The sequence below is a fragment of the Nesoenas mayeri genome, assembly GCF_963082525.1.
Source record: "Nesoenas mayeri genome assembly, chromosome: Z".
Taxonomy (NCBI): domain Eukaryota; kingdom Metazoa; phylum Chordata; class Aves; order Columbiformes; family Columbidae; genus Nesoenas; species Nesoenas mayeri.
In genome coordinates this window covers 34398280-34686637 of record NC_137542.1, presented here as the reverse complement: position 1 = coordinate 34686637, position 288358 = coordinate 34398280, and the positions used below count along the sequence as shown (strand labels likewise).

Below are 288358 nucleotides of genomic sequence, written 5' to 3'. Positions count from 1 at the left end.
TTAAGAAGCAAACCAGAATGGGCAGATGACTTTAAAAGCTACAGGTGTCTGCTCATAAAGTAGATACCTGGGACTGAGATTTTATCACCTCTGTCACTCTGTCAATCTGATAAATGCAATCAATAGGGAGGTTATCCTCCCCCTCTACTCTGCCCTGGGGAGGCCACATCTGGAGTACTGTGTTCAGTTCTGGGCTCCCCAGCTTAAGAAGGACAAGAAATTACTGGAAGGAATCCAGCTTTGAGCTACAAAGATGATCAGGGATCTGGACTGTGTTTCACAGAGAGAGCTGGGTCTGTCCAGCCTGGAGAAGAGAAGGCTGAGGGTGAATCTTACCAATGCTTAGAAATATCTCAAGGGTGGATGTCAATAGGATGGGACCAGACTCTTTTCAGTGGCGCCCAGCAATAAGATGAGGGGCAACAGGTACAGGCTGAAGCACAGGAGGTTCCATCTGAATATGAGGGAAAACTTCTTTACTTTGACAGTCACAGAGCACTGAAACAGGCTGTCCAGAGAGGTTGTGGAGTCTCCTTCTCTGGAGACATTCAAAACCCGCCTGAACACATTCCTGTGTGAGCTGCTCTGGGTGAACCTGCTTTAGCAGGTGAGTTGGACTAGATGATCTCCAGAGGTCCTTCTAACCCCAAACATTCTGTGATTGCATGATTCTGTGATTGAATTCCTGCTGGTGCAGGATGAATTGCAGACATGCATCACAGCTCCAAAAGTACACAGAGCTATGGGCACAAGCATCAGATACAACCAGCCTGAAACAAGCAGAAGTAGGTGTTTTTTTGTGCAGGAAGTAGTAGTAGAACTGTGAAACCCCCTTCCACAGGATGTTGTGGAAGCTAAAAGCCTATATGATAACATGGAGAGACCAAAGACATTCACGTAAGAGATGGTTTATAAATACACATTACACAGGAAATCCCTGAGCTGATAAAGGTTGGAGTCCAGAAAAGTATTCTAGGAGAAATATATCAGCTTTCACCTTTTATAACCCAAATAAGCCAAAGACCAAGAATATGTCCATTTCTTCTGAAATGAGTCACAATCAACACTCAAATTCATAAAAACACCAGTCAGTATTGGAAACCTCCTCTGCAGAGCCATAATTGCAGGATGAAAATTCTACGGCTGGTACTACAGGAACACTGGTGATAGTTTCTTTTCTTCAAAAATACAAAACAATCATATTCAAGTCTGCTCCTTTCCTCGCCCAACTTCAAATCCAGCATCAGGAAAAGAACAGAAATGTTCCATGCAAGCCTCTTTCTTCTAGGAATGCCAGTGGTGACTGCCACAAAACAACACCAAGGACCACTGTCCAGTCTCCAGTCAGCCAGAAAAATCACCACCATCTACCCTCTATATAAAACCAGCTCACCTGAGACAGTTTTGTTGTGGTGGCTGGCAGAAGTGGGCGACTGAACTTTTTCTGAGAGCCAATTGCCGCTGGAAATGGTGGTGCAGAGAAGACAGCAGCCACACAGTTAATCTTGTTGATCCAGGTCTGCATTTCTTCTTGGCTCCTGGGGAAGAAACACCTATTAAGCATCTGTTGACTCAGCCTCCCCTACTTATTTCCCACCCCTTCAATGGCATTTTAAAAGCGAGAATAACCAAAACTGGACAAGTCTCAGAATCTGCTCAGTCTTCTGGTCTTCACAAGTGGTTAGTGTCAGGTGTCTCATTACAGGCTGGCTCATGCCATAACCCTAGCATGCATCTTTCGCTAATCCAATCCAAATGACATAGGTGACAGCGCCAACCAATGTCCTGATTCAGACGCATGTCCTAAGGTCTTGGCTGTGATGGACACCACAGATCTCTAGAAGATTTCACATGGATCTCTGCAGAAATGGGCTCATGCACAAGACTGATGTGTTTTTAATGTCAGAAGCAAAATCCAGGTCATCTGTTTGTTCTGTCTGGATATCAGAGCCTGAAGAATTTAATCAAATTGTTCTTGTATTAAGTAGTAACTTTGTTTCTGACCCAAGTGTATCTTCTAAAAAGACATCTGCCTAGGACTTGACATCAGGAGACAGACAATCCAAAACTGCCTTTGGTCATTTGTTTGAATGATTAATCACCCTGACTGTTAAAAGTTTGTGCCTTGTTTCCAAATTGAATTTCCTTTAACTTCCAGCTGCTGCATCTTGTTGTGCCTTTCTCAGTTAGATTAAAAAGCCTCTTCAAACTTCATGTTTCTTTCTCATGAACTACTTGTGCACCCTAATCAAATCATTATTTAATCTTATTTCTGATCAAATAAACAGAATGAACCTCTTAAGCCTCTGCTCTAACCTGCCCATGCATTAATTTACCCCTCCTTCAGCACTGCTTTCTTTTCTCAACAACTGGCACAAAACAGAAGAGAGTACTTACTGGGCTTGGAAAAGCAGGACCCTCCAATCTGCTGTTTTAAGCTTGAGGACATTGGGTTTCTTCTCATAGTCTGTTGCTTTGGATGCCAGTGCATGATGCACACTGACTGCATTCTTCAGATCTTCCTCCGACAAAGCCTTTTCTGGCTTATATTCATCCTGCAGGAGTTAAGAGGAAACATGGCATCTTATTTCTCCATGTGTTACTCCTTTTTCCTTAACCTTTCTTTTTCTTTCTCTCTCTTATTTTGATCTCTTTGCACAGCAGTGTAGTTCCACTACTTGCTTGACAGGAAAAGGGACAGACAGGGATTATTAGACTGTCACAACAGCTGTGGACTATTTGTCTTCATTTCAAGAGTCCTTCACGGCCAGTTCCCCACCTACATTGCTCAGCTGCTGGTTCCTATTGGGGTTCTCAGCCTCCACAGGTCAATTTTTATTTTTCTCAAACAACTACATTTGTAAGTCCTCCTAGGCAGGCACTCACACACTGGAGAAGCCTCCTTATCAGTCTCCACAAAGCAAATATGGCAATGTTCTTCAAGTCTGTCTGCTCATGGCCTACAAATGGCAAGCACAGCACCATCTAGGTTTCTGACAGAATAGTATCACTCTTAAAAGCAAATGACAAAAGCAGGGAGTCAAACTCCTCTGGGTTGAAAGCATCAGCCTGGGAGCAGTCCTTGGCCTCCTGACTGACAGAAGCTGGATAAGGGCACAATCAGGGTGTAGACACAAGTTCAATTTAAAGCCCACCTGACTATAAGTGGCTTGGGAGAGCCAACAGCTTTTTTAAGGAAAAGTCACTTGCCAGCAATGCTACATATGCAAAGTTTCTGAAGGAGAGGCCAAAGCTGTCTGCAATTAACTCCATTTGTCCCTCTTAGTATAATACATCACAAAAATAAATTTCTTCTGAAAAACTCACCAAGGGAGGGCGTTTGATGAGGCAAAACAGAGAAATAATTCCCTGCAGGTGTGATAATTACTGATCCCTCCACTTGAACACAAGAGTTAGGAGATGGGGTTTAGCAGGAGAGCGCAGGCTGCAGACCATGTGCAGGGACAGTAATAGCCATCCAGAGAGGCACCCACCCTGGAGAAGAGCTTGTTAACATGCAAGAATTGGTTTACATGACTTACCTGGCAGCATACAGACCAGGGTTGCAGCCAGAGGTAAATACACTGCTGCTCAGATACTTCACCAGAGGAAATGCAGCTAACCAGCTACACTGTTGCAGCACTATCTCCAATGGAGTCAGACAAGGGCACAACCCGCCACAGATCTGGCAGGCCTGCAGAGCACTGATGCACCAATGACCAACAGGTAGCCTTCAACCTAAACATCTGTGACATTAGGGGTTTTCAAGGTCTAGTAGTGAGTGAAGCCGAATGTCCTTCCTCTCTCCATAGACTCATAGAGTGTCCTGAGTTGGAAGGGACCCACAAGGATCATTGAGTCCAACTCCTGTCCCTGCATAGCACAACCCAAAAATTCACACCATATGTCTGAGGGTTTTGTCCAATCACTTCTTGAACCCTGGTCAGGCTTGGGGCCGTGACATCTCCCTGGGGAGCCTGTTCCAGTGCTCCACCACCCTTTGGGGGAAGAACCTTTTCCTAATGTCCAACCTAAACCTCTCCTGGCACATCTTCCTGACATTCCCTCAGGTTCTGTCATTGGTCACTAGAGAGAAGAGATCAGCGTCTGCCCCTCCTCCTCCTCTTGTGAGGAAGCTGTACCCACCATGAGGTCTCCCTTCAGTCTCCTCTTCTCCAGGCTGAACAAACCAAGTGACTTTAGACACTCCTGATATGGTTTCCTCTCCAAACCCCTCACCAACCTTGTGGCCCTCTTCTGGACACTCTTAATATCCTTTTCATCCTGTGTTGCCCAGACCTGCACACAGTGCTCCAGGTGAGGCCGCACCAGTGCAGAGCAGAGCGGGACAATCATCTCCCTCACCTGCCTGACAATGCTGTGCTTGGTGCACCCCAGGACATGGTTGCCTGGAGTCTCAACAAGCTTTGTAGGGATCTCCATATCATGATGGACTTTGCCTGCTCCCACTCAGGACACTCTCTAAATCTTCTTCAAGGAGTATTTGGGAGAGTCCCTAGCTGAAGGACAAGAACTGGAGGAGGCTGTCCAATGTCTGGCCTAGCCTCATCTTGCAGAAGGAGGAAGCAAGCCCCCAGAGCAGAGCCCTTCCTTCATAGGTTCAAAATCTGACTTATCTGGTGGTAATCTGGGGGGAAATGAGTGGCTTTACTGTCTAGGGAGACTGAGAAAACGTCAAGCCCAGGAAATGAACTTAGGCCTCAGAAACATTACATTCTGGCCTTCCTCAAGTTACTGCCTAGAGACAGTGTTTGGGAATAAAACTTCTCTAACAACAGTGTCAGCTATCATCTCACCTGTTGCCTCCCAGCTTCCTCTGTGAGATGCATCCAACATCCATAAACTGCTCTGGTGTATGAACCTGCTCCAAGAAGAACTCCACATTTGGGCAATCGCAGAAGCAGTACTGGCTGAGAACACCTCCTTTCCAACACTGAGCATTCATGACAATCCTTACTAATCCCACTGGATCAGATGGCTGCAATCTACCTTGACAGCTGAGGCTCTGCCAGCTTCTCTAAAGGCACCAATCGGCGTACCAGAAATGTCTCCACATAGTTGGCCAGCCTCAGAGAAAGCTAGAAGAATGTGACTCTGCTGTCAAAATTCCTCCTCTAACGCCTGCAACTCTTTTAACTGGCAGGGAATGCTAGCAGAGCAGGAACATCCGTATCTCCTATGCCATCAAGGACAGTACATGCTCTGATGGACTAGGTGTCAGCATGGAGGTTGAGCTGAAATGGAAAGCAACTCACTGAAGTTAGACTGAGACAGTGGCAAGAAATATATGAGGAGTCAGAAAGGAACTGCTACCTCTCTATCAACTGAAGGCTGATGTGAGTGCTGTACGCAACGCAATGACATGCTGAATTCATCTTTATCAAGATTCCTGGAGAACGACTTTCCCACATTCTGCTAACCCAAAGTCAGCATGTTTCTAAATCCATTTTTGATAGACCAGAAAATGGCATTTGGTTTTTTATCAGCCAATGTATTGTGAGTGGATATCTCTGCTAAGTTGCATGTGATGGCTGCAAAATTCTCTTTCAGAGAGTCTCATCACTGAATACATCATTCTGGCCTTTCTGTCTTTCTTAATATAAATTTTAATAGAGGAAACACATTTGAGAAAAGTTATATAAAAATACTTGAAAGTTTGCAAGATTATGAAGTGCTACATCAAAGGGTGAAGATGTTGCAAACTTCGCAGAAGAGTCCAAACAAAACACAAAGGTCCACGTCTTGCACAGCTTGCCCAGAAGCAATTCCTAGCAAGAAAGCGAGGTCAGCCTTGTGTCTTCTTCTTACAAACCTCTTTTCTGTATGCACATCACATTCTATGTCAGTCTAGTGAACAGACATTCTGTCAAGCTCCTACTTTGCAATTTCCTCTTGCTATGAACAGAGGGCAGGAAATTAACCTTGGCCTGAGGATGCCCAGACACAGGGCCAACATGCCAAACATGTCAAACCTCTCATTTTATATAATACTGTGCAGGCATGTTCAATTGGCTAATTGTGAACACTTCCACTGAGGCGAGCCCCGCTCGTGGCCTCTGTGTTCACTAACTCAGAAATCATCTCTCTTAAATAATTAATTTTAAAATAAAACAATATGCGGAACAGCAATTAGCACTGGAAAACCTCCAAGGGGTAAAAAAAAGTAAAAAAGTGTGGGCACGGAGACAAGACTGCCCAGGTAAACTCCCCAGTAGTCACCACCATTTACAAACCACTCTCATACATGGATTTTCACAACAAAACAACAAGAACTGGACAGGTAGGCAAACAGAATGACAGCAGAACTGGAAGCATACTGCCTATTGTGGGAATCACAGCTGCTGTGAACAATTAATATTTATATTACAGCAGTGTCTTGAAGGAACAAATCTGAGTTACAGATAAACACAGAAAGCAACAGTGCAGAGCTTTGTACACGTGTTTGTGTGTATACAGCAGCCAGAACAGTGAGATTTCTCTCTTCCCTGCTTGAGCAGCACTTAGTGCAATGAAACCATCCTCACAGATGTTGTCTCCACAGATATAAAGACAACATACAGATAATGAGAGAAAGAGCAAATATGTGTGTGCACATCTGTGAATGCACCCTGCCCTATAGCACCCCACAATCAGGAGAGAAAGCAAACAGCAGCAAGGAAATCCTTTGCCGACTACTGCTAGAGCAATCCATTTCTACAAAGAAATCAAGCAGTTCAAAAATGTGCCTGAACTTTCTAAAATTAGGATAATTTCAATCTCCCGTTATGTCGCAAAAGGAAACAACAGCTCAGCAACTTTAACTGTAACAGTTTGGTGTACCTGTGTATTTTAAATCCATGGTGCCCTCAACTTCTGCAATACCCTGTCCCTAACAGAGTGAGGTTTATTTCAGGGGTGAAGCAAAGCCCTGCTAGACCTCCTGGAGCTGAAGAGAAAGCAGAGGATGCTTCATAGCTGCAGCATGAGGCACTGCGGCTGAGCAGGGGCTGGAGGCACCCTGGGGAGGGTGCCCCATCCCTCTGGGAATTAATCATGTCCCATCAGGCCCCTCTGTCAACCTTTTATGGTACTAAAGTGAAAGCCTCGCTTGTCACTGTGCTACAGCAAGGTGGCTTCAGCACAAGAGTCATCAGGTCCAAGTGGAAGAGCGCAGCTTTGCGGAGTAACCACCCTGTAATCACTGAATTAAAGCGCTGTGACAAGTGCAAGATACACAAGTAATAAACAAATAAGAACTCCAGCAATGAATTTCTTTCTGCAAAGATGCAGTCAGATGTGAAATTACTCTCCTGCTCTCCAAACGATGGAGGGTGAGAGTGGGGAGAGCACCATTCTATAGAAAATTTGCATGCTGCATCAGCATCTCTACATTTTTTCAAACAGAAAGTGTTTTAAACTAATATGCCTGTGATGCTCATAAAAGTATTTAATTAAGACTAAAATAGACAATATCTCCTTTTTTTTCTCCTTGAAAGCTTATTAATCCCCCCTCAAAGATCAAATAAGAAATTAATTAATGTGTTATGGAGAAGGAGCATTCTTACTTCTTAGGGAACCAGGCAGTCTTTTCAGGTGAACAATAAAGATTACTTGTTTCAGAAATCAAAGCAGGTGATTCCATTTCACCCAGGAAAAGGCAGGTACAAAGCTGCCATGAAGGCCACTGTACTAAAGTCTGAACTGCTGCCAGTAAGAGGACAAGAGGGAAGGCTCATCTGCAATTCAGTGTTTCAGTTTCAGTTGTTTTGCCTGTTTCAGGATTTCAAGTCCTCTCAAAAAGCTACTGCACTCAGAGCATCCACCTCGTAAACTACATGCTGTAAGAATTTGATCAAAGCCACACTCTTCTCAGAGACTACCCAGGTTGGCTCCAGTGAAAGCAACAACTTCAGAAACCCAACAGCAGGGAAGAAGCAGGGAAGGAGGAAACAACAGTGTGTATTTGAATCTGTGCTCCTGATAGCTGGAAAACACAGTGAGAATATAAAAGACTTTCAAACAAGCATACAAGGTAGTCTGGACAAATACCACCTTTCATGAATGATTCACCAATCTACTTAGCTGCTACCATTTATTTGATTTTGACGGTTCTGACTTATATGTTGCATTTCCAAGAGTATAGTAAAAACTATACCACAATATACTTAAGCTTGTACCAGAAGACTTGAAGGGTTTCAGCTGACATTTTTTTTTAGACTTCTTGCTGTCAGGAAGCAAGGTTTGTTAGAAACCAATGTATCATCTTGCTTGAGGGAAAGAAAAAATCTTTTTATCCTTCCATTTTACTGTGGAGAAGAAGCTGCATATGCTACCAAGACCAAGCTGCCATTCAATTGTATTGCATCTTGTCTTGTGGGCACTGCAGAAAAGTCTACTATGAAAAGATGGGAAAGGAGGACAGCCTTACAGGAAAGGAAGTCATACATATGAAATGCAATGTTAAAAGGAGCCTAGAAAAACTCATGAAAGACACAGAGAGATGATGCTGCCTTCGCTGGTGAAGCTGGCTATTTTTTCAGATGTGAGTGACAGCAATGGTAGAGGCTGGAATTGATAAGGTGCATATGTTGATGGGGACAATGGATCTGAACTTGAAAGTGTGAAGAGAGGGAGGGTGCCAATGGAAGGATTCATGTCTGAATATGTGTGTAAACTGGGTGGCAGGGCAGGGAGAGCAGCTACACCGTGTGTCAGAGGGAAAGGAGCCTGGAGGTGGGTTGTGAAAGCAGAGAGGATGCCTGCTGCTTTATCCCTCTTTAATTAGTTTCCAAAAGACAGTGATTTCCCCTACCTTCTGCAAGTACAGGACTGTTCCCTTCAGCACAGCATAAAAGGTTTTCCAGCCTCGCTTTCCCCGGGGAGCTGCAAAGAAAACAAATGAAAACCCATTTAACTCAGATCCATTTTTACACTTTGTCTAGGCAACAGGAGATCTACATTAGTCCTGTGTTAAACCTCCTTTGTTACTCTCGTTTTCAAAGGACAATGCAACTCGGCGCACCACCTGCACATACCTGCTGTGTGAGAGAGTAATAAAACAGCCCTGACGACAGCCCTGGACTGGATCAGAAGTAAACAGCAGCAGTGCAGAAAGGAGGCCGGAGAGATCCAGCCTTTGTGTTCTTGCAGGTAGGCAGATAGTGCTCCTACACAGCTAGGTCTGAGCTCTGCACTGTGGCAGTTTCAGAAGGAAACATGCCACAGCAAGCTGGCAGGCACTGCTCAGCACCAATGGGACACTGCTCAGAAAGCAGTGCCTCTCAAGAGCATTCTTCCTTCATGCTGCTGCTGCACATCCAAGCTGGCACTGAGCAGTCAGATGGCTTCTTGGTTCTTTCCCTTCTTCCTGTAGCCACAGGGGAAGCAAAAGAAGAGGAAGGAAATGGTAGCCAAGCAAAATTGTAAGAAAAAAATATGCCCCTCAAGAAACCTGAAGTCAGTTAGAGGCTGGAGAACATAATAGAGACAACATATCCAGCCTACTCATTCCTAGAAAAAATCAGTGGGGAAAAAAAAAAAAATAAAAGTGGATTTAGCATGAAGGCTGCTGTGTGAAATTCAGTTGCAATAGAGGGAGAGAAAGCACAGGCTGTACGGTCACAGTGCCAGACGCTAGAAGCCTGCATCTAAGCTAACTCTCTACCAAGCCTGCACTACTGACTAGCAATCACTTGCCTCTATACTGAAATTAATGACCCAAGCACGACTAAAGCATCACCCTCAGAAAGGCATTTCTATTCTGATCTGAAGACAGTAAGCAATGGTGAAGAGGTTGTTAGTCCTTTGCTCTGTAGGTTAACCATTCTCATCTCACATGACAGGCCTTATTTCTGATTGGCATTTGCTTGGTTCAGCTTCCAGGCATTGGCCCCTGTTACATCCTTCTCCTCTAGACAGCCTAAATGCTTTAGCCCTCAGTACTCCTTTCCTGAGAAAATACATACAGCATGCTAGCACGTCACTTCATTAGCCATCCCACACAAGCTGATCTCTGACCTACAACAACTGCATTAGAAAATGAAATATCAAAAGGTCTATCTAACTTTAAAAAAAATGAGTTTCACTTTATTTGCAACTGGAAAGTCAGAATGTAACTTTTTCAAGAGCTGCATGACAATGAGAGACAGACCTCTAAGATGTACAGGAACTTCTGAAAACATAGCCCTAATTACATTACTCATAAAAGGATTATCCACAAAATGCCAGCATCTAGTGTGCTGAATAATGAGCAATTCTGATTACTTATAATTAAAGAAATAATTTAATAAAAGCAGCTAGACACAATTACTTATTAAGGTTAAATAAACGGAAGTTTAATAAAGAAGAACCTATTCAGAGCATCCAGTCATCACAAAGAACAAGGTCAGCTTGATTTCAACATCTCTTTGCATTTAGTTGCCCAGCTGTCAGCCTTCAGCTTGAAAACACCAACCTCCAGTTGTACCTTCTAAAATATACTAGCAAAACATGCAAATACTAAAGAGCTTAGCCCAGCCAGGAGAGAGTTGCAGTTACTGGAAACCCATCACAAAGTCAGACTTTGCCTTCAGGATTCAACCCAACAGTGTAGCTGAGTAGCTGATCAACAATGATCAGGGAAAATACAGACGCTCTGACTAGCCTCTGCTGTTTCCAAGATCAATAGAAAACAAGCAATTGAAGATATCCAAACAACAAAACACACACAGGTGAATCAGAGGCCATCAATAATTAGTTTACCACAAATGGAAGCAGGACAAGAAGGAAAGGGGATAATTACAGTGAGCAACAGACACAGCAGGATTATTACAAAAAAGGGATAGGGAAGAGCTGCATGGCATCAATCTGGCTGTAACCAAAAGCTGTTGAACTTCACTGAGTATGTGACCCAAGGCTAGGAAAGCAGGGAAGGGAATGGTGACAGCATCTTCCAAGCAGAGATGAAGAACAGCCTTTCTTTAAAGACAGATCCAGAAGGAAGGGGATATTTTAAACAAGCTGGTGTCACATAATGAAAACGAGAATTACGAAACTACTACAGAACGGCTACAGTAATTCACTTCAAATTGTTTTCTCTTCTGTAAACCATGAGATTCATTTTATTTTAGCAGAAAAAACTCACAATGCTTTGCTGTACTGTATCACTCATTATGTTAAAGCATTAGAGCTGCTGCAAATGGCACTGAACATTGTAAATCTTGGCCTAATAGTGAGAATGTGGTAATCCAATTGCTGTGTTGTTTGTTATTGCAGTAATTTCCCCTAAAGAAGCAGCACTATTTGCCTTAAGATGCACAGCAGCTTATTTTAAGTGGCATTATACAGAGATAAGAAGAAAATGAGATGTTAAGGGTGAAAGATACTCACTTTTCTTTCCATCCATATCCGCATGGATTTTCCGAGCCAGAAATCCAGTTTTATACACAGCAGCATTGGGGTCATGTGGAATGTCCAGGAATGGGTTATTTGAGTTGCCAATTCGACTGACAGCCTTCGTCTGACTCCCATTATCCTTTTCATCCATACCATCTGAGTGAGACTTTTTTTTCTCTTCTTCATCCCTTAAGAAGCAGGGAAAACCAAGTATGAACAAGGGACTGACCAGAAAAGTTTCATTTCAGTAATTCTTGCACACTCCTCATCGAAACATACGTCTCTCTTTAAAGGAAGCCCTATTTAGAGAGAAACCTAGACATATACCAAACCACAGTCAGATTATAGCAAAGCTTTGGTTCACCTCTTTCACCAGCACAGGACATAGGAGATGGATTTTCAAAAAAGCCTGAGTTTTCCTTTTATGGTCTCAAAAGGCATGATTTCAAGACTGTTCTGTGTCCTCCAACTTCACCCATTTTTAATTCCACTTATTTGAGTGCTAAAATAGGAAATATTTGCCTCCTGGGCTCTTTTGAAAAATCTCAAATTTCTTCATAAGTTCACATGTAGATGAAAAGAATTAGATCACCGCAGATCACTGTAGCTTACTCCTTAACTTAGCATATGAAACAAACTCTACCTCCTTTTCTTTATTTTCCTCCACAGATTAGCACAAAAGTAGTAATTCAAAAACACAAAACTACACAAGGTGTATTACGTTAACTGTATTTTAGAAACAAAATGCTGCCCTAAATGTTTCTTATTAGGGCAATGTATTCAACAGCTCTTGAGGACAACAATGCAACCCATTTCAGCAAGTCACAAGCATTGCCTGACTAATAAATGCCTTTTTGCTCATCACAGACGAAGGCAAAAAGGACAAGGAAACCTAGGAAACAAAATGCGTCCACCACAAGAGTACAATAAGCCACTGAATCTGGGTGGATGATGTATCTGGAGGAACCACAGTTATTGTCAGATTACAGAATAGCCTGTGTCCTTTGAAGTTCCCACATATACCCCCTCTAGGAAAAGTGTGTCATGGAGGATGAAGGCTGTCATTGGAAAGTCATGGTAGTAATGCTTCTAAAACCAGCATCTGATTTAAAAAAACAAAACAAAACAAACATTATTACTTCAGTAACAATGGCTAATACCAGGGGTGGAGTTCAAGCTGCTGCATCTCACTAGACCTAGATGATCAGCAGAGAGAGCAAGCTCAGGCAGACCTTCCAATCACAAGCATACATTCAAAGGCATTTCAGACAAGGATTAGTAAGATATGTATCAGTCCAAAAGCTCCTTTTGGGGCACACTACAAGCATGTCTGTTTATGGGAATGACCTTCCAAAGAAATGTCCTCCAGAACTGCAGGCAAGCGTGACAATCTGTGTTACCCTGATCTCTGCTGAAATGGTCTTCTGAGGAGCAACTTAGTCTGAGGAGATACAAGGATAATAGACTGGTTTGACAACCAGGAAACCAAATCCAGAGACACCGAGGCTGTATTAGTGAACTCAGCAGTGCCAGGGAATGCTCCCAGGAATTGACTTTGATCACCTCATATTACTTTGTGCTTGGCATGGTCTCAGCCCAGCACACTCCCAATTTCCAGACACTGTTTAGGAATCAGCACAGTCAAGGACCTCCCTGACTGACAGCAGGCATCTTCTTTTGGAGGACAATACTTTTCATCAGTATGGATACGGACGTAACACATCAACATTTGGACTGAGAGTCACGCAAAGGTGCCAGTGATTTGATTTAGTTGTAGAGATACAGTAAAGGTGGTGCACCATACCTTCCTGGTGTTGTCTTGCAGTCTCCTCACTAGGAGGAAGCAAACTTTTACCTGAAGACCTAATTCCTGCAAGGGAGAGCAGTCTTTGCATCTTTCAGCTACTCCAGAACAGAGAGATCCACAAAAAACTTTTTGTTGGTCAAAGCAATAAGGATTTCTTCACATATGCTCCCAATTGAAAACATGTGCGAATTTCTGCCAATTTTGATTGTTCCCATCCTTCCTGTGTCTACCACATTTACTAGCTGCTGGCAAGCCCGAACCATTTTGTGATGCTTGTTTCTTAGATGCATGCCCATTCCAGGAGCAAATTCATAGAATCAGAATAGTCTGGGTTGGAAGGGACCTTCAAGGGTCATCTAGTCCAATGCCCCTGCTCTCAACAGAAGTCTGTGGTACCTAATCCAGACTAACATCACAGTATCACAGTATCACAGTATGTTTGGGATTGGAAGGGACCTCAAAAGATCATCTAGTCCAATCCTCCTGCTGGAGCAGGAACGCCTAGGTGAGGTTGCATAGGAACATGTCCAGGTGGGTCTTGAATGTCTCCAGAGAAGGAGACTCCACAACCTCCCTGGGCAGCCTGTTCCAGTGCTCTGTCACCCTTACTGAGAAGAAGTTTTTTCTCAAATTTAAGTGGAACCTCTTGTGTTACAGCTTGATCCCATTACCCCTTGTCCTATCATTGTTTGCCACCGAGAAGAGCCTAGCTCCATCCTCGTGGCACTCACCCTTTATATATTTATAAACATTAATACGGTCACCATGCTCATGGCACCATCTCTCATGGTGCACAAGCACTGGGGCTAATTTGTCACATTGGAGTGCCTTGTGAATTCTGGGATTTCAGCCAAGGAAGGACACAGTGGATTTCTCCTTGTCACCAAAGACTTACTGCAGTAAATGGCTTAGCACTTATTTTTTGGAAGAAGCTATCTCCTCTGGAGCTACGGGAACGAATCTTATACTGATCAACTGTTCTGTGGGAATGCACCAGTGCCCTTATCCAGCCAGCCACAAGGGTTGTGGTGAGCAGTCCTGGGGTTCCTGGACACCACTAGTGCTGCCGGCAATGCCCTCAAACTCTGGATCTCTGGGGCAGCTATTAAACAGGAATTCTTCAAAAGACAAATGCAGGCAGGGGAGACATGGACAAAATGGCACCTGCTGTCAAGGCTGCTGGTAACACTGAACAAACCTTTAACTGATACTTTAATCTGTCATTGCAAATGTACATCCTTGAGACTCAGAAGCTTCAGGCACTTGTGACAATGGAGTGCTCGGACAACATACATTAGGTCAAGATGCATGACCCGGTCTGTAAGATGCAATTAAGGGAACCAGAGAGGCAAGGGGGACTCATTACAGGGAATGAGAAATGGATGAACAGCTGAGAAAATGTAACTAAAAGGAGCCTCTATCGCTATCTGATCTTGAATATGAAACACCAGTGGAAATAAAACCAAGGGATCTGGGACTCACTTCTTTAAATGGGTGGGTGTACTCTTCAATGGACAAAGAACTGGATGGAGGGCCAGGCCCAAAGAGTTGTGGTGAATGGAGTCAGATCCAGTTTGGCAGCCAGTCATGAGTGGTGTTCCCCAGGACTCAGTACTGGGACCAGTTCTGTTTAATCTCTTTATCAATGATCTTGATGGGGGGATTGAGTGCACCCTTATTAAGTTTGCAGATGACGCCAAATTGGGTGGGAGTGTTGACCTGCTGGAGGGTAGGAAGGCCATACAGAGGAATCTGGACTGGCTGGATCATTAGGCTGAGGCCAGTTGTATGAGGTTCAACGAGGTCAAGTGCCGGGTCCTGCACTTGGGTCACAACAACCCCAGGCAGCGCTACAGGCTCGGGGAAGAGTGGCTGAAAAGCTGCCTGGCTGAAAAGGCATGGGGGTGTTGGTTAACAGCCAGCTGAATATGAGTCAGCAGTGTGCCCAACAGCATCCTAATTTGTGTCAGGAATGTGATGGCCTGTGTGGCCAGCAGGACTAGAGAAGTGATTGTGCCACTGTACTTGGCACTGGTGAGGCTCCACCTTGAATCCTGTACTCAGTTTTGGGCCCCTCATCATAAGAATGACATTGAAATACTAGAGAGAGTGCAGAGGAAGGCGACGAAACTGGTGAGGGGTCTGGAGCACAAATCTGATGAGGAGCAGTTGAGGGAACTGGGGCTGTTTAACCTGAAGAAAAGGAGGCTGAGGAGAGACTTCATTGCTATCTATATCCATCTGCCTGAAAGGAGGTTGTAGCACAGATGGAGTTGGTCTCTTTCCAAAGTAGCAAGTGACAGGACAAGAGGAAATGGCTTCAAGTTGCGCCAGGGGAGCTTTAGATTGGATATGAGGAAAAAAATTCTTAACTGAAGGGTTGTCAAGCATTGGACCAGGCTGCCCAGGAAAGTGGTGGAGTCACCATCCATGGAGAAGTTTAAAAGGTGTTTAGACAAGGTTCTTAGTGACATGGTTTAGTGCTAGAATTAGGTTATGGTTGGACTTGATGATCCTTGAGGGCCTCTTCCAATTGAAATGATTCTATGATTCTGTTAAATACTCTATGTTGCTTCAGTGATGAAGCATAAGGAGAAAGCAGGACAATTGAGAGGAATTTCAAAATAGCAAAACAGTTCAGGTACTAGCCTCTGCTGACATAACCCTCCAAACTTGGCTGAAAAGATAGGCCCTGGATAAATTTTATCAAAGATATAACAATATGAGCTTACTCCTCACCAGCCTTTAGAGTACATTGCAAGAAAGAAGAGCTGCAGAAAATTCAGCTGGCCTCTGGATATATAGACCTGAAAAGTGACCTTTGCTTGAAAACCTAGCCTGTGACAGGAGCAACTATGCCCCATCCTCAGATGGTTCTCACAGATGATTCAAGTCCTGTAACATTCCCAGCATCAAGGCCTCCAGTCATGAGAGAGTAAGAGTCAGAGGTGGAACATACCTGCACAGGTATGTTCAGTCATGCATCTAGTGTCACACAGGCAGAGGTCAGGTCCTTGCCACAGTCAGGCTCAGAGCCTCTCCCTTCCCTTTGGTATGCAAAATAGCACAATCCTTGTGCCTTTAGGGAAAAAAAAACCCACGCTGATTCCAACACACCTTTCAGCAGCAAAACATCATAATGGTTTGCAGAAGTCTTAAGAGATCTTTTGAAGTCTTTGATTAGCAGGGGAAGATCATTCCTGGCCCTGGGTCTGAAGTGATTCCTCTGCTGACACCTCTCTGATGACTGTAAGGGCCTCACAGCTGTGAAACCTCTTGTAGGTCTCACTTGGCATCCATGGAAACTAGCACCTACTAATGTCTGCGCTGCAAGGAACTGGTGACTGGAAAAGGCTACCATCTGTAGAGCTTCTCCAAGACTCTGCTTATGGCACATCATATCTGCAAGGTTTCCAAAAGCAAGGAGCTTCAGTTCTACCTCCCTTAGCTTATCTTTTTGGAAAAGGACTTCCAGGCAGAGCAGTAACCAGGGCACCAGCTGCCCATGAGAACTAGCACAGCAAACCAGGATCTGCTTGTTCTATCACTTGAAGACTCAGCATTGAAACAGCAATGTTTTCCTTCTCAAATAAATGACCGCTGACAACTAGAAAGAGTTTGTCTCTTATTCTTAAACATGCAGATTTGAAAAACATGCAAAAATGTAGGTATTGCCATTTTGGTGAAGAAATAGATTCTTGTCTCTCCCCAAAAAGATCCTATAAAGCAAATTCCATTTTTGTCTTCTGGAAAACAAACAAACAAACAAAAACCAACCAACCAATAACAACAACCAAAAACAGAAAAAAAAAAAACCCCATCACCATTCGGTTCCCCCAGTAACAAAAACATTTCTGTATGTTCTGTGGTCTGATTTGAGGCTCTGCCTTAAAAAAATTTGGAAGTCACTAAGCTGGAAAGATAGGGTCAGGGCCTTCATTTTAAAAAGTCTGCTTCATCTCTTCATTTTTTCAACTAGAAAATTTACATGACAGGGCAAAAGACTGGGTTTATCAATTGGAACTGGAATTAAAAAAAATATTCAGATTCGTAACATACAATTATATGAATCTGTGGAACTGATAGCATCTGTATTAGAAAATTGACTTGAGAAACCAGTGGAGAAAAGTTTTGGCATCTTTCCCAAATGGAGGAGAAAAGAAAGGAAAGCCAGGTGATTACTGCCTGATCCCTCTCTAAAACCAATAATGAAGTTTCAAACAGGAAATATCCTGCAACTTGGGAGACGAAGAGTTAATTACAACAGGGAGAGATTTCTCCGTTTGACCTAGAAAAAGGTGAGCTTCAGCGCAGATGTCGTGGTCTCCGCATCACAGTATGCCTCAGGAAACACAGAAAGGATTTGGCAGCGGCCCTTTCTCACCATCACTGTCTCAATGACCTATTTTGGTTTGGCTGCAAGGAGATGATTTTTCAGTGCAGTGCAGAAAAACAACAAAGAACACACCATGTCTATGCCTAAACTTCTCTGGAATGAAAACTATCATCAGCTAGTCAAAAACCCAAGTGATTCTCCTGAAAACCACACTGTCCTGCTGAGTCAAAGCTTCAAGGATACAATCGGCTCTAAAGCAGCCATTTGTGTTTTTGTAATTTTTTAAGCAGCATTTCGGGATTTCACACGTTAAATTTTAGATCACCATTCAGCCTATTTTAAGATGATGATTTTATTATTAATGTCACCTTTAACAGACAATAGACAAAATATTACAAACAATGGAGAACAATAATGTTCACCACTTTTCCATGTAGACATCATGCAAACAAAATATATCTAGCTCTGGTGCGTTTGAAATCATATTAATTTTTCTTCTTCAGCTTAAAGCTGATGATAAACAGTGCAAAAGCCCAAGTATCAGAAACAGCTACAAAACCTGGGCCATAATATTATAGATAACGTGACTGAAGGGATATTAAGGGTTCAGCTAATCCATCTCTTTACCTGTAAGGCTGGACCCACTCTCCTTAACTCATTCTGGACAGAATAACCAGGTCACAAAAATTTCCAGTGAAAGCACTTCCATAGCTCATGCAGGCAACCATATGACCTGGTTGAAAAGATTTATTGCTAGAAAGTTTTTTTAAATGTTGAACCCAAACTTCCCTTGTTTCAAACACAATCCACAAGGGGTGTGAAGAATAACTCACACCTGTGTCCTCTGTGACAGCCTTTACACACTCTAAAAAATACACTCAGGTCCCTGTCCTCAGTGCTACCTTTTCCCACTAAATAAACCCAACTCTTTTAATCTCACCACTCATTTTCACAGGATCTTGAATTCCTTTCATCTTACAGGTGATGTCAGGGTTTAAAAACAAGAGTTTATCATTTGAGTATGAAAAATCTAATGGAAATATCAAGTCTTTCAGGGAAATTTAAGCAGCACAAAAAATTATGACACAATTATTAGGACTATGTGCACTCTTGGGGTGGTTCCTGTGACCTCAGCACACTGAAAACAGGATGCACTGGACTAACAGTACATGGCTCCAGTGCAGTCAGTAGGAACTTCTGGCAGAGACTTCAGTGAGGTTTGGTCACTGCTTAGTGTTTCACTTGCTGCTCAAAGAAATGAACCACAGTCCAACAAACAGGAGAGATCTAGAACTGTAAGCAGTGGAGAGGAAATATGGAATGGGACAAAAGATACAATAATTTTATTTCTGGTGGTTAGTTTTCCCATACTGCTTTTCTCCTTTCTTCCAGGACATTGAACAAGAGGGCAAGCAAGAGGAAATGGCAATCCGAGGAAATGGCAATCCAAGTAAATGGCATAAAGTTTTCTGGCAGTTCTGTTGTGAAAAGTAATGAAAAAAAAATGGTGTGTACAGTGTGGAGCAGGAGTACGCATTCAGGATCCCACATTCACCAGTTCAGTGTAAATTCCAGGCCAGATCTGTTTATTTTACAGATCATAGTATGTGATTCACTTTTAACCTTTTGGAGAACTTGAATCTGGAACTACTCCAGAAAAACAACTTTAATGCAAATCTCTCTTCCAGAGCTGTACTCATGGTTCTCTGTTCGACAAATGATAAATGAATATTCCTACTGAAAGTCTCCGGAGCACATCTGCTGACCAAGGTACCACTTCTCTTTACTACAAAATTTGAGTCAATGGTAGTCTTTTCTTTCTGTGGGCTTTGGATCAGCCTGTCGTTCCACTGGAAATGGAGAGCAAACCTTTTAGGATGATGACACACCTAGCTCACAACTAGTAAGATAAAGATCATGTAGCAGTCTTCTCCATCCTATGCTTTGCTGTTATCCTCCCCTGCCTATGGACTTATTGCCAGCCATTAATAGCTAAATAATGTACTGCCAGAGCAGCTCTTGAACTGTTGCTTAGCCCATAAGAGAGATTCTCAGATCCTCAAAGGGATTCTGGCTAGAGGAAAGGCATTCCTTCAACACGACAGCGTCGCGAGGGAGCTTATGTTGGGTTTTGCAGCTCATTTTCCACCTTTGCCTTACATCCCACTTCTTCCCCTGCCAACTCCATCAGGGAAGCAAAGCGATGCTCCTTGGAAAGGAGAGGGGATCTTCCTCAGTCCCATCACCACAAAATGAACCATGTCTCCTTCCTATTCACCTTTCTCTGCAGATCACAACAGCAGAGCAAGAAAGTGACGTGCCTCCTCGCTCTAGCTCAGGCAGTCCCAGGGCTCCTCAGGGCAATTAGTTTACGGGAACCACACACCTCTGTAAAAGTAAGGAGAGACACCTCCACACTCCCTCCTTATGACAGGGCTCTCAGCCCTATAGGTAAAGGCACAACTTGTTTGACTATGCCTAGAATGAGCTTTGTTTCTTAGCATGGGAAGTAATTGTAACATCATTCTCAGCTATCTGTCTGAGCTTCAGATAGGAATGGACAATTGGCCACTTCGAGAATTCTGCTGGGAGAAAGTGGCTTTACACCCACATACCAAAACCTTATTTAAGGAGGATTCTGATTTCTCCCTCTCCCAGCCTGCTTGCAATTTTCCCCCAAACAATTCATTAACAAGGGACATGGACTGGACTGAGGAAATGCCAAAACAGCTACTACCTATACAGGAACAAGCTAACTCATAAATCATCTTGACTAAAGCTCATGGCAGTAGAGCTGGGCAGGAGCCAGTTCCCACCTGGAGGCTGCCCAAGTGTATTAGATATGGTGTGGTCTCTTGGCAAGAGCTAGAAGAAAATTCTGACATTGAGAAAGTTACAGAATTGATTCTGCTGTCGCTAAAGTACCTGTGAGAGACTGTCTTGCAAACAGCTCTGGTGTTGTGATACTTAGGTGACAACCTTGAAGCACTTCTCCCATCCCAATTAAAACAAAGAATGAAGTTATGCCTTAAACACCTAGTCTTTGATACTTTGGGAGGAAAAGATAGATGGCTGTGGAGGCAGACACCCTGTCTTTTCTTTCCCAAGATTTTGTGGCATTAAAAGTGTTGCTGTGAAGACCTCAAGGCCTAACCGGCATGATAGAGATGAATCATCTGTCAGACAACCAACAACCGGAAGAAACACGGACCAACAGCTACCCCTTATGGGCAAAACAACTCACTTCTGGTCAGTACTGTGAACCTTCCCCTAGTCTGAAGACCCCAAACCCATTTCCAGAAGAGTCTTTCTAATTAGCATGAAGACCAAACAGAGGGAAGAGACAAACCCCCCTCTCCTATCTCACATGCAAATGCACTGGATTATAAAACAATGTCACGCATGACATGAGGCAGTGGTGTGTACCGAAATCTTCAACAAGTCCACCCCCCTGCAGAAGATGTCACAGGACCGATTGACCTGTGAAGCGGTGATACCTTACTCTCTCTCTGATATCTCAGTTTTCCTTGTCTCTCTCTCTTTTCCTTCTTCTTGGCCATATAAAGGTAATAGCATCCTAAGTTCTGCTGCTAAAGTCTTGTTAAGTTTTGTGATATAATAACATACTTTTGACAAGTCACTAAACACTGTAATTTGTATTCCACCAAGTGCTTTTAGTAAATTCATAATTGAATTGGACCTTTGGAGTGATTGTCTGTCATTCACTTTGCATTACCGTACAGAAATACTCAGAGTTAACTCACACCTGATCTCACCTGGTGAGACATGGCGCATGTCGTGTTCAGAGTTAACTCACCTCTAATCCCACCTGGTGGGACAGGACAATGTACGACTCACACAGCATAGTCCAGGTCCAAGACACAGTCTGGGGAAATGTCTCCCACCGTGCTTTTTCTGAGGGTCATCAGAGATGGCACTTCTCGATCATGACCTTTAGCAGCACACCTTCCTCACCACCCTGACATTATCTAACACACTTCTGGACAGGGGCTGCAATCTCAGTTGGGACCAGCAGCCCTTGTGAGGTTGCACTCCCTGACAAGAAATTAATTTGCAGATTATGAACTTAAAACAATGGAGATCAGAAGTCAATGGGCCTGCAAGACCTATGGCAGTTGTTAGGACTTCTAGAACAAAAGGTGCAGGTGCATGCATCCCAGACATGCACTGTTCTCAAGAAGGTGAAGTTTCAGAAATGTAAATCCAGGCAGGTAAACATCTTGTACAGCCAAAACAGACAAAAGACATCACTCTTTTATTTTACATCAAAATCCACTGTTTTACAATTGTCAAAATATAAAGCAGACCCTTCTACTCTTTGCTGGCATATCTAGGCAACATGAAACGTAACCACAAAGAAATGTCAATTTAATATGATCAGAAACTGAAGCTCCTTCTTGTCTGCAGTATTTCTGCAGTTAACAAGTGTTAGCCTGTTGAAAGCAGCTAAGGATGGGGGAATATCAGACTTTGTCCAATTTATCATCTTTCATATTAGGTTGTTGTCAAGCTATCCACAGTTTGTCAGGGGACAAGCCAAGACAATAAACCAACAGCAGGAAACTCAATCCAAGACTTGTGTTTCTATTCAGTGCTGCTGACATAATGTACTGAAAGATACAGGGAGAAGTCAACTTTTGTTTTATTTATGCAGCCATAGAACAACAGAGGATTTAATTTCTCTCTTTTCAGACTGAAGTTTCCTACTAAATGAAATGTCCTCTTTCCTTACAAATGCAGTTGGCTCCTATCATTAACAACTCCCCTTGCTGGAGAAACAGATGAGGCAGTATTGCCAAGTCATTCATTAACAGAAAAGCAAACTCATTATGTACACTGGCTGCCTTCTACAGGCTTTGGAGCCTGCTCAGACAGTGACATAGGACCAATAAACAGACTACTACACAGGTACAATTTCTAAACTCCTAATTCCTACACAGTATACTTACACTGCCCATTCCAGCTTCTCATTCTTGATTGAATTGTAGAGGGCCTGCAAAGGGAGAGAAATGAGATGGGTTTATTGTTTGACCCCTGCTACACATAAATATATATGCTGAGGAAAACCACCTAACCAATACTAGCAAGTGAGCTGTCTCTGATCAAGGAAGTACTGTATCTGCTCATGGTAACACGAAAGCCTTGAGCAGAAATCTCATCGAAGAAAAAAACATTGGAATGTAGTGTTTGAGATTACAGTCATTTTCTCAAGCAGGTTTTTGGGTTTTGTGGTTTGTTTTTATTTTATTTCTTTTAAATAACACTGTTAATTCTGCAAAAGACACAAGATTACAGCCTTGAAATTCAAGGTCCAATTTAATTCCTGACAGTCAGTGAGATTTTTTTTGTCACTGAGTTTAACAGGGCCATATGAGCTTACCTGTAAAACTACACCAGAACAGCTATCCAAAGCCCCTGAGCCTCATAGACACCTGAATGCTTTCCCACTCACAGACCCAAACATAAACACGTTCCATTCCAAGTGCAAAACAGAAAACAAATGATAAGCAGCTTTCTGCTTGAAGAGCAATGTATTCAACTGCTGCTTCCTAACATCATTACTTCTTTCAGTTCACAGGAAAGACGCCAGTAGGTTTGACACCAAAGGTCACAATTCTGTTGTTGATACCAGCCTGCAAAGAAAAGGGTCTAGAGGTTGACTTAAGCCTGGGTGTGTATCAGACAGTTAGGACGGATTTCTTACGAAAGGGAGTAGGTACACTACTTGGATAAGCGTGTCTGATTTCAACCCTCCAGTAGCTGATGCATACAATGTATAAATGCCTGCTATTACTACAAGCTAATGGTGTTCTTCAAATAGGCCACTTGACTCAAGTGAAGCATTTTGGTATGGAATGTCCCTGATTCTGGCACTTATAATCCATATTTGTAATTTACCTTATATACATAGCTAGATTTACTCCCTCTGGCACATAACTCCTACACAGCCTCAAAATATGCTAACGTGTAGAACTGTTGATGCACACGATTACCAAAAAGTAGCACATCAAGTATGAACAAGCCTGAAAATCACATACTATAATAGCTATGACATGCTTAACAGAAACATTAGCATTTAAATAGCCCTAGCTCTGACCCAAAACCAAAAATAATTCTGAAAACTGAAGAGTTAAGACTAATCTTGTGCATATGCCACAGCCAAACTTGCAATGAGAATCCCATGAGCACATCCCACTGCTCATCCTGTGATCCACTGGCTCCTTTCCGAATCTTGCGTGTTCTATTTGAAGATGCTTAATATTCAGCTCTGTGAAATTCTGGCTCAACTGAACAATGCACAAGCAGGTCAAACATACTAGTACAATTTGCCTCACGCTGACACTACACATGCAGCAACTTTTAGTCACGGTGTACCATAACAGTCGGTTTCTCAGAGCAATAGAAAACATAGGACCATCAGGAGGAACCATCTTACACCCTACTTATACTAAGCTAGGAGACAGAGGTCCCCACCAGTAACAGAGCTTTGCTGTGCTACTCACAGCAATATGATGAAATATTTCCAACTCCGGAGTTTTCACTGTCTATTTCACTATACCTCATCTTCTCCAAACTTGTACATGGAGTTCTGATCCACATGCAAGGCAGCAAAGGTGAAGGAAACTGTATTACTGTCAGTTTGCAGGCATTTCACTTAACTTTCAGGTGGGAGCTATCAAGAGATTTTAAGACCACCCTGCAGGAAGAAAGCAAAGAACGGACTAACATTTCTTCTACCATGCAGCCAGCAGTCCAGCAGAATCATATGCACCTCCAATTTCTGCACAAGCTGATGCTGACACTGATTCCCTGGGAACAACCAATATTTTCCATTAGAAGACACTATGTTTCTAACGATTTGACCTAAGTTCCCCTCTTTTTATTTGACTTGTCCTTTCCTTCCTACTGTTAAGATATTATCTTCAATGTTGAGCCAGACAACTACTTCCAAATATATGACGAAGAGGCTGCATTTTTTTCACCAGCTGCCTCCCCATTTTTTCAGAAGCATTTTTTTTTTTTTTTCCCCAGCTGGTTGGATGAGCTTTTGAAATGCAGCAAAAACCTGGCCTGGGGCATCAGAAATGCTTTTGCTGTTCTCTCACCCAAATGCCTACAAAATTGGGTCACAACCTCTGAAAAATGAATACCTGGCATGTACAGTACTGTTTTTTATAGGACTGTGCTGCTAAGGAAGATTCATGAGATCACTACAGCCAAAGAGCAGGACATAGAAAAACAGCACTCCAGATTGGTGTGGGAACAACAAATGCCCCAGGCTTTTGCCTTGTGGAAAGTGATGATTTTTGTCCTGATCTTTACTAATAAGCCAGACTCCATCTTTCTTCTTTAGGGAGTTAACAGTCATATGGCACACATCAGAGGAAGGACACAGTGTCCCCCATAGAGCATCTAATACAGCCTCTCAGAACATCTCTGCTATTTACAAAAATGAAAGAAAACCATAGAGAGGATCCACAGCCCGGACAGCTGTACATAAGGCATGTTCAGTGTGTCTGACTAGCATGTTCAGTGAAACCTCAGCGACCAGACCTCTCAAGGGATTGAAATCCATGAGTTCTCCTGCCTGCCCCCTAAACCCACCTCTCTGGCAGAGATAGCTGCACACTCACTGCCAGACTCACCAGCCTGTTAGAGTTGCTTTATGTTCCGCCTCCAAAACAATTTACGCTTTAACATTTTCCTGATGGCTGCTGGGCTCTTGCATGATTTGGAGAAAAAAAATTTCGTACTCCCATGTTTTGCAACCAGTAGCAGACATGTACAGCCCAGCACCTGCTCTATCATTTATTTCATGGCTTTTTCCCAAGACCCTGATTCAGATAGCAGCTCTTTTCAGCAGACATTTCTCCAGAGTATGATTAAATCAAACAAACTTGTAGACAAGCACTTAAATGCTTCACTAAATTGCAACAAGGCTGATCAGAGATTATGGTGGTGACATGACTTTCACTGTACTTAACTAGCTGCAAGTACAGGTTTTACTAACTCATGCTTCCTCTCTGGAAAAAAAAAAAAAAAAAAAAAACAGAACAACAACAACAACTCAAAAAGCTCTCTTACAGTCTGATGACAGTCACGGCTTCTTACCTGCTAGCTTGGGAAGTGCTTGGCAGATTTGCTTTCTAAGCCAGAAAACTGGAGGCTGGACAACAGCAGGGAATGCCAGAATTAATATTGTATGGGTCTCATCTTTCAAACTGGACCAATACCACTTGGAAAGGGGAGAGACTTTCTATCTCTTTTGGCATCCAAGGCTATCGTAGGCAGGATCCAAAGTCCCAGCAATGGACTACTCAGCAGAGTCCAACTTCACTGCTTCAACTCCTAAGCTCTATTACCCAGACTACAAAAACCTACTCCCTACGGCTTTCCCCTTTCTGAGAATTGCTGATCTCTGGGTCCACCACGCCTGAGGCCCAGCACTGCTCTAAGCTCCCTGGGGAAACAGATGCAGTTTTGAAGGGAGAATAAAAGAAATAAACTGCTGCATAAAACAGAAAGCTACATCCTAAATACCTTCTTTATTTTAACTCCAATGTTGCTTCCTACAGCTCCAACTTGACCCTTAGCAAACTGCAGCGTAAAAAAAACCAATGCAATTTGTTATGTGTTAGTGGGATTTGTTTGTATTTTTTCACAAACTAGGCAAGAAACTTACTCTTCCATTTTTAAGTGGAAGCCTGTAACTCTGTAAGAAGCTGCTGAATTCCATCCCCATTTTCCCTTTAGTAAGCAGATAGGTCAACTAGAAAACCAGATTTTATAAGCTTTCACCAGCTGGTACTTTTATTCCAATTGAGAAGAGAATTGAGATTATGCAGGGAGAGCTTCCAAAAACTCCTGTTTATTTTACAAAGCTGCCAAGAAATAAAGGTCACTAACTATCCTCACCTCCCTCAAAACTTTGTCACATGCATGAACCATTGGACCGATTTAAATGGGCTGCTCTAGGCACCTGCCGACGATGCTCTGAGTCAGCCGCTGCATGCAGAAGCAGTGAACAAAAGGCAAAACCAGGTGTGCACATCGGAACAAAGACATAATGAACTACCTTGATACTCATCTCTGTAAATCCTCTAGGTAACAAGTGGGCACAGGGTCCCAAAGCCTGGCCAGCAGGATGCAAGATGCTGAAGAGGTCCCAAGGCACTGTGCAAGACCCTCCCTCGAAAGGCAACATAAAAGCCTGCCAGGAGGGAAAGAAATCTATCACAGGTATTTCTTACACCTGCCCTATGCACAAAGGAGAAGGAACCAGAAATGCCTGTCAGGAACAGATAAACAGGGAAAATCAAAACTGAGCTCAGAGAGCTAGCAGGGATGACCTAGACTGTCTTCTCCAGTTCTTGTTTCCCAGGCTCTCTGCTCACACCCAGTTCCAGCCTCATTTCTGAAGTCATCATTAGGGAAAGGACCATCTGACCATCACAGGAGACACCCCGGGTGGCTTCTGCAGGCCCCAGGACAGGGATGCACTTGTGCTCTCTGACCCACATTCCTGCAGCCACTGTCAAAGTAAGCCCTGCCTGAGGACATCTCTCCCTCACCTCCAGTTGGTAGCAGCACAGTCCATCCCAGGCAGCAAAGGAAGCCCCAGTCACATCTCTGGGCAAAGACATGCTCAGCCATAGCAGTCAGAAGTATTTGGTCAGAAGTTCAGCATCTCTCCCAGTCACTCAGCACTGGCCCACCAGCTCTGCCTTTGGGCCCACAGCAGTCAGACAGGAATCAGCCTCAGCTCCCACCATATGTGGTTTATTAGTAGGAAAAACAACAAAACCAGCACAATCTTACAAAAATAAAACAGGTTACAGAGGCAACAGATACCAGACATCGCAGGCGTTGGCACGCAGTTCCAACAGGTGTTAATGCGTCCATTCTTTGGAGCATGGTATGTCTCTGTGTCTTTGCCTTCTGCCAGGTTTAGATGGGGTGTGACACACCACTGCTGGTTTGCTTTTTAGGTGATTACCTGAAGGTTGACCCTCCCCAAGAACTCTTGCTTTCATGCAGATACACACTATTTCACCATCTCCTATTTGTCACCCTCCCCCAAAATCCAGATCTTGACATTTTCTCCGGTCCTTATGCACAGGATCTGTAACACCTGCTGAGGCCATGATAAGGGCTCTGATCACTGGGTGCCTGTAGCTCTTTGACAGTCTCAAAACAGGCAAGCCCCTGATGTCACACACATTTTGCCCCTTCTGACAAGGATGCAGCAAGGATGCCAGGGTAGTACCCCAAGAAGCTCACGGGTTAGTGGCATGGCATATCTGCTAATATCACTCTCAATTTCAAATTCCACTGGTTTGTACAACAAATGTTATTCTAACAAGCCGGCATACATTATTCATAAAACAGCACAGAGCTGTTCAGCAGCATATGGATCCGATGAATGTTGTTTTGGTGTGGGTGGAGATAGGGTTGATAGGAACGTTTTAGGGGGAAGGAAAGGAGATCATTTCACCCAGGGAATTTCAAGTGCGTCACCAACTGGAGGAGAACATTTCTAAGAGAAACTCCTCTATTAAAAATCTGGTTTGTATGGAGAAGGGGGGAGGGGAAGAAAGAAAAAAGATTATGCCAGATATATCATCATGAAACAGAAAAGAATGGTTAGCTGGGGCTCCTGAGAGCCAACAAATTAATGCCACAGAAGAAATGCATCCTCCGTAAAATTGATACATGCGGTTTGCTTGATAAGATTTGTTCTGTACTTGCTGGGGTGTTTCATCAGTGCTATTGGTGATAGCGGCATTCAGTGCAGCATACTGAATTATTACAGGTGAACAGAGGAAAGGCTAGTGAAGTATTTCTTGACAGTGGAGCACCCACACAGCCTATTTCAGGAATTGTTTTATTGGCCCTGTGCATCTGCAGGCAGGACAGGTATGGGCACTGTGGAGCTCAGTCCACAGCTGCAGGAAAACAGTTGTCAAAAGGAGACACTGCTGACCACGCCGGGTCACACAGACAACCCTAAGGTCCTCTGACTCACCTTGCATGCAGCCTAAGTTTGAGCCTACTCTCCAGAGAACAACGGTACAACAATTCACAGTATCCTTTTCACAGGTTCTCCTGCTGGCCTGAGGCTGTGATACCTGCCTGTAATACATACCTGGGATGCATCACCTGGTGGAGCCTGTGTACATACAGGTGCATGTGTGTATATGTCTGCACAGAAGCACTGATGTTTTTCAAGAAGACAGGTCCTTGGGCAGCTTCTTTGATGCTGGCAGCAGGCAGATCTCATATGCATGTTGGTATGTTGTTCATACTCTCTAGAGCATGAGGGTATATAATACCCTCTAGCTCAGCAAAGTAGGCCAAGTCACATTAAGTGCAAAGTACATTTCTGAGCCACGAATGGGTTAAATCTGTCTCCTGCCCTAAGTCAGCTGAAGCAGTCACAGAAACAGGTCTTGAGCATTGCAATTACTTTGTATGGGGAGCAGACAATATACAAGGCAGTCCAAACACAAAGGTGGAAACACACCCACAGAAATATGGAAGAGGACAAGTCCAGAACGCCCAGACTAGAATTGAAGACATTTTGTGAGAGGTGATGTATAAGCACACACACAGACTTACAGTGATAAAAAGACCTCTTTTGCTACACTACATATTGGCAACTACTTCCAGGTCCCTTCTACCAACACAGCAGTACAGAAGACCTAAAGCTCAAATATAAATCCATTCTCTAAATCAGTGACATCTTAGCAAAATAGGATGGGCAGACAAAAAGCAGAAGGGGGAACAGACATATGGATAGAATAGGGCCAACTCACTGAGCTAGCCAGGAGAAGAAGTGGGTATCTATCTCTCACGTAACAACCTACAGCAGTCAGGAGGCTGACATGTGAATCCCACAGAGGGATGAACACAGTGCATTCATTACTGCAGTAGCTAACTAACTGTGTCAGACACCATCCCTGGGAGAAAGTCCCTGCACTGAGGACATTACACCATGGACACAAAGCCTAGAGAGGGGACAGAGGTAGAGAGATTAAGCAATGCACCCCATATCAAAAGACCTGACTTTCCAACGTATTCAGAGTCTTTCCATACATAAATCCTCCACGTCTAGGGTGAAAGTGATCACAAGAGCAGGATTCCAGAGCACCTGCAAGACACCTTTTACTTCGGCATTTGCTGGAGTAGCAGATACTGCATCAGCAACAGCTCAAGAACAGTGGTCATGCTATTGCCTTGCAATAACCTTAGCTGTACAGTATTTCTTAGTTATGGTCAATAAGGCAAGAATAAAATAATACATTTATTTCTATTTGCATTACTCTGTGATTAAAGCTCTGCAGCTGAGGCCCTGAAATAACATACAATCTGTAATCTGGGAGACAGGAACTACTAGGAACTACTCTGCAGCATTACGATCTTTCACCACAGCAGATCTCCCAGGATAAATGAGATTTAGGGAGGGAACAGTACAGGAACATCCATGCATGTGTCTGCTTGTTTGCATTCACACAGCCACAAGACAAAGTTAAATGCCTGTGGCTGATGCTTTGAAATATTTTAGCCTCATTCAACACACCTTTGCAAATGGTTACATCTCCTAATCCCACAGCAGAATCACTGTGCAGCAGGAATGAAATTCCAGGCATATTTGGTCACTGTGTAAAGTTCACCCAGTCCTTGGAGACACAGAGTACCTTTGGGAGGGAGACAGCTATTAAAGGTCTTGCCATGGGTTCCCAGGAGCCTCTCAGTTATTGAGCAGGAGCGAGGAATGAGGAAAGAGATACTGCATGGAGGGGGGGTTGTTTACCTAGGAACCGATCAGCTGGGCTGGAAGAAAAGATGCTGCACACAGCCACTGTAGCAGCTGGCCATAGCCTATGTTACCAACTGCTACAATACACTAAAATATTCCTATAAACACACAATTCATGCCTTCCCAATAAATACTTGACAGCAATATTTAATTATGCATGCAAGACAATGTTTACCTAGCATCCACATCTACTAAACCACAGAACTGTAGAAAAGAAGCAAAAAAATATTTTTCTATAGAAAATCATTCCCATTAAACAGACAATCCCAAGGACATCACTTGCCAACTCCAGCACCTTTCCCGAGAGCAGAGCTCCAATTAGCATTCTCACTAGCAAGTTTTCACTGTTTCCTATTGCACCAAGCTTAGTGACAAGACTCAATCACTATTACACACCAGACCTTTTTCACCTTCAAGTCTGTCCTCAAACACAGAGATCTTTTTCTGACCTGACAGCAATTGTGGGATCACTGCAGACCATCCAGAGCCCTTAATTCCTGCAGAGCATAACCTTTTCAATACCACCACCTTCACTCCTATCCAAGAGAAACACAATGAATACTTGGTTATTTACCTTGCTTTCTTTAGTAGAAAACTCAGAGGAGTTGGAGATTTTCATAGATTTTGACCGATGGGACTGCCGCCAGAGAGATTCTTCTCGGGAGTACTTCACTGAACCTGTGGCTCTCACCCGGACTTTGCTGGTGCTCTGAACACTGTTAACTCCAATCATTTCCAAAAGTGAGTGTACGGGATGGGGAAGAAGAAAGCTAAGGGCACTTCCCAATCCCCTGCAGAGGACTTGGAAAAGGTTATGTCTGGAGAGCCCAGGCTCAAGCAATCAGTGTTTGCTTAAAGCGCACTAGGCTGTTTTCTCCAGCATCTTCAGGCACACTGTTTCAAGCCAGCCTGATTGTTCCAGGCATTGCTCACGTCACCGGACAGGGTGAAAAAAAAGAAAAAGAAAAAAAAAGAACAGGCTGATAGAAACTCCTCCCCTGCTCCACTCCCCTCTCCAGCATCAACTCCCCCTTCATACACACATCAACAGAGAGAGAGAGAGAGAGAGGTGGAGAGAAAGATGGTGGAACAAATGCCAGCAGATCAAGCAAGAGATTCATTTTCAGTTCACACAGACACACTTCCCTGCCTGCAACAGCCTGCCATGCTCATTACTGCCTGCAATAACAAAGGACACTGTAAAAAGAGTCTTCAATCACCTGCCAGCTACACACTTCTGGATGTGAGCAATACCGATGGATTCCTAAAGCACTGGAGAAACGACTGAAAGCCCACAGCACCAGCACAAAGACCTAGCAAGCCCCAGAGAGATGCCCCAGCAAACTTGCACAACTCATTTGCACTCATTAGCCAGAGTCCTTGGGGTGCCTTTCCAGGGAAAAAGGATACCAAGACTTTCACACTTTCACACTCAAAGAGGGGCTTAGGGGAAGAGAGATTACTTTCCCAAGATGACCAGTGAGCACGCAGCTGGGGACCCATCTGTGGCTTTGGCACCCAGGAGGGCTGTAGTCAGGCTCTCCACGAGCAAGCCACATGGCCTGGCAGCTGGCCCCGCCAGCAGCACCTTGTTCCTCCTCTGAAGTGAAACTCACACCGCCCAGCCACAGGAGGGCCACTGCCATGCCCACACAGGCAGGAGGCACCACTCCAGCTCAGGGAGCTCTTCCTCATGGGTCAGGCATGCTCCCCGTGCCTGGAGCTGCCCTCCTCCATGCATGGGGTGAAGGGTGGCCGGTGCCAAGGGCAGCCAGGCTCTTACAAGGGGTGGATATGTTATATGAGGGAAAAGGGAGGTGTTTACCTCAATGTTGCAAAAGCACCGTCATTTCTGGCTCCTGGAGACCCAGAGCGCAGCAGACTGTGCATTGCCATGGCAACCTGCTCCGATGAGAGAGAGATATCTCAGCTCTGCTCAGTATGGGGTCATGGCAGCTATGGGCACACACCGGGGCAGGTGGAGCAGCTTGTGCAAATGCCAAGGCAGAAGTCGATGAAGGGGACATCATTCCCAACTCAGAGGAGGCAAACAGCTTGTGCTAAGGGAGCACAAGGAGATGAAACACTGTGTGGCACGGGGACCTCACCATGGGCTAACACCATGCTCGGCAACCTGCCCTATGCTGTGAGCCCACCAGGCAGGGCAAGGCCAGCAGCAGCAGGGTTGCAGCCTGGGAGGACACAAGACCCTCTTGTCCCACTTCCGCAATGACACGCTGGGAGCTGCAAGTCTGTGGACAAGGCAGGGACAAGGGGTCGCTACTGTGGCACACCGAAGTGAACATCCAGTGCAGCAGAAACACATCAGGCAGCTGAAACCTGGGTGAAGGGGCTCCAGCCCTCACTCACACCTGAGTCCTGTTCAGTGTCAGCCAAGACATGTTGAGACAGAGCAAGAGCTTGCTCACCCTACGTCACAGGTGTGACTGCACCCAGGAGTAGATAAGAAGCAGATGAATTTAGTGGGCTCTTTCCCTGGTTACACTTTTCCAGCCTCTTGCAATCAAGGCTATACATCCTTAGTAGACAAATGGCTAGACAGCTACATGAGAGTCCTAGGTGCATGTCTGTTCATAAAAGATACTGCTGCATCCCTATTCTGCACCAGCCCTTTGGTCAGCAGTCACCCTTTGCTTGTGTCATCTCCAAGGATGCTAAAGGTGCAAATCCTTCCCACAGCTTGCAACAGGTGCAGACCATGCTAAAGGACAATGGTCAGTGAAGCAGGGAAAAGGGAACCTAAATATAAATGTGAACACTCTCCCTGGGGTGAGAAACTTCTGATTCCCCACATATCCTGCCTCTTCTCTGTACTTGAGGTACAGACTTCTTTCCACCTGGCAAACAAGCAAAATGCACATTCATTTCCACAGCAGTCAGGTCTAGCAAGCCCACCCCTGCCTCAAGCATTAAGATCAAATCCCAGATGTGCTCCAGCTTTTTTACACAAACCTGTTAATTCTAGGGGGTACCTGAAGGTACAGAAGACCCCTTTTTCCTAGCAACAAGCAATTGCATGCTCTAAGTTACTTGTGCCACTTCCCAGGAAAGGTTTTATGTTACTTAACCCATCTGAAATTATTCAATGCTAGTGGAAAAGCTTTTCAAAGAAAATCTCTTCTTAGAGGAAGTTTTTGCTGCAATCAAACAGCTCCAGATGAGCTAAGCAGCAGGTCGACAGGAGCTACATAAATGGCCACAAATCACCTCCTATCCTAGCAGCCCCCTGCCTAGCAGATTGCTCTCGGATTTACAAGGCCACCTCCCCTAACACCCTCAAAACATCTGAAATAATTATATTCCCTAAATATCACATGCGAACCTAGGCCAATGTGAATTACACAGAGCAGCTAGACTGAATCACTGAAGCATTTCTCTTCTGTTGCCCACAGCACAGCACCATCACTGCTGCGTAAGTGCAGCAGTTCTCCACCTAGCACCCTCTGAAGTGAGGTTAGCAGATTCTCAGACAGGACAGGAACCTTTATTCACAAGGGAACAGGTCTGGTTCAGCTCTAACCAAGCAGCAGTCCAAAATGCCAAGGGTGACAAGCTGCATCTTGTTAATATTTTTTTTTTTTCCAGCGAAGTATGGAAAGTACTTCTTAGCTCACACTCTCCAAAAGAGAGAGCCTCATGAGATTATGTTTTTGAAGCCTTAAATGTCTTCAGCTCAAATTTCATCAGTGCCCCTGATTTTCATCTGCAAGTGATAACATAAATACAATCTTGTAGTCCTGACTGAGCCAGTAGCCTTTTGTACACAGTGACTGTTTTCTTCTGGGGAAACACTACTCTTCAACATTAGAGAAGTCCCACCATTTCAGAAATTAGCATGCACACAGGATTGATTTCTGTCTGTAACTGAGCAACAGGGATTTCTAGGGGAGAAGTGAGTTGTGAACATAAATAGGGGGACAGAAGAGATTTTTTTAAGCAGTGGCTGAAATGGCTGTGCAAAACCAGAAAAACAAAGTTTTCCACACCAAGGGAACCCTCTAGGTGTGTTGAGAAGCCATGACCTTTCCCTTGATGAGAGAGGTCAGCAAAGAGGTGGTGGGAAGGGGCAGAATGCAGATATTCAGTAAGTATTTGGTCTGAACAGCCCAGTGACACCACTGGAGGACCAAAAGGATGGTCACCATATTAATGGACCTTCCCCATCAGCACTTCTAAGGAGCAAACCATGAACCAGAAAGACAGTTTGAAACTTTGGGTCCAAACAGGTACAGGAGGAGAAAACCAAAGTCCCTACTATCCCTCCATCTCATCCTTTTAAAGCCACCCAAAAGCCTTCCACCTGTCACAGGCACTACATGGAGGAATCAGGCTGCCATTCCAACTTACCGTGCAATGACCTCCTTCCCGTCTCTTCCTCCCACCAGTCAAATTTCCCTGGGAGGCCAAATGTACTCAGTCCTTGCCTGGTTCTCCTAACATCACTTCAGCAAATCAACAACACAACAAGAAAAACTATGGAATTCAAAATGAAATTCATTACTGGCTTTTAGGCATCAAACCCAAAGGCCACATTATTGTATCTGAGGAATCTGATGTCCTCACACAAAGCCGCAAGAATCCATTAGCATCATTTAAGCCTGATCCCAGTGACAAAAATACCAACAACAAAAGCCAATAGAATACATAAACACACACACGAATTACCTAAAATACACTCTCAAGATCCAGTAATACATTGAGTAGCAAAGAAAAGTGTCACTATTTAATGCTGCTCTTAAATACTGTTTGTTAAATAAACAACATTAAATATTTCATATAATTGCCCTCCCTCTTCCTTCATCCTTGTTTTTTTTCTTCTGCCTAAAATGGACATGGAGCAGAAAGTTAATTCTGCTGGATAAGCTACTCATACACAATGGCTACAGAACTAGAGCTCAACAACTGATCAACAATAACATTACTGAACTGACATTTCCGTGATATTAAGATAATGATTTCTGAGGTCTCCAGGCAATCGAGATTAAATCTAAATATCTCCAACTGCCATCACTGTGAACAGCAGAAAAATTAGAGCAACCACTTCAAGTCTGCATGCATAAACAACCAGGTCAACAGGAACCTTAAGAGGGTAACAGCAAACATGGAGGGAGAACGTCAGATATTGACAGAAAATTTCAAAATTATTAACCAAAATTATCAACCAAAATTACCCACCTAGTTTTCCCCATGCGAGACTCCTGTTCTCCATCAACTACAGTACATTGTTACCAGACATTTACAGAGATGATGGGGTTTATCCCAATCTGAATTTGCCAACAAAAAACATCTGTTGATGTCTTTGAAGAAGAATCTCTCCTTTTCTTACGGTTTATATTGTAGTACATACACTTGTGCTACAGGCTCTGAAGGAATCCCTGGGGATGACTGATTTGTCTTACAACATGGAAAGTAATCCTTACCATGGAAAGCTATCCCATGTCAACTAGCTACTGTAGCTGCATAAACATGTGCTTCTTGATGATCTTGACCATGAATCAAAGCACATCAACTCATAGTACCAGGAAAACACAAGCATTGCTCCTATGACCCCATGTTAGGGGACATAAACTTCCTTAACACCCCATGAGGGCAACTGAAGTCAGTATTTTTCACTTCACATGAGAAGCAGGGTAAAAGCACGTCCACAACCAGCTGGCTTGTGGTCACTGACACAAGTCTTTACTTCTGACTTTTTTACATCAGTAAACCGCTAAAAATGAGCAGTGTGACAAAACTGGTGATCAGTCTGACAAGGCTGGTGGAAAACCAAATCAATTATTGTATCACTGTATCTCTCTGGGATCCATGCTGTATCGTGAGCCAAAAGAAACCACTCCTAAGCTAAGTGTCCTGCTGAGAATGGTGGGAGACCATAGTTAATGAAAACAAGCTCTTTGATAATAACAGGAATGCTGAGAAAACATGCCCCGTTCTCCTGTAGCACTGCAAGTGAAGAGCTGCCACTACCCATCTTCATCTTCCCTGCAGCATCTCTGAAAACAGCTCTGTATCACACACTAGCTGTTGCCTTTCCTGGCAAAGCACCACAGTTTCCAGGGAAAAAAGTTTTTCCTCTATCATTCCTCCTTTTAGGAACTATCGCCTACTGTCAACAGAGCTGACAGAATTAAGTCAGCCATATATTAGACACTAACTAACACAGACCTTAACACAGTTCCTTAAGTTAAAGCTGCCCAATGTAGCTACAGAAAACAGCAGCATCTTGAACAAGCCTATAAAAGTACCAAAACCCTAAAATTGGGCATGACTGTGACAGAAACCCACATGGAGTTGAACCAAACACTTGTGCAAAGCCTACAAACTCTACCAAGTCAGCTGCAAACAACCCCTGCCTCTGTCCCTACAGTGAGTATGCTTAGAGACAACACTGAAATAAACCCCTCATCACCCAGCACTCCCTCAGAGATGTGCATAAAAAAAGAAAAACAACCACCCTTCAATGTTTCCCTCTGATTCAGACAGCAAACATAATAACAACAAAAGTGAAAAGGGGGGAAAAGTAAAAGGAGGGGGAAGGAAAAGGGAGGAAAAGAAAAAGGGAAGAAGGGAAAAGGGGGGGGAAGACGGAAGGGAAAAGTGAGGGGAATAGGAGGAAGAGGGGGCCAAAAGGGCGTGTAAAATTGAGGTGGAAAGTGGGGAAGGGGAAAGGGAATCAAGGGTATTCTGAGAGCCACATACGTTTTCCACGGGTGTTGCTTGAGTGTTGCACCACGGGGAGAAAGTGGGCATAATCTTTGACATCCCCTTCCTCCACAAATGCATGTACCTATGGAGTGATGACCAGCTGTCTCGCTGCAAAAGACAGCTAGCCCTCATGACTTCTGCTAGAACCCATCTGTCAGCAGAGCAGAAAATAGCTGGCTTGGATTTGCCCCATGTTTGTACCAGCATCTTATGAATACTTCATCCCCCATGGAAGCATGACCTCGGAAGGAAACCAGATGTTCCATTTAAGATGACAGGAAAGGAGGGGAAAACAAAACAAAAAACAAAACAAAACAAAACAGAACAAAACAAAAACCAACCAAACCAAACAAAAACTTCAGGAGCAAGATAGCACTCTTGAAAGAAAACAGTGTAACTGGATGAGGAATAATAGTCCAATATCAATTGAAAAGTGTGGTGACAAACAGAACGAAGGAATACGAAGACGTATACAGCAATAATTCTAGAACTAGTGGAAGTAATATTTTCTCCTCTATTTTTTTTTTTTAGTATGATATAAATTATATTCCTACTCCTCCTTCCTTCAAGTTGCAGCACAGAACTTAAATTTCAAGCAGATCAGTGGGTGGAAGATCAAAGAATGTTTTTCAGAATTTGTTTTCTACCTACATGGAGGTGGGAGTAATATGTCATAGGGACCAAAATGCATGTGTGACATTGTATTAGAGATTTCCCAGCTTGAAGAGAGCCCAAAATTCCTCCTTTAAAGTGGCAAAGCTGTAAATTTTGGGAGACTGTCAGTCTGCATGCTCCACAGTGGCAGCACAAGAAATGGGAAGCTCTGAACGGCGACATTCATCCTCAGGAGCTGCTAAGCATTTCAGTTAAACTGGGAGACAACTGACAGCCTTGGCTATCTGACAGGCTGCAGAAACTAAACATCAAATGATTCACTTGACTGATCAACCCGGGCAAGATACTATGGAGACTTTGCCCCCACAGATGAAAATTAACTCCCCAAACATTCATTAGGAGCCTGGTATTGAACCATGTAATTGCAGCTAATAGTAATGGAAATTCTTAGCTGACTCTGCTTGGGTTTCACTCCTTACTGACACAAAAGCCTGGTGGGCTAGGTAAGATCTTTTGAATAACAGTCAGAAAGCAAAGAGATAAAAGGTTGAGGAGCACAAATAACTCAGAGAAATGCAGATCATGAGGGCAGCAACAGCCCCATCCTGAAATGCCTGCTTCCTAGTGAGATAAGCAACAGCTAGTACCACCCCTAGACTGTCCAGAGGAATCCTTATTCCTGGATCACCATTACAAAATTTGGTATTTTAAGCCTTTTCTAAAGTTCTGCTTTCCCTCCTTAGGAACAGAGCTGGTGGAGAGCATCAGGCTTTTGCTATTATCTTACATTGCTTTCCTCAATGTAATACCTGGGCTTATTTGAGTTGAGAGAAGCATAGATTTCAGATTTTTCTCTTTATGTGCATTGAAGCAAGTTCCTGGAATGCAGAAGGAAAATACATTTGCATTTCAATGGGACAGGGTGTTGCCAGGATCTCCGTTATTCATGAGGCCCAAAGCAATGGATGCACCACCATAATCTGGTTTAAGTCACAGTTTTACACAGGCATGCTTTAACTGACTATTGCTCTCAGACAGGACAAATGACAACACCCAAAAAATTGCAAGCCAAAGGAGACACAGGTCATTGCAGCAGGAAGGTCCTCGCTGAGTATGGAGGGGAGCGAAGACAAGCTGGGTGTTCTCTTCAGTCACTATGTCTCTGAGGCACTTGGCAGGGTAAAAGGAAAGCATGCTTCTGCGAACAACTGTTTCAGACAAGGATTAATGGTTTTATCTTGTGTTCCCTAAATTCTAACTGCCAGATTACACTCTGTTGTCTCCTAGCAGCTGAAAGGGACTCCGGTAACAGATCTTTCATTTCAAATAGATAAGAAATGGCTACCCCGGAAAACATTATCCCAACAGAAATATTTTTAACAGGAAGAACTTCATTCTGGGGGAGAAAAAAGGAGGCAACCTCAGTAACTGAGCAGAGCTCTGGCTTCTTTAGTGGACCAGAGACACTTGGTCCCCTCCACCGCCTGCTCTGCCGGCAGCTGCAGGTGCTGCTGCAGCCAACGCTGTCCTACTGTCTCGCCGGGGCCCTTCTGGTGTGATGCCACATGCTTCCCTCACCACTCAGCAGCAGCAGGAAGGTGGGAATTCCTTGCCAAGGAGCCTAAGCCATGAAATGGAAGAAGTGAAGAGACCGCAGATGATAGCAATTAGGGTGTACACATCAGTCTGATTAGTGTGATTCCCTCTGCGCAAATGGGGAGGGAATTAGCCGCCTGATGCTCACTCCCTTCTCTCTGCTAAATATCTGAAATGATTGGAATGGATGGAGCAAGATACCAGTAATTCTCTTTAAATTGAGTGTTTGCTTTGGAGGGCTTTTAAAGGAAAAAAAAAAAAGAAAAACGAGGCAGCAACAAGACAGCGTAAAAAAAAAAAAACACAACCTCCTTAATTAAAGGGCAGGGAACTGACAGCAAAATGAGATAAATCCTACCTTGCAGCTTCTACAGGAAATTGCATATTCCAGCAATCCTGAACAAGAATTCAGATCATTTAGGAAACTGAGGAGGACTAGTTCTTCAGAAGAGTTCAGCACCAGCAACTCTCACTTAATTTGGTCACTTCATTACAGTGCTTCTCCAGAAGATAAGGTCTAGCCAAAAAACAGCCTTCAAGAAAAAGGAGATCTTTTATGCAGGACTGGCATCTTACCTCCACCCGCAGCCCCTGCCAGAATGGCATTAGCCAAGTCCCCATAGAGCATCCCAGGTCCTTTAACATAATGGAGAGGCTCATTGACAGCACGATGGGTCAGCAAAGAGCTGCTACCTCCTGTCAGAAGACATGCGGCCAGGTACAACCCCTTTCATCCCATGTTTGTGTCATGGGGCAGCACAGCCACCAAAGCCACTCCATTTCAAAGGTTGGGTGATGTCCTTGAGTCCATGAATGTGGTATCTTAGATGCTGCAGATGCAGAGGACATTTTACTTGTGCAACACAATATGGGCAGGTGGTACTTAGCACACAGCCTAATGACAGAGTAAAATTCCCAGGCTGCTGCCTAACAAAAGCAGGGATCCATTTACTCAGGCTCTCCGTGGGCCAGGGCAGATATTTTCTCTCCCTGCATAAGAAAGGCCTCACCACTGCCACCTTGCTGGAGCAGAGTCTCACACACCTTGCCACAAGGTGACAAGAGGAAGACACAGTGGCCAGCACTGTACCAGCACTTCATTCATGGGGACTGCACTGCCTGCAGGAAATGAAGCAAGCATGCATGGCCAAAGTTAGGCTCTTTCCAAGCCAATCTCCTCCTCTTCTCATTCCAGAACAATCTTGTGAAGCTCAGCTTTGAAGGCAGCTATGGTCACATAAAGTAACGCAGGGTATCATCAGTGAAAATGGTATCACTGTACCGGATTAAAGCTGGTGTGAGCCCAGGAGGAAGGAACTAGCCTGCAGATAAATTGCTCCTACACTGTAGTCATGAGGTTCTTGACAGTGCCCTAGACTGATTTTGTTTCCCATCCAAGTAGGCAAACCCTAGGCCTGGCCTCCTTTTCTACAGGAATAAATGAACAATGGTCTGGTCATTATTCTCTTAGGCTAACAACTCACAGGTTAGACTTAATTGTTTTAACTGTTTCTGATACGTTCAGCTCTCTCCCACTCATGGTGGTGCTGCATCCCTCCTCCAGCTTCCCTCACTCTCCACAGCAGCATCTGCAGCAGATAATCCAGGGTGTTATGTACGTCTGCTCAGAGAAAATGGGCGCTGCAGCTGGGTCCCTTTGTCTCTCTCAGTCCCAGCAAACCTGTCACTCATCACCACCTGTAAATGCTGGTAACTATGTGATTCATCATCAGCCTCAGGAGTGAGCACTGAGCCCATCCACAGCAGAGTACTGCTGCACTAACTAGAACAGAGGCAGTCACACCTCCTGGTATTTAGCACTCCTTCCAGGGCTTCAGCTCACCAGGACAAAGGGACCCTTGCCACAGGAAAGTGTAAGATCAAGGCTGAAAGTCAGGATCACCATTCCTGATCACAGCTTGATACCATATAAAATTTGTGTGCTTGGAGTGTGACAGCTCAGAGCCAAAAGACAGACATTACAAAACGTTTTCTTGCTTTAGAAAAATTTCACTTCCAATAACATTAATCTGCCTGGATTTAACAGACCTGACTCACCTTCTACACCAGCCAGACCTGCAGAGATAGATGCTCCTTATTTACACCAGAGAAGAGAATCATAGCTTGGAATGCTGGCCCCACCTTACAAGGAATTCGCCCCAGTTTGAAGGACTACAGCAACCCTGCAGTAAGTATAAACCACCATGCTCAGGTCAGCATGCACTGACAGCAGGAAATCAGGCTACTGTCTCCACCTCTAGTCTTTACTAGCAGTCAATCGCAGATTAATGGGATGCGTGACAGATGGTCAAAGTGGAGCTACCACGGAATAAAAAGGAAGGTATATATACCTGCCTGCTTGGCAAAGTACTGAATATATGAATACTGCAAGACTATCCCAGGGGGAGCACCACGCTTCTAATCACAGTTTTGTATATTTGCTTTTATGGGTCCCAACTTTAAAAGCAACCTCAGATCTGACAAAAGGAATGAGGAAGAAGAAAAAGAGATTAATCTTTGTGCATATGGGTGCACAAAAGCAAAACTCTTTTCAGTGTTAATGAAAAGACAGAAAGACACAAGGTGAGCAAGATCATATTAGCATTTCTCACTTCTATCTCTAGTCAGAGTAAAATCTCTGTTCTCAAAGCTTTATCAGTGACACACCAAGAATCACGTCATGAAGGCCTTATGGTGTGCACTAAAGCGTACTTATTGTTGGGAAAAAAATTAATAAAACAGAGAGATGGCTCCCTGATGGGAGTGGAGAGAAAGGGGCAATCAGATCTCACGTCAGAAGTTTTCTGAGGCTGATCACACGGAAGAGAGAGGTGTCCCTCCTGACACACTGATGTCTACTCCTTGAGAGGCTGTTTTCCTACCCAGCCAAACAAATGCTCAGGGCCACACTGTGCTCAGTAGCACTATGGGTGATGGGACTAACTGAAGGCAACATTTTATTTCTGTCTTTCAGCTGACTGTCATGGATAGCCCCAGCAGTATTTGCACCCCTGACTCTGTGAACTGCATCCATGGAAAGTGCTGCAGAGAGCTTCCCAAGCCCTTGGTGAACGCTACGTGCAAAGACATAAGCACTTGGTCAGATGTCTCCCCTCTTCTTTCCCCGTCAGCACCACACAGGTCAGCCCCAGGGCTCAGCAGAGTTGCAGAGCTTCATACAATGTGCAGCAAAGCCAGGAGGGGAACACGGGGAACCCAGAGAGGCAGAAAAGCATGCTCCCTTCCCCATGGCTCTGCATTACCCACCAGTGGGTGCTCAGGACTTCGCTCCCACGGGGGGACACTGCCACCCTGTGGAAAGAGTCTTTCTTCTCCAGGGGCTGGGGAAGGACATGAGGAGATGGCTCCCAGCCTCATCAATGCTCGGTAGATACACTGGTAATGCACCAGCAAGCCATATGCACTTTGGCACTGTGCTGAAGCAGAGCTCTGTGAATTTAATTTATTGAGACTAATGCAAATTTAATTTCTGCTAAGTCTTTGTAATCACATATCTAGTGGCAGGGTGGCTGCTGCAGACAAAGTGAGGTAGCTACTGAAATGAACAATTATTACTACTCACTCCACTCCTCTCCACTGACAAATTAAAACAACAAGGGGCAGAACATCAGCAAATCTTCAGATAAACCAGATAAAAGACTGAGGCTGGGTGCCACACCTCTGTCTGCAGACATCAGGGCAGCATGCAGAAAACAGGCAAAAAGCCTCAAATGAGGCAGGACTCCGACACTGAGTTTCTTCCATCCTGCTACATCCAAAAAATCCCGAACCCCAGTCCTTGCTTTGAGTGTGGTGGTGAACAGCCCAGCAGCCTTAGCATTAGCAGGTCAGTGCTAAACAGCAAGATAGAGCCCCAACCGCGTAATTTTGTCAGCGGGAAAATAAAGAGCAGGTGAGTACCAGTGCAATTCTCTCATCAGTGCACTCAGAAGGTTATTTAAACACAGTCTGGAGACCTGTTTCTTCAATAAGAGCTGTAATTAGGCTGCAAATTAAGCTCAACACATCTCTCTATGGTAGACTAAGAGTCTTTGGGAAAAAAAAAAAAGTTAAGCATTGCTGCTGACAGATGAATAATCTGTATCCAGATTTTAAAAATAAAGACACTAAATCTAAAAACGAGGGTGTTAAGTTTAAATTCCTAACTCTGAACTGAGGCAGGAGGACACAACAAAAAGCTCCCCAAGGAGGCTGGAGAAGCTGAAGAAATTACCAATACTGGAAAACAAAGTCTGCCACTTGTAACTACGCAGGTACATCCACATTTCACAATGGGCCTGACACGAAACCCACAGAAGAGACTGCAGTTATTTTGATTTACTCCAGCTCTCAGATGAAGCAACCTCTCATTTTTATTTCCACTACCAAAAAAAAAATTATTAACTCTAGTATATGCGCTCCCTTCTTCATTCAGATAGATTGTGGCTTCATGCCAGCAATCAGGCAAAAAAGAAACGAAACATTCTTATTATTACCGACAATGAAACAAGATTCATCCTGCTCAGCCTCTTTGCCTGTTCTTCAGATTTAACTCCTGGCACAAACTTAATGAACAAAACCTGAAGCAAGTCAGCCTGTGCCAGACAACACATTCTAATCTCAAATTACATCTCCTGCTCTAATGTGAAAACCACAAAGTACCTTTGATGAAAAAACACACACACTTTCCAGACAAGCAGAGCTGAGGATTAGCCCTTACATATTCAATAGTTAGAACCAACTGGCTGCTTCTGGCTGCTTTAATGAGGAGACAGTACTCTGGGATGGCGTGACTGCCTGAGCTTACAAGACACGCAGCTCTGGAGCTGGCCTTAATGGCCTCCAGTCTCTACCACAATCAAGTGAAGGCAAGTGGGAAAACAGCAGAATAAACACTGTTTATATTATATATATTCTGGGAGAGGAAACATGCCCATCGTTTGTCCTGTTTGACAATTAAGATTCAGAAAATGCAAGCAGGGTGTTCTGTTTTGAACCACTTCTCACTAAAAATGAAACCCATGTTCTGCAGATCATTCCTTACCTTCAACAGCCCTTTTGGGAAGTCTTTGCCATCATTCATCCCCTGGAGGTTAGCAATGAACTCTTGGCAGGTCATCTTTTTCCCAATGTTCTGGAAGGGATGGCAGAGAAACACAGCATCATATTCATGCTGCTTTCCAAAATGATGTAAATAAGCAACATCAGATGAACTGCAACTCCCTGCTCCCATTTAATCCCATCACAGGCAGCACTTAGAAGACATTCCCAAGATTACTCAGAGACAAGCATCCTCGTGTGAATATAGTTAGAAAAGGGAAGGTGCATTTGGACCCCAAGTCCCACACAGCCATCTGAAAGCAGCTAAATACAGGAGGGTAATGAAAAGGGTGATGATAAAATTGCCAGGTATCTTAATGGTGCCTTACATCTCCATGTCTCCAGAGTCTCTACCAGCCTCAAATGGAAAAGCTCTACTAGATCCTGGTGTGGGGCATAAGGAAATAGCCAACTGAGGCCCTTTCCAGACCTCGCTCTTACAATTCCTAATGCTCCCCTCCAGTAGCAACTGCTCTGAATTGGAGTAAGATGCCCAGGAGCAGCCACCACCTTTTCTGATTCACAGGCTGAGACTGCCTGGACTTTTTGCTCTCTTTTCTCTCTTTCTGTCTAATTCTGAGACTAAAAATTGCCTAACTGAGCCACAAGCAGGAAAGGAATGGCCATGTTCATGTAGGACACAAACTGCTCCATTTGGAGTCTTGAAGGTGTCCTAAACTGCTCTTGGATTCCAGTCTTCGTCACCCCTCAGAGACTGCGTCTGTACTCAGTCACCTGTTGCCTCAGGTGCTAAAGTCCCACACTTGACATGCAGGGAGCCTTGTGATGGGGGCAGCAATGACAACACTGAGCTGGTGAAAAAGGAGCCCAGAGAGATATGAGGGAAGGGAAGCAACCTGGGATGAGCTGTGAAACATGGTAAAAACAGAGGGAAGACAAGGCCCTGTGGTGACCATGGTATCTTTGGGGATGCCACTGCTGCCAGTCGGGAGAAGGGGGTGAAGATGACTTCTCCATGGTAAGGGTATGCCTTGGCTGCAGAAATAAAGAAGAGCTTGCTGCACCAACAGTGACTTGGGGCAGAAGCAAGATCCCAGATTAACATAGGAGTGAAGCCCAAAGAAGCGCATCAGTTAGTAATATAGGTCATTCAATTTTATAGTTATATTACAGCTTGGACTGCACCATCCTCTATTTCCTTTCCATAATGTATGATCAGGGAGAGCAAGAAAACCAGCAAACTTTGACTGTTAGCCTCATCTAGCCACAAAGGAAGATACTGTAGCCTATAGCCAGCATAGAATAGAAGAAAGAGGTAGGCAGGGATGCTAGAAAGATGCACTGCTTCCCGCATGAGCAAGGCTCCTAACAACATAGTCTGGGTGGAACCTTGGCTCTCTGGTTGCTAAGCTTGCAGAACACAACTCGTAACTGCAGTCTTGGGTGCAGGCCGGAGCTGTTCTAGTAGACCTGAAAATGCTTTCCTTCCTCCCTGTGACAGACTTAAGCCTGTTTCTTTGTTTCCTCCACACCACAGTCTGCAGCTTCCCCACCTTGACCAAAACCAACAGCAGTGTGGCTCATGTCACCCATGGAGATAACTGGCATTGCAGAGGAATGGCTGGTTTGCCCCAGGACCAAAGCTAACATCTCCACACAGTGCCACACAGGTTCTGGAATATGTGCCTGGCAGTCCAGAGATACCTTAGAAGTCCCTAGCATCACGGTTTGGGTGATGACCTCCCTGCAGAGACGCAAGCATTTATCTCCAAGACACAGCTAGCATACATGATTTAGTTACAAAGAGAATTAAATGTGGCAAGACAGGGATGAATAAATAGATAAGTAAGAGTTTGTCCACAAGAGTTAAGGAAAGTGTGAACTGAAGGTAAGGCAGCTGCAATACAGCTGTACCAGCAGTTGAGCTTATTGTGAAATTAAACTGTCCACACTTACGATCAGTATGTCAGCAACAAATGGAGCTCAGTGTAGACAAGCCCCAAAGCCACCTGGCTGAAGCCACTGCTCCTGCATGGTATCATGCCATGTTCCCTGTGTTTTCCCCTCTATCCTGATGCCAAGATGCAGGAAGCCTCCCATCAGCATAGGAACACCATGCATGGCAGGCACGTTGCATTACAGGTGCTGAAATACACATCCGAGGGCTGCTGCCATCCTGTACCAGTGTGACTAAGACGACTCAAACTGGAATAATATTTCCCCTAGGCATGTAGTGGTGTGCAGTGGGGGAACACAAGGCTCCCACTCAGAATGCTCACGATCCCCTCCACTCCCTTGGCTCTGGGCACACCTGTCATTACCCTGGCTGAGCAGAACACTGCTTCCACCAGATCTCCACCTTGCAATTGGACGCCTGCAAACATCACCTTCCCCTTGTGACCTTCTCAGCAATTCTTCACCTCCCTTCTTTCTTCAGCCTTCCCAAATGTTTTTACATAATGGAAAGGGGAACCCAAAACCAATCACAGCTTCCTGGCCAGGGCCAGCTGCTGTAACCAGGGAAGGATGGAGAGTACACCAGAAAGACAGGGGCCTGAGGACAAGGAGCATCCTGAGACATTATGGCAAAGCGAGGCAAAATGCCGGCCTACACATGACTGATCTGGATCTGCTGGAAAGCCCTGCCCAAGACATCAGGCTGGCAGTGCAGTCTTCTCACTGTTTGCCATCTGCAGGGGTGCTTTAGTAGCAGGCTACCAGCAAGGGGACTCTGCTGTCACAAGACCAGCCACTCCAAGCACAATGTTGACAGGAACAGTCTACACAAAGCTGCACATACTCACGTGGCCATGCAGGTCTGTGTTCAGCAGCATCATGGCACACGTGAGACAGTGAACTCCATCTGCAGAAAGAGACATAAGCAGTCACATGCAAAACCATGTCTGGACTTCTAAGAACAGCTGAAACTGAGCTTCATAGCCTGAGTTTGTTCCCTTAATGAGAATCTGCTTTATCAAGAAATACACATAATTAAACACATGAACAGTGAAGTCATCCCACAGCTGCCAAGCCAGAACAGACTTTCTTTCATCTTTTAATGACTGTCAAAACTATCTTGCAGCATCCATGGATGAAGCAAACCAGACAGGAAGCCACACTGTCACCCTTTGCTTGCTAATACCAATACCACAGCCTGAATCAACTCCCTCTTTTTCATTTAATTCATGGCAGAAAGGGAAGAGTAAAATACACCCATTCTTGTGTGCAGTGGGTACCACACGGTATCCTGTCTTCTTCCTCCTCTGGCTCCCTCATTGAGGGCTCAATTAGACTGAATTTTGGAGAACTTCAGTCAGTGGTTTACACTGCCTTGGCTCCATATTGGGTAGAGAGTGCTCCAGTGATTTCTAAGGTGGTCCTCTAGCAAAGGCCCTCATCAATGAGCCAGTAGAGGCAGATTGTATCGCTAGCTCCATCCTCAGAGTAACTGTGGCAGACTTACAGTGTAAACTGTAATTTGCAAAAGTGGACACCAATTTCACAATCCTAATTTTCTCTTAAAATCTGAAGTGTACTGGCTGTGAACAAACCCAGATAAAGGTGATAGTGGCCATGGTGCCATTTATCACCTCTGAAAATTCAAATGCCTCTAGCCAGTTTCCAAACATGAGGAACACATTAGGAAAAATATGTTCTCCATTCTCTTGTTCATAAACACACGGTGCCACCTTCCCTTCTTTCACCAGGGTGTCATAAAGACACAGAATAATTTTTGAGACATTCACACACTGAAGGGAGATGTGCATAAAAATCTTCACAGACGAGTCTGGATAACGACTATGCACAGGTCCCTCTGTGCAGTGAAGGAAGAGGAATGGAGGATAAGGATAGATATATCTCACAACCAGTGTGACTACAGCAGGCTTAAATTAGTGCAAGATGAAGCCATTACAAAAAGATGTTCCCCAACATATGCATCATGTGTTCTTATGACGTTTGTACAGGCCACAGCACCCAAGCAATGTGGCTGAACCGTAGCAGACCATGAAATGAGAGATCTATTTTTACTAGCAGTAGTAAGTTTGAAGTAGCTTGATTCTGGGGCTGTGGTACTCCAAGTCTATGCATTTCTCTAGAGTAGCACATCCTCTCATTTCCAAACCACAAATGCATCCAGAGGATGGAAAAGGGAAAAGAGAAAGCCAAATGCAACCCTGGATTTCCATCAAAAGAAACCACTACCATGTTTCTGCAGTGTAGCATTCGACTACTGACAGCAGAAATACAGCATCAAAATTATGTGAAATCCAGCACAAAATTTGGAGGGCTATCGTTATTCTAAATGCTTACTAAGGCTCAGAAGTGGCAATGCCCCTTCTGTACGCTGACTAGACTAAGGCTGCCACATCAACATGCCTGTCATTATTTCGGTCTGAACATGACACACCTGTTCTACACGACTGAGTCCTGAAACAAGAAATGCATTAGGAAGAGGACAGGAACAGCATGGCGGCAGATCCTGTCTTACCACTACCTATTCCTCTCTCCTGCATGCCAGCCAGTAAAGTGCAAAGTGAACAAACATCACCTTAGTGCAACAGAGGCAGGTCACGAAGCAAGGGGTAATGAAGTGTGACAGTACCTCCAAATGTGGCAGCTCCTTCTCACTTACACTTGAGACTAAAGGCACAGCTGAGACTGTGCTTACTTTCTTTCTTGCCCTTCTCCCTTTCTCAGTGTGTGATCAGCCAGCGCTGCCATCATGGAGCTGCATGTCTCTGCTAGCGTGGCTGGCTGAACAAATTGGCTATGTCAGCGGACAGCTCGTCCTCTTCTCCAATGCCAGCCTTCTCAGGTTTGGTCCATGTGTTTGTTTGCTTCTGCCATAAATTTCCAAAATTACTGGAAACATTGGCAAGAAGGCAGCACTCTGAGTGATGTTAGCTAGGCGAGATGAAACCATGCCAGGGTCTGGATACAGCACCCAAAATTCACCCCCACAACTGGCAAGAACTGGCATGACTGCTGCCTGTGCACGCAGAGATGCAAGCGCTGAATGGAGCACGGAAAGCAAACAGTTTCTTTTCCACCTGAGATGGGACCTATTCGCATCTACATGTATGTAGCTAGAGTACAGATACCCACATGCTGGAAGTCAGTGAGACCAGAAACCACAACTAAGGACATTCAAATCTGGAGATGCTATAACTGAGGCTTTACACTGAGGATGCTTAAACACCTTTCCTGACTGGGGATAAATACAGATTTTTCACTGCCTTACCACAGTTATGTTTGGAGAACATGAAGGGTTTCAATGCTCACCACTGGCAGCCTCTAAAGTGTAGTACTTCTATTAAACACCTTCTATTCTTAGGCTTGCACCATACATGCTATTGAAGACAAGGATGAAGGAAGAGGGACAGAAACAAAGTTACCTTGAGAAGAAATAGTGTTGGGGTTGCACTGGTAGTATCTGCTGGAGAAGTGGATTAAAACTCTCTCTCGTTCCTGAGTTTCTCCAATAAGTGAAAAGGCTTTAAAGAAACTCCTATTAGAAGAACAGAAAAAAAGGCGAAACTAACGTGATAAATCTCTTTTTGCCTTACACAGTGCACAGAGCAAAGCACACTTCACAGTAGGAAGTATATAAGTACATGCCAGACATTTGCTTCCAAGAAGCCTTTCTAGGAAAATGGGCTATTATGCCATGTGCAGTTAATCCCACCATTATAGTAAATGAAGTAGGAGTTAAATTACCACTGGTCTCAGTCACAGAACATACAAACTAATAAGCAATCATACCACTTCAAGGAGCTGTTCTTATTTTTAATATTTTTCTTTTCTTTGGGGAAGGAACTTGAGCTGGTGTTGTTTATGCATGACAGACATTCAGGGTGTTCTCTGTCCTTGTCTAATTGTCTGTCACCCTGCAACTTTTAACTTTACACTCATTAGTATTCCCATCCAAATCTGAGAAGCTACTCCAGACATTGAAGCAAGGCCTGTGCATTGCAGACTCAGAGCCCATACCAAATGTGTGGTCCTCCTTCTGGTGGGTCACCTATCAGAATGGCCACGACCACACCAATGACCTTGTAGAGGGCAGTGTGACTACCTGACCTGGTGAAAACATCTGGGGAAGAGTGCAAAGGAGTTTTAACATCTCATACTGCACTTCAACAGAAGGAGGAGCGACCAGGCCCTCCTGGGTTCCTGACAGTCCAGGGCGCAGGCTGATGCAGCCAGTGAGCCTGTGCGAAGAGGCAGGACACATACACATCTTCCACTCTTCATCCAACACTTAATCACCCCTCCCTTTAATCACGCCACTATTCTTCCTGCTAGAAAAACTCGCCTCGCAGCCAAGGAACTTCTGCAAAATCCCCACATCCTGGAGCCAAGAGATGACAGTATAAGCCTATGCTCATTGTCAGGATGCTTCCAAGAAAAGCCTGAAAACACAAACTTTCTGGGTCCAAAGCAAGACAGCATACAAAATGAGTGCATAATAGACAATTTTTAAACACCCCATGAGACTCAAACTAACACTAGATCTGAAAGGTGTGGAATATGTTGCTGGAACATTTATGTCTATCTAGCCTGGACAAATAAACATTAATTTTTTTCTTTGATGTAAGGTCAGAGATGGACTGTACTTGCAATGATCTCACACCCATACAGAGCGTGATTTGCCTGGTAATAACTTAATTTCCCATGTAATGTATTGCAAATAACTCAATTCACAAGTAGGTATAACTGACTCTTCACAGGATCTTCCCTCTCTCCTCTCCTCTCCTCTCCTCTCCTCTCCTCTCCTCTCCTCTCCTCTCCTCTCCTCTCCTCTCCTCTCCTCTCCTCTCCTCTCCTCTCCTCTCCCTACCTCATGCCCCCATGGGACATTTTGACAACTAGCCATTTTTACTCTTCCTACAGCTCTGGCTTTTTCCAGCAACAGCCCCTGCCCACACCATGCACCAGTGACCTACACCCTCTACTCCTCTTCAGCACCTTTACACACCTCTGGAAGCTGCCTTGGAAAGGCAACTGATGAAACAGCATTTGCTACAGAAACAAGGCAGGTTCCTTGCTCTCAGAGCACAATGCTGTGGCCAAGGGCCACCAGGGCAAGTTTTCAACCACTGGGAGGACCAGGATGGACTTTGAGAGGGGCTGAAGCAGTGGTTCCACCTCTCCACCTCCTGCAGTCTGCAGAGGACATGAAAGATGCATTCAGGAGATGCATGGGTGACACAGGCCCATGATGTGGAAGCAGAGCAGGTTGACAAAGGAACAACCCTCCCCATGCCCCAGACTTGCTACCCACAGTGATACACACTGCACAACAGCCTCCCACAGCGTGGGGGTAGCATGGGTCTGGGCTGCCACCACAGGCTCCAATATGCTTAACAAACCACAGCCCGTCAGCAAGCCAGCAGCAACAGGACGGTTACCTCTCGCTCCCTACAAGCAGGAAGCAGCACGCCTCAGCTGCCCCAGGCTTCGGGATGATGCTCTGTCCCTGGTCTCTGCTGCCTGCTCAGGGTGTACAGCCGGCAGTGACTGCAGCCAGCCCTGAAATCTCAGCAAACCCCTGGCGTGTCCTAGTCCCACACGAGGCAGGGCATATTTCAGAGAAGGTCACGACTATTAATAATAACTGGAAATCTACTGGGAGCCGAGACCTCCTAAATATGTGTCACAAAGCAATTAGGTGTTGGATTTCACCATTTAAAAGATGTCTATATTTAGCATCGCACTTCAGGGCTGCTAAAACCTGAAAGGAGCCACAGACCTCCCACCACTCCAGCTGCTCCTGCCCTGTGCTGAGTGAGGGCTCCAGCTCCATTCCCCAACATGGGAGCAGCCAGTTCACTCTTCTGCAGGCACATTTCCACATTTCCACCTTTGGCAGGCAGGACTCCGGGCTTTTCTTGGGGTCTGCCATGGCCTCCTGGAGTCAGCAACCTGGAAATGCATTTGCAAGGGGACTAGCAAGTGCCTGCAGACCCGCTGGTTTTGTTTCATTAGAAACAAACAAACAAACAACAACAAAAATACCACAAAAACCAACCAAACAAAAAAACCCCAAAACAATAACGACAAAAAACAAAACAAAACAACAACAACAACAAAAAACCAACAACAACCCACTTCAGTAACCTCAGTCAGATGATTTAAACTCACTTTAAATCCCATTTAATTGTGTAGCCACTGCTACACAAACTTGGTGTTTCGCCTCCTAAGAAAAAAAACCAAACCCAACCAAACCAACACATTCTTGAGGCCTAATTCAAGTGTAAAAAGGAAGGAAAATTGAAGGGCTGGGTTTTCAAACACCCACACTGGCAGCTACCAAACTCTCAACAGCATTTTCCACGTGGAAGCTTTTGCTGTTCTGCACATTTTTGCGTGCCTCAGAGGGACATGGAGAGAGGGGCTGCCGAGCTACATGGGCCTGTCTTTGTGCACTGCAGTCAGGCAAAGCAAGCTCCAAAGGGCATCAGCCAAAAAGTCTGTGCAGCTCAGCTGTGAGCAAGAACTTCATTCCTGAGCAGCACCTGGCAGACTACAGGTCCCCTGTTTACCAAGTGACTTGTTATTTTTCTCCACCTCCTCTGCATCAAGGACCATCACTAAGCAAGTCCATCCAAAGACCTCCCTCTTCAGGAAACACCATGGCTCCAACAGCACTCCAGTGTATGGCAGCACGCCAAGCCAAACAGAAGAGAAAAGCTCCATCCCCAAAACACATCACAACCCTCTCTTCACCCTCTTTAGCACGCAAAGGACAACCACTTCAATCAAGTCAATACAGCAAATAGCACCATTACTGAAACAAGAACATAAGGTCTGCAAATGGGCATGTACCTGAGTGAGTAGTCCAGCGTCATGCCTGTGAAGTCAAAAAACTTAAGGTATTCTTCAGCCACAAGCTTGCTGAATTCGTTGCTTTAAACAAACAAATAAAGAAGTAAAGGTTATCATTCAAGATAAAACCTCTCCAGAAGCAGCAAGAACAACATGGCCAAAGGCCTTATATCAGCACATACTTTTTACCCAAATGCTTTGCCACATCAGAGCGTTTAAATCTGTCCAGATGGTAGAGGCGCTTAGCCAGGCGCCTGGCTGCTTCCAAATTGCTGCTGCTGCCATTGCTGAGATCATGGCCAAGGGTTCTGGTGGCATCTTTCTCCTGGAGTTCATTGCTCCCCATGGCAGCACTGGAATTTAACACCACATTCTGCAGTTCAGCATTGCTATGAGACAGAGAGAATATGGAAAGAAGAAAAATTAGATGACATTACAGTTTCAAGAAGGATTTGATTCCTCTTAGAATACAAAGCAATTAATGGTACAGAGGCAAGATTAAACAATACAGCAAATTCCACTTAATTGAAGGAGCTGGGTAGAACAGGGAGATTTATTTAGCAGTCATCAGAGGTTAAGAGAGTTTAACACGGAGACCCAAATATGGGCTTTCCAGCCCAGAAACACATTCTGCTCTGCACTCACCTTTCAAGTGTCCTGAGTGTTCACAACTCGTGCTTACTTCAGAGAGCTGTTGGCTATTATCAGCCTACAACTGCACCTGACAACACTGGCTCCTCATTTGCTTCTTGCACTAGTATTTTTTAACCCAGTTGCTTACTTGGCTTGAAGGGGTCCCTGTAAAAGTAGGCCATTAGCCAGTGTAAAGGCAAAAATGCCACGAGCAAGCCAGGGTGTTCAGTAGTCCAAGCTGACTCAGCACAAGTCCCTTCCTCATTCTTCCCCAGTTGCCCTGGAAACATTACAACTCTCCAAATCTAAAAAAACATCTGCAGAAGTCTCAGCAGCTTCCATGCCGCCCATGAGCAGCGGGCATCCCATGGGGAAGAACCGCTAGAAAAAGCAAGACTTGGAGCAAGGAATCCAGTTTGGGGAATGGGACTGAGACACAAGCCACCCAGGCCTGCCTACAGAACTGCTTGTTTTCCTCCTGCTCCCTTGTGGTGGCAATGATCTCCCTCACTGGCTGCTCAAAGTCAGTCTCAGGGCACTTTACATAAATCATGCATTTGTGGATTGCTCCCACCTCTATTACAGTAGGAAACTTCTGGCTGAGCTGTGTGTCTATTTTGCTTTCTCCCCGTAAAGAAGCAAGAGCCCTACACAACAGAAAGTGCATCCCCACATACACACCCCTGCACACTGGCAGGCTTTTAACTTTTGAAAAGCTTTTCTCATACACTGGCATGAAAATTCTTGCAAAATCTCAGCTTGTGTGTGTGTGTGTCTGTGTGTGTGTGCTCTTAACAGCATTTCTATTCTAAAAAACACACTATACAAAATTCTTTCCACTACATCTTCATTTACATATGGCTAATGAACTATCAGCAGGGGTCATGTGCAGGGCAGATATGAGTGGAATGAGTTAAAGACTACTTTAAACACAACACTTCAACATACCACAGTTTCATACACCACTGTAATCTTCAGGCTTGACAAACCACAGTTAGAACAACCGATCACTGTGCTCCAGTAACTCTTATCTAACCATTTACTGAAATGTCTGCTAGCCAATTATTCACCTTTTTCATACATTGTGAGCTTAAAATACGAATCTTCTGCTATTCTGCATGCCTCCTTCCACACAAATCATTACCTGTGTCCTACCTATCTTCCCATGCATGGTTCAAGAGAAGGAGGTGTGTAGTGCTCCTACAGGAAAGAGACTTACCCATTTCACCTTTTTTTTACAACCTCCTAGTACTGTTAGAACACTAAAAGTATCACACATCTGTGCTGTGGGTACAACTTTTTAACAAGTATCTAGGGAAAATAGACGTCTAACCTGTTCCTGCAAGTACTGGGGATTTATTTCAGTGTAAACAGTAAGGTGCTAAAACAAAAGGGGCTCAGCCTCAGTACTCCAGTGGTAAATTAATACTGTAAATACAATTCCAACAGCATTCCTGACCACCAGCTACTCTAGAAAACAAAAAAATGCCCCTCCTGAGACTGTTGCTGTGGGAAGTGCTTCCTCAGTCCTTTCTAAAAGCACTAGCCAGTGTCTGAAATTCTCTAAATTTGGTCTACTCCAAACTTGTGTTGAAAGTAAATTCCACAGTCCTCTGACAAACACACCAAGCAACTCCTTGTCCATTCCAATCAGGCACAACTGGTTTCAAACTCCCAGTTCTAACAATTGAAAAGAGCAAAGAATTACCAGGCGAGCTAACACATCTAGAGAGCCTTCCACATACAATGCTACTTCAACAGCCATGCCAACTTGCACAGCCTCACTCATAAATCACAGTCCTGTTTCACCACAGCTCTTTATTAAAGGCAATATTTATAGGCTTGAAAGATAGCCAAAGCTGACAAAAAACATCTGCACTCTGCTAGGAACTGGTGCACTACGGGAGTCAATGTTACTGCAAACCACCAAAAGTTTAGAAAGAAAGTGCCAGCATCTGCCACTTAGTGAAACAAACAGTATGGAAGTCCCAGCTTCTGTTTTGCCTCTCGGAGCAGTGGCTGGGATGTGAGGGAAGAACACCCAGCTATGCTGGTTTGACTGCAAATGAGTTCATTTCCTTCATGCAGTTAGAAGCCTTTCTTTTTCATAGCTAGCATGGTCATTATTTGGACTTAGCTTGACAACAAGAGATAACACCCCAGTACAGAGTTAATGTTTTTAATTGCTCTGGTCTGAGAGCCAAGGATGTTCTGAGTGCTCTGCCCACAGGTGTGAGGCATCAAGGAAGGGGGGCATGGATGGGGCAGAGCTTGACTGACATCCAGACTGATCAATAAGAGTATTCCATCCCATTAGCATCATGCTTTGTATTTAAGGAGAGCTGGGATCTTCCAGTCTCTCTCTCGCTTCTTTGTCTTCTTCGGTGTTTTTGTCGGAGCCAGGGGAGTTCCGTTTGGGACGTTGAATTAGGCCTTTTGTTGTTTTGCAGAGGTTTCTGGGCCCTTCTGCCTTTTATTCTCTTCTCTCTTCAGAATGAGCTGTTTGGAACCAGGTGCTGTTTCCTGAGACTGGCTGCTCAGTGTGGATGGAGTTCGTGAGGAATTGCATTCAGTATCTTTTATTTTATATTATATTCTATTTCTATTGTATATATATATATTTACTAGTAGTGTATTAGTATTTTGTTATTTTATTAAACTGTGCTTACCTCAATCCAAGTTTCTCCCTTCCCTTTCAATTTGCTCCCCTACTGGGGGGATGCAGAGGTTGTGAGTGAGTGGCTATTGTGGTTGTATTGCTAGCTCAGGTTAAACCATGACACCAGCAAAAAGGAGAGTGTGCTCTTCCCCTAGCTTGCCAAAATGAGCTGACAGGGTTGCGTAAGAAACCTTATCTTCCAGCCTTCCTGATTGTAAACTTCATCCTGACCTTAGGACTCTGTACGCGTATCAGGTCAAAGAATACGGGATGATTCCTTCAGTAATTCTGACAATTAATTAGCCTATTCCTTAATAAGTTAAAGAAGGCAATCAAATCAACAATATATGTTGCCTGTAACCTAAGCCTCTAGTTCAGGGAAAATGCCAGACTGTTCACATTTAAGTGAGACTTCTGTACCCATGTCACTGAAGGTTGAAGAAATATAGACACGCTGTGCATGACTACTGCAAGCTGCCTTCTGGACAGGTCATTTTAGCAGGGTCCAGAGGGTGTTACACAGGGGAAAGGCTGACATCCCACCTTCAGGTCTCTCCAGGCACACCATCTTCCATCCAAGCCTCAGTTTCCCCAGCTGCTGAACACAGATAGTGATACTTACCTCCTCTGTAAAATGCTTATAAAGGACTTTAATCAAGGGCTAGGAGCGACCAAGGCTGCAAATAGGTTTGTCTTCTGCAGTCTCCAGTTTCTACACATAAAGAGTTCACAGCAGCATTACAAGCTAAAAGGAGCCAAGAAAGTGCTTTATGATGCAGAGCAAGACTGGACACAGATTTCTCATGCACCTTTACTCTTTATCACATAAAAATGAGAAACCTCCACTGACAAAGGCAGGCTGAAAATGTAATAAGACTACATTCACCTTTATCCTGGATTCAGGGCCAAAAAGGACTGTAACAATACTACTGGTAACTGCCTGTACAGGAACGGCTCCTGATTTTCATCCAGAGACTCTTACTTCAACCTCTGCTATCAGAAAACACAGAAAACAGAATCTACAAGAAAACCAGATCTCTTTGATCTCACAGTGCATGAGTTGCAGCCAGAAACCAGGTACTTAAACCTTCTTATTTCTGACCCCAGCAATTTGCTCCTGACACATCCTCTGTCGTCTGCTAAAGCATCCTCAGGTTCACAGTGAATGCACAGAGGTTGTGACCACCTTATCCAGCAGAAATTACAGCAATTCAATAGACAGCTGCTACGATAAATTCAATGCCTTCTATCAGCAGCAGCTCCTCCTCCACAATCACAGACAAAACACGGGTAGAATGTAACATCTATAAAGTTGGTTTCCCGTAACACACCAAAACAGCTAGGCATGTTATAGTTTTCTTCAGTTATTACATTATCAAGCAGGTAGACAGTGATTTAGCTCCCCATGCTAAGGTATCTCAATCACGTCACACTCATCACTTAGCATATTTGATCTGTTCAACAATATTCCAGATTCACTTGTTGTCCCTGACCCCCATCCTGGGTTTCACCAATACTGAAACCCTTCACAACAATGTATGGTTGGGGAATGGCTGCAACTTCCAGGCAAAAACAGAGCAAGGCCAGTAACATAATAGTAAGGATACAGGCACCTCATATCTCAGTGATCCACTCTCCCAGTCTTACTAGGCTGCAACTGGAAACCTCAGCATGGGTACGTGCAGTTTCAGGTGCCTTAAACCTTGGGATGCTCTTCATTTTTTAGTAAATCCATGGGTAAAAAAAAATCATCTGTTTTGTTCCAAGGAAGAAAAGCATGTTAGCATTTTGCATTATGAGACAAAAACTCAGATCCAGCACAGACTAACTACCCCAGCCGCTAGCAAGGAGAAGATGTTCAGAGTTGATAGAGAGTGGCAGGGTGTGATAACTCAGCCCAACTGCTGTCCTCATCCCAGCCACGTCAGCAATCCCAGCTGGACACGGCCTGCAGCTCTTGCCAGACCAAAGCACAGCATATGCTCTGTGGCATATGGTCTCCGCTAGATGCACAGGGAGCAAATTCCTGAAGGAACACTAAACCACAAAGCATGTGCGTCCGGAGTGACTGCACTGGATGCACCCATTGCAGGGGGAGCTTGGAGGAGACAGAGCTGGGGCCTTCCCAGGTCTTTTTGGGAAGAAGAGAGGAGGAAATAGGAGGAAAACCAACTTTTTCTCTCAAATGAATCTGTACGCCTTTAAGATTGGCTTTTCTTCAAGGCAGGCTAAGTCAAGTATTTGCCAGCAAAGTTCATCAGAGCAAACACAGCAATGATTAAAAATAAGGAAGGGTGGAGAGAGGCGTTCTGGTGCACTGAAGCCAGGGCTAGAACAAATGTTGTTTTCAGCAGGGGTACAGCATCCATCAAAGAGTCATGTTGGGGCTGATAACTACTCTCTTCAGCACTGTGCAGGCCCTGTTGTTTCGCATGCGTTCACTCCAGGCCTTCCTCTCCTCCTGGTTCCAAAACAGAGGCATCTGGCCCCACAATGACATACCTGCTCTGTTCCTGAGGGGACAAACCTTAAATTGTGCATTCAGAAGAAAATACAAGTTTTGTGTCGTGGTAAACAGCCAGCACCCAAACTGCAGAATCAGGGGTCGAAAAGAACACGGTTGGACTAGATGACTTTCGAAGGTGCCCTCGAACCCAAACTATTCTATGCTTCTATGTTGCCATATCCTCTGGCTGTGAAAGCACCTTCTATTTCCAACTCAACAGCCCCGCAGCAGTGGGTCTCACCTCAAAGCGTGGGCAGGGACATCAAAAAGGCAGAAGCACTGAGGTGCCCCTAACACCAGCCCGGACTGCAGGAGGGGCAGACTGCCTGCTGCGAAAAGTCCTTCCCTGAGGGAACAAACCCCTGCCCTACAATCCTTTAGAGAGACGTGGATGCTCAGCCAGCAATATCCTTCCACATTTCACAGATGACCAAAAATTATCAGATGCAGGGACAGAATTTTGTTTCAAGGGAGCTAAAAAGCCATGCTTGAACAACCTGGCTCTGAAAGGAGTAGCCCCACCAGAGAATGGGAAAAAATCCCAGCAGCAGTGGGATGTGATGAGTCAGTTCCTGCTACAAATGGTTGACCACAAAGACACACTGGGAACAGCTCTGCTGCAGCTTTGCTACAGCTCTGAACCAGCTTCTGCAGGGCCAGGAGGAAGTACAAAATCACATCAAGCAATGATATACCTTGCCAGTTACCTCCAGCTCCAGGGCTCTTCCAAGATACAACTGTAGGAAGGGGAGAAAAATAATAAAAATAAACATTATACCCTTTCCAAGCAGATGAGTCACTGTGCTATTTTACTCCAAATGGTTTCATTAGCTTTGAAGTCCTACGTATGGATTCTCTTCAAAGACACACTTTGAAGTAGATCCCTCTTTGAGGACTGACAGAGCTGCACTTTGCTGCAACTCAATTCAGTGGGTGTCTTATGAGCACAGCATCAGCCAGGACACATGGTTTCTACAACCTTGAATGCTCACCAAGGATCCATTAAAAAGTACCTCAGCCTTGTCACCTCACACAGAGAGGAGCAAAGTAAAAAAATAACAAACAAGCCCAGTAATGTCCTATTGGTTACCACTAAAATACATATACAAAGTCAATTCCAGGGGCTGAAATGCACGTTGCTGCTAAAAAATAACCTCTTGCTCCCTGTAATCATCTTCCTTTTTCTTTGATTAAAAGAATTCACACCGTTTAAAAGTAGGGAGCTAACAGCTAAAGTGCTCAGAAAATGCCATTTCTAGTAGGCTTGCAGGACAGCAAGCACAAATGCTATATCGTTACGGGATCATACCACTAGGACATGAAGCCCTACGGCACACACGGACAGGATTACAGCCCTTCCAAGAGACAGTGTGTCCTTTATCACACAGGCACACTGGCCCGTTGCTACCTAAAGTACAAATGTTTTGCTAAAAATACCTGAGGTTTGATTCCCTTTTTACATCAAGCTCTCTACATTGCTGTGGTGGGGGTTAGCGGTTGAAAAGGATCTCTCACCACATTAATGCCTCCATGCCTAGAAAATGAAAATGTGACCCTTGCCACAAAGGGTATCCAAGGGCTCCTCCTGCAATAGGTGTTTCTAACAGATGCACTGATATGTAGACTAGTCTCTTGGATACAACAGGATAGTCCTAAGCTCAGGATCTGGCCCACCTGCCCCCAGACATGAGCAAAAATGAGACACAAAGAATGCACTGCACATCCATGACCTTGCTCAGAAAATAAGAGTTTTGGGAGCCTTTGCACTCTCTTCCCTGAGCCCACCCATCCCTTGCACCCTGCAGGTGCCAAAAGCCATCCCTGCACTCAGCACAAGCATGACATTTCCCCACCAGGCTCCTGCAAGTCCTCCAGCAGAGAAGCAAAACTGGGAAGCCAGCGGAGTACTTCCCCCCGGCTTGGGGCCAGTTTAACTGTTTGAAGACTGGCACAGGGAGTACGTATTAGCAGGGCAGCTGATCCTCCGAGGCAGGGAGCAAAACAGATGCATAAAAGTATGAGTTTCTATGCCTTTTGGTTGAGGCTTCTTTGCCTCAACCTTTGTACAGATGGAGCATGCCAGTGCTGGCAGTAGTACTGCACAAGAGCTTTATATTGCAGCCATGCAGCAAAATGAACCTCCTATCCTCAAAAGGAATAGTTAATAATAATAAAAGATAGATTTCTGCAATAAAGGAAAAACAACCACCAACCAACACACAGCTCACTCAGCTGCGCTAGTAAGAAGTCTGCACGCTACATTCCCTCTTCTCCACTGGTGCTCCAGCATCACATCCGAAGCTATACATGCCTCCACACCACCCCACCAGCTGCCAGGCTCTGCCTCTCTCTATCCCAACAGACAGACAAATGGAGAAAGAAGAGAGTTAACCAGCAATAATGTGGAGGAGGGCTTGACTGGCAGCAAGTCGTGGTTAATGGATGAGACAGCAGGATGCACTTCAGGACTGACTTGGAGCTGGCAAAGATACCTCGGTGAATGAAGGCTTCCTGACCTAAAAGGCTTTGACTTTCATGGAGATATGCCAACAGATGCCAGCTTAGAAGCTGAGCTGCTGACAGCTTTATACTGAGGCTCTTTGTGCAGCAAACTGATCAGCTGCTTCACTTCTTTTTGTTGCTCTTGCTTTCTGTCTCTGTCAGCTCCTGGATTTTTGTTTTGTTTGTTTTCTTTTCAGAGGAGGCTGGGAAGGGAAGAGGCGAAAAGTAAAGCAACTCTTTCTTCCTCAAAATAACAGTTTATTTAGGAATTGGAAGCAGTTTTACGAATTCTCCCTAAACTGGTGTTGCAAGCACCTCGCTAGGCAGAGCAAAGACAAACTCATATGCTTTATTTCTAGAGCCTTAGTGAAATGATGCCACCTTCCTACAGGGAATACCAAGGTGATCAACGTGGCTTAACATTTGTGAAGTTACTAAACTGTGCAAATCCTCACCTGCCAACATGCCACCAGTTTCAGAAATTTACCCCTGCTTCTAAGACAAAAACCACTTGCCCTGAATAACTTTCCTTACCCTGGGCATATGGATGGCAGCAAATACAAAGTACCACTTTCTGACAGCCCTTGCAATCCCAGGTCCCAGAGTTTACCACGAGCTGAGGCATGTCTGAAGGCCCCAAATTATCTGCTTAGAAACAAAGGGAGCTCGGTAGATTTCATGCTAAATGAAAAAATTCAATCAGGTCATCAGATGAGTCTTCAAAAGGGAAAAAAGTTCTACTAGACTGATGTTGGACAGGCAAATAAAGTAAACGAATAAAGGTTACATGTTAGATATTTAAGTACTGAGAGCCATATCTATATTGAAAATCAAATACAAGCTACCTTGCTCAAAAATACCACAGTAAAAACTAAAAAACAGAAGTATAATTGGCATGCAGGATACTGATAAACTGAGAAAATACCTAGAGAATCAACGTGGAGAAAGGGATCAAAACTGGGTTTATTTGTCAACAAAGTTTCCTCAAAGAAGGAATAAGCAGAATGCCACCTAAGAAACTGCTGGAAATTAACCATATGCAGAAGACAACTACTATGAGAGGATCAAACTATTAAGAGTAACCTGGCAGCCACTGGGAAGTGCAGCCTACATTCTTGTGTGTTTATTCTGAGAACCACCAGATTGCTTTCGGGAGTTTGTTTTCTTCATCTCTAGGAAAAAAAAATATAAAAAACAGGACTTGCAGAATTTGCTGAGCACAAGCAATCCTTTGAAGATGATAGCAAGTGGCAAATATTTAGCATTTCTGAGGATTAGGAGCTCAACACAGATTTTTTTTCCTCTCTCTCTGGATTTAGAAAAATCCTGGGAGATGTCCCACCAACAGCAACCACACCTTCAAAGACAATTCAGGAAAAGAAATACCAGAAGATATTTGGTTTTGTTTCATTTCTTGTTCTGACTGTAGCACATGAGGGAAAAAGGAATGGCAACTCTGCTATAAAGAATGCAGGAAAAAAGAAAAATCTGTCTTTAAAACCTGAAAGTAGGAAAGAAAGGTGGAGATCATCACCAAGAGAACTTACTACTTCACTTTTAGACACACTGATGCTCTGTCATTCACTGTATACATAGCAAAGATAACTCAGTTTTCCCTCAAGTACATCTTACTGTTTTGGAAATACGTCCCCTTCCTCCCACTCTGATTTGGTACAAACGATTGCATCCTGTTCAGGCGATGCAACTTGGGCTTGACGCCTGGGTGCCTGGGTAGCACCTTGCAGTCTTCCTGGTTGCCTCTGTGGGTAAGACTGAACTCCCCTATACCATCTCAACACAAGCCACTGACACAAGAAGTGACTGCAGTACCCGGAGTGCCGTGGTGGGGACTGCACTCCTCTGCAGGGATCACACGGAGGCAGGGGGACCAAACATAGCCCAAATGCTATACCTTCATTACCACTGCAAAACGTCATTATGCCCACAACCTGTGGGTCAGCACACTCCATGGATACCCCGTGGTGCCCTGCTACACAGGGAGGCTGTCTCAGCTCTGAAATCTCACTCACTTCCCCTCCTCCCTCAGTTCTCCCACCCCCACGTGGGGAAACTTAAGGCTACTTCAGCTGCAGAAATTTGCTTTTCCCCCAGAGGGATGATCATTACATACCCAGGAAAGAGAATAAGCCCTGCAAAAGACACTAAGAGCTGGAACCATTCCAAAAGGAAGGCAAGCTCCATGTCTTTCTCCCCAGGCTTCCCTCCTCCACTGGTCAGACACAAAGGGCACCTAAGCTGTGTTAGGAAAGGATTACTTGCAAAAGCAAGCCAACCTGTCCTGCAGGAAAACCCAGGGACCAGCTGACTGTCCCCCTGTCTCCTAAGGAAGCGCGGTGGGTGGCTGTCAGAGCAGGCATGTCGCATAGCTCTTGCCAGGACTTACGGTGTTTAATCATAGCCAGCAGCTGACAGGGAGGACAGCAGGGACGAAACATCCAGACAACCAGGAACCCATAGGAACTTGCAGCCCAGAAGCCTCTAATCATTTTGGTTTTGTTTTTTTTTTTTCCTCCTCTTTTTTTCAATTCTGAAGGCATGTGACTTGCCTTCACATACCAGAGCTGACCCCTCCCAGAACCAGCGATTTCCTAAGAGTGGAGAAGGATGTTACCCTCCTGCTTATTCATTACACGATTAGGCTTCCTTGCCATTATGCATTAAAGCCTCACGCCATCTAGGGTCTGCATGTCAGTTATGATCAGGATCCCTCCAGAGGGATGCAAATGGTGCGGTGCTGCTCAGCTACATCCTAGCAGGAGAGCACAGCCATGGGGAGCACCTTCTCCTCCTTTCCTAACTGGCACCCAGCTTACAATTTACAGGTGTAAACCATTAACTCCTTGCTCTCACATCCATCTCCACTTTTGTACTGGACCATGAAGAACTGCCAGTATTTCACTCTTTTCCTCCATAAATTAGAGCTGGTACTTGGAAGTATACTCTCTCCGCACACACTTTCCCACACATTTTTCATGTCACCAAAATACCATAGCACTAAGTCTTAGTTTCAGTTTTTGTTTGCTTGGGCAGGCAGCACAGTTTCTGGAAAATGGGTGTCATGTTTCTTCTCATGCTGCACCGCAACGTTGCACTGCTCTGCTCCCAAATCCCCCTGCTTCTCTTTGCACTTGCTACTATTCCCATGCAAGACCTCACACCTGCCTCCGTCCCTAAAGGACTGGTGTCCTCTAGCTGCTCTCCTGCCTGCACCCACCCTTCCGGGACTTCACAGGCTGCGGGAGCTGAGGCAGCCCGCGGCTCCAGGGGGTCCAGCAGCCCTGGGGCAGGCACAGAGCCCCACGGTGGTCTCTACGGGGAACAGCAGGAGAGCTGCTGCCCCGTGGGCCTGGGCAGCCCTGCCTGCATCTGGCAGGTCAGTGGTCTTGCCTTCCCCACCTCACTCTCCAGGAGAGCTTGACAACTTCGGTAGGTGCCCCTTGACGCTCTGCAGAGCCAGGCAGGAGCTACATGTGGGAAACTACAGCCTCAATGCAACCACAGAGCTGTGGCACCATAGAAAACAGAGACTAGGAGCAGAAGGCGCAACGATGCCACAGTGGCTACCACATGTGTATTGTACATGTGAAATTTCAGTTGAAAAAACAGGTCTGTGATTGCTTCCGGCAACACAACCATGCATGCAAACTCTTAGAAATAGTACCCACAGCCCAGGCTGTTATTTCTGGTTCACCTGAGCATCACAGTGGCACACCATCTTGATCCCTCTGCAAATTAGTCCCATGCAGCCCCCAGCATGCACACAGAGCTCCTCACCCACACACTGTAACACTGTGATTCAACATTGGCTCCAAAAATATAGCACACATGATCTGTTGGTCACCTGTACACTGTTGTAATACAACATGATATTGGAATATCATGGTGGGGAGTGGTTAATAAGCTTATTGTCTATAGGACTACCCTGTTGGGCACATTTGTGGCTGGCTGTGCTGCTGCAGTGACACTCTTTATCAGTGCCTACCTTCATAGAGTGAGCTCTTGAGGCCCATTACTAACAGGGCCCTGCAGCCTACAACAACAGAGCTTCTTAACAAATCCAATGTTGGGGGACACTTCTTTTTTTTTTTAATTAAAGAATTTTAAAATCCTCTGTTGGTTTATCACTATAGCTGCAAATTAAAACTAACTTAATTCTTAATGAAATTCATACTAAGCAGGCACCTAATGTGTCTTTGAGTATTATCTAAGCACACCTTGTCTTCCTGATAACTTCTTTCCTGATGAGCTGATGTGGGCCTTACTTGACAGTAGTTTCTAGCTACTAGAAGCTGCAACTACAGGGTAATCACATCTGGGTCTCGTATGTGCTGCTTGTCCTCCTGTGCCCAGTCCTAAGGCAATCTCTGGTTTCAATACAAGTACGGAGCTGCAAGTGTCAGGACTGACTTTAGTTTCTGGTTGTAGCAGATCAGCAGTCACTTACTGACTACAGGCACAAAGCAGCTCTGGGTCATACAAAATTTAAACACCTTTTTTCCAGCAGGATTGACAGAAAAAATATTCTAAATTGCTAAGTCTTTCTCCCTGTTCATCTAAGGGAACACCTTCCTTAATTCATGAAGTTAGGAAAAGTTCTTCTGCTCAAAAGACTTATTTCATGCTAGTGAAAAAGCAATAAAATAGATAAAAGACGTCCCACCACTGCCTCCCAGGAAAGCTCAGACTAGACTAGTCCCATCTAAGGGCATAGTCTAAGGAGTCTTAGATAATGTCCTATCCCTGGAGGATGGATACCCGATGCACATTTTTCACTCACTAGGTCCCTCACCCCTCCACAGATTACTGCTTTTGTCTTGACCCCCCAACTTAGCCTGTTGTTGCCTTTCTCCTGACCCTCTCTAACAACACACAATGAGGCTCATGGTTTCCACAATTACACAGTATTTTCTGACCACTTAGACTAGTTTTTGCTTCTCACATGACTTTTTGCTTAATAGGTTTTCTTATCTCTACCCAAATGGAAATTATTAACATTTTTGCAACACTCTGTCCTCTCTCAATCAGCAACTAGTGCAAAAACAAAAGAAGGAGCTAGCAGTCTCTAATCCTGTGAATGCAGTGGAAGTAAAACCTTGTCCTGGCTGAAGTAACCAGTAAAACTCCAACTGACCTGGAAAGAGGAAAAGCTATGCCCAGAGACATACCTGTGACATCCAAATAACGAACTGCATTTGGACAACTCAGCCATGTACACAGGGTGTTCTTGTTCTTCAAACTGCTGCCACCAAATTCAAGTATAACTGAAGATGAACAAGGTTCACCTGTAACAAGTAACTAACTCCTTCAGGTCCCAGAAATGCAACAATACCAGTCAGCCCTTTATCAACACAAGTTATCACCTACAAAACCTTCATAAAGTAAATTTGCACTTTTCTAATGAATGGCAGGTTTGGATAGCTCAGTTCTCTCCTGCAGCTCGCTCTGTTACAGTGGGAATTATTCTATGTAGAAAATATGCAGTGTTGAAACAGGCAAAACTACATTCTCCGACAGTCTGCTGAAGTAAACATACACTGGGAAATATCAGCAGGCACACAGAAAGCTCACCCACTGCTTTTACCTTTCCAAACGAGGGACTTCTGTGACGTTTCCTCTGAAGAGCGTTTCGCTGACATCCCTTAAGCCATTGGCGATGCCTTCACCACAGCCCTTCACCTCCCCATCAGGGGGAAGCTGCAGGACATGTGGCTGCCCCAAGGCTGATGTCTGATCTAAGAACTGGCCACCCTCCTTCATGCGCTGCTGGATCATGGGAGTGAGAGGCATCTCAAAACTGAAGAAGCTATCGGGCTCTGAGTACAATGTCTCCAGCGACTCCGCGCTGTAGTATAAAGATGCATTGTCCAGGATGTTTTCGAACTGTGAGCTGTACAGATCAGTGGAGACATCAGAGTGCCTCTGTCCAAGGACATCTTCATATCCTCCCATGGCTGCTTCCCCCTCCTCCATCATCCTGGAAATTAATCAGAAAGAGCTTGTTTAAGCTGGGGGGCAAGGTGTAGACCTGCAGGTGAACCTCCTCACCTTCCACATTTGCAAACAGAAAAGTTAATGTGGCTTTGTGAAGGAGAGGACACTGCGGGTAAAATGCTAGTTTCTCCTTGCACCACTGGAGTTCATGACTGGCACCATCTCCCTCTCTGGAGACATAAAAATAAACCATCTTCTGGGTAAAAGAAGGGGGGCGGGGGAAAGCCTAATATTGCCTGAGAGATTATAACATCAGCTGCTTATGTGCAACAGAGAAGAGCACACACAAGTGCATAAGGTCTTTGCTAGCACCATGACAGAGGCTGCACAGGTCGGAGGTGTGCACCCAGATGGGGCCTCTGCTCCCAGAGGACAGACTGCTGGCCCTGCAGTCCTAGGGCTGGGTTCTCCAGTGAAAGGCTGGAGGAAATATTTCCAGAACACAACAGGAAATAAGTGCAATTGAAAACCTGGAGCCGGGAGAACCAGATTTGAAGAGGGAAGACTAGGCCTGCTTGCGAATGCACAGAGGAAGCCGTAGCATCTGCCTGCAACAAGTTTTCTTCTCTGCTGTCCCAAATACTACGGGGTTTCTCACGACATGTGCCAGGCATCAGGACTGCCCACGTGAGCGATCTCATACGTTAGCCAAAGGAAAACTCTGCGAATCCTGAGGTGCAGAGGCTCCCTTGCTGAGATCCTATTGTTTCAGCAGCAAACACCCTGCCAGGTCAGAGCTGGCATGGTTTGCTCAGAGCACAGTGATGGGACCCTTTGCTTTGTTACAGATGTGCATCAGGAAAGGAAACTCAGCAAACTGGGATGCTCTTGTGAAAAGCTGTGCACAATTTTTGAAATATATATAGGTGAAATGACATAAACACAGATATATAGATAATATAGAAAGCACACCACAGCATTTACTCTCCTATAACGTACAAAGCCTTGGGTAAAACATCTTTATTATTTGACCTCTGAGAGGTGCTTGCACCATTCTTGCACAAACTCTGCCTGAAACCAGGAAATCTGGCCAGGTGCATATGGCCAGGCCTGCATGCTGACTATATTTAATTACATGCCATGTTGGGATTCCAACTACACCTACTACAGATGCTTCATCACACAGCCATTACTCTGTAAGCAGCAAGAGACATCTTTACATTTCCAAAGCTCAGATGGACTTCGAACTTCAGCAAGGTTGTGCGGACGGAGTTCACTCCCAACTTCACGCAATCGTCACCACCAGGCATGAACTGCTACCATTGCCATGACACCACAGGCAGCAGAAAAACATTCATCGTTTGTCATTAGGTCCTAAAGGGTAGGCACATGCCACATGCTTGGGATGAGAGAAACCCCATCTGTCCCCAGTGCCCCCACACCCCCCAGCACCACCTCACCTGCCCTGGCCTCTGGGCATCTCCTCCTCACCGTGGTTCTTCTTGTCCTTCACAAAAGGTACACCCTCCCCACTTTCACCAAGCAGCTCCAGAGGAGTAGCTCCAGAGGCAGTGGGTCCCAGCCTTGGGTCCTCACAGACCTCGCTCCAAGCGCTATCTGGCAAGGAGACCAAGCCTGGGGAGACCATTGGTGGCGCAGGGTGCCTGGAGGTTTTGGGGAATACCTTCCTCTCCACAGACACAGACTCCAGCAGTGAGTGCTTCTTTCTTTTCTGCTCCTCGGCTTTTTGCAGCCATAAAATCTCCACCCCTTGAAATTCTACATGTTTGCTCACAGCTGCCTCTTTAGAGAGCCTCCTCTCAGGACCCATTTGCATTTTGCCTTGACTATATGCTGAAAACTCCTCAAAATGCGCCCACCCTTCCACTCTGCTGGCTGCTTCCAGGTTTGTCACAGATGGTCTATGACAGCTTGTCTCCTGTACTGCGTGGTCCTCCTCAGCTTCATTATTGACGGCTTGCAAGGACTCAGACTGCTTTTCTTTAGTCCATATTGCAGCCAGATCTTTCTCCACGATCAAATGCATTTTTTCCTCAGCTGTTCGTTCAGGTGGAAGAGGCATGTCTGAGGGTTTTTCTTGGCCTGCTGAAACTGGTTCTCTGGCTGCCTGCACATTTTGGCTGCCAGTGACAATCTTTTTTTCCATTTGCACCTCTGAATCAAGAGAAGTATTTTCTTCCTTTTGCGCCTTTATTGCTTTCAGCTGTTGGGAGATTTTCATAATCTCTGGTAGGTTACCTACAGGCTGCAAACCTTCTCCAGGGATGTGCAGCTCTGCTGCCTCAGTGTCCAGTCTCGAATTGTCTGCAGGAGCCACATGCTGAGGAAGGGGCCTGCTGGGTACGCAGGAGTGACCGTCCCATCTTTCAGGGCTGCATGTCACAGGCCCTGCCTGGTGTGGCAATGAAGCCCTCGGCACGTCTCCACTTGGCTCTACGGTGCCATACTCTGGAAATTCATTGATGATGGTATGAGGGAGAAAAGTGCTGCTTCCATGGCCACTACCTGCAAAGAAAAAAAGAGAGCGTGGGTTTATCTATCATGTGCATAAGCAAAAAGCTTGGTTTCCCTTCCTAGCCCTCTCCTAACATAAAACTATCCTCTTCCCTGCAGGGAAGATACCATTCGGTTTAACTCACTTCTGCATGCTCTCACACTGCAGTTATCCAGAGCTGGTCCTTTTACACAGGAGTTTTTAGGCAGCCCTACTTTGGGAGTGTGCACTGCCAGAAATGTCTGTTACACTTTTGAAAGGGTCCCAGTGGCCCATGAGGCCACAAGCAAGGCACAAAGGCTGAATAAAGCAGATATTCAGAGGTCTGACATCCATTCACAGCATGCACCATGCATCTTGGTTTTATTTTTAAAAAATGGTTTTAGGTCATTTTCACTTGTAAAGCTGAAACACTGGGAAGATAACCAGCCACACCCCGTATATTCCACAGCCTTGACAAAATCAAATAGTTAAATTACAAAGCAATTAATGAGCAATTCATCTTCCTGCCAGCACTACCCTCTTCCTTTAACAATTCAGGTAACTGAAAGTTGAGTTGCAGTGGTGTACACATACTGAGCAGTTCACATTTTCTGTTGCAGCAAATTCACCACTGCACAAAAAGCTTGCTACCCCTCCCCTTGTGCTGCTTTTCCAACTGATGTAAACAAAGCAGGGGTGAAAACAGATGGCCTCATTTTCTAAGCACCGAGCACCCAGTGGCTCTCATTGTTGTGGGGTAACAGAGAACCAGCTGTCCTCAGTGGCTCCCATTGTTGAGGGGTAACAGAGAACCAGCTGTCCTCAGAGGGACCTCATGGATGACACAATTACAGATAGTTGGCCACCTTATATCACACTCCAAGGAGGAACTGAGCTTTTGGGAAAACAAACAAACAAACAAACACAAACAAACAAACAAAAAACCACAAACCAAAACCAAACCAAAACAGCTGTACCCTTGCTGTACCCTTCTGAAAAAAAAAAAAACAAACAACAAAAAGGCCTGGAGTATAAAAGTGCTTTAAAACAAACAACAAGGGGCACAGATCCAAATACCTACTCTGAAAGACATCAGGGGCAAAGGCTCTGAAACCAGACACCAACTTGCATGTGGATGCTTTGCCCCATTCAAGGTATGTCTTGAGGTTCTGTGTTGCAAACCAACACTCATCTTTGCACCAAGCAGGCTGGCCACAAGCCACTTCTGAGGAGGCAGCCATGTAGCTGTGGCTAATAACAGGCTGAGTTCAAGGTGACAGGGAGGATAATTTGACGCAAGCTCAGCACTGCACTAATGTGGCCATCTATCTGCCAGTGGTTTGTAAAGATGAGCAGCAGCTCACATCTGCCAGCTCACCTTCCGGTATATTTAGCCACAGGGCAAATACCACATGCTGTGTGTGGTGCAGGATCAAAGTAACAGACTCAGGTCATGCCAAACCACAGTCTCTTCCCCAGCAGGTTATCCAGACATCTCCATGCTGTTGACTTAATCACTCCATGATAAAACTTCAGTAGGTCAGGTTTGATGTAGACTATCTGGCTGCTGTTGAGAACAGGGACTTGACAGAGCAGGGACCTTTTCTCTGCTGCAAGGTCCCAGGGAGCAGGCAGAAGCATAGATGCCCTGCCCTGTTCTGCATCACCAGCCTGCCTTCATAGTAGAGTTTCCAAGACACAGGTGTGGATGCACAAAGAGAGTCTGAAAAAGAGTGAGGTCCGTCTCCCCACATTTCCAGCCACGGTGCTTTTTCGAAGTGTCCAAAGCCTCAGAAAACAGCCACTTGTGCACACAATTCAGCCATGCAGTGCTTGGGTGTATCCCACCCACTTCATGGCACTGGTGCCAGGCTGCTATGAGGAGACACTTCAGCCACGACAGACTCATGTACGATAATCATGCTATGTGCCTGCAACGTCCCTACACCTATTCCAGGACCAGTCCAAGCCAACAAAAGGCCCCAGCTTGCCACGCTGCAGCCCTGGTCTGCTCTCAATGCAGTAGCATTAGTGCTCACTGCTCTCTCAGCATGATTTCAGAGATGGGACTTTTTAAGAGAGAACTGACAACAGGGAGCCTGTCACTATAGATGCCAATATAAACCCTTCTTGGTGCACACAGTTCCACCCATAGCAACTCTCACTTGCAGATCTATAAGTGGGAGGTGCCCCAGCTGGGATCGCGCAGTTACCCTAGCACCAGGGGGCAGCACTTGTCCATGCCACTGCCTGGGCCACATACTCTGGCTGCATCCCGAAGGAAGGCTGGGACCTCTTGTGCCTCCCTCCAACCCACACACACCCTTCCTTGTTGGAAGGAAGCTCAGAGCATCACCAGCCCGGCCCCTCAAGGGGCTGGGATGCAGCCAACATGCACTGGAGGCCAAGCGCTGACAAGGCACTGCACACAGACTCTGCCAAGAGGCCAGGCTCGTCTCTGCTAATTGCTGTCTTAGCTTCTGAACCCACATGAGCGAAACAGAGCTGGTCTTATTTCTGGTGGTGAATGCTAAATACACTACATTGCTGTGCATCCCCATCTGCCTCCAATGGCTTCTGCTGACACTGGTAAGCACACTTCTGATTTACTTCTCTTCCTGAACTTCATCCCAAGCAAACTTACCCACCGGCAAGCCCAGCAGACTCCAGAAAAGGTACACCTACAGAGCACATACACACATATACGGGCACAGAGAGACGTGCGGGAGGAGGGAGCGCGCACACAGGTACTCCTCTCTGACACACTTGCAAGTCGTGTTTCAACCTGGGCAAAAGACAAGCACCTTCACAGTATAAATTTAAGGCCCTTTCTCCAGTGCTCTTGTCTGGAAGGACTGCTGCTGCTCCACATGCGAGCACAAGTCAGCAGGATTCTTGCTTTCACAGTATCCTGCAGGAACATTGCCTAATTCCCTGCCTGATTAAAAAAGATTCACACATGGCACCAAAGCAGCTACCACCATGCACATGACTGCCGAGGTCTCCACTCCTTGGGGTAAACCACCAACAACTGCCTCCTGCTCCTAGAAGGTGCAAAGCCTTTCCCTTTGCTCAGAGAGCTATTTCAGGTACCATAGCTTAGAGGAGCTTTAGCTCTTTAAGGGAAACTCCTCCCTTAATCCCATCCACCACCACAGCATCATGTCTTGCTGCAGTTACTGGCATATCCTGTCCAACCCCATCCCCCAACATGACTGCATTACAAACAAGGCTAGAAAGGCAACAACAAAATTTAAGGACTGCACTGAAGATGAGCAGGGAAAAAAATACTCATCACCAAACAAACAAAGGACACACACTCTCAGGTAACACCGATTTCTACTTTGCGTTGAAGGTGGCTTCTTTCGACAAATAAAAATAAATTAAACGGAAAATGGAGACAGAAAAAGCTAAAATAGAAAGGGGGTGAGTGGCTAGAAAACTGAGACCGGGCAAATATAACCTAACAGCAGTTGGCAGCCTTTCTGATGACTAGATGTTGAAAGAATTCATTACTTAAATCAGGCACAGATATATTTCATAGATAAATAACCATTTCATGTCAACCAAGCTTGTCTACAGCATAATAAAAGGAAATTCTAGGAAGAAAAACACAAGTTACAAGCATAGACAGACATTTTGTTTACAGGTACATTTTACAAAAGAATGGTGTGAGTGTCTCTCTCTATACAGTATATATATATATATATATATTAGCTAGCTCAAGAAATTAGATATATTTGCTTGAACAGTCTCCTTACTCACAGAGGTTACTGTAGCTCCAGCAGTTACCCATTGGTCAAAGAAATAAAATGCACAGATCATCAGTTTATCTATAGCGATACCAGCTAATTCAATTGCTGCTGTTCTAGTCAACTGGAATCAAAATAGTTTCAAATTTCCTGGCAGCTGCTGCCCTGCACTGCACACAATGATGTAAATGGATGCTTTCTGAGTATTATGAAACTGATGGGGGAACTGCAGTCTCGTTCAGTCTATCGCAGGAGCTAAGGAGTCCACCTTGGCAGCTTGCAGGGGGGAAGAAAAATTTCCTCCAGCAAGGCTGCCTGACAGTATGCCAGGGAGACGTCTGTGCTTAGCTGCCGTTTATTATAACTGCATCCTTGAGGGAAGAAACAGTCAGAATGGCAATGCCGAGAGTCGTGTGCTGGTTTCAGAGCATGAGGCACCTGATGGCGTTTCAGCATTACTGAATGGGAAGGTTTCACAAAGCAGCCCAGTCTTGCATTTTATTTCTCTGCAGCACATGGGTGAGCCTGCATGCAGTGTCACACCAGTTATGCTTTCTTGGTACCAGAATTTCTTGCCTTTAGTTGTAAAAGGCAAATTAGGCTAAGTGGGGGAAAAAAAAAAAAGCATGTGTTAAGAGGAAGCGAATCTCTAGGTGACAGAGCTTAACGAACAAATTACAGGACTTACGGCATTATATCATTATTGCAGCCTGTCAAAGAGGGGGGGGTCATACATGTCTCCTTGTCCTGCACTCTCTCAAGTTACAACTTCTGTGGTACCTAAAACTACTCCAATTTATAAAGCAGTGCCTGCACACACCAAGGCAGAGTGGCCTCCCCCAATAGGAGGGGAAGGATGCTGCACAGTTACTGGCAGCCTTGTGCAGCAGCCCTTTTTCCAAATGATGTAATTGTCCGTGCCACAATAGGTCCTGTCTGGGTGGCAGACATCCTTCGTTAGCCAAAGCCAGGGGATTAGCATAATGCAAGCACCACGCTTTTGTAACTGGATTGCAAACTGGGACTTCGGACTGGGCGCATGGTTTTCTGCAGCTTGCAGCTGCTGCAGGCTTCTGTGCAGTTCGTTTGCCTGGGGTAGTGGAGCCAGGCCTTCACCCCTGCAAAGTTATACTGGCATTATGCAAAAATAACAAGTTGGTAGAAACGGGGCAGCTGAGTGAAGGCCAGGGTAGCAGAGGGAAGAGATAGGGGAGACTTGCCTAGAAAATAAGCCCTGGTTAAATGCCTCTGCTGCCTTAGCAAACACGCAGGGAAAGTGAAGGGGATCAGAGACCAGAAAAAGTGACTCTGTTGGCTGAGAGCCCTCACACGAAAAAGAGACAACTGGAGGGGGTCCCTGGTGCTCAGCAGGAGGTTTAACACAGACCTAGCAGCATGCACAGGCAGTATGCGCCTCACACTGTCCTTGAACACTTGAACAGCCAGGTGTGGCGTGGCAGCCAGCAACTCAGAATTACCCTGAAATTAAACCAACTGGTTCAGGGAAGAAAATAATCCCCCTGCAAGCACCCAGGGGCAGAGTGTTGCTCAGCAAATACTGCACCCATGGCTTTTTGCACACTGGAAGAGTTTATGAGAGAAGTACTCCTCGCCACTATTCTTGCATAGTTCCATAAATTCTCGGTTTTTTGGACAACCAGAGGCTGTGTTAGGTGAACTTTTAGTCTGCCACCAGACAACCATGCCCATACTGAGTAAATTCGTCATGAATCTCTCTGCTAGCCAGGTCCCAGTACCTGGAATCACGTGGTAATGTGATGCCTGAGTTTTCATGGCTTTTAAAACAGAGAGTGATAAAAGCTGCTAGGTTAAGAATGTAAATCCTGAGCATTAAGACAGCAGTGACCAAAACAACATGTAAGATACCTGAGTCACTGTGTGTCTGTTGGGGGAGGGGGATTTTTACAAAATTGCAAAGCTTCTAACCCTGTTCCTGATGGAAAGCCTTTAGTAAGCCATGCTGTGACTTGGTTGCCTAAGATTTTAACTATTTTCCAGTGGTAACCAGAACTTGGGAGCACTTGTGTAACACCAACCACACTGAACTAAGAGTCCTCCAGAGAGACCCACACCTTTCCCTTGGCTTCAGGAAGGATGGCACCTTGCTGCAGGAGCTCACAGGCCTCCAGTGAGCTCAGAACAGGACACAGTCCAAAACTAACATGCAGCATTTGCTGGAAGGGTTTAGTGTGAGGGATTATCCACTACAAATGGCTGTATGGGCCACAGATGGTCTGTGAGATAGCTCGGTCCCAAGAGTCATTCCCTGAAAAGCGAAAGGGTAGAGCAAAACAGCTGCTAGCATGAGTGGGAACAGGAGGGAATACAAAAGGGAGTATCTGGGCTCCTCATCCAGATGTAAAAGTGTGGGTGAGTCTTACCATAGCTAATGCAATTTTCTTCTTTAAAGCCTCACCCCAAGTGACGTGGCTGTGAGAATCTCAAGTTTTGGTTTAAGACTTATGTTTGGAAAAGACTTCAACACAAAATTCCAAAGACAGATCCAAAAAGAACCTGAAATTTTCTGTTTTTCCATTGCTGTGATTTAGAAAGGAAGCAGCTAACAGGTGTTTTTCTAAGTGTAGATACACACAGTGATAGCAAGAATTACTCTAAAAGTTCCATAGAATCCTTCAGCTGAAAGAGCAAACTTCTGGAGCAGTGACAGCCCACAGCTGCTTTGACATTCGCAGTGTCTACAAAGACTGCCCAGCCTCTCAGAATCCTCTTGTACTTAATGTTACATATTTTAAATATTGTATTTTTAAAGAATCTTTTTAAAAAATCTCTAAAGTCCTTCAAATAGAACTATCTCTTCAGAAAAAAAAATATATCACCAGACTTTGAGCAAGCAACAATGGCTTAAAAAAATGCCACACTACTATTCACAGATCTCAGAAACTCTGGATCTTAGCAGTAGCCTCTGAGGAAACTAGGCACACCCACAAAAAAGAATGTCCTTTACTGTTATTTCAGGGTTCAGGACCAATTTGCCAGGCTAAAAGAAAGCTTGCTAGGCAGTCCTCAAAGGACCTCAAGAGCTGGATATTGTTACACACCCAGCTAGAACAAAAATAGGGCACAGAGGGACATGTGTGTCTCCTAGGGTCCAAGTATTTGCTGCTAAAGGCACAGCAGGACATTGCACGGTAGCTTTTCAGCAAGCTTGCACAGTGAATGAGATCCCCTTCCTCAGGAAGCTGGACAGAGTTAAATAAACAATGCGGAAGTCTAGAGCAGAAGGCACTTGTTAAAAGTGGTGAACTGTGAACAGGAAAAATACTTGCTGTACCCTGTGTTACACTTTTTACAGTGCCATACCAGGCCAGAACTACATCTACCCACATAACTTTAATTAAACACATTCTCCATGTTCATTATCAAACCATCGCCAGCAGCAGGATAACATGCATCTTCTCCCTCAGAAAGCTTCAGAGATGAATCAAAGCTACACCACGATGGAGGGCTTGTGCTGCCCGTCTCAGCAGGTGATGGGGCTGATGCCAAGAAGAGCAGAGGAGCAAAGCCCACAGTGACAACAAGCAAAAATGCAGCTGTGCCCCACCATAACCACCTACAGCCAGCCCACTCAGCTGGCTGAGCCTCTCCTGTTGTGCCCACTGACCTGGATGCATCATTTTTTATCTGCCCGACGGAAGGGAAGGGCCTGACCGCCTCTGGGGAAGTGTTTCCGAGCACTGCCAGCTTCAGGTGAGTTCAGCCTGTGCCACGTATGCTCAGAGCATCAGAGATGGCCAGAGACCACTGATGGGCTCCCAGCATCACCAGGCCCCCAAATATTTGTGTGCTCACGTCAGCACAGCTCTTGGCTTCGACCAACAGCCCACAGACAGGGAGGTATTTACTGCCGTAACTCTGGCATTTCCTAACTTCTGAGAGCTTAATTCTGCACTCTTTAAAAACAATAAACAAACAGTCCATGTTTTAACGATTATTTGTACTAAACCCTTGGCCTTCCAACAACTCTGTTGTTTACCAAGTCGAGGATGTGGTAATCTCCTCCCTGCAGTGGCAGGTTATGAAAACTTGAACTATCCAGCTTTCAAATGCAGGTCACAAGACATCCAATTTCCTCCTGTGAAGCAAGAGACTTAGCATAATGCCTCGTTGCTCCTTTAGTTTTCTTTTCCATGGGACTAGAAACCCAGACATCAGTCACACCACACCTGACAGCTCCAGAGCATGCCCCAGCTTTGCCCAGCCCTGAGTCCCTCTGAGACTCAGAAATTCAAAGGGAGAGACAGCAAAACAGCTCCACCTCACACAGCCAAGATCCAGACCACAACGCAACCTGTCCTAATGCACTAGCATTAATTTTTCCACAGGCAAAGTTAGATGAACTCTTCTGACACCGCTGTAAGATCTTGCTGCTCCCCAGAGCATCCAAGCAGTAGCTCAGTATCATCTGGTTTACTCTGTGTTGAAGAGGAGCATTCAGCAGTGTCAATCAACGTGCTGCTGCATGAGAGGTAATCACTTCTTAGAGTGCTCAAACTTAACAAGAAAAGTACCTTTTAATACAGTACCTCTGGAGACTTAAATGTTAAAAGTTAACCTTCTCTTTGCATCATTGCTAACCAGCAACACCAAATATCATGGAAAATGTCTTGATTACACACTAATATTTAAAAACTCCTGTGGATTTTCGATATGTCAGAAAATGCAGTGGGACACTAGAAACAACAACATAAAGCTGACAGAGTCATGTACAGGATGATGGAATTTAATTAAGCGTGTGGGGGCACCACAGGTCTGAGCTTTCCAGATCGTGGCCCTGCATATGTCCCTGGTAAATTTTGTAGGATATACTCTTAAATGCACATCTGATGTACCTATCCTCTCAATCTCTGTCCACCATAATTAAGCATCATGAGTGTGAAAACCAGGCAGTCATTTAACCCTCAGCAAATGCAGTTTTGCACCTTTTCAGGAAAGCAGAGCTGCAGAGCAAGATACCAGACCAGGGAGCCCAGACTTTCAGGATTGCCTGAAGATGGAAAGAGTAAGACATGAAAATATGACAAAGAGTGGTGCATCAAAATAGAACGCAATGTGGTTCAAGCACTGGACAAGACTACAGTCAGCAATCTGGTCTAGCATGAGACCGATGCAACATGTGAGGGACTGTTGTCTGAGGCTACTTTTCAGAGGGAGAATCAGGAAGATGCCACATCCATGCAGTGTAAGGTAGAAGCAGCAGAGTTGGACACACGTGTCTTAAAGTGACACAGAGAAAGCAATTGAGGCAGAAGAGCAAAGGCCAACCTAGTAAGCTAGTGATGCTCATTTTACAGACAGTTACTCGGGTAATTTTCTTACGGATGTTTAAACCAGCATCGTAGGACCACGAAAAGGCTTTGTTTGTACAAAAAAAAAGCAGCCATTTTGTTCTTCCTTTGCTCCTGAAACAAGTTAAAGTAATTCTGCAGCAAAAGCAAGCCTTTCCATGATTCAGGTTCAGAAATGGTCATGTTGCATGGGTTAAAGTATGCATTTCTTTTTCTTTCATATGTCAGCTCTGGCACTGTTTGACCCCTTGCATAGGTGATTCATCACAAGTTGCCACAAGAAAATAAATCTTCTTATTAGAATAGTTTCTTTGGCATTGTTTTGAGGGGTTTTTTTGTTACTCAGTTTTTGATGGCTTGAGCTTGCTAAGAAAACAGATAAGCACAAGAACTAGCCTGAGACAATCCGCAGCAGTGTGTGGCTGGGACCATCTCTTTTGGCAGCACCAAGCTGTTAAATGAGCTCAGTTGCCTCATGACACCTCACTGTACACAAAACAGCAAGTGACAGGCTTTCCAAAAAGCTATTTATTTCACCAGGAATTCAAAAACAAGCTTCTTCCAGCAGCTGTTGGGAAAGACCAGATTTGCATATAAACCCAGGAACTATTTGTACAGGGCTTTTTTGTGAAGGATGAGATTAAACCCTCTGTTACACAGGAGGGGTGAAAGCTTTCTCCTACTAAAAGCAAGACTGTTTATGAGTCTTAAGAAGCTCTCTTTCTTCCTTACAACTATCTTGGATTTATTTTCATATATAGCAGGAATTATAGGGTACTTGTCTTTCATGTGTACTTAAGCAATTATTTTGTAGCCTCCCCTTCTTTTTTCCCTAAGGAAGTACTTTTCAGGACTAAGTCACATAGTCAGGACTTTTTTTTTGTTGTTCTTAACTGTATTAACCACAAAGTCAAAAAAATCAGCACTGTGTAGCATGCCCAAGCCTAAAGATAAGGCTGCTGAATAGAGATCACTGTTTCCACAGCAAGTTCCAGAAGAGGGTACATTTCCATATACAACAAGTGCCCTTTATGTCAACAAGGCTGAGAAGATGTCTCATCCAACCCAGCCAAATTTAGTTTTTAAAAAACATTTTCTTCTGCTGGAAGGCAGAAGGCTGTGGTTTTGCCATGGAAGTCGGCCAGGTGGCACAGGGGCCCATGATGGCACGTGGTGCATCCTCTCCACTCCCCCAGCGGCACGAGCAGGGGTCTGTGGGGAGATGTGTGGCCCCCAGCCCTTGCATGATGCTATGAGAGTCCTGGTGACCTGTGCTTCTGCTCCAACTGATGTATCCAAGGCAGAAGGATGGGCAACAGAGGAGGGAGGAGAGGAGCCAGACAAGACGCATCACACAGTGAAGAAGAGAGCACATGTGTACATCACAAATATTGCAAATAAAACCACGCTGAGGGCAGCAAAGGAAAAAAATGAGGAAGAATTGTTTCTAATGTGGGAGCTTTATTAGTATTTGAATATAATTGATCTAACACTTCTTCTACAGCCATCTAACTTTTTTTTCCTCTCCCCACACTTGTGAAAATGACCACAAGCTTCAACCTGGAAGGTAAAAATCAGCACGGCAGCCACCTCCCATCTAGGCAGACAGAAGCATTTGATACAGTTTATTCTTCTTTGTGAACTGGCTTACCCGATGTAAGTATTTTACTACTCAATTAAAAAATTCGTACCCTCAACACCATCCAGCAGAGCTTCAGTAATATGGCTGTGGCCAAAAGGAAAAGGATAGACTGGTAGGCAGAAGTAATTAAGCCATTCAGCAGCTTACATGTTACATTCTCAGTTCTGAGGCCAGCCAAGTAGTGGGTGAGCTGCCATTTATTGAGACCTGAATGGATTGGAGGACTGGGCAGAGAAGAACATAATGAAGTTCAACAAGGGCAAGTGTAGGGGGTCCTGCATGTGGGGAGGAATAACCCCAGGCACCAGTACAGGTTAGGGGTTGACCTGCTGGAAAACAGCACTGCAGAGAAGGACTTGAGAGTTCTGGTTGACAGCAGGTTGACCATGAATCAACAAGGTGACCCTATGGCCAAGAAGGCCAGCGGTATCCTGGAGTGCATTAGGAAAAGTGTGACCAGGAGGCCAAGGGAGGTTATGCTCCGCCTCTACTCTGCCCTGGTGAGGCTGCATCTGGAGTTCAGTTCTGGGCTCCACAGCTTAAGAAAGACAAGGAATTACTAGAGGGAGTCCAGCAGAGGGCTATGGAGATTATTAGGGGCCTAGAGTATCTTTCTTATGAGGAATGACTGAGAGAGCTGGGTCTGTTCAGCCTTAAGAAGTCTGGGAGGGGATTTTATCAATGCTTATAAGTATCTCAAGGGTGGCTGTCAAGATGATGGGACCAGGCTCTTCCCAGTGATGCCCAACAATAGGATGAGGGGCAACAGGCACTGACTGAAGCACAGGAGGTTCCTTCTAAACATGAGGAGAAACTTCTGTACTTTGAGGGTGCCAGAGCACTGGAACAGGCTGTCCAGAGAGGTTGTGAAGTCTCCTTCTCTGAAGACATTCAAAACCTGCACGGACACATTCCTGTGCAATCTACTCTGGGTGAACCTGCTTTAGCAGGTGGCTTGGATTAGATGATCTCAGAGGTCCCCAATGACCCAAACCACTCTGTGATTCTGTAACTGCTCTGGGATAGATAAATTAAAGTTCAGCTTTACTGCCTGTAGTGACAAGCTGTTCTCTTGATCAAAGTTAAACAGCAGCACTTCTCCTGGCCCCGGCCCCATCACTCATTTGCTTGAAGTCATCCACACTTTGACCTACAAAAAACACGTCTACCTCCTTTTAAAGGCAACTTTAGAAAGTAGCAGGTTTGTTTAGATTTTTTGGTGGTGTTTTTTCCTCCCCATCTAACACAGAGAAGGATAGAGAGATTTGCAGGAACCGCCACTTCCCAAAACGGATGTCATGGCATATTTGAAATATGTCAAATCAAAGGATGCCAGGATTTGGTGCACAGAGCCCTGGGTTTGTATTACTGTGCCCTCAGTCACCCTGTCCTCATTCATCTCTAGTTAATAAGCAGTCAAAACCTGCTCATTTGAAGAAGAAAAATATCTAGGGCAATACCACTCTCATTTATCTATATCGCTCAAATATCTTCCTGGAGGAGGTGGAGGATCCATGTGTCTGTGAGGGCATGAAGCCAGTCTGGGTAGTCAGCATGTCACACAGTTTTCAGGTGCAATTCACAAATGTTATATGTTAACCACCATTAAATATTTGCAAACTCTCCCTTGAAGTCACTCTCATCTTACTACTTGTTAGCCCCTAATGGTAGTTTCCGGTTAATAAAGTACCAGAGATTCAAAAACAAAGCAAGAAGTAGCACAGGAAAAATACAGAAAAGTACACACATAAGCCAATAAATCTGGCTTATTCTTTGCTGCCCTTTATTTTAGGGCTCAGTACTCAGTCAGCTCAGAATACCCGTCATATTTGATAATTGTTTTGGTTAGTAATAACAATAGATTCACTTGGATTTATTAGACACAGAATACTTTATTTAACACCAATCTCCAGAAATGTACTAATGCTTGCTGACAGCGCTCTCATACTATGTCTTTCTAAACAAGCAATGAGGTCATCCTGATTCATGTAATAACACGATACACATTTTGTGACAATTTGTGAAAGTTTTAAAAATTCCTAAATGAGGACATTTTGGTTGTTTTGGTTTTAGTCTGCTTCACTTTGCAATTAGGATTTCCCAAGTGGAAGACCAAACTTCAGAAAATCCAGGGAGAAACATACTTTCCAGACTTCAGTTCACTCAGTTCTGCCTTTTTTTTTTCCTTACTGAACTGGAGAAGCCTACACAGCTTGTTTGCTTGTTTCTGTACAAAGTGCAGCTCTTCACTGGCAAGAAGGGAGTCTTCTTTAATTAAAAGTGACATTCCAGAAAGTTTGCAATTAGAAAGGATCAGGGTGTAAAGAAAACGGCCTGAGTAAAATACTTTTGCAAAGACAAGAAGGATTGTTGGTAACTACAACGAGGCAAGCGAAACAGGTATAGTAACTACATTTCTTCTAAGCTTGGGCTGTGAAAAGGTAAAAAACACCTTACATTTACAAGAAAATAACAGAAACAAGAATGATCCATAGGCATAGCATCAGATACTGCACCTGGATTTCTTGAGTTACTAACTAGAAGATGGTGCAGTTCAGGTACCATCTCAAGTATCCAAATTAAAACCTTATCTAATTCTAGCTCTAGCAAAAGCAGAAGGCAGACCATGAACGGTGCTCCTGGAAGGACATCTAGGCAGAAGTAGCCATGTTTTGCCACATGCAATTGCAGAACACATGGCTGAACCCACTCTGCCGCAAAGAAATCCTGAGACTTCCCCACCAACATGTCTCCAGCATACAACTTGCCACTATCACATCAAGGTGGCCCAGGAGAGCCCAAGAGAAAGGTGGGGCCATAAGACAGGGAACTGCTGTCATTTTGTGGAACCAAACCAGCAGGTTCCTTTGGTCTGGTACCTGCACTGTGGTCCAGAGAAGGACAGCATAGCACAGTGCATGAGCCCTTGTGGGGTCATTGGGGAGCAGCTTCTGCAAAACTTTCCTCAGTGGCTTAAGAGATTATTATTTTTTTTTTGTAAACAATAGTAATAAATAGCACTTACCCATTTCTGAAGGCTTCTCTTCTGCCAAACCAAATAAAAATTCATATTTGGCCTTGGCAACAGTCTGGGCATGAGCCGATACATCGTTATCCCGCGCAAGTGCTCCTGCCTGTAAAGTCAAAATTAACAAAGCTTATCTACCTTTTAGTGAATAAACAGCTGTAGGAACATGAAATCCTTAAAGGTGGGCTGTCAGTTGGGATTTTCAAAGTGTTCATTTAACTCTGTCACCACCAAGATCAACCAGAGCAAACATGGGACAATTCAGTGTGCTTGTGAAGAGCTCACCTCTCTGTCTTCAAACCAAAGCATTTCAGTATTAGGCAGTGATGTCAGAGCAACCAACCTCTCACATCTTATCTAGCCTATCCACTGCAAGGCCAGTAGCACTGGGCAGCCATCTCAGTCATACCAGTTAGGGTTAAAAATGCCTAGGAAATAGTAACAGAAATAGCAAACTTGAGTTTTGATGTCACAAAACCAAGACCCATGCAAAAACCATAAATGAGGCAGACTCTTTCTTTGGGAGGAGACTGGAGCAGAGAAAGGCAGGAGCAAGAAAGCATGGAAAAAGGATAATAAGGTATGCAAACCTGTGAAAAGTGCTGTCTGAGGGTCCCTCTTGGGCAGCACATGCCCAATCACCAGCATCTAAATCAGGACAATAGCCCAACCTGTTTTTGTGACCATACTACACAAGTCAAACCTGCTTCCATGGCCAGGAGGCAGGGAGAGGGCACAGACTGGTCTCTCCAGCTAGCGAGGAGCACCTGGGGGAACGGATGGACAGATCAAGCGTCCCAGTGCCACCAGGCCTGGTGCTACCATCACCTTCTTACTGCTTCCTACTCATCAGAAGCAATTTGAGACAGTAAAGGTCCAGTTTCTCAGAGAAGAGAAAGGCTGCAGTACTAAGATTAAAATTAATTTTCTGAACAGGTGAGGACAAATCAAATCTCCAAGGTAAAGCACACAGCAGCAATAAGCTGTAGTGCAAAAACTGTCTGCAGTCGGCATTAAGTTTCGTCCCAGCTGGGCAAGATGGAGCCCGTAATTCTTCTGTCTGAAGTGACAGATGAAATAAACCATTAGCTCTATAAATTCTTCAGTGACCTTTACATTCGTACCTTATGTTTGAGGCAGCCAGTTGTTATGGCATAGCAAGTCATTGCATGGTTCACACTGGCGAAGGCCTTAGCTTACAAAAATACTCTTTAAAAAAAAAGAAGCCAGATGGAACATTCTGCCCTCCAGGACAATAATAACTTTTATGCACTTCCACCAAATACTTGAGGGTAAGCATCAGCTACAAACGGAAATTCAAAGTACAGGACACACAATTCACAGGTACTCTTGGTCAAGGCTCTTTAATCAGACATGGATGGACACACAATTCACAGGTACTCTTGGTCAAGGCTCTTTAATCAGACATGGATGGAATTACAAATGCATACATTCCTCCAAGGCCAGCTCTCCAACAATTACATTTTTTTTCCAAGAGCATATTGACAAATAACTATTTGCCCCATGCCCTAGAACTGTTTTGCTCCAGTTTCATGGCCTTTTACCCCCATTTCTTCTCCCACCTTTCTGGACTGCAACAGTTCTGCAGGATTTAGCCCAACACACCTCCGTGACAGGTGGGCAGTAGATCTTACACAGGCGTCTTGGATATATTTATTTACTGTTCCCAGGTCCAATTATTCATCATTAGTGCTCCAAGGCTACTTTGACAGACGTGCTACTACCATATACTTCAGGAAAAATGTGATGAAACAGATTAAAGGCTTTCTAGCACAAAGATGACTATCACGAGCACAATGAAACGAGTCCAGAAAAAACCACCGTATCTCCCCAGCTTTCACAGGGCTGCATTCATTCACAAGAAGCGGGTCAGGAAGATCTGGAAAAGGAACAGCTGGACCCAGAGCACACAAGAGAAGGCTCTGTCTGCAACAGCCTGTACAGGAGTAGCTTATGCAGCCAGAAAAAAATTCAGCCTACTCAGATGGATGCAAAAGGACGGGATGGCTAAACAACTAGCTGGTGCCAAATCCCGCTCACAGACTAATGAAATGGAAAACAAAATGGATGGAGTAGTCCAGTTCCTGAAAAGTGAGGAATTTCTGATCTTCACGCCTGTGGGACACAGCATCTCCATCCCTCAGCCCTGCTCTTTGATGCTTCACAGACATCTGCTGCACTGAGCTTCCTGGCCAGCAAACACATTACCCAATTGTCTCTATTTGCCTGTACATTACCATAAAGCAATGAAGAAGAGTGCAGTTCTCACCCTCTCCATCATCCAGTAACAGGCAGAAATTGATGGTTAAATTAACGTTTTTTCAGTGTACAGGGCAGCATTTATCAGAGTTAGGTGCCTAAGCACAGACTACAAGACCGTTGTCTTGGCATCTTGAAAGGAATAACTTGATTTTCAGAAGGGCTCAGCACTGCTGATGAGAATTACAGATACTGGCTTCTGCATGGGAACAGCCAAACCTAACATTTATTTAGGTTGTCAGAGCGCTATAAGGATGTGTAAAGGTAAAGCGGTTCAGAGAATCGAGATCCAGGCTTAAGGATAAGTATGATATTTCATCCAAACAAGAGAGATTAAAAAGAGAAAGTAAAAGGTGGAGAGAATGAAGATGCTATGAGGTCAGAGCTGGCTCTTAAGACTATTGCTTTCCTGTTGTCCTTCCTTAGAGACAGAAAAAAAAAAAACCAAGCAACACAACAACAAAACATAAAACCAAAAGAGATTATGTGCATTCCTTTTATTCTTTCAATCTGCCTCTCACACAAACCTTGTAGATGTCATCATGCCCAAACCCCAAAACCGGGAGCCCAGAGAAGGACTGAACAAACATTCATGGTACTTTCCAAGCTGCATTAGCAAGGATTAAATACAAGAAAGATTGGAAGGGATAGAAAACTCCTGCTTAAGCCTTCTCCCTTATCTCAAGGGCAAAGAAATGTGCATCCGGGTCAGCTCATTTCATAATTGCTTCCCTCAGAGGGCTTTAACTACTACCTTTGCTGCATCTGGTGTTTGTCACTGCCAGAGAGGGTGACGCTCGCTCAGAGCATCAATCCCCTTAAATCAGCCCAGCTGTACATACATTTCTCATGAGCCACAGAAACACTGTTTTTGAGTCCGATTATGCTCTGGGCAGAGAAGCAACAAGTTCCTGCCCATTTATTTACCATTCTTGCAGTGCTTTCTGCCTGTTTGGACATGTTTGATCAAGACTACTTCTCTGGGTCACAGTTCTCGGTTGGGAGCTGTGGAAGCTGCTTTTATCTCTTGGGTGCATTTTATATAAGTTTTGTGAGGCTGCGTTAGTTTGGCCATGGCAGTCTTCACCCCTCAGACCTCCTGCCAACACACTGGACCAGTTTCTCTTGACCTTGCCCAAGGCACTGGCGTGGGTCAACAGAGGCCCCACCTCACTGGGCTTTTGTCCCTTGCTGAGGAATCAAGAGATTGTTTAGGATGTGCCTATGGCATGCATGGAGGTCTCAAGTTAGCACAGGAAGTGAAGCTGCTGAATCTATGTCTCAGCACTGAAATGAACAGCAGTAGGATGCTAAGACCTCATGGATACTGCTCCTCCTGCAGGAGCTGCCAAGGGCAGGTAAGTCAGCATAGCATGAAGCACACACGCTGCCTCTGCTCCACTCTGCTGTCTAAACATGCAAACTGGAGCAGAGGGCCAGCAGCTGCAAGGAGAAACCATTGCCAACAGTTCACCACTGAGAGGTGGCTTTAGGCAGGACCCTGGTAAGAGTTGGCTGCTGCCTCTCCTGAAGCACAATGTGTCTCTGGATGAATTTGATTTAGACTCCAGCCATGAGCTCTCCTCAAACTGTTCCCTAAAAACCCCAGTGGTTTTTAGACAGGCATGTCTAAAAAAGTCATCCAAGCCTGAAGAAAATGCCTCTCCTTTTGCCATGGAAGGAAAGCAACAAAGCATCCTCTGTTGAATTTAACTGAGGTTCTCCTTAGGGCCTTTTTTTGGACAGACTGTTTTCTTCTTGAGGGGTTTTTTTTTTTTTAATACCTACATCCAGTGAACATTAGTTGAGGGATATCAGTGTCTTGGTGTCTTGCTATCTCACCACCATTTGCAGCAGAGTCGACAGGAGAGATGGCCTCCATCACTGGAGGTCTCGGTGGAAGGAGATGATACTGTCTACAGCTGCCAGGACAAGGAATGGGACAAAGAGCCAGCATGAACCCATGTCTCCTGAAGCTTTCACACTCAAGGTCAAATGTTGTCTTTGAAAACATCTAATAAGGAGGAAGTGTTCAAAGGAGCAAATAGTTAACTGGAAAATGTCAGTCTGGAGTTTCTCAGGGCCCCTGAGAGGACAGATGCTGTTAGACAGACTGACTCCGCGCAAGAGACCTGGGAACATGGTGGTTGGGGAAAAAGCAGAATGGGATGGCTGCCCAAGCTTGAGCCTTCAGGGAGCAAGAGTCAGGCGAAATGCTAGACAGCAGGAGTTTTCCCAGAGACTGACAGAAATACAGTAACTGGTAAACAAATAAAGGAAAGGCAGGAATGATGGATAGAAGGTTTCCACAGATGTACAACCTTCTCCAGTAAGTTCCCAGCAGAGCAAAAGGACCACATGAGTCAGGCTGCAAAGCCATGCTTGAGTCTTCATGGAGTCTGCTTCTGCAGTCACAGATAGACAATCCACCCAACACCCTGGCACAGGTAATGGCTAACCCTTGTTTTTAAGCACTGTTATCATTCCTGTCTGGGCGTGAGCTTAGCAAGCCTTGCTGCTTTTGACAGGTTGTACTAATTGTTCTGAAAAGACTATTTCTGTTAGCTTTTCTCAAGTCACTTTCCTAAATAACAGGATGAAACTCCAGAAAGCTGGAGTTAAAATGAACTTGTTAGATGGTAAAAGCTACTGCACCAACAGCACAGAGAGAGCAGAGACAGTGCTGGTGCTCACAAAAAAACAACTAGCAACGTATAGTTTTTACTTCTATGTGACCTCATACACCATGTGTGTGTTTTCCTTACACACAGACCCCTCCACATGCTAATATATATGTTTGCAATTCTTAAAGCATAAGTAAAATAGATAAAGACTCAAAAAAATTGGAGATTTGCATGGCTAAATCTCAGCTGAAGCTGCTAGAAGTTAATACTAGGAAAGGCTTTGGAAGAGAAGCAATCTCAGCTTGGGTTTTAAAGTAATTTCTAACTATCAGGAGTTGCAGGGAGATGTGTAGAGAGCCAGAAGGTGGGGAGGAAGGAAATGGCTTGTGTGAGAGTGTTGCTTATAGCCATTGTCCAGCAGAGAAGAAGTCTGGATTTCAGAAAGGGACAACCAAGTCAGCTATGACTTCTCAGATGAAGGAAAGAGGTAGTTGAGAGACACATGGCAGAGATACATGTAGTTGTAAGGGGTCTGAAAAAGGCAAAGAGCAATCAGTGATTCACCACCTCTTTTACTATAATAGCCAGATGACATCAAAAGAAGGTACTGGGAATCATCATCACACCAAACAAGAGATGGTGCCTTGCACAGCCTGTAGTCAAAACCACAGACCCCTCTGCAAAACAATGTCATGGAAACCAAAATCCTACAGCAGCTGAAAAGGAGGGTGCACAAGCTCAAGGGATACAAATCCACAACATATGCAGAAATCACATCCTTCTCATGAAGCTCCAAGCTGAACTCTTCCCAGGCATTTGCTAACATCCACAACCACATACATGCTTCTGGGCTAACCTGACCTTGGGTCCAAACCGGCACAGCTAGATACTCTTATCTGCTCACTGGGCTATGGCGCGGCCCTGGACGCGTGGACCTTGAGCTCAGTACTGTCCAGTCATCCACACACCTCAGTCCTCACCACAGAGCACGCCACACCTTCACCCCAGGGATTCACCAAAAAGCACTGGACCACCACAGATGTCCCATGTCACTCCCAGTGCCATGAGATGTGTTTGCCAGAAGCAGCCTCCCAGGAGGGCATCAGGCGAGTGAGCAAAACTGAAAGGGCATAGATACAATCGGAGGCGCTCTCTGCACTCAACAGCAGACTTCATAGAAGTTCAGTGTCTGATGAGAGGCTCAATTCAGAAACAAAGCAAGAGTCGCTGTTTAGAAAAAGGCATGGGAACAGTGACCAAAAAAAGGGATGCCTTAGCAGTAGTATCAAGGAGTTGCAGGTAAAACTTGTTTTCAGTCTGGTCATCTTGTTTCACACCTGCACTTGACTTTTTCTCTCCTTAAAGAAATGTTTGCTTCATTGTTTGGTTAAAGTTGTTGTGAAGCAGCCAGCTGTTATACTGAATTAAATTCTTTTTATTATGCAAAGACTGACACTGTCTGACCTGTAACTGTGTGAATGTGAACAGAATATTAATTCAAAGTCTGTATGATTACACTTTGCCATTAAAGGTCACTCGGCATTTTCTGTTTGCTAAGTCAGTGATTTTCTGTGTATGCTCTATGAGGCTTTGGATGTCTATGCACTATTTCTAAGGTATGTGCAAGAATCAAAGGAAGGCCATTGAGAAGTAGGCTTCAGCTCATTGCATGAACCACAACATTCCTCTGTGTCAAACATAAAGATAGTAAAACACGTCTAAAATTTCTCATAAAGCCACAGTGCTAGTATTTTTTTCTGAGTTATGTCAAACAGCATTGGTATGGGGGCCTGATCTAAGAAAAATTGCACAAAGATAGCACCTTTTATTCAGATAATTCAGTGGCACATGTGCTAGACATCTTGCATTTACTTATTTTGTTCAGTCTTTTCCAAGTATATTTAGCAAACTCACAGGCTGCTTCTTTCCATCCTCTTTAGTTATCTTAGATGGCAAAACAGTATTTAGACAGGCTACAGGTCTGCCCCACATGGATTTCCGTTCCATGGAAGCTAAAATTTGGATATTCCTAAGCACTTCTTGAGCCCACCAGAAGTTACCTCTGTCTCTTTAAGCAACTAAATTATTTCCAACACTCAAGCCAACATCTGTCGAGTACTAAGAACTTGCAGGGCACATCCTTTCCCATGTGCTGTACATTCTCTACATCCGGCTAAATACACGCTGTCTTTATGGATGGAAGAAGGATGGGATATCAGGAGAGCTTATCTTCTTTTTTCAAGTCAATATTACGAACATTGTTTAAGAGAGTATCCCAAAGTGATTAAAATGTTCTTTCCAGTAAAAAAACAACCAAACAAAACCCCCACGCCCAAAATGCAAACCACTGCACACTACAGCAACTCGAAAAATTTACATTTGCAAAGGTATAAAAAACTGCATTCCCTCTGCAGCAAGGGCAAACTGTAGAGATACAACACAGCAACAGCAATTTAGACATAGCTCATTGACCCTGCGTGATTATTTCATACCACATATTTAAACCACTTTTTTCAGATCAGAAACTTGACTGAAGTTTGATCTGAACCATCTCCTCCCTAGCATAACTGAAGCAACAACTAGAAGTCACACCAACAAATTTCACGTGAGCCTCCTGCTGTGCAAGCACTGGAGGACTGAAAAGATGTTGCTGCACGGCCAGACTGTTTGCTTGCTAAGAAAGTGCGAGTTGAGGAGCGACAGCATCAGCGTCCTCGGGTAGCTGTAGCCCTGTGAACCGTCAGGAGCCACCAGCCAGTTTTAGCCGTGGCAGGACAGCAAAAGTGGTACATCCCTCACAGGAAGCACAACATAGGCCAGCTGGTGCTAGTGTCCCACTAAAGTTAATACTTCTCCTTTTTCCCTCATTAGGCCACAGCAAGTCCACAGACGAGAAAGCTGATGAAAACCAGAACTCATTGGTACTAGAATGTGGTTTCTTTTGAGAAAATTACTTTCCTGGGAAAGGTTCTTATCTTAACACTGAAATGCAGCCATATCCCAGGCTTAAGTGCATCTTGCCATCACACTTGGCATTTGTTCAGCCTGGAAGATGCAACTACCCCAATGACACTTCCTATTTGCAAACTTAAAAAAAAAAAAAAAAAGAAAAAGAGTACATTTTGGAGATAAACCACCTCTTCCACTGTGCGATTTCAAGCTAAGAAGAGAAAGCAAGCCCCATTCATCACTTCTGCAAAAAGGGAGGCTTACACTGTGTAATCTGTGCCACTGAGGTTGTTTTCTTACTGTTCCCAAACTACTGTATCACAGACTCAAGATGATGTCCTCTTGTTCAGTTCTTTCACCGGGTGCCAAAAAAATTGCTGTGGCTGAAGCATGAAGCCGTCAGCAAGCATGACAGTAATCAGTGGGCTTTTGCCTTGGCAGCCCATCTCTAAAAGCCTGGTCTACCTAGGTTTAGCCCAGTGGTCACAGCACTGAAAATATTTGTATACAGTTAGCAAAGCAAGCCACTGCAAACACCACGCATTGCTGGTGGCTGAGGCGCTCAGTGGAGGTGGAAATGCAGAGCTCCCACTCTGACAGACAGTCTGATCCCTGATGGACAGATCAGGTGCCCTGGCAGGTTTGTTTGCTCACAGCATTCAGGAAGTACAGTCAATTCAGGTGCCATTCAGGCTTCAAGGGCTGGATAGTACCTGAGCTCCTCTGACTCTTAATTCAACCCTGTAGCAACCTAGCCCACACCCAGAGGGCTAGCCCTCACCCCACCCTGTTTTTAAGCCCCCTCCACAACCTGCCTTGCTTCTCTCAGTAAGGCAGAAAATAAATGCTCAGATGCATTAGCATCCCAAGAGCCTGTGGTTTGTGACAGGACCTGGCAAAACAGCAAGAGGCATCTCAGAGCAAGGCGAGGCTGTGCTCAGAAAAAGCACCTGGAAGCATATTGCAAAAGCATACTTCAAACAATGCCAGTCCTGAGAGGAACAGGACACTTACGGACAGATTGAAAGTGCCAGGCAGGCACTTAGAGCTGGTCTCAAACACCTTTTCATCCACAGAAACATAGAATTTCTGTGCCGCCCCCAACCTCATCTCAGTGCAAACAGGAAAAAAGCACTGGAAACAGCCTCTGTTACCACGGGTGCCAGAGGACAGGAATCCCTTCAGAATGAGATTCAGCTGTTTAAAACAGAAATTGCTAAAGTCCTAAAATTGTTCACCTGTGGTCCCTCTTCTCTGCATGGTGATGATCCAGAGGAGTTTTCTATCACACATAACCCTTGTAAGCCAAACTTCCAAAGGGAAGGACCATCACAGAGTTTTACAACCCACCAGGACATGACAAACCCCCCCCCAAGCCAGAGAATGAGACTGCATGGGAAAGCCAGTCTGTGAAGCCCCTGCTCCACCAGAAGCTGTTTCCATCAGGAACCAGCTGCAAGTAAACGTCCTTTCAAGAAGAGGTGGCAGGTGTCACTGAGCCCAGGGACACTGCTCTCACCACTTCTGGCTGACCCTGCAAACCTCGCACCAACCAACTCTACCAGCTGCCACACCCCAGGGATCTCCAGCACTTGGGTCATAGAGCTGACGTGGAGTGGGATACTGGGGGCTGGTGGCTGACTGCCCCAACCTTTGAGTTTTGGCAGCAGTTCAGAGGTCTGTCCAGCCTGGCAGATGGTTCTCTGGTACCATGGGGACCTGACTAATCTTACTTTCCAGATGCTAACCCCTCCCTCCCTTCCCTAAGCCACTACCTTTAAGTTACCTTTAAACCAGCACCTAGCAGTACCCCAGGCTCTTGCACCCTATCAGGACCCTTGGAACTAAAACAGGGGAACTCCAAAAAGAAACAGAAAAAATCACCACAGTTCCCAGGTCTGACAGCCCCTCTCTCCATGGACCTGGGATCACTTCAAGCAATCAGCTCTGCTGCATACTCAAGGACAGTTTATCAGCCACAGGCAAAGCATCCTTCTTCTGCATTGATGGCCACGTACAGGGCGTCACTTTTGCCACCTCAACCACCAGCCCCAACAATGAAGCTCCCAGCACTAGGCTCCCAGGATGTCCATGGAGACAAACGCCTGCCTGCAAAGATGCTTCATGGCACTGGTCCATGGTAGTCCTGCAAAAAGACTGCCTTTTCATCCCACAGGAATCAAACCCTAACCATCTCTTAAATCCAAGCTGCAAAACCAAATGCCAAACTTTCCTGGTAAGACAGGAAAGAACAGAAAGGACCATTTTGTGGGGTAGGCAGGGAGGGGAAATACTCTGAACAACATACACATCTTCTCAGCTATGCAGCTTGACAACACAAACTAAATTCTTGCTGAAAAAAAAAAAAAAAAACCACCAGTATGTTCATTAGGATCCTCACTGCTCTTTTTCTTCTTAATTTGATGGTATGAAAATGGCAATAGTAAACCAGATAATTTGTACTAGCACAAATAGCACAAGAGGACCCTCATCACCCAGGTAAGCTAAGCAAGAATTCTCTTCGTGTATCAAAAAGTCCTAGTTTTTCGTTGTATCTAGTTTTGGAAAGAGCAGCATGTAAGTTTCTTGGACTTTTTTTAATATCACTACTACCGCAAAGGCTCTTCTTATACTCTTTTCTGCAATGAACCAAGGCTGTAATTGAAAGGGAGCATTTGTACAGGGACTCCTACACGGTTTAACCTCATGAAATGAAAAAGCATTTGGAGTAGAAAAAGGTTGCTTTCTACTAGCTAAACCAGACAGACTTGGATGATTCTCAGCAGCCTATTACAACTGCCTCAAACACTGGGTGTGCAACCACCACTTTCATTAGAAATATTGCATTTGACTTTCTCTCTTTCAATGGCCCTACACACAGACAGAACTGAAGTTCAGAGGCTGCAAAAGTAGTAGTAATTGCAGTTGCCTACTACACACCCAAATCACTTCAATAACACATAGATGTGCTCTGCCTGACAATGTATTAACTGGCACCCTGTGAGAGCCAGGTAATTGTTGTTTATGGCATGGAAATAGTGTGTCTGCATGGGAGGTCAGCATCTTCAGTGAGTTTGTGTGAAGTTCAAGCTCATTACAACTCTATGTTTATGTTCCCATTTAGAAGTGTAACTCCAGTCCCAGGTAGCAAGGATGAAGATAACACCACAATTGCACAGGATCATCCCTGTGTATGCTTACCATTCTAAAACTTTACACCTTTGGTGAATTCATGTCAAACCCACTCCTCCCCAGAAAGCACGCTACTACTCAGCCAAAGACACTGTCTTTTTCACTTCCCATTTAATTTGAGAATTTGGTAGTATTAAAACAGCTTGTCCGTACAGCAACAGTGCTGATTTGTTACACAGACAAGTTACAAAGAAGCAAAACCAATAACATAGGACGCAGGTTAGGGGTCCCGGCCCTGGGATGGGGGTCTCAGTGCAGCCTCCCAGGTGCAGTTGGTGTCTTTGGGGATCTATCAGTAATGAGTGCCGAAGTGGGCTCTGAGCTTTTTTCCCTTAGGGAAGTGTGAAAACAAGGACGAAAAAAAAAAGGGGGGGGGGGGGGGGGGGGGGAAGAAAAGAAAAAGAAAAAAGGAAGAAATAAAAGCCCAAGGGGGGAAAAGGGAAGAGAAATTAAGGAAAATGGAAGAGAAAAAGGAAAATGAAACGGTAATAAGGAGGGGAAAAAAAAAAAAAAAAAAGAATAAAAAAGAAAGGTCAAGAAGAAAAAGAGGGAAGGGGAAAAAGAAGGTAAAAGTCAACAGAGGGAGAAAAGTGCCGCCGGCTCAGCGCACCCCTGCACCGCCACGGACACACGCCGCCCCTTACCGCACCGCCGGCTCCTTCCATCTCCCATCGCCGGCCGCGGCGGATCGCAGCCGCCCTCCCGCGAGGCCGCGCCGTGCCGAGCCGGGCCGCGCTGTGCCGCGCCGCGCCGTGCCGTGCGGTGCCGCGCCGTGCGGGGCCGGGCCGGCCCGTGGCGCCTGCCGGCCCGTGGCGCCCGCCGGCCCGTGGCGCCCTGCCGGCCCGCACCCCGGCGGCGCAGCCGGGCAGCGCGGCCCGCGGCGGGCGCCCTAGCACGGTGGGCGGCGGCGGGCGCGGGCTCGAGCGCGCGAGCTGCGCGCTCCGGGCCCGGCGGGGCGGGACGGGGCTCGGGCCGGGGGGGCGGGAAGCGGGGCGCGGGTGCGGGGCGCGAGGAAGGGGAGCGGGGAGCGCCACGTGCTCCTCACAAAGATTGAAAAAAACAAGAATTTCAGGATTAGCAAAGGAACAGAGCAAGAAACACAACGCAGACCGCGTGCCCACAGCAACGGCGCTGAGGGCGGACACGTCCACAGCCCGCGGGGTCCCGGGCGTGCCGTGCTCTGCTCCGCTCCGCTCCTAAGTCACTTCAGTGCCATTCGCAGCTGCTGAAAAAAAAAAACCAAACAAAAAAGCCGGACCAAAGCCTTTTCAAGCCCTGGGGTTTTCCTTTGCAGCCCGACTTCAAAAAGCGAAAGAGCACAGATGTCTTTGGAGTAACCCCATCTGAACATTCAAAACTGATTTTTCATTTTTATTTTTTGCACAGTTCACTGGGAGTTCTCTTGCATCACCAGGTTTCTGAGCACATAGTCACACTGTTAGGATTTCGCTAACGCGGATCTCTGCAACTTGTCCTTTTTAACTAAAGCAGGGTTTCCCCATTTGAAGCTAGGCTTTAGAAAATACCTCCAAATCTCATGGGTCCAGTTATAGGAGTAAGCTACACAAGTAGCTGCCAGACTGGATAAAGATGTTTGTTTCTGTATTTTCAGCATGTTTGTGGGTTTTTTTCCAGTTTGAAACTTTGGGGTTTTTTTTTCTTTTTTTCTTTTTTTTTTTTAATACACCAAAATTGAGAATAGGCTTTCAGTAGCAATCTGGAGCAAGGACCAAGACTCTCTCAACACTTTTTGTTTGTTCCTTCCCCTGCACTGGAAAAACACAGCTGCATGTTAAGTGGAAGGTTGTTCCAGACGCTTTGCTTCTATGAAAGGCTTTGGACAGTCCTGGTGGTAGAAGTGCATCACCATGAAGTCACTGACGTAAATGTACCACATCTGGAGACAGCAGCATCTCTGCAGCCAAGGAGAAAGCATAGCCCTGCCTTGTTTCCCATCAGCCTCCTGGCTCACCACTGGAGCTGTGCTCCCTTGCCAGCACAGGGAAACCTCAGCCTTTCAGTTCTCCAGCACTGAACAAAACAAAACAATTTCGGGCAGGATAAAGAAAGTCCAGGCATAAAGTAAGATGCATCCTGGCCCAGAGCTTTCCCTCTTTGGCAGTGGGGTGGGGTGGCAGCATCATCCCTGGGTTCTTCCAGCTTGTCTGGATGCTCCATCCCGCAGCATCTCCCCATGCTCCTCCCAATAGAGCTTACACTGCTGCTTCTAACTTGAACCCTCTCTTTCTCACCACCTCCAGCTCTGTACTTACCTGAGCAGTGCTGCTCCTGCTTTCCACCCATGCCACCCTGCAGGAGACTGCATTGCCTCCACTGTCTGGGTGCCTCAGGACTGGTGTACTCTGTATCTCAGAAGGCATCCTGCTCTTGCCCTGCAACTCCTCTACTCACCCCAAGCCTCCCTCCAGCTCCCCAGCACCACAAGCTGTGTTTACCCACACATCCCAGGAACAGCAAGGATCTGCCTCCTGCCCTGCTCAGCAGCCCTCCAATCCAGTAATTTCTGTCATCTGGGAATAACTAGAAGAAAACCTGGCTTTCCATCCCCGAAATGGCTGGCACAGGTCTCAAAGAGGCCCCGTGCACAAGCCCACAGGCACCACCACCTCATCCACCCCTGGCACATGTGCCAGCACTGAGCCCGCACCCGTGGGAGCAGCATGTCCCTGTGATGCAGCCCTGTGCTCATCTGCCTGTGGCTGACACATGCGTCGGTGGGGCAGGGTGATGTGTTGGAGGGTCTTAGCCCTCTCTCCCAGACAGGGCTGCAATGCCAAGCACGTTTTGGCCCCGATAGGGTTTTGTCCCATCTGTTTCAGGCACCTCTTGAGGCCCCAGGAGCCTGTGTGGGGGCACAGGCTGTGGTTTCCCCATCTGTGCCACATCTAAGCTGACTAAAGCAGCAGAAAAATAAATCACCCAGTGCCCAAGTCTCTGAGGAGGTGGCGTTCTCTTCCTCCCTCCTCCCCAGCAGGGCTGAGGTAATGTCATGCAGGCTGGGAGGCAGCTGGGAGCAAAAGCCAGGTTTGTGGGGAGGGCTGGTGCTGACCCTTGCAAGGCAGCTACCTGCCTGTCACCCGGCTCTGGGCACCTAGGTGGCTGCTGCAGCCACTGCACTCCAATTAGTTGGGTTTTTGTGAGTATTTTTTTCCCCCTATTTATGTTGAGAAGTATTTGACCTTTTCTCTCTGATCCAGGCATCTGGCCTGAGTCACTCAGACATTTAGGCTGCTGGGAATATGCCCTCTGCTGTAGGACTGGAACAGGAGAGCATTTGCTAAGCCTGGGGGGGATGATCCTACAAGGCCCTGCCACACTGGCATCTAGCTGTTAGTTTGCATCTCTGCGAAAGAGGATGATGGGGTTTGGCACAAGCCATCCTGAGATTTACAAAAGGGAAGGCAGTATGACTTACACCATCAATCATTTTTTCTGTATGAGGGCCATATTAATTCCCAAAACATTACGTTCAGCCGACAAACAGCAAAGAAATGGGCTGGGTTTAGTGCATTTATAAAGGAAATCTGTATTTTTGTCCAAAGGCTTGATTTAACTTTCCAGTTAGAGATATCAAAAAAATGCTGACACAAATGCTGACACAAAACTGGTGGCTTGATAAGTAGTTATAAGGGCTTGTCACAGCTACAGAGCATTCTGAATTGCTTAAGAACTTAAGTTCGAGCATGCTTTTGACGCAGCCCAACATAGAAGAAAAAAATAGGACAGGGGCAGGCGGCAGTCAGCCTCTGTGAAGATGGCAAACATTCAGCTCTGCAGGAATGTCCATCCTGGTTCCTTGGCTAAACTGCTGCAAAGCCCCCAGCACAGGGCAGTGATGGGGAGCAGGGAGCCAGCACCAGGCTGACAGCCTGGCTGTGTCCGGGTTGCTGGGCTGAAGTCTGGCTGGGTAAACAGGGCAGGGCAAACCAGAGGTGATGTCAGAAGCTGCCGGCCACAGCAGAGAGCAGTGTGAAAGCACCACAAGGGACAGCTGGATCTCACACCTTGGTTAAAGGTGAGTTGCGTGAGAAGTGGCCAAACTGCACTGGCAGTTGCTGGGGATATTTTGGGGAGCAGAGCATTGCAAGGCCAGTGGCACTCTGGTAATCCTGTCAGCTGAGATTGTCTAGGTTAACAGTATTGAAAATATCAGGTTTGGGTATACTTTGTAGCAAAACTGGGACCTAAGGCAAAAAAGTAATTATGGTGGATTTTCAAGGAGTCTGGGATGGAAAACAGGAGGTCAAGAAACAGGAAAATTGGTAAGTTATGCAGTGTCAAGGGGCTGCTGAGTTGTGCCCATCAAACAGTCCTATACTTCATCACCAGAGTGGGAGCAGGGCAGCCAACCAAACCTATTTTTCTGACCATACAACATGGATCAAACCTGCCTTTTATCGTAACATAGAACCACAGGGTGCTTCCCCTCACGAGCAGGGCAGCACCTGGCTGGATGCATGGATTGAGCATCAAGACATTGATCTGTCAGTGCCAGGCAGCTGGCAACACCCTCGTCCTACCACTTTCTAAGAAAAACGTTAATCTTCTGATTAAAAAAATCACAGTTGAAAATACTTTCTTTCAGCACCCCACCTACTCAGACAAAAAAAAAAGGGGGGGGGGGAGGAGCATATTGCAATCAGCAGTCTGTAAAGAATAACCCATGCATAAACTCTCTAATCTCTTGCCTATGAAGGTGCTCTCTTGCTCATTATTCTTCTCTCCCAGGGAGATGAGAGGAATACAGGAAACTCACTTCCAAGTTATTTCTCCTCATTCAAAGGGCAGAAAGCCACTGTCCAGGTGCTCACCAGAAAATAGCTCAGGACCTTGCATTTCAAGGCAAATAGAGATTTGCTCTTTCCATGAGGGCAAAGAAGGCTAGCAATTAAATAAATAAATAGCCTGAATGGCCAGAAACACCATTATCTGCAGATGGAAAGACTGAGTTAATAATTTATTGGATTTTCCTCTGTGTGTCTGGATTTTTCAGGACACAGCTGGGAAAACATTTTTTCTTGTTTTACTCAGAAAAACAGCGTCACCATCACAACCCTTTCTTTCTGAATTAAGGTTCAAAAAGTAGCTGCAACAGCACAAGGGTCACAGCAGATTTGGAGGTAAGGTGCAGGCTAGGAAACAAGTAGGCAAGTGTAAAGAGGGTAACCTTTTTATTATTTCTTAAGAAGTCAGATAGCACTAATAAATCATTATACCAATGCCCAGGATGACAAGCACAGCAGGGAATGGGTTAGTGCACACAAAGGCTAGCTAGCTGTCATTGCGGTGAGAAGGGGTATGCTGCAAGCCATGCCAGTATCATCCTTCTCCATATGGCACTTTCCTTGCAAGTTGTCAGGCCTCACACACAAAGTTCCTGGAAACTTCCCTTTTAGGGGTTAACTGATGCTTGTCTTGCTCTTTCCCCCACTGACAATTCTCTAGAGTCTTGCTGTGCCCAGGGCTCCAGGAAACATAACTTTTCCAGACCCTCTGTCTCTTGTCTCCAGAGATTTCACTTCACTGCATCCTCCATCTGGCATACCAACATGATCAACATTCTCTGCTGGAGGAGCCCTGTAACTGGTCAAAATTAGAGCATTTGATGGGAAATTGCAGAAGTTTGTTATTCCAGCCTTCAGACTTTGGGGATCTCTGATTTGACATCTGACTCCAAAAAACAGGGACTTCACAGCACTGGTACCTTTCCTGCCGGGTTAGTCTTTAGAAATCTCCTAATTAGCCCAAACCAAACTAAAGGACACAGAAAACCCTGCTGAATGACCTTGCTTTGAGAGGTTCATGGTTCCCAGGTCTCTGCTGTCACCTCCTCTCCAATCTTAACCTTTACCCTTTCCCATCTCCAGCACCTCTCTCTTTTTGGCCTTCTCTTTAGCAAAGAGCTGCAGGGTCCTGCAATCTGCGTGTCCACAGTGGGTCCGTACCTTCTGAGCAGGCCACCAGTGACAGCAAAGAGCACCATTCTCCTTCTAGCAAATAGCCACAGCTGTAATTGAGCAGAATGGCCACAGCACATTGTATTTGAGCAGAACAGAAATGATCCAGGTGGTCTTTTCCCATCCTGAATAACATGTGTGATTCCACAGAATGGTAGCCTTTCTAGGGAATCCTTAGCGAGTCTCAAACAGATCATTCTAGTCTTGACCTCCAAAAGGAGATGCCAAATACTGCAACTGTATGGTACGGTAAGATCAAGGAAAGCATACATTTCAAGCCAACATATTGTGGCTTTGTGTTTTTGGCTTCATTAGACACCGTAAAGTCCCCATGTGTGGTTTCCCCCTTTATATGTGTGCCATCTTTCTGCTAAAGATGGTTCAGACTGGACTGAGACTGCACACCAGATATCAATCCTGTGAGAGGTGAGGGAAAGGGAACATTTATTCAATGCCTTTTGGTTTGGTTTTTTTTTTTTGGTAGGGTAAATAGCAGGGTTTTACAGGAGTAACAGTGTCTGGAAAACTCAAGTAAGAGGAAGACTGCTGTAGCTACAACTCTGGCTGTGTTGACATTCAACAAGCAGCCTTCAGAGTCAGACAAATGTAAGACACATTACTCCAACTGTCCTCCCCAAAATGAGATCATTATGGCCCACAACCCTGGCACATTCATACAGCAGCCACTGCCTGAAATGCTGCAGCCAAAAAAGAGAATCAACACCACTGAGAAGTATTAACTCTGCTTAAACAGAACTGCAACGGGTGTTGACAACGAACAGCTGGAGGTGGCTGGGTGCTTCTGTATATTAAGCACATTTCACCGGGGCAGAGCAAGCCCAGCCAAAATGAACAGATCATACCAGCTTTGGTTGAAAGTGGAAAGTCTCTGCAGGTAAGTGTCTTGGGAGGTTTTCTAAATAAAAGAAGACACCACTACTACTCTTCCACAGTAGAGAACTGGAGCCAAAGCTGAAAAAGACTCAAGTTGGAGGTATTGTGTGTCCGGTCAGACCGTGACACCAGAGACAGCCACTCTCCCTCTGCAGCACCATGGTAACAGCCATGGTTTGCAGCACGGAGGCCTGTATCCCCAGGCATGGCGGGATATGGCATTTTCTCTTTCTGTAGCTGGTTTCCTGGGGCAGCCAGCCACACAAGGTGGCTGCACAGACTTCTGCGCTAACATGAGCTCTGAAGGGTCACCTCAAGAGATGGAAAGCCCTAGGGAAAAAGAGCCCTGAGGTGCCTGGGAGGACAGAGTGAGAAGGGAGACAAAGCTTTGCACCAGGTGACAGGGAGTGTATGCTTGGCATTACCCGCTGGAGCTGCAGGTAGAAAACAGGCTATGAGGGGAAGACTCCTGTCCCCTTGTGTAAATCTCCTACAGCTTCCTGTTCCTCTCAAAAGCAGCAGCCCAGACCTCCTTTCAAATGCTTCGCCTCTCTCTCTTCCCTCCCCAAATGTCAGTCTCAGAATGCATTCTCTAAATTTCCACATGGTCACATACCACTTCATTTCCTCACAACCAGCCACCCTACTCTTGCTCCTACAACACCCAAACCCAGACTTCAGCACAGGAGATCTTAATCCCGCTAACATCTGCTATATACTGCTGCTGCCCTCCTCATCAGGGAAGGGCCCCAGCCCCACCACCATACATCCCCAGTCTTGTGCTTCCTACCTCCCCATCAATCATTTATCTTCTTATTATTGCTCTTTGCTCAGCTAATTGTTCATTCCAACCCTGCCCCTGGCCAGGGACCAACCCTCCGTCAGTGAGATGAGCACACTGACTCGACATTCAGCACTACCCGAAACAGCAGGAAAGGTGTAGGAAGTTGCAACTCACCCCACTCTTGTTCCTGCCCACCATCCAGAAGTTGAGCCAAATACCTCATCTAGCCAGGCCTGCCCTGTGCAGACAGAATGCTTTACCCAAGAGGCATAATTTTCCATTTGAGCATTTTACTACACTTTTTAACCCAAATGAATTCCTGCTATCACTTTTGCTCCCTCCACCCTTCACCTCAGATTTACGTTTTCAGCAGCAACTGGAGAAAATGGCTTCTGCCTGCTCCTGTGCTATAGCCCTCAGCACTAGTTTTCACCATTTCCACACATCTTCCTCTGCACTCTAGATAGCTGTACTGAAAGCCAGGCTGGCAGGCTATCCAGCATCTTCCCCTTACTTCCAGGAAATCCTCACCAGGAATGCGGAAGGCGTGAGATGGACAATACAATATTCTAGCATGGAGATCCAGTCTCCTGCAAAATGGGCTCTATCTGCACAACCAAGGGTGTTGGTGGTCATTGCCTGTCATTTCCCACTCCCTATCACTCACCGTCTCCATGTGGATCCAGCATCTACAGGTAAAACGGATGTGCTGCTCCTGATTCTCTCAAATCCCAAAATCCTTCTTTATTATCTTTCTGAAAGCTTGATTTTTTTTTTTTCCTCCAGCATCATACTGACTTTTTTACAACTCCATAGCTATCTCGAGATCAAATCCAAGTTCAAATTCAGCCCAAGGCAAAAAGCCGTTCACTCTCACAAGTACGTGTTCTGAACCTTCACCATTCTTTTCCAGTTATATTTTTAAATTAGGATGCTAGATCTTTGATAGCTGATGCAGAAGCAACATGCTATCTTCTTCCCTCTCCCCAATGTAAGAAAGACTAGTCTCCTGACTTGAAGAGCTTGTTGGATTCCTCTTTTCTGAGAGAAGCAGAAGATGAAAAGGTATGTATAGTGATGAAGTGATAACTGAGAGTTGTGGGAGATACAAGCTTGCTACAAAGCTGGCTGGAGTTGGTGGAAAGCTGTTACTGACTACTTTGACCTTTGGAATCTCCCTTGTTTCTAAAATCTTTAGGTTCTTACCAAACTTTGGATTTCCAATGGCTGTCTTGAAAGTAAATTTTTAGTCTGATTCTGGTCCTGCTGAGCACATTCAGCATTTACTGCTTTGAGCAGCAGTGATGAACAGTCAGCTTTGCTCAGGATAAGGCTGTTGTACAGTGTTTTCAAGTGCAGGACAAATAACTCTTAATTATAGTTTTTCATACTGACAGACTTCTCTGAAGTCCAGGGCACACACTCATGAATTAATCCTCCTACACTGCCTGTCGAGAAGGCAAGCCCTAGCAATCTGACTTCTCAGATTAAACAGCCGAGGTTGGGAAGTTAAATGACGTGATCAAGTGAGTGTTATGGTCAATATGAAAAGGGCTGCTCTTTGCATGGCACTAAACCAGATGTCTTTCATCTTATGCCTCTCATTCCCTACATGGTTCATTCCCACTGAAGATAGTCACATACATCAAGTTAGGCAGGCACATAACTGCTTTATAAAACTGGGATCCAAATATCTCAGATTTATATTCACATGTTTAGACACTCGTCAAGCACAGTGCTAAAGCAAGAATTCCAGTCTTTACCACATCCGAAGTAGCCACAAAATAGCCAGCCAGCTCAGCTGCCTCAGGAGTGAGCTTTGTTGAACTCAGTTCTAAAGGAAGGCCTGAATTTCCCCAGGTTTCCTCAGTGTTAGCTGTTGTAACTGGGTAGAAAAAGAAGAGAATGATATTCTGAGGCACTCAGGTTTGTCCCTGCTTCCTCCTGCTTGAATGGCGAACACCTTTCAGTCACTGACTTCAGATTAATGAACCTGACTCACATCTTGTATTTGAGTTTGAAGGGATTATCTGAGTTGGATGGGAGATATCTACCACTTTTTTTTTTTCAAGTCAGTACTTGTCAAAGTGTTAGCAGCTCCCTTGACACCAACAGAAGATGACTGTTTTCTGTAGGTAAAATACAGAGGTTCAGCTTCTCCAAAGAACTCCTCATGCAGTTCTTTAGACACACCTATGGGGGACAGACAGCTTTGGACTGAAGGTTAGCAACGACCCAGAGAACAATGGAAAACCCTTCTACTTTCTGTAAGAGGAATATAATTATTGCTACAATAACTTGCTTAAAAAGTGGACTTGCTTAAATAATGGCTTTGATCTCCAAAGAAAACAACTACTTCAGGCTTAGGATGGCGTAAAACTATCATATCATCTGGTGGCATGAGAAGAATCTTATTTGCATTTCCTGCATCCTCCCTGCATTTCCTGCAGGGAATGCATTTTTGCAATGACGTGAACATTGCAAAGGCAATCTTCGTATTAAGGCTGTAGGTCTCAAGCCATACAACTGCACTGGATGCAGCCTGAGGACTTGCAGGTACCTCACTAAGGATCTCTTCTGGATATAAAACATCCGAACACATGGAAAGAAGCATTGTGCTATTTGCACTGAGGTAACTCGGCAAAAAAAAAAGAGATTGTAAAAAATCCTTAATTTTTTCTCCTTAGAAAGCCATGTTTGAATTTAATAAAGATCTCTGGGATCAAGGGGATACTTCATAAGAATTGCCAGGGGTTGGGCATAGACTCCAGTAATTTACTTTGGCCATTGTGTGTGGCTGGAGATCTAGCAGGGGAAGGTAGTAGAAATGAAGACATTGACATCAACTGTACTAATGGCCACCACAACAGTGTGTTTTCCTGTAGATCAGTGCCCACAGAAGGTCTTGGAGATGGTGGTATTCACACCATGCAGCATGTTGTCTGTGACTAAGGTATCTCAAACCACCAAGATCTTTTCTGAAGATGCCAAGACAAGTCACCAGTCAAAAACTCCCTGCATGGACTGCAATCATCCTTAAGGGATGGCACTATGTGACTCAAATGATATTGCAGTGACAGACCAGACAACTATGGGGAAAACTTACATCCTTGGAGTGAACTGGAGAATGAAAGCCATCCTGGAGATTAACACAGTGAAATTATTTTAAAGACCAGACCATATTGTAGTAAATAAGGTACAGTACAGACCACTCAAAAATATTAATATAATTACTGTTTACCCTGTGGGAGAGATCAATATATGCAGACTGCTTTCTAAGCATTGCTTCTTACCCCCAAAGTTCCCAGTTAAATCTAAGTGGTTCTTTTTTAAAAGCTGATGTTTTGCTATGAATCACTCAACAAGGAGGCTAACAAAGGTGTCCTGGAAGGCGATACTTTGCACTGAGATTCTGTGCTTTCCCCCTTGCTGTATCTTTCAACCCATTGCCTTAGCTTCTCCCTCCAGTCCCTAAAGCAGGCACCAACACAGATGCGGACCAACCCCGGTCCTTCTGAACTCAGTCTCATCCTTCAGCGACAAAGACATCTTCATCTCCTGGGCCTGCAGTCTGCAGAGGCAGCTCTGAACACTTGGTCAAAGAGGATTCACTTGGATCATCCTGTGTCTTCTAGGTTAGATTCCCTGTTTTTTGAGGTGCAGGCTCTCTCTTGAATACCTGACTTCACCACCTCACAGGCAGCAACAATTTTACCAAAGAATGCTTGTTTTAGCCTGGTTTTCTAAGAAAACAAAGGCTTACAAGGTTATGCTACTGTTATCTGTTTGTTCATATGTCTGCTTCCCGTAATATCTTTTGAACTGGTTACCTAATTTCAAACAAAAGTAGGATAGAGGTCTCAGGGAAAATTAGGTTAATGAAAATCAGCACTTTACTAATGCTTGTTCCAAGGGAAAGACAAGAAAAGCACATGTCTTTGGGCAGTGGTAAGCATTGGTAAGTGGTCCACTCATCTAGACACTTTTTTTGCCTGTCAGGGAGAGGTATCCATCGTGACACAAATGGGAGATGGGAAATACTGCTAGGAATGCAGGAGGTAGGGCCAAATGACCAAATCTGTAGGAATAGAGACTTCACAAAACATTGTACTTTTTGTTATCATTGGTACAAGTTCCTTGTGATTCATGTGCCCTGCTAGCAGGCAAACATAGCCATAGTTTTCTTGGTGATTAAACACTAACAGCACAGCTGGTGCTTTTGAAATTCTGCCAGCTCTAACTATAGGACTCCTTCGTTTTCTTTCCTGGCAGAAGGAAGAGCTCCTGGTTACTAAAGGGCAACTCTTTGGTAAACACCCAGGTTGCTGCCTCACCATCACAAAGAGAGAAGGAATTATAAAGAAAACAGCTGAACCAAGTTATGGCATGGCATTCACTGTTGTCAACCCTTTCCTGAGTCTGTGTCAATACCAGCAAGAATGAATTTGTGGTATATGGGAAGCCGAACTGCATTGCAATGTTTAATCCTGAGGCATCACTGGTTGTTTCAGTATTCACTCAAAAAATAGAAGGCTCTTATGGGTTTTCAGTGACAAAAGGACTGGCTTTTGGCAGGAGCTTCTTGTTATGAACACACTGTAAAAATCTCCAGCTATAAATACAAGTTACTTTATCCCAGAAATTGATGTTATCTTAGACAAGATGTCTGGGGGGAACCCACGAAATCAGGTGGTCAAAAATGTCTCAACCTTCCTTAATCGACAGATAAAGGCTACGAGCCATCCTACCATTTAAGAACTGCATGGTGATTAGGAGGGATTGCAATGCATGAGTACATTACTCAGCATTTCATCAAAGTGTTACCATTTTATAAAATGATATTTTTACTGGGTTTGCCCCCAATATGTCAAATAACCCCTCAGAAGAGAGGGCAGAGATATGCCGCATCCTTGCTGGCTGCAGGCCAAGGGGTTTCTTTAGACTATTTTCCCACTGTCCTTTCATGCTCTGTGGGCTCTGCATGTCTCATGGGCTGTTACTCTGTGGTCCATATTCCATAGGTTAAAAATGCTAATCTAGCCCATACCAGTTGTGTGAATGCATGAGCACCATTTTCACCATCCATATTATTTACAGGCCTGGATATCCTACTTTCTCCCAGGCAATCTTTTTGAATGCTTCACTATCTTAACAAGCGGAAAAGATCTAATCTAAATTTCCCTTTCTGTAATTTCAGCCTGCTGCTTTTATCTTATCCACCATGGACAGAAAGAACAGATTATGCCTTTCTCTCCTGAAGCACTCTTGTAATTACATGCAAAAGGATCATATGAACTCTGAGCTGCCTGTTCTCCAAATTAAAACAATCCCGGCTTCTGTTCAGCCTTTCTTGTAAGTCCTGCTGCCTGTGTAACTTGTTTGTATTGACAGGCATAGCTGCCGGATAAAGCAAAAATGCAACAGTCTACCTTCTCATCAGCCCTAAACAGTGATTACTGCAGCTATCTGTCACCAAGCATGAAGACAGTGTTCTGGGCTTATAGACCACGCATTTTTAGGATCTCAAGCTAAAAATACCTAGATTCAAACCCGTGTCCTGCTGCTGCCGGTCTGTCTGGTCCTAGGAAAACTGAGTCCCAGTTCACAGCTCCTTCACTTGACAGACAGGTCTAGAAATAAAAATTTTATTAACTTAGCATAGCATGACCAAGGTAATGTAAAGCAGGAGATTGTGCAGATGTTGCGAAGTCTGGTGTAAGAGCTGTTCTGACAGACTTCCATGTGGATAGATGTTTTCTCTTAGAAGCTGTTTTTAAAATATTGTTCTCAAATACTACAGGTGTCTTTAAAAATCAAACCACTGGGATATCGGTAGCTTCCAGGTAGTGGGGAAGTGCAGGACATCAGAATACCAGGAATCTCATGGGTAAGTATTGATATTTGAAGCTTTCCAAGTGAATGATTAAACAGATTTGCCTAACATTGCTGCGACTCATGGGTTTCCTAGTACCAAGCTGTCTGAGCCTGCTGGAAGGATTCTCTCTATCGTAGGTGTATTTGTTCTCCCTAGAAGATTATTATGAGTATCAGAATGCTTTCTAGTTCAGGCTGGTCTTTTTATTTTCATATCACTGCATGAGAGATCCGCGTGGAATCATTCAAATGCTTACTGATAAGGCCTTTCCTCCAGACTGGAGCTTCCTCCACAATCACCTTCCTTTAGTTGTACTGACCAAGAGAGTCTGTATCAGGGCTTTGTACAGAGTTTTATAGGCTTCCCAACTTAAAAATGAAGGATTTGGTTTGTTCTGGTTTTAATACATTATAAGAGATATCTCTCTGCAATCACAATCACAGACAGCACCATTTCAAAGCATTTTCTGAGATAGTGTGGGCATATTAAAAGACACCAACATCAGCTGTTTTTACTCTTTATTGAAAGAGTGAGTCCCACATGGGTAGATGTAAGCAAGCAAAAAGAAACCTATCTTTTTCTTTCAAAAGGAAGTGGGCACAGATATAAGTTACAATCTCCAGGTGAGCCAAGCCAACTTACAAACATTCTTCACATTGCATGTCAATATCTGTCTATCTACAGTTTATTCAGGCACTACAGTCACTCCTGCATGTTAGCACGAGTGTTGAGGCGTATAGCTCATAGCTCATGCTGCCTTGTACTACTCTATGGATTGTTTTGAGGAGCACAGTGGCAGAACTTTTCTGTTCTGCTCCCAGCCTCCATCTTCTTCACTCATAAGTTATTTAATTGAGCTATACCCTGCTCAGCACATTCAACCTGTGTTAGCCATAGCTCACTCACAGGTAGAAGTATCCCAGCCTTCATCTGTGCTCATTGCACTGAAATTCAGATTGGAAGCACAGGGACGGTGATAACACCATGCAGGACAGACGCAGAGGTATCTGACAAGTACTGCTGCAAATTTCCCGTGTGTGATTAGCACAGACCTGCAACCCATTACCCTAAGGAGCAGCAATGCCTCCTGAATTTTAGCAAGAGACATGTAATAGGTGAACTTCTCATCTTGCCGTACCAAGAAAAGCAAGTTTTCTAGGGCTTGAGGGAAGAGCAGCTAAGGCAGAAACAGACGCCTATTATCAGTACTAATTTCAGTGCAACCCCAGGCAAAGGAAGCCTTGAAAGAGGTCATTTATGGAGTCTGAAAGAAGGAACGAGTTTTCCAGGCAAGAGGAACAAGGCTGTTTTTCTACAGGAAAGGGGTGTTTATCTAAGAAATGCATCAATAATTAGGAGAGGTGAGTTACTGGAGTTGATAACTCAGTCTTGCTTAAAAATCTCACTTATTACTTTGAACTTTTCATTGATGAAAAATCTTCTAGGACTTAATCCCAAACTTGGGAGTCGAATTAGGGCAGAGGAGCTTGATCACAACAAAAGAGCAACAAGACTTGCTGCCTCTAGCCCCAAGTAGGCCAAGCAGAGCATCACAGAGTTCCTTTCATTGACACAGCCATCGGGACATTGGCTGTAGGCTGTGTGGCACAACATCATAAGTAGTATTACTGGTATTTCAGTGGGTCACAGATAAAGAGATAAAGATAAAATACCTAGAAATTACGTGCTTACTATGTGCCACCATTGACAGTTCTCCACCCAGGTTAACAAAGGCCACAGTAAATCAGTGATGTTCTCCTTCCAGGGAGAAGGGGCAAGCTGGTCAGACAGGGCTTCCCACTGGCACAGGCACACCAACAAGACAGCATGAGGGGATGCCCTCATCTGGGAGTGGCCTTCTTATATTCACCTTGGATCTAGGGTGGAAGAGGGTAAAAGACATCACCAAAACCAGGAAAGTGGTCCCTATCAGCCCCCCATCATCTCTTATGCCTGCTCCGGACTGTATCTTTTCTCCATCTCTGGGCTGGGCCTGGCATGGGACTGCAAGGTAAGAAGGTCCTTTCCCCAGGTAGCTGTCTTGCATAGGATTCCATCTTTCTTCATACATAACTGATGCAATGGGTGCTTTTGCTTATCTCATCCATCACATAAGACCTCAGGTTTGGAGGAACAGTATTGTTCCATCCTTAGCTGAAATCATCTCAGATTTCTCCAAGTTAAAAATGTCCAGGTCTTTGGGTAGAAAATCAAGACAACCCAGAAAATACCTGCCCAAGGAATGGTGTGGTGGTCCTGAAAGATTCATCCATGCCACCTGGCTTTACCTGCTTTCATACCAGAGAGCTTAGAGCCTGCCTTAAAGCAGTACTTAGCTCCCATCTCATACTCACTTTTCTGCAAGCAAACCGGAGTTCAGAACACAAAAGCAACCTTGGCTAAATCTTAGAGAAAATCTCACTCTGCATCTCCAGAAGAGAGCTTATTGTATACAGGAAAAAAAAAAAAAAAAAAAAAAGCAAATAAGAGAAGGCTATAGAGAATTTTATCTTACAAAGAAGGATCTAGGTATTTTATCAGCATTCTTTCAGGTCTTAATTTTATTGGGGAAAATGTTAACTGAGCTAGTTAGTACCTGTAAAGTGACAAATCAACCCAGCTGGGTCTTCCTCATGTAAACCTTCATCTGTGTGCTCATATTGTCTCCTTTCCGTGCTCTTTGTAGCTCAGACCTCCTAGTTCTCAGAAGAATTGTGCTTTAAATACCCACAGTGGCAGAAGCTACCTTATGTCACCCCATCTGCGAAAATAGGCAAGCAGAGCATTTGTTTTTTTCCTAATTAACTAAAAAGGGATTGACTAAAAGGAATATTTCACTCTCAGATTTTAAAAATATCATTCACAAAGGCCAAGTAGATGTACTGAGAGGAATAACTGCAATTACAGCAGCCAAGTAATAAGCACAAGCAATTAATACAGTATTAATATAATATAATATAATATAATATACTATAATATAATATAATATAAATGGCCTGTTGATAGGAAAGATTTTTTATTTTTTTAAATCAGAGATTTGGAATAAAACCATTTTACTATACAGAAATGACTGGAGGATTTCAGTATGTGTGTTATCTTTAACATGTCTCTTCTTTTGGAATCATTAAACCATTGCAGATTTCCAAGGAGAGAAAAAAAAAAAAAAAAAAAAAAAAAGAAGAAAAAGGAAAAGTCCATTTACCAAGCTTCGAAGAAACATGTCTTCTAAAAAAAATAACTGGGGACGAATCTGAATATTTTCTTTTGAACTTGATTCAAACAAATGTAGTGGTCTGTTACTTGGTTTGCGCTACAGCTACTTGCAAGATGAGTGGATCAAGCAGTATGAAGCAGCTCTTTAATTCCCTTCCAGACAGCCATAAGCACCTGGTCTGTCCCTGATGTTGTTGCTGCGCAGCTCTGAAAGGCTGCAGCCTCTCCGCCAGGCCAGGACAGCTGATGGATGTCACCCTGGTGTGGTCAGGGCTGTGTCAAATACCAGCAAGTATTTGAATGTGGAGTGGATGAGTCCAGAGTGGAGAGCACAGAACTGCCTCCCAGAGAGATGAAGTACTACAATGCTCTCACACTGCCTCCTCCAGCAACAGAAACACATGAAACCAACTTTCTCGATGCTCATTCACTGCCTGGCAGTGCACCTGAACACAACTCTGGTTCAAGCATGTCCTCAGGCCCTGGGTACAAGGAACACTAATGTGACTCTTACCACTGGTAAACAAAGAGATGACACTGATTCTTCTAAGTATTCTCATGGGTGCCACACAATAAACATTTATATACAATGGAGATTGTTTTCATGAGATGAGGAATGCAAACTTGTTAGGAAAACCAGGGAAGAAATACCAAGTTTGATAAGCTGTTATTTAGATTTTCACATGCAACTGCTGAGAGAATGAAAATCAGAGGATATTTACATGTTCTGGCCTACTAGGAACATACCAAAAGGATGCATTACATTCAGGCATGTTGTATGCAAACCAGGAAATCACTTGCTGCTTGCCCACTCAGCAGCACAACTAGAGAGAGGGAGGGTAGCACTAATCGTAAGAGATTAATGAAAACATAGCAGTGGAAACCCAGTGTATTGCACTTAGACTAAACAAGCTCATGCACACCTCCCTCAAACCTACCAATGACACCGCATTAAGTAATAGAAACCCTACTGCCATTGAAAATGAGTGGTCAGTTATACCCTCCTGTGCTTTTGAAAATTGCCTTTCTGACAAGGGAATTTAAGGTGAAGGATTTATGGAAAAACAGAAAGAAACGTCCTTGTTTTATCTTCCATGCAATAGGAAACAGAAAGCTGTGATTCACAAATTGGAACATATCCCCTAGCAAAGGAGCAAGTACCATGCTTTCTCATTTTCCAAAACTCTGAGTTACCTTCTCTGTGTTCAGGCAAACATCACCAATGAAGTTTAAGCTGCTCTTGAAAGTATTAAGTCTTTTGGTATAGATGGTTACCTTTCTTTCACTGTCCCCATCTTCACTAACAACAAAAAGGAAATAAAAAAAACCTGTTCCATGCTTGCCCATATTCACAAGTCACATCCAGATCAAAGTGTTTCCTGTTCTGTGGGAAAACAAAAATGGATGAAAATGTTGCACGCAGAGAGTACAAGACATAAATGCACTAATGCACACAATTCACCTTGCATTTTGCCTCCATGGAGCTCTGGCTTCCATCAGCAACAAAAGTTGTTAATAAACCATTGCGACTCAGGCAGTTCTGGCAGTCACAGCTACATAAACTGAAAATTTCATTTGATTCACCAATTCAGTACCAAAATTTAAACTTCCCATCAAAAAGCATTTGTAACAGATACTATCCACTATTACTTCTACAGTATTAACGCTGTCATACCCAGCTGTCCAATACCATCTGTGAATTGTGGAATGCATGTCTAGGAAGCACAGCTCCTGTTTACCATTCTGTGGACTGGCAGACAGACCTGCAAGTGGCAGTCAGGAGTTGGAGGTACAATCTCCTCACTTTACCACTGGCTCTGACACATCCACATGGAAAGAAAGATATACCTCTGGAATTCTTGAAGGGCATGAGAGAGAAAATACCGGGGGTAAGGTGAATTCCAGTTCCAGGCAAAAAGGCAGATCTGAAAGAACAGCCTTCTCAATGATTTTTGTCTTGGCCTCTTCCTTAGCTGCACTTTGAAGCAGTTTTCTCAAATTTACTTGCTGATAAAACAATTTGCTGAATTGTTTCAGGGAATCATTTCAGGCCTTCATTGAGTTCCAGTCCAGTTTGTTAATGCATTTTAGCTCTGCAGTGTGTTAAACTGTTTTGCTCAAATACAAACATCACATTCACCTTTCTATTCCCTGACTACTCAAAAAGAAATAAAAAATCAAAGCTTCTTCTTAACTATTCAGGTTAGCAAGAACAAAACCTGTTTTTTATGACTACTCAAAACAAATCCTGACTTGTGTGATCATTTCTGGTGAGAAAGAAAACACAGGAAAGGTTCAAACAATAAAAATAAAAGCTTTATGAAATGGGAGGAAATATTCCAACACAACATGGCTATGAACAACATTACTTCATCTCTATAATAAGATAAACAAAGGAGAACCTTAAATATTTTGGAGTTTGCTATCTCATTCTCTGCCTTCAGCTGAAATACAATTTGTTCATATGTGAAAAAACCCCATATCTTAAACTAATCTTAAATGGGCAATAACTACCTCAGTAATCACACTTCAGGTGTTCTGCTGCAGAAAGTATGCAAATTATTCATGCCATATTGCAGAAACACTTCAGTATGTATCATGTTCAGCTATTCTGATATAAAAAATGTAACCAAGAATACCACTTACAAATAAACATATGTATAGATGCTTTATTCTTCCTACACCACTCTTTAAATATATCCGTTAGGACTCCTTTTTCTATCTCATTTTAATTTAGACAATCTTTCTTCCTAGGCTTGTCTTTAACAAAAGGTGTCCATAACTGAGAAAGAGCATGGAAGCTCCACAGGCACAAGTCCATCACTTCTTTTTCACCTTAAGGCCCACAGAATCAATTACTTGGGTTGGAGGAAGGAATGTCCTACCCCTATTAAGAATAATAATGAAAGATACTATGCTATTAATTCAGGCAGTCTTTCATAGAGCACTCTTTGCTATGAGCTGATTTGTCTCCCACAGGTAAAACACAGGATGCACTGACAACAATGGAAAAGTTACCTTTACATTTCTTATAGACGATATTTAATTCAGCAAAGGTATACAGTCTCAGCCATGACAAAATCCCACCTCTAGGTAACCATGTGGTAGTAAGGATGATGTGGTCGAGCATACAGCTGTAATGGGGTGCCAGTGCTCAGCACTGAGCATTCCTGGCATAAAGTTTGGATTTACCCCAAAAAATGCTACAGAAAAAAGCCACAGGGCTTTCTTTTGGAGGAGGACTGTGGGTGGAAGATTTGTGTCCATACATTTTGAAGTTTGATCCTGCAAATGCTGGAGACCCGGTGACTTACTGAGTTAATTGCCCCAAGGCAACCTGTGGGGACCAAGAGTTGCAGGTCTCCCCAAGCTATCAGGCTGGTTTTTTATTGTGTTCAGGCACTCAGGCAGAGACAGTGGTACCACATTCTAGGCATCCATCCATCCATCCATCCATCCATCCATCCATCCATCCATCCACCCATACATCGCACTACAGCGCAGTAAAAAACACGATTTAAACACCCGCCACCGCGGTTCAGTTCCCTGCTGACCCACTCAGCAGGGCGGGCAGCAGAGGCCACCCATGGGCCGTCCCCCCGAGGGAGGCTCCGCCGCCCTGGCCCGCCCCGGGGCGGTCCGCCCGCCCGCATTTCCGCGCAACCGCCAGCGGACTGCTGCGTTTTCCTTCTGCCCGGCCCAGTGCCTGCCATGCTGCCCATGGGAGCGCTCCGCCAGCCCCTCGCCGCCGCCGCCCGCCTCGCTCGGGCGTGGGCCCGCCCTCCGGTACCGGCTGCGAGCGGGTCTGGCGCTGCGAGCCGCGGGGCGGGGAGGCGACGGGGGGTGCGGTGGGTGTGGGGGGGGCCGGTGCTGGCGTGACGCGGGGCCGTGGTTTCGTTCGACGGGGGCGTGTCTGGGCCGGGGGGGGCGGGGTCTTGGCCGATGGGGGCGGGGCGGGGCGGGGCGGGGTCTGTCGTCGCGACATCCTCGGTAAGGGAGGCTGTTTTCACGCACGGGCGCGCCCTGTGCTGAGCATCGGCCCCTGATCTTCTCCAGAATGCTGTGACAGGTTCCTTGGAAAGGAGAAATGATCCAGCAGGAGTCCAGTATTTAATGAAGCAGCAGAAAACGTCCAGCCTTTGCTTGCAGAAATTCGCGGTTAGATGGGTCACTCACTGGTGCAAGATTACTGTTTGTTCAGGACCCTGTGCAGATCTGTAAATACTAAAAGGAGCTGTGACACATGGCAACCAGCGCTAGCTGTGTAATACTCTAGAGGATCGTTAGGAAACAAGACCTTTGGTCTTGGCCATCGGTGTTTTGTGGCTTGAGCTGTATGGTGTATATGGTTGCTGATGCTTGTAAAATAAGACCTGTCCAAACTACATCCCGCAGCCACCTCTGTGTAAATATGGGCTGAGGCCAATTATTTGGTTTGGCCTTGATTGTTTGTTCCAGGTAATTGAGGCAGTTGCAAAAGTAAGCATATTCTTGGACTTCTGGAGGGTTTTATGTTATATGAATAGAAAAACTGTTCTTGACCAGCTTTTGGGAAGCAGCCAGTGAAGGGTAAGAATGCAGACTGTCCAATCTTGTGCTTGAAGGAACCAGTCTTTTCCCAGGCATTCGTATCTTTTTCTTCGCCAACAATATGTAATTTGCTAATACTGGTGTAAGGTAATTTTCTTTATTGAGAATTAGTTTTAGTTATTTTTCTTAGTATTTTCTCTCAGGTACTCGCATCCCTTGCTACAGGGCCTAGGCAAAATAATAGCATTTTCTACGAAATCCGTACATATGATATTAAGCCATCGAAGATGAAGGAGTCTGTGGAAGTTTTCAACAAGTACCTTCACCTTCGCACAGCTCACTCAGAGCTGGTGGGATTCTGGTCTGCAGAGCTGGGTGCAATGAATAAGGTGGTCCACGTTTGGAAGTACGGTATGCTCAGCATCCCTTGGTGCTGCTTTGCTCTCTCTGTGCTCCCTGTCTCCTAGGCAAGTAGGCAAGAAGAATGTTTACCCCACTTTTATTTGCTGCTCTTACTGTAAGAACGTGTCCCCAAAACTTGTGTTCCTGTACTAATTACTGAAAAGAACTTTGCAGAGCCTGTCAGCACAATTTTGACATGCCAGGGTAGGAGGGTTAGAACTGGACTTAAATGGCGACCTCTGCTCAAAATGGGTATAATAGAGGGACTGCCACAGAGTGCTTTGTTCATGGTAAATATTTTTAACTTTTAACTTTTTAAACTCCTGAACCGCAAATGTCTTCAGAATTTCAAAGTGGATGGAAGAACTTTTGAGGTGTCCTTAATTATACATATAAGTGCAGACAATCCATATGCAGTCTGTACATGTTTATATGGATGTATAATTGTTGTCAAATTTTAGTTCGGTATAACAGTCACTACCCTAAAACATGGAGCGTGTGGTTTGTGTGCTTAAACTCCTTCTGTAGCTGGGCTGTGCTGAGGTGGGAGCTGATCCACCAGCTCGGGCTACCCAAGCGTGCAAAGTGTTTCATTGCCACTTCAGACTTTGTAGCAACAAGCTTCTTGCAGTATAATCAGCTTTTTATGTTGTTGGGGTGGTGAACAAGAAAAGCTACAACTGTGTGAGAAACTAGGTGTGAGGCCTGTGCTCTTTGCAGAGCCCAAGGGAACTTGATTCTTGGGTTGTGGAGAGGTGGGAAGTTGCACCAGTATCATTTTTTGTCTACCTGCTGCAGTCTCAGACATATCTGTATGCTGAGACAGAATTTTGTTTCTGAAGTCCTCAGTCAGGTCATTGAAATCCAGTGTGTTCACAGTATCTACTTAGAATGAAGAGTCACATACATCTATGGTTAATAAATTGTCTTGTTTCTCAGAACTTTTAGGCTTTGTCTATTGTGTCTTTCTCTAAACAAACAAACGAAAGATTTACTAATCTCTGAGAAACTTTTAAAATGCAAAACTAAGGAAAAACCAGTAATTTTCTTTTCCTAATAGTGTCTACATGTGTAAGGTTCAACATCCTTTCTCCTTGATTCATCAGCCCTCTGCTTATATATTTTCAGTAGTTAAAACTTAGTATATTTTTCTCTTAGTTCCAAGGCACTAGTATTTCTCAAGGTTCTTCCCATTCTCAGATGATGGATTTTTCTCTTATGTAATTGAAGGCTGTCTGCATAAAGATACTGTTTAAGATGCCACTGCAGCCTAACCAATCGAAATTCAAACACACTCAATTCAGTGAATTTACTTTTAATTAAAAAAAATATAAAAAGAAAAGGTTTAGATTTGGGGCATTTCACATTTTTTTTTCTGCAGCTGAACAAACAAACATTACTTCTACACGTGTAATTTTAGTGTCATTTTATACAAGCAAAAAGTCATATTTTTCTTTTTTTTTTTTTTTTCTCTGTAGCATAATATTCCCTCTGAATTTTCTGTTCCACTGCACTCCCTTATCTGCTGTGCTTTCTCCAGATCTCCTTATCCCTATACTTGCTACACCCAATAGTCCCTGCAGATGCCATAAATGAATTTTTCTTAGCGGTAACATCGCTTAATATATTTTAATGTTTTTATAAAATTTACTGGAAAATTTGATTTGGCTTGAAACCATTTAAATCTCAGAGCTAAGACAAAGATTTTTGCAGAATTTAAAGGAAACATGCCACATCTGCTTCGAGCTAATACACTATTTAAAATGGTCAATGTCAGACTAACTTAAATGCAGCTTGCCTCCATGTAATTATACATTTTGATTGACTGGTGTGACATTAAGTGTGGTGGGTTTTTTTTTTATTCTTTTTTTTTTAATTTATTCTTTTTTCCTTTCTTGCAGATAATTTTGCCCACAGAACTGCAGTCCGGCATGCACTAGCCAATGACAAAGCCTGGCAGGAAGCATTAGTCTCCCGACTTCTTCCCTTGATAGAAAAGCAGCACAATGAGGTTGCTTATCTAGTACCCTGGTGTCAACTGAGGAAGCCTCCAAAAGAAGGGGGTGAGCTTATCTTCTCTTTTGCTGATTAAAGGTATCAATGCTGACAGACTAACAAAAAATGGCTTAAAGTTTAAGCCAGGTATTACATGGGTTTATAACCCTTGATGTACCAAGTTCATGTACCTACACTCAAGTGAAAAAGTTGACATAACACAGATGAGGGACAAAGTTTTTAAGGATTTTACACTCACACCGATAGCTGACTACAGTCCTGATCATTAAGGTTGTAAAAAGGTGTGTGAATTGCCTAAATGAACGTGTGAAATGGCAATGCTCTAGCAGTGGCCAGAGCAGTCACCCCAGACTCACTTTGTCCATCCATCAGTGTGAGGGCATTTCCTGGAGACACTAAGACAATGATTGTTCTCTTTGACAGAGGTTTTTTTTCTGTTTTATCAATTTGCGTTGATGTTAGTGCTTCTTTCACATAACAGCTTTAAGAAAAGAAAACAAGAAAAAACCCTACTTTATAAAGAGACATGCAAGTCAAGCACACTTTATAACAATCACAGATTAGGTATGGAAGCCCTCTCCTTACATAGTTTAATTCACTGTGTAGCAAATGTGTTATTGATAGTATTGACTGTCACTTGTTTTATGAACATTTGCACACATGGTTGCATGGAATGACATCGAACAAGCCTTGCTTTAGCCCTCAGTGTGTGCATACATACAGTAATCTTTGTTCTTTATTTCCCTGTGATTCTAAACTTTATGCTGTTACAATTGAATTTGAAAGCAGTCCAGTTTTGTCTTAAAACTGGAGAGCTGACTTTTCAACCACTTTATCTTTTTAGTTAATCATCTCCAGCCCACTGCTGGAGAATGAGACCAGACATACATTGCCATAGAGCAAGTGGCAAACCTTCTATTAAAGTGTCAACAGTTGTGACCTGGAGTAACTATGTGAATACAAAGAAGACATGTTACATGTCTTGTAGCAGGACTGAAATTTCTTGGTAAATCATGCCATTTGTCTACAAGCAAAGGGAGATCGATTGGCAGAGCAGAGATGTTAATCTAGTGCTAGTCTGTCGGTTATGCCTTCAGATCTTTCCATGACCAATTGCCAGGAGTCAAAGGAGTTTATAATCTCATAAACCACTTCAATGCCAGGAACCATCACCAGTCTTCAAAAAGACCACCTTGCATTGTTCAATCAGCCATCTAAATCCTGCAGATATATATGAGTATTTGTGATTTCTGCAGCAGTCTGAATCTCCTGAGATTTCCAGGCAACACTGGAAATTGCTAAGTTGGGCCTTTTGTGGAGCTCCATGTTCCCCAAGGTGCAGATGCTTACATTCACACTCAAACTACCTCCAGTTAGGAAGCTGCTTGCCTGTGCTCTTTTGAGCCCCTGGAAGCTGAGAGATGTTGTGCATGTTGGGATGAAGGGTCAGTTTTGTGTCTTGCTGCTCCCAAATGGCGAGGAATTGCAGTACTGCTTTCACCGTAAAAACATCACTGCCATGATACAGTGTTTGAGAACCAGCATATTAGTTTGCTGTTCCTTCCTTGAGGTTGTCTTCGCATTTTCTTCCAGGAGTATATGAATGGATTACATTCCAGGTGAAGCCTGGTGGGCCAGCATTGTGGGGTGAGGCACTTCAAGCTGCAATCAATGCTCATGTCAACACAGGCTACACCAAGCTGATCGGTGTTTTCCACACAGAATGTGGATTACTTAACACAGGTACTACTCAATTTCTAATAGAGACTTTGGAATGGGAAGGGGTGGTGTGAGAGGAGCAAGCCCTTAGCCTTGATCAGGATTGGCCAGCTTAATGAAAATGTTGGTATGGATCACCAAAGTCCTGCAAACAGTCCTTGAACGCAGCTTTGTGTATTGAGTTACAGGCTTAAGCCAGGTGCTGCTTTGTTAAGTGACTCTCAAATCTGATATTAAAGAGTAAATCCTTCTAAAGGCTCAGCAAAGGATCACGCCACCATGTACTTGCCTCGATAATTGTTTCTGCTAACTGCAAGGCATCTAGCAGGTGAAGACAGACTGCTAGGACTTAAATAGATATCGTATTGCAGCATAACAATATCCAGCTGACTGTATTTGTACTTTCTCAGTCCACATGATCTGCTGGAACGAGAGCCCAGATCACTGGGCAGTAGGAAGGCGCAGTGCCCATGAAGATGCCAGAGTGGCAGCAGCTGGTAAGAGATCATGATTCCAGAGAACTCACTAGTGTTACCTGCATGCATGCTGACAAAAGTATTGTGTCTCATTGGATTACTGTGGTAATAAAATCTGCATTTAATTTCAGTGCAGGACAGTGTCAAATTCTTGGAGTCCCAGCAAAATATGCTCCTGATTCCATTTCAGTGCTCACCACTGAAGTAAACTTCTTCTAAAGGATGTCACTGACGGCAGAAAGGACAAAATGGAAGTACTGTCAAGTGCCATCACATGGATTGTCATACCCTCATGAACCAAGCTGTTTTTCAGTTTACAATAAATGGATGTAAAGTACTGATCACTAGCACTGTAAATCAGTAAAATTTTGTACCCTGTTAGCAATTGCTAAACAGAACTTCATGATGATGTTCCTACATCCCCAGGAAAAAGAACTCAAGCCATATCACTTCTGGCATGAACCACATTTCATCTGTCTTTTAACTGCTCAGTTCTTAAGAATTTTCTGCATAGCTAGATCACTCACCAAACCTAGTAAGTTAACTGCTCCCTTCCAAGATTAAAGCTCAGGCCTGGTATAATTTTCATAACCTACATCTTGGCTATTGCATACTGGTTTAAAAAGAAATGCCCCCACATCTGTCACCCAGTTACGTTTTAATCAGACTTCTGACTGGAATGCTTTGTATTAATTTTAAGTAATGTAAAATATTAGTGTGGCTGGAATAGCACCTAGAAGGTGCTGTAGTGAAGCTGGCCAGGTACTGTATCCTGGTGAAATCTGCCATGATGTGAGCATTTATTCTCAATCTTGTACAGTTCACTTCAGCCATTTTTCATTCAGTAAACACTTCCTCAAAACTGTTGGTTATACACATAATGCTTTGCCTTCGGTATTTTAATATTTGTTTAGGATGCTGAAGTTGCTTAGCACTTCTTGTTTAACTGTGCAGTCAAACTCAGCTGATCTGCATGTGCTTATATTCTCTGAAATACTTTTTGCCAGATTGTTAAAAGCCAAATAAATTTATACAAAGCATGATATTTTAGAGTTTACAGCTCAAGCCCTTACTCTTTTTTAAACTGTGAAATGATAAACCCTGTTCTCAAAGTACAGGAGTTTACAGGCCCTCTATTTTGGTCAACAACAGTCTTGATAAATCTTGCTTCAGAAACAGTAAGCTGGAGTAAATGTAATAGCAGCAGGGCAGAGGGCACAAAGGCTGAAAAGTCAAACTTCACATACCATGGTACAGAGCACCCTCTTCTGCAATGTAAAGGTCACTAAACTGGCTTTTCCACAGATAATGACTGACCTGCAATGAACAATTGAAGTATCTTTGTGCAGTCTGCCTAATTATGATTATTGCTTCTGTAAAGTGCATTAAGATCTTGTGGAAAGCACTAAAACCAGCTGTGGGCAATTATGCTTACATCAAAGGTAGGTGGACAGGATTCAGCTACTGTAGTTAAGGGTGTATAATGTGTCCCAGCTCCTATATCCACGTCTTGATACTCCCTCCAAAACAGCCATCCTTAGCAGGCTCAGGTGGAACAAGCACTACTTCAGATGGCACCGTCTTCTCTTTCATAAATCAACTTTAAAAGGTATAAACAGCTGATAACCCATCACTACCACAGTGATTCACAGTGTTGCCTTATGGCAGTTAGCTCAAAGGGATTACCTTTTTTTTAAATGACAAAACCAGGTGTGAGTGCCAAAATTGTTTTATTGGTTACTGGAATGAAGTGAAGCATACTAAAAACAGATGAGAGGTGTGCTTTATTCCAAAGTTTGTTGTTCTCTGACACGAGGTTGATAAATCAAACACCACCAGCTGGACACTAAATTAAAACAGGAAACCCAAGGCAACAGTTAAAATTTCCTATCTCAGGATGGATTTTCCAGATGAGTGTAACTTCAAGAATTGTTTGTATTCTGGAATTTAATTGCTTGATAGGGGACTACAGGCAGTAGCAGACAAAATTTTAACATCAGTTTTCCTATAAGCAATTGGACTATTATTCTGCTTTCATTCGTAAATTGCTGTTCAAAAATCAACTTAGTCTTGACTGATCTTCCTTTAATTCGATATTAGCTAAGGATTAGCTAAGTTTATGGCATTTCAGCATCTTTATACTCAAATATAACTTCTTGCTTTGTCAATGAAAACAGGTATAGCATATTTTTAACAAATAGGAGGAACAATTATCAATAGTTGCAACACGATGCATTTGTATAATGGAAATATTTAGAGGCAGGTGCCTGACTGGGGATTTAAATATGCAGATAAGTTTGTTATGCTCTGCAGCTGGATTTGACAGTTACACTGATCACTTTTTCAGGACTTGCTGGAGACCTTTTTATTCACTAACTTTAGAAGCTTGAAGTAGCACTTGCCTTTCCATTCTTGTGCGACCCCACTTACCTGAAAAACATATGTGCCCTATTCTAAATTGCAGAGATACTGGAACTTGTTTGTACATTATGCATCAAAGTTGACAACAAAAAAAACCAGGCAAAACAAGAGCTTCTAACAAGCACTCCTCAAAAGAACATATACAAAAGTGACACACTGGAGACCACTGGTGCCATAACAGCTTTATTTTTTACTTAATACAAGGCAATTAGAGTGCCTTTTAATACTTCACATAACAGTTATTAGCAAATACAAATATATATACTTTTTTGCTTCAATGAAAATGTCCATTTAAGGATTTAACTTAGAAATTTCAGTTGTGAAATCTCTCTAGAATTTTGCAAAGTCAACAGATATTCCAGTGCAAAAATAGATCCCATTACAGATAGCATAAAGTGCTTGGAATGAAGGACCAACTATAATTCAGGAGGGAAGGATAAGCACAAAGTGGTGGTTTATCCATGGGGAAAATATAACAACTCCTTACTGAAATACAAGTGTACTACATGAAAAGGGATGCAACATGTCAATAGTAATAAAGTTTAAAATAAATTAACACCTCAGTGCAGTTTCATTATCAAGAGTGGTTCATATACTGTATGTGACTGTAGAGTGATATTTCCCCAACACACACTTCAAAGAGTAAATTAGTGGCTCTCTGAACTTTTTCCCTGACAAATCTTCATGTGAGAGTTGCATTGTGTTGCCTGTTCAGTACAAACAAGCCAGATCAGAACTGTGAAATAGTTTGCTTAATATCCACATTTACTGTAACATTTTGTCATAGACAGCAAGACTCTGTATCAGTCACAGGGCCATAGGAATCAATCTCTTTTTGGTGGGGTAAGGAAAGAGGATTATGATTTAACTGTTGTTTCATGCTGATAATTTACATGAGCAGTAACAAAGAGCAAACCACAGCCCTTTCAAGATGCAATCTGAATCCTCCTAGAACTCGTTCTAGTTCTACATGCACAAGTTTGCTGCAGTGCAAAACTTGAGCCCTTCACTTCAATGACTTAATGCTTATTTGTAACAGTGATTTTTAGCAGTGGTAAGCCTGCTTCTTGTTTCAATAATACTGTAACATACCTGCAGCCTGTTATAGAGAAGTCATGGCTGTAGCTCAGCTGTTTAATAATTTTTCTGCACCTGGAAGTCTGGTGTATTTATCATCCTGTTAAGTCACCCCAAAAGGGTGACGATGCCATAAAGGTAATAATAAAGCATGTTTTAAGTGAGGTATACCAATCCCCATTAAACTCCTTTCTCAATCCCCTTAGCAACGTATTATGCAGATAAAAAAAAATAGTATTAAAAAGGCACTTCAGCAGAGCATGTAGTAAGCTCTTAATCCCAAGGGAGGACACAGCAGGGACTGGGAACTTGTGCTAAATATTTAACGTTTTTTAAAAAATGCTGAATTGGTCAGTGTTGCAAAGTATACCTGGAAATATGTAATCAACCTTTGTCAGGCTCATGCCAGCCTCTTCACTATTTGTTGGGCTGCTACGGGCATTCACAGAAGAAAATGGTCCATGACTGATTCATGGCAGAGTAGTATCAAGAACTAGTGCAGAACCTGTTTGGGTATTTAAGGCAGGGGCATGTCATACAGGAATAGCCCAGGAACTGCACTTGGGTTCAAACCACCAAGATCTTTTCTGAAGATGCCAAGACAAGTCACCAGTCAAAAACTCCCTGCATGGACTGCAATCATCCTTAAGGGATGGCACTATGTGACTCAAATGATATTGCAGTGACAGACCAGACAACTATGGGGAAAACTTACATCCTTGGAGTGAACTGGAGAATGAAAGCCATCCTGGAGATTAACACAGTGAAATTATTTTAAAGACCAGACCATATTGTAGTAAATAAGGTACAGTACAGACCACTCAAAAATATTAATATAATTACTGTTTACCCTGTGGGAGAGATCAATATATGCAGACTGCTTTCTAAGCATTGCTTCTTACCCCCAAAGTTCCCAGTTAAATCTAAGTGGTTCTTTTTTAAAAGCTGATGTTTTGCTATGAATCACTCAACAAGGAGGCTAACAAAGGTGTCCTGGAAGGCGATACTTTGCACTGAGATTCTGTGCTTTCCCCCTTGCTGTATCTTTCAACCCATTGCCTTAGCTTCTCCCTCCAGTCCCTAAAGCAGGCACCAACACAGATGCGGACCAACCCCGGTCCTTCTGAACTCAGTCTCATCCTTCAGCGACAAAGACATCTTCATCTCCTGGGCCTGCAGTCTGCAGAGGCAGCTCTGAACACTTGGTCAAAGAGGATTCACTTGGATCATCCTGTGTCTTCTAGGTTAGATTCCCTGTTTTTTGAGGTGCAGGCTCTCTCTTGAATACCTGACTTCACCACCTCACAGGCAGCAACAATTTTACCAAAGAATGCTTGTTTTAGCCTGGTTTTCTAAGAAAACAAAGGCTTACAAGGTTATGCTACTGTTATCTGTTTGTTCATATGTCTGCTTCCCGTAATATCTTTTGAACTGGTTACCTAATTTCAAACAAAAGTAGGATAGAGGTCTCAGGGAAAATTAGGTTAATGAAAATCAGCACTTTACTAATGCTTGTTCCAAGGGAAAGACAAGAAAAGCACATGTCTTTGGGCAGTGGTAAGCATTGGTAAGTGGTCCACTCATCTAGACACTTTTTTTGCCTGTCAGGGAGAGGTATCCATCGTGACACAAATGGGAGATGGGAAATACTGCTAGGAATGCAGGAGGTAGGGCCAAATGACCAAATCTGTAGGAATAGAGACTTCACAAAACATTGTACTTTTTGTTATCATTGGTACAAGTTCCTTGTGATTCATGTGCCCTGCTAGCAGGCAAACATAGCCATAGTTTTCTTGGTGATTAAACACTAACAGCACAGCTGGTGCTTTTGAAATTCTGCCAGCTCTAACTATAGGACTCCTTCGTTTTCTTTCCTGGCAGAAGGAAGAGCTCCTGGTTACTAAAGGGCAACTCTTTGGTAAACACCCAGGTTGCTGCCTCACCATCACAAAGAGAGAAGGAATTATAAAGAAAACAGCTGAACCAAGTTATGGCATGGCATTCACTGTTGTCAACCCTTTCCTGAGTCTGTGTCAATACCAGCAAGAATGAATTTGTGGTATATGGGAAGCCGAACTGCATTGCAATGTTTAATCCTGAGGCATCACTGGTTGTTTCAGTATTCACTCAAAAAATAGAAGGCTCTTATGGGTTTTCAGTGACAAAAGGACTGGCTTTTGGCAGGAGCTTCTTGTTATGAACACACTGTAAAAATCTCCAGCTATAAATACAAGTTACTTTATCCCAGAAATTGATGTTATCTTAGACAAGATGTCTGGGGGGAACCCACGAAATCAGGTGGTCAAAAATGTCTCAACCTTCCTTAATCGACAGATAAAGGCTACGAGCCATCCTACCATTTAAGAACTGCATGGTGATTAGGAGGGATTGCAATGCATGAGTACATTACTCAGCATTTCATCAAAGTGTTACCATTTTATAAAATGATATTTTTACTGGGTTTGCCCCCAATATGTCAAATAACCCCTCAGAAGAGAGGGCAGAGATATGCCGCATCCTTGCTGGCTGCAGGCCAAGGGGTTTCTTTAGACTATTTTCCCACTGTCCTTTCATGCTCTGTGGGCTCTGCATGTCTCATGGGCTGTTACTCTGTGGTCCATATTCCATAGGTTAAAAATGCTAATCTAGCCCATACCAGTTGTGTGAATGCATGAGCACCATTTTCACCATCCATATTATTTACAGGCCTGGATATCCTACTTTCTCCCAGGCAATCTTTTTGAATGCTTCACTATCTTAACAAGCGGAAAAGATCTAATCTAAATTTCCCTTTCTGTAATTTCAGCCTGCTGCTTTTATCTTATCCACCATGGACAGAAAGAACAGATTATGCCTTTCTCTCCTGAAGCACTCTTGTAATTACATGCAAAAGGATCATATGAACTCTGAGCTGCCTGTTCTCCAAATTAAAACAATCCCGGCTTCTGTTCAGCCTTTCTTGTAAGTCCTGCTGCCTGTGTAACTTGTTTGTATTGACAGGCATAGCTGCCGGATAAAGCAAAAATGCAACAGTCTACCTTCTCATCAGCCCTAAACAGTGATTACTGCAGCTATCTGTCACCAAGCATGAAGACAGTGTTCTGGGCTTATAGACCACGCATTTTTAGGATCTCAAGCTAAAAATACCTAGATTCAAACCCGTGTCCTGCTGCTGCCGGTCTGTCTGGTCCTAGGAAAACTGAGTCCCAGTTCACAGCTCCTTCACTTGACAGACAGGTCTAGAAATAAAAATTTTATTAACTTAGCATAGCATGACCAAGGTAATGTAAAGCAGGAGATTGTGCAGATGTTGCGAAGTCTGGTGTAAGAGCTGTTCTGACAGGCTTCCATGTGGATAGATGTTTTCTCTTAGAAGCTGTTTTTAAAATATTGTTCTCAAATACTACAGGTGTCTTTAAAAATCAAACCACTGGGATATCGGTAGCTTCCAGGTAGTGGGGAAGTGCAGGACATCAGAATACCAGGAATCTCATGGGTAAGTATTGATATTTGAAGCTTTCCAAGTGAATGATTAAACAGATTTGCCTAACATTGCTGCGACTCATGGGTTTCCTAGTACCAAGCTGTCTGAGCCTGCTGGAAGGATTCTCTCTATCGTAGGTGTATTTATTCTCCCTAGAAGATTATTATGAGTATCAGAATGCTTTCTAGTTCAGGCTGGTCTTTTTATTTTCATATCACTGCATGAGAGATCCGCGTGGAATCATTCAAATGCTTACTGATAAGGCCTTTCCTCCAGACTGGAGCTTCCTCCACAATCACCTTCCTTTAGTTGTACTGACCAAGAGAGTCTGTATCAGGGCTTTGTACAGAGTTTTATAGGCTTCCCAACTTAAAAATGAAGGATTTGGTTTGTTCTGGTTTTAATACATTATAAGAGATATCTCTCTGCAATCACAATCACAGACAGCACCATTTCAAAGCATTTTCTGAGATAGTGTGGGCATATTAAAAGACACCAACATCAGCTGTTTTTACTCTTTATTGAAAGAGTGAGTCCCACATGGGTAGATGTAAGCAAGCAAAAAGAAACCTATCTTTTTCTTTCAAAAGGAAGTGGGCACAGATATAAGTTACAATCTCCAGGTGAGCCAAGCCAACTTACAAACATTCTTCACATTGCATGTCAATATCTGTCTATCTACAGTTTATTCAGGCACTACAGTCACTCCTGCATGTTAGCACGAGTGTTGAGGCGTATAGCTCATAGCTCATGCTGCCTTGTACTACTCTATGGATTGTTTTGAGGAGCACAGTGGCAGAACTTTTCTGTTCTGCTCCCAGCCTCCATCTTCTTCACTCATAAGTTATTTAATTGAGCTATACCCTGCTCAGCACATTCAACCTGTGTTAGCCATAGCTCACTCACAGGTAGAAGTATCCCAGCCTTCATCTGTGCTCATTGCACTGAAATTCAGATTGGAAGCACAGGGACGGTGATAACACCATGCAGGACAGACGCAGAGGTATCTGACAAGTACTGCTGCAAATTTCCCGTGTGTGATTAGCACAGACCTGCAACCCATTACCCTAAGGAGCAGCAATGCCTCCTGAATTTTAGCAAGAGACATGTAATAGGTGAACTTCTCATCTTGCCGTACCAAGAAAAGCAAGTTTTCTAGGGCTTGAGGGAAGAGCAGCTAAGGCAGAAACAGACGCCTATTATCAGTACTAATTTCAGTGCAACCCCAGGCAAAGGAAGCCTTGAAAGAGGTCATTTATGGAGTCTGAAAGAAGGAACGAGTTTTCCAGGCAAGAGGAACAAGGCTGTTTTTCTACAGGAAAGGGGTGTTTATCTAAGAAATGCATCAATAATTAGGAGAGGTGAGTTACTGGAGTTGATAACTCAGTCTTGCTTAAAAATCTCACTTATTACTTTGAACTTTTCATTGATGAAAAATCTTCTAGGACTTAATCCCAAACTTGGGAGTCGAATTAGGGCAGAGGAGCTTGATCACAACAAAAGAGCAACAAGACTTGCTGCCTCTAGCCCCAAGTAGGCCAAGCAGAGCATCACAGAGTTCCTTTCATTGACACAGCCATCGGGACATTGGCTGTAGGCTGTGTGGCACAACATCATAAGTAGTATTACTGGTATTTCAGTGGGTCACAGATAAAGAGATAAAGATAAAATACCTAGAAATTACGTGCTTACTATGTGCCACCATTGACAGTTCTCCACCCAGGTTAACAAAGGCCACAGTAAATCAGTGATGTTCTCCTTCCAGGGAGAAGGGGCAAGCTGGTCAGACAGGGCTTCCCACTGGCACAGGCACACCAACAAGACAGCATGAGGGGATGCCCTCATCTGGGAGTGGCCTTCTTATATTCACCTTGGATCTAGGGTGGAAGAGGGTAAAAGACATCACCAAAACCAGGAAAGTGGTCCCTATCAGCCCCCCATCATCTCTTATGCCTGCTCCGGACTGTATCTTTTCTCCATCTCTGGGCTGGGCCTGGCATGGGACTGCAAGGTAAGAAGGTCCTTTCCCCAGGTAGCTGTCTTGCATAGGATTCCATCTTTCTTCATACATAACTGATGCAATGGGTGCTTTTGCTTATCTCATCCATCACATAAGACCTCAGGTTTGGAGGAACAGTATTGTTCCATCCTTAGCTGAAATCATCTCAGATTTCTCCAAGTTAAAAATGTCCAGGTCTTTGGGTAGAAAATCAAGACAACCCAGAAAATACCTGCCCAAGGAATGGTGTGGTGGTCCTGAAAGATTCATCCATGCCACCTGGCTTTACCTGCTTTCATACCAGAGAGCTTAGAGCCTGCCTTAAAGCAGTACTTAGCTCCCATCTCATACTCACTTTTCTGCAAGCAAACCGGAGTTCAGAACACAAAAGCAACCTTGGCTAAATCTTAGAGAAAATCTCACTCTGCATCTCCAGAAGAGAGCTTATTGTATACAGGAAAAAAAAAAAAAAAAAAAAAAAGCAAATAAGAGAAGGCTATAGAGAATTTTATCTTACAAAGAAGGATCTAGGTATTTTATCAGCATTCTTTCAGGTCTTAATTTTATTGGGGAAAATGTTAACTGAGCTAGTTAGTACCTGTAAAGTGACAAATCAACCCAGCTGGGTCTTCCTCATGTAAACCTTCATCTGTGTGCTCATATTGTCTCCTTTCCGTGCTCTTTGTAGCTCAGACCTCCTAGTTCTCAGAAGAATTGTGCTTTAAATACCCACAGTGGCAGAAGCTACCTTATGTCACCCCATCTGCGAAAATAGGCAAGCAGAGCATTTGTTTTTTTCCTAATTAACTAAAAAGGGATTGACTAAAAGGAATATTTCACTCTCAGATTTTAAAAATATCATTCACAAAGGCCAAGTAGATGTACTGAGAGGAATAACTGCAATTACAGCAGCCAAGTAATAAGCACAAGCAATTAATACAGTATTAATATAATATAATATAATATAATATAATATACTATAATATAATATAATATAAATGGCCTGTTGATAGGAAAGATTTTTTATTTTTTTAAATCAGAGATTTGGAATAAAACCATTTTACTATACAGAAATGACTGGAGGATTTCAGTATGTGTGTTATCTTTAACATGTCTCTTCTTTTGGAATCATTAAACCATTGCAGATTTCCAAGGAGAGAAAAAAAAAAAAAAAAAAAAAAAAAGAAGAAAAAGGAAAAGTCCATTTACCAAGCTTCGAAGAAACATGTCTTCTAAAAAAAATAACTGGGGACGAATCTGAATATTTTCTTTTGAACTTGATTCAAACAAATGTAGTGGTCTGTTACTTGGTTTGCGCTACAGCTACTTGCAAGATGAGTGGATCAAGCAGTATGAAGCAGCTCTTTAATTCCCTTCCAGACAGCCATAAGCACCTGGTCTGTCCCTGATGTTGTTGCTGCGCAGCTCTGAAAGGCTGCAGCCTCTCCGCCAGGCCAGGACAGCTGATGGATGTCACCCTGGTGTGGTCAGGGCTGTGTCAAATACCAGCAAGTATTTGAATGTGGAGTGGATGAGTCCAGAGTGGAGAGCACAGAACTGCCTCCCAGAGAGATGAAGTACTACAATGCTCTCACACTGCCTCCTCCAGCAACAGAAACACATGAAACCAACTTTCTCGATGCTCATTCACTGCCTGGCAGTGCACCTGAACACAACTCTGGTTCAAGCATGTCCTCAGGCCCTGGGTACAAGGAACACTAATGTGACTCTTACCACTGGTAAACAAAGAGATGACACTGATTCTTCTAAGTATTCTCATGGGTGCCACACAATAAACATTTATATACAATGGAGATTGTTTTCATGAGATGAGGAATGCAAACTTGTTAGGAAAACCAGGGAAGAAATACCAAGTTTGATAAGCTGTTATTTAGATTTTCACATGCAACTGCTGAGAGAATGAAAATCAGAGGATATTTACATGTTCTGGCCTACTAGGAACATACCAAAAGGATGCATTACATTCAGGCATGTTGTATGCAAACCAGGAAATCACTTGCTGCTTGCCCACTCAGCAGCACAACTAGAGAGAGGGAGGGTAGCACTAATCGTAAGAGATTAATGAAAACATAGCAGTGGAAACCCAGTGTATTGCACTTAGACTAAACAAGCTCATGCACACCTCCCTCAAACCTACCAATGACACCGCATTAAGTAATAGAAACCCTACTGCCATTGAAAATGAGTGGTCAGTTATACCCTCCTGTGCTTTTGAAAATTGCCTTTCTGACAAGGGAATTTAAGGTGAAGGATTTATGGAAAAACAGAAAGAAACGTCCTTGTTTTATCTTCCATGCAATAGGAAACAGAAAGCTGTGATTCACAAATTGGAACATATCCCCTAGCAAAGGAGCAAGTACCATGCTTTCTCATTTTCCAAAACTCTGAGTTACCTTCTCTGTGTTCAGGCAAACATCACCAATGAAGTTTAAGCTGCTCTTGAAAGTATTAAGTCTTTTGGTATAGATGGTTACCTTTCTTTCACTGTCCCCATCTTCACTAACAACAAAAAGGAAATAAAAAAAACCTGTTCCATGCTTGCCCATATTCACAAGTCACATCCAGATCAAAGTGTTTCCTGTTCTGTGGGAAAACAAAAATGGATGAAAATGTTGCACGCAGAGAGTACAAGACATAAATGCACTAATGCACACAATTCACCTTGCATTTTGCCTCCATGGAGCTCTGGCTTCCATCAGCAACAAAAGTTGTTAATAAACCATTGCGACTCAGGCAGTTCTGGCAGTCACAGCTACATAAACTGAAAATTTCATTTGATTCACCAATTCAGTACCAAAATTTAAACTTCCCATCAAAAAGCATTTGTAACAGATACTATCCACTATTACTTCTACAGTATTAACGCTGTCATACCCAGCTGTCCAATACCATCTGTGAATTGTGGAATGCATGTCTAGGAAGCACAGCTCCTGTTTACCATTCTGTGGACTGGCAGACAGACCTGCAAGTGGCAGTCAGGAGTTGGAGGTACAATCTCCTCACTTTACCACTGGCTCTGACACATCCACATGGAAAGAAAGATATACCTCTGGAATTCTTGAAGGGCATGAGAGAGAAAATACCGGGGGTAAGGTGAATTCCAGTTCCAGGCAAAAAGGCAGATCTGAAAGAACAGCCTTCTCAATGATTTTTGTCTTGGCCTCTTCCTTAGCTGCACTTTGAAGCAGTTTTCTCAAATTTACTTGCTGATAAAACAATTTGCTGAATTGTTTCAGGGAATCATTTCAGGCCTTCATTGAGTTCCAGTCCAGTTTGTTAATGCATTTTAGCTCTGCAGTGTGTTAAACTGTTTTGCTCAAATACAAACATCACATTCACCTTTCTATTCCCTGACTACTCAAAAAGAAATAAAAAATCAAAGCTTCTTCTTAACTATTCAGGTTAGCAAGAACAAAACCTGTTTTTTATGACTACTCAAAACAAATCCTGACTTGTGTGATCATTTCTGGTGAGAAAGAAAACACAGGAAAGGTTCAAACAATAAAAATAAAAGCTTTATGAAATGGGAGGAAATATTCCAACACAACATGGCTATGAACAACATTACTTCATCTCTATAATAAGATAAACAAAGGAGAACCTTAAATATTTTGGAGTTTGCTATCTCATTCTCTGCCTTCAGCTGAAATACAATTTGTTCATATGTGAAAAAACCCCATATCTTAAACTAATCTTAAATGGGCAATAACTACCTCAGTAATCACACTTCAGGTGTTCTGCTGCAGAAAGTATGCAAATTATTCATGCCATATTGCAGAAACACTTCAGTATGTATCATGTTCAGCTATTCTGATATAAAAAATGTAACCAAGAATACCACTTACAAATAAACATATGTATAGATGCTTTATTCTTCCTACACCACTCTTTAAATATATCCGTTAGGACTCCTTTTTCTATCTCATTTTAATTTAGACAATCTTTCTTCCTAGGCTTGTCTTTAACAAAAGGTGTCCATAACTGAGAAAGAGCATGGAAGCTCCACAGGCACAAGTCCATCACTTCTTTTTCACCTTAAGGCCCACAGAATCAATTACTTGGGTTGGAGGAAGGAATGTCCTACCCCTATTAAGAATAATAATGAAAGATACTATGCTATTAATTCAGGCAGTCTTTCATAGAGCACTCTTTGCTATGAGCTGATTTGTCTCCCACAGGTAAAACACAGGATGCACTGACAACAATGGAAAAGTTACCTTTACATTTCTTATAGACGATATTTAATTCAGCAAAGGTATACAGTCTCAGCCATGACAAAATCCCACCTCTAGGTAACCATGTGGTAGTAAGGATGATGTGGTCGAGCATACAGCTGTAATGGGGTGCCAGTGCTCAGCACTGAGCATTCCTGGCATAAAGTTTGGATTTACCCCAAAAAATGCTACAGAAAAAAGCCACAGGGCTTTCTTTTGGAGGAGGACTGTGGGTGGAAGATTTGTGTCCATACATTTTGAAGTTTGATCCTGCAAATGCTGGAGACCCGGTGACTTACTGAGTTAATTGCCCCAAGGCAACCTGTGGGGACCAAGAGTTGCAGGTCTCCCCAAGCTATCAGGCTGGTTTTTTATTGTGTTCAGGCACTCAGGCAGAGACAGTGGTACCACATTCTAGGCATCCATCCATCCATCCATCCATCCATCCATCCATCCATCCATCCATCCACCCATACATCGCACTACAGCGCAGTAAAAAACACGATTTAAACACCCGCCACCGCGGTTCAGTTCCCTGCTGACCCACTCAGCAGGGCGGGCAGCAGAGGCCACCCATGGGCCGTCCCCCCGAGGGAGGCTCCGCCGCCCTGGCCCGCCCCGGGGCGGTCCGCCCGCCCGCATTTCCGCGCAACCGCCAGCGGACTGCTGCGTTTTCCTTCTGCCCGGCCCAGTGCCCGCCATGCTGCCCATGGGAGCGCTCCGCCAGCCCCTCGCCGCCGCCGCCCGCCTCGCTCGGGCGTGGGCCCGCCCTCCGGTACCGGCTGCGAGCGGGTCTGGCGCTGCGAGCCGCGGGGCGGGGAGGCGACGGGGGGTGCGGTGGGTGTGGGGGGGGCCGGTGCTGGCGTGACGCGGGGCCGTGGTTTCGTTCGACGGGGGCGTGTCTGGGCCGGGGGGGGCGGGGTCTTGGCCGATGGGGGCGGGGCGGGGCGGGGCGGGGTCTGTCGTCGCGACATCCTCGGTAAGGGAGGCTGTTTTCACGCACGGGCGCGCCCTGTGCTGAGCATCGGCCCCTGATCTTCTCCAGAATGCTGTGACAGGTTCCTTGGAAAGGAGAAATGATCCAGCAGGAGTCCAGTATTTAATGAAGCAGCAGAAAACGTCCAGCCTTTGCTTGCAGAAATTCGCGGTTAGATGGGTCACTCACTGGTGCAAGATTACTGTTTGTTCAGGACCCTGTGCAGATCTGTAAATACTAAAAGGAGCTGTGACACATGGCAACCAGCGCTAGCTGTGTAATACTCTAGAGGATCGTTAGGAAACAAGACCTTTGGTCTTGGCCATCGGTGTTTTGTGGCTTGAGCTGTATGGTGTATATGGTTGCTGATGCTTGTAAAATAAGACCTGTCCAAACTACATCCCGCAGCCACCTCTGTGTAAATATGGGCTGAGGCCAATTATTTGGTTTGGCCTTGATTGTTTGTTCCAGGTAATTGAGGCAGTTGCAAAAGTAAGCATATTCTTGGACTTCTGGAGGGTTTTATGTTATATGAATAGAAAAACTGTTCTTGACCAGCTTTTGGGAAGCAGCCAGTGAAGGGTAAGAATGCAGACTGTCCAATCTTGTGCTTGAAGGAACCAGTCTTTTCCCAGGCATTCGTATCTTTTTCTTCGCCAACAATATGTAATTTGCTAATACTGGTGTAAGGTAATTTTCTTTATTGAGAATTAGTTTTAGTTATTTTTCTTAGTATTTTCTCTCAGGTACTCGCATCCCTTGCTACAGGGCCTAGGCAAAATAATAGCATTTTCTACGAAATCCGTACATATGATATTAAGCCATCGAAGATGAAGGAGTCTGTGGAAGTTTTCAACAAGTACCTTCACCTTCGCACAGCTCACTCAGAGCTGGTGGGATTCTGGTCTGCAGAGCTGGGTGCAATGAATAAGGTGGTCCACGTTTGGAAGTACGGTATGCTCAGCATCCCTTGGTGCTGCTTTGCTCTCTCTGTGCTCCCTGTCTCCTAGGCAAGTAGGCAAGAAGAATGTTTACCCCACTTTTATTTGCTGCTCTTACTGTAAGAACGTGTCCCCAAAACTTGTGTTCCTGTACTAATTACTGAAAAGAACTTTGCAGAGCCTGTCAGCACAATTTTGACATGCCAGGGTAGGAGGGTTAGAACTGGACTTAAATGGCGACCTCTGCTCAAAATGGGTATAATAGAGGGACTGCCACAGAGTGCTTTGTTCATGGTAAATATTTTTAACTTTTAACTTTTTAAACTCCTGAACCGCAAATGTCTTCAGAATTTCAAAGTGGATGGAAGAACTTTTGAGGTGTCCTTAATTATACATATAAGTGCAGACAATCCATATGCAGTCTGTACATGTTTATATGGATGTATAATTGTTGTCAAATTTTAGTTCGGTATAACAGTCACTACCCTAAAACATGGAGCGTGTGGTTTGTGTGCTTAAACTCCTTCTGTAGCTGGGCTGTGCTGAGGTGGGAGCTGATCCACCAGCTCGGGCTACCCAAGCGTGCAAAGTGTTTCATTGCCACTTCAGACTTTGTAGCAACAAGCTTCTTGCAGTATAATCAGCTTTTTATGTTGTTGGGGTGGTGAACAAGAAAAGCTACAACTGTGTGAGAAACTAGGTGTGAGGCCTGTGCTCTTTGCAGAGCCCAAGGGAACTTGATTCTTGGGTTGTGGAGAGGTGGGAAGTTGCACCAGTATCATTTTTTGTCTACCTGCTGCAGTCTCAGACATATCTGTATGCTGAGACAGAATTTTGTTTCTGAAGTCCTCAGTCAGGTCATTGAAATCCAGTGTGTTCACAGTATCTACTTAGAATGAAGAGTCACATACATCTATGGTTAATAAATTGTCTTGTTTCTCAGAACTTTTAGGCTTTGTCTATTGTGTCTTTCTCTAAACAAACAAACGAAAGATTTACTAATCTCTGAGAAACTTTTAAAATGCAAAACTAAGGAAAAACCAGTAATTTTCTTTTCCTAATAGTGTCTACATGTGTAAGGTTCAACATCCTTTCTCCTTGATTCATCAGCCCTCTGCTTATATATTTTCAGTAGTTAAAACTTAGTATATTTTTCTCTTAGTTCCAAGGCACTAGTATTTCTCAAGGTTCTTCCCATTCTCAGATGATGGATTTTTCTCTTATGTAATTGAAGGCTGTCTGCATAAAGATACTGTTTAAGATGCCACTGCAGCCTAACCAATCGAAATTCAAACACACTCAATTCAGTGAATTTACTTTTAATTAAAAAAAATATAAAAAGAAAAGGTTTAGATTTGGGGCATTTCACATTTTTTTTTCTGCAGCTGAACAAACAAACATTACTTCTACACGTGTAATTTTAGTGTCATTTTATACAAGCAAAAAGTCATATTTTTCTTTTTTTTTTTTTTTTCTCTGTAGCATAATATTCCCTCTGAATTTTCTGTTCCACTGCACTCCCTTATCTGCTGTGCTTTCTCCAGATCTCCTTATCCCTATACTTGCTACACCCAATAGTCCCTGCAGATGCCATAAATGAATTTTTCTTAGCGGTAACATCGCTTAATATATTTTAATGTTTTTATAAAATTTACTGGAAAATTTGATTTGGCTTGAAACCATTTAAATCTCAGAGCTAAGACAAAGATTTTTGCAGAATTTAAAGGAAACATGCCACATCTGCTTCGAGCTAATACACTATTTAAAATGGTCAATGTCAGACTAACTTAAATGCAGCTTGCCTCCATGTAATTATACATTTTGATTGACTGGTGTGACATTAAGTGTGGTGGGTTTTTTTTTTATTCTTTTTTTTTTAATTTATTCTTTTTTCCTTTCTTGCAGATAATTTTGCCCACAGAACTGCAGTCCGGCATGCACTAGCCAATGACAAAGCCTGGCAGGAAGCATTAGTCTCCCGACTTCTTCCCTTGATAGAAAAGCAGCACAATGAGGTTGCTTATCTAGTACCCTGGTGTCAACTGAGGAAGCCTCCAAAAGAAGGGGGTGAGCTTATCTTCTCTTTTGCTGATTAAAGGTATCAATGCTGACAGACTAACAAAAAATGGCTTAAAGTTTAAGCCAGGTATTACATGGGTTTATAACCCTTGATGTACCAAGTTCATGTACCTACACTCAAGTGAAAAAGTTGACATAACACAGATGAGGGACAAAGTTTTTAAGGATTTTACACTCACACCGATAGCTGACTACAGTCCTGATCATTAAGGTTGTAAAAAGGTGTGTGAATTGCCTAAATGAACGTGTGAAATGGCAATGCTCTAGCAGTGGCCAGAGCAGTCACCCCAGACTCACTTTGTCCATCCATCAGTGTGAGGGCATTTCCTGGAGACACTAAGACAATGATTGTTCTCTTTGACAGAGGTTTTTTTTCTGTTTTATCAATTTGCGTTGATGTTAGTGCTTCTTTCACATAACAGCTTTAAGAAAAGAAAACAAGAAAAAACCCTACTTTATAAAGAGACATGCAAGTCAAGCACACTTTATAACAATCACAGATTAGGTATGGAAGCCCTCTCCTTACATAGTTTAATTCACTGTGTAGCAAATGTGTTATTGATAGTATTGACTGTCACTTGTTTTATGAACATTTGCACACATGGTTGCATGGAATGACATCGAACAAGCCTTGCTTTAGCCCTCAGTGTGTGCATACATACAGTAATCTTTGTTCTTTATTTCCCTGTGATTCTAAACTTTATGCTGTTACAATTGAATTTGAAAGCAGTCCAGTTTTGTCTTAAAACTGGAGAGCTGACTTTTCAACCACTTTATCTTTTTAGTTAATCATCTCCAGCCCACTGCTGGAGAATGAGACCAGACATACATTGCCATAGAGCAAGTGGCAAACCTTCTATTAAAGTGTCAACAGTTGTGACCTGGAGTAACTATGTGAATACAAAGAAGACATGTTACATGTCTTGTAGCAGGACTGAAATTTCTTGGTAAATCATGCCATTTGTCTACAAGCAAAGGGAGATCGATTGGCAGAGCAGAGATGTTAATCTAGTGCTAGTCTGTCGGTTATGCCTTCAGATCTTTCCATGACCAATTGCCAGGAGTCAAAGGAGTTTATAATCTCATAAACCACTTCAATGCCAGGAACCATCACCAGTCTTCAAAAAGACCACCTTGCATTGTTCAATCAGCCATCTAAATCCTGCAGATATATATGAGTATTTGTGATTTCTGCAGCAGTCTGAATCTCCTGAGATTTCCAGGCAACACTGGAAATTGCTAAGTTGGGCCTTTTGTGGAGCTCCATGTTCCCCAAGGTGCAGATGCTTACATTCACACTCAAACTACCTCCAGTTAGGAAGCTGCTTGCCTGTGCTCTTTTGAGCCCCTGGAAGCTGAGAGATGTTGTGCATGTTGGGATGAAGGGTCAGTTTTGTGTCTTGCTGCTCCCAAATGGCGAGGAATTGCAGTACTGCTTTCACCATAAAAACATCACTGCCATGATACAGTGTTTGAGAACCAGCATATTAGTTTGCTGTTCCTTCCTTGAGGTTGTCTTCGCATTTTCTTCCAGGAGTATATGAATGGATTACATTCCAGGTGAAGCCTGGTGGGCCAGCATTGTGGGGTGAGGCACTTCAAGCTGCAATCAATGCTCATGTCAACACAGGCTACACCAAGCTGATCGGTGTTTTCCACACAGAATGTGGATTACTTAACACAGGTACTACTCAATTTCTAATAGAGACTTTGGAATGGGAAGGGGTGGTGTGAGAGGAGCAAGCCCTTAGCCTTGATCAGGATTGGCCAGCTTAATGAAAATGTTGGTATGGATCACCAAAGTCCTGCAAACAGTCCTTGAACGCAGCTTTGTGTATTGAGTTACAGGCTTAAGCCAGGTGCTGCTTTGTTAAGTGACTCTCAAATCTGATATTAAAGAGTAAATCCTTCTAAAGGCTCAGCAAAGGATCACGCCACCATGTACTTGCCTCGATAATTGTTTCTGCTAACTGCAAGGCATCTAGCAGGTGAAGACAGACTGCTAGGACTTAAATAGATATCGTATTGCAGCATAACAATATCCAGCTGACTGTATTTGTACTTTCTCAGTCCACATGATCTGCTGGAACGAGAGCCCAGATCACTGGGCAGTAGGAAGGCGCAGTGCCCATGAAGATGCCAGAGTGGCAGCAGCTGGTAAGAGATCATGATTCCAGAGAACTCACTAGTGTTACCTGCATGCATGCTGACAAAAGTATTGTGTCTCATTGGATTACTGTGGTAATAAAATCTGCATTTAATTTCAGTGCAGGACAGTGTCAAATTCTTGGAGTCCCAGCAAAATATGCTCCTGATTCCATTTCAGTGCTCACCACTGAAGTAAACTTCTTCTAAAGGATGTCACTGACGGCAGAAAGGACAAAATGGAAGTACTGTCAAGTGCCATCACATGGATTGTCATACCCTCATGAACCAAGCTGTTTTTCAGTTTACAATAAATGGATGTAAAGTACTGATCACTAGCACTGTAAATCAGTAAAATTTTGTACCCTGTTAGCAATTGCTAAACAGAACTTCATGATGATGTTCCTACATCCCCAGGAAAAAGAACTCAAGCCATATCACTTCTGGCATGAACCACATTTCATCTGTCTTTTAACTGCTCAGTTCTTAAGAATTTTCTGCATAGCTAGATCACTCACCAAACCTAGTAAGTTAACTGCTCCCTTCCAAGATTAAAGCTCAGGCCTGGTATAATTTTCATAACCTACATCTTGGCTATTGCATACTGGTTTAAAAAGAAATGCCCCCACATCTGTCACCCAGTTACGTTTTAATCAGACTTCTGACTGGAATGCTTTGTATTAATTTTAAGTAATGTAAAATATTAGTGTGGCTGGAATAGCACCTAGAAGGTGCTGTAGTGAAGCTGGCCAGGTACTGTATCCTGGTGAAATCTGCCATGATGTGAGCATTTATTCTCAATCTTGTACAGTTCACTTCAGCCATTTTTCATTCAGTAAACACTTCCTCAAAACTGTTGGTTATACACATAATGCTTTGCCTTCGGTATTTTAATATTTGTTTAGGATGCTGAAGTTGCTTAGCACTTCTTGTTTAACTGTGCAGTCAAACTCAGCTGATCTGCATGTGCTTATATTCTCTGAAATACTTTTTGCCAGATTGTTAAAAGCCAAATAAATTTATACAAAGCATGATATTTTAGAGTTTACAGCTCAAGCCCTTACTCTTTTTTAAACTGTGAAATGATAAACCCTGTTCTCAAAGTACAGGAGTTTACAGGCCCTCTATTTTGGTCAACAACAGTCTTGATAAATCTTGCTTCAGAAACAGTAAGCTGGAGTAAATGTAATAGCAGCAGGGCAGAGGGCACAAAGGCTGAAAAGTCAAACTTCACATACCATGGTACAGAGCACCCTCTTCTGCAATGTAAAGGTCACTAAACTGGCTTTTCCACAGATAATGACTGACCTGCAATGAACAATTGAAGTATCTTTGTGCAGTCTGCCTAATTATGATTATTGCTTCTGTAAAGTGCATTAAGATCTTGTGGAAAGCACTAAAACCAGCTGTGGGCAATTATGCTTACATCAAAGGTAGGTGGACAGGATTCAGCTACTGTAGTTAAGGGTGTATAATGTGTCCCAGCTCCTATATCCACGTCTTGATACTCCCTCCAAAACAGCCATCCTTAGCAGGCTCAGGTGGAACAAGCACTACTTCAGATGGCACCGTCTTCTCTTTCATAAATCAACTTTAAAAGGTATAAACAGCTGATAACCCATCACTACCACAGTGATTCACAGTGTTGCCTTATGGCAGTTAGCTCAAAGGGATTACCTTTTTTTTAAATGACAAAACCAGGTGTGAGTGCCAAAATTGTTTTATTGGTTACTGGAATGAAGTGAAGCATACTAAAAACAGATGAGAGGTGTGCTTTATTCCAAAGTTTGTTGTTCTCTGACACGAGGTTGATAAATCAAACACCACCAGCTGGACACTAAATTAAAACAGGAAACCCAAGGCAACAGTTAAAATTTCCTATCTCAGGATGGATTTTCCAGATGAGTGTAACTTCAAGAATTGTTTGTATTCTGGAATTTAATTGCTTGATAGGGGACTACAGGCAGTAGCAGACAAAATTTTAACATCAGTTTTCCTATAAGCAATTGGACTATTATTCTGCTTTCATTCGTAAATTGCTGTTCAAAAATCAACTTAGTCTTGACTGATCTTCCTTTAATTTGATATTAGCTAAGGATTAGCTAAGTTTATGGCATTTCAGCATCTTTATACTCAAATATAACTTCTTGCTTTGTCAATGAAAACAGGTATAGCATATTTTTAACAAATAGGAGGAACAATTATCAATAGTTGCAACACGATGCATTTGTATAATGGAAATATTTAGAGGCAGGTGCCTGACTGGGGATTTAAATATGCAGATAAGTTTGTTATGCTCTGCAGCTGGATTTGACAGTTACACTGATCACTTTTTCAGGACTTGCTGGAGACCTTTTTATTCACTAACTTTAGAAGCTTGAAGTAGCACTTGCCTTTCCATTCTTGTGCGACCCCACTTACCTGAAAAACATATGTGCCCTATTCTAAATTGCAGAGATACTGGAACTTGTTTGTACATTATGCATCAAAGTTGACAACAAAAAAAACCAGGCAAAACAAGAGCTTCTAACAAGCACTCCTCAAAAGAACATATACAAAAGTGACACACTGGAGACCACTGGTGCCATAACAGCTTTATTTTTTACTTAATACAAGGCAATTAGAGTGCCTTTTAATACTTCACATAACAGTTATTAGCAAATACAAATATATATACTTTTTTGCTTCAATGAAAATGTCCATTTAAGGATTTAACTTAGAAATTTCAGTTGTGAAATCTCTCTAGAATTTTGCAAAGTCAACAGATATTCCAGTGCAAAAATAGATCCCATTACAGATAGCATAAAGTGCTTGGAATGAAGGACCAACTATAATTCAGGAGGGAAGGATAAGCACAAAGTGGTGGTTTATCCATGGGGAAAATATAACAACTCCTTACTGAAATACAAGTGTACTACATGAAAAGGGATGCAACATGTCAATAGTAATAAAGTTTAAAATAAATTAACACCTCAGTGCAGTTTCATTATCAAGAGTGGTTCATATACTGTATGTGACTGTAGAGTGATATTTCCCCAACACACACTTCAAAGAGTAAATTAGTGGCTCTCTGAACTTTTTCCCTGACAAATCTTCATGTGAGAGTTGCATTGTGTTGCCTGTTCAGTACAAACAAGCCAGATCAGAACTGTGAAATAGTTTGCTTAATATCCACATTTACTGTAACATTTTGTCATAGACAGCAAGACTCTGTATCAGTCACAGGGCCATAGGAATCAATCTCTTTTTGGTGGGGTAAGGAAAGAGGATTATGATTTAACTGTTGTTTCATGCTGATAATTTACATGAGCAGTAACAAAGAGCAAACCACAGCCCTTTCAAGATGCAATCTGAATCCTCCTAGAACTCGTTCTAGTTCTACATGCACAAGTTTGCTGCAGTGCAAAACTTGAGCCCTTCACTTCAATGACTTAATGCTTATTTGTAACAGTGATTTTTAGCAGTGGTAAGCCTGCTTCTTGTTTCAATAATACTGTAACATACCTGCAGCCTGTTATAGAGAAGTCATGGCTGTAGCTCAGCTGTTTAATAATTTTTCTGCACCTGGAAGTCTGGTGTATTTATCATCCTGTTAAGTCACCCCAAAAGGGTGACGATGCCATAAAGGTAATAATAAAGCATGTTTTAAGTGAGGTATACCAATCCCCATTAAACTCCTTTCTCAATCCCCTTAGCAACGTATTATGCAGATAAAAAAAAATAGTATTAAAAAGGCACTTCAGCAGAGCATGTAGTAAGCTCTTAATCCCAAGGGAGGACACAGCAGGGACTGGGAACTTGTGCTAAATATTTAACGTTTTTTAAAAAATGCTGAATTGGTCAGTGTTGCAAAGTATACCTGGAAATATGTAATCAACCTTTGTCAGGCTCATGCCAGCCTCTTCACTATTTGTTGGGCTGCTACGGGCATTCACAGAAGAAAATGGTCCATGACTGATTCATGGCAGAGTAGTATCAAGAACTAGTGCAGAACCTGTTTGGGTATTTAAGGCAGGGGCATGTCATACAGGAATAGCCCAGGAACTGCACTTGGGTTCAAACCACCAAGATCTTTTCTGAAGATGCCAAGACAAGTCACCAGTCAAAAACTCCCTGCATGGACTGCAATCATCCTTAAGGGATGGCACTATGTGACTCAAATGATATTGCAGTGACAGACCAGACAACTATGGGGAAAACTTACATCCTTGGAGTGAACTGGAGAATGAAAGCCATCCTGGAGATTAACACAGTGAAATTATTTTAAAGACCAGACCATATTGTAGTAAATAAGGTACAGTACAGACCACTCAAAAATATTAATATAATTACTGTTTACCCTGTGGGAGAGATCAATATATGCAGACTGCTTTCTAAGCATTGCTTCTTACCCCCAAAGTTCCCAGTTAAATCTAAGTGGTTCTTTTTTAAAAGCTGATGTTTTGCTATGAATCACTCAACAAGGAGGCTAACAAAGGTGTCCTGGAAGGCGATACTTTGCACTGAGATTCTGTGCTTTCCCCCTTGCTGTATCTTTCAACCCATTGCCTTAGCTTCTCCCTCCAGTCCCTAAAGCAGGCACCAACACAGATGCGGACCAACCCCGGTCCTTCTGAACTCAGTCTCATCCTTCAGCGACAAAGACATCTTCATCTCCTGGGCCTGCAGTCTGCAGAGGCAGCTCTGAACACTTGGTCAAAGAGGATTCACTTGGATCATCCTGTGTCTTCTAGGTTAGATTCCCTGTTTTTTGAGGTGCAGGCTCTCTCTTGAATACCTGACTTCACCACCTCACAGGCAGCAACAATTTTACCAAAGAATGCTTGTTTTAGCCTGGTTTTCTAAGAAAACAAAGGCTTACAAGGTTATGCTACTGTTATCTGTTTGTTCATATGTCTGCTTCCCGTAATATCTTTTGAACTGGTTACCTAATTTCAAACAAAAGTAGGATAGAGGTCTCAGGGAAAATTAGGTTAATGAAAATCAGCACTTTACTAATGCTTGTTCCAAGGGAAAGACAAGAAAAGCACATGTCTTTGGGCAGTGGTAAGCATTGGTAAGTGGTCCACTCATCTAGACACTTTTTTTGCCTGTCAGGGAGAGGTATCCATCGTGACACAAATGGGAGATGGGAAATACTGCTAGGAATGCAGGAGGTAGGGCCAAATGACCAAATCTGTAGGAATAGAGACTTCACAAAACATTGTACTTTTTGTTATCATTGGTACAAGTTCCTTGTGATTCATGTGCCCTGCTAGCAGGCAAACATAGCCATAGTTTTCTTGGTGATTAAACACTAACAGCACAGCTGGTGCTTTTGAAATTCTGCCAGCTCTAACTATAGGACTCCTTCGTTTTCTTTCCTGGCAGAAGGAAGAGCTCCTGGTTACTAAAGGGCAACTCTTTGGTAAACACCCAGGTTGCTGCCTCACCATCACAAAGAGAGAAGGAATTATAAAGAAAACAGCTGAACCAAGTTATGGCATGGCATTCACTGTTGTCAACCCTTTCCTGAGTCTGTGTCAATACCAGCAAGAATGAATTTGTGGTATATGGGAAGCCGAACTGCATTGCAATGTTTAATCCTGAGGCATCACTGGTTGTTTCAGTATTCACTCAAAAAATAGAAGGCTCTTATGGGTTTTCAGTGACAAAAGGACTGGCTTTTGGCAGGAGCTTCTTGTTATGAACACACTGTAAAAATCTCCAGCTATAAATACAAGTTACTTTATCCCAGAAATTGATGTTATCTTAGACAAGATGTCTGGGGGGAACCCACGAAATCAGGTGGTCAAAAATGTCTCAACCTTCCTTAATCGACAGATAAAGGCTACGAGCCATCCTACCATTTAAGAACTGCATGGTGATTAGGAGGGATTGCAATGCATGAGTACATTACTCAGCATTTCATCAAAGTGTTACCATTTTATAAAATGATATTTTTACTGGGTTTGCCCCCAATATGTCAAATAACCCCTCAGAAGAGAGGGCAGAGATATGCCGCATCCTTGCTGGCTGCAGGCCAAGGGGTTTCTTTAGACTATTTTCCCACTGTCCTTTCATGCTCTGTGGGCTCTGCATGTCTCATGGGCTGTTACTCTGTGGTCCATATTCCATAGGTTAAAAATGCTAATCTAGCCCATACCAGTTGTGTGAATGCATGAGCACCATTTTCACCATCCATATTATTTACAGGCCTGGATATCCTACTTTCTCCCAGGCAATCTTTTTGAATGCTTCACTATCTTAACAAGCGGAAAAGATCTAATCTAAATTTCCCTTTCTGTAATTTCAGCCTGCTGCTTTTATCTTATCCACCATGGACAGAAAGAACAGATTATGCCTTTCTCTCCTGAAGCACTCTTGTAATTACATGCAAAAGGATCATATGAACTCTGAGCTGCCTGTTCTCCAAATTAAAACAATCCCGGCTTCTGTTCAGCCTTTCTTGTAAGTCCTGCTGCCTGTGTAACTTGTTTGTATTGACAGGCATAGCTGCCGGATAAAGCAAAAATGCAACAGTCTACCTTCTCATCAGCCCTAAACAGTGATTACTGCAGCTATCTGTCACCAAGCATGAAGACAGTGTTCTGGGCTTATAGACCACGCATTTTTAGGATCTCAAGCTAAAAATACCTAGATTCAAACCCGTGTCCTGCTGCTGCCGGTCTGTCTGGTCCTAGGAAAACTGAGTCCCAGTTCACAGCTCCTTCACTTGACAGACAGGTCTAGAAATAAAAATTTTATTAACTTAGCATAGCATGACCAAGGTAATGTAAAGCAGGAGATTGTGCAGATGTTGCGAAGTCTGGTGTAAGAGCTGTTCTGACAGACTTCCATGTGGATAGATGTTTTCTCTTAGAAGCTGTTTTTAAAATATTGTTCTCAAATACTACAGGTGTCTTTAAAAATCAAACCACTGGGATATCGGTAGCTTCCAGGTAGTGGGGAAGTGCAGGACATCAGAATACCAGGAATCTCATGGGTAAGTATTGATATTTGAAGCTTTCCAAGTGAATGATTAAACAGATTTGCCTAACATTGCTGCGACTCATGGGTTTCCTAGTACCAAGCTGTCTGAGCCTGCTGGAAGGATTCTCTCTATCGTAGGTGTATTTGTTCTCCCTAGAAGATTATTATGAGTATCAGAATGCTTTCTAGTTCAGGCTGGTCTTTTTATTTTCATATCACTGCATGAGAGATCCGCGTGGAATCATTCAAATGCTTACTGATAAGGCCTTTCCTCCAGACTGGAGCTTCCTCCACAATCACCTTCCTTTAGTTGTACTGACCAAGAGAGTCTGTATCAGGGCTTTGTACAGAGTTTTATAGGCTTCCCAACTTAAAAATGAAGGATTTGGTTTGTTCTGGTTTTAATACATTATAAGAGATATCTCTCTGCAATCACAATCACAGACAGCACCATTTCAAAGCATTTTCTGAGATAGTGTGGGCATATTAAAAGACACCAACATCAGCTGTTTTTACTCTTTATTGAAAGAGTGAGTCCCACATGGGTAGATGTAAGCAAGCAAAAAGAAACCTATCTTTTTCTTTCAAAAGGAAGTGGGCACAGATATAAGTTACAATCTCCAGGTGAGCCAAGCCAACTTACAAACATTCTTCACATTGCATGTCAATATCTGTCTATCTACAGTTTATTCAGGCACTACAGTCACTCCTGCATGTTAGCACGAGTGTTGAGGCGTATAGCTCATAGCTCATGCTGCCTTGTACTACTCTATGGATTGTTTTGAGGAGCACAGTGGCAGAACTTTTCTGTTCTGCTCCCAGCCTCCATCTTCTTCACTCATAAGTTATTTAATTGAGCTATACCCTGCTCAGCACATTCAACCTGTGTTAGCCATAGCTCACTCACAGGTAGAAGTATCCCAGCCTTCATCTGTGCTCATTGCACTGAAATTCAGATTGGAAGCACAGGGACGGTGATAACACCATGCAGGACAGACGCAGAGGTATCTGACAAGTACTGCTGCAAATTTCCCGTGTGTGATTAGCACAGACCTGCAACCCATTACCCTAAGGAGCAGCAATGCCTCCTGAATTTTAGCAAGAGACATGTAATAGGTGAACTTCTCATCTTGCCGTACCAAGAAAAGCAAGTTTTCTAGGGCTTGAGGGAAGAGCAGCTAAGGCAGAAACAGACGCCTATTATCAGTACTAATTTCAGTGCAACCCCAGGCAAAGGAAGCCTTGAAAGAGGTCATTTATGGAGTCTGAAAGAAGGAACGAGTTTTCCAGGCAAGAGGAACAAGGCTGTTTTTCTACAGGAAAGGGGTGTTTATCTAAGAAATGCATCAATAATTAGGAGAGGTGAGTTACTGGAGTTGATAACTCAGTCTTGCTTAAAAATCTCACTTATTACTTTGAACTTTTCATTGATGAAAAATCTTCTAGGACTTAATCCCAAACTTGGGAGTCGAATTAGGGCAGAGGAGCTTGATCACAACAAAAGAGCAACAAGACTTGCTGCCTCTAGCCCCAAGTAGGCCAAGCAGAGCATCACAGAGTTCCTTTCATTGACACAGCCATCGGGACATTGGCTGTAGGCTGTGTGGCACAACATCATAAGTAGTATTACTGGTATTTCAGTGGGTCACAGATAAAGAGATAAAGATAAAATACCTAGAAATTACGTGCTTACTATGTGCCACCATTGACAGTTCTCCACCCAGGTTAACAAAGGCCACAGTAAATCAGTGATGTTCTCCTTCCAGGGAGAAGGGGCAAGCTGGTCAGACAGGGCTTCCCACTGGCACAGGCACACCAACAAGACAGCATGAGGGGATGCCCTCATCTGGGAGTGGCCTTCTTATATTCACCTTGGATCTAGGGTGGAAGAGGGTAAAAGACATCACCAAAACCAGGAAAGTGGTCCCTATCAGCCCCCCATCATCTCTTATGCCTGCTCCGGACTGTATCTTTTCTCCATCTCTGGGCTGGGCCTGGCATGGGACTGCAAGGTAAGAAGGTCCTTTCCCCAGGTAGCTGTCTTGCATAGGATTCCATCTTTCTTCATACATAACTGATGCAATGGGTGCTTTTGCTTATCTCATCCATCACATAAGACCTCAGGTTTGGAGGAACAGTATTGTTCCATCCTTAGCTGAAATCATCTCAGATTTCTCCAAGTTAAAAATGTCCAGGTCTTTGGGTAGAAAATCAAGACAACCCAGAAAATACCTGCCCAAGGAATGGTGTGGTGGTCCTGAAAGATTCATCCATGCCACCTGGCTTTACCTGCTTTCATACCAGAGAGCTTAGAGCCTGCCTTAAAGCAGTACTTAGCTCCCATCTCATACTCACTTTTCTGCAAGCAAACCGGAGTTCAGAACACAAAAGCAACCTTGGCTAAATCTTAGAGAAAATCTCACTCTGCATCTCCAGAAGAGAGCTTATTGTATACAGGAAAAAAAAAAAAAAAAAAAAAAGCAAATAAGAGAAGGCTATAGAGAATTTTATCTTACAAAGAAGGATCTAGGTATTTTATCAGCATTCTTTCAGGTCTTAATTTTATTGGGGAAAATGTTAACTGAGCTAGTTAGTACCTGTAAAGTGACAAATCAACCCAGCTGGGTCTTCCTCATGTAAACCTTCATCTGTGTGCTCATATTGTCTCCTTTCCGTGCTCTTTGTAGCTCAGACCTCCTAGTTCTCAGAAGAATTGTGCTTTAAATACCCACAGTGGCAGAAGCTACCTTATGTCACCCCATCTGCGAAAATAGGCAAGCAGAGCATTTGTTTTTTTCCTAATTAACTAAAAAGGGATTGACTAAAAGGAATATTTCACTCTCAGATTTTAAAAATATCATTCACAAAGGCCAAGTAGATGTACTGAGAGGAATAACTGCAATTACAGCAGCCAAGTAATAAGCACAAGCAATTAATACAGTATTAATATAATATAATATAATATAATATAATATACTATAATATAATATAATATAATATAAATGGCCTGTTGATAGGAAAGATTTTTTATTTTTTTAAATCAGAGATTTGGAATAAAACCATTTTACTATACAGAAATGACTGGAGGATTTCAGTATGTGTGTTATCTTTAACATGTCTCTTCTTTTGGAATCATTAAACCATTGCAGATTTCCAAGGAGAGAAAAAAAAAAAAAAAAAAAAAAAAAGAAGAAAAAGGAAAAGTCCATTTACCAAGCTTCGAAGAAACATGTCTTCTAAAAAAAATAACTGGGGACGAATCTGAATATTTTCTTTTGAACTTGATTCAAACAAATGTAGTGGTCTGTTACTTGGTTTGCGCTACAGCTACTTGCAAGATGAGTGGATCAAGCAGTATGAAGCAGCTCTTTAATTCCCTTCCAGACAGCCATAAGCACCTGGTCTGTCCCTGATGTTGTTGCTGCGCAGCTCTGAAAGGCTGCAGCCTCTCCGCCAGGCCAGGACAGCTGATGGATGTCACCCTGGTGTGGTCAGGGCTGTGTCAAATACCAGCAAGTATTTGAATGTGGAGTGGATGAGTCCAGAGTGGAGAGCACAGAACTGCCTCCCAGAGAGATGAAGTACTACAATGCTCTCACACTGCCTCCTCCAGCAACAGAAACACATGAAACCAACTTTCTCGATGCTCATTCACTGCCTGGCAGTGCACCTGAACACAACTCTGGTTCAAGCATGTCCTCAGGCCCTGGGTACAAGGAACACTAATGTGACTCTTACCACTGGTAAACAAAGAGATGACACTGATTCTTCTAAGTATTCTCATGGGTGCCACACAATAAACATTTATATACAATGGAGATTGTTTTCATGAGATGAGGAATGCAAACTTGTTAGGAAAACCAGGGAAGAAATACCAAGTTTGATAAGCTGTTATTTAGATTTTCACATGCAACTGCTGAGAGAATGAAAATCAGAGGATATTTACATGTTCTGGCCTACTAGGAACATACCAAAAGGATGCATTACATTCAGGCATGTTGTATGCAAACCAGGAAATCACTTGCTGCTTGCCCACTCAGCAGCACAACTAGAGAGAGGGAGGGTAGCACTAATCGTAAGAGATTAATGAAAACATAGCAGTGGAAACCCAGTGTATTGCACTTAGACTAAACAAGCTCATGCACACCTCCCTCAAACCTACCAATGACACCGCATTAAGTAATAGAAACCCTACTGCCATTGAAAATGAGTGGTCAGTTATACCCTCCTGTGCTTTTGAAAATTGCCTTTCTGACAAGGGAATTTAAGGTGAAGGATTTATGGAAAAACAGAAAGAAACGTCCTTGTTTTATCTTCCATGCAATAGGAAACAGAAAGCTGTGATTCACAAATTGGAACATATCCCCTAGCAAAGGAGCAAGTACCATGCTTTCTCATTTTCCAAAACTCTGAGTTACCTTCTCTGTGTTCAGGCAAACATCACCAATGAAGTTTAAGCTGCTCTTGAAAGTATTAAGTCTTTTGGTATAGATGGTTACCTTTCTTTCACTGTCCCCATCTTCACTAACAACAAAAAGGAAATAAAAAAAACCTGTTCCATGCTTGCCCATATTCACAAGTCACATCCAGATCAAAGTGTTTCCTGTTCTGTGGGAAAACAAAAATGGATGAAAATGTTGCACGCAGAGAGTACAAGACATAAATGCACTAATGCACACAATTCACCTTGCATTTTGCCTCCATGGAGCTCTGGCTTCCATCAGCAACAAAAGTTGTTAATAAACCATTGCGACTCAGGCAGTTCTGGCAGTCACAGCTACATAAACTGAAAATTTCATTTGATTCACCAATTCAGTACCAAAATTTAAACTTCCCATCAAAAAGCATTTGTAACAGATACTATCCACTATTACTTCTACAGTATTAACGCTGTCATACCCAGCTGTCCAATACCATCTGTGAATTGTGGAATGCATGTCTAGGAAGCACAGCTCCTGTTTACCATTCTGTGGACTGGCAGACAGACCTGCAAGTGGCAGTCAGGAGTTGGAGGTACAATCTCCTCACTTTACCACTGGCTCTGACACATCCACATGGAAAGAAAGATATACCTCTGGAATTCTTGAAGGGCATGAGAGAGAAAATACCGGGGGTAAGGTGAATTCCAGTTCCAGGCAAAAAGGCAGATCTGAAAGAACAGCCTTCTCAATGATTTTTGTCTTGGCCTCTTCCTTAGCTGCACTTTGAAGCAGTTTTCTCAAATTTACTTGCTGATAAAACAATTTGCTGAATTGTTTCAGGGAATCATTTCAGGCCTTCATTGAGTTCCAGTCCAGTTTGTTAATGCATTTTAGCTCTGCAGTGTGTTAAACTGTTTTGCTCAAATACAAACATCACATTCACCTTTCTATTCCCTGACTACTCAAAAAGAAATAAAAAATCAAAGCTTCTTCTTAACTATTCAGGTTAGCAAGAACAAAACCTGTTTTTTATGACTACTCAAAACAAATCCTGACTTGTGTGATCATTTCTGGTGAGAAAGAAAACACAGGAAAGGTTCAAACAATAAAAATAAAAGCTTTATGAAATGGGAGGAAATATTCCAACACAACATGGCTATGAACAACATTACTTCATCTCTATAATAAGATAAACAAAGGAGAACCTTAAATATTTTGGAGTTTGCTATCTCATTCTCTGCCTTCAGCTGAAATACAATTTGTTCATATGTGAAAAAACCCCATATCTTAAACTAATCTTAAATGGGCAATAACTACCTCAGTAATCACACTTCAGGTGTTCTGCTGCAGAAAGTATGCAAATTATTCATGCCATATTGCAGAAACACTTCAGTATGTATCATGTTCAGCTATTCTGATATAAAAAATGTAACCAAGAATACCACTTACAAATAAACATATGTATAGATGCTTTATTCTTCCTACACCACTCTTTAAATATATCCGTTAGGACTCCTTTTTCTATCTCATTTTAATTTAGACAATCTTTCTTCCTAGGCTTGTCTTTAACAAAAGGTGTCCATAACTGAGAAAGAGCATGGAAGCTCCACAGGCACAAGTCCATCACTTCTTTTTCACCTTAAGGCCCACAGAATCAATTACTTGGGTTGGAGGAAGGAATGTCCTACCCCTATTAAGAATAATAATGAAAGATACTATGCTATTAATTCAGGCAGTCTTTCATAGAGCACTCTTTGCTATGAGCTGATTTGTCTCCCACAGGTAAAACACAGGATGCACTGACAACAATGGAAAAGTTACCTTTACATTTCTTATAGACGATATTTAATTCAGCAAAGGTATACAGTCTCAGCCATGACAAAATCCCACCTCTAGGTAACCATGTGGTAGTAAGGATGATGTGGTCGAGCATACAGCTGTAATGGGGTGCCAGTGCTCAGCACTGAGCATTCCTGGCATAAAGTTTGGATTTACCCCAAAAAATGCTACAGAAAAAAGCCACAGGGCTTTCTTTTGGAGGAGGACTGTGGGTGGAAGATTTGTGTCCATACATTTTGAAGTTTGATCCTGCAAATGCTGGAGACCCGGTGACTTACTGAGTTAATTGCCCCAAGGCAACCTGTGGGGACCAAGAGTTGCAGGTCTCCCCAAGCTATCAGGCTGGTTTTTTATTGTGTTCAGGCACTCAGGCAGAGACAGTGGTACCACATTCTAGGCATCCATCCATCCATCCATCCATCCATCCATCCATCCATCCATCCATCCATCCATCCACCCATACATCGCACTACAGCGCAGTAAAAAACACGATTTAAACACCCGCCACCGCGGTTCAGTTCCCTGCTGACCCACTCAGCAGGGCGGGCAGCAGAGGCCACCCATGGGCCGTCCCCCCGAGGGAGGCTCCGCCGCCCTGGCCCGCCCCGGGGCGGTCCGCCCGCCCGCATTTCCGCGCAACCGCCAGCGGACTGCTGCGTTTTCCTTCTGCCCGGCCCAGTGCCCGCCATGCTGCCCATGGGAGCGCTCCGCCAGCCCCTCGCCGCCGCCGCCCGCCTCGCTCGGGCGTGGGCCCGCCCTCCGGTACCGGCTGCGAGCGGGTCTGGCGCTGCGAGCCGCGGGGCGGGGAGGCGACGGGGGGTGCGGTGGGTGTGGGGGGGGCCGGTGCTGGCGTGACGCGGGGCCGTGGTTTCGTTCGACGGGGGCGTGTCTGGGCCGGGGGGGGCGGGGTCTTGGCCGATGGGGGCGGGGCGGGGCGGGGCGGGGTCTGTCGTCGCGACATCCTCGGTAAGGGAGGCTGTTTTCACGCACGGGCGCGCCCTGTGCTGAGCATCGGCCCCTGATCTTCTCCAGAATGCTGTGACAGGTTCCTTGGAAAGGAGAAATGATCCAGCAGGAGTCCAGTATTTAATGAAGCAGCAGAAAACGTCCAGCCTTTGCTTGCAGAAATTCGCGGTTAGATGGGTCACTCACTGGTGCAAGATTACTGTTTGTTCAGGACCCTGTGCAGATCTGTAAATACTAAAAGGAGCTGTGACACATGGCAACCAGCGCTAGCTGTGTAATACTCTAGAGGATCGTTAGGAAACAAGACCTTTGGTCTTGGCCATCGGTGTTTTGTGGCTTGAGCTGTATGGTGTATATGGTTGCTGATGCTTGTAAAATAAGACCTGTCCAAACTACATCCCGCAGCCACCTCTGTGTAAATATGGGCTGAGGCCAATTATTTGGTTTGGCCTTGATTGTTTGTTCCAGGTAATTGAGGCAGTTGCAAAAGTAAGCATATTCTTGGACTTCTGGAGGGTTTTATGTTATATGAATAGAAAAACTGTTCTTGACCAGCTTTTGGGAAGCAGCCAGTGAAGGGTAAGAATGCAGACTGTCCAATCTTGTGCTTGAAGGAACCAGTCTTTTCCCAGGCATTCGTATCTTTTTCTTCGCCAACAATATGTAATTTGCTAATACTGGTGTAAGGTAATTTTCTTTATTGAGAATTAGTTTTAGTTATTTTTCTTAGTATTTTCTCTCAGGTACTCGCATCCCTTGCTACAGGGCCTAGGCAAAATAATAGCATTTTCTACGAAATCCGTACATATGATATTAAGCCATCGAAGATGAAGGAGTCTGTGGAAGTTTTCAACAAGTACCTTCACCTTCGCACAGCTCACTCAGAGCTGGTGGGATTCTGGTCTGCAGAGCTGGGTGCAATGAATAAGGTGGTCCACGTTTGGAAGTACGGTATGCTCAGCATCCCTTGGTGCTGCTTTGCTCTCTCTGTGCTCCCTGTCTCCTAGGCAAGTAGGCAAGAAGAATGTTTACCCCACTTTTATTTGCTGCTCTTACTGTAAGAACGTGTCCCCAAAACTTGTGTTCCTGTACTAATTACTGAAAAGAACTTTGCAGAGCCTGTCAGCACAATTTTGACATGCCAGGGTAGGAGGGTTAGAACTGGACTTAAATGGCGACCTCTGCTCAAAATGGGTATAATAGAGGGACTGCCACAGAGTGCTTTGTTCATGGTAAATATTTTTAACTTTTAACTTTTTAAACTCCTGAACCGCAAATGTCTTCAGAATTTCAAAGTGGATGGAAGAACTTTTGAGGTGTCCTTAATTATACATATAAGTGCAGACAATCCATATGCAGTCTGTACATGTTTATATGGATGTATAATTGTTGTCAAATTTTAGTTCGGTATAACAGTCACTACCCTAAAACATGGAGCGTGTGGTTTGTGTGCTTAAACTCCTTCTGTAGCTGGGCTGTGCTGAGGTGGGAGCTGATCCACCAGCTCGGGCTACCCAAGCGTGCAAAGTGTTTCATTGCCACTTCAGACTTTGTAGCAACAAGCTTCTTGCAGTATAATCAGCTTTTTATGTTGTTGGGGTGGTGAACAAGAAAAGCTACAACTGTGTGAGAAACTAGGTGTGAGGCCTGTGCTCTTTGCAGAGCCCAAGGGAACTTGATTCTTGGGTTGTGGAGAGGTGGGAAGTTGCACCAGTATCATTTTTTGTCTACCTGCTGCAGTCTCAGACATATCTGTATGCTGAGACAGAATTTTGTTTCTGAAGTCCTCAGTCAGGTCATTGAAATCCAGTGTGTTCACAGTATCTACTTAGAATGAAGAGTCACATACATCTATGGTTAATAAATTGTCTTGTTTCTCAGAACTTTTAGGCTTTGTCTATTGTGTCTTTCTCTAAACAAACAAACGAAAGATTTACTAATCTCTGAGAAACTTTTAAAATGCAAAACTAAGGAAAAACCAGTAATTTTCTTTTCCTAATAGTGTCTACATGTGTAAGGTTCAACATCCTTTCTCCTTGATTCATCAGCCCTCTGCTTATATATTTTCAGTAGTTAAAACTTAGTATATTTTTCTCTTAGTTCCAAGGCACTAGTATTTCTCAAGGTTCTTCCCATTCTCAGATGATGGATTTTTCTCTTATGTAATTGAAGGCTGTCTGCATAAAGATACTGTTTAAGATGCCACTGCAGCCTAACCAATCGAAATTCAAACACACTCAATTCAGTGAATTTACTTTTAATTAAAAAAAATATAAAAAGAAAAGGTTTAGATTTGGGGCATTTCACATTTTTTTTTCTGCAGCTGAACAAACAAACATTACTTCTACACGTGTAATTTTAGTGTCATTTTATACAAGCAAAAAGTCATATTTTTCTTTTTTTTTTTTTTTTCTCTGTAGCATAATATTCCCTCTGAATTTTCTGTTCCACTGCACTCCCTTATCTGCTGTGCTTTCTCCAGATCTCCTTATCCCTATACTTGCTACACCCAATAGTCCCTGCAGATGCCATAAATGAATTTTTCTTAGCGGTAACATCGCTTAATATATTTTAATGTTTTTATAAAATTTACTGGAAAATTTGATTTGGCTTGAAACCATTTAAATCTCAGAGCTAAGACAAAGATTTTTGCAGAATTTAAAGGAAACATGCCACATCTGCTTCGAGCTAATACACTATTTAAAATGGTCAATGTCAGACTAACTTAAATGCAGCTTGCCTCCATGTAATTATACATTTTGATTGACTGGTGTGACATTAAGTGTGGTGGGTTTTTTTTTTATTCTTTTTTTTTTAATTTATTCTTTTTTCCTTTCTTGCAGATAATTTTGCCCACAGAACTGCAGTCCGGCATGCACTAGCCAATGACAAAGCCTGGCAGGAAGCATTAGTCTCCCGACTTCTTCCCTTGATAGAAAAGCAGCACAATGAGGTTGCTTATCTAGTACCCTGGTGTCAACTGAGGAAGCCTCCAAAAGAAGGGGGTGAGCTTATCTTCTCTTTTGCTGATTAAAGGTATCAATGCTGACAGACTAACAAAAAATGGCTTAAAGTTTAAGCCAGGTATTACATGGGTTTATAACCCTTGATGTACCAAGTTCATGTACCTACACTCAAGTGAAAAAGTTGACATAACACAGATGAGGGACAAAGTTTTTAAGGATTTTACACTCACACCGATAGCTGACTACAGTCCTGATCATTAAGGTTGTAAAAAGGTGTGTGAATTGCCTAAATGAACGTGTGAAATGGCAATGCTCTAGCAGTGGCCAGAGCAGTCACCCCAGACTCACTTTGTCCATCCATCAGTGTGAGGGCATTTCCTGGAGACACTAAGACAATGATTGTTCTCTTTGACAGAGGTTTTTTTTCTGTTTTATCAATTTGCGTTGATGTTAGTGCTTCTTTCACATAACAGCTTTAAGAAAAGAAAACAAGAAAAAACCCTACTTTATAAAGAGACATGCAAGTCAAGCACACTTTATAACAATCACAGATTAGGTATGGAAGCCCTCTCCTTACATAGTTTAATTCACTGTGTAGCAAATGTGTTATTGATAGTATTGACTGTCACTTGTTTTATGAACATTTGCACACATGGTTGCATGGAATGACATCGAACAAGCCTTGCTTTAGCCCTCAGTGTGTGCATACATACAGTAATCTTTGTTCTTTATTTCCCTGTGATTCTAAACTTTATGCTGTTACAATTGAATTTGAAAGCAGTCCAGTTTTGTCTTAAAACTGGAGAGCTGACTTTTCAACCACTTTATCTTTTTAGTTAATCATCTCCAGCCCACTGCTGGAGAATGAGACCAGACATACATTGCCATAGAGCAAGTGGCAAACCTTCTATTAAAGTGTCAACAGTTGTGACCTGGAGTAACTATGTGAATACAAAGAAGACATGTTACATGTCTTGTAGCAGGACTGAAATTTCTTGGTAAATCATGCCATTTGTCTACAAGCAAAGGGAGATCGATTGGCAGAGCAGAGATGTTAATCTAGTGCTAGTCTGTCGGTTATGCCTTCAGATCTTTCCATGACCAATTGCCAGGAGTCAAAGGAGTTTATAATCTCATAAACCACTTCAATGCCAGGAACCATCACCAGTCTTCAAAAAGACCACCTTGCATTGTTCAATCAGCCATCTAAATCCTGCAGATATATATGAGTATTTGTGATTTCTGCAGCAGTCTGAATCTCCTGAGATTTCCAGGCAACACTGGAAATTGCTAAGTTGGGCCTTTTGTGGAGCTCCATGTTCCCCAAGGTGCAGATGCTTACATTCACACTCAAACTACCTCCAGTTAGGAAGCTGCTTGCCTGTGCTCTTTTGAGCCCCTGGAAGCTGAGAGATGTTGTGCATGTTGGGATGAAGGGTCAGTTTTGTGTCTTGCTGCTCCCAAATGGCGAGGAATTGCAGTACTGCTTTCACCGTAAAAACATCACTGCCATGATACAGTGTTTGAGAACCAGCATATTAGTTTGCTGTTCCTTCCTTGAGGTTGTCTTCGCATTTTCTTCCAGGAGTATATGAATGGATTACATTCCAGGTGAAGCCTGGTGGGCCAGCATTGTGGGGTGAGGCACTTCAAGCTGCAATCAATGCTCATGTCAACACAGGCTACACCAAGCTGATCGGTGTTTTCCACACAGAATGTGGATTACTTAACACAGGTACTACTCAATTTCTAATAGAGACTTTGGAATGGGAAGGGGTGGTGTGAGAGGAGCAAGCCCTTAGCCTTGATCAGGATTGGCCAGCTTAATGAAAATGTTGGTATGGATCACCAAAGTCCTGCAAACAGTCCTTGAACGCAGCTTTGTGTATTGAGTTACAGGCTTAAGCCAGGTGCTGCTTTGTTAAGTGACTCTCAAATCTGATATTAAAGAGTAAATCCTTCTAAAGGCTCAGCAAAGGATCACGCCACCATGTACTTGCCTCGATAATTGTTTCTGCTAACTGCAAGGCATCTAGCAGGTGAAGACAGACTGCTAGGACTTAAATAGATATCGTATTGCAGCATAACAATATCCAGCTGACTGTATTTGTACTTTCTCAGTCCACATGATCTGCTGGAACGAGAGCCCAGATCACTGGGCAGTAGGAAGGCGCAGTGCCCATGAAGATGCCAGAGTGGCAGCAGCTGGTAAGAGATCATGATTCCAGAGAACTCACTAGTGTTACCTGCATGCATGCTGACAAAAGTATTGTGTCTCATTGGATTACTGTGGTAATAAAATCTGCATTTAATTTCAGTGCAGGACAGTGTCAAATTCTTGGAGTCCCAGCAAAATATGCTCCTGATTCCATTTCAGTGCTCACCACTGAAGTAAACTTCTTCTAAAGGATGTCACTGACGGCAGAAAGGACAAAATGGAAGTACTGTCAAGTGCCATCACATGGATTGTCATACCCTCATGAACCAAGCTGTTTTTCAGTTTACAATAAATGGATGTAAAGTACTGATCACTAGCACTGTAAATCAGTAAAATTTTGTACCCTGTTAGCAATTGCTAAACAGAACTTCATGATGATGTTCCTACATCCCCAGGAAAAAGAACTCAAGCCATATCACTTCTGGCATGAACCACATTTCATCTGTCTTTTAACTGCTCAGTTCTTAAGAATTTTCTGCATAGCTAGATCACTCACCAAACCTAGTAAGTTAACTGCTCCCTTCCAAGATTAAAGCTCAGGCCTGGTATAATTTTCATAACCTACATCTTGGCTATTGCATACTGGTTTAAAAAGAAATGCCCCCACATCTGTCACCCAGTTACGTTTTAATCAGACTTCTGACTGGAATGCTTTGTATTAATTTTAAGTAATGTAAAATATTAGTGTGGCTGGAATAGCACCTAGAAGGTGCTGTAGTGAAGCTGGCCAGGTACTGTATCCTGGTGAAATCTGCCATGATGTGAGCATTTATTCTCAATCTTGTACAGTTCACTTCAGCCATTTTTCATTCAGTAAACACTTCCTCAAAACTGTTGGTTATACACATAATGCTTTGCCTTCGGTATTTTAATATTTGTTTAGGATGCTGAAGTTGCTTAGCACTTCTTGTTTAACTGTGCAGTCAAACTCAGCTGATCTGCATGTGCTTATATTCTCTGAAATACTTTTTGCCAGATTGTTAAAAGCCAAATAAATTTATACAAAGCATGATATTTTAGAGTTTACAGCTCAAGCCCTTACTCTTTTTTAAACTGTGAAATGATAAACCCTGTTCTCAAAGTACAGGAGTTTACAGGCCCTCTATTTTGGTCAACAACAGTCTTGATAAATCTTGCTTCAGAAACAGTAAGCTGGAGTAAATGTAATAGCAGCAGGGCAGAGGGCACAAAGGCTGAAAAGTCAAACTTCACATACCATGGTACAGAGCACCCTCTTCTGCAATGTAAAGGTCACTAAACTGGCTTTTCCACAGATAATGACTGACCTGCAATGAACAATTGAAGTATCTTTGTGCAGTCTGCCTAATTATGATTATTGCTTCTGTAAAGTGCATTAAGATCTTGTGGAAAGCACTAAAACCAGCTGTGGGCAATTATGCTTACATCAAAGGTAGGTGGACAGGATTCAGCTACTGTAGTTAAGGGTGTATAATGTGTCCCAGCTCCTATATCCACGTCTTGATACTCCCTCCAAAACAGCCATCCTTAGCAGGCTCAGGTGGAACAAGCACTACTTCAGATGGCACCGTCTTCTCTTTCATAAATCAACTTTAAAAGGTATAAACAGCTGATAACCCATCACTACCACAGTGATTCACAGTGTTGCCTTATGGCAGTTAGCTCAAAGGGATTACCTTTTTTTTAAATGACAAAACCAGGTGTGAGTGCCAAAATTGTTTTATTGGTTACTGGAATGAAGTGAAGCATACTAAAAACAGATGAGAGGTGTGCTTTATTCCAAAGTTTGTTGTTCTCTGACACGAGGTTGATAAATCAAACACCACCAGCTGGACACTAAATTAAAACAGGAAACCCAAGGCAACAGTTAAAATTTCCTATCTCAGGATGGATTTTCCAGATGAGTGTAACTTCAAGAATTGTTTGTATTCTGGAATTTAATTGCTTGATAGGGGACTACAGGCAGTAGCAGACAAAATTTTAACATCAGTTTTCCTATAAGCAATTGGACTATTATTCTGCTTTCATTCGTAAATTGCTGTTCAAAAATCAACTTAGTCTTGACTGATCTTCCTTTAATTCGATATTAGCTAAGGATTAGCTAAGTTTATGGCATTTCAGCATCTTTATACTCAAATATAACTTCTTGCTTTGTCAATGAAAACAGGTATAGCATATTTTTAACAAATAGGAGGAACAATTATCAATAGTTGCAACACGATGCATTTGTATAATGGAAATATTTAGAGGCAGGTGCCTGACTGGGGATTTAAATATGCAGATAAGTTTGTTATGCTCTGCAGCTGGATTTGACAGTTACACTGATCACTTTTTCAGGACTTGCTGGAGACCTTTTTATTCACTAACTTTAGAAGCTTGAAGTAGCACTTGCCTTTCCATTCTTGTGCGACCCCACTTACCTGAAAAACATATGTGCCCTATTCTAAATTGCAGAGATACTGGAACTTGTTTGTACATTATGCATCAAAGTTGACAACAAAAAAAACCAGGCAAAACAAGAGCTTCTAACAAGCACTCCTCAAAAGAACATATACAAAAGTGACACACTGGAGACCACTGGTGCCATAACAGCTTTATTTTTTACTTAATACAAGGCAATTAGAGTGCCTTTTAATACTTCACATAACAGTTATTAGCAAATACAAATATATATACTTTTTTGCTTCAATGAAAATGTCCATTTAAGGATTTAACTTAGAAATTTCAGTTGTGAAATCTCTCTAGAATTTTGCAAAGTCAACAGATATTCCAGTGCAAAAATAGATCCCATTACAGATAGCATAAAGTGCTTGGAATGAAGGACCAACTATAATTCAGGAGGGAAGGATAAGCACAAAGTGGTGGTTTATCCATGGGGAAAATATAACAACTCCTTACTGAAATACAAGTGTACTACATGAAAAGGGATGCAACATGTCAATAGTAATAAAGTTTAAAATAAATTAACACCTCAGTGCAGTTTCATTATCAAGAGTGGTTCATATACTGTATGTGACTGTAGAGTGATATTTCCCCAACACACACTTCAAAGAGTAAATTAGTGGCTCTCTGAACTTTTTCCCTGACAAATCTTCATGTGAGAGTTGCATTGTGTTGCCTGTTCAGTACAAACAAGCCAGATCAGAACTGTGAAATAGTTTGCTTAATATCCACATTTACTGTAACATTTTGTCATAGACAGCAAGACTCTGTATCAGTCACAGGGCCATAGGAATCAATCTCTTTTTGGTGGGGTAAGGAAAGAGGATTATGATTTAACTGTTGTTTCATGCTGATAATTTACATGAGCAGTAACAAAGAGCAAACCACAGCCCTTTCAAGATGCAATCTGAATCCTCCTAGAACTCGTTCTAGTTCTACATGCACAAGTTTGCTGCAGTGCAAAACTTGAGCCCTTCACTTCAATGACTTAATGCTTATTTGTAACAGTGATTTTTAGCAGTGGTAAGCCTGCTTCTTGTTTCAATAATACTGTAACATACCTGCAGCCTGTTATAGAGAAGTCATGGCTGTAGCTCAGCTGTTTAATAATTTTTCTGCACCTGGAAGTCTGGTGTATTTATCATCCTGTTAAGTCACCCCAAAAGGGTGACGATGCCATAAAGGTAATAATAAAGCATGTTTTAAGTGAGGTATACCAATCCCCATTAAACTCCTTTCTCAATCCCCTTAGCAACGTATTACGCAGATAAAAAAAAATAGTATTAAAAAGGCACTTCAGCAGAGCATGTAGTAAGCTCTTAATCCCAAGGGAGGACACAGCAGGGACTGGGAACTTGTGCTAAATATTTAACGTTTTTTAAAAAATGCTGAATTGGTCAGTGTTGCAAAGTATACCTGGAAATATGTAATCAACCTTTGTCAGGCTCACGCCAGCCTCTTCACTATTTGTTGGGCTGCTACGGGCATTCACAGAAGAAAATGGTCCATGACTGATTCATGGCAGAGTAGTATCAAGAACTAGTGCAGAACCTGTTTGGGTATTTAAGGCAGGGGCATGTCATACAGGAATAGCCCAGGAACTGCACTTGAGTTCAAACCACATTACTGAACCTATTTCTGAATAAAGCAAGACAGAGGGGCCCATAAGTTATACTCTCCCCATGACTGTTGTACAATGTGAACAAGAATTGGTTGTTCTTACTAGATAATATCCCCTCTAATACTATTGTGGTTTAGTAAAACTGTTATCAACTGATGTAATTTTAGCACTACTATTTTGAACTCTCTTGTTCTTCCAGGGGACTTTTACTGAAGCAGTTTGTCACGTGTATAGTAAGGGGATATTCTCCAGTTAGGGATCACCTAATGACTGAAACTACACTGCACAACAGAAGCAAAAGCTTACGTATTAGTCTAATGTTATACCAGTTTCCAAACAGGAAAATTTTAGGTGAACAACTTACAGTAATTGCATATAGCGGCTGATTGCTAAAGTCTGGAACTTGGTCAGATCATCAATGTAGCTAATGCTGAATGGACAAAATGAGAGCATAGCATTACAGACATAATGTAAAGAAATATTGTGCCTGCAAAGATCAACTGAAGCACTTTCAATCCCTAATTAGGCTACCTACCTATTTAAGTCATAAATAATACTGTTTAAAAACAAAAAAGAAAACTATATCTCCTTTCTACTTTTATCTGGCAAAGCCAGAAACTGCAACATGCTTGTGCTAAGCAGTAACTTCAGATGATGGGTACCTTTCTGGTGCAAAGCAGGGGTTAAAGAGCAGATATTACATGTCTGAGTGACACCTCATGATTTAGAATTTGCTGTTGGCATTAGCAGCTTGTACAACTACTGAGTTTGCTGTTGTGGTCTAAACCCTAGGTCTGCTTCTCACCCACCTCCTACTACTAGGTGTTCATACAGCTGATGCAGTACCTCAAAGGAGCAGGAGAGTACTTAACCAATAACCTAATCCGACTAGGTTTTTGTGAAGTTGTGATGCTGGTGGGACAATCCTGTGCATTTGCAGGGTTCACAGTTCTGCATATCACCACTTACATGATGGAGATGTATGGATATGATGGCCTGTCTCTTGCCATCCCATCTGCACAGTACAGTTTTGTGGGCCCAGATTTGACACTAACTGACCTACACCAGGTTAGGAAAAGCAGCTCATCAGGTAAGTTTTCACAACCTAAGGCTACAACACTGGTGGTGACCTTCCTTGCCACTAACAGTCTTGGTGCATTCATTGCCAGCAATGGATGTAGCACCAGGAAATTCCCACTCCTGACATGAATGTTTTAAAGGCTAAAACACGCATGTCTAAAATACCTATAAAATATCACTGGCCATGATTCCTCAATGTACTATTTTTGCGAACCTAGTAAAAACATACTGCACAGGACAAGATACAGTATGGTTGAAAGCCCACAGCATCGGGTAGGTACTTTACCACAGCTTCAGAGTTATACTGTAATGAGCTAAGTTCAAGTCTCTCACTTGAGAACAGTACAAGACGACTCCATGAGGCACTGCCCCTGTAAAGGAATTTTGTTTTCATTGCATTGAATTGCATTGCATTGAATGGTTATCAGTAGAGTGTCCAGTTTTTCTCTTCCTTTAGCTTCTCTGTGGGAGTATCATATCCCAGGAAAAGGAAGTTTGCGTTCTGCTCATCATTTCTTTGCTGAAATTGGCTCACACACAACTTTCTTTTACCTTCTCATCTTGCAGGAAGGAATTAAGGATTGCAATGTCTACCACAGTCTGATTTTTGTGCAATGACAGGTCCTTTGTGTGGTCGTCATCGCTTTGGTCCTTAGCAAAATTTACAAATACCTACAAGAAAAAAGGCCATGTCACACATCAACTTGGATTTTCATTAATTCAGGGCATTTTATATATTTGGCTTCCTGAACTAGTCATAGGATTCAGTACTCTACTTTGCCAAAATGCCCTTAAAAGATAGTTCCAGTAAATTGGTGGATTTATTCCTATCCCTGCAAGAAGCTTTTGGCATACAGGCTACTAGAAACTTACTTGGTCAAGTGTGGTCTGAGAAACGGAGTAGTCTTCTATGTGGAGTCTCTTTTTGTTTTGGGAGAGAATACTGAATATTCTGGCCAGGGAAGATAGTGAAGAGGGAAGCTGGTACTGCAGCATATTCCGATGCTTTTCCTTGAGGACACTTCCAGGGAAGGCATGCCCAAAGAACTCCTCAACAGGCTTCAGGTCTGGGTTTGCCCCTGCAATTCTCACCACTATGGTGTAACCATCTCCAAACCTGTAAACAAGATGGCCAGCACAGGAGTTAAGTGCCTTTGAAACAGGAGCACAGCGTAAAATCCAGCAGCATTTCCCATACCCAGAATAGCAACAGGAATGCTGCAGGACGAACCAAGTCAGACTGTATCTCCCTAAACATGCAGACAGTTCTGTGGTTTAAGTGGAAAGAAAATAGCTACCTGTTCTTTAGATGCTGGACACTGCCCAGACACCTGAATCTGCCATTGACCATTATCGCCATTCGAGTGCACAGGGCTTCACATTCTTCCATGCTGTAGGCACAAGTAACTTCATTAGTGATGCAAGCAGCAGTGAAAGGCAGAGCAGCCATGCAGAGTTTAGCATCCATCCCTGACAGATGCAAAAGCCAGGGTATGATACAATTGAACTGCTACTTGCCTGTGAGATGTGAGCACCACTGATCTCCCCTCTTTGATTACACTCAAAGCACAGTTCCACAAGAAACGACGTGCTTTGGGATCCATCCCTGTTGTTGGCTCGTCCTGAAAACAGATACAAAAACAGGTTTTGCTGTTACATTCTACCAACAAATACCTTATCTCTGAAATGACCTGTCCATTCTGATTATGCATACTGAAAATGTTGAAAATAAGCAAGTTCAACTGATTTTCTAAAAAGAGAAAATAATTTATGCTCCAAATCTTAAATTAGCAAACATCTCTTTCAGAACTGAGAAGTACTGCTTATTCTGCAATTATAACATGTTGAAATATGCAGTTATGAAACAAGCTAAAGGCAATTGGTGTGTTTAAACAGAACACTTGACTACTTTCTGTTGCACTATGAACTTCAGTAATCCTACGGTTTGTCCTTGATTTTAATCTGAAGAATCTTGAAATATTTATTTCCAATTTGATTCTCCTGCACAGTAAGATCTACTTGTGTCCAGCAGGAAGGCTGTTATTTTTTTGTAGGTATAAAAATCTTTGCAGCAGTACTAAGGTGGTGAAGGTGTTACACAGCTGGCAGTTTGGCATCATGTTCAAGACCTCCATGTCTTTAGTCATTTTTAAAAAACAGAAACCTGTAGCTTGCACCTACATTTAAACAGGGAATCTTTATTGCTATGTGCTCACATTTAAGTTACAAATTATGTATTTAAACATTCAGACTCACCAGGAACACCACAGGTGGCCCTCCAATGAGGGCAATGGCTGTGGAGAGCTTGCGCCTGTTCCCTCCACTGTAGTTCCCAGCATATTTTTCTCCATATTTCACAAGACCCAGTTTCCGAATTGCCCACTCGCCAACCTACAAGAGACAGCACAACACCATTTTGAATCAAACACACATCTACACAGTGATGTTTTCCTCATGAGCTTTGGCTTTAAAAACATTTTCAGAAGGGCCACACATCTGGGGATCTAATGTAGCATGGACATGGGTTTTGTTTACCTCTAAATCAGGATATATGCAATCCTGCTGCTGAAAATGAAATGGCTGCAGCTTACTGGCCAGCAAGCATGAGTTCAACATCAGCTGAGCCATGTTAACCACTGGTGTAGTGCTGTTAGCATCACTGGCTTTAGCTAGCCTTCCAGTTGCTGTGGGCTTGCAACAGGGACACAGTCACTACTGACACACAGCAAACCCACTGTGGTGCATCTCAGCCCTTCAGACAGATGGGGACAATCTGTTTTATTAATCAGAAGTATTACTCCTCGTGCCAATAGGCAGACATTATTGCCCTGGGAACTAAAAAGTGTTAGGGGGAAGAGATTCAGCTACTACTCAGATCATAACCAGGATGAGGTATGATTTTTCATGTGGGGCTGGTGGGAACATCACACAGAGGAACTTGCCAGCAACCTTTGAAGGAGCTTGCAGTTTTCACCCACCATCGCTACTCTCAAAGAAGAATTCAAGCTACCTGGAGGACATACCCTAGGCACTGGATCTGGCCCTACCCAAAGCACTGGGTACAGATGTCATATCTACAGCAATTAGAGTGCTGTACAGTACTGGCAGCTGTCATTAGTTGACTAAAGACTGTTGGTGTAACCCTATGTCTGAATGCTGAAATAGCAGCACTTTAATGATGCAGTACAACCAATTGGAAAGCTGTAACAGCCAGCATAAGGCTTCTGTTAAGCTGCAGAGTGCTTGTTCCCTGGGTCTTTGAAGAACAAACACTCAGCAGCAGGTGAGATTCTGCATGATCTGCAGCTCCACAGCCCTTAAATTCTTAAAGAAAGGAAGTAATTCAGTGGAGAAATGCCTCCACTGTGCAGGACCCAAAGTATTTGCCATTTCATTTAGTACACTTCTCTAGGCAGCACTGAACAAATACAGCAACTTTGGTTTGCCCTGGAAGGAAAAGGGCAGATTTAACCAACACAGGATCTTCAGTGGCTTCACATCATGGCATGACATATGTTGTAGGGATAGCGCATGTAAGCAGGAACAGTTCATCACTGGTGTGGGTCCTATGGTGTTGCATTTACCTTGCATACTTCTTTCTCTGGAACACCCCTGAGGAGTGCAAAGAACTCCAAGTGCTCTCGCCCTGTCAGCAGTTCATTAACAGCATCAAACTGTGGGCAGTAGCCCATGTTCTGATGGACTTCTTGGATGTTGGATAAGATACTGTAAAAGAAAAAACCCTTGGTTAGGATTTCACAAGTACACGCTGCTATTTTAGGCTTTAAAAGGAGAAACAGTAGAAGAGTGGTTTTAGAATCATAGAACAACTCATAGAATGGTTTGAGTTTGACGGGACCTTAAAGATCATCTAGTTCCAACCCCCTTGCTGTGGAAAGGCACACCTTCCAGTAGACCAGGTTCCTTAAAGCCCCATCCAACTTGGCCTTGAACACTTCCAGGGATGGGGCATACACACCTTCTCTGGGAAACATGTTCCAGTGCTTCACCATCCTCATGGTGAATAACTTCTTCCTTATATCTAATCTAAATCTACTCACTTCCAGTTTAAAGTCATTACCTATTGTCCTATCCCTAAATGCCCTTTTAAAAAAGTCCATCTCCAGCTTTTTTGTAGGCCCCCTTTAGGTACTGCAAAGATGCTGTAAGGTCTGACCAAAGCCTTCTCTTCTACAGGCTGAACAAACCCAACTTTCTCAGGCTGTCCTCACAGAAGATAATCACTGAACTAACAAAAATACAAGATCCTAAAAGTCTGTCCTGGCTAAATTATTTTTTTTCTCTTCACATCCCAGCCTTTTTTTTTTTTTTGTAAATATGACATTTGAACATGGGAGCACAGGTATTCAGAAGTGACGCTCAGACTAAACCAAATTTTCCTAAGCCACTGAAAAACTTCACAAGACTTAGCAAAGGGCTGAAATAGACTCCAGGAGTTGAAAAGGGGAAAAGTGTGGCAGGGGTTAGACTTGCTGGAAGTGCAACAAAGGCTCTGAAAGCTGGAGGAGAAAGCAGCAAAGAACCTGCTTTGATACAAAGCAGAGAAAAGATGCACAGTCTTTCACCTGTTTCCTTTGAGGAAAGCTTCTCCTCCTGTGACATCTGTATCACCAGTTAGCATCTTAAAAGTGGATGACTTGCCAGCACCATTTACTCCCAAGAGTCCAAAGCACTGGAGATACAAAAGAGCAGATGAGCACAGTGTGTCTGAGAACAGATTCAGCTGCATAATTTTCAGCACTGACTTTCAGCAAACTTGCCCCTCAAAATACCTGGAGGGAATCTTAAGTGTATTTACAGAAAAAAAAAAACAACTCCCAGACTTTCATTTTAATTAGAAATCTTTAGGTTGGGAAAAAGAATGAACTGTGGTGTCACCTTGGTGCAGTGCCACCACAGCATATCTGTGCCAAACACTGAAGGGTAGCAGAGTTTGGCCTTTGGTCTCAGATACAGAGTTCAGTACCTTCTTCAAAGGCAAACAAACATGGAATGAGAAACTCTTTCAACTTTCAGGCAGCTTCCTTTGATGTAATGTGAACATAATCTGTTCCTGATCTTACACCACCCTTTGTTCTCTGTTGCTCTTAAATACTGCAGTAATAGCAAAGCAATGAATTTAATAGATAAGCTTACCTCTCCAGGGGGAATTCCCACACAGATCCTATCAACTGCTGGCTTTCGCTTCATTCTGTAAATCTGAAACCAGAAGCAAAAGAGTGATAAGGGCAAGGTCAAAGAATTATAAATAGAGCCATACATATTCAACACTCCAAACATGCTCCAATTTTAACCCTGCTAAATTCCTCTGAATGAGGCTTTTGGTGAACTGCATGGTTTTGTGCCAACAAGTCTTAGGAATGCAGAACTGTCCTGTCACCTTGGTTAGCTCCTTGATTTCCAAGATGTCACTCTGTCCTCCTCCACTAATTATCCTCTGTCTCTCTCTGTTTACATCCTCATCTTCATCATTCACAGGAGGCAGCTTGGCATAGACAGGCCTGGAGAGAGCAACATGATAAAGCCTTAGCAGAAGATGACAAGGCCTCCATAGTTAATATTCTCCCTGCCTCATGGGGAACACAAATGAAAAATTCATCTATTTGCAGTACTGAAGTGGAACAGACAACCTACCTGGGTTTGATGAAGAACCTGTACTGGATGAGCACCGTGATGAGGAAGAAGACAACACCCTCTACTGCCATGGCAAAGAGGTTCCTTCCCACCAGGTCCCATGACAGAGGAGACACAAAACGATTTTCTCCTGCCAAAATGAGATAAAGAGCCGAGTTACCTTTCCAGAGCAATAGGAGCAGGCTAGCCTTTCTTCCCACAGACCCCACCAAGTTGGGCATCACAGCAACTGGAGAGCAGCCAGTATGATGAGGAAACAGGCCACATGAGGCAGCAGTTGTGGCTGTATGCACATTTTTACTGTGGCAAAGTTGGGACTTGGGGCCAGAAAATTCAGTTTGCCAAAGAAGATCTAGGCCACCTTCTCAAAAGGTTAGTGAAGCCCAGAAAGACTGTGATTCAGGCCTGGTATCTGCATCCCAGAAAAAAAAAAAATCCAGCCTTCCAGAATCTCAGCCACTTCTTACTCTTAGCCTAATGATCCCCACCATTCAGTTGACTTTATGTGTACTTGTACTTTCAGTTCCTGAAAAGTCAGAGGAGCAAAGGGTGCTCATCCAGGCAGACTCAAGCTTTCCTTCTTCAGTTCAGGCCACCATTACTGTGATACACAATTTCACTTACCAAACCTCTCCAGAGCATCAGCCATGGCCTGGTTTTTCACCATGTCAATGAGCCCCCGTCCCAGGCAGAAATGGGGGAAAATGAGGAAAACAGACTTCAGGATGTCATTGATATTGTTCAGCTTCTGTTAAGACAAAATCAAGTGCCAATGAGCCGTATGAGCAGAAAGCAGCCTCCACCTGCTAAGTGTGACCCATGTTGTGATTTACCCCTACCTCTCCCAACACTGCAACCCCACAAAAATTCAAGAATTAGAAATGCTCTCCCATGAGCCAGTGCCATGGCTCCTCTGGACAGTCAGTGTTGTGTTGCTCAAGACGCTAATAATACAAGCAAACCACATCAAAGGAGAGGTTCTTCTGAACACTCAGTCTAAATTGCAGCATCTGCAAATGGTAAGGTACAAAAAGGCCACAGGTTGAAGAAACAGGAAAGTTGTGCTTGCACAGACCAGTTGTCTCAGTGGCTCTGGGTAGCCTGCCCCTATCCCTTAATGGAGTGTCTAATCCTTTTCCTTTGTTGTCTTAGGCTACAGGTTGGACTGACAGCAGCCTGATGAGAGGTTCTTGTTGTGCCAGGCACTCAGCTTCAAGCATGTACATATTTTCACTCAGCTAAAACACGCCTTGTAACAAAGGAGACCATCATCAAGGACTGCCTCCTTATGTCCACAGGCAGTGGTACAATCAACAGGTAACTTCCCTAGGGTCTCCTCAACCTCTTCCCATAGGGAACACTTCACGCCAGTGTGGGTCAAGCATGGTCTGCTACTACATCTTGTGTTGCATACAGGCATGAGAGGAACTTGTACCTTCCCCAGTACGCATCTGGTTTTGAAAAAACTGAAGCAAGATGCCTAAGTTCCCACAATACGGTTAGAGAGGTATCTGTCACAGGAAGCAAAACTAAGGGCAATTAAATGCTTGAGTGCTTAACATGGCCTGTGGTAGACAGAAACCATCCATTATGAAGAAAACATAGGAAATTCCATTTGAACACAAGACTTTAATATTTTTTTTTTTTATCCTAAAGGTGAGTGAAAAGTGGAAGAGGTTGCCAAGAGAGACTGTGGAGTCTCCAACCCTGGAAACGTTCAAAACCTGATGGCCCTGTGCAACCTGCTCTAGCTGACCCTGCTCAGAGGTTAGACTAGACAATTTCAGGATGGCCCATTCCACCTCAACTATTCTGTGAACATTGCTAAAGTAGGCTTTAACCTATTTCCATCAGAACCTGTGTTTAAACCACTGCAGCAGCTAATGGGTACAGGCCATGGCTAGCCTTTCTGCAGAATTGGCTGCTAAAGGCAACATGGCACCAACATGGAACTAGATCACAGCACCACAAGACAGTGAGGAGCTTCTGGTGAAACATACATTGTTGGTGAAGAGCTCCAGGACGAAGGTGGCCACACTGCCATTGATGCCAATGAAGAGGTTCACACTGGTCAGCACAACATATGCTGTGCTGGGTATTTTGAACACGAAGGAGGCTGGATACATGAGAGGGGTGATGGACCACCTGGCAAGAGGAAAAGCAGCAACATCATGTAAGCACCTTCCAAGGCTAAGAGCCTTCCCAGTCATACTTCTGATGAGAAATCCCTTACCCATAAAGAAATAGAAGGAGAGCCAGCACGGGCAGGTTGGAGGAAGACACATAGGACTTCTGCTGGAAGCAGATGAAGATGATAATGACTAGTGTGGCTGGAACAATGTAGTTGCACTGGAAGGTAAGAAATATGGCTTTAGATTTGTTTCCAGATGACAAAAAAAAAAGTGAAAGGTGTCTTTCTGCTCTGACCAAATGCTTCTTCAGTGTCCCCTAAGCTGTTGCCCATGGGAGACTCTTAAGAATGTCACATGTGTGAACTATAGTGTAGTACACATACATTTACATTTCTTAGTCCCTCTGGAAGAAGTCTATAGACTCTCAGAGGTTCTGAACAGCACAGGTTGAAATAACCTGTTTTGAGCAGAGCAAAATGAGGGGCTACACAAGCAAACATTTTGGGGCAGGTTTTTTAAAGTGAAATAATAAATGCTGATGACTGAGCTTATGGTTTCCCTCCCATCCTCTGTTAAGTGTTCCTTCTTCCACTGAGGTGAACCATGGCCCCAAGAGAGTAAACACCTAAGTTACAAGCACAGCTGTTATTTACTGACTTAATGTGGTACCCACTGGCCCCAGCTGTATTTTGTGCTTTAGTGCAACAGACGTCCTACAAATATGGAACAGACAACAGTTCAGCACAGTTGCAAAGCCCTTACCATATCCCAGACAAAGTTGGCCAGCCAGTAGATCACAGGCTTCACACCACTGATGAACTGCAAGTGTTTAGCTTTGCTGACCCGTTCCTGGATAAGGAAGACCACAAAGCTGGCAGGAACAAAGGACATGGCAAAGATCACACAAATGGAGACCAAGACATCCACGGAGGTGGTCATTCTGGACAAAAAAAAAAAAAAAAAGAAAAAAGCAAAGTGTTTGTATGCTGGTGCTGACTCCTTTGAGATGAAATGAGGCAGCTCATGGAGGGCAGTGCAGAAACTATTTCTCCTTCTGCTGTCCTTGTTTTGCGGGGTAAAGGATGACCACATCAGGCTGTCTTAACTGCACAGTTTTTCTCCAGACATATATTTTGTCCAGACATATATTTTCTCCAGACACACATAACATAAGCAACATACAGTCTGTTGACATTTCAAGGATGGCACCACAACCTGGAGACTGGTTGGTAAATTCAGCATAATTTCTGTCTTTATTACCACCACTTCATTACCTACTTAATGCAACACCTGGGGTTGTTGGGGGTTTGTCTTTTTTGTGTGTGTGTTTTAAAGTTCAGAGGTCTCTCAAAGTCTGTGCTACTGCTTTAAGATTTGAAGGATGTATCTGCAGACAGCTTGTGAGTCCTGACTGGTTGTGGTAGTAGTGGCTTAGTCAATGCCTACATACAGTAAGCCCTGTGCATTATGGTGTGCCTTCCAGCTTTAGACAACAGGCAAAACTAAACAGGATCCATCAATGGGTCCTAGTCAAACAGAGGCACCTTGGAACAAAAGAATGACCATATTCATGGTGAGCCACCTTTCTGGCTATGTCTGAGAGGAGTTTCCCAAGCAGTAGAAGGTCTGAAGGCTACACTGGTTCTTAGAAACTGCATCTTCTGCGGACTCAGACAGCTTGCACAGCAACTGCTGTTCAACAGCAAGTGCTCAACAGCACATGTGGCCACCTGCCCAGACCACAGAAAAGAAGGCCAGCACATTAGAGCTGAAATAGCACACACCACTGAGTGTCCACCAGTGAGGCTAAAACCTCGCATGTTGCCTGTTTCCAGTAATCAGCAGCTGGTGAGTCTAAACCCATTCACGTTCACATCAGGACTTACAGGGCCACTTCAGAGAGTTGCTGCTTGGTGAGGTTGAGTGGGTGATTGAAGGCAGTGATCCCATAAGCACTAGGGTTTTTGTCCTGCTGCAGGTTGGCCCGAAGCATGGCATTGTTGATCACATTCAGGAAGGAGGCAATGGCATGCCAGCCCTTGTTGTTGAACCACACCTGCAAGAGATGACATCAGCATCAGAAAGGCACCAGGTACATGAGCTACCCAAGAGGCACTCCCGAGTCCTGCAGAACATCCTTTCCTCTATGGAGGGCATATAATTTCTTTCCACACCTTTACAATGAGTTTGCTCAGGGACAGAATATACAGTTTGATCAATAACCACCAGAGGCTGCTGGAAGCTAGCACTGAACTTCTGGGCTTTAGACCTAGACTCCAGGGGAGAAACAGGTCTTGGGGAAACACACACAAGAATACAAGATGCATTTGCTCCCCTAGCAAACACAAAGAGCTCTGGTCTGCACAGCTGTCCATGGCAAACTGCTGGGACTTTGCCAACTGAAAATAACTCCAGGTTACCAGAGCTTCGAATAGCAGGCACAGCAGTAAGGATTGGTTAATTTACCTTCACGTTGTTTTTTGTATCCAGGCCTTTCATGAAACTTGACAAGCTGTTGAGAAACCGATCTCCAGAACTCCCCTGCAAACAGCAAATAGACCATTACTTCTTCTTTAAGATTACCTTTATTCATGTCCTGGAATCTAGTGGGGGTCCCATTTTTTCACAGCTCTGACAGTTTTCTTTCCATTCTGCAGCCTGTATCCACCAAGCTGGAGGTGATAAGAAGGCTAAGAAACTGCAGCCTTCCTCCCCTCTTTCCTTTCTGCAGTCTCACTGGTAAGAGAGGTCAGCCTTAGGCCTGCTTTCTTCCCAGCAATAAGTATTAACAAGGGTTGCAGGCAACCTTCAGAGACATTGCAGCCCACAGGTAGTCTCTGAATAAAGCAGTGGCCCAAATTATCTTGTGAGCCAAGGCAGGCTCAGCACAGGAGGCCTCAACTGAGGTTTTGAATGAGGTGGCAACCACTTAATTCCTCAAGACAGCCCACACTGTCCTGCCATGAAACACCCAGACACGTCTGTCATCCCCACTGGGTTGCACCTGGTATTGGGAAGAAGTCACATCAGCAATGCACCCATGTACCAAAGCCTTCTGCTGATCCCAGACACCAGCCTGGGAGACCCCAGCTCAGAGGCAATGGGGAAAAGCCACTGAGCATAGCTAACATACACATGCTCCCAATTTTATGACTTCCAATTCATCTTTCAAGTAACAAGACACTGACATTAGTGCATTCTGAGCTTCTAGGGGACAGCTGCTCACCTGGGCTAGCTCCAAGATTTTCTTCACCTGCTTAATGGCATCAGTGACTTCATGGCTTGGAGGAAGCATGAGGGAACTGCTGGCTCCCAAGGAAAAGCCACCATACCTGAAAATTCAGATACAAAGTGATGCAAAGACTTATATACTCACTGACCTCCAGAAAATGCCATTCCTCCTTCCTCCCCAGATGTCTTCTTCATGTACTATATTCAAGGCAAGTGTCTACACTCTTATATGTAGGGATTATTTTTATGATCTTACACTGCTGCTTAGCCATGATGCCTCCTATTCCTCCTTTCTGGGGTTAAATATCCATCTTATGGCTGCTCAGTGTGCTGTTCTATTTAATGAATGCAGCTATCCCCTGCTGCAGGACATGTCCCTGCCTTCCTTGCTTGAAAGAACAGTATCTCCCAAGATGGAGTATCAGTAGGCCAGTACTGCAAATCGTTTCAAGTCAATACTGTTCTCTGAAAAAGGCAGACACACTTCACAGTGATGTAGTCCGGGTTGTCCCAGTTTATCCCTAAACATGCTTCCTCAACATTTGGCAGTTAAGAGTCAGACAAAACTAACTGCAAAGCAGGGTGGGTCTGTCCTGCTTAATACAGTGCTCAAGGGTTATTGAACACATACAAACTGAAGAAAAGGCAGTGACTCACCTGAACTCATTCACCCAGATCTTATTCTTTAAGCTGTAAAAACAAAGAAAGCTGATGTATAATACATGGAACAAGAGAAGAAACAGATCTACTAGTGCTGCAGGCACATGGCCAAGGACAAGAGTGTAACGGCCGCTCATATCTGGCATCTGTCCCACCACGTCTATTTGGGGTAACCCTGGACTCTGCCAACAAGGCTCAGAACACCTCCTCAGAGCTGCCACAGCATCACTAATAGAGCAGAAACATCATCTGAGCTGTGGATCACAGCAGTCTGAGAGGCTGAGTACGTCTGGCTCACTGCTGAGAGTTTGGGTTGCCCAGGCTTATTTGCCTGATCTGTGCAGAATCCCTCATACAGCAAGCAGCACTTGGTGAGGGCAAGAAGGAAGTGGGTGTATTCAATAGCTACCTTTTCCCAATGATTTGTGCGTAAGTCTTCACTAAATAGTCCGATATATTGCGGCCTGTCAGATTCTGGAGGATGTCAGCAGTGTCTTGCTCACGCTGGTGTCACCAGAGAAAACACAGATAAACACCCATCAGAAAATGCAGATGCAGACTTAAACACAGCGTGTAGTGCTGCACACAAGAATCACACCCAGCCACCCGGCTCTCCAGGAACATCCCTCATCACAGTACTACTGAGCTCCCTCCTACCTGTGGGGGTGGCAGCCCACCTGCACCAGGTGGGCACACAGGCAGCATCTTCTTGATCTTCTCATTGCTGCACTCACAAGATGGGGAAGGGTTCTCCATGCTCCAGTTGCCTTTCAAGAAGATGTCCAGCACTGAGTCTGGGACTGAAGTGGTGGTCCATTCCCTCTGTCCAACAGTGCAAGGAGTATCTCTGTGTCAGGAAAGAGGCAACGCAAATACAGTTTTCAAAACAACTATGATGGGCTTTGCTTACAAGCCATATAAATAACAGACACCATAGTCTCCAGAAGAGTCAGGCTGTTTTTCAAAGAGCCTGAACTCACTGAAACAAACAGCTCAGAGCAACAGAAACCTGCAGTTTGTAACACATCCCAGTGCCAAAGAGACCAATGTTGGCCAACACTGAGTAGTGCTGGACACTCCCCTCTTCTCATTTGCTCCACAGCATGTGAGTGATATACTTCAGTCAATCCCAACACACAAAACATCCAGAGTTCAAGAAGCATCTGGATGATGCTTTTAGCCTTATGATTTAGTTTTAAGTAGTCCTGTGACGAGCAGGGAGTTGGATTCAATGATCCTTATGCATCTCTTCTAACTAAAGATACTCTCTGATTTGAAGATCATGTTAGACAGTAATTTCTTGGATGACATTTCTGCCTTTGGAGCACCAGAATACTGCTGTCACCAAAGGCAGCATCAGTGGGAAGCCTCTTCACCATGCCCCATGGTGGAATAACCCAGCTCCTGTGTCTGCTTTGCAAGATACAGCTTACTTTTCACCACTGGCCAGAACACAGGGCTCCTTGCCCCCATTCCCATCATCCTGTGAACAGGAGCTGCAGTTCTTCCAGGCTAGAGACACATCATCCTGGACTCCACATACCCCTTCTCCACTTACACCCTGGAACTTCAGTGATTTGCCCAAGGCCATGCAGCAAGTCAGCAGCAGAGCTAGAAAACAACACCAATCCTGTCTGGCTCTTCACTCTTTCTACTGTTGTTTGTGGGGGTGCTAACCCAGGTTTCTAGTGCAGCTAGAAACAAAAGGTTGTAGAAGGGGAATAGCTACAGTCAACAACATACAGCAACATGACTACATCCTTTTCCACATTCAGGAACAAACAGTAAACTGAGGAAGAGACTACTGTCTCCTTTCTATCTCTGTCAGTAAGGATTTGCATTCAAACCTCACTCCCACACCATGCTGAGGGCTGGTAATTTTCTAAAAGGTTCTGAGCAGAAAAACTGAATGTAATGGCAACTCTTTCAGCTTAAACTTTGCTCTGGCCATACATGACTCTCATTCCCTAGAGGTGGCTAAATCAACTGGATGACCAGAAGCCACGACTGGGCTTCTTCTCCCCAGCCCAGAGTTCTACTTACGGGATGGAGTGTCCCTGCATACAGCGTGTCCCAAAACCTGGCTTATTGAGAAGCGCATCCAAAAGCCTCTGAGTACCTGCATCTTCTGGAGCATCATTGCTATGGGTACGGCAGAGAAACACTATCAGATCAGTGGGATAACAGGCACACAGCAAAAGCAGCAGCAGAGCAAGGCAGAGAGCACAGTGAAAGAGCTCAGGAAAATTATGTGGGTGGAGATTTTCCTTTGAAGAATGCTTGGCCTAGCTCCTTAATGGAATCACAGCACCATTCAGGTTATGGCCTTGCCAGTAGTTGCAGTTGGGATTTAGAGGTCCAAAAAGAAAATACCAGGACTCTTGAGCTAAGGACTCTTCTGAGCTAACCACAGAAGACAAATTAAAGCAACCTGGTAAGGAACCCAGGTAATTCATGTTTGTGGAGAAGAACAGAATTACAGGATTTAGCAACACTTCTAGGCAACAAGAAACATACCTAATAAAAGTGTACTGCTCATCATACATCCAGGGCTGTAATTCCAGGCTAGGATACTTCCCAAAGGGAGGAACGATCAGGCTGAACATGAGAGCAATACACACAAAGACAGCAGGCAGCACAATCTGAAATTGCAAGGAAAGAGCAAGTCCTTTTTAAAGTGGATGTTCCCAGAGGCACCAGGAACTATGTGTGAGTCACTTAATGGATCAAAATTTTCTGAAAGTTTCCCAAGGAAGGTCTTTGCTATTTACACCAAGGCATTACTGGACACCAATACAAGACCTATCCTAGCACTCAATCATGGCACTGAAATGGGATGCAGAGGATTCAGCCTGTAAATGCTGCTCAGGGCCAAGTTTGAATTTGAACCTCAGCTGCATTCTTGTTGTGCAAGAACACTGTAACCATTTGGTCATCATGTAACTCCTTTCACTTGCACAGGCTTCCTTTTGCTCAGATATACAGTGACCAGTTTCGGTTATCTGTATTCCCTTGATGTTTTCTGCCCACCTGAAACTCTGAGTACAGTGCATGGTCCAGAGCTGACCCTGCTGGGGGACCCGCACATGTCGGGTGCTCTCACCTGAGCAAAGAATCCCTTGCGGCTTCTCTTGGCAATAAGCAGCCTCTTCCACAACAGAGCCATGAACTGCTGCTGGGTGAGCTTCCAGCCCTTCATCTGGTAGGAACCTTTTCCATCCATGCCACTGAGAAGGTCCGTCTCTCTGGATTCTGCTAGCAAGAAGATATGACCCTTATTAAAAAGCTCAGAGATGTTCTCTGGGCACTTCTGTGCTGGAGACACACGATCATGACTGGAACAGCTACTCTCACTCATCAAAAATAAAAGAGTATGGTAACCAAAGACAGCAACAGAAATGCACATAAATGCATTTTCACCCTTATCTCTCTGAGCCTTGGATGGGAGGATTGAGCAGGCTGTGGATACTGCACTGCCCACTGTTCTTAAAGGCAAATAAACTACCACTCCTTTGGTATTCTAAGCCTTAAAATTTGCAGTATTTATAATATGAAAGAGTGTTCGCAAGAAGAAAACAGGCTTGAGGCCCAGCAATACCTGGATCTATGTCTGAATCATTAGGATCAAATGCATCATCTTCTGTAAATGGACGAAGGCAGCTCTGTCTGTCTCCAAACACACGCCTGTTCCTTCTGGCTGGCAGTGTCCCATCTGAAACAAAGGCAGTTATGATTATCTGAACTGTTTCAGTTAATCTCCAATTAACCCCAGAAAAATCAAAACAATATAATTTTCGTTTTCCAAGTCTTCCATTTTAAAACTGAGGAGCTGATCTGGAGTGACTCCAGCACAGGTAAAACAAAGAATGTCTCTCTACAAGGATCACATGTTTTATACACTATTTTTCTGTGTGCTGTCCGAGAAGCTTCTTCGAGAGCAGTAGACACTTGTTTTTCATTTATCCATGGAAGCGGCAAGCTGCTGTCACTGAAAGACAATTCTTCCTTACTATGCATATGACTCCAGGCACCATTTGCTAGCACTAGTTTATCAGGAAATGCTGGCATAAGCACTTAGTGCAGTGAGCTGCTCTCAGGAAGAAAAAGTCGTTTGATCCCTACTGCAGTTTGACCCTGTCAAGAGTTTTTCTTATTTCTCAGAGTAAACAATAATGTCAGTCAAGGAATTCACAATACATTCAAACACTAGAAACTCTCCACTGTTATAAAATAAACATGCTACCACTGAGCCAACAATAGTCACAGTATATAAAAGGACACACTAAGTATATTAAGAACAGCTATTTTAGGTAATTGAAAATATTAGCACTGAAGAGTTCCAGTTCAGTCTGAAACAGGGCCTGTCACACCTTCGCATGTGTCACCATCTAGCTAGACATGCTGCTATACACAAAGGTCACCCACCTGCCCAAGGCTGGGGAGATCAGGAATGCTCCTCATTTGAGATACCCACTAGACCCTTTATTCCCCTGGGAGCTACACCCTGCACCAAGATTTTACTTCTGAACTATTTAGGCTTGGTCTGCCTTGTGATAAACAGCACAAATACCATACAAAAGAGTACCTCCCTCTGAAGTCCCCTTCAACACTGCACAAGACAATTACACCCACCTGAGGTTTCTGCATCCACACCACTGTCATCAGCCACTTTCAAGAAAATCTGAAAAGCAGTGATAAGTGTCAGTGAAAATAACAAGAGGAGCAAAATTGCAAAGACTGCTTCAGGAGATGCCATGAGAGAGCACAAGACCAACAGATGTAGCACAAGAACAGAGGACACAGGGTTTTATCCCCTGCATGATGGGGACATGGATTTTGTGTCTTCTCTCCAGCTTCCAGAAGCCAGCCCATAACCACATATACCAGGCATTCCCCATTTCCCATGTCAGTTCTCACATACAAGGTTTTTCCCATGTGTCAGATAAAGACCTAGTTACTACATTTGGGGAAACATCCTGCTCCTAGTCTGACAGTGCTCATGCTCCTGTTCATGCTGGAATATGCACCTCTGTGGGGTCTGTCCCACAGAATCTCCTAAACCAGAAAAAATAAAAAAAAAATTAAAAATCAAATTGCAGATAGCAGCCAAGGCCTTCACAGATGTGGGAGGACCTAGAGGGCAATCTCAGTGAGTGACATCACCACCTTCTCAGCTTCCCTTGTTTTTAAAACAAAAATATATTTCACATAAACGGGATGAAGTGCATGGTACTTCTGTGATAAAAAAAGTGAGACTTGTCAGTTGTAACACAGCCAACAAAGAACAAACCCTACAAACATCCCTGGCAAAGGTATGCAGCTGTGAAGTATGGTCTCCAGTACTGAAATATGTGTTTTCAGTTAAGTGCAGCACAAAGCATCCCTAAAAATACCCCAAAGTTGTTTACCTTAGAAGCAAATTGGGGGCCAGCCTTCTTCAGATCTGAGTGAAGTGCAACTGAGTACAACAGCCCTGTCTACACTTGTTCATACTACATTTCAGTTTTTAATGCACACTTCTGAGCACACACTTAAAACAGGTATGAAGACAATCCATTTTGGAGAGGAACACAAAGCTCCATCTTGTTCTTATTTCTGCCATGATTCATTTCGCCTAACTTTAAGTCAAAAGGCAACCTTCAGCACACTTACCTCCTCCAGGGTGGTTTCAGAGATGCCGTAGCTGGAAATGCCAAGATCAGAGAGACGGTCATCAATTTCATGGAACAGCTCTACAAAAGCTCCCTCTTTAGCAGCCTTGTATGGCAAGACATAGGTTAATTCATGACCAATGTCCTCCACCAGCCTGGCCTCAGAAACATGCTTTGTAATGAGATTTGAAATTGCAGAGACATCTAGAAGAACCAAAAGTAAAACATGGTGTTCATCTTGTTATTCATTATGTGGAAAGAAGAGCCAAGTCTGGAAAACCTTATCAGAGGAGAAAAAAAAAAAGGAGGGAAAATGGGACATCTCTGGGAAGCAGACTTTCCATGGAAATAGACTGTTTTCTTTTTACATTTAACACAAGCTTGGATGAAATCCTGGACCCAAGACTAGCTATTCTTTCTACTTGCAGAATTTGGGAGAGCTTTTACATGCTTCTGGCAATACTGCAAGTCACTGACGTACAATTCTCTAGCAAACATTACATACTGCTAACAGGTCTAGCAATTATTATATATAATCATTGGATATTAAATCTCAGGACAGCTTGAACCCAAAATGACTCACCAAAGAAAAAGGTTTTACTACTTAGAGATTTTTAAATACCTCCCCTGTGAATTTAATACTTGTCCCCAGATTGTGGCTACACAGGGGCAAGAGGTTAAGGCAGTTGTCCAAGGTCAAAGATAGAGCCATGTCAGCAGGAAGACTGAATCTTATGTTCTTTTCCAAGCCTCACCTATTGTCAGTGTATCACTTTCATGGTCACTGCCAAGGCCAGCGTCAGAGCTGCTCTGGGAGACACTGTCATCCTGGGCACAAAACAGAAGACAACCATTGGTTCCTGCTGTTTAATCAAAAAGGGGCCCACCATATGCTGCACTCTAGGCAACTCCAACCAGATGTTGCAACATGCTGGATACTCCACACAGGAGTCAAAGTAACTGTGACATACCCCACTGCAAAGGGCTGAAATACAAGAGGTCACAGTTACCGAAGTGAGTGTTACAAAAGCGTGCGTTTCACCTATTCTGTATTTCTCCAGTAAAATTTGGAGCACCAGCATTGAAGGAAACTATAATCGAGGTGTATGTCCCATGCAACAGTTTAACCAGACATGATCTGGCATGGTACCTATACAAGCAGGTAATGCTTCTTGTGGAGAATAAGGGATTTCTCTTTGAGACATTCTACAGTGTAGAAATCTTACCTCCTGCTTCCCATAAACCTAACATTTCATGAAGGAAGAAGGAATATGTGCAGGAAGGGTCAGCTGTACCTTTTTCAGATAGGACACTGTGCTGCTGCTGTTTCGACAGGAGCTCAGAGAGGAGTCCACATCCTTCTTGACCAGGGTCAAATAATAGCCTGTTCCCAGCTGGTTCTTCAGGAAGAGGGAAGAGCCAACACAGCAGAGTTTGCCATGAGAAATGATGGCAATCCGGTCCCCCAGAATGTCTGCCTCATCCATGTGGTGCGTGGAGAGAATGATAGTGCGGCCTGGAAGAAAGCAACAGAAGACACTGCTGGTAAGTCAACCATTCCCATGTTCCCAATCCAAAGTCACAAGCCATGAAGTTGGATGGGAGGTTGATGACGAAAGCGCAGGCTCCTTTGAACAAGAAAAGCAGTACGAAAAAGGTTCACAACTGCTGCCATGGGTTTATCCTCCCCACTCTCTACAGGTCCTTGTCATGCTCAGAAAAGGCAGATTAATTTCACGTCAGAAAGGCTGGCCACACAGAGAACAGGACACTGCTGCATACCAAGGGTGAATTTCTGACTTTAACTGCCCTTGTAACCCCATGAGGAACTTTGTTCATGAGCTCTGACATGAACAGGATGAGAAAGGTACACAGATGAGAGATCAGAACACCCTTGTTCTGCATAGTCTTTGTTCCTTCCTCAGTGCAGGCAACAACAGATTTGCAAAGCCACATTGCTACTTTGAGAACAGTCACAAATCAGGTCAGTTTTCGTTTTCCATAACACATTCATTAGGAGTAGAGAAAAAGACCACATACCTTGCCGATACTTCAGGAGCAACTCCCATATCCCTCTGCGAGAATAAGGATCCACCCCAGCTGTAGGCTCATCCAGAATGACAACCTTGGAGCCACCAACAAAGGCTAAGGCAACTGAGAGCTTCCTCTGCATGCCACCTGACAGGCACAAGAAGAAAAAGAGGTGTTCAGGCTGATGCAGAGATGAGAGGAACAGCAACAGCTGCAACACAGTGGGTAATGAGCTCTCTAAGAGAAAGTAGAATTGCATACTGAGAAGACTAAGCACTTCTACTGTTTCAGGTTTTCAGGGCCCCATCAACTTCAGGATAAGGGATAATTCATCTGGATGGTTTTCTCCCAGTGAAGTCCAACTCTCCTTCTACTGCAGAAAATCATGCCTTGCAAGCCCCTCAATAAGAGAATCACACTAGCTCAACAGCGGTAGGTCACCAACTTGGAGGCCTAACCATATTTGAGGATCTGAGGCACAGGTCTCCAGAGCCTGAAGCTGCAGAAATAGGTCCCCAAGATACACCACTCCTGTGGAAGTGTGCCAGATACAGCAGCAAGGAATTATATTACACTCTTCAATACTGAAGTCAACCTATGGCCAATTGTTCTCCCTTCCCAAGATCAAATGCACAGGTTGTGCTGACAGTTTAGTCAAAGCAGTCTCAGTCCCCCAGCTATCTGGTACAGACTAATACAGGAATCCTGCCACTCCTGAACAACAGGGAGGAACTCTCCAGGACACTCATTGAACACAAAGAAGTCAGCATAAGAAATGCACATATGGTTCACAAACAGCAAGGTACTTGAAGATTATGGTTTAAGCCACTCTCACCTAAACCCATAAAACCCAAACACATCTGGAAAACATATCACATGTAGCTGAACTATGTCATGATGGAAACAAGTACAAAATACTCAGAGAATGTGAGTGACTTATGGCCATTAGACAGCATAAGATTGTGTAAGATTGTTAAATTTTGTAAGACATACTGATTAGGTACTTAATAACTGACTTCCTTAAGTGTTTAATCATGTGATAGTTTATACTTAATTGGTGGCCCAACCAAGGTCCATGATACAGGTTCTGTGAAAACCAATAGAGTTTTTCTGGGGCTGAGGAAGCAGCTGAGAACTGTAAAAGCAGGTGAACCTACCAGAGAGTTTGTTTGTCCTCGCTTTCAGTTTGTGGGGTAAACCAACATCCATTGCCATCTGCTCCATCTCCTCTTTCACCTTCTTTTCTGACAGACCTTTGAGCCGAGCATAGAACCAGATGTGCTCCTCTACAGTCAGCCTAGGGAACAGGAGCAGGCTTAGGTGACAGCTGAGAGCATCATCCTAGGATTCATCCCTTGCATCAGCATTTCAGCAGGCATGTTTTGTTTGCTCAGGAAAACATATTTTAAGGCTGAGGTTTCAGGAAGGAGCAACAGACTGGGTGTGCTCAGCTTGGGCCTGATTTCAAGGCGTCGCCATTGAGCGTCAATGTAAATAATCCCCCTTAAACGGTGCTTGACCCCAAACATCCCACATCACTAGGCACTGAAGAAACATTTGGCCTAATTCAGTTTAATAGAGCAGATTTCTTCAAAGACATGAGAAAGATGAAAGTGTAGGCTCTTGATGATAATTCACAGGCACATATAAATGTGCTAATAAACAGAATGTCCTTGTACCAATCTCAAGACATCCCACTGTCTCACACCACACACACAGATAAAGATAGGACTGTTGTAACTGAAAGCACACTACTGTCTCCTAAAGAACCCAAACATGTGTTGGATAACACCAGCCATGCATTTCAGAGATGCTACTCACAAGTCAAACAGCACATTGTGTTGTGGACAGACACCCAGGTTCTGCCTGATGGTGCTGAGCTCGGAGCGGATATCTTTGCCCAGGATGAAGGCTGTACCCGAAGTTGGGGGAAATAAGCCCGTCAAGATGGACCTGAAAGACAAATGCAACAGATAAGCAGGTTTCACTATGAGGAAGTTGGCTGCTTCATATGCCAGGATGGATGAATGAAGAGTGGGTAGAAGCTGAGCAGAACTCCCACATCAGGAAAGTAGTCTGAGAAATATCTCCCTAACAGATTAAAAAGATCAGCTCCAATGTTTTTAACAGTGATCAAAGCACACCCACCTGACTCTGACTGAAGGAAATACCTTTTCCTCTAAAAGTCCTTTCAGTCCCAATCCATTTCCTTACACTGCTAAGTCAGAATCACAAGTGGCATTACTAAAAAGTGTTGCCCCTAGATTCATTCAGCACAGCCTCAACTCGAACTACATCCCGTCTCAGTCCCCTGTATCTGTGCATCTTCTGAGGCAGCTGCACAACTAGGCTAAGTCAGCAGAGCTTCACTGAAATCAGTGGAGTACCCTAGTCTGCAGCAGCTCCCACACTGAAGTTGTACCACTACCTCTATAATATTGATAAGAACTGCAGTATTCAGTCACTTTCCCAACTGTCTTAAAGCATTCCTTTGCTCTTACATAGTAGTGGTTTTCCCTGCTCCATTATGTCCCAGAAAGGAGGTGATTTGTCCTTCATAGAAGTTCAGTGTGAGACCATCTACAGCAACTTTCTTGCCATCACGATAAACCTTGACCAGCTTCTGGATGGAAACACCAAGGCTCAGATGCACAGGCTCTTCCTCCTTGCAGACTAGAAGGAAACAGAGCAAGGGAGAGAGAGATACAATAGGTTTTAAGAGCAGCTGTGTGGGAGTTATAACAAACATCACATTTGCCAAGTATATGGAGATCCAAGGAGAAATGAGCTATGTGAAAAACTGACCCAATTTCTTCCTCAGGGACAGGAACCTCCATGAAAGTTGTCCTTTAGCTCTTTTCTCTCTACTGGGCTCATTTGGAAGTTGGAGATCTTCAGTGTGAACAGGGGTTGGCAAAAATGAGAGGAATTCTCAACCCCATGAGGCTGGAGTACCCACCTGCATACAAGTGGGCAAAGTGCCTCAGGTTTACCTGGATACATGCATCTGATCAGCATACACAAACTCTTAAAATAAAAGGATGACGATTTCACCTTAGCTATGCCAGTCCTGCTATCTTTGGACTCTACTTTCAAAAATGCAGACCACAACACTACATTATGAAAAGGCTCTGTCCCCTGTACTCACCTTCTGAAGGCCCCTTCTGATCAGGATGAGGGTGCCGTCTCTCCTGTGGTTCCTCACCAAACCAATAGGACTTTGTGAAAGGAAAGTACCAGGGCCTGGGAATCCCATACTGGCCTGAAGAGAAAAGCATTACATGAGCCTGATTGCATCTGTGCTTTTTCTTGTATTAGCTTTTAAGACAAGAAGGGAAGTATTCCACCGTCAGTAAGCATCTAGGTTAGGCAGGACTCAGTTCTTTCTTGACCAAGACTTTGCCAGACTTTAGGGGTAAGAGACATCTCCTTTCCCAGGTTCCACTTTAAGGTTAAAAGCCCTGTGCTGGAAGGTGCTAAGCAGCCACATGTGGTGCTGATACTCTCAACTCCACCCCTGCAGCAAGGTCTGTGGCCTCAGCAGTTCAGAGAAGGTAAAAGTTGAATTGCAGCAAAGCATCTGGCACTAGCTCAGCCACCACCATAATGGCACACAGCCTCTGTGCTGGGTAACAGTCATTGCCATCTGTAGTAACAACGTTGCTGTGATGCCGGCCTGTGATTTTCCTCTGTGATCTTTCTGCAGCTTCACTTAAAAATGGGCCAAATTTGCACCTTGGTAAATGAATGAAAGGATCTATTTGTAAGTGTGAAGACCTAATACTCCCTCAGAAGCACACCTCACCTGGGAAGACAGACTCAATGTACCAGGTCATGACCCCATATAGGAAGGTGTCAAACAGCATCATGACAGCAGATGTGGTGATGCTAAAGCCATCTTCTTCCAATGGGCTCTCAAAGAAGTTGTCCCACTGAACACCAACTCCCTGCTCCTCAAACAGTGCAAAGTACTCACAACCGAAGCCAAAGGCTACTGGGGACAGCAGGCTCTGCAAATGAGAGGCATGAATATGCATTAAGTTTTTGACAACTACTCACCAACTGGGCAGCTCAGCTCTAGCACAAGGCTAAGGGACACAGTTCAGAAGCCTTATAGAAAAAGTCAAAGGTCCCAAAAGCATGACCTTATTTGCAGGAAGAGAGTGGCAGACTCTGTGGTCATGGTTCTAGCAAGCAAGCAAGGCCTGAAGTCTCTGCTGGACCACCACCCAGAATTGTTTGTTTCCTGGCTTTCTTTCCCTTGCTTTTTGGACTTTTATGCAAGGGAAGAGATCACTAAGAGCCACCCTCATCAGAAGTCTTGTGCAAAGGCAGCTGGTTCCTTCAGCCTGCATATCTGGTGCTACAGCATCCAAGTATACAGAGATCAAGGCAACTCAGTCTAGCTGAATTATCTCCACTACCAAAGCCACCAAAAACCTCCCAACAGCTCCTTGCAGGTTGAGTCAACCTCTTCACCAAGCTCAGCCCTGATAGCCTCTTACACTGGAAAATTATCCTCCTATTGCCACCACCCCCCTTGCTATCAGTGTCCAGCTACAAAGCTGCCAAGTGGTGAAGGCCCAGTAACGAAGGCAGTTAAAGACTTACCGCAAAGATCTTAAGTGAGAAGCTGATATAGTCCTGCCAGGCAACACAGAGCACGTAAGGCAGGTACAGTGTGAAGTAGACAATGCCCCCACAGGCAGCTGCCAGGTTGGCCCTGGAGAACACAGTGCTGATGAGGAAGCACTGGAGGATGGTCACAACAGCGAAGATTGAGAGGAAAACAAACACCACACTAGGGTCACTGTAAGGCAGCAGATTCCCCACCTGGGAGGAGAACAACAGGTGCATCAGGCTTTGAAAGGGCTCTCCAAGGTGGCTCTAGTACAAGCAGATCTGCATAGCTGGCTGCTCAGGGGAGGCTGGGCTTGCTGCAATTGGCACAACAGCCTTCCCAGATGTGGGACAGTATCAGAGGAACCTTTTCAAGAGCACTGAATCTGCTACAGCCTCTCCTTGCTGTTTTCAGCTGCTTAGGTCTGTTCTGTTCTAAAATCCTGTTTCCAAAAAGTTTATGGTCAATGCACACTCACTTGCTCCTCCCCAGCATGTCAGTGCAGACCACTGCTTAGCAGGCTCTCAGGGCTCTACATTATGCTGACGCAGACAAAACCAGCCAACTCACCTTAAGGATCAGCACCAGCAGGCCTGCACTCATCAAGAGAGGGATGAGGCTGCTAATGAACCAGCTTAGCCAAAGGATGCCATTGTCAAGTCCCATAATCCTCATCGTCTCCTTCAGACGGGCTTCCTTCTCGTATACAATGCCCTTAATTATCACAGCCACTGAGTAGATCCAGGCTAGAGTCATGAAAAGAGGCATGGAGCGGCTCATAACACGCAGAAATCTGAAAGAAGGAAGGAAAAGGGCCAGGAGGACACAGTGAGAAACATCACTGAGACTTCAGGTACCACTCAATGGCCACCAAAGCATGGTGACATCTAAGACTTCACTGCACAAACTAGCTGAGGCATAGAGTGCAACACAGGAGTAGTGTCTCAGTATGAGGCTAATGGGTCTAAAGCACATCTTCAGCCTGCAGTGGAAGCTGGAGTTACAAATGTCACTCAGGGTAAGAACAAGTGTAATGACCTGTCTTTCCCAGGGACTGCTCTCAACTGTCCTCTTTCCGCTCTCCCATGCCTACGTCTCTGCTTTCTTCCCAGTGCTATTTTTTCCTGTGTTGGGTCTACAGATATGGTCATATCTCAGCAATCTACTCTGTATGTGAAAGTCCTGTACAGACTCCTTCTGGAAAGGACTCTGCAAGTCATTACATATCTAAAGCCTCCATACAAGTGCCCCAATTCCAGGGATTAGGAAAACTAAGGAGACTGCCCCTGCTACTGATAGTAGGGATAGATACTATGTCTGAGGAGTGACAAAAGTCTATGCCTTCCAAGGGAGCTTTTGAAGCAGCCTGCATACATACATGTCATCCACATAACATGGGTATGGCATCTGCTGCACATAAACTCCTGTCTTTTTCTCCGTGCCTGTCTGCACTCTGATGATGGCCTGTTCTACCACATCCTGCAGGTAGGCAAAGCCTCCCCAAACATAGCGCATGTCCTCAAAGGGGTCAGCACGTGGACCAGGATCCCAGTACCTGCACCAAGGGAACAAGACCTTTCCGTTAGAAATCCTCATCACCAAATCCCCCATAAGAAACTGTTCATAAAACAGCATGTCACAACTCACCCATCCTTGATCTTGTTAGTCCTTTCCACGTTATCAATGTCCATGCGTATCTTGTATTTCACATGTTGAGGGAGCTCTATGCTGTTAGGAGCTATTTCAGTGAAGACTATGCCTGCCCAGAATCTCCTTTCATCCAGAAGCTCCAAGGACTTGTTTATAAGCCGGACTTCTGTAGCCACAGGCTCCAGTTTGTCCAGGTTGACACACTAGACAGGGACGGATTTGGAAGTGTTTATGGGATAAGTAACCAAAGCAGAACACATTTTGTTTACATTTGGGAGGGAAAAAAAAGCAGAACTCTGCAATGGTAATGCCACACCTGAGAAATGGCTGCACTGACAGACTACTTTGCAATAGCTCATGGTACCCCAGACAGCTGCTAGAGAAGTCATTTTTCCTGCTTGTCAAAGTTATGTCACTGAGGAATATCCCAGCAAAGGTATTTTCTAGACAAGAGATTAGATAGCTTTGCAGTACTAGCTACAGAACCCCATCCAAGCATTGATTTCCATAGATAGTCTTATTTTCTCTGTTACCAATAAACTAGATTCAAACTCTCTAAAAATTAGTGGAGAGACCTGAAGGCTTTGGACCAGGCACCTACCAAGCCAAGGCCTGTTTCTGTTTGCATTCACCTGCCAAGATGACCAAGTAAAAAGTAAAACAAATTTCATTATTTGCTATGTCTTCCTCAGCTTAAAGCAGCTACTGGCTTCACCATAGTCCTCAGCTAAAATCCAGACTGAAACACAAGCTGTTACACTGCTGAAGCAAGCAGCAGCTCTCAGTTGCCCAGCAGCAGCAGTCTGGGAAACTATACGCAATGGCCAAAGCAAGTGCTTCAAGAACAAGGCCTACAGTTAAGTTCCTACACCGATATTTAGTCATAAATGATATTTTCTAACATGTTGTGTGCTCTGCCCTACTAGCACCTGGTTGTTTACAGAAAACAGACTGAGGAACATCTATCTTCCCTTTCAAGGAACACCCCATTGCATGAGTGAAGATGAAGCTGCTGGCCTCCCCCAACTCCTTGCCCACACTAGCAGGATCTCACCTCCATGAAGCGGGAGATGGTCTGGATAGCCCGGTCTGTCTCATTGAAGGCGTCCACCCAGGTATACACTGAGCCATCTGCTGTCTCAAAGTCCTCAGGATTGTTTGACAGGAAACGGGCAATGTCCTCCACTGTCCAGTTGGAAGCTGGCAAGTGCAGGTCCCAGAAAGCTTTGCTTTTCAGCAGCGTCTGCAGATATTTTGTTTTCAAAGGAGAAATAATGTTAGATCTCCTCTCTCATAATGAAAACTAGTACTACTGGGGAAAATGCCTTTTTAAAAGGTGCAGGGAGTGGCCATCTGCCATACTGAGGAGATAATCATAGTGGGGTACTGGTTCTTCTGCTCCCATTGCAAAGGATGGGCCTCTTCTCTGCAGAGCTACACCATCAGACGTGCTTTGCAGGTTGGCTGGCTGCCTCCATGTCCTGTCACCCCTCTCTCAAGGAGAGGGCAGCAGAGATCCACACACAGCTTTGCACTCTGCACATGCAATCCAGATTTTGCACAGGGAGTGTAGAGGGGCTGTGGCCTGGCTGGAAGCTGAACTGTCACAGCGTGTAACAGAAATACCAGCACAAGAGCCTGAGTGGCTATTCTTACATATTTTGCTGTTGTGCCATCAGGGCCAACTCAAGCAGCCCTGTATAGCCATAATGCCCTACCTCCCTGTTCTTCTATCTGAGACAGTGCTTTATTCACCTAGTTTAACTGCTAGCCTTCTGAGGGTGGGCTATTGCCCCACTACGTGTGTGCACAACACCCCACACAAGTGCAGTCTAGGTAGAAGCACCTGGCATCGAAGCAGAAACCAGTCCTCTGGGCACACAATGTATGGGCAAACAGAAAGGGAGCATTAATTGTAAAGGACACAGTCAAACTTAAGCAGGGGAGAGAAAAAAAAAACAAACCAAAAAGGCTGCACAAGAGAGAAAACTGTAAAAATCCTAACCAATAAAAACAGGAAATGGATTTCCTGCCAGAACAAAGAATGAAACAGAGAGGTGAGGAGCTTCCCCATGATCCCCTGTTACCAGCAAACTAGAAGGTCACACAGTTACAAAAACAGCATTGCAAACTAGGAAAACAGAACAGGCCAAGCTGGCAAAGTAAAACATGCAAAAGGGAAATCCAAACAAAGAGGCATTGGCTGCGTGGTTCCCTCTTCACGTGTGGTTTCCCAAGGCTGGCTCCATCAACCGTCCCCAGCAGAAAGAAGACCACACCTCCAGGGAAGGGGCTCACAGTCTTACCATGTTCTGTGGCAACATCAACACTACTTAACTCCAAGGACACATGTTTCCCTGCCTGAAGTTAGCAGCCACATTACCATCAAAAAGGGCCAAGCAAAGCATTCGCCTCTCCTTCAGCGAGAAGCAACAAGCCAAATAGATTGCACAACCGAGGAAGCTGGGAAGTGATGATCGGTCACCTAGCAGCATGGTAGCCTCAGCAGCTAACAGCAAAGGACTGAACTCCCCCATAAAGTCAGCCACAAACAGGCAACTAACTAAATTTCAGCCTATTCACATACAAGTGATCTACACTGCACCTCTAAATTGAATGGACTACTGCCTGCGAGCTGCCCAGGCATTGACATTGAGGTACTTGCTTGTGTGAACTGCAGCAGGTGACAACAAATGAACCCCTGCTACTGCATCAATACAGGAGACCAGACTGCTGGGATGATCAAGAATTAACTACCAGAGCCAGCAGTGTTAACAAGAGGCACAAAATACAAAACCAGAAAAACCTCTGGGTCATTTAAAAGAAAAATAAAAATGCAGCAACATTCACTTTTCAAATGATATGACTGCAAACCAATACCTAAAACCCTGACTTCCTGTCTGCACTCTCTGCAGCAGACAGCTACATTTTCAGTTGCTGGCCCTGATTCTCATTTCCCTGATTCCAACATCTACAGAATTAACATTCATAAAGCTAACAGAGGCACAGGAATGATGAAAATTATGTCTCTGACCCTCTAGTACGTCATGTTGATGGGGAAGTGCAACAGTGCAGGTCAGAAACTAGTCAGTACAGCATCACATTGGGGTAAACAAGGAAAGAACTTAAAGGCTCAAAGACCTGAAGAGATCTCTGTGTAACAGCTGCACTATGACACCCAACCAGCTGCCTTGCAGAAAAAGGAGGGAGAGCTACTCTACAGCTGTTTCTATTGCGTTATCCTAGTTTTGTATCACTGTGCTTCTGATGATATCAGCATGGAGTGCAAAGATCTACCCCTCAGAGATGCACCTGAAGGAAGCAACAGTGAAATGTACTACTTAAGCAGATAACGCCACAGTCATCCAGGTCTAACACCAAGCACAATGCCCCAGGGATCCAAGAGGCTAGTAGAAAGCATGTCAAATCTGAGCAAGACTGTGGGAACAGCAGGATGTGCAGTTCCAGCTAAAGGGCCTTGGACAGATTATACAGAAGTATGTTTTTTATGAGTGTAAGAATTGATAGCCCAGGCCAGTGAGAATGATATCTCGGGTTGGAAAACCACCCCTGTATGTATGATATGTGAATGTCCTTGGGCCTGGTCTGTGAATGAGTGGGAATGTAACTGAAACAAACATAACGTGAGTGTGGTGTGTTTTAACAACAATTATTGGAAAAACGTCTTATGTAACATCTTAGTGCAGGCTCGTATCTGTAAATCCTATGAACTGTCAATGGCTAATAAAGAGGGTCTCAGCCTGGCTCAGATCACTGCTCTGCCTGGCTCTGTGTTGCTTCTTGAACAAGATCTCTGTGCACACATCTTCGTCTGTGTCCCAGTGTGCGTCATTTCTAGTCACCGCACAGGACTCCCAGACCCTCCTTCATGGTCTAGTATGCACGGCATGTTATAAAGTGATCAGCCACAGGGTGATGTTTGCTCTTTTCCCATGAACACCCAGGTATTTCTAAATTAAGTATACCATGCAACTCCAAATCAAATTTTCACAACATTTGTGCTATACCGCTGCCAGGCATCTAAGTTCAGCTCTAGCATGATAACCGTTCAAGTCCTACTGCACTCAATGGGGCACGAAGCCACCTGGCACCTTCCAGGATTTCATCTAGGCATAAGAATCCCACAATCACTGTTGTCCTGATTTTGTTAAAAAACAAGACTGGTTCTCTTTCAGTGATTTTTCTTTCAGCTAAGTTCTTCTAGGTGGCTGTCCTTTTCTGAGTTTTAACCTGCATACTTTTCCTAGGATGCCGTACTTGGTAACAACTGGTTAGGGTTGGAAGGGACCTCTGGAGATCATCTAGTCTAACCCACCTACTAAAGCAGGTTCACCTAGAGTAGATCACACAGAAATGCATCCAGGCACAACTGGAATATCTCCAGAGAAGGAGACTCCACACCCTCTCTGGACAGCCTGTTTCAGTGCTCTGGCACCCTCAAAGTAAAGAAGTTTTTCCTCGTGTTCAGATGGAACCTCTTGTGCTTTAGTCTGTGCCTGTTTCCCCTCATCCTATTGTTGGGCATCACTGGGAAGAGTCTGGTCCCATCCTCTTGATATCCAGCCTTCAGGTATTTATAAGTATTCGTAAGATCCCCTCCCAGCCTTCTCTTCTCCAGGCTGAAGAGAGCCAGTTCTCAGTCTCTCCTCCTAAGAAAGATGCTCTTGGCCCCTAATCATCTTTGTAGCTCTCCACTGGATTCCCTCCAGTAATTCCTTGTCCTTCTGGGGAGCCCAGAACTGGAAGCAGTACTCTAGATGTGGCCCCACCAGGACAGAGTAGAGGGGGAAGATAACCTCCCTTGATCAGCTGGTCACACTTTTCCTAATGCACTCCAGGATACCATTGGCCTTCTTGGCCAAAAAAGCACATTGTTGACTCATGGTCAACCTGTTGTTGACCAGAACTCTCAGGTCCTTCTCTGCAGTGCAGCTTTCCAGCAGGTCAACCTGCTTTGCTGCTATCTTGAGAGCACTGTTGTGGAGAAGTGCACAGCACAAGGAGCTGAACATGTCACCAACCTCACAGGTCCTCAGTTTACAAAAATACCACAAGCCAGCTACTCATACCACATTAGTGCAACACTGGAGAAAATAACCCATTTCCTTTCAGAAGACGACTAGTAACGTGTTAAACCTGCACTGCCTCCATTTGCAACAGGTTGTTACAAGAAGAATGGAGTATCAAGCATAATGCAAGACAGGTACAATCACATGTTTCAAGAAGGTGTCCCATCCATAGTATTTATCTGCCCAGCTCAGTACTGACAGATCATCTAAAATAAACATTTCATCACTTATTGCAGAAGATGACAGTGGTGATTCTGGCAAGGACAGCATACTGACCCGAACGAGCTCCATTTCCTGACTACTCTCCATCAACGTCCAAATCTTCGGGCTTATCTCCTCCCACATCCCCCCGAGGTCACGAAACACACCCAGCTCCTGGAATGTCCTGTTCACCTGTTGGTGAAGTGGAGAGGAAGGTTATTTCCAAAAGCTGGCAGAGATCCACTGCAGGCTGAGTGGGTGCACTGACCTGTCAAGTAAAGTACTGAGTGTTGCTTATATGCAAACAGCAGCTCAGCTTCTGTAAGGACCAGAGTAGGGAAAATAAAGTGCACTTGGAAGGAAAACAAAAACAGGGTGTGTGGATGCCTGTGGCTGAGTACTGCTTTTCAAGGCTTGGTGGAGAATGACTTTGCACTGGAGATGAAGGGCACACAGAGGCAGCCACTCCCCACATGCTAGAAGAGTCTTGCTGAGGGAGCCTGGGGAATTAGAGATCACACTAGGTAGACCACAATAGGAAATGATTAAGGATCTGCTGACCAGCCTGCAATGGAGTAGAGGAAGGACAACCTCAAGGTTGATCAATGTCTTCCCCACTCCCATATCCCACATCAGAAATGTAAAGCCTATGGATAATCAAAAGGCACCACCAGGAAAGCTTCCAGTCAAGTCTAGAAAAATTGTTCAGCCTGGCCTTCTTCCCTTGAGCCTTCAACAGCAAGTACATGGGATGCAAGAGACTAGGGAGGCTCTGCTTGCAAGCAATCCTTTATAGGCTTCTGTTTAGGTCCAACTTAACACAGAGCAACTAAGCCAGAGGACATAGATCATTCTAAATATCATAGGACACAGCTAGAGTTACCTCAGTCATGACCTTCCTTATGGCTGGTGTGTCTGGAGTGTACAAGATCTTCCCAATCAGCAAGGGTTTCAAGGCCCTCCAGATAATCCTGGAAAGTGGGCTGGATTCCAGGTTCTTCATCAGTTCATTGCAGTAGGGTGCTGAGGAGGAAAGGACAAGGGCAAGGAGTTGAACAGCATGGTAACAACTGCAGAAGGCAAAGGCATATGCCCACTTACATGGACAGTCACAGCTGAAAGGACAGCATTTATCAGACAACAAAACCCCTCCTCTACTGCAAAGGTCCACAAGAAGTCCCTTTTAGCCCAAGTCTCTGTGATCTGCCCAAACATGTAACACCCAGGTACCCTCCAGCTTTAAGAGTCACACTGCTAGTTGTGCACCACTCCCACAACCCCACTGCAAGGCAAGAGCAAAATTCATCCAGAAGAGGCCAGATTTTCAAAGGCTGCACATGACTGTTCTCCCTCTCCCCCTGATGAAGATCCACTGCACAGCCTTCTGTGGACTCTAGAAAAGGCCCTTGGGAATCCTTCACATGTTGATATCCTCACTGGATATGCAGAAGGCAGCACGTGCATGCCTTTTTGAAAGAGCAGAAAGTACGCAGTCCCTCAGGACCATCTGCCTTCAACCACAGAAGTTTGGGAAACACTAGCAATGACAACCATGAGACCTTAGGCCATACTAGAGTTACACTTACTTGTGGAGTTATCATAGAAGTTAGTTACATCGTCTTCTGTGCTGTTGCCTCCAAACAGTGCTTTGTAATTGTTATCCTCATACCAGTTGAGGGATTTAATTTTGAGCCCTCCACCTTCAGGATGGCCACACACAATGCGTGACACAGCCTGGTAGATCTGCGTAGAGGAATTTGAGGCATTCACGTTGGTCAGGAACATCACCTCTTGCCTCATGTCGCTCCAGCTCTTCATGCTCAGCAACTGGAGGAGGAGGTGGGAGAGTGTTAGCAGGGATAGGAACAGGATTAGCAAAAGGAGAAGATCTTGCCACTCTCCTTCAAATCACACATCTGTTTTTATAGAGACGAGAATCCCATTGAATACAACATCAACAGTAAATACCAGGGAAAGCACATTTCCCCCTGTCACAATGTAATAGAGTGGGAAATCTCTTCTGTGCATGCACAAGAAATGTGCCCTCACCAATACTTTACTCTTAAGTTTTCTCCTCCAGTGCTGTGGGTGGTTCCTGCTCTCTCACATGGAAGCCGCTTCTCCTGGTTGCACACTGCCCAAATTGTAGTGGAGCCCCTTCATGCTGGGTGGGGTGAATTGAGTCAGAAGAGGGAGTAAGAACAATTCAAAGTGAATGCAGCTCATGGGACACAGTCTGGATGAGCTGCAGGCCCCAAGCAGGGCCACCTGGCACAATACCACCAAGGTCAACAAGTCCTCATTGATTTACACCATGCAGCCAGTTTGACCTCCTAGACTGGTACTGCTTGTCCCTGCCCCATCACCTGCCTGACCATTGTAAACAGCATTCCCAGAAAACTCTTGAAAACAAGCCCACCTGCAGCCTGGAACCTGATCACAGCATGTGCTGTACATGCAGCCAGCCACAGCAAGGAGCCTTCTGCCCAGACCCTGACATGAGGCTTGAGGTGATTACACACAACTGCCTGGGATGACAGATACCTGCAGACTCATTTGTCTGGCATGAATATCTACCTGAATATCACTAACAAAAACACTGGTTTTCAGCCTGAGACACTACAATACTGCAAGTACTCAGAGGCATGGCCAAGCTCACTGTAACAGAAAAAGCAATGCTCTTCCATGAGCACTGGTTTCATGCTACACTTGAGCATTGCTCTCAGACTCCCTGTCTGGAGATACGGGAACATCAGCAGAGATATGCCCATACAGACTAAGTCTGTTTATCTCAGTAACCTCTGTGACTGGGACAATAAGTGCATGTTAGGAAAAAATAAGTGAAGGGCAAGAACGTAGGATACTTCCAAGTAACTTTCCAGCTTCCATGTATTTTCAGCTCAGGCAACTTCTACTTCCTAATCCTCAATGAATTTCTTCCATGGTAAACTGGAGTTTTGAACATCCACAAGTCTTTACCATCTGACACATCACTGGAAAAAACCACCTCTTCCCTTTTTCTTAACTTTGCTATGGTTAGCTGCATTTGGTGCTGTGTTTTTTGCACTGGAAGACACAACAAACATTCAATTTTGATCTCTTTTTTCCTGGGCCACTCAACTCTATAAGACCTATGTCATATCACCAACTTACCTCTTTTCCAAGCTGACAAGTCCCATCCTACCCCAATATTCCTTCTGTGAAAGTCATTCCACTTCTAAATATCCTAACTGCCCTTCTCCAAACTTTTTCCAGTTCTGCTACCCCCTTTCAGAGAGGAAAGGCCTAGATCCGTATTCCATATTGAAAAGGGAGACAATCCACTGTTTTATATTGTGTCATAGTAACATTTATCTTATAGATGGTTCTCCATCCCTTTTAAAAATCTTTCCTAGCATTTGATCTCATTGATTAACTGCTACTGAAATACCAGGTGACATTAACTTGGATGTTCTTCTTGTGATGCCCAGAACAGCAACATGTACTAATAAGGGCAAGCAGAGCCACTTAGACACCTATTTGTAATTGCTCGTCAGTTGCATCTCAGAGGCAAATTTAGATGCTGTGGCCTAACTGCTCTGTTTTCAGAGACAATAACAGCCAGTCAAAGACCATCTGCCAGTCTGGCCCACTGTGTATTATTGGTTTTGTCACCTTTGTTTAAATACAACTCAGATCATCAAAGTCTAGGTCAGCTGGCAAAGTCAGCCAGCAAAAACACACAAAGTGATGGTGTGCTGGAACAACTCAATCCAAATTCAACCAAGAAAAGCACACCCAGAGTCTATGGCCTCACACTGGGAGGGCAAACCTGACCCTTTGTGTTCATTGGTAGCACTGTGTATGCTTTAGATGTGCCAATATCTGGACAAAAATTCTTGATGTTAGACAACAGCTCCTATGTGTCACATACACAAGGAGCCTCTATTTTTAGCTGCCTGAAAACACATGACACACTGATATGATGGAAGACAGCTGTGAGAACAACTAAAGCCTGGAGATTCAGTACATGTGTCCAGAGTGACGGCTTCAAGTGCACTTTCATTTCCTCACCACTGTCTTTGTCTGCTCCCTGGTGCCATTCCATCTGTCTCCAGAGGTCCAGGGTAACTGACCAGACACTGGCATCATGGGATATGAATGAAAAAAAATGCCACACAACAGTTTTTGTTGGTTACATATGCTGATGTGGATTTTTGGATTTTACGATTCTTCACCTAAAAGGCCACAGCTGCATTTTTGCTGTAACAGTTTGAGTGTCCAATTCAAAGGGACCCCCTTGGGGAGTTTCTGGTACCTTAGGTAAAATAACTGATTTTTTTTTCCTCAGCAAAAAGTCAACTGCTTTAGCTAAATTATTATAAGCTCCCTAACACTAGCAGAGGTACACAAATAGGAAGTGCAGCGAATTCCCATGAATATATGAGTTGTTAACCATCCTGCAGAGAGACTGCATTAGGAAATACTTTTTTTTTTTTTTTTTTTAACACATGGTTTTAGAACAGTTTGAGTTAGCTTTGTTTCCTCTTCGGCAACAGCAACTTACATTGACATACAGAGCTGCTCTGTTCACAATACCAGAAACAAGTATTTCATGTGTGAAGGGTTACTGAGCTATTTCTTCTCCCAGACATCAGACTTGGCTCTCTAAGTGTTTCTTAACAGTTGCCCTTGCTCTTGGTGTTAGTAATCTGCCATCCCAGGTTGATTTAAAGAGCCCAGGGACACAGATCAAATCAATCCCCATACTCTGAGACAAATATTTTGTTCAGGCCATTCTCTAATTAAAATTCCTTACTAGAAAGGCTCCTAGACATGGCACAAACAATAGTTCTCTCTACCCCCTCAAGCTGCTGCCCTTCAAAACAAGGGAGCAAGTACCTCCTTTTCACACAGAAATCAGCCTGCCAGACAATAAGAAGTAACTTTCGGTCAAGCCATCTGGAGCAGCTCATGCTGTATGCAGAGGAAAAAGCTGCCTTTGTTTGCACAGCAATAGGGCAGAATAAAAGGTAGTCCTACCCAAAACAGCGGCCAAGCAAAAGGCACATTACCCTGGGACATTTTCAGCCACATCAGCAAACTGAGTATCACATGGTTTCAATTATTTTTATCCCAGACACAAAAAAAAAGGCAAGCTTAAGTGACGTAACAGGAAACAGCTGTAATCAAACTCCGAATGGCAGCGTCCCTGCTAGAAGCAAGAGCTCTGCCACAGTCTTAACTGAAGCTGATCCTGGAATCACCTTAATTTAACTGTAAATGGGACCTGGCAGTAGGCTGTGGGACTCGGGGAGGGATGTGTGCCAGGAATTGTTGGCTAGCATGGTGCAAGCTCCCAGCAGCCGCCCCTCGTGGGAGTGGAGCGCACGCTAACCTGGAGTGACCCAGGCTGCTGCTGCCCGCAGAGGTTACTGCCGTTCACAGCACTGAGCTCCCACTCCGATGCAAAGACAGAAGACCAGGGAAGGCGAGAGGAGGCAGCAGCATTGTTTAGTTTAGACGGCTGCAATTTCTGCTTCAGGGAGAGAACATTTTTGCCTAGTACCAGCACTTTAAAGTCAGAGCCAGCCAAAAAGCAAGTGAGATAAGTTTCTGGCTCAAAAAAACACACCCAAACCAAAATAGTTTTGAACTTTTGACTCACACAGAGATTTTTTCTTAATCTATCATTTCACCTGCAAAAACAAATACTTGCAGTCTCTATGTCACTTTGCCTCTGTAAATCACCGCTTATGTTTTGCCAGAGCCTTTCCTATCCATTGCTCTGATGCCATTGCACTAAGTGCCCCACAAGGACCACAAAACTACCTCCGCCCCAAAAAGCTAGTTAGACAAAGAGGAAATGGTAGCCTATAGCAACTAACTTAGATTAGAACAGCCACAGCACCTCTTCCACATGCCATACCCTCACTGCACCCAGAGACCCACAGATACAACCAAGTAGCAATCCTGACATGGTTGGCAACTGAGTGAAAAGACTAGGAGGCAAACCTTCACATTGTTTGCAAGGCACTGCTAGGCAGCAGATGTATCACAAGCCCAGCAGTTGTGCTACTTCTGAGAGGGTAAAATACACAGAAAACATCTTAAGTCCTGCTCCTCCCATGAGGACTCAAACTTCAGCCACACATCTGAAAAACACCTACAGTGTTTGTAACTGCAAGTGTCATGGGGTTGCAAAGTGTGGGCTGCCCCTACTGACACAGGGAGAACAGCTGTAGGATGGGGGAAGTTTGAAAACAAGCCAGGGATTTGACTTTGAATTGCACCACAGAGACTCACACTTCTTGTACTCAATTGCAGGCTAAGACGGCAACCACGGCAATGTGTTCTCCCGACACAAAGGTGCTCCTTACCTCTTTAACAAGCTTCCCAAGGCTCTCTCTCAAAACTTCCACGGTTTCTGACAGATCCCACAAGGAGGAATTGAAAGAAAGTTGTCTCTACAAGAAGAGAGAAAAGGAAACTTCAAGTCACTGCAAGGCACAAAGAAATATAACTCTTGTAAATATTCTTGTTAAAAAAGCAGAGTGAGGACTGTTTATACAGTAAAGTGCTTGATGGGGAAGACAGAGCTAGCTTTCTGTGCAACCTTAAAATATCCTGGGGGTCAGTGCCCTACAATGCAACAGGGACATCCCTTTCCTTCCTCACAGGTTAGTTATACAAATGCCATAACAACAACCATCCCAATGAAATGCTAAATACATGCACATACACTTATAGTACAAAGGATGGCTTGCATTCCAGGTCACAAAACAAGCTCAGCCTACAGGACAGCATGTGGACAGACCTGAAATCCTGCAAGCCAGTGCCAAGAAGGGAATGTAAAGTCTACAAGGGAGGAAAAGACCAGTTGGTAGACCCAAGCTTTCAGTGGGACTCCACAGATACCAGCTCAGATACTGAGAACTCCTGCTGTAGTGTACATCCCATGATGCTTTTTTTTAATCTAAACCTAGTGCATATATTAAAACAACCAGCTTCCATGAAACAGCTGACACTCACTATCACCACAACAGAAAGACTGACAGGTTTCCAGAACTGGAAGGCACAGCTTTCAGGAAACTCTTTGCTCTAGCACAGAGTCACAATGATGACAATTCTTTGTTTCCGGTTGGTCTACAGGTAACTGGTGGGCCTGGGTTTTGGTTTGTGGCATTCTTTTTCCCTTCTGTTGATATACCTGGATTATCTTGCATGGGAAACATTCGGACACAACCCCTCTTTCAAGGGAATGAAGATTAAAATAATTTCCTAAGATTTCACATTAGCAGCTACATGTTGCAGCATCTGAAAGCATGCTAAAGTTACAGCATTGTGACACACAGGGGAACAGCCAAGGCCCTTGATTTTGGAACATATTTCTGGGCTGAGGCTTTTTGTTTTCACATCATTTCCAGGGTAATTTCTAGAAGCAAAGTCTGGAGGCTTTCACTTGTTCTAGTTGATTTGCTAGAGGGTGATAAGACCTGGTCAGTGCCAGCTGGTGTAAATGGGCACTGCTCAACTGATCTGCTGAGGCATTTAAGACTATGTTTTTCTGAGCACACAAGCATTGCCTGCCCCAAAACCAGTTGCAAATTCAGGGCAAATCTCTCTAACCTCTATGGATTTCTAATAGACACAGTCCTTAAGGATCAGATAAATCAAAACATTTCATTAGGGTTAAAAATAATGCAATTCAATCTCCCACAAAGACCTTCAAGACATATTTAAAGAAATGCAGTCAACATATCAAAGGTACACATCTGCACTACAACTTTAGCAACAAGATGGGGTAGAAAGTCCTTGGTTCATGCATAACAGTACATGTGCTTGTTCAGCTCCATATACTTCGAGGTCTACATAGATTTGCATTGTTCACTGTACTCAGAAGTGATTCATCGACAGGGTGAATGAGATACAGTCTTCTGATGATGCTAATTCATTCAGAACAGTAAAGAGTCAAAAGCCAATTACAAATGATTAGTCAAAGGTCCGCCTGCTGACACACTGTTATGAAGGGCCAGCCGAAATTCAGTGCAAAGGACATAGGGAAAAGACAGTTCTACCTTAAGATACCCTTTGGTGGCTCTGAGCTACCAACTGCTACTCAGAAAGGGAGATCTTATTACAGTGATAAGACAGACCAACATCAATATAAATTCACAGTGTAATCCCCATTCTCAAGTACTATGTGGGTCTTTCACCTCTGAAGGAACACAAGTACAGAAAAAGGCTAGAAGTATGATTCAAGACAAGAATGGCTTCTGAAGGAATAATAATAGACTATAGTTCTGCCAACGTGACCTATAATGACAAACAGAGGCTATGACAGAGGTCTGTAGAATGAAAAGAAGGAAGGAGAATGGGAACACAGGATGACTGCATACTGCACCCCATCATACAGGAATAGAGGGCTTCCAGTGAAAAGATCAGCTTAAAACAAACCAAAAGAGCTACTGCACACACAACTTTGTCAAAACAGACAAATTCAGTAGATACTAAGCAGTGCTGAAGGTACTGGAAGTTCACGTGGGTTTGAGAAAGGCTTAAAATAATTCATTAAAGAAAAAAGGCTTAGCAAGTGCTATTAAACTCCAAGATCCCAGCAGCAGCTGAGAAAGGCTGAGTTGCAAGCTACCGAAGAACAGAACACTACACTGAGGAAATGCTACCATGTGTTTGTCCTAGCACTCGGGACACTGAGCTGAAGAGAACTTTGGTCTGACCCAGTATGACAGTCTTAAGTGATTCAAGAAGCTTGCAAACCTTATGTGAGGAGAACCAACCTATCCTTTCACAGCCCACCACCCTGACCATTCTTCCCTATCAAATTCACATCACTCCATTTCTCACAAGAACTTGTAATAATGCCACTGGTATGGTGGGAGTTTTGCTTTTTTTACCACCACTCTTTACACCCTCAGGCCCAGTCAGGGAGCCTCTCAAGTCATATCTCCAGAGACAACGACCAAAAAAAAAAAAAAAAGAAAAAAAGTGGCCAGTCTTCTTTGTACAGATGGGCATGTCATGAATTTCCCTGGAAAATAACTCTTTGCAGTGGCTCATTAAGTAGTTCACTACATTCATAAGAGTCCTCTAGATTCAGGGCAGCTCCAGTAAGATTGGTCCCACTGCCAAAGTGTCTTTCATCACTGTCTGCACTACATCTTCTTGGTGGGGCACAATGACAGGTTTTCCAGTGAAATGCTACAAAACATTACCTGTCCTTTCTAGGAACACTGTGGAAAGACAAAGTTCTAGCAGGTTTTGAACATAGCTGCCCTGTACAATTAGTGTGTTAGGGGCTGTCGAATTGTGCCTTCATCTGGACTTGTCTTTTGGAGCAGCCAGCATCACAATACTCTTGAGGTACAGACTGCACTGAGTGGACGCTGTGTGCTTATATGTCCATGCTACAAGACTCAAAATAGAGACAAATACTTGAGATGGCTGAAGTTGACTGTGTAGTCAAGCCAATCCTTGAATAAGTCCACCTGTCAGGCCCTGCTAGAAGAGATGGACAACTCTGTTTCTTTAAAGTGCAGAAGAATGCATGTGTTTTTAAGTGTTCAGAGTTCAGAACAAAATTCAGCCACTGTCGGCACCATGCAGGTGTTTCTGCTTAATGAGACCATTCTGCCATGTTTGCTTTGAACTAGTTATTGCAACTTTATACTGATCTTAGCAGAAACTTTACACTGAACTTTGCAGAAAAATCACGGGCTTTAAGCTTCTGCTTTCGTTTCCTCGAAGTCCCAAAGCACAGCTGCTTAAAAGCATGGTATAATTTTGCTTGACTGAAAACACTCTAAAATGAGCAAGGAAAGTCATAAGTTCAGTTGCAGCATGTATTTACACTAAGAGACCTTTTCTAAAGCCATTTTTCAACTGGAATGCATTTATTATTCAATGCTTAGTTCACGCTAATCATATGACAAAATAGCACCCATATTACAAAGGGAGAAAAACCAGTCAGATTTTCATGTGCTCACCCACAGTCCTTTAAGGACCACTATAATACCCACATCATAACATCTTTATGGCTTATTACACATCCACACCACTGGAAGTGGGTGTGGCAAAGCCCTTTCTAGGCAGTGCTGCTGAGATTAAATTCCACTGGACCAATTTTAATTGTCTTTGTCATTAAACCTTCCCTCCAAATCATTTTCAAACCTGGGGAGCTGTCCCACAGACAGGTACTTTTATGATATAAGACAGTCCCCACTCATCACACCACCAGTCCAGTGGGAAACCTCTGACTTGACTTATTCGCATTGCTTTTGCTAACCAGGGGTACCTGTAACTTTTCCCAAACTGTCTAGTTCTTCCATGAGACAACTGCTGGCCTACCACTGGCAAAAAGCCAAAACAGAAATATGTGCATGCAGTTAGAGGCACTGTTTTGCTGTTGCTCTAAAACCAGCTTCTCCTGCCTTGCGACCTCAGTGACTACAGCCAGTGCAAGGCAAAGCTCAAGAAGAAAGGATGCATCCACAAAGGGCTTGTACAAGATATACTATGCCTCATAGTACCTATTGTTGGCCAACTCCTTAACAGTGCTGTGACATTTAGAGCTTATGCATTTCACCATGCACACAATTTAATTTCCTTTTTAAAACTGTGCTCTGTCCATATTTTTCTAATAATTACTGGTTTGTTGTGAGCCACCTAGAACATTTATAGTTTCCCTCATGCTGCAAATGCATACATGCTTTAAGCCAGCAGAAGCAGATGTTGATGTCAGGGTCTCAGCCCACACACATACACACCCTGATAACTGGGTTCTCAATCTTGCACCCTCTCCTTCATGTTTCAGCACAACTGTTTGTGTAAGCACACAATCAGGCCAGTCACTTTTAATCCGGATCAATTCTGTGATGTAATTTACTGCATTGTCTTGCAGAGGGAACAACAAGCAAGAATGCACAGGGGCAGGAACAAGCAGGTGGATGCTGGCCTGAGTCTTCTGGATTAAAACAGTTCAAAAAAACTATAGCCGCTGTACTCCCCAGACAATGGAGTAGCAAAAACTCTCGTTTTACTTTTTAAGCCTTTGGTGTTGAATTTACACAGTCCTTGCACACAGTTGCAAGTACTTTTCACCATAATTGTATTGACCTAGTCATATTAAGGTGCTGTCTCTCCAAAAAGCACAGAATGCTGCAACCAGTGGAGTCCAGTTCCTGTTACATGAGTCAAAAAACATCCTCTGAATTGCTGCTGTACCTGCATTTCATTTGGCCCTTACTTTTACTTACTGAAATGCCTGTTGTAAAGTACCTTATGGGAATTAAGCAAAAAAAATTCAAAATAAGTCTCCAAGCAAACTTTTGGCATTGGTTTACAGGTTCTGCAATAGATACAGTGCATGCTTTTTTTAGTGCGCATGTTCAAGATTTGACCCACAGTGCCTTTAATGATAAGCTATGTCAAAAGCCTTCTTTGTTCATGAACAGAAAGTTCCCTCTTTGTTCCAAGATGTTACTGCAGGTCAAGGCCCTTCTTTAGCCTTTAAAGACATTAAGTTTCAAATGTGTTGGTCTTGATCCTAGAGTTAATTTATTTATTTTGCCTGGCTGCACTGAAACCAGTCAGTTTTTATTTCGCTCACTGGCACATTATTACTACAGGGTAGCCAGTGTCATTTTTTTTTGAGGAAAACTGCAGATCTTTACAAGACAGTGTACAATACAGAGCAGGTTTAGAACTGCTGGCTTCTGGACTTGCGATTTTTTTTTCTTTTGAAGCTAAGACTAGGAGCCAGCTTCTCAGAAGTCCCCCAAAATTACACATCATGTCTGAACCTACTTTGGTGGTGCCAAGCAGGACAGAGTAACTTAGGACTGCTTTCTTTCATCAACAATATAGATGTAACAACACAGCTGACAGAAGCAGGTACTGAGTGGAAGTTGCAGGGACTCCCATAAATGAAAAAAGCAAGACTGAGTCTCCAAAGGGCTGAGAAAAAACAATACTGAGCTGTGCTCTGGCTATTTTCATTGCCTTCAGTCCTCAAAATTCTAGCATCTCTGAATGATTTAAAGTAAATGCATGCATAGAAATCTAACTGAACACAATAAACTTCTTATAGCCATTCCTTTTCAAAGAGGTCATCTTTGTTACAAGGACAATTTTAGTGCTGTTACCTCAACTCTTCACACTTACAGTTATCTAGCTCTTCCAGCAGGAAAGAAAAAAAAAGCAGATGGAGGACACATGGAAAACAGAAGATGAACCATGGAGGGACATAACTGACCACTATGTACTGCCCAGAAAAGTAATATGATTCCAGTGCTTGATAATGACCTCCTTTGACTGGGGACAAAGCCAAGCAAGCGGTACATGACTTTCTGTCCTGAAAGGCTCATCAAATCTAGAAACTCACACAGTTAAAGTGTTTACTTCTTCCACAGCAGACAATAGAGTGTTTGTTTCAGTGGGTAACAGAGTAGGTTCTGTGGTCTCTTCTCTGTACTGTTAGTCCCAGCACTAACTTCCTCAAACTTTCGTATTTTACCAGATATTGGGGACCAGTAACAAAGCATCACTGGGGTTTCCTAGGCAAACAGCTAAGTTTGCTCTAGTTTCCAATCACTTCCTAAATACTGTTATCTCCTAATGTTCAATGAATTCTTGCTCCAAAACCAATTCAGTTGGTCATTCTTTGAAACAGGGCTTTAAAATTTGACCGATCTTTGCTCAAAGGTTGTGGCTTGCCACTGGCTGGATACTTCAGCACTCGGTGGCCCCATGGTAAAGGCAGAGGGTGATGGTTTTAACACTCAGCACAGGTTCATCTAACATAGAATCACAGAATTGTTTAGGTTCAGAAAGACCCATAAGATCATTTAATCCAATCATTAACCTAATACCAAATCCACCACTATACTATGTCCTGAAGTGCCACATCTACATATGTATTCATTACTTTCAGGGACAGTGACTCAACCACTTCCCTGGGCAGCCTGTTCCAATGTCTGACAACCCTTTTCGTGAAGAATTTTTTCCTAACATCCTATCTAAACCTCCCCTGGCACAACTTGAGTCCATTTCTTCTAGTCCTATTGCTTGCTGCTCAGGAGAAGAGACCAACAGCCTCCATGCTACAACCTCCTTTCAGGTAGTTGCAGAGAGCAGTGAAGTCTCTGCTCAGCCTCCTTTTCTCCAGGCTAAATAGCCCCAGCTCCTTCACCTGCTCCTCATCAGACTTCTGCTCCAGACCCCTCACCAGATTTGTTGTCCTCTGAACTTGCTCCAGCACCTCAATGTCTTTCTTCTAGCAAGGGGCCCAAAACTAACACAGGATTTGAGGTGCTGCCTCATCAGTGCCGAGTACAGAGGGATGACCACTTCCTTCATCCTGCTGGCCATACTATTTCTGATACAAGCCAGCATGTTGTTGGCCTTCTTGGCTACCTGGGTATACTGCCTGCTCATATTCATAGGATTAAATGCACACTTTTAAGTTCCTGAGCAAAATCAACACCTCATTTCCCTACTGCACTCCCTGTTTCTCATAACCCTTAGGGCGCAGACTCTAAGATAAGAAGTAAATAGTATTCTGGGTTCATTCCAGCCAAGACACAACATCTGACCAAACCACAGGGGCAACCAAGAGCCTGTTTGTTACAACTCAGCATAAATATTTTCCTCTTGACAAACTGCACTGCAGACCACACACATTTATACTCTGCAAGTACCACACTGCAACAGGAAGAGTGACAGGAAAAAGCAATGTTGTTCGCGCTCCACTGATAAAGACCGTCTTTCTTCCTGCCAGCAGGCAGTTCACTCCGGAAATGCAGGGATAAGTTCTTAGACTGAAAGCCCAAGAAAACGTCACTGTGTCAACACTAGCTTCTCACAGGTGGGACCAGTAGACTCACCTGGAGGGGCTTCAAAGGATTCAGGTTGGCATAGAAGGCTTGTTCCACTGCATGGAGCTTTTCCTTTGGCAAAGTGCAAATGAAGGCTTCAGAGTCCATAGCCACTGTCTGATTCTGGATTGTGAGAAATTCAGACAGTTTTGAGCTATTGCAGAGATCTCGCAGTCGCATTCGGTAACCAGACACAACAACCTGGAAAAGTGGAGAAAGCATGTAAGTCTTTATGTAAAATTCATAGCACAAGACTGGCTATCACCTAGACAACACTAACCATTCATAACATTTCCAGATAGAGGTAAGAAGGCATTCTTCTCTACAGGTTGCACAGTCCTGACCCATGCACAACTCAATTCCAAGAAAAATGTTTCCCTGCTGAGTACATGGGGCAAAAAGCCCTGGAGGAGGCAGGTCCCTCTCCACTTCCCCGCAAACATGCACATAGCAGCAGTGATCCTGTCCTCTACAGCAGCCATTTCTTCCAAGCAAGGGCACACACATTGCCTAATCTTTGGTCTTCTGGGAACTGAGCCACAGAGACAAAACAAGGTTTGTGACCAGACACAAGTCTTGCAAATGTATGTGAAGGGCAAAAGACCTACGTCCCAAACTCCTTAGATATAACTGTCGGCCACATTTTCTGTTCTGGATCAGCATCACCTTCTCCCTTAGCTCTGAAGTATCTCTTTATTAACTGCTGAGAGAAACATTTTGCAGTGTTTTTGGGCAGACAATGCATCAGTGAAAAAAATTTTCTCACTGGCTGCAACAAACAAGAAGAACCTAGAGTCTTCTTTCACAGGCATATTTTACTTTAGGTGGTGGTTTGCTTGTCAATGTTTCCTAATCCACAAATAACTGCCTTACTAAAGAAATGCATAAAATCCATCTAAATTACCACCCGATGGCCTAGTTTCTCATAATACGGTCAGTTATAGGATTTAGGTTTGCTGAGCAACAAACAGGCACATGTCATATAGCTGCACGCTTCATAAAGGTGTTAGACACAGGGAAAATCCAGAATCTTCCAATCAAAAAAACTTTCTGTTTGTCTTGGGCCTAGACAGCAGGAACAATGCACAGGTAACAACAGCTTCACACATCATTTTTTTTTTTCTGTTATTTTGTAATACCCAGTGTGCATTGCTCAACTTCCAGTAACAACTAAAGAGGATTGTTCTACACCCCAGAAGAGCTAACAGTTCCTGAATCATGCTGGTATGTCTGAAAGTTCTCATCTTTCAAAACCAAAAGGGCATCAAAAATCTCAGGGGAAAGTGCACTCTGTTCAGAAAACAAGTAGATAGAACTGGCAGGACAGGAGGGAGATTTATAATGTAACACTTGTGCAAACCTTTAACTTTAGTCTACATCCCTTATGCCAAAAATAGGATGTTTCCATGCTGTACACTCAGCTGAATAAATCAGATAGCTCTTGCACCAAAAAGGCAGGCCTTTTGAAATAGTTTGGGTGGTGGAATTTTCAAAGTGCCAGGCTCGTGTCTGAAAGCAGACACAGGTGACTGTTTTGTGCTCACAGGTCCCATTATTCTCTTCTGGGACTTGCCTGCTGTATGAAACATGGAAATGTGATCCAGGCAGCATACACCCTGGCCATTACTATTTACTCATACTGCCACTCAACAAATCACACTGCAGCCCTGACCCAGGACCTCAGCTCTTCATAGGATGGGATCTACTCTTGCCGTACAAGCCACTTTACAGCTGTTTGGCCACACCTGTCCAACAACAGCACACTAAACAGCACACTCCCAAACCCCGCACGCCTCTGGGCACACTTGCCACTATAAGAGAAACACAAGATTGAGACAATCTGCACCAGGAGGCAACATGCCCATCAAGACAAGGCTTTGGCCATTTGTATGTACTGGGGCTGTATTCAGTGTGCTGGATACACAACTCTGCTCAGCATGTTGGAGTACGGTCACCACAGTAACATCAACGAACAGTTCCCCGCCCTTGGTGATTTCAGTTCCTTGCTTGCAAATTTTAACTTCTGGGCTTGTTGAACAACCACAGGACACTAACAGACTGCAGAAGAAGGCTGTATGTGCTGTGAGAAGTTTGCATACTCTGAACAGGCCATTCTATGTGGCAGCTTACTGCCATGTTGCTTAGCTCTTCTGCTATCCCAAAAAGCACAAACCACTGTTAAGAGTAAACAACATCACTCCCAGTGTCCTGGTAGAATCAGCACAAGAATTCCACAAACAAGAATAAAGCTTAAAGCATTCAAACAAGAACTATCCAACTGATAACCCCTCCAGTGCCCTCCAGATACATTATGCAGATAAAAGCTCTTCTTCCATTAGCTTTTCCATAGACAACCCATATAACATAGCACTCACACAATTTAAGGCCAGAACTAGCTTTTTCACCTCTTTGAAAATCTTTCTACCTTTCCATCAGCTTAGAAGGATTGATTTTGTTGCTGCTGAAGACTTCTGGTTATCCTCGCAGAACCATCTGTAGCACAATTCTGTTTCAAACTACCATGAATTTCAGGCAAATTAGTTTCAAGTAAAGCAAAACCTATGGCCTAAAATGGGCAAGAATTTTTTTCCACCTTACTTCTTTTAATAGAACGTATCCTTAACTTGGAAGACTAAGAGAACGAAGAACCAGCCACCGTAGGAGAATCACAGAATCGACTGGGTTGGAAAAGACCTCAGAGATCATCAAGTCCAACCCTTGATCCAACTTCAGTCCATTTACGAGATCATGGCACTAAGTGCCTTGTCCAATCTCAGTTTAAAAACCTCCAGGGACAGTGAGTCCACCACCTCCCTGGGCAGGCCATTCAATGCCTGATCACTCTGTCCATAAAGAATTTCTTTCTAATATCCAGCCTAAATTTCCCCTGGCTGAGTTGAAGCCCATGCCCCCTTGTCCTATTGCTGACTGCCTGGGAGAAGAGACCAATCCCCACCTGGCTAGAACTTCCCTTCAGGTGAGAGTGATGGGGTCACCTCTAAGCCTCCTCTTCTCCAGACTAAACAACCCCAGCTCCCTCAGCCTCTCCCCATAGGTCTTGTGCTCAAGTCCCTTCACCAGTTGTGTTGCTCTTCTCTGGACCCGCTCCAGCACTTCAATATCTTTCCCGAACTGAGGGGCCCAGAACTGAACACAATACTCCAGGTGTGGCCTCATCAATGTAGAGTACAGGGGAAGGGTGACCTCCCTTGTCCTGCTGACCACGCTATACAGGACAGGATACCATTGGCCTTCTTGGCCACCTGGGCACACTGTTGGCTCATGTTGAGCTTCCTGTCAATTAGTATCCCCAGGTCCCTTTCTGCCTCACTGCTCTCCAGCCACTCTGCGCCCAGCCTGTAGCTGCAGGGGGTTGTTGTGGCCAAAGCGCAGGACACGGCACTTGGCCTTGTTGAACTTAATCCCATCGGAATCAGCCCATTTCTCCAGTCTATCCAGATCCCTTTGCAGAGCCCTCCTGCCTTCCAGCAGGTCGACACTCCCTCCCAGCTTGGTGCCATCAGCAAATTTGCTGGTGATGGTCTCAATCCCCTCATCTAAATCATCAATAAAGATGTTAAACAGGACTGGACCCAACACTGACCCCTGGGGAACACCACTAGTGACTGGCTGCCAGCTAGATGCAGCCCCATTCACCAGCACTCTCTGGGCCTGGCCCTCCAGCCAGTTCTTAACCCAGCAGCAAGTGCACTTGTCCAAGCCATGGGCTACCAGCTTTTGCAGGAGTATATTATGGGAGACAGTGTCAAAGGCTTTGCTGAAGAAGATCAGGTTCAAGACCACCTAAGAAATCTGAAGGTGCACAAGTCCATAGGACTTGATGAGATGAACCCATGGGTCCTGCAGGAACTGGTGGAAGAAGTTGCTAAGCCGCTATTCATCATATTTGATAAGTTGCAGCAGTTTGGTAAAGTTCCCAACAACTGGAAAAGGAGAAACATAACCCCCATTTTTAAAATAGGGAAGAAGGAAGAGCCAGGGAACCACAAGGCCAGTCAGTCTCATTTCTGTGCCTAGCAAGATCATGGAGCATATCCTCCTGGAAATTACGCTAGGCACATGGAAAATAAGGAGGTGATTTGTGACAGCCAATATGGCTTTACTAAGGGCAAATTGTATCTGACAAGTTTGGTGGCCTTCTACAATGGGGTTACAGTGTTGGTGGGTAAGGGAAGAATAAGTGAAGTAATCTACATGAACTTGTGCAAAAACATGTTCTGAGCTTCTCTATGGAAGACAGCAATCCTAAAACAGGGTCTCCAGCCCACTGTTACCACTGCCTATGTTTATGGAAGCAATCATGAGAGCACTCAAGAGTTTCACCTGAGATCAGGACTCTGTGGTACTATGTAATATACAAGTCCACTGTCTTGAGGAGTTGGCCACAAACCAAAAAGTATGCCTCCTTCTGTTGCACAGGGATATAAGGCAGAGCAACAGACAAATTCTGCTCCAGTCCATGCTGAGTGATCAACCAACCAACTATTTTCTTCTGCTAATCAAAGTAAAACAGTTCAAGGAACACTAGCAATTTAGCTAATGTTTTGTGTGTGAACAAGAAAAAAAAAAAGCAAACAAAAAATGCCCCACACCAACAGGAAAGAAATTCAGTGTAGCCTGAAGGGTAGTAGGCTATTTTCTTATGCAGATCAAAACATTTGCATGTGGGTCTCAGCATCTTTTTACAGCTTACAACCAAATGAAACATTAAATTGAGGGCAAGAGAGAAGACAGAAGCAGGGATTAAGTTTTCTTCCATGTTTGTATAACACCTAGCACAGAAAGGTCCTGCACTGTGGATATTGGCACTATGATTAAACAAACAATAGACAAGCATTATGTTTGTGGTTGAATGTGCTCTTTACCTGCTGGAGGTTGACCTCTGCAGCCAGTAGCTCCTCTACTGCAGATGATGGCATGGACACATTATGATGGAGGAAGTCTGAGAACTTCTCATTGTCAACTAGGAAATCCCGAAGTTTCAAGTCTAGAAAGTGACAAAACAAGCAATATTCTGGTCAGGGCTAAGCCAAAGGGAAACTCATGTGAGAGTTCTGAACAGGAAAAACAAAGCTGACAAATAAAAGAGAGGGAATCACACAAACCATAACACAAAGGGAAAAGAGGAGCTGCTGGCAAAGTGCTCTGAGACGTGGCAACTTTCATAGATAGCAATCTGTGATGTCTTGATCTCAAGAATAAAGAACTTTTAAAAAACAACTCCCATTAACATCATTACTTCAGCTCAATTTGCACATACACACACAGAAGCAGCAAGGCAAACCCAGCTGCTCCCCTGATCTGGGCTGGAACCTACTCCAGCATTAGCCTTGCGCAAAGATTCAGCTTCACTTAATCCCTGTGATGTTACTGAACACAGGACGGAGCTGGTGCATAGAACACTGAGGGACTCACTAGCCTGTATTTAGTGAAGTTTGTAGTAAATGTATTCTACCATTAATTTTAAAACATGACATATGCAGACACACAGATGTAATACAGAATCGCATGCAGATCCATCATAGGAAGCAATTTTAACACTCTGCAAAATTTCCACAAATGCTTTTTAACTCAGTTTTCTTTCCCAAAAGCTTCACCTTCTGAAGCCACTGGTGTTTAAGCTTTTGGCTTTAAAACAAAATTATATCTGTCACAACAGAGGAGAACCATATGGAAATAATAACCTTATGCACACCATTAAACTTCACAAACTTGGAGCTTAAGCAACTGACCCCCACTTTATTTTTTCTTTTGTTAAGACAGAAAACAAATCTGACTTTACAATGCTTAAATAAGCAGTGATGAGGAAACCAGCTATGCCAGGAGGAGCTGAGAGAGCAGGTCTCATGGGATTTACCGGAATGAAGATTTCCAGGCTAAGCCAAATCAACCAGCTAGGTGCCACACTGCTTTTTCTACTGCAGGAAGAGAGGATGCTGCAGCCAATGGCAAGCAGAGGAAACGAACAAGCTCTAAAACGAAAGTAACACAAGGGAGCCCCAAGAGTTTGTACCTTCTCCCTCCTACAGGGAACAGCTGTAACAAAACTTTTTATTCCCCTCTTCCATGTTTTTTACGTAGCTCAGCAGGTGACACCATGGGGAAAAAGCATGCTGGGCACTCAGGGTGCCAGGGGCAGTAGTGGGGAGGCTGGCGGTCCCAGTGCCACTTCTGCTTGCCATGGCTTCACTGGGTAGCGCAGCGGAAGCCAAGGAAGCCACGCGCTCTGCTCCTGCCGCACCAAGCGCAGAGGTTACTGACGGTCATTGCTCCCTCAGCTACATATCCAGTTACAAATTCCCTGCTGCCTTTTTGTTCCATACACACAAAAAAAAAAAAAAAAAAAAAAGTACATCACCCGCCTTTGCTGAGACAACACAGAGGTTACTTTGGGATGAAGGTTTCTCCCCTGCCCTCCTCTCTCTCTCTCCCCAGCAGGACCACTCAGCAATATACTGGTTTCGATCACATGGTGCAAATGACCCAGTGCACCCCATCACCAAAACCAACCAGCCCAGGAAAAGGCTGCAAAAAGAGCTGGCTCCTGCAATAACATTAAAGAGCTCTTTTCTTTCCAGCAGAGGCATCCTGCTTCACCACAACTGAAAGAAAAATTCCCCCCACCCTGATTCCTTGGTTACTTCCTAAATGGGCTGAAGTCCCTAAACACTTCTGCAGTTTGTTTATTTTTTTTTATGAGATCATCAACAGTTTGGAAACTCAGATGGACAAGGGTAGCTGGCTGAAGGCACAATGGCATGCAGAGATTAGATGTTTGCAAGCTTTTTCATTTAATCTGTCCCCACTTAAAATATTTTTCAAGCTCCTCTTAAAGGGCCACACACCTTTTAAGAAAAAGTAACCAAGCAAAAATTCTACTTTTCTGTTTCCTCATTGTTGTTTTGCCTTTGAGTTTCCTTAGGCTTTTTTGTTTATGGGTTTGGTTTGGGGTTTTTTGATCATATAGAAGCAGGATTTTCTTGGTTGGGGACATATTTGATAGGTAATCACAAGAAAGGAATCTGAATTACATTGGGACTACTGCTAGCCTGACCATAATCATGATGGGAAGTAACAAAGAGCCTGACATCTTCCACAGCTGTAATTAACCAGTCCAGCATTAACAAGGCATTTCTTCCTGGCCTTTTCATTGCACTGAGCATTTGCAGGCTTGCTCAGCACTAGAATTTGCTGAAAATCAAAACTGCCTTCCGAGACAACTCCTACAAACGTCTGAAGGAGTTTTCATCATCATTTGGAGGAAAACACAAAGGGAACAGAATGTAAAGTTACCAAAACTGCTTGCAGGACAATGCTTGGCTTCCAGCCAGGTAGTCATGAGCCTGTGCTCACTGCTCATAACCTTTGTCTGACTAAGACCACACATGGAAGCTCTGTGAGACCAAAGGACTGAATCCCAACACCATGGTCCTGCTGCAGGGCCCTAAGCAAACAGCCAGCCTTTCTTACCATGCATTTTCTCCGCCCACCTCATCTGGTCCTACTTGTAACACTTGTAGCTCTGTGTCTTATGCAATCTCCCTCAATCATGGAGGCATGCATAATGACTTGCACATGAAACCACAGAAAAGCACTGAACACTGCAATCAGTCCAAATTCCTGTTATGGATACTTCAAAAAGACAGGAGTTAGAGGTCTCCTCCTGAAAATAGCCATTTTCCTTCAAGACTGACTGCCTACTAGGGCCTAAGGAAATATAAGAGCATTAGTCAAAAGAACGCCTCCAAAAATAGAAAACAAAAGAAACAAGCGAGTCTTTTGAAGGTTAATACCAAGCTTACCTAGTAATGCAAACATTTCGAGTAGAAGAAAACATTTTACAACCAGAGGCCTACTACTGCAATATTTTCTTGCCATAAAAGCTCAGACATGCTATCAAGTTACTCAAAAAACATGAGGCAAAATGTCAGGTGAAACAAGATTTAACTCATGCATCTTCTCTCACACTTGAGACAGGCCAACCAAGAGCATTGATACAGTCAGCTATTGCAAGCAGGTTGGCACAGAGCAATGCAGCTGCAGTGTCCAGACAACACTGAGAGAAGTCTCTCTACATACTTCACTGATGTGGGTGCACAGCCTCTTCTTCCTCCTTTCCACCTTCAACAGAAAACCAGAGGAGCCATAGTCCCACCAGCACCCCTCACCACCACAGGCTACTGCCTTCTGAATGAAACCTCAGGTCCCAGCAACCAAGACAAGCCCCAGGCACAAATGTGGAGATGAGCCTAAAGTCACACTGAACACCCACAGTCAGTGACAGCCAGATCTGATGTGAACCATTTCACTGACTCAGTGGTAGGATGAACACCTGCAGAAGAAATTCTGAGATAGCTTGTCCTCATGATAGACTACTTCTACAGTTTCAGTCCTGACCCTGAGGGAGCAACAGCAGAACAGCAGAGAACAAACATAGACTTCATTTAGAAACCATGCAAATAGCCCCCAATGATAGCAGACCCAGTGGGGCTGAAGTGCTTTTGTTCTGCCTGGCTCCAGCTCAGGCACTGTATGGCAGAGAAGCAGGAGACAGTCCCCATCCACATGAAACAAACAGCAGAAGTCCATTTCCCACCTGGGGCAGGGAGAAAAGTCCTCCCTACAGTCTCTTAAGGAAGCCTCCGGCAGAACCAAGAACTCCCAGAGCTGGGGGTCTTGTGCCTTAACTGCAAAAACACCCTTCCTCTCTGAAGTCAGGATGCACACAGTGCCATTTCACAGATACAGGCTTCATGAAAACCAAAGCTGTCCTTCATTTCCACACAGTTAAAACTGAGCTTGGAGGCTGAATTCTGAGCATGATTTTCAGAAACTCATGATTTTCAGATTGCAAAGCATCTCCTACAGGACTGACACACTGTCTTAAATCTTTGTAAAATTTACATTTTTCAGACAGCTCAACATTTTCCCTCACCTTCATGCCTGAGCACAGAGCTAGGCTGGTTATTCCTTGCTTCAGAATCAAACTATTGTGACAATTGAAAAAAAAAAAACAAACAACCAAAACCAACAATTACTCCAGTAGCTCAAGACATCCACATTAATTAGCAAAGAAAACCAGAACATCCATGCTTTCTACATTATTGATTAAATTGAACAGCAAACAAAAACATGCTCATTATGAGAAACAGCAAGTCAGTGATATGTGAGGTCCCCATTCCATGCAGGTTAGAACAGAAGCACTGTGTGATGAAGAACGTCCATGGTACAAACATTCCCTACAGCCAGGGGGCTTTTTTAGTGTCTTCATCCTAGAAACACATCCCTAGTTACCGTCATAAGGTCAAAGGGTGGCTCAATGAAGCAAAGAACAAGCAAAACCACAGCCAGGAACCAGTTTTGACTTGCTGGTCTTACTACAAGTATTATCATGACAGGCCCCACAGTAAGCAGTGACTATTTCCAGCAGTACTAGAAAGATCTATGAACAAATGGGACAAAAAAGCCTCTGAGGACAGGTTACAGAGCAAGACTATTCTCCTCAAAATTCTCTCCCATTCTTTCTTGGTTTGCTTGGAAGCACGGAGGGCTCATACCTTCCTCCAGAAACTTAAGGGTGCAGTGTCTTAAAATTAAACAATAGAGTAGAAAAACAAAACTTCATGGAAATGGTAGCTCCAGTTTTCATATCCTGAACACTGCCTTCTAAAAATAAAAGGCGTGCAAGTGGTATTTCAACATATCTCAATGTGCTGTAGAGTACAAAGCTCACCGGATCTGACTTAAATTGGGGAGATTCTGCCCAAAAGGTTTGTACCCATAACCTACAGTAAACCAGATTTTCAGCCAGTTTAAAACAAGCTCAGTGAAAACAGTCAGATCTACTGTTTACTTCCCAGCTTCACATGTTCTAAATTCCTACAAGGAACTGGGTGAAGGAAGGGGGAGAAGGGGACTCATGCCATAACTTACTTCAGAAGCTAAGAGGAAAGCAGGGCAATGTGTCCCATCTACAAACTTAACTACATATTTTCAGGGGATTTCACTCCCTACTGATGGAACAGGCAAGGCAGAAAACAATTGTGTTATTTTGTGTATATCCACTGCATTTGCAGGACTTACTAGCCTTTGGCCAACTGTGTTATTTCTCACAGCCAAACACGAAGGCAACAAAGAAGATGGTGTTAAATTATGATCCTTTCTTTCTCCATCATATAGACTGCTCAAAGGGCAACCCAATCACTAACATAACAGCAACATTAAGGCATCATAGCAAGATGAGACAGGATGGGGCAAGAGAAGCTTCAGCTTCATTCTTCAGAGTCAGCAGATTTCCACAAGTGCCTGAACAAGATGAGAAAGAAGAGGGGTTTCCCAGCACAGCACAGTCAGAGGCACCTGTCTACACCGGTTAACAGGAGAAAAAACAAGGAAGAGTGGCAAGTGAGCAAATAAGACATTTTCTTTTCCCTGCACAGATTTTTTCAGACTCATGGCTCTGAGTTCCCCACTGGGGTAAAACTTCACTTCTGCAGTCTGGGAGGCATGTGTGAGGCTGCTCCACAGCGCTCTCACATGAGGGCCGCACCTCAAACACATTCACCAGCCCAAATGCACAGCTGCCTGCAAACCCCGTGCCACAGTGCCCCACATCACCCTGGCACAGCGAACAGACAAGGTCATGGGGCTCCCCAGTTACACAAACGTGCTTCACTCTGGAGCTTGGTCACCACTCATTCTCCCAGTAACAGGAGTTCTTGCAAGACACAACTAAGGTGCTGTGGCTGAGACCAAGAGCTAGAGATTCAGCTTCAGCAGCTGAAAGCATTTACTGGTAGCACACATGATCACTACAAGGACATCAGCTAGAAACCTGCCTTAGCTTTCAGCAAACACATGGTGAGAGGACAAGGGCAGGCAAACCAAGTGCTGCTGCAGAATTAACTCTTACATTGGAATTTTGTATTAATTTTTCAATGAAGTATCTGGGAAGCATTCCTCAGGAATGCATGATAGGTGGACTTGAACACTACAACTGATTTTCACACTCACTACCCATTGCTGTGATTTATAGACAAAAGGTGTCTGAAGCTACTCCCCATAAAAGTGAAAATGTGCTTTCAAACAAGTTCAACAGTGAAACTGAAGACTGAACGATCATTGACGATCATTCAGAGGAAACAGCAGTCTCCTGATGCTGTTGATGCTGAAGCCTGTTACAGCATTGTACCCTACTGAGCCAATGACCCCAATCTACAACGTGAAAAACAAACCTTTTAGATGGGTCAGTGCTGGGCTTGGCAAGACGGCAAATTTTCAGCTGCCTTCATTATATTTGCAACTTTGGACAACACATCCAGAAAGCAAAAAAACATTTTTTCAAGTTTTTTTTTTAAAGCAATCAGTTTCATTTTTCCTTTTCCTATAAGGCACTCCTCCCCCTGCATCCCTACAGATACTGGCAGCAGCTAAAACTGTCCTCTGAACAAGCTGGACCAACATACCCTGAGATTTGCTGACAAGAAATCAAGCAGCTTTGCAGGCCTGTTGTGCAGGACTGGCTAGTGTGAAAATACAAGCCTAATTTGCTTGCAGTCAAAATTACGTTCCTTCTGCAGCCATGGCTTGACTGTTTTGATGGTAGGCTACAGCTCTCTGCTCTGTGTCCATCAGATGTGTAACAGTGCTGCTTCTGCAGGCCTTAGATAATACCCAAGCGAGCACCCACTTAACCAGAGACCATCATTTTCATGTATTTGCCACATTAAATGGTGATGTGAGTAAGAGGAGGCAGCCTGCCACCCATCTCCAGCAGCTAGGATCTTTCCTGGGAGAAACAAAAAATGTTGTGTGACAGGCCCAAGCCTCCGCTATCATCTTGGGATGCAGACATTAGGACCCTCTCTGTTCCTCTACAAGTCAGAATTTTTGCTTAAAAGAGCTTTAAAAATAGCACCCAGCACAATCCCTCTGGCAGAAAGCACAGCAGACACCATGTACTGGTATATAGACATCAACCAGTTCTTGGTCAGCCTTCACTGGGGGTATGTTGGCTTCAAGCATTCAGAGCCCATTTAAGCCAGCTGAGATCCCACCTCCAAACTGCATGGGAACTCAGCAAACACAAGGCTCACACCTCTTTTTGGGTAGTACTTTAAGTCCCAAATGCCATCAATTCCCCCTCCTGTACAACACACACAACAACAGAAAGAGTCTGCATCAGAAAACAAAGACAAGACACAGAAGCAAAAGCCACAGGCTGGTCATCAGCAATCCTGCAAGCAAATACAGCCTGCAGAGCTGCTGTCTAGGAAGGGATGCACCAAAAAACTTCCATAGGCCCTGTGTAACAACACAGAAGAGATATGCTCATGTCTTTTCCTGCTGATAGCCCAAACCTGCTATCAGCTCTGAAATAACAGCTTGCCTATAAAAAAAAATTAAAAATTTATTCCGGCTTCTAACAGTGCAAAAAATGAAGAAGGCTTCAAGGAAATATCCTAACTATCTTCACTATACTGCTTTAAGAAGCAAACCCCAAGCAGAGCTCCAAATCACATGGCAGTTATAGCTGGTTGGAAATTCTGCTAATTTTCACAAAATACAAATGACAAATGTCTTAGCCTTGAATTGTCTTGTCAGCCACATAAATAGACCTCAGATCTGACCACATAGAATACTTCATTATTGCAACAAAATTATTTTCAGGAGTGGTACATAGAACACATTTGGAGCTGGTACACACTACAGAGAAGATTTCTAAAGGTCAAATCCAGGTAACAGTTTGCTGTTAAGACTGGGTTTTGACTGCACTAGGAACATTATACCATAGTGAACAAGCAGATTTTAGATATTTCAAAACATTGTCTCAGACACAGTAAAATACACTTTAAAAAAAATCAATATATAGACTGGAATCCAAACACCATGGTTGCATCCAGCCACATACCACTATTCTACTGCCAAACACTGGTGTTAGCATACAAGGAATGACATTATGCTATTAAAAAGCATGAAGCCAAACAGAAATTGGAAGTGTGAGCTGTGACTAGGAGGACCCCAGCCAGAATTCCTGGTACTTGAGCAAGTGACCTTAAATTCAGGGGAAATTCAAGTCACAGAAAAAAGCAGGACTGAATATTTCAATCAAATGACTTAACTAACAGGAGAAGGGTTTTCATTAGTTGCCTACATGAGCATGCATCTGGGAGACTGCTGTTCAAATGCAAACAGAAGACACCCATATCAGAACCATTTCTAAGTCCCAAAACAAGCAGGCAGAACCACCTAGCAGTATCATGCTACTTGAAACTTATCACAGCACCAGCTGTCCAGTTCAAAAGTCTTTGTCCATGAAAGTGGCATGTAGTGATGAAGCTCAAGGAAAATGGCAGGCAGAGCTGCCCAGGATCAAAGTACCCTGACTGTCTTGTTTTGCCTTGCACAGAAATGCTGATGTGAAGGGAAAAAGCCACCCTTCCTTGGGTTTGTAGCCTCACCCTACCATGGCTCCCTTCATCTCACTCGTCACAGATTCAGGGAACTTGACTCACATCTGACTTCCTTTAAAATTCAACATGATATGAAGTCTGCAGTCAGCAGACCATAGTGGCTCTTACTTCCCCTATGTTCATGAAGATCTGTCACTTCCAGATTTAGTGCCAAGTCCTACTGCCTCTCATCTAGCACACAACAGCAGAAGACATCTCCAGAACTAAGGGTCAAACCAATCCAAGAGATAGTAAATACTGCTAAAGATGAACATGGACAAGACAATCATTATAGTCCAATTAGTTTAAAAAGAAACACTACGTACTTACGCTGAGACATATCTACATAAATTATTTCAGCCTCCTGTGATTGCTCCCTATGTTTCAATTTAGTCAGTCATTGGAAAGTTATCCTTATGGACATTAATTTGGTTTTGCTTTTGAGACTCAAGTCCAAAGGAAGACAGAAGGTCAAAAGGAAATCAAACTTCAGCACTAAAACAAGAAATAAAGCTTTCTCTACCTAGTTTAGGGAAACCTCTGCAACCACTCAGCCCCTTCACTAGTATAGATCACGCTGTTGAGCAATAGCACTCCAAAATAGTTAAAGAATTTTATCAATCTTTGGGAAGGACTGAAAAGCAGACACTTAGTAGATTTGGATTGCTCAAATTCACATAAAGTCTTGGCTAGAGATCATGCCTCTTGCATCCTAAGTGCAACACTTTACTGTTCACATTAGGATGCTCCCAACATCTGCTGGATGCATCCCAATGACTGTGCCTTGACAGTGTGAGGAGCTCATACTTCAGGTCGGTGTTCTTTTGGACTGTCAATATACTAACCATTCCTCCTCGCTGACATAACTCGCTGGCTGAAAATATGCCTTCAAATACCTGTACCAGTATCAGTGTCCCCTGTGTTTTACATGGAGGTGGAGGACAGGAACATTACTAGTAGACGCAGAAAAGAGCAGTGCCTCTTGTTGCTTTTGGAACCTGGTCCTGTGTACCAGAGTCCCAAAGCAGCACAGTTAACCTGAAGAAAACTGAGTCAGTAGTGCTGGGGAGGACTACTGCATTATTTATATGGATGCACTGGTAAAATTCTTTGCATTATCTTCAGGTGTCGGCAAGGGATTACATGTCAAGGAAGAAAAGGGACCAGGTAGGCAAAGACACTTGTGGTCTTGAAGGGCTGCTTCACTGTCTTTTCTGTCCTATGGCTTTACAGCACACTTTTCCCCACCTGTTGGGCAGCGGGCAAGTATGTGAACAAAGCAGGGTATCTGATAGCTGCTGACCATGTCATCATACAGCTGTGCCTTTGCTATGAGGAAAGTTGTTGGGACAATGCACGTTCATGTCTGCATCTTGTCTCAAGTGAAATAGCACTTTTTTCTGCTGTGCTGAAGCAGCATTTTGTTGGGTGGACAACAGCTGCTGCCTTCCTAAGCAGCTGGTTGGCCTAAGTCAGATCAAGCACTGAGACTTGAGATATTGCTCTTTTTGCAGTAAGCTGTCTTTGTTCCATCAGTAAATCCCCTTCTGGCATATATGTATGATCAGTCAGCCTCAGATATGGTTCAGTTATGTTTCAGCTGCACTTGCTAAAACAGATGGAGACCTACAAGGAAAGGACCTCCTGAGATGTAACAGTTTATGGTTAAGTTCTGGCTGTGTGTAGTCATGCAAATCTTCTGCCAGCGTCAACCAAAAATGCAAAGGACTAACTCCAATAGTATTTGCCTCTAAAGATACACGTTTAGAAGAACAGAAAGGTTCAGGAATGTAAAACAAAGCAAAACCAAATCACCCCTCCCCCCCCCCCCACAACAAAACCACACAAACCCCATCCTCCCAACCCACCATCAAAAAAAACATGCACAAAAAAACTACACACCCAAAACCCAACTCATAACCAAAACACCAAACCAAAACCCACAGGAAAAGGTCTTTAATAAAATAATTTAAAAGGCATTTTAAATAAAGATCATTAATCTTTTGTTGCACCATCCTTCAAACTAAAACTGAATTAGAAGGGGAAGGAAACATTGGCTACTTACAGAGGATGTGTGTTGCAGATCAGCCTGAATCTCCTCCACATACAGCCTAGTGCTGCCAGGTCAGCATAAAAAAAAGCAGCTAGGGCATGATCTCCAGCTAATAGATGAGCTACATTCTACGAAATTTTCAGAGCTACACCAATTTTTCATCAGCTGAAGATTTCACACCACACAGGCATAAGCAATATGTAGTTTTAACAAACTCAGTTTATTGTTAACACTTAGCTAATACATAAAAATGTGTATTTTTTTAATGCTACAGCTTTTGCATTTAATTTCAAAGGATTTTTCCAGAATTTTCCAGAAACAAAACATATGCAAAGAATGATGCAATCAGAAAACCTGTAACCTAAACTAAAACTGCATTTCAAATATGACACAACCACTACTGATGAAAAACAGCAACACCAAAACCAACCCTAGGGTTGGAAGTGAAGAACACTGCAGTTTGTTGAAGCTGCAAAGAAATATAGCAACAGGTGGCAGAACACACTGTTTGATTTTAGTCAGGATCCTGACATTAACACTTACTTATTTTACAATCAAAAATCCTTAAATAGAACAGCATCTGTTTCCCATGAAAAAGGCTGCCTACAAAAACTGAACTTTCATGAAATTTCAAAAAGCTCAGTCAAGTGGTGCTCTCTTCTCTTGCCTGGGAAAAATGAACTTTGATTCAACATAAACAATATTTCAAAGCCATCACTTTTTACTACATTGTCACTACGTTGAAAACTGCCACATCCTAATGTTTCAGAATGAGGGCTCCAGTTTCTTTGTACTAACACCAAGCTGAATGTGAAAAGTCTCTATCTCACTCTCTCAACCAAGCTCAGCCTGTAGCTTAAACAAACCAAATGCAATCTTCCACAAGTCAGGCCATTTATTGAGATCCTGAGATCAAAAGTCACTTAGAACATATCGACAAATTGTGTCAAGAGTAGAAAACATAGAAAATAAATGCAAATTGAAGTTAATGCTGAGTGTAAGTTTTTGGCAACATAATGCTGGTATTAGCAAGCTATACTAGTAAGGTTGCATACAAAAAGAGGGAGACAATAGGAGAGTGTGAAAGTTTTAATTGTTTACTTCACACTCTCAGTTTTATTTGCTGGCTCAAAATAAAAGACAGTGTTGACAGATGAAGCTGAAAAGTTTCAGGAGACTAAAGCAAGCACCCATAACTTTTTAACACTGTCCTGCTTCTGCAGCACACGCCGATATTGCTTATACTTTGATAAGCACACTAATTCTTGTTTTCTTTATCATTGTGTCTTTAGCTAGACAAGTTAACAGCAAGATAAAGATGGTGCATTTAAGGTAGAATAATTTGGTACCTGTTGCAATAGCTGTATTGCTAATTGTAGATATGGGCACTGCTGGCTTCTCCATGTGCAGTCAAACAATTAGCTGGCACCATCAGGTTAGCTGGTCTTAAAAAAACCAAATTGACACTACAAACCAATGCTGATATGCTTGTTATTTTCCTTGTGTGTTTTTTAGCAGTGTTCAGTCTGTGATAGGATTCTTAGAAATTATTTTCTCAACCTCCTGTCACCTAGTATAGTGCAGACACTACAGCAAAGCCAGATTTAATGTAACAGTGCATAAGTTCTTTTCAATCCTACTTTCAAAGGGATATCGGTCTTTTGACATCTATACACATCCATATCCACAGCCACATCCATACACACCTACCTATAATCCAAGCTGGCACAATTCTAAACCTCCCACTTCAAAGGCATCTCAGCAAAAGGAAGTTCAGACCCAAATCAGGCACCAAATCCCAGTTCTGCAGAATCAGAAGTCAGCAATGTGCATTATGCTGTACCTGTTTATCCATCTCAACCTCTAAGCAAAGCCATGTAGTAAGAATGTAATAAGAATGCTGTTTTAGACAATGACACCTCTGAAAGTTCATGAGAAACAGGTATGAATCTCCTGGTAATAATTTTAATGCCACAGAAGACCTTTGAGCCTAAAACTCTATCAATATCATTTAATTATTTTATTACTTTAACATTTTATTACTTTATTATTTTATTACTTCAATCTCATCTTTGGCTTCCTTTGAAGCTTTTCTATTAAGGAAAGCAAAAGTAGACTATTGAAATTGGTAACTGTGCAAATATGTAATTCAGCAAATATCATGCCACCTCCCTAATAAGAGCTGCACAGCTAACTGCCCAACACACAATGTGGGATCCACGCTGTCATAAGAAGTCTTCTCTGCATGTCTCTTAACTGTCAGGACCACATTTTCAGCTTAGGACAAGAAAAAGTAATTAACTCCTACTGAAAACACTATGGTAAAGCTGACTTCCTATTCACCCCATGAGTCAAGATCTATGGAAAGATATCAGAGCAGTGTTTCTGGCAACATTTTCCCCATTCTAAAGGAAAGGCAAGGACCTGCATATCACTATGGAGCACAGTATTGGAAAACCCAATTGTGTATTTACGTGCACTTGTGCAATGGCAAGAGTGCCGCCCTGACAGAGCTGGTGTCTGCTGGTGTTTCCAGAGGTGAAGCTGACCTGGACAGATGGTTTGCTGATCTTCATTCTAGCCTGTCTGGTTTGTGCTAGGATCCAAGGAAAGTCAGGGAGGAAACTAGCTTAATTAGGGAGAGGTAGGCAAGTTTAAGAATGAATTCAAATGTTTAGCTTGAGGGTATGTGGCCATTTTTATTAGGGAGAAGACACTGAGGAGGAAGTTACCTATGACCTTAACATTATTTAGCAGATAATGTTTCCTTGAGCATCCTGATTATCATACAGCAGGACACATGCCAGTAGAAAGCCTCTCCCCAATCTGCTCTTCAGCCCGAGCCCTCCATCATCCTTTATCTGTCCAGAGGGACCTCAACAAGCTCAAGAAGTGAGCCCATGCAAACCTTGTGAGGTTCAAAAAGGACAAGTGGAAGGTCCTACACTTGTGTGAGGGTAACTCCTGGTATCGGTACAGGCTGGAGGCAGCCCTACAAAGAGGGACTTGAGAGTATCAGTGCATGAAAAGCTGGACATGAGCCAGCAGTGTTCACTCGCAGCCCAGAAGGCCAATCATACCCTGATTTGCATCAAAAGCAATGTGGCCAGCAGGTCAAGGGAGATGGTTCTGCCCATCTGCTCTGCTCTGGTGAGACCCCACCTGGTGTTCTGTGTCCAGCTCTGGAGCCCTCAGCACAGGAAAGACACGGACCTGTTGGAGAGGGTCCAGAGGAGGCCACCAAGATGATCAGAGGGATGGAACAGCCCCACTGTGAGAATAGGCTGAGAGAGTTGGGGTTGTTCAGCCTGAAGAAGAGAAGGCTCTGGGGAGACCTTAAAGCAGCCTTTCAGTACTTAAAAGGGGCCTCTAAGAAAGACAGGAAAAGGGGTAATGGTTTTAAACTAAAGGAGAGGAGATCAGGTTAGACATGAGGAAGACATTTATGAGGGTAGTGAAACACTGGAACAGGTTGCCCAGAGAGATGGTAAATGCCCCGTCCCTGGAGATATTCAAGGCCAGGCTGGACAAGGCTTTAAGCAACTGGATCTTGTTGAAGATGTTCCAGCTTATTGCAGGGAGAGAGACAAGAAATGACTTTTAACCCAACCTAAACCAAACCAAATCCCTTCCAACCCAAACTACTCTATGATTCTATAAATAAAAGTAGCACTATTAGCACTGACCAAACAGGCTGCAAACTCCTTCAATCCCAACACCTGTCTGTGCAGCAGGGTGCAACATCAGCAGAGAACACCACCTAGCTCATGGTTCTCCTACACTACAAGTAATACTAATGCAGCAAACAACTGGGAAGGGCAGGGCAGGTGTGCAACAACTGCCTAAGAAACTGCATCAGATCTTAAGGCTATGTTTGTTTCCCTCTGCCTGTTTCATTGTTCTGTTCTTCTTTAGCTGGGTTGGTGTCAAGAAAAATAGAAACATGGCCACTGGGATCACTGAAAACTAAGAGCAACAAAATAAATACCAGCTACACCGTTTTACATGTGCAACTGCTAGCAACAGCCAGAGAAGGTGGCTTTAATTTTTCCTGTTGATTTATTATCCCATGGTAATGCATAACAAAGTATCTGGGAGCCCTGTAGAGAGAAGGAAGAAATAAAGTGTGCTTCAGGGCCAACAGTAATCTGTATCTCCACCTTTCAAAACATGAAAAAACCTTATTTCTTGCAAACACTTTATCCTCTGCTAAAATGGCATTGAGGACTATTGCAAATCCAGTGCCTGCAAGCAGTGAGCCAAACCTACCACAGGTGGCAATGCCAAAGGCCATGTCACGCTCTTTGAAGTGCTGTCACTAAGGTCTTTGTTCTGATTTGTACTCTGCCTTATCATGAGTGCTGAAGACCTTGGTGAAGTTGCTGGACAGAGATGTAACAAATGCTGGGAAAGAGAGAGCACCTGGCACCTATCTGTAAAATTGATTATGTTAAGGTACATGTGTGCCTGCACATAGATTTCATTGATCAGGGGCTTGCTGAAAGTGGCCACAGAAACAGCAGCATCCATATAGCATGACAGCTGCCTGTGTTGAACTCTGTCACACCACCAGGTGGTACCTCATCCTGGCCAGGAAGGTGCTAAATTAAGCAAGGGTGGGCTGTCCCCTAAGGATAATCTTTTTGCCTCCCTTTGCCACAAAGCTCTTCTGGAGCTCAGAGATGGAGTAAATAGGAGCACTCAAAATCCTCCTGGGCAAACAGCCCTGTAATCAGGCATTACCTTCTATCTCATCAAGAAGTGACTGAGATACAAAGCTTGTTGGCATGGGTGCACAGCACTGCCTGAACAACATCATAGGGTCCTACCTTGTCTTTAACCAAGACAGTCCTTGCAGACAACTGTGTAAGCACACTGCCTCCCTTCCCCAGGGTTCAGCACATGCCTAATTTGAGATCAGACAACAACAGCCACACCTTGAACATTAGTTTGTAAGGGTTGTTTTAAAGAAGCTTGAAGTGAAAGGACTTCGGGAAATGCTTTCTAAACAGATCCAAATATCTGAAGCCAAATACAAACACACATGCTCTGCACAACTGGCATTAGAACTAAAATCTATACTACATTTCCAATTGGCACGCTAGTGATGGAAGATCATCTCCTGAAGCCTGTTTCAAAGCCCTGAGGCATCAGTAAGAAGCGTGTGTGGAAGCAGGGCATCACACCAGTGGGAGAGGGGATGAGGGAGCTGCACAGACTCCAGTACAGCCCACATCATGGAGCACATGGTCCCTTCCCACTGGGGAAACACAAGCTGTAAAGCTTCATCTGTCTGCAGGACTGATTCACATAGCTTCAGGTCCAGGCCAGAGCTGGAACAGAGGAGGTATTACAAATGTTTTCAACTATTAGCTCATTAGGTAATTAGCCCTCCTGCCAACTGAGGAAATACATGTATAAAGGCAGTCTTTTCAGGTTTGGAGGTGTGCTTACATCTGATATTTGTTCTTACTGTCTTCTTAGGTTCCCAGAGTAACTAGAGGAAATGCCCCAGAGAAGAAAGGATTTACACATCCCTCACACCTCATTGTCAATAGCAGCTGAAGGGTTGACCTGTAGCTCCCTTCCTTGCACAGGAATCTAAGCACTACTAAGCACAAATACATTAGTACTTGTAAGATTAGAGGATGCTGTTTCATGCATGCTGTCAGAGAATTAATCAGGCAGAGTATGAATCAGAATGGAGTGAGCCGCAGGGACCCCCAAGTCAGAGGCTTTGTAAATGAGCATATCTTGATAAGGACAAACAGGCTTTGTTCCCTATAAGCCTTACCAACAATGGGCAGTCTGTTATTCTAATGATATAGAGGCTTGGGTTTATTATGCATTTGAAATATTACAGAAATATAACAAATATAACTTGTATAGCTTATTTTCACAGTTAGTCTGTTAGTCTTTATAATGCAGAGAAATATGAGCCTTCTGACTTTTGACTTGGACAATACCCCCTATGTGAAACACTTCTTGGAATCACTCCTCCCCCTCAAACCTTCCCAGCAATGACAGCTTCAGCTTATGGCTTTGATAATTTTTTTGCAAATGTCAATGTCTGTTGGTGGCTGTGTGTTTCAATACAAAACACCAGCATCTGCTCTCTTTGGAACAGCTAACTTCCAGATACTACTGTGGGCACAAAGCATAAAAACCAGTAACAACAACAACAACTGTAATTCTGACAGAGAGAGCTTGTTACCACAAGGCCACCAAGTCATACCAAGGGTTTGAAGAGGTCCATGAAAAACAATATTAAACCTCTCATTGGGAAATTGCCATCCTAGCTCATTTTGGCTGTGTTCATTACTGTAGTTGATGGTGGTGAGGCCCCACCTTGAATCCTGTGTTTAGTTTTGGGCCCCTCATCATAAGAATGACTGAAATACTAGAGAGAGTGAAGAGGAGGCAATGAAGCTGGTGAGGGGTCTGGAGCACAAGTTTGATGTAGAGTGGTTGAGGGAACTGGGGCTGTTTAGCCTGGAAAACAGGAGACTGAGGGGAGACCTTATCACTGTCTACAGCTACCTGAAAGGAGGTTGTAGCATGGAGGGTGTTGGTCTCTTCCCCCAAGTAACAAGTGACAGGACAAGAGGAAATGTCTTCAGCTTGCACCAGGGGAGTTTTAGATGGGACGTGAGGAAAAAATTCTTCAATGAAAGGGTTCTCAGGCATTGGAACAGGTTGCCCAGGGAAGTGGTGGAGTCACCATTCCTGAAGGGGTTTAAAAGGCATTTAGATGTGGTTCTGTGGGACATGGTTTGGTGCTAGAGTTAGGTTATGGTTGGAAGAGACTCTCAGGATCATTGAGTCCAACTGAAATTATTCTGTGGTTCAATTATGTGTCCATCTCTGTGAAAAGGGTTAATTCTGCAATCTTTCCCCTTAAAATTGCTGTAGATTGAGGTAAAAGCATGACAATGCCACTTACCAGTTCTCAGAGCAAGAAGAAAGGAGCCTGATGGTACAGACACTGAACCCAACAAGGAAGGGTATCCCCTTTATATAAGTAGAAGTATCAAATAATGCTCAAAGAATAAGTAGACCACATTATGACCTACAGATCTGATCACATGAGGATTGTGCACAGCCCTGAAGGGGAGAGAGGAAGGTTATATGTCTAAAACAAATCCCTTGTACAGTTTGTGTCTGTATATACAGTCAACACACATCTGCCAAACTGTCACTAACAATACAGATGATTTCAAAGTGACCTTCAATGTACTGAGCAGCACAGGAAAGGATGGAAAAACACCATATCTGCTTTAAAAGTGTGCTCAGGACACATCAGACATGAAACTGTTCACATCACACTAGAACCCACCTGAGCCACATTCAAATGAAGAGAACTATGAAGAATCACAACTGTAAAGCCAGGAACAGCTTTCACAAAACACTAAAATACCATCTACATGCAAAGAGCTAAACGTGCATGGATAGAGGCTGTAGGTAAAGACATTCAATGGCTGTGTTCTCTGCTCATGTTCAATAGACACATGCAGCACTAACACAGCAGCCAAGAGAAGTAATCTTTCAGAGAAGAGTACCCCAAAAAACTCTTAACAAGCTGCCATGTCAGAGAGACCTGGCAGCCATAAGGGACCTGCCACATTTCCCAAGACTGGGTAGAGCTGCTTCATGTCCCAGCTCTGCTGCAACCTTCTTGTGTGGTCTCACACTAGTTACTTATTCATCTGCATGGGACAGGAAGGCATATCAGGCCTCTCACACAAACTAAAAATAGAAGGATGCTTATTGTTCATGGTAAATGGGGCTGTGCAAGCCCCCAAGACAAACATTTTCTTTTAGACCCTGCCATTCAAAATCCCACTGAATATTAGCAAAGAATGAAGTATCCTACACCCAATAGTCATATAAAAAAAAACAAACAAACCAATCCAGACTCAAAAAACAAAACAAAAACCAAACAAACAAAACCACAAAAACCAAACCATACCAACCAACCAACACACCAAGCACCACCCACCACACGAAACAAGAAGAGAAACTGAGACTCCATTTTCAGATCATAATCAGCTTTGAGTTTGTAAACTGGTGGCAAACATCAGCTTTTCCTCATTTGAGCTCTTCCAGCACACCTCCCTCTAGAGCTTAGGTGGGCAGAGCACTAAATTGTAGCTATATTGCATTCACTGCTTCATTGACTAAATGGCAAAATAACTAGCATTTTCCAAAAAGACATACTACTTGGACTCCTTCAAGAAAAACAGAATTTTGACTGACTGAAGTGTGCTAAAGATTGTAATTTCACATCCAGAACAGCTGCTACTCTTGGCATTACAGACCATCCCTTTTCCACTAAAGCAGATAAAGAACACACAAGGCTCTGACACAGGAAAGGCTTAAGGTTCTTCTGGAGAATTCATGAGCAGTAAATTATAACCACACACATTTCCATTAGGGTACATTTCAGAAACTTAGACACATGCAGAATTAACTAGATGAGAAACGCCAGACATAGGTTGCTCTTTCTACCATGCTGTTACCTAAGCCAGAGGAGTTTCCCAACTTGCGCAATTTTCCCAGGACCTTCTGGACATCCTTTATGCTTGTGTCCTGTTGGCTGTACAAAAGCAACCTCTTGGCATCTGAGAACAGGCGGGAAACACTGGTGACAGGAAAACACAAAAACAACTAGCAGTCATCAGCTCTGTGAGCCAGCATCCACAACACACTTTTACATCCCAGTTTCAGTCGTGCCACTGCCCTTCCAGTAGAATAAGCTCTTTCTACAGTGACTATCCTGGGACAATCCAAGGAACTCAGTAGAAAATGGCTGCTAATGCAAGGTCAAACAAAGTTACATTGGGAACTGCCAGGCATTTGAAAGCATTTGAGACGGGGATGGAGAGGGCCACTTGCTGCCTGTAAACTGCATCCTCTTAGAAGCACAATAATTTAAGCATGTTCTTGCTCCTTTCAAATGCTTCTCTAGGTTGCAGATACATTTTACTCTGCATTAAGCCTAACTGGTCAGATAGCATGAATGCATCAAGCTGGGCAGGGTGTAAGGAAGCTGGTCATTAACTGAGCTTTCTGCAACACATTAGCCAGTAATAAATGACAAATGTCAGGAAGTATCCACCAGATGTGCTCTGCAACTGCCTCTCACTCTGCACTGTCCATCTCAGAGGTCCATTAACCAAGAAAAGAGGCTCTCTGAGAAAAGAGCTTACACTTTGTCTTGTTATGGGCCAAATTCTGAACAAACAATAAGAGAATGGACTAAGTCTTCACCCAGGAAAAGCTTTCCATTCGTCAAGGGCTTTGACTGCTCTGACTCAGGGATATTGCACACCTGTTAGCTCTCTGCTAGCCCCTCTGAACTTGGTAGCAGGAGAGCCTGGTACTTTGGTGGCAGCAGAAAGAGCAAAATCCTCGACAGTGCAGGGTTACGAAACTAGCTGGTGACTTCCACATATCTCTTTTCCACACATTCCCCCAAGAAGAGAGATGAGGAAAAAGCAGGCATACTCACATGGAGGCATTGAAGTTTCCAACAATACCAGGGGATTCTCCAGGAGTTGGGTAGCGGAAACAAGGGTTGTTGGCATTGCAGATGATCCCCTGTATCCATGGCAAGGTTCCTGCTGAAGGCATAGCTTTGTTTGGGAAGTGACCTAGAACAGAAACACAGGTTTCCCTTGTACAATCCCACACCCGAGATGAACCATCAGGCTGCTTTCTTCAAACAAAATAACTTCCACACCCCCTCCCACTCCCACTACAGAGAGAAGCACAGGAGACGGTTATGCCCCTTCCTTAATATCTCACAGCTAGTCAAAGCAGCTACTCAAGGCTTTGACCATAAGATGCACATTATTCCCTCTGGTGCCCACCTCATCCTCACAGTGTGCCTGAAATCACAGGGAGGGCTGGCTTCCTACCCCCACAGCCACAATGGAGGTACCAAAGCCCTGGGAAGGAAAGAGGTCAAAGCTGCTGAATTACAGCAAGGCTGGAAAATGTAGGCAGCTGAAGGAAGACAGGGAGTTTATCAGCCCTCTGTGGAGAAAGCCAAGGGCCCTGTCCAGGAGAAAAGTGAAGGAACCGAAGTTTCATTGTTTCCAGTACCCAGGGGACTGCTTGTTCCCAGTTCTCTGTTTAAAATAGAAAAGCTATTTACCTGAGCTCTTTGGCTTTTGTTTCATTTAGTATTTTTGTTCTTCTTGGCCAAGGGTCTTAAGAGTCAGGGGGAGGAGGAAAAATGCTAATACTTTCTGATTATTTTCTTAAAATTTCCCAGAGAATCATCTTCTCTCTGCTCCATGCCTTTTATTTTGTATGACTAAGAATCTTCTCAAATAATGTCTTAAAAGCAATACAAAAACAGAACGGGTGCACAAGTATTCATGGTATCTTTTTACATACAGTGATACATGTAACAGCTGCTTCCAGGAGTAAAGCACAAATCTGCCATTTTTTAAGTCAGATAAGTCACACAGAAAATAGTGTAACAGCACCTCATTTCCAATTACATCACAGCAGACATCTAGCTTTTCAGTAAATATTAAAGTCAGATTTTGTCAGTTTTGTGGAGTTTTTTTCCCTCCAAATTAAGTACATTTTTAATACCTGAAAGGGTCACAGGAACAAAAGAGAAGTCAAGCTCCACAAGATGCAAGTCAGCAATCTTGCTCAATAGCCATTTAAGATGTCTTCTCTGGCTGATCTGGTGAAAGCCATGTAACTATCACTTAAGAGCTAGCAAAATTTTCCCCCAGGTTTTCAGAAAAATGTTACTCACACTAGGCCAAGCTGATAGAAATAAAAAATTCTGACTGCTAAGTCTGACCACAGAAACAGCCCAATTGCTGGTGATTCTTCTCAAACAGGAAAAGAGAACTGAGAATCTTATCTGCTTGTTGAAAAAGACCATGCCATTAAAACACTGAAGCTATCTGGAGGCTACAAAGCACTTTGTGTGCAGCACTGTTGCTGCTATCATCAGGCATTACCTGCAAGTGTTTTCATAACAGCAAAGAGCACTGCCACTAGAGATAACAATCCTGTTTCCCTTCAGGCATCCACAGAGTTACCACAAAGCTCATCATGAACTCAAAGTTTTTTTCTTTCTTTCTATGTCTGCTCACAGCTCAGCAAAAAAAATGTTCCGCTATAAAACACATCTGTATCTGTCAGCATATGAGCAAATGTTCAATGAAACCAATCCAGACCTACCCATTCTCAGAAGCCTTCAGAAAAATGGAGGCATTACCCAAAAAAGTTGAATTAAAAGGTCACCAGATGCTCTACAGTCTACAATTCCTGATGACAACTCAGAGAGAAGGTAGACAAAACAGCAGTCAACACAACTGGGAAGGGAAAAAGGGCTGCAGATTAAAGACTCAAAACTCTGCTTGTGACACAAGGGTGCCAGAGCAAAGGATTTACAAGAAGGCTAATTACTAACAAGCCTAATCTAAACCACTCTATGAAAAGGCAGTTCTTGCTAGGTTTGAATTTACATACAACACTGCCACAGCTGAAATAAATTACCATTGAGGCCGCTAGTTATTTATACCAGCTGAGTAGACTGCTTATTGTTTCTCTTGCTTCTGTTCAGCTTCATATCCATATTACAGGGTATCTCTCCTAAACACCACTGTCACAGTCAGAAAAGGCAATTCAAATGTCATGCAAAATATGAGTTTTAATTTAGGGAAGCTTCAATTACCCTGCCAAGCACTGCAGAAAGCAAGGTAGGCAGTACATGGAACCAGCAGTGTCCAAAGTGTAATGGGAAGCTGCAAACATTAACACTTCAGCTTTGAAAGGATCATTGTTAGCTTGAAAGCCTAGTAAGCAGCATAAAATGCCCCAGCTACCACAAAGAAGCACAGGGTAAGTGCTGTAAGAGCCAGTTCTTTATTCAATTTTAAGAATGGAACACTTCAGAGTGCCCTCCAGAATCACACTGTGCTGACCCTTAAACCTTACCTTGCACTAATCAGGCAAAGGAAAGATAAACAAAGAGCTCTTCCACAATCAGCTAATTGCAGCATGAGGCTGTCACCAACGACAGTAAGACAAGGCATGTTGCAAACAAGTCATGCTTCCTAAATCAAATGGCAACCAACACAGAGACCTAAAAATCATCATTGCAGAGCAAGAATAAACATCCTTTGAAAGAAAAATAGAAATGTGAGTATTTAGGATGTAAAGAGAAAAGCTCTTCCCCATAAATGTATGACTGTCTAGTGGTCTGAAGGAATAGAATTGCTCTCGTGCTTTCTAATGTGATACATTAATCCACACTGATACCTGAAAATTAAATTGCTTTCTTACAGATCTGAATGCTGTTTTCTTTTCATCCTAAATTACATACAGATTAACAATGAGAAATAAGATTTGAGTTCTGTGTGGGTTTTGCAGACTTATCACAATTCTACAGCAAACTCTTGGCTAATAGATTATAAAAGAAAAAAAAAAAAGAGAAACAGCAAGAACAACAGGAGCAATGTACAGTCCTGGAGCCACATTAACGTGTCAAAACAGAGTCCTCAAGGTGGAAGGAAAGGGGCCATTAAAACTTCACTGAAAATTTCTGATTGAAACATGCAATCACTGTTCCTGCTTTTTGCATCTTGCCAGCTGCATTATTACCTTCCAGCCACGAAACAATGACAACTCTGGGTGCAGCTGCTTTGTTTGGTACTTACATTCATGCTGCTCGTAGGGCGGATATGAAAGTCTTACAGAGATCAGGATGAAGAAGATAAACAGAGGCCAGGCAACTTCAATCAGCAGTTGGAACTGGAAACAATAAAGACAAAGTATTAAAATTCATAATCAAAATACAGGATAGGACAGAGGTTCCAGGACAATTCACTTGTAAGCCAGGACAGTTTTGCAAGTGCTGCCTCACTCTGCCTGTGCATTCCATGACCACAAAGTTTGTTCCTCCAGCTTCAGAGGATAATCTACAAAGAATTACAGGCTTCTCTCATTTATATGTGCCAGTTATGGGACTAAACTGGATGTGCTTAAGGCTATTTTTGGCTTCTTTTTAAAGTTCTTTCTTTCCCCTGACTGAAAGAAACCTCCCACTGAATCTTCACAGCAAAGAGTTTTTGGCCTCATGTTTTAGAGGTAGTGGGAAATACTTGCATCCCGTTCTCATAGAAAACCATTGAGCTTCTTCTACTCTAACACGTCAGGCATGAAAATTGTGCCAGTGCATAGCTATGCCAAATCTTTTTACTTCAGTGCTGCAGAAGTATATTGGTATCAACAAAGCAGAGCTTCTAAGATAAAGCTCATACCTAATTATTGTTTTATTCTAACATATGTTTGTTCGCACAGGTATGCTGCTGTGTCTTATGTTTTTTCTCCTTTGGGAGAGGTAAGCCAGAGTGTTTTGTTAGTCAAGAAAACAAATATTTTCCCTTTCTTTTCTGGAAAACTCCATCTTTTCTAATAAAATGTCTACATCATTCTTATTACAAGACAGATAGGATAATACCAGCACCCCAGTGGAAGAAAGTATGCCCGCACACACTATTAACAGCTAACATCAGGGTCTTGACACTCAGTGCAAGGCACTTCATGCAGACTTCGAGGTGAGACTTCTGGGTGATTACATCAAAATAATCTCACATTGTAAAAACAGTGCATTAAAACAAACGTCATTTGATCCAGTGGAGGAAACCATCTAGGATGGCTCTTCATAAATACCCTTAATGGCTGATGTTCAACCAGACAACAACCATACCTGAAAGACACAAATTGAGCATCAGGGTCTTCCAGGCACTCCTGGTAACACCACCAGGCACTGCAGAGATGAGTTCCAGACATCTTTTCCCACCTGTTATTTTCATGCAGATACTGTAGTACTACTGGATGAGAAACTCTGAGACTGTGCTAACAAAGATACCAGGAAGATGCCTCAGTATCTTTGATGTCTGTTTTTACAACAGACAGTGCAGTTGCAGCATACACACAGCCATTAGCAGCAACAGCTTACTTCTTTCTGCATTAAAGAGTGGTCTGGCTCGCAGAGGTCTCAGAGCTGCGACACCGACAACTTGTCTACTCCTCCTTTTTTCAGGATCCCCTTGCAGCTGCTACGAGGACAGCATAGCACAGCTTTTCCTCCTCTTGACAGAAAGGCAGCTTGTCCTGGTTTCACAGCCATTTTCTCCACCATCTTCCATGGCCATGCTCTGGCACTCATCACAGCCCTCTGCTATCCTGGTCACAGGCAAGGTGCACACACCCTGAGTGACTGCCACTACACTGCTTGGGAAAATGCAATATTAGCTGGCTTCTTGGGGTGACTAAGGTGGTCAGATAGCTTCTTGCAGCCCTGCAACTGCTATAGAACCAGTGAGAAAATGCTACCCCTCGAGATGAAGCCCTGGCTTGCTTGCAGAAATATCAGCCCCGGACACACAATCCTGGAGTGGACAGTAGTGCGCAAATGGCCCCACTGTTGAAGGCGGAGCCTGGCCACCTGCATACATAGCTCTTTTGCATGCCTGATTATTGTTAATTACACAACCACAAATGTGGGCTGCATGCAGAGCACTGTATGCCTCTACACATGCATGTCTAACTTTGCAGATTGACAGGCTCGGGGAGGACAGAGAAAGGAGGGATGCACCGTTACAGCTGAAGACTGCTGCATCATGACAACCACTGTAATGCTGCTTGTGAGAGTCAGCTGGCAAAGTCAGCTGCACCAAAGGCTTGCACAGGGTCAAGCTCAATGCATTGGTAGCATTTCAGTAGGGAGTTTGGATTCCCTGGCCAGACTCTTGTGCTGTTCAACAAAACCTGAATTATCTTCCTTTTGCTCCTAAAGCTCAAGAGGTTATTTCCTCTACTGCTTCCTGACCTTCCTGTGACAGTGCTTTTCATCCACGGTAGCCTTTGCAGAGAAGAGCACCAACATACTAAATGGGCCATGTCTTATTCACGTTCATAGTAAGGAGATACTGAAGAATCCAGTCTCCTCATCCAGTTCTGTGCTGCAACTGTCAGACCAGCTTGGCAAGTAGCTAAATGAATCTTCAAACCTCTAACACCTCTGCCACCCAAGTTCTATCTGGAGTTGAAGAAGGAACAACCCATTTGCATACAGCAGGTGAATTCAGAGACAGCACTTGGCCAAGCAGAAACTGCTCCTAATTTTACCTGAGGCTAGGCCCTGAATCACGTCCAATTCACATCAGCTAGCCAATAATGCAGGATACCATTAAATAGAGACCTACACTATATCAACAGGAAATCTGTTGACCAAGAACTAACAAAACTATCACCTCATCTCACTGTCAACCACCCTCCCCACTTTTATGGTGTAGTTTCAAAGCAGGGAGCTACCAGCAGCTGACCAGTTTCTCCATGCAAGACTGAGGTATCTTCTCATTTGCAACACAGCAGGGAGAGAAAAATATTTTTGCACAGTGACCTCTGAACATGATTTTTCTTTCCTTCTCTCCCCCTGTAAACTCTTTTCCCCCCCACTCTGGTGCTGTTGGAATTTATCCAGTACAAAGTAACACTTGAATTGCACACGTCAGGCTGAGCTTTGAACCCAGCTTTCGCAACGCAGCCTGAACTCACAGCGGCCAAGGAAATGGTTTGGTGGGAAGCAAAGGCTAGCCCACACTTTTTGTGGGAAGAAGAGTAAGGATCAAACTATTTCTGGGCTACATCTTCACTAAGTACAAATGGGAGAGGGTCATCATCAGCACACCCAGCTCAAGGACACTAGTTTCCTAACCATAAAGCAAATAGATTAATGACTGGGCAGCCATGACAACAGCAAGGTGAGAAAAGCTGTTTTGCTGATTTTCTGCCATTTTCTGTTAAGTGGCCTTCAACTCCTGACATCTTCAGGTAAAACTCAAATAGGAACTGTTAATAAGCAAAACCCCATAGATCTAAGAACCCCACAAAAAACAGGCAATATCTTGGGCCTTCATTGGAAATCTACTAATAATATCAGTGTTGAACAGACTGTGAGTAGTTCTCATGCCTTTTGGGCTACGTGACAGGAAACAGAAGTTGCCAGAAGGTACCAAGAAATAGCAGAGCAAAACCAAGATAATGGCAAAACTGCAAGTGGTAAGATCTTTTTCACCAATATACACTTAGTCAACTGCATTTTTGTGGCATTGCCAAAAGACCTGAATGCAACTCTGCTGCCCAGCAAGCTAGCCTACAGCTACCTTGAAGGGGCATTGTATGCTAGACTCAGACCTCTTCAAGTAACCTTCAAACATGATGCATTATTTTCAGAAGATCCTGACAAAACAGTCATCATCCTCAGTGTAAAACTCAACTCCTCTGAAATCTCTTATTGTTAACCAGTTTAAGCATTGCTCCAGAGGACCCATCTATGTCGTAGAATTCTGCTAGTTGCTAACGGTACTTTGGAAGAGGTCAAGAGTAAGATATCTAGTGGCAAAGGAGAAATAGACAGTTTTCAGCTCCAAGAGCCTAGGTTACATGGGCAATATATGAAAATAGCCTATCTTTTGGGGAGTTACAGCTAGCTTTGCAACTGCCTTCCCCCATCCCATTGCAACATCCTTCCAAATTATGAAGCTATTCACAACTTAGGACACTGACCCATGCATACAGAGATCAGAGAGTCTCACTTTGTGCAGGTGACACAGCCCACGGCCTCTCAGCCAGGCAGTCCTGTCCTGGTAGATCACAACTCTTGGGCTAAGGACAAAAGCATGCAAATCACAAAAATTCCTGCCATCCCTGGCAGCTCTGTAACCATAGAGGTATAAAGAAAAAGGCAAAAGCCACAAGCCCCTTTTGTTTGCTTTTATTTAAGAATGTACTAATTCCAGCTCTAAATTCACTGGACACAAGTCCTATGAAAACAAGCCTCAGACACCTAAGCAAAGCCTTTAGAGACTGTCTCGAATGGTGAATATGATAGCCTCCCCCGCCTTGTGACTCCAAGCTTCTAAAAGAACCCAGACCCAACGAGCTGGCAAACACCCTGACATTTGGAGGGTTCAGAAAGCTTATCAGAGAGACCACTTTCCAGCACCACCTCCATAACTCACGTTCTCTTCACATTCCCTAATCATACCTTCTCAAGGTCTGATCTAACAGGACAGATCCTCTGTGCAGGCCTGTTGTATAGGACATGCCCTCATCCACCACGGTTATCCTCTAAAGCCCTGCATGGAAAGTAGCCGGTTTTCTCTGGCTTTCAGCTGTCTGCAGGAGTTACAGCGTTGTGTGAGGTCTCACTAATGTAAAGGCAGAGGAATTTTAAGATTCATAGTGGATTCATGGTCCTGTGCCTTTGTCACCACAAGGAGAAACTCTTGTTGCATACTGGCTATCTGAACAAGAATATTCCCACACTTCTAACAGACAGCGAGGCTATCACTTAAATTAATCAGAACATGCCTTGGCAGAAAAACAGTTTCCTGAATTTGTCTCCATGCCAATGTAAAAACATGTCCCACATCAGTCAATTAAACTATACGTCCTGTTGTAAAGCTACACAACAGGTTTGGCTTTCTCTCCTGATTAAAGACATTGATGATTCCTGCTATTGCTATCACCACTTCTGCCATTAGGAAATGGCAGAATTTTCTTGCTGTTGTTGCAGCATTCAAAAGCTTTTAGACTAAAGCATACATTCCTGCAGCCTGGCAATGCCCCAGAGAGCCATGCTCTCTCACACAGATTCAGGACAGAAGTCCTGAGCACCTTAAAGTCCTCTGGTTTCTGTCCACCCATCACTCTCTTCAATTTGAATCAGGTCTTTCCAAAGACAGACCATTCGCTCTGCTGGGACCACTAGTGGTAAAACATTAAGATACTTGAAGAGTAAGATACAAGGCTACAACCCACACCTCAAAAAAACCCTTTGGTTAATACTTACAGTCTGTCTTCTTCTGTAGGTGAAGTTCTTCCATAGAAGCAATCCCAGCTGTGTCCAGAAAGCCATCTTTCTTCAGCAAAGCCTACCAGGTCCCTTTGTGCAGCAGCAGTGGCAGTACACAGCAGAGATCTTGTGGCTGGGCATTAACTAGGAAGGGGCAAAAAAAAAAAAAAACAACCCACACAGTTAAAAGGGAAAAGCTGCATCAATCAGAACAGAAAAGGCGACAGGACAGGAAAAGGCAGAAGCTGCACTTTGCAACCCCGTGTGACCTTGCAGCCCCCCTTGGCACTCCCCACCACTGCCTTGTTACTTTGTGCACTCTAGCCAAGTATCATGGGTCTCAGTAAGCTCAGATTTAGACTCACTGTCTCTTCCCTCAGAACTCCAAGGCACAAAACAATGCAATACCCGCAGGACAGTATTCTTCCTGCCCAAAAATTCCAAGATCAAGAACAGCCCAGAACGAGGAAAAAATCTCAGGCTTTTAAAGCTGATTTAGAGACTCCTCTGAATGAGGCTGAACTGTACACTTTTTTTTTTTTTTTTTTTTAAAGCCTCTTTCCATATTTACTTTTATAATGGTGAAAAGCCTGCTGCCAAGTTAGGAGAGCCTTTGTTTTGAAGTCCGGTCAGCATCACCAATTGTAGGAGAAAATGCTATGCACTTAAAAGGCAATGGAGATGTCCATTTCCTTGAAGATGACTAAGATTGACCCTGCAGCCATTCCTATTTGGATAAAGTGAATAGAAAATTGCTGTTGAGTCAATGTTCAGGCCTTGCAACCACCTGGCCTCCAACACTGTTGTGAGTTGGATGCATTCAGTATGCACCTTGTGAAAGTATGAAAAACACATTAATCTCTTTGGTGGCTATTAATAATAGCATGGTATAGGCTCAGGTACACACACACTTCCAGGAAGACTCAATCAAATGGAAAGGTGAGCCTAAAGTACATTAAACTCCATTAAACCTTTTTTTTTCCTGAATTAATTTGGCATAGATTAATTTACTTTTGACTTTAAGTCCGCTTCAGCTTAAGAGTAGTTTCATTCTGAGTAAGTGTCCACACAGGAATTTAGTTAACGCACATCAAATCAATTCAGATTTATGTATTTGAACACACTTTGTTGACAGGCTCAGTGTTAACACGACAGCTAGCAGCTGATCTAAACACACAGCAAGAGAACCATTCCCTCCAACATCTGCTAAACGGGGAACACACATGCTTTTGATTCTACAGTCCCACATACCAGTATACTAGCCTTGCGATTCAGAATTGCATGCCTGATTGCAAACTGCATTGAAAAGGTTCCCAAAAATCCATAAATGTGCTAAGAATATAAGACTTTATCAGGAAATGCTCTGATCAGTCCTACACTGGAATAAGACTAGATGATAAATGGCAATCCTGGATGTGAGCTTTAAGTTAATGAACTGTTGTGACCTTTAAGTCTCATCAAAAACTAAATTCCATTATTACAATGACTTGCAAATTAAAAACTTGTCTCTACAAGAAAAATCCGTACCGTGACTAATAGACACATTACACTGAGTTCTACAGATAATTACACTGCAGTATCTCAACAGTACTGCCTGATGCCAGGACAGGGAAGCAAAGAACAATAACAAATGCCTACAAAATCCTACAAATTAAACCTCATGTCAGCATCCAGGCAGCTGAGTGTACAGTCAGCATATCCTCATTAAATTATGCTAGGTACTGCTGTAATTAACTGACATGACGTCTATAGATGCTCCTTCACAGAGGGATACTCAACTGATCTGAGAGGAGAGCTTCCTTCCCCTGCCCAGTGCTTCCTGCTGGTTGGCACACCCTGACACTAACACGTTCCAGCTGCATGCACATCTGGCTGGCAGATACAGATTTACAAACACACTCAAAGTGAGGCACTTGACAGGCTAACAGCACATTCACGATAGGGAAAAAACCTGCCCTTTGTGGGCAATCTCAGAGGACAAACCCCAGCTGCTGAGGACTGTGCACACACGATCCAAAGCACGCCTTTGCTTGCAGGTTTGGATACAGGGGGCTTTGCAGCACTTTTTGCCCAAGTCCAATCCTGCAATCACTGGACAAGTTTGGCATACAGAAGTAGAAGACAGGAAGGGACTGCACAGCCTTCTACAGTCACTGGTAACATTGCAACAAGTCTTCACAAGGGTGTTCAGAGTACCCACTCCACATTCCCCCTTCTACAATACTGCCAACTCTCTGCAACAAACTTACCTTCCAATGCTCTCCAGCAATTACAGCTAAATATCAAAATCCATTACTATAAAGTGCCACAGGAAGAGTGCAGGAAGAATCCCAGGGAGAAACACAGACCTTTGGAATTCTTATCACTGAGAATTCACCCAACTCCTCTGCCTGCACAGAAGCAGAAGAAAAAAATGAAGCAATCTGGGTGATGTCTGAGCTAACCATGGGATAGATGGTATAATCCATGTCAGTCAAAACCCAGACATTGGTCCCTTGCAATTACAGTCTGTCTGCAGGATCCAGAACACAGAAATATTGCTAGTGCAAAATTGTAGTGAGACAATAGCACACATTTGATCACTGAACACATCTCAGCTGATCAGCAGAAGCCTGTGCAGGCAGTAAGGCTCAGCTGTGGCTATCTACTTGGACTCCAGCTCTCTGGAGTTCAGCTAACACTCACTGGGAACAAAGCAAACGTTCTGGCTGTCAAATAAGGCCAGTTTGCCTGGATACAAGCTTCAAACAAAGCAAAAATGTTGATTTGTAATGCCTGTGCCTGAAGACTGGAAAACCTGGCCCAGCTAAGTCCCTATATTAAACTAGGTGATGGGGCCTAACACAGGACTAATCGCCAAGAGCACAAAACCTGAACCTGAAGTGTGCCCAGTCCTTCTTCCAGCCATGCTGGGGTGACAGCTTCAAAGACTTACTTTGCCCCAGTATCTGTTACAGACCAGGTAATTCAGGTTTGTTGATGTCTAGAGCTGTCTCCAATTTTGATCCACAGAGGCAGTCATATTTGGTTCACTGCTGACAGAAGTTAACTAGGTCCGCTTTAATTACATCAGAAATACTCTGAATGCATCAGAAAATGCTCTGCAAACTAAGAATCTCAGAGGAAAATGGGTTAGTACCCTTTCAGATGTTCTTCCAGCTGACAACAGGCAAGAATTGTAAGCCAGAGATGCAGAAAACTGATAGATCCAATACTCTCAGCTCAGTTGGAGCTGAAGTCTGCCTGTATCTCCACTTCAGACTAGTCTGGTAAGTTCAACATAGCTGGGAAATCCAACTTGCCATTTATCACTGCAGTGGCAAAACAAACCAATAGCAGCTAGTTTCCAATGCAGGCTTTTGTATCTAATCTAAGTAAAATTTTGAGCCAAAAGTATGTATCAGTGATCACTCCTGACACCTACCCGGAACTGCCTAAAGCAGCAATACTGTTTCTGTTTAGAATAAGAAAAGCTGCATGAACTCATCACCATAGTGTAAGTTTTCTGTGACGTAAAGTACCACAGCTCTGCTGAATAGAATGGAGATTTATACCTGCCACTACTGGATCCATCCTTTTAAAGGGCAATCTCTTGCTTTTATAAGGCACAGACTCAAAAAGTAGGAAGAATTCTCTCAACTGCAACAAATACCGTAACTTAGTTGTGGAGAGGTCTTTGTGTAACACAGCTAGTTTTCACACCCATCTTTTCATTGCATGAAGACTGCAAGTTTTCCAGTAGAGGAAGATACCAATATACAACAATGTTATGCCTAGAGGCATCAAGTTTCTCTGTATCACCTCAAAATCTATTTTTGTCTAGCTCTGCTTCAGCATTTCTCCAGCTCTTCACTAACGTCTACAACACAACTGTAAAACTTAACTACATGGAGCAGCACACTAGGGGAGACTCAAATTGCCTACAGCTTTGGGGTACATCTGGCAGCTATCTAGTAACTCAGGTGCAAAAATGAAACTGCGACCTTACCACAAATAAACAGATATCACCAGAAAGGTCTATGTGATAACTGAAACAAGTAACGTACATTTGGCAAAACATCCAGAACCCAGGCAGATGCTCTGTGCAACACCTGGATCCAGCAACAAGCATTCAGAAAACGAGTCAGCCAAGAGAAAGTAAGAATTAAGAAGCCATTTTTTATTTAGCCAGCAAATAAATGGTGTGGATCCACTACACAGAGGTCCCTGCATCAGACGTGTGCACACTTAACATGCTGTTTGTCACGTGACTCAAGCTTTGCCAATTCCTGGCAAAAAACATATAGGAGGAATCAAGTAAAATATGTCAGAATGCTTCCCCAGATCTTCTGATAAAGTTTCCCCCAGTATTTTCCTAGGGAAAAGCTTACCTTTACAACTACAAAAGAGCTCCTTTAGCTTGCAGAATCACTGCACGCCAGAGGATGGGCAGGAGGTGCAGATTGCTCTGGACATACCTTCTGATCTGGCCTGGGGCTCCTGCTTTGCCACAACATGAACCAACACACCTAAAGCACAGGGTCCACACACTTGTCCTGTGGTCTGCTGTTGCACATGGCATGTTCCCCCACTGCAGAAACCCTGCAAGACCTCCAGACCCACAGGGCTGCAATCCCACCTTGGTGTGCAATTCAGAAAACTGCTCTTAAGAGGCCACAGAGCAATCTCTAAAAATGCTGACCACGAAACACACACTTTGACCAATCCTTTCTTCCTAGAACAGTGGTGATCACTACTAGGAAGTAGAATGACTGCTGAAAAGTCCATTAGCTGGTATGCTGAGAGTCTCCAGACCAAACTCATCTTAAATACAAAGCAATATATTTTTACAGCTGTAGATTTAAAGAGGAAAAAAGCTCAAGTGGCAGGGAATCAATTCCCCACCCCCATGCCTGCTGTCTGTACTAAGTAAACAAAAAACAGCCTTCAAAAGCAGCTTTCTGCAAACAATGCAGCTGTTTGCTTTCTTTTGAGGGTAAAAAAACCTTTCCCCTAGAGAAGAAATCACTATTTAGACACAGAACAAAGCGAACTTATCGAACCTTATGAGATTGGATTATTTCAGGATACTGGCAAGAGGCTATAGAGCATTTATGTCTCCAGCAATGACTTAAAACCCACTCTTGGTCAGAGCTAAAAGCTTTTACTAGTTGATGAAGGTTCAGCGGCCTTCATGATGTCAGTTAACAGCCTCTGTCCTGTTCTCTCAGTCAGATTTTTCACATCACAAAAGCTACCATCACTGGCAGCTCCCCACAGATCAAGCAGCCACGGAGAGTACCAATCCAATATCTAGAGATTATGTCCTTAGGAGGAGAAAAAAAAAGCATTATTTGCTGGACACAGCACAGGTTTGAGCGAACAGAGCCAGTGCTGTTCCTCTTACACCAGCAGACATGATACAGCACTTTATGCTTTCTGTCTCATCTGCTTAACTCCAATAGCTTTTGCCTACATATGTGTGAAGTCAAATGAGACCCACTTTGGAAGACAAGGGGCAACTAAAGCATAAACATCAGATTTCAGCAGAAATATAGTCCTCTTTAGGAACACTGAGAAGTGTCTTAACATTTCTTTTTGGCAGTATCAGGCTGCATATTGTGGAGCAAGCAATACCATGAGTCATGTCAACTCTGCAAAGCCCAGTTCCAAGGCCAAAGTTCCTTCGTGCTCCATATACCATCAGCTGAGGGCAGGTCTCCATGAGGGCTGTGAAGATCAAGGCAGGACAGAAGTGCCTGCCTCGTGAACTAACACTTTGACTCAAGCAAGACAAACCATCAGAGAACTAGTGTCCTGGATGGGCATTTGGGTAGTAACAGAGGTGAAGATTAAGCCAAGAGTCCAGAATTAAATCCACATGTCCCAAACCATGGCCTAGTGTCTTGGCCACTTCTCTGCAGAAGACTAGGATTTCACTTCTTCCAGGATAGCAGCTACAACAAAGACACTTTTACACTACTACACCCACTTTGTACAACCTATGACTGTGCAGGGCCATAAGCTCCAAAGGCACAAGTATTTGGAAGACACCTTAACCATAACTTCCAAAACTCCCAGAAAGCAAAAAGCACTTTGCATCTATGCAACTACAAGGTGGAGAAAAAAACAATACTAATCCAAATTCTGTTGAGATTAGGCTAAAAAGCAGCTGAGGACAAAGGCAAGCAATTTTTTGTGCTGCTGCTAGTGACCTAGTTGGAGATTATATCCACAGCAGAAACAGCCAGTGCATAGAGAATCAGAAGTAGTGTCCATTTTGTGATCAAAACAACCCACACGAGCAAATCTGACATTCCTATTTCTAAAACTTTCAATAAGTCAAATTTATGACATCCACTGCAGCTCAGGGAAAGAGAGGAAACTGCCATCCAAACAATTATACTTTTACAGGAATAACAGTATTTATCTTTTGAAGTAATCTTTTAACGTGATGAGCCTCAACTAAGTTACAAAAGGTGCCATGAAAAATGTTAGCAGCAGAGAGAGTTTAAGCAACTCACCTGAGGACACAAGCAAAGCAAAAGTAGAGATGAGAATATAACCACCAGGTCCCACACGTCTGCCTCCTGGATTAAGCAATCAGAAGCAATGCAGGATCAGCAGTGGAAGTGAGCTTTGAACCTACAGCCTCTTGCCTGGGACACAGGATCATTATCAGTGGCCCCCACAGACACTAAAAGCAGGTCTTTCATAACCTCCCCATGGAGGACATGTCTCACCCATTTGCCAAATTAGTATCAGACACCAAGTTTCCTATTCCATCTAAAAAGCTACTCAGCGAGAGTTACCTTCCTCTTCAAAATCACCCAGGTCACATCACAGGGTTTATACCAACTCCTTGTTACTAACAGTATGTCTGGGTCAGCAGGCAAAAATTTAATTAGGACCACATACAACAACATCTGGGTGGCAATTCTTGGCAAGATCCTCTACTAGTTTACACACTGACCACCTGGCCTTAGGTTAAGTAGTAAGCCAGTTCTGGCCTTGTTCACCAGTGCTTTGTAATACTGGAAGTAGTACATAGCTTTCAACATGACTGTCCATGTGCCCTCTAAGCAACTATTTGTACAACAGGCGCACTTATTCACTTTCATGTTAATCCATAATCAGTTTAACTCTTTCCCTCCTTGAGTAGGATGTCAAATTTTGTAAAGCTGATATTAAAGGATAGCACCAAAACATCAGGAGGGCTAATGAAACTGTCCCATAGAATCCCTCTAGTGACCTGCCACCTCCGGTCCAGAAAAAAAACAAGACACAAAGCATCTCACTCATCCACAGGATTGGCAAGGCAGCACGCACACAGCTACAAAACACTGAATAAATTACTTCCATTTGCTATCTAAGGGAGTGCAGCCTCACAGAAGATTGGAGACAATGGATAGAAAAAGAACAACTCCTTTTAGCACAGGCTGACAATCAAATACTTCTAAACCTGCTTTAACTGCAGCTATTAAAAAACTAGTGACATAACCCAAGCCCAGTACTAGATTCTGCTTGCAGCACTAAGTGCTGCACAGAGGAAGGAGCCCGGATCTTGCCTTGGCAAGAGTTGGAACTAATACAGTATCATGGTAGGGGCAGAAATCTGGCTTCCCAATTATTTAGGCAAAATGGCAAGGGTTTCTAAAGGTATTTAGAGTTGGCACTAGGACTGAGCAAACTGATTTTCCAAAAAGTCAGTCTATTATGAGCCTTTCTAAGTGTTCCACTACAAATGATCATTTTAAAAGATCAGATGATCATTTTAAAAGAGCTGCCACAGAATGAATATATTAAGCACTGAAATCCCTGGCCCTAAACAATTCAGAGTATCAGTCTTCCCTCTTCTGTAAAAGCCAAACTCCTAAGATGAATTTCTGGGCAACGGGAAGGGTGAATCAGAAATAAAACAGGGAGGACAATTTCCCAAAAAGTCAAGCACTGCCTTACAAAGTTCCATAATACAAGTTTGACTAAGTTTTTCAAAGTCCTCAGTGCTTCCTTGGACATTTACACAAAGTCACATTTTTGGAAATGGCTATTGTTTTATAAGCTTCTCTTGTGACACAATATGCCAAGTTGTTTTTAAAACCTGTCCCAGGTTACAGAGGAGAAATATCTGCCTACTAAAATGACCACAACAACTGGTTCTCATTACTTCTAGCATGTTCAAAAGGCTCATCGGTGAAAACAAGCACAGCTACAATGCAAGAGAAGATGTCAAGCTTGCATGCAGCACAGCTGGACTGACCCAAAGAAAAGCACGTGCAAGAGACTGTGGCATGCACTTAGGCAAGAGCAATTGCTTAAATGTCAAGTGTAACACTCAAGATGAAATGCAGCCATCTGTTTTACAAAAAAAAAGCAGCTTCCACTGGAAGGTTGTGAAAAACATGCAGCATTTCAACTTTCAGCATTACACGAATGTGCGTACCTTCCCCATACCAAAAAAAACAACAAACAAAAACCAACAACAAAAAAGCCAAAATCTAGTCCATTCTTTGGCAAAAACAAACACAAAACTTGATTTGTTTTATCACGGCCAATGTCCAAAAATCCATAGTCCATAATAGTAGACTATTTTTTTTTTTTGGCTCTCAAAGAATGAGCTCTTCTCTAGTGAAATCTAGAAATAATAGAACATCCTGCTAAAATTATAATTGCGACATTTGAGCTCAATTCATGCCATTAAGCTTTGATCTCTGAGCAACTAGAGTATCATCAGTACACAGTCTGCAAAAAGCTGTGTTACGCAGCCTCAGTTACTTTTTCCAGCTGATGACGCATTCTGTTTAAGGACATTTTCTTTGCAACTAGAAGAAAGGGTGAAGCATTTCACATTGCAAAAGGTACTTTTCTGCTTGGTTGCAACCTCCAGGGGGAGAAGGAAGGCAGGGCTCACCCAAGAAAGTAATCAGCCTCATCAACATCAAAGAAAAGAAATCCACAAGCTCAGAGGGTATTAGGCCAGAAACTTTTGAACAGCACCCTTTCCACAGCATATCCTGGTCACTGGATCACTTTAGGCAAAGTAGCCATAGATCTAGTTTAACAAAGTGCAACACTGATAGGTGCCCCACTGTCCTACTACAGAGTGGCTTGGGCATCACTGGGGTGATTGTAGCTTCTATTGAGCAAAGCTACCAAGCCTTGCAGCTTTGCCATCACATGTGTAAGGGGTTTATTTTAAGAAAGTAGCTTGTCCCACTTCTTGTTTCTGTAGCTTGCTCATCATCTTGGGAGAAGACAAAGAGAGAAACTATACCCAAGACTGAACTGAAGTTTGAGATGTATGCCTGTCCTGTAACATCCATAGAAACTTCACTGTTATTTTCCTCTTGACCTTTGCCATTTGGGACCACCATGCCACAAGCCAGTGCATGTGTTCAGTAACAGAACCGAATATAATGGCTTATGCTGTAGAAAACATGTAAGCAGTGCCTTTAGGATTCATTGGCATAAAAAATAAGGTGTCTGTTAAGCTTGTTACACAACTGCACTGATATCTGTGGCATAGGTGTAAGTAACAGCAGATGAAATGAAAAAATATCTGTAACTATGCAGAAAACTATCAGCCAAGAAAAAGCCTCTTGCACAATGAAAGGAAATGCCATTACTGAAAAACAGCAACAAGCTTGCAAATGCAGTACTTAGCAGTCACTGTCAGCCTGAGCAGGGTTTGATCCTTGAAAGCCTACAACAGAGAGAGAGACCTGAAACAAGACAGCAGCTCCCATCTAACTATATGGATATGGAAGCTAGTGATAAAGTGATAAACTGAAGTGATAAACAGACGTCCAAGTACTTTTCAAAGCAGTGTCAACTATTAAGAGGAACAAATTTCTGATAAAACTTGGCAACTGATACAGGGTTCAATAACCACTTATCTCTGAAGTTATTTGTGGAAGAATTTGAAAATAATTGGCACACATAGTAAGAAGGAAGCCCTCGTCCTTGTGGTGGCAGGTGTGGCACAGGGCAGCTACTTGGGAGTGCTGCCAGAAAGCATGTGCCAATCTTCCCCATTTTGCCTGATCCACAGAGCAACAGCTGTTCCCCACACAGTATATTCTTTAGCTCCAGCTGTACAACTGACACCTCGCTGCTGAAGCTTCAGTCCTCAGGGTCAGCATGACAATCAACAGACATGCAAAGCAGACTCCCTATTTTAATATAATGCACAGACAGATCTAAAAGATAGATGACAGAATTTGTCAGTATCCCAAGCTACATTTCATGATGCAGAAGGATTCAAGACAGAGCTCCCTTAGTTTTCTCCAGTAGTTTCATGGGATCAAGCACCAAGGTAAAGAGCTGTGATCTACTCTTCAAACAAATGACTCAGAACAGACAACACTTCAGGTATATGCAAAAGAGGCATGAAATACCAAAAGGAAAAGCAATAAGCTTGCAAGAGAGAAATGTAACTCATGTTTTGTGAATTTTTAACAGATATAAGATTCAAAACATACACTTTTTTTTTTGCCAAGCTTAGGATATCTTTAATAGTACTCACTGAGAAAGTGCCACTGGGATCAAAGTATACTCCAACAGACAATCCAGGTCACTGTAACTATCTCCGGTTTACATATAAATACAATTGGGAAGAGAAATGAGGTGGTATGGAGTAGTAAAAGCATGTCACAAGAACAGTGAACAAAGCTCTAGAAGACACGGCCATCAGAAGAATAAAGAAATGTAGGATCAATTTAGTTTATGGAAAGGAACCTTTCATTCAGAAGAGGAGTACATTTTAAACTTTGACTGCAGTAGTGCTACCAGAACAAAATGTCCATGTGTCTGCACTTGAAAAAGTTGGTGCTGCTTTGTTGTCTGGATGAGAAGTGGTGGGTTTTGTCCTTTGTTGTTGTCTGGTTTTATTCCATTCAAATTTGGCCCTAATTCTGCTTTTAAGGGCACCTACAGCCAAAATCTTGTTATGGGAGCATAATTACAACATAGAAAAAAAGAAAAAAGCCATCAATAGATCCTTAGAATATCAGTATATTCCCCATGAATACAAACAAGGGAACATGTATGATAATTTGCTTGTTATTTTTTTTTGAAGGCACAAAAATACACCTGGAAAAGCAGAAGCTACATCTGAAAGGCTGGGACTTAAATCCAGGGTGCTGAAACTAGCAACACAGCCTACAGTCTTTAAAAAGATGTGTTACCTGCTGCAGGGGAGAAAAAATACAGTTACATTTCAACCATGAAGAGCATAAATTTTTGTCATCTCATTGTCACACTGATGGTGAAAGCAGCTAAGAGGAAAGAGGGGCAAGTCATCACAAGAAGGTCACATCATAGGTGCTGGGAGTCAGGCTCTCCTGGTCCCTATCCCGGATCTTGTCAACTACACCACCTCTGCTGCTCTGAGACCTTCCACATACCTTAATTTTGGCTTTTACTAAGCTACCAACTCAGAGTGCTAATTAATATTAGTTGCACAGTTTGCTTTCTGGCTCCCAGTAACAATCATTACTCGGAAATGGGCTAACAAAACTGCAGCTTGTTTCAGGGAGCCAAGCAAGCAGGGCGGTAACAGGTTTTGGCTACTTTATCTTCCACACGGCCCTGCCTGCTATTTGCTAAAAAGGAAACCAGACCTCCAGAATGATCTCTGAACTGCATGGCCAGAGGCTCCGACTTTGTTTGTTCTTCTCCAGAGAATGACCTTGCTATCCAGCCCAAACCAGAACAGTCTTGGAAAGGCTCTTTCGCTCTCCTTTTTCTGTCCAATACCAATTGCTCCTTAACAAAATTGGCATAATGCAAACCTATCTCTTATTGCACTAGATAGAGCTCTGCTAAGCAACACTCCTCCAGAAAATAACAGAAGATGAAAAAGCTCAGTTTGTATACAGATATTTATGGCATTCAAACTGATGTGCATTCTTGTAATCTGGGATCAAGATTTTTCCCTAATTACCTAATGAATAAAGATCTGAATGCTCCCATTTTTCCTACAGTGCTGGCCTGTTCTATCAGAAAAGCTGCATCAACAGTTTTCCATCCTACTCTGTCTCACTCCTGGTTCTCGAGGCCAAGTGCCTATGTTTTTCCCCCAATGACAAATATTAAGACAAGACTAGCTTTGCTGCCACATATTTTAGAAAAACAGCCCAAAAAGAAAACAAAACAGTGAACTCCAGTCAGAAGTTCAAATCATGGTAGTTCTGAGTCTCTCTGTAAGACTTTTATACGATCAATACAAGATGCATAGCTACAGAATATGAAACATTTTAACTTTTTGTGATGATCACCTTTTGAACACTACAAGACAACACCATGCTATTTTTAATCTATACTGTTAATATCAGTAACTGCAGAGGTGTGTGCAGGTTTACACAGAAAACTTTCAAGTATTCAGGATTCAAATCCTCAACCGGCATAACTATGAGACAATCTCAGAGTGAATTTCTACCAGTTAGACCTGGAGCAAGTGGGTAGAGTCCTAGATGCCTCAGATGAACACGAAAAGCGTGTTGTTTATAAAACATGTTTTACCAAGCAGCAGGTTCTGACTCTAGCCCCTCTCACAGGAGGAGTCATTAAGAACAACCAGCCTAATGGAAACATGCTAGTATTTGGTCAGCCATGGCTGCTTATTTCAGGATTTGATGTGTTGCCCAGCCTGGAAGACCTACATAAACACCAAGGGTGCTTACTCCAAGGTTACTTGAAGTAGTATTCTGGTTCCCTTTCTGCTCTGCCCTGTTGTCATCTTTGTACGCAAAGTGCTAAAAACTATAAGAAAACTCCGAACACAGGATGCAGAATATGTCACCAAGCAAAAAGAAGAGAGTTCGCTTTCAATTTCTTATCCCGGGTTGGTGAACTCCAGTACCAGCAAGGTATAGACGAGGAAAGAAAAAGAGAAACGGGCACTCGGGAAAAGGACACAGCTCGATTACTAGCTAACTAACAACTGTCAATTACTGTGGATTAAAGTTCCGAAGAAACCACACCCTGAGAAATACTGTGCAGGCATGGTGCAACACGTGATAAGCCCTAGCAGAGCTCATCATTTTGGCCACAAGTGGACAAGTTCAGGACTCATCTTCCTCCTGCACTGTCTTTGTGGGTTTAACTCTGCCAGGTGAACTCACCAGTGAGACAATATGCCTGCAGAGATGAGGGGAAGGGAGGACATGGCTCCTGAACTGTGTGTATTACACTTGATTAACATGTGAGACATTGCACACTCCAGCCCAGAGCTGCTCTCCTCAAGTCACTGAGGCTTACTCCTGAATCACAGCAGACTGCTTTTTACCCTCACACAGCCAGGGGGAAGTTCAGCCCAAAGAATGCTAAAGAAAAGGCTTCTCCTGGAACAAAGGCCAAAGGAATTTTACTGACTTTTTTTAAACTTAGGACACTTCATTTTCTGTAGTTCAGCACTCCACCAGGAGCCATTCATCTACACCGTGATAGTAAATGTTGAATTTGGTGCCACATCAAGTCTCTGCTCACACCAATAGCATTGTGCTATGCTCATTTTTAAAAACAAATTTAGCATTACAAAAAAGATTTGCCAGCAGCTGCCTGTGGCAAACCAATTTAAAAACATGCCTTAAGCTCACTGGGTGCAGAAACCATTAAGAAACTTCCAACATACCTACTTGCACTGCTATGCAGCTGTATTCAGAAGAAATTTCAAATTGTTTTCCAAAAGATCACCATGATTTCTGCAAATGCCAACATCCTCCACATAGCTGCACTCAAGGTGTTTGTTTCACATAAACTTTATACAGTAAAGTGTACTTCAGCAGTAACTTATCAGGGAAAAGTTATTGTGAATGCTTCAGGCTAGCTGCTTGGTTATCACTCACTAACCCCGGATGACAGCAATTATAATCTCTTGCAAACCCAGAGGCCAGCAGACATCTCCTCAGAACACCTACAGTCAGCATTAAAAGCATCTATTTTTATTATTTGTTTAAAGCTAGGCATTCTCAATTAAAAAAAAAAAAATCAATTTAAATGCTACCATACACCTCTTGCATTCCACATTACGAAATTTTTATCTACACTTCGTAAAGAGTTGTCTTCTAATTCCTACCATAATCAGACCTACCAGATTATGATTATATAAGAAACAAGGTGCTCCATGTCACAAGTAAAGGCATCAGACTCCTGCCCTTATTTGTCCATACTGTAGCAGATACAGACCATACCACATCACTCTTAGATACATAACAATTTAAATTTTAAAATGAGTTGTGAAGACTCACCAATAGGATTTGTACCTCTTACCTCAGTAACACACTGCAGGGTCCCAGGTAGCACCCATTTAGCTTAACAGCCTGCAGGGGCATCACAGAATCACCCACTGATCTGCCTTATGGGAAAGTCTCAGTACGCTTGTGAGGGAGGTAAGCTGTGCCATGAGAGACAAGCACAAAAAGCATCTGCAGTGCATGTTTACTACCATGATCCCCTTTCAAAACTGAGTGAGATTGCTCAATTACAAAAGCCTTTCGACAGCAAGCTTGGCCATCTGTTGTTAATGGAACATCCCCAAGACATAGCTGTTCTCCACTGCACAAGCACCAATTTATTTTCAAAGGCACCTCCAAACTGAATTTTAATGTGTTCATCCACATCAATAATTTTCAAGAAGTCCAAATCCTCTTTAGGCTTCAAATTAACACATTTATATCCCCCTGGATTCAGCAAGGTCTACTCCAGCACACCAAAGATCAGCTCTGATCCTTCAAATCACCTATTTGTACAACCTTAAAGTGTCCAAGCCCAACAGCTGGGGAGGGGTGTAGGGTGGGAGGAGGACACTCCTGGTTTATGTTTAAAAGACACAAAACCACACACTTTTGATTTATAACTGGAACATGTTTCCTGATACATTCAAGCATCTGGGCAGTAACACACCTCTACAACCGAACAGCAGTATTTTGTACGAGGCTGACGATAGGTTGTAATGTAGCAATTTGGATTTAACAACAGCCTGACACACAAGCTAGATTCGTTGCATACAACTGAACCTCCTGCCTATCACGAAACCAGATGGATCCATCTTTTATCTTTACACTCCTTCCCATGCCAAGCCCATCCTTTCTCCTCTGCCCCCACGGCTTGATAGGATTCCCATAGGAACGAAGGGGATGAAAACCCTCCCGTTACCTTCTAGCACCCACCGGAGCTGTAAGAGGCGGCGGTACGGTGAGCCACCCTACGCGAGCGCTGCCAAGTCAGAGTCGCCTCGCTCAGGATAAGCTAAAATAAAACAATTATTAAAAAAAAAATAAATAAATACACACACAAAAAAGCCCCACTATTATCCCCTGCCGAGCCCCCACTATCGCACAAGCCATCCTCCGAGCCACGCTCCTGACACGCTGGGCACAGCGAGCAGCAGCACGCCGGCCCACAAAAACAAAACAAACAAAAAACTCCACTTATACGCTTTTTTCCTCTCGCTTTATGCCGCCCGGTCCGGGCAAACAGGGAACAAGCGGGGAAGCCTCCCTCAACAAATGCCCGCGGCACAGCCTCGCTGCCCCCGCCTACCTCCCCGGCCTGCCGCCGGTCCCGTGGGGAGCCGAGCCCAGGAGCCGCCGCCGCTCCCCTCCGCTCCACTCCGCTCCACTCCGCGCCGCCGACCCCGCTCCCGCTGGTGCGCGCCCGCGCCCCGCAGCGCCTCTTATAGGACGGCGCGGAGCCGGCGCGGCGGGTCACCCGCCCCTTCCACAGCCGGGGCCGCCCAGGAGCTTGCTCTTTCCCTTCCCTTTGGTGTCCTCTCTCTGCCTCTTCTTTTCCCACCTTCTGTTCTTTTTCCTTTTTCCCTTCTTTTTCCTCTCTTCTTTTCTCTCCCCCTCCCTCTTTTTTTTTTTTTTTTTTTCTTCCCCCTCCCGCAGCTGCTTGCGGGGGGACTGGGGAGTTGAAGGCGGGGACGTGGCGATTTGCATGTGGGCGTGCACATTGCAGCCAAAAACAAACTGCGGGGCTGTGTATCTCCGGCCCGGCCCAACCCGGGGCAGGACACGGGTGGCGTGGGCTAGCTGCCTTTCTTTTTCTGCGAAATTCCGCTCTCCCAGGTGCGTGAGAAGCATCCTGGCCCCTCGCGTCTGGCTCCCGTGCCTTGGCCCCTCCTGAGGACTGCCGGCACAAAGAGCAGAAACCCGGGCACTGAGTTACCTGCGAGCTCACCTGCTCCCACCACCCTCAGCTGCCGTGCCTGCTCCGCTGCCCGCATCTCCAGAGTTCAGCTGGTACAAGCTGGGCACCTGTTCAGCTACCGAGCGTGCCAAGAACACTGGCCTGGCATGAATCACCCTTCACCAGGAATCAACTTCAACAGTACCAGAATTTGCCCCAAATGTTGCTTGTGGTAAGGAAAAGGCAAGGAACTGTGGCAAGCTAACAATTTGATACTTAGCCATAAACAGTGATGAAATCAGTTGTGTCAGTTCTTGGAGAACTTTAAAACCATTCATCAACTTTTTTTTTAATCTCAATTTATTTTTAAAGGTTTATAGTGTCCAACTTGACTTCATCCAAACTCAATAAATGATGGCTTGTTTTGGCTACCTGGGAAATGGCCTGTGTTATTGATTCTTGTAGTTATTAAATTCTCAAATGGCTGAGAGTGTCACAGCTCCCTGTCCTCCCAAATGGTCTCCTCCCCTAGAAGCATCACCCATCACATAAAACCCATCCAAATTTTTTGCTTGTTACATGGCAGGAGCACTTAAAAACGCTGCAGTGCAATCTGTGAAAGTGTAGCAGTGCATTTTCATTGCTTAAAATGCTCTGTGAATGAAAACAAGTAATGCATAAACAGCAGGCAACTCTAAATTATGCTTCCTTCTACAGACATAATGTACTGCCATTGCTCTTCTGCAGTGAAGTGGTTGATGTTATTGTTCATGCTGTTAATGCTTTGCTTTATTATGAGCAATCTGGATGATACATGGTTACTGAGATAACTGCATCTTTGAAATTCCTGATTTGTATTTCAGTGCTCAGCCTACCACCATTGTATTTCCTCAAGTGGCATAGAAATACAAATCCCTGAAAGCAAACTCTAGAGAGCTTGAATTGATTGTCATCTGGAGTCTCATAGATGGCAGTAAATACTCAAATTAATAATGCGGACCCTTTCACACTGAATAAAAGCCAACATGTTCATTTCAGCAGTGACCCAAGCTCCTTCCCTCAGTCTCCATCTCACAGAGGGCCTCAGGGCTGGACGAGATGAGAAAGCCCTCTGTTCTGATCTCGGTTTCCCTAGTGTAGCTGCTACATAATTTCACTGACTTAAACAGATTCACCCAGTTTGTACCTTCATCTTATTGTAAAACTGAAATAAAAGTTGTGTCTTTATAAATGCAGCTGTATGTTTTTCACCGCATACTAGAGATACACACCTTTGCACATTTCCAAACATTTACTGGATCGTAGTTTTAAATTATTTAAAAAAAAAAAATTCAACACGTTTACTCAGAACACAGGAAGAAAGAGTAAATTGAGTTTACTATCAGCAGTTTTATGGCTCATCCCACACAGTAAAGAGTTTGAAAGAGTGGGGTGTACTGGGTAGGGTTTTCAAAAGAATTCGTGACCTGACATCAGTGGAAATAGTGCTACGTCAATACCAAGGAGCTGAAAATTGCCTTGCTACTGGTGTATCCAAGTGTGGGGTTTTTTGATAACATGAAAAGGCTGGATTTTTTAAATTCTGGAATTTGGTATCTGTGCCAACAGTTAGAGCATTTGGACAACGTTTTCCACTAGAACAGTTATTACAATATACAGCTGTTCATGATAAACAAATGGAGCACTTAAATTAGTTTGCTCTGTTAAAATACCTGTAGGATGGTGGGAAATCTTTGTGCACCACTGGACAGCATTTCTCTGCTGTTGCATCCTGCTGGTTGCATGACAATGGCATCAGGTCACTGAGAGACAGTGACAAATGGTACAAGAAGGATGACAAGGGAAAGGGACACAGTTAGATCCAATGACTAGGCTATACAAACACAAAGTCAATAGTCATGCTAGGAATAGCTTCTGAGAATACACTGACTATTCTTATTTTTTGGTGGCTTGAGTTTTCAGAGTGCATGAGCACATGCAGCTCCTATAGATTTCTCAGAGACCTCCCAAGTCTCACATCCACAGTAAACATTATGTTGGCTTTTGTGTACCTGTAGAAGGTGTGACAGGTCTTTGTAGGCAAAGCAATCTCAGTCAGGGAATTCTGCTTCATTTAATTTATTGCCAGAATTTAGAACATAGAATTTCAACTACTGATTCAGATCTTGAGGGGAAAAAACAAATATAAACAATTAAACACTTAGGGAAAGATCTTTTCTCCTTCCTCCTCAAGCTCAGCTCCAGTTAAGCACCTCTTCTGCCCCATCCCTAGTCATCCTGTTCATCCCTTGCTTTCAATAGGTGCTATACTCAGTCCCTCCCAGTTCCTTCTGTGAGGCACTGGGCATTCGGTGTAGTGGTTTCTTTCTGCTGTTCTTTGCTTCTTACTAATTTTCTTCCACTGCTCCTTGACTCTTACTGTTCCTCTGCTTTGCAGTGGGTCCTCTGTGGGCCATGGTTCCTCCAGGGATGCCGGTGCTCTGGCATGGGTTGTCAATGGACCACAGTTCCCTCCAGGATGTCCCTGCTCTGGCATGGAGCGCCTCTTTCCAAGATTGTATCTCTCACTTCCATGTGTCTCCTCCACTTTCTCTTCCTACATCTCCTCACATCTCCTACCTAGAGGGTGAAGCTCTTCAATATGATTGAGCAGAGATGCCATGTGCTGGTCTCATTAGTTGAAGTTTTGGCATGCAGTGGCCTGTTATCGTCTTTTCAAAGCTGGCTGAAAGCAGCTGTGCTTGGCACGGATGGGTTCATGGCCTCCTGCCTTGCAGCCCCCTTCTACTAAAAGCCTGACAGATATGCCCAATACATAGTTCCTATGGCATGCACTTTCAGATTAGTCCTGCTCCTTTCTTGTTTTCCAAAAGCTAGTTTCCTTCAACCTATTCCCTCACTACAATGTCCTCTTGCAAGCACAAACAAGCAGTCCACACCAGGGTCCAAGGCTGGGTGCAAGTCAAGAGCTACAGTGCTGCAAAGAAACTGTAGCTACCACAGCTACTGAGGGGTCAGAGGACATGTAAATTGCTGTTCATGGAAAAAACACTATGTAGTGGAATGAAGGAGTAGAACTGAAAATAGGAAAATATGCCATGTTCTTGCTGAGGAAGTTGTTTCTTTGTACGTGTAGCTTCTGCAAGGCAAAATACACCATTGCTGAGCCTGCAAGATTGATGGCACCTAACATCAGGATACTAGATAAGACTGCAGGCTTTGTCAAGCACATCAAGAAATGCCTTGGTATAAACTGAAGATGTCTAAGACAGATTTCAGCAATAAAGAAAGGCACAATATTAAGATATCTTTTTCAGTCAGCTGTTGAGATATTTCCTCTGGAAATCCAAGCTCTTTTTAGTCCTAGATTACCTAGTTTGGACTATGTTCAGGAAGCAGGAAAGATAGCAGGTAAGTAATACTTCTATCCAGAAAATTACTTTTCAAAGGGCTTTGCTCACCTCTTTGCTATTACTTGACAGTTTTGCAGCACAATCATAGCTTCAAGATTCCCCAGCATTGTATCTTGGGGCACACACTGAAGTTTAATCTGCATTTCAAGTATCTGCTCTGTCTTGTTTTACTCTCCCTTGATTTGCAATATCTGAGTCAGAGGATGCTGACAGTTTTCATAAAGTCTTCCTGGAAGTACCTTCCTAACTTCTAGTAAGAAATAATTACATTGTTATTATTTTATAGCAACATAAGCTCTCAATGAGCATCCTAGTGTCAATTTATGGGAGTTAGTCACTCCAGCACAGTTTACAGCCCAGTGAGTGCAAAGTGGCTGCATCATGCTGTTTACTGTCACCTGTCACGCTCACTTTTCTTCCCATCCTTCTATTGACAGAAAACCAACAAACAGGTAGATGTTGTTTACTTGTTCCACCTGGAGAGATGCAGAAGCACTGGCTGATGCTTAAATACACCTACATCCTCCACTGTGTCCTGCAGTGGGGAAGCTTTGAAATGCTTACTTGTGCCGTGTGAAGAAGGCAATGTGGGAAGTTACAGCCCTCCAAACAAAGAACATTGCAGGCCTGTCCCAGTGCCTGCTCTCGTCTTCTCCTTCGTTCTTTATAAACATAAGGTTCAAACCGGTTGCAGTCATTAATAAGATGATCTAAGTCCTTTAAAAAACATAAAAATATGTTGAGGCTCAGATATGAACAAATCATAATTTAAGCAGTTATAGGTAATGTTTCTTAATATTACATATCTTGTGTTTAAGAAGGGTGATTTAAAAGCCAGCTTTCATGAGGGTTGGCTGCCAAATGACTGCTGCTATTTTAAGAAGAGAGCCCATTGCCACAAGCATAGCTTTGTAATTTCTTGCACTTAACATTAAATATTAGCAAAACTACATCTGCAGTTATCTATATACAACGACGTGCTGTGAACCTCACTGCTAACCAAATAACTATATTTTGGATGTAAAATATACGTGTAGCCAAATACTTATGTGGTAAAAATACTTTGACTCTGCCAGAAATAAACTGATTTTCCTAACCATGGATCTAACCTACAGCTTGAAGAGCAAAGCAAATATGTAGAGTGGCCAACTAAAATACTGGAAGCTTATGTAAGGTAGCAATTTTAATTTTATATTGAGTTTCCTCCTTTCTTGGATTCCCAGAGGTATACTTTACAATGGCATGCAGCATGAATGTATCTTTTTGTTAACATTTCAGCCTTCCTCTGTGCAATTGTCTATCTTTTAACACTTAGCCCAAACAAAGACTCCTGCACAAATATTTCAGTGCGCATTATATGTGCATTGCCAGACAACTTTCATAGGGACAGACTGACCTGCATGAGTCAGGCTTTCTATGCAAGCAATGTGATTGGATGGATAGCTATCCAGAATGTGAAAAGCTCAATGTGCACAAAGCCCATGCTTTAAAAATTCTGCACTTCATCTCCCATAATAAACACTCGTGCTTGTAACACTCCAGTGCATGGAACAAGGAAGTAAAAATTCACCACAAACCAGAAGTGAAGCCAGTGACACAGAACCCTACCAAATGCAAAGAAAGCCAAATAGAAGAATGCAATGTGGTTTTATCTAACCTCAGTTTGGGTACTGATGGACAAACCTTCAGCAGTGTAAAATGGACTAATCAGGATGTAAACTCACCACCTTAGCCCTTGAGAGGTAAGTTAAAATGGTCAATTCCCAAAATTTCCTTGTGGCCAGCCAAATGCCATTTAACATCAGCTGCAGTATTCTAGTTTCCTAAACAATTATTTAAGACAGATCAAAATTTGACTGTTTAAGATACTTACTCAATCAGTCCTTACAAAACTCACTGCAACTTTTGCCTGAATAAGGACTCTAACGCTGGGCTGGTGTTCAGCCTTTTACATAGAAAGCATGTACTTGAGTAGCCTCATTGAGTCAGTGGAGATGTGCGCTTGTGAATTTGACTGCATATGCTGGCAGTGCCCCCTCTAAAATTTAACTGTAGCTAAAGTCACTCCCCGATTAACAAATCTTCCACAGTTCTAGAGCTGCAGACAACAGCACTCAGTGCAAATCCTAGTGGCAAGGGGATCAGTCTTAGGAAGTGATGTTTTTCCTCAAGAAGGAAGGAAATGAGCCATCAAGTGTTCCCAACCATCCTGTGAACCAGAAGGAAAGAGAAGCCGGGACTACTCCATAACTGTATGGCCTGCTTCAGAGCCTGTACGACCAGAGGCCACGGAGGAAAGTATGCTGTCCCTCACCTCCAATCTTAATGAAAGAGTTATACTCAGACCAAGCCAGCCTCAGGCCCTGGGAGATTTTTTTCCACCTAATCTCCTTGCATACAGGTCAGTGTACCCCTTAGCCCACACCCAAGCAAAGGTGTGCTTTTAGGCTCTTCAGCCTCACTACCAGTTCCTCCAGTGAACTCTGCACCCATCAAACCTCCAGCATGCAGCTGGAAGAGTGCTGCAGTCCTTCTCCTGACAGCATCTCTACCTCTGTGAGAAGGGAGGATACAAGCCTCCTGTCTGCCATGAACTACGGTGTTCTTTAATCAAAGAGTCACACTTTTTTGTTGTTGTTGTCGTCAGAACCATTTCTTCCTCTTTTGCCATCCCTGGTCTCTCCTGAGCTCATAAGTACTCCACATTACTAAGCTTTCATGTGTCCATGACATCCTACAAGGGCTTGCTTTCCAGGAGGCAAGAAACACCCCTTTTACATTTCCTTTTCCAGGAGTGACTTTTTTCAGAGATAAGACTGAGACCAGGATTTGCTTTTGTTCTCTTCATACAGCTGGAGAAGCACCTCCTTGCAAGTGAGCTTTTAAAGGTGTCTCTTCAAATCTTGAGTTTCCCCAGATGTCAAGACAAACTCATACTGCAGAATGAAAGATCTCTGTTCAAACTCAAATCTTTCCAGAGCTGCTCAGAATTGTCAGCCAACTTCCACACTTACAGACACTGCAGTCTGCTCTGTAGAGCCTAACTTGTTTTCCTTTCATTAGGTTTTTCAGTTTGGGCTTTGCTTTGCACTGTGCTTTTACATTAAAAACCAGGCAGCTTTTGAGTTCTGCCAGCTGTTAGATTTTGTCCTGTTGAAATAGTTTTGATTTCTGACTGTTTCCAACTCTTTTATCAATGCAGCAGGTTTGACCTCTACATTTTTTAGCTACTTGCAGGCATCCAGGGCTGGACCTAAGGTGTGGCCAGCTTGCTCTGCAGACACAATCCCCTTCTTGCCTCCAAGACAGGCCAGTTCCTGCTTCTGCTCATTTTGTCTTAATCCGAAGAACAAGTATCTATCTCCATGTGCCTGTGAACTATCTCCCCAGCATCTGCAGCCAGAACACATTGTTGAGTTTAACCTTCTCTGGTGCCCCTCCATTCCTCCCATTCATTACTGGGTGATCTCATCAGGTAGCTGAAGAGACTAAGCCCATTGATGCAAATGCTGTCTTTAACTTGCCTCCAGTGTTGGTGCCACAAACTGTGCAGCCACTGGTTGGGATATCAACAGTCTTCCTAGGGATTTAATGGACTCACAACCTCTTGTACGTTTCCACACAGGCTCCAGTACCTAACCTACGTCATTTCTTATCATTCGTGGCCAGTTTTCATCTCTGTGTGGCATGCCCACGTATGAAATATTGTCTATTGTCCAGCATCTCACTTACTTCAGGATCCAGATCCTTCCCCTCCTTTGGAATAGGTTCCTTCTGTTTCTCGTTAGCTCAGAGGATCTCCTTCTCACTTTGATGCTTCTCCTTTAGCATATTCCCACCTGCCCCTGCAGCAAGAACAATGCAACATTTTGGAGGTGCTGTACTTCTGGAGAAGAACAAGACAATCAGTCTCTTTTTCCCTGTTCTCAGGTCTTTACACAAACATTGTCTCCTGCTGCACTTGCTCCTGGTCAGACTAGCCAGACCTCCCACAAAAACTAATAATTCTGGGGCTTCTTATTTCTCTTCTTATCTGTTTCCTCCACTTCTTAGGCCTCGGAGTATTGCACAAAATTGTACAGGGATTAGCTAGTTTTACTGACTCCACTACCTTAAAGGAAACAAAACACTCCAGTAATTCCTTTTTTTTTCCTAAAGTAGGCTCCATTAAATTAGGCATTTCCTTGCCAGTCAATAAAATGTTTTATTTTCCTTGAGAAAAGCAATGTTTTCAGCATTAGCCCCATCAGAATTAAAGAGCAATGAGATACCTGTTTGTGTTTTCTTGATAGCTACAAAAACTGGAACACTTTCTTCTTGGGCACTCAGGAAAGTATTTTGTTACAACTGCTGTATTCTGTGATGTCTGTCCAGACTTCCTCCCTAAGTTGCTCATCAGTGTTGACCTTCCTATCTTTCTAAAGGAAGTTATGACCAGGGACAAGTATTTTGACTGAGATTTCCAGGACCCCTCTTTGGTGATGTGTGGCCTATTGTGGCCTACCATAAAGAAATTTGCAGTGAAAATTATTCCCAGCAATCAGGCCAAAACCATTGGTTTCTGAAAGAGCTATATAGAGAAATGGCAAGCATGAGAAAACTGATGGGTATGTAGCACTGAGAGGAGGGGGTGCAGACCATACAGTCAGGTGCAAGACAGATCTAATTCTTATGCTATTTTATAAAGCTCTCCTAAGGTTAGCTACAAGATGAACATACATTTTAGGGTTTGGCATATTCTATTTTTTTTACTAAAATAATGAAATACAATCCCAAAAATTCTTGCAATCTAGGTCCCAAAAACAGTGTTATCTCATAAAAAGCTATGATCAAGAAAACTATTATAAATAGGATACCTATACAATCTCAATTCTGTAAAACATTTTTTCTGTTGGTGCTTTTAGTAGTTCATACCTCACATGTTGCACTAATCATAAAGAGTTAGGAGTTAATACTACTTCAGTGTTCACATGCCACTTTGTAATGCATCTGGTTATGATCACTTTTAGAGATGAAACAGATGGGCTTTGGGTCTTATCCCTTCTGCAGGATTGTATTCCCTCTGAACACACACTAGGCTGATTAACTGGGTGTTCCTTCAGTAGCTCAACTTCAGATCCACAGCTTCTTCACAGAGTACATTTCAGGTTGAACCAGGCCCATGTGGTCATTATTCATTTTTCTTTTCCCCATTCTATTACCACCTTTTGTTCGCAAAAAGACAAGAAATTACATGGATTCCCATTAACATACAGAAGGGACTTTACAATAGATGTTTATCATCCACAAGTTTATCCATAGAAGTTCAGTCTTCCTCAGATTCAATCCTCTACTGATCAGGCTTAGTGCTTTCCCCTCAGGGACATAAACATTCTGTGCAGTCCATCTGCATGTTCTGCAGCTCTTTTAGTGCATCAAGGTGAAGCAGTTCACTGACTCTGAGAACTAAATTAAAGCTGGAATTGAAAAGCTGCCTGGCGATTTTAGTCCTTAATCAAGTGGAAAATGTTTGTCCCAATTCCTGCTACTTTAAACAACCCACTCTAAGCGATAGGTTCAGAATTTCACTCTTGCTCTCCAAGGCTGCTGTAATTTTCCCAGGTTCTTTTCATTTTCAATGAATGATCAAGTCCAGCCACTCAGAGATGAGTACCTTTGAAGCTGCCAGCAATCACCAGAATTTATTTGGGACACTCTGGAGCCACAGCTCTGGAGCCACAATGTCTTACCTGTTTTCTACTTGTAAACATTGTGCACAATGGTTAGGGTGCTGTTTGAAGGTAACATTAATGATCTGTTTACACATGCTCCAGTATTCATGACAAATAAATCTCCAATGGCAGAAAGCTTATGCAAAATTCCTCCCTGCGCAATTACAGTTTAGGCATATAAGCCCATAATATTGCATAAATAATGTTACACTGTGCCCTGAATAGATTCCTGCATATGAGATCATATGTAGCAGTGTCAGCTGTAGGGCATTACAGCTGGGAAATCTCAGGCTGCACAGATAGAACAAAGGTTGTAGAGCTAACTGGGAAATTCACTGAAGCTTCTGTGTCCCCAGAATTAGCCTTTGAAAACAGGAGATGGGTTTCCTAACACAATAAGAATGAAAAAATATCTGCTGTCTAAAGAACAAAATAAATTTTTCTTACCCTAAACTCAAGTATAAAAGGACTCCACCTTCTTTCTATTAGCCTTGCTGCCACCCTTTCAGTGGAAGTTAAAACAAACAAAACCCACACCACAAAACAAAACACAGAACCAAAATCAATAAAAGCTGTGAAGAAATAGAAAGAAATGTAAGACAGCAAGCAAACAGGAAGTGCCCTTGAGAAGAACAAAATTTTCAGTTTTATATCAACCATGAATCAGAGCTTTCACAGAATAACTATCCATGTTTTTATCAGTTCTGTCTGATTAGCTTGTTGCATGTGGACAAATAGGAACAGCTGCGATTGGTGGATGCATTCTGATCCTGCCTACACAAGAACAACCTCCTTCCAGAATAAAAAAGAAAGTTTCTTTCTTTCAGGGGTTTCTTTGGGTCATTTTTCAAGAACTGAGCATCCTCCATGCATTAAGCAGCTTAGCTGCTCTTGCCCCAGTGCAGGTGTGTCCCTGAGCTACAGCTGGAATATAACCTTTATATACTGCCACTCTGAAAAAATGACTGCAACCTACCACTCAATTACAGTAAGAAGCAGGAATCCATCTTAATTTACACTATTATCTTTACATTGATCTATCTTTAATTCCCTCACTGTGTCAAACCATGGCAGTTTTTCATCCTCTGGGGAAATTCAGCCAGCTATTCTGTTAGGAAAAGTTTAAGTTCAGTTGATCATACTTTGGAAAAACATGGTGGAGAAAATTACTTTTTAAAGGATCTTCCCACCCTCGTTTTCCACGTTACTCTCCCTGCAAAGGAACAGACCATAACTATAAAGTATACCTGCAAACTGCTGTATCACAAACATGCTCAGTACACACGCTGCCAGAGGGGAGCCGCAAGTGCCAAACCAACAGCAGCACCATGGCTGGAAGCCCTGTTTTCACAGGAGAACATATGATAAAAAAATCCCACTATGCTGTAACTGCTTAGAGGAGGACCAGAAGTCAGGAGTTTTAAGGCACCTCCTCCTTTCACACAGTATCAGCCACTTACTGCCAGTACTGTCACTGCTACCAGAGCTTTATACAAGCCTCTGCCTTTCACATTTTGAAATCTTCCAGCAGTACAGGAGTTACGGGCTCCCCTACCAGCTGGAACCAACCCTGGACACTTGAATGACTCACTGCTGTTCATAGATGGTCTCACTGTTTGATAGTTAACCAGCACTGTTTGATGTATGGAATCTATCTGTCTGGGAACACAGCCCTTAGCCACTTATATTGCAATCTCAGAAGAGAACATCCTCACTGACCAATTTTCTGGCACGTGTCTAAGATTTGAGAATGTGTGGGCCTGCACGCCTAAATCATTTGCTGAGGAAAACTCTGGTAAAGATAATAAAGAAAAAGAAAGGTTGATTTTATGAAAAACAACAAATAAACTGTAGTTTTGAACTGTGTCTTTGAATATCAACAGTGATATATCACACTTTGCACTTAACTACATGTTCTCTTGCATACACGTGAGCTACACAGCTGCACGCAAATCTGGCACACATTTATTTTACCCATACTTTCCCAAGAATCTCAAAACCCTGGCTCTTCCTGGGACTGATTTGCACACAGTCAATTTTTAATTTGAATATTTTCACTTGCACTCCTAGGCGCTTCCCAGATGGAGACTGCTAGCAGCTAAGCTCTGTTAGTATTCTGTGGAGGTCCGTCAGCAGCAGTACAGAGCAGATGGCAGCCCTTTCTCCTTTCTTTAAGATGCACCGACTTGGAGCCACGTATGGCCATGACATAGAGACTGAATGCAACAGTATGTCCAGATAATGGTATAGGAGAGAGGGGCTGTCAAGCAATGCACAACGTGACCCTGCTTCTGACATTTCCACAGATCACTGTCACTCAGCTTTGAGTCAAATTCCTCCCCGCTGCTCTGCATCAAAAGAGTGTTTATTTTATATCAGCCGAGTTGTGCTCAGCTCGATATAAACACAAAACAAAGGAGAGTCCCCAGTCACGGACAGGACAAAATCGGCCCTTTTCTTTCTTACAAAATGAGTTCAAGTCCAGCTGGTAAAATACAAGCAAATTTCAGCCTTTCACGTATTCATGGATCAAGATGGCAGTATTTTCTGCTAGTCAGAAAGTACAGTTGAATCAGCTACAATACTACTGGAACTGCATCAGGGAACCTGGGCCTCACATGAACATTTAAAGGAAAAAATCTTCTGTTAAATCAATCTATATGAAAAGCTTTCTTCTGCCACATACAAATGACATTCAAATACTATATGCCTATGGCCAGCTGAAGACAACATCAGAGACGGTTAAAACTGAGTCTCTCATAACAAAGTTTGTGATTTTCAAATTCTCACATGCTTAATTAGTTTCTTACATGTTTAATGAGCTTTAAATAAATGGATGAATAGTCATCTATTGGTGTTAATGCAACTGTTCAAATTGTACATCTGTAAAAATCTACTTGGAGCACACTGTTTTCTTTCTTTCCTCTTTGAAAAGATTGGTTTCTAAACCATATAATCCATATTTATCCTGAGAAAAAAACATAGTACAAAACGAAATATCAACAAGCTTCCATGCTGGGCAGAGATAATTATCGCCACGGAGTAACTAATGTGATTTAGTATCTATACCAGTTCAGACTGCATCCTCCCTTGCACATTTCTCCTATATTCTTCCCTACAAAGAAGACTTCCTTTACTTTTCCCTATTCCCAGCCTGTACAAGCATCCATTGCTAGTTAACAGCAGCCCACAGAATGGACTCTGTAACAGGAAAAACCACTGTGCATTCAATACCCTCAGTTACATTACACCATTGCAGACCAGTGTGAAAGCCTGGCTTACGCATATGGGGCATTTGCTTTTTCAAGTCGGCAAATCACTTAATTGCTGGGACGTGATGCAAGTATGCCTAATAACTGGAAGGCATTCCTCCATCTCCACAGACCATTATATTGCTAGTTTAAACACAAACTAACTTACAGCTTGTCTACACAAGGAAGCTCCTTCTTAGTAAGGAAGAAAGTGAATTTACAGCTGAGCACTATTCTTCAGTGGACACGTTCAGTGTGCATGAAATGAACTACTGTTCAGTCAAGCTCTGAGTGAGTATTTGCTCAGGATGATTCCCTGAAGACTATTCAGTGCAATGCAGATCAGCCTTGTCAGGCCCAGTGAAGACAAACACACTGAAATATGCAGTAGGATGAAAAAAGATAGGAAAAAACCCATAGCTTTCCTGCAAAGTTATGGTTATTACCTATAGTAATCCATTCCTGATATGCCTCTATAGCTTTTCAAACAGATGGTAGGTTAACTCGTAGGCAACCTGGGCAAAGGGCTGTACCACATCCATATGCACACATGAAATGGATTCTCCTGTTAGTCAGACAGCTGTTAACAGAACTATTGCATTTTCAAAAGGAAAATTAAGCTTTCCTGATGCTTCATTTCCTCTTGTGTGCTGTGCTGCAAAATCCTCTGGCTTTCTATCCTCCTCTTTCCTAAAACTTACCTCAGGAGTTGTCAACCAACCTCTTCTTACTGGTCTGGCTCTTCTTCTATTTTCAGCTTAGCTGTTTCACCCATCAGCTTGTCTCTTCTCTAATTTGACATACCATTCTTTTTTTTGCTACTTCTTGTCCCATCCTTTCTGACTTAACACTGACTAAAGAAGGCAGTCAAACCTTCCTGAAACAAGTCTACAAAGCAATACCTATACTCAATCAGAAGGTCACCATTTTGAGACATGTCAGCATAGTCTGAAAATATCTCTTTTCCAGTTGTATCAGTTGCAGAGTTTTCATTCTTACCGGAGAAACACACACAAAACTAGGCCATGGGTATGATAAATTATCATAAACTTTGGCATCACTTGTTTAGTCATAGTGTATCCACCACAACTGAAGAGTCTCGTTCCATTCTTAGCTATGCTTAGATGCTCAACTTGAAATAGACAAAAAAACCACTTCTAGTTACATGAATCCTTTATATATATATATATGTATATATATATGGCCCTCAATTATTACTTTTTAAAACAGAAGCTTGAAATAATGAGGAGAATTGTCTGACAGCTTGAAAGTATGTAGACTCAGATTTCATAAACATACTGCACATGGGGCTGCCTTTCTAAGTGATCTGCAAGCAACAAAAGGTACAACAGTTGAACTCCCTTACAACAGTAGACAGTGACGACTACAAATTCTTAGAGTCCCACACTGAGTCCTTGTGATTCTGGAATTTTCATGTGCATTTAGATGCAAGAAGATAGAAGAAACTGCATGGTATAAATTACTATGAACAACATCTGATTTCTTTTGCCAGGAAAGCTATGTACAGGTTACGCTCCATACATAGAGTAGATCCATCAATACTGTGTAAAAGACAGGTTTAGGCCTCTCCTTTACATAGACTGTCACTCCCCTACACCTTTACTCCAGACAAAAATAATTTTGCCCAGACTAAAAAAGAAAATGTAAAAATAATGTGAAGAGATACTTCCAAATAACTTACAGGAATAAATGAAAGTATGTATGCCCCTTTAACTTAATCTGCACATGCACTTTTAAGCTTTGGGTGAGGCCAATGTTCTTGAAGGTGGGGGAGATACAGTTGGAGTTTGGAGCTGTAGGTCCTTGACCCCTTCTCACAGCAGTTTCATGTGCTGATGTACAGCAGCACCCAGAGCACAGCAGAGGCTCCACCATCCCAGGCAAAGTAAACAGGTTTTGGATCATGCTGTCCTTGGGATTTTTTGGTTATTTTTAACAGTCTTCTTTCTTGTTTTTCTGACAGTGCCTGAGCAGAAGTGAGATGAATGCTTCCCAGGATGGGCAGAAACATACAAAGCAAAGTGAGTTAATGGCTTTTGCTTGGTGTACATATGGAACCAAAAATGTCAAACTATAAGCTGCAATATGTAACTGCCACCAAAGGTTTGGGCATCACTTAATTCAAGATGGCCTAAAATGGAACAGAACTTCTCTTTAAGTGTGCATGGTTACTATTCAAACAGAAATAAAACCTTATGGCAGTGAAGAATCATCCTGACAGATAACCTTTGTAACCAATATCACCCATATCCCCATCCACAAGTCAATATCTTTCTTTAGATGCAGCAATCACAGAAACAAACATTAATTTCCTCCTTCAGGCATGTTCAGGTGAGAAAAGTTTTACTGGCACCAAAGGACCTCCACAAACCCTTCTCTTTTTTTTCTTTTCAGGGAAAGGATTTTGCCTTGCATTTGGCAAAGCTCCAGGTGATCCCAAGGGGGACACAATTGTGAAGGCTGCTTGTGTACTTTACTGTAACAGTTCTTAGCATGTTAGAGGCCAATTCAGAGAACTGCTTAGGCAATAAGTCAAGAATGCCAAAAATTACTCATGATTAGAGCATCTCTACATTGTTGATTAAACAGGATCACGAGTGTGAGCAGTTCAGCAGCCAAACCCAGATTTCTGGCATTCATTTTCATTGCAGTTCATATCTTTACTATTAATATCAAGTCTGGGAAAATGTGTATATTGCACCCTTCTTTAAATGGCAATGACATTAGCACATAAAGCAGTCCTCCTAGCCAAGACTCATATCCTGCATCTGAACTATATCAAGCACTGCACTTAGGATTCATACGCTGTATAATGAGACAATGTAAAGGCAGGAACAATGTGTATCCCCTGCCCCGCCTTGACAACAAAATAGAAAACAGAGGATGATACATTAAAGCCACTAACCTTAAAAATTTAAATGGTGTTTCTGTGGCATGACCATTCTACCTCCATTTCACCTATCGAGTATTGCCTTTAGGAACAGCTGAACTAACACAACCCTGGCAAGACATGACAAACTGTGATGACTTCACACCAGTATCAAAATGGCTAAACCCAGGGAAACAAGGGAAGGCTTGAGACTGCTGTATTCAGTCTATCTTGTATTGCAGGCCCTGGGATTAATGCAAAGAACAGGGACCTAGCAATATGATTTAGGATTTTGTTCAGTTCAAAACTAAAATGTCGAATTTATATTTTGAATGGCAATAAAAAGAATTATCAAGACAACATTATCTTCATAAGAGAAAAACTCCCAGGCATATCTCAAGTGTTTCTAACACCTAGATAGATGCATTTCTTATCTTTGTACTAGTCTCTTCAACCAGATGGGGTTGTAAAGCCAGCTCTCAGACCCAGGCAGAGGCTTTACGTAATTACTAACAGGTAATTACGCATAAAAAGAGAACAGCACTTCTTTTACACAGAAAGAATTGTTATTTACATAGTACCCAGAGCGTGCTACAGGCTTTGAAGGGAAAATCAAATAAGCAGCATATGATGCAAAGTAATAACCATGCTCTTACTGTAATAAAAATGAACGCGCTTGCCTCCCCAGGTAGAGGGCTGGGCTCCACATTTGTTTCAATACTGAAATAACTATGTGTTTTTAAATTGCCATGCTGCAGCGATTTTTTTGTTTGTTTTCTTTCAGTATTAAACCTTGCTATTCCTCTGCCGTAGAACAGGAAGAGATTATTGAGTTCAGTGCAGCTCCTGAAGTCAAAGGGAGCTACTTCTCCAATAGGAAGGCTTTTGTTCAGAGCACAAGGCTGTTTAGACACGTGTAGATCTGTAAGCTGTAAGGAACAGTTAATGCCAGAGAACTTAGCTTGCTCATTGTGCTCATTGGTGTGTTACCGTTTTGGCATGAAAATGAAAACCTGCACAATATTAATAGAAGAATGATTTTAAAAGGTAGAATATTATCATAGCCGAACTTCTGCAGTTCACTGTGATTTCACATCTGTACAGTGCCAATCACTGGGCTGACAAACCCTGAACAGTAGCAGGGCACAACCAAAAGAGGTTGTTTGGAAGCTCTACTCTTGTAACCAAATGCCAGTCTCTCAGCCTGCAGTGCCTGTGTGTATGCTGTGGGACAAGGTCTGAGCATTTAAATTCTCAGTTGAGAAAAACACTCATGTGCACAGAGAAAAATTCACCCCCTAATTTAACTGTATGTTGCACATCCATTTGAAAACAAAGAAACTGAGAGCTCAGTTTTTCTTGGAGAAGAAACTGTATGGTACAACAATTAACTTCCTTTATGCTCTTTTTTACTTTGTTTTATGATTTTACCTCCAGCCTGATCCAAAAGCTTTTATTATCATGTATTACACATGATAATTCCCACAACACATTTTATTGTTTGGACTGCAGTCATGCACAAGACTTCCAGAGCGTAATCAGGTACTGTGTGAACACAAAATACAAAGACATTTGTTGCAGCATACGAACATTTTTCATGTACCTGGAGCATTGTATTTGCAGGCTGTGAACATTTTGTAAAAAATTAAGTCCCTTTAGTTCCATATCCAGCCTTATTTATCGCATATGATTTCATTAAATAATTTCAGAAATCTATTTTTGAAACCCCAGTTACATGACTGAAGTCTTGACCTAGGCCTAAGGAGGTTAATGATATTTCTGCTAGTTGGGGAAAAAAAAAAAAAGGTCTGACCAAGGAATTCCCACATTTGAGATAAAATAGTGTAATTCTAGTTCCTAACTCTAAATTCCTAATTCTAAAAGGGAAGCTGAAAATGAACACTTGAAGATCCTACCTGCTGTCTTTACCACACGACTTTCGAGGGTGTTCCAACATGAGGTATAACTGGAGTCCTTGCCTTTGTAGGCCAGATGATTAATATCGCACTAAAAAGTTCCAATTTCACTTCCAAGTAAACTGAATTGGAAATCTGTGCTATTTTTAAAGACCATCCAATTTACAATAAAATTCCAGCTCAACTAGCTTAGTTTCCAAGCAGGGGAGACACGGTAGAAACATCATAGTCTTGGTAGAAACATCAGAGAAGCATGAGCTCCCTACCCTAGTGTAGAAAATGCCCTTTTCAAGAACAGCTCCTTTACAGTTTAAACTGTCCAGATTAGAATGTAAAACCATCTTTAAACACAGCAGGACAGGAATGCTGCTTGAAAATGCTGTGTATGTGTCTACCTGTTTTTCAAACACAAACGGTGTGAGACAGATTAGGAGAGATACTCTTGCATGCAACACATTTTCTGCTGCTGCAGTCTGAGATTTTGGCTGCAGCTCTGAGTCACCACTGAAATGACACAAGGAGGGACAAAGGCCTGCAGAGTAAGGACAGATGGACAGGAAGATGGAAAAGGAAGCACAGAAAGTGCAAGCACTCACAAGAACAGATGCAGAACACAATCCAGGGAAGGTAGAATCTTTTGGAAGGGACTGAAAAACTAGCTCTGGTATGCTACTCTTCAAAGATTGTTTTATCTAGACCCATTTTAGCTCATAATTCTGTCCTCCCAATCACACCGACACTTCTTTGAAGTATAAAAACTCCCACAGCCACTACCAAATTCAGAAGACAGTAAAATTGTGTGAATAAATGTAAATAACATAATCTCTTTATTCCACTAGAGAAACAAAAATGATAGCTTGTGTAAACTTTGAAACATTGTATTCATGAGGAAGTCAAAAGATTCACTGGCATGTATAATAGGCCCCCAGACAGTTCAGCAGTTAGTAAACTGCAGTTGTGTAGTTTCCCTTAAACATGCCTGAAGTGAAAGATAACAAACGCAGGTGCAAAATCTACAACAAGTGTGGGCCGTGCAACCAGGAGAGAGGAAGAGGTGACTTCAAAGGCTGTAAAAGTGATAAAATTGTGAGTTTCCTGCCACCCTACCCCCATCCCCACTTCTCATAGCAAATCTAAATATTTCCCCTCAATTTATTTGTGCCTTTGTACAGCACTGGGATGACCAATAAACAACTTTACTCAGCGACCTGGTAACAACAGAGTACACAGAGAAAGAGAGAGAGATGAATCAGTGCTTTAGAAGTAGAGACAATAAAGCCTGCAAGGGGATAAAGGGAGGGATTTCAGTGAAAAACACCAAAATCACAACGGAGAGGCAACACAATGAAAACTCTATAGCAAATAACAAAGCTGCTTCTAAGAGTAAAGAAACATTCTTCCTAAATTTTTTTACTGCTTAATTTTACACTGCTGTGCAATATGGTGTAGTATGGGTGAGTGAATGCTACAGCTTAAGTAGCTAAACAAGAGCAATGGGTAGCTCATGAAAGAACAAAAAAAGATTTGTTCATATATTTTGTAGCTATTTAACAACAGTTAAACTGTACTTAAGTTGCTTTTATGGAATGGTATGCAAAAAAAACGGGAACGTGTATCATGTTACGAAGTCTTGCAGCGTTAAATTTCCTTCAATTTTAGTCTTTTCTACACCAAGGGAAGACTGCTGTGTTGTGCTTTGAGAGCCTATCCTGGTGTTAAGACAGTTGAAAGAAAGTGATTACAGTGGGAAGATCTCCAAACATGCCTGAAACGGAGCTAAAAAAACCCCAAGGATAATCCAAGCTTTCAGTTCACCGGCCAGTTACGGTCACCCTCATCATCCTTTAGAGCAATGTGCTTGACACAAAGAAGTGGTGCTGTAGCTATATACAATACAGAGGGACAAATTTTTCACCTGATTATCCTAGTTAATGACCACAGGGTAAATCTGTGGAATAAATACAAGAGGCCAAATTATGACCAGGAAAACTGTACCTACAAAAAGTATGTATTTAGCCCCATCAAGCACAAAATTCAAGCTATCTGAAGGATTCACATGTCTGGTGTCCGTAAACACACCCCCAAGACATCAATTTTAGGTCTTTTAAAAATTGCTGTGCATGCCTAACCACTGTGGTTTTCATACTCTAGAGACACCCAGCTCTTCCAGAGTAAGCAAGCATTTCGATTTGCTCATACGAAAGACTGCAGAACATTTTTTTTTTCTCACTCTTTTCTCCACACATCCTGCCAGCTGAGAGAAGGTTTGGTGTTGGTGTAGAGGTTTCAGAAGTCTCTTCTGAGCACTTAGGCTTGATCCAAGATCAAAATTCTCACTAGAAGTAATCCTTTCACGCTAAAATCCATACAGTATTGGTATAAGCCTTGCGTGCAACAGAAGACTCATTCATGCAGCGTACCACGGGGGCTGCTGAAAACTACTTTGCAAGGAAATTTTTGAGCAGTACGCGTTCGCATTACCATTTTGCTAGCAGCGTTTAAAGGAAAACCAGACGTATGGTTGAGAAGGATCGGAGACACCGAACCCCGCCTTTCCCTCTAAAGGAATGGAAAGCGAGCGGCACAACACGTGTACGCCCTCCAGCAGCGACCGATAGTAACCCCGCGCACAGCCACCCTGAGCTCGAAATACAAACACGCTGTTTCCCTGCCAGCGTTTGAGATGCGCAGGCAGCGGGGTATCTGCAGTGCAAGCCCTGCAAGCACACAACCTTCCCGCCGCAAAGCGAGTGGCGGTGGGAGGGGAGGGGGAGCCGAACGGACAAATATAGCACGCACCGGCTTCTGCGGCAGGCGAGCGTACGCGAACCTACTAAGTGACACTGCCACCTGCGTGGCTTCTTGTCGCCCCCCCTTACCCGGGGAAAGGTTGAGCTCCGGGCCGTAGGAGGGCTGCATTTGGGAGACAACGGGGGGCAGAACTGGAAAAGCAGGCAAGCTCAAGAGACCATACCCCGAAAAGCAGCCCGTGTGTGGTGTCTATAGGGGGGATGTCCTGGCCGGAGGGAACAGCCCGTCCGCCCGCCCCGCGGCAGAACGTGGGTGTCGGGGGGAGGGTGCCCCGCGCAGGCGCGCTGAGCGCCGCCGCTTGACCGACAGTTACCCCGCCGGGACGCGCAGCGGCGAAGTAGGTGAAAAGTAATTCGGTGTCAGTGCCCTCAGGAAACGCGGCGCGGCCGTGCGCATGCGCGGGAAGCGCTTCCCCTCCCCCTCGCCCTGCTTATCCCACCACTGCGGGGGTCCTGCCGGTCCGAAGGGAACAGAAAATGCGGGAAGCGGGAGAGCCTGGAGGGAGTGCTGACCTCGGCAAGGCAGACACACAACACCGGCAGAGACGGGGGCCGGGCCGGAGCGGGCAGTACCGTAGCGCAAAGGAGCCAGTGTCCCCTGCCTTTGCCGATCTCCCGAAACGCCTCGTCCGCGGGGAAGAGGTTGGTGATGTGCGGGAGATGGGGCGGAGGTCCCGCGCTTGGACCCCTCCCTGTCCTGCCCCCCAGCCTCCCCACGGTTGACAGCTGCTGGAGGGGGTGTGAAACTGAGCCCCTGCGCACTGTGCTTCTACAGGCTTGCCACCAAAAAAGCCCCACTTGGCAACTCTGCAGCTGATTGACACTGTGGAAGTGTTCAGTGTTTCCAGGTACCTCACAGACATAAATAATGCTCAAATTGCATGTGTTACTGCCACTGAAAAAACCGAAGCCTGGCCTTCCAGATTGCCAAGCACTGAGACTGGCACAAGCTGCTGCCTTCTTTGATCTGCGAGTTAATTTTTGTAGACCTTTATTACTAATAGTAATACCACATTTAGTAATTTTAACACATAAATTGGTATTTTAACAGATTTTTCCTCTCTAAAGTGACAGAAACAAGAAGACAAAGCTTCACGTTAGTCTTAGGTATTATCTGTTTATGATCTCCTGTAAGGAGTTTGCGTGATTCACACTGGTGCTAACAAAGACCGGCTCTGACCTTTGTATTACTGTTTCTACCATTTGAGGAAGAGTATTCAACTCATATATATGTACAATGTATATATATGTGTGCATATATATGTATGATTTTTTATATATAATCAGCAGCTTAGGTGCTGGAGTTCATATTCCTACGCCGCTTCCTGGCAGCCAGTATGTGGGGAGGGACACCCGCCCCAGGGAGAGCGAGGCAGAGGGTGATGTGCCTCCAGCGAGCAGCTATGGGACTGATGGGACCCCAGGCAGGACCAGCTGGAAACCTGCCCCTTCTGTAAACAGCTGCACAAGGAACCTGAAGTCCCACAGGGAAGTCAAGAAATCTGCAGCTTTTTTTCTTTTTTTCCCTCGCACAGCTCCATAGGAAACCTTTGTTTTGTGAAGCACAAGGAGCGTGTCAAGAATAGCACAGCGCAGATGCTGTAATAGAGGCTTGCAGCACCTCACTATCCGTGTGCTTCTCCTCTCCCTCCTCTGGAATTTAATTCCTATAAACCGTGAATAATTTATTGCAGCACTTGTGAGCTTCAAATTGTACTACAGTTTAGAGGGCACAAAGAGCAGTGGTGGTTAGTGGTTTTTGAGCTTTGAGTATATCCAGAGATAGGGGACAGTGATTATTATAACCCAACGAAACTACAGTACCAGCTGTACATAAAGCTACCTGAGTGAAAACCTTAGTGGGTTTATCCTATATCACCACTTCCATCTTTCATAAACACAAGGTATAAGAGATCATTGGGCACATTTCATCTCAAAACACACATCTGACTGAATATGAGGACTTTGCTTGATTTAACTGTCTTAAACTGCAGTAGGTGTGATGACAGTAATCCCATGGAGAACACATGATGTCATTGCTCAATACAGTACATTTCTAAACCTGTGTTTAATTTACATCTATGTGAATTTCTTCTGGTTTTTAAGTGTAGAGAGACTGTCTGCATTTCTCCAAGACTGACATCACCTTGCTTCTTCTTCAGTGACAGCTCATGGTACACTTGGCTTTCCTTTTTCCTAGATCTACTAGTCTTCTCTGCAGATGTCTTGCCCAAGAAACAATTGTTTCAGATACTGTGTGGCCCAGGAAAGATAAAGTTGGTATGAACCTGCAGAGTGTTCAGGGAAGAATGTATTATTTCAAAACTCTTCATGTTTGTCCAGGAAGGCAGACAATAGCATTCCTGAAAGCATACCACTTCTGTTTTACAGCACCTTTAGAAATGCTTGACACCTCACAGTGCAATTTGAAAATAAGTTCTAGGTTAATGTGTTTACAATCCATTTCCCTAACACCAGAGCAGCTGATAGTACGTTTAGTCTGAAGTAGTAAATCACAGATGTTTTAACATTTCATTTCAGGGCATGGAGTCAGTGTTTGGTTTGCACAAAAGTCAGGTAGCCACTGCTCCAGATGTTCACATTGCTTTGCTCCCTGATTCCATGGTTAAATTTTCACCGGTGTCAGTAAAAGGGGAGTTGGTCTGGACCAAGTTACAGCTGAAAATTTCAGATATTAGGAATGGAAGTTTACCAGTTAGATACTAGTAAAATTGTATTCCAGCTTCACCATTTAGGACCTGTTACACAGCAAAAGCCTGACCTGGCCTCTCCCATTAAAATCAGACCCTCCATTAAATAAGTTCAGTTTAAGCACAGGTTTTGTTTCCATGACATTTAGATGGATCATGCCGCACTGCAGCTACTTAAGAGTCATGCTGCTGTTTCTGCCTTCTGACAAACTTCTTCCTGCTATGACTTCCCTCATTGCTAGAGGCTTTCTGCAAGTATTCAGATGGGGACAAAATGGAGTAGGCAAACATCTTCCTCACTGCCATGTGGTGCTGATGCAAGCAGTAGACTTGGAGAAATAACTTTTTTTTTGAGGGTTACGTATTGCCCTTCTTTCTGCTTGCCCTTTTTGCCTGAAACAGGACAACACAGGGCAATATGTGCACTCAGCTACCTGAATCTTTCAGAAACTGTCTTTTCTTGAGTGCACACACCCCTAGCTAACACACTCAGCCTAACATAAAGAACCTGAAGGCCATTGTTTTCAGACATATCGGCTGATTTGGGACCTTTTCAAATACAACTGAAGTTGAGACAGCCACAGGATAGTTTGCAAAGATTTTGAGCATCACTGGCTCCGTTCTTCAGGAGACAAGTTTTGATCTGTAAGTTAGACTAGGAGCCTGGTCAGGCTGGTAACTGAGGGAAACTCTTGAAAAAACACTGGATTCACTGAGCATTATTTTATATGCTCTTAGTAGGCCTGTTGTGGGCTGCCCGTGTTGTTCCAAGACCATGTGCCTCACAGGCCACTAGTTTTTCATGTTTTCTAGGTACACAGGCAAAGAAGATCTGCTCCATTTAACACATCAAACCTGTAGTTCAGTTGCCTGCTGCTGCTTCACATGCTCTCAATGTCTCCACTCCAAAGCTGTGCATCTGAACCTCAGAATGTAAGAAATCTTGCACTGGTCCCCCACTGCTCAGAAGACAGCCCTTCTTGCCTCTTCCCTGCCAACAGTGAACTACTCCCGCTACCTGCAAGCAGCCTTTTTTAGCATCCAGCTAATGAAGCCCCCCAGGTATAGAGGGTCACAGACTGCCTAGATGCCCCTGAGAGCTTTTTCTCCTCTCACAGCCTGCTCTCTCATAGTGCTTTCAAGTCTGTCATACCACAGGATTTTATTTGCACAAAAGCTTCTGTCCAAGTCTGGGTGCTTGGAAGGCCCCTGGAATATAGGAATGACCTACACCCACATGCCTGTCCTTCACATTGGCAACTGAGCCAGGTAGTCACAGAAGAATATTTGGAGAAGTGTGAGAAAGGAGGGTAAATAAGTGTGTGAGAAAATACCTCATGGAAATGTAATTCAGGCATCAGTTCTTAGCTGGCAGTTTAAAAGTGCTAGACTTAAAGCTCAGATCCTCATCCCCTGTTGAGCTCTGCTCACTACATCATGAGAAGAGAGGTGAAGTGGAGGAGAGAGCTCTTTTTGTATGCCCTCAACTGTGCACCTGCCTATTGGTCAGTGGGGACTGAGCTGCATGGGAAACCTGGTAGTCTCATTTCTCTGGAGCTTTTTCGCACAGAGCTGTTAAACAAATCTGTCCTACATAATGTAAATGTATTCCGCAACACAGCACATTATTCTTGATGAAGTCATACAGATGCTAGGCTGAAAACTTGCCTTTAATTTACTCTGCGCACACAGCCTGCTTTCAAACATAAGGTGAATGACTTATTGTAACCCCAGATTGGTTTCAACACCAAGTGATTAAACCATGACATCTAGACAAAGTAAATTAAGGAAGTGGTTTCACAGAACAGGCTGACACAAGACAGGCACAGAACTAATTCTGTAGCAAAAATGGGGTGAGTCATGCATCTCCTACATGTGCTTCAGTTAAGTCCTTGCAGATCAGTATCACTTGTACATATAGCAAATATAAGAAAGGAGCTATAATCTCACGCCATGCTTGTATATAACAATACTGCTACTGTAGCATCCACCTTCAAAAATTTCTGGCCTTTACCCTACCAGATGAAATTAAGCATCACTCTTACCTTAGGGAAGCTACAGACCTCTACTGTTCCTTTCTCACTCGATCTCCCTCTTTGTTTAAGGAGCTGTATTTCCATATTCATGACAAGTTTGCAGTGGCTCAGCAGGCCAACACTTTAATGGTCATCTATTATACCCCAGAACTTACATGGATTCCTTGTCTTTTTCTGGTTTCAAAAACTGTGAACTGGATTCCCAAACCATACCTTGGTCCGCTCAGTGGAGCAGACTCATCGTCATTAGTTTTCAGATTTAACACGCATCCCTACTGAACTGCTGATGGAAGAAGAAAGATAGATAGTTCCACTCTAGAGAGGTGCAGAACTACCATCTTTTTGTTTTGTTATGAATAGAGGGAACCTGACTGATACAAAGAGGTGGAGTCAGGTGAGCACCTGCACTTCATTTCTGTCAGCCTGCCCCAAGTCCATACTTGCTGAGACCGTCATCCCATCGCAAGTGAGTTCAGCATACAAGGGGCTTGTGATGTCCACTGACTAAGTATCTCTTGGAGGAACCTGCATTTTTTGCAAAAAATGTACAATGTTCCTAGTCCTGTAGCTGCATGAACACCTACCATGGTACTTGATGAGGTGAGACTGGAATGCAAATGACCAAACTAAAGTAGATGGCAGTAGAGATGATAAAAAAATGTCTCTTTTGCCCTGATTTTCCTTCTCCCAGATGCCTGTTTACATACCCAGGAAACACCTAAAGGAAACAAGTCCCTACCTTTGCCCTGAAGTATTTATACCATAATTACAGCTTCTCCAGTAGATTATCTTCAGCTCTTACCAGAATGTTCTGTCAAACAGTCACAAAATGTGTTATATTAAGGATCACTGCACACTGAGAATTCTCCAGTTCCCTGACCTTCACATGGCTGCCGCATTAGAAGCAGCTTCTCCTCATCTACCTAACATCTGCTCCACTGGAAATACTCCTCACATGTTAACATCTCTGATTTTTCCAAGGTCTTCCCAGAAGACTGGGAGCTCTCATTTGCACTGAGAGTGCTTGTTCTCATTGAACTGGCTTAGCCTGATCCTTCCTTAGCAAAGCCCCCAAATGTTAGCTGCTTTTAAATAAGTTGCCATTGAGCTACCATTGGTTCTGGTTATAGCCACTGCTGGCAGACTGCTGCACAAGGTATAGGCACATGCACTTCAGCTATTTTTCTTTTTTAACTCGGGTATCTTCTGTTCTCTGCTGTTAAAACACTGCCTTCATTTCAGCCTAGAAGCAGCTACATTTTGCTGGGCAATAAAGCAGCAGGCTGCATTTGTGTAATGACTCTGAACTCAAGTAACCCCAATAGAGAACTCTTTCATTACTACAAGTGCTGGAAGAGACCACACAGCAGAACCAGGTCTTCCTGCCTTGAGTCACAGAAATAGGGAAATATAAAATTCTGTTTTCAGCATTAAACAACAAAAAATGGCATCTGATTTTCAGGGTTAAATATGCTAGAGGGAGCAAGGAACAGCTGGGTTCTAAACCATACTGGCATAATCTTGGAACTACAATCTAGTCGTTAGGTGCAAATATAAGGAATTTTGTAAGGATGGAAGGGTCAAATTTCCAAAGCTATTTCAGTGTTATGGGAAATGTCACTAAGAGCTTATCGGCCTCTTCAGTCCCGAAACTCTCTGCGCTTTCATGCAGAGACACACATGGTTCTCCAGACTACATATGAAGATATGCTGGAGACAGGGCTCCTGTAGTTCTCCCTGGTGTATTAGCAGGATCGTCTCATGATGCCCATCTTGAGCATGCTTTCAGCAAAATATGGTGGGACCATTCAAGGAGTTTTGCAATGGGTGAACCAACAGGACTTTACTGACATGACTGCTCATAGGTTTTCATCTGCTCTAAAGGCTCTCTGTATCTTTAAGTCTCTCTACAATGAAATCTAAAACTTGTTTAGTAGCCCAGGGCTTTTAAAGTGCCTCCTCTGCAGTAGCAACACACCAGGCAGTGTGGCAACAGAGAGACTTGTAAATCTCTCTGTTCACCTGAGGCAAGATTTTAGCCTTAAATTTGCTGAGGACGTTTTCTAATAGTAACCATGATGCAGTCAGAGACCTACCAAATCAAAGTAACAGCTGCTTTCTCTAGAGCTTTTTTGTGACCGTGTGATTTTGCAAACAAACCAGAAAGATAGCCTTTTGAAATCGAAACAGCATTCACGGAGAGAACCGTTTAAAGAAAGCTCGGTTGCTTTGCTGGGCAGAGCAATTCCAAAGACTGAGGGCACCTCTCAGGATGCCCTGCAGACAGTTACCTGATCCTCCTTTAGAAACTAAAAGCTGTTTTCTCCAAGTTCATGAATACCACAGTCAAAGGCATTGTCCCTTAAGTATTTTGATATTTAGGCTAAATTAGTTCAAAGACTTTGAATTCACAATAGAAAGAGGAGTTGAATTCAAACAGCCTTAGCACACTGTCTCCAGAAGAGGATGAGACTGGTTATACCTGCTAGACTCATATGTGGCATCCCACAGTCACTTGACCTATATTCTTGCCTTCATCTCAGCCAAACACTCTCCTTCAGGGTTCCAAACCCCCCTACTTTGAATGGTGCCATTAAAATTCACTGCAGAGACAGTAAACACCCAGTTGTTGAAACAGCTGAGTGCTTCCCCATGTGCCTTCATGAAGCTGGTGAAGGGTGGAAGGTTAAAAGTCATAAAGTTTTGCGTGTCAACAAAAGGTGTGTAAAAGTTGCAATGTGGCTATGAAGGACTCCACTGTGCCCTTTGGCTTGTTACTACAGTTGCATTGATACATCTTTCCAATGCTGCTGTTTTCTGAAATTAAATGAGCAATTAAATCAGTGGTAGGGAATCAGGAGGCTGGATCAGGGAGAATGGTGCAAACACCTCTTGTACTACCCTGATGCTGAGATGAGTAATAAGTCTCTTTATACTCCAAAACCTCAAAGAAACTAGGTAGCAAAGATCATGGTGATTTGTGCCTTGCTGCAGCCCCTTAATACTTTTCCATTTTACATATATGCACTCCAGGATTACCTGCACGCACTATAACCTTCTTTTCCCAACATAATCCTTCACAGCTGCCAGCACAGAAGCATGCCAAAACAGCACCCGGGCCTCTGGCTGCATGTCAAGGTGGGCAGAAAAAGAGCTGCTCATCCGTAAGCTCCAGAGCTCCCCTGAGCAACGAGTTCCAATTAATTTGTTTTTCTTCCCTTCTGCCCCATCATGTGTCTGGATTATTTCACAAGTCTTAAGCATATAAATAGGTTTGCCACACACACAGGTAAGTCTCGAAATGTCTATGGATACTAAATAAAAAAATAGATTATAATCATTTCCTTCTCCTGAATAAATGAGTCAATCCCCTAAAGCAAATTCCTGTCACTCTTCTTGTTCAGCTGCATTTAGCTAAATGTAATCCTTTCTGCAGCACTTATCACAGGCATAAGATTATTCGCAGAGTTATGTTAAAGTCCTCCATCTGCATGTGTCAGCATCAGTGACCTGATGTATGTGTCTCATGGCTCATTAATCATACATTAAGGACATGTGTGGGTGTGGTCAAGTTTAGACCTGGAACAGGCTCTGCTTCAATGGGTTTGAACGTCACCTCCCATTGGGATCATTTATTTCCAGGGGAAAGTAACACCTTTGGCTTTTCAGGAAGTTTTATTATATTTCACATTTTGGCCTTCATCTAATTTTCAGTCATTCTCCCTTTTCCAGTTAGAAAATTGTTTCTCTTGAAGCCACAGTTCCCTGTTATCAACCAGAGGGAGCAGTAGAGAACAACTCATGAGGCTTTTTTGCAGTCTGACAGTGTTGCTTCTGTAACAAATAATAGGCTCATGAACTCAGCTTCTGTGCATTTTCTGCCATTAACCCTCAGGAGTCATTTTCATATTTCAAAGTTTTATTCGCAGCCTCCTGAATCCTTGGGCTGCAGGTAGCATGAATGCCATGGACTAATTTGACAAATCTTCAATTTATATTTGCATGTTCGTTGGAGTCACATGTTCTGTTCTCTATCGAAGAACTTGTGTAACTAAGCAGCAAGAATATGTGTCTCTGATTTTATATCTGAGTCTAAACAAGATTTTGGCTTGCAGAGATTTGTGTTTATGGTATTAGATTCCTGATTTTGTACATATATAGAGCATCAAAGTAAGTTTATCCATGTCTGGAGTACTTGTATGATCAAGCTTTTAATTTTCCGCTGTGGGAAATAAGTGAATCACAGATTTTGCAAGTACTCACACTATGAAAATCCAACTGTGAGAACATTTTTGGGAAGTGATGAAAAAAAGGCTGTGAATGTGCTGGAAATTAGTTTTCCTTAGACTTTGAAAATACATTCCTGGAGTTCTGCTTTCCCCTGGCTGTTCATTCAGCTCTGGTATTTCAGGAGAAAAGATTTAGGAATGTGGAGGCTCTCTAAAGTGAGTCAATACATAGAGCACAGAACTGCATGTCTTGAGAACTCAAAGGCTCTGTGGATATCACTTCAGTTCCTTCTTTTTCCTCACTCATATCTTTGCTCTTCAACTCATCCCCTCTTAGCTGGAATGCAGCTATCCTACTATTTTATCCAGCAACTGGCACTGTGAGGGCTTGATGTAATGAGCCTCCAGGTCCTGCAGGAATATATGTAATTTCCCAGCTTCTGTAGAAATGGCTTTATTATTGTTTTTGATCGGCATCAGAAACTGGAAATAGTATAAAGATCAACTTTTTTCAGATGTTCCACAGAAACAGATGCCATTAAGATAGACCACACATATTAAAAGCCTCTCTATATTACCAGTA

General features: G+C 43.5%; 5 protein-coding genes across 6 annotated transcripts in view; 3 read left to right on the top strand and 2 right to left on the bottom strand.

The window, feature by feature from the left end:
* PSD3 (pleckstrin and Sec7 domain containing 3) overlaps window positions 1–95395 on the bottom strand; it is a gene marked incomplete at both ends in the record, with an annotated part of 104206 nt that extends 8811 nt beyond the window's left edge. The window contains 14 exons of one of the 2 annotated variants that reach the window (XM_080362419.1): window positions 1394–1538; window positions 2398–2555; window positions 8813–8883; window positions 11368–11561; window positions 22487–22530; window positions 44339–44428; window positions 47160–47218; window positions 49752–49864; window positions 53185–53265; window positions 53367–53573; window positions 67087–67479; window positions 68897–69958; window positions 83679–83791; window positions 95375–95395. In XM_080362419.1, the coding sequence (XP_080218545.1) occupies window positions 1394–1538; window positions 2398–2555; window positions 8813–8883; window positions 11368–11561; window positions 22487–22530; window positions 44339–44428; window positions 47160–47218; window positions 49752–49864; window positions 53185–53265; window positions 53367–53573; window positions 67087–67479; window positions 68897–69958; window positions 83679–83791; window positions 95375–95395 (2751 nt within the window). Of the gene's footprint in view, window positions 1–1393; window positions 1539–2397; window positions 2556–8812; window positions 8884–11367; window positions 11562–22486; window positions 22531–30931; window positions 31484–44338; window positions 44429–47159; window positions 47219–49751; window positions 49865–53184; window positions 53266–53366; window positions 53574–67086; window positions 67480–68896; window positions 69959–83678; window positions 83792–95374 lie in introns of those variants that run through there. The other variant, XM_080362420.1, reaches the window with a different exon arrangement.
* Window positions 95396–115185: 19790 nt separating this feature from the next.
* Window positions 115186–121654, top strand: NIPSNAP3A (nipsnap homolog 3A; the record flags this gene model as incomplete). Its single annotated transcript, XM_080362941.1, has 6 exons — window positions 115186–115260; window positions 116208–116415; window positions 118308–118469; window positions 120016–120165; window positions 120552–120638; window positions 120749–121654. 6 exons carry the CDS (start codon window positions 115186–115188, stop codon window positions 120823–120825), a joined length of 759 nt encoding a protein of 252 aa, XP_080219067.1. The 3' UTR covers window positions 120826–121654.
* A 12827-nt stretch (window positions 121655–134481) lies between these two features.
* Window positions 134482–141002, top strand: LOC308051748 (protein NipSnap homolog 3A-like). The gene is made up of 6 exons (XM_080362368.1): window positions 134482–134608; window positions 135556–135763; window positions 137656–137817; window positions 139364–139513; window positions 139900–139986; window positions 140097–141002. The coding sequence occupies exons 1-6, from the start codon at window positions 134534–134536 to the stop codon at window positions 140171–140173; spliced, it is 759 nt and encodes a 252-aa protein (XP_080218494.1). The 5' UTR covers window positions 134482–134533; the 3' UTR covers window positions 140174–141002.
* A 12839-nt stretch (window positions 141003–153841) lies between these two features.
* Window positions 153842–160362, top strand: LOC308052182 (protein NipSnap homolog 3A-like). The gene is made up of 6 exons (XM_080362999.1): window positions 153842–153968; window positions 154916–155123; window positions 157016–157177; window positions 158724–158873; window positions 159260–159346; window positions 159457–160362. The coding sequence occupies exons 1-6, from the start codon at window positions 153894–153896 to the stop codon at window positions 159531–159533; spliced, it is 759 nt and encodes a 252-aa protein (XP_080219125.1). The 5' UTR covers window positions 153842–153893; the 3' UTR covers window positions 159534–160362.
* A 745-nt stretch (window positions 160363–161107) lies between these two features.
* On the bottom strand, window positions 161108–258776 carry ABCA1 (ATP binding cassette subfamily A member 1). Its single transcript, XM_080362069.1, has 50 exons — window positions 257834–258776; window positions 242696–242842; window positions 237492–237585; window positions 234308–234449; window positions 233316–233437; window positions 214158–214279; window positions 209281–209472; window positions 201760–201846; window positions 196987–197227; window positions 196284–196423; window positions 195476–195592; window positions 191164–191352; window positions 190107–190312; window positions 189838–190014; window positions 189030–189252; window positions 188450–188671; window positions 187644–187848; window positions 186987–187100; window positions 186340–186511; window positions 185660–185791; window positions 184996–185135; window positions 183848–183985; window positions 183103–183323; window positions 182563–182635; window positions 181809–182011; window positions 180789–180837; window positions 179755–179868; window positions 179260–179408; window positions 178674–178798; window positions 178200–178298; window positions 176814–177003; window positions 176566–176660; window positions 176154–176186; window positions 175492–175597; window positions 174732–174806; window positions 174152–174321; window positions 173028–173205; window positions 172367–172482; window positions 172134–172278; window positions 170758–170881; window positions 170134–170263; window positions 169880–170000; window positions 169636–169698; window positions 169065–169171; window positions 168063–168204; window positions 166735–166869; window positions 165997–166100; window positions 165777–165869; window positions 165352–165595; window positions 161108–165150 (listed from the first exon to the last, which is right to left on the bottom strand). Exons 2-50 carry the CDS (start codon window positions 242759–242761, stop codon window positions 165010–165012), a joined length of 6786 nt encoding a protein of 2261 aa, XP_080218195.1. The 5' UTR covers window positions 242762–242842; window positions 257834–258776; the 3' UTR covers window positions 161108–165009.
* Between the last annotated feature and the right edge of the window lie 29582 nt (window positions 258777–288358).

What these genes read in the sequence shown, in the direction of transcription:
- LOC308051748 (XM_080362368.1), top strand. Translation starts at nt 134,534, where the DNA reads ATGCTGCCCATGGGAGCGCTCCGCCAGCCCCTCGCCGCCGCCGCCCGC. An exon ending in GGGCGTGGGCCCGCCCTCCG is followed by an intron (nt 134,609 to 135,555) that starts GTACCGGCTGCG and finishes ATTTTCTCTCAG; the next exon opens with GTACTCGCATCCCTTGCTAC. An exon ending in GAAGCCTCCAAAAGAAGGGG is followed by an intron (nt 137,818 to 139,363) that starts GTGAGCTTATCT and finishes ATTTTCTTCCAG; the next exon opens with GAGTATATGAATGGATTACA.
- LOC308052182 (XM_080362999.1), top strand. Translation starts at nt 153,894, where the DNA reads ATGCTGCCCATGGGAGCGCTCCGCCAGCCCCTCGCCGCCGCCGCCCGC. An exon ending in GGGCGTGGGCCCGCCCTCCG is followed by an intron (nt 153,969 to 154,915) that starts GTACCGGCTGCG and finishes ATTTTCTCTCAG; the next exon opens with GTACTCGCATCCCTTGCTAC. An exon ending in GAAGCCTCCAAAAGAAGGGG is followed by an intron (nt 157,178 to 158,723) that starts GTGAGCTTATCT and finishes ATTTTCTTCCAG; the next exon opens with GAGTATATGAATGGATTACA.
- ABCA1 (XM_080362069.1), bottom strand. Translation starts at nt 242,761, where the DNA reads ATGGCTTTCTGGACACAGCTGGGATTGCTTCTATGGAAGAACTTCACC. An exon ending in CAGTGTCCTATCTGAAAAAG is followed by an intron (nt 182,636 to 183,102) that starts GTACAGCTGACC and finishes TTTTGTGCCCAG; the next exon opens with GATGACAGTGTCTCCCAGAG. An exon ending in AGGTTCTTCATCAAACCCAG is followed by an intron (nt 170,001 to 170,133) that starts GTAGGTTGTCTG and finishes TGCTCTCTCCAG; the next exon opens with GCCTGTCTATGCCAAGCTGC.